Source organism: Bos grunniens, chromosome 18 (genome assembly GCF_055505025.1).
Source record: "Bos grunniens cultivar Pamir isolate PY7600 chromosome 18, Bosgru_T2T1.0, whole genome shotgun sequence".
In the NCBI taxonomy this organism is placed as follows: domain Eukaryota; kingdom Metazoa; phylum Chordata; class Mammalia; order Artiodactyla; family Bovidae; genus Bos; species Bos grunniens.
Window position 1 is genome coordinate 45,786,391 of NC_141182.1, and position 243,890 is coordinate 46,030,280.

The 243,890-nt window shown below is 49.4% G+C and overlaps 9 protein-coding genes, 1 long non-coding RNA gene and 1 pseudogene across 65 annotated transcripts; 8 read left to right on the plus strand and 3 right to left on the minus strand.

Annotated features, from left to right (window-relative positions):
• Window positions 1-3,704: 3,704 nt before the first annotated feature.
• ZNF792 (zinc finger protein 792) lies at window positions 3,705-21,387 on the minus strand. Of its 2 annotated transcripts, none has more exons than XM_086352017.1 (4): window positions 20,971-21,387; window positions 11,699-11,825; window positions 10,851-10,973; window positions 3,705-6,722 (listed from the first exon to the last, which is right to left on the minus strand). In XM_086352017.1, the coding sequence occupies exons 1-4, from the start codon at window positions 21,004-21,006 to the stop codon at window positions 5,266-5,268; spliced, it is 1,743 nt and encodes a 580-aa protein (XP_086208143.1). In that variant the 5' UTR covers window positions 21,007-21,387; the 3' UTR covers window positions 3,705-5,265. The 2 variants fall into 2 exon arrangements, with proteins under 2 accessions (XP_086208143.1, XP_086208144.1); XM_086352018.1 differs by lacking the exon at window positions 20,971-21,387 and adding an exon at window positions 11,951-13,212.
• A 5,688-nt stretch (window positions 21,388-27,075) lies between these two features.
• On the minus strand, window positions 27,076-28,222 carry LOC147353633 (calmodulin pseudogene; annotated as a pseudogene). The gene has a single exon (XR_015145863.1). The product of XR_015145863.1 is annotated as a calmodulin pseudogene (transcript).
• A 25,173-nt stretch (window positions 28,223-53,395) lies between these two features.
• GRAMD1A (GRAM domain containing 1A) lies at window positions 53,396-77,604 on the plus strand. 6 transcript variants are annotated; one of them, XM_086351866.1, is made up of 19 exons: window positions 53,396-53,682; window positions 62,441-62,651; window positions 62,740-62,760; window positions 63,241-63,325; window positions 63,462-63,565; window positions 63,647-63,742; window positions 64,495-64,575; window positions 67,889-68,001; window positions 68,177-68,327; window positions 68,849-69,047; window positions 70,504-70,647; window positions 72,169-72,287; window positions 72,379-72,521; window positions 73,075-73,178; window positions 73,264-73,437; window positions 73,538-73,625; window positions 74,897-75,004; window positions 75,089-75,209; window positions 77,158-77,604. In XM_086351866.1, the coding sequence occupies exons 1-19, from the start codon at window positions 53,411-53,413 to the stop codon at window positions 77,248-77,250; spliced, it is 2,427 nt and encodes an 808-aa protein (XP_086207992.1). In that variant the 5' UTR covers window positions 53,396-53,410; the 3' UTR covers window positions 77,251-77,604. The 6 variants fall into 6 exon arrangements, with proteins under 6 accessions (XP_086207992.1, XP_086207990.1, XP_086207989.1 ...); XM_086351864.1 differs by lacking the exon at window positions 53,396-53,682 and adding an exon at window positions 57,126-57,238; XM_086351863.1 differs by lacking the exon at window positions 53,396-53,682 and adding an exon at window positions 57,782-57,980.
• A 3,612-nt stretch (window positions 77,605-81,216) lies between these two features.
• On the plus strand, window positions 81,217-91,089 carry SCN1B (sodium voltage-gated channel beta subunit 1). The gene is made up of 6 exons (XM_086352206.1): window positions 81,217-81,364; window positions 83,226-83,392; window positions 84,096-84,336; window positions 89,557-89,698; window positions 90,274-90,345; window positions 90,439-91,089. Exons 1-5 carry the CDS (start codon window positions 81,325-81,327, stop codon window positions 90,338-90,340), a joined length of 657 nt encoding a protein of 218 aa, XP_086208332.1. The 5' UTR covers window positions 81,217-81,324; the 3' UTR covers window positions 90,341-90,345; window positions 90,439-91,089.
• A 1,350-nt stretch (window positions 91,090-92,439) lies between these two features.
• Window positions 92,440-112,379, plus strand: HPN (hepsin). 4 transcript variants are annotated; one of them, XM_086352107.1, is made up of 13 exons: window positions 92,440-92,566; window positions 93,131-93,200; window positions 99,670-99,771; window positions 99,860-99,901; window positions 105,876-106,005; window positions 106,074-106,196; window positions 106,338-106,378; window positions 106,758-106,923; window positions 107,025-107,215; window positions 111,069-111,164; window positions 111,360-111,502; window positions 111,685-111,849; window positions 112,046-112,379. In XM_086352107.1, the coding sequence occupies exons 2-13, from the start codon at window positions 93,185-93,187 to the stop codon at window positions 112,082-112,084; spliced, it is 1,254 nt and encodes a 417-aa protein (XP_086208233.1). In that variant the 5' UTR covers window positions 92,440-92,566; window positions 93,131-93,184; the 3' UTR covers window positions 112,085-112,379. The 4 variants fall into 4 exon arrangements, with proteins under 4 accessions (XP_086208233.1, XP_086208235.1, XP_086208232.1 ...); XM_086352109.1 differs by having other exon boundaries at window positions 105,881-106,005; XM_086352106.1 differs by lacking the exon at window positions 112,046-112,379 and having other exon boundaries at window positions 111,685-112,028.
• A 41,157-nt stretch (window positions 112,380-153,536) lies between these two features.
• FXYD3 (FXYD domain containing ion transport regulator 3) lies at window positions 153,537-159,900 on the plus strand. 3 transcript variants are annotated; one of them, XM_086352249.1, is made up of 8 exons: window positions 153,537-153,810; window positions 156,705-156,897; window positions 158,267-158,299; window positions 158,407-158,430; window positions 158,992-159,066; window positions 159,153-159,189; window positions 159,510-159,547; window positions 159,697-159,900. In XM_086352249.1, exons 2-8 carry the CDS (start codon window positions 156,858-156,860, stop codon window positions 159,714-159,716), a joined length of 267 nt encoding a protein of 88 aa, XP_086208375.1. In that variant the 5' UTR covers window positions 153,537-153,810; window positions 156,705-156,857; the 3' UTR covers window positions 159,717-159,900. The 3 variants fall into 3 exon arrangements, with proteins under 3 accessions (XP_086208375.1, XP_086208376.1, XP_086208377.1); XM_086352250.1 differs by having other exon boundaries at window positions 153,661-153,810; window positions 156,835-156,897; XM_086352251.1 differs by lacking the exon at window positions 153,537-153,810 and adding an exon at window positions 156,596-156,623 and having other exon boundaries at window positions 156,835-156,897.
• Window positions 159,901-160,894: 994 nt separating this feature from the next.
• Window positions 160,895-174,200, minus strand: LGI4 (leucine rich repeat LGI family member 4). Of its 13 annotated transcripts, none has more exons than XM_086352046.1 (11): window positions 171,230-171,348; window positions 169,990-170,028; window positions 169,151-169,210; window positions 168,672-168,743; window positions 168,352-168,423; window positions 166,937-167,008; window positions 166,759-166,830; window positions 166,367-166,536; window positions 164,129-164,293; window positions 163,540-164,045; window positions 160,895-161,857 (listed from the first exon to the last, which is right to left on the minus strand). In XM_086352046.1, the coding sequence occupies exons 8-11, from the start codon at window positions 166,413-166,415 to the stop codon at window positions 161,543-161,545; spliced, it is 1,035 nt and encodes a 344-aa protein (XP_086208172.1). In that variant the 5' UTR covers window positions 166,416-166,536; window positions 166,759-166,830; window positions 166,937-167,008; window positions 168,352-168,423; window positions 168,672-168,743; window positions 169,151-169,210; window positions 169,990-170,028; window positions 171,230-171,348; the 3' UTR covers window positions 160,895-161,542. The 13 variants fall into 13 exon arrangements, with proteins under 13 accessions (XP_086208172.1, XP_086208168.1, XP_086208171.1 ...); XM_086352042.1 differs by having other exon boundaries at window positions 166,761-166,830; window positions 168,672-168,814; XM_086352045.1 differs by having other exon boundaries at window positions 169,151-169,214.
• On the plus strand, window positions 171,764-177,937 carry FXYD1 (FXYD domain containing ion transport regulator 1). Of its 9 annotated transcripts, none has more exons than XM_086352200.1 (8): window positions 171,764-171,855; window positions 172,120-172,199; window positions 174,784-174,848; window positions 175,308-175,340; window positions 175,893-175,967; window positions 176,459-176,495; window positions 177,409-177,458; window positions 177,639-177,937. In XM_086352200.1, exons 3-8 carry the CDS (start codon window positions 174,788-174,790, stop codon window positions 177,659-177,661), a joined length of 279 nt encoding a protein of 92 aa, XP_086208326.1. In that variant the 5' UTR covers window positions 171,764-171,855; window positions 172,120-172,199; window positions 174,784-174,787; the 3' UTR covers window positions 177,662-177,937. The 9 variants fall into 9 exon arrangements, with proteins under 9 accessions (XP_086208326.1, XP_086208327.1, XP_086208330.1 ...); XM_086352201.1 differs by having other exon boundaries at window positions 171,794-171,811; XM_086352204.1 differs by lacking the exon at window positions 171,764-171,855 and having other exon boundaries at window positions 172,046-172,199.
• Window positions 177,938-177,941: 4 nt separating this feature from the next.
• FXYD7 (FXYD domain containing ion transport regulator 7) lies at window positions 177,942-187,232 on the plus strand. 6 transcript variants are annotated; one of them, XR_015145868.1, is made up of 7 exons: window positions 177,942-178,259; window positions 182,934-182,963; window positions 184,903-184,977; window positions 185,119-185,161; window positions 185,324-185,364; window positions 185,584-185,696; window positions 186,848-187,232. XR_015145868.1 is itself a non-coding variant. In XM_086352245.1 (7 exons), the coding sequence occupies exons 1-6, from the start codon at window positions 178,235-178,237 to the stop codon at window positions 185,689-185,691; spliced, it is 300 nt and encodes a 99-aa protein (XP_086208371.1). In that variant the 5' UTR covers window positions 178,057-178,234; the 3' UTR covers window positions 185,692-185,696; window positions 186,848-187,232. The 6 variants fall into 6 exon arrangements, 4 of the variants coding, with proteins under 4 accessions (XP_086208374.1, XP_086208371.1, XP_086208372.1 ...); XM_086352245.1 differs by having other exon boundaries at window positions 178,057-178,259; window positions 185,606-185,696; XR_015145869.1 differs by having other exon boundaries at window positions 178,070-178,259; window positions 185,119-185,152; window positions 186,848-186,865.
• Window positions 187,233-187,289: 57 nt separating this feature from the next.
• On the plus strand, window positions 187,290-199,607 carry FXYD5 (FXYD domain containing ion transport regulator 5). Of its 17 annotated transcripts, none has more exons than XR_015145857.1 (10): window positions 187,701-187,779; window positions 188,384-188,434; window positions 188,524-188,584; window positions 190,565-190,657; window positions 191,249-191,347; window positions 194,856-194,969; window positions 196,062-196,091; window positions 196,171-196,245; window positions 198,834-199,015; window positions 199,319-199,607. XR_015145857.1 is itself a non-coding variant. In XM_086352216.1 (9 exons), the coding sequence occupies exons 3-9, from the start codon at window positions 188,524-188,526 to the stop codon at window positions 199,366-199,368; spliced, it is 522 nt and encodes a 173-aa protein (XP_086208342.1). In that variant the 5' UTR covers window positions 187,515-187,779; window positions 188,384-188,434; the 3' UTR covers window positions 199,369-199,607. The 17 variants fall into 17 exon arrangements, 11 of the variants coding, with proteins under 11 accessions (XP_086208338.1, XP_086208342.1, XP_086208337.1 ...); XR_015145856.1 differs by having other exon boundaries at window positions 187,712-187,838; XR_015145855.1 differs by lacking the exon at window positions 188,384-188,434 and having other exon boundaries at window positions 187,324-187,779.
• Window positions 199,608-218,765: 19,158 nt separating this feature from the next.
• LOC147353642 (uncharacterized) lies at window positions 218,766-230,198 on the plus strand. 3 transcript variants are annotated; one of them, XR_015145882.1, is made up of 4 exons: window positions 218,766-218,899; window positions 219,408-219,526; window positions 228,296-228,348; window positions 230,023-230,198. It is a non-coding gene; the product is annotated as an uncharacterized LOC147353642 (long non-coding RNA). The 3 variants fall into 3 exon arrangements; XR_015145883.1 differs by lacking the exons at window positions 228,296-228,348; window positions 230,023-230,198 and adding exons at window positions 220,598-220,792; window positions 222,235-223,563; XR_015145884.1 differs by lacking the exons at window positions 218,766-218,899; window positions 219,408-219,526 and adding an exon at window positions 220,654-220,792.
• The last annotated feature ends 13,692 nt before the right edge of the window (window positions 230,199-243,890 follow it).

The window sequence follows — 243,890 nt, forward strand, 5'->3', positions numbered from 1 at the left end:
AGGAAGTTTACAGCTTTAAAGCATGTATTAAAAAGAAGAAAGATCTCAAATCAATAACCCAACTGTACAACTTAAGGAACTAGAATAAGAAACTAAACTAAAAGCTATAAAGAAAGAAATAGTAATATTTAAAGATAAATAAAATAAAGATAAATCAAATAAATCAAATGGAAACACAAAATCCATCAAGACAGAGTCATGAAAAAAGAGAATATCTGAATAAAACTCTTTAGCACTAAGCAAAATGAATGAGTGATCAAAAATCTCCCAACAACACACAAAGCTGTGAACCTGAAGCTTTATTGGTGAATTTTACTGAGCATTTAAGGAAAAGTTAACACCAATCCTTGTCAAAAATTTCCAAAAGCTTGAAAGAGAACACTAATTCATTTGTCTTGATAGAAAGCCAGAAAAAGATACAGAACAAAAAGTACAGACCAATATTTCTTATGAACACTGATTCAAATATCCTTAACAAAATGCTAGCAGACAGAATTCAGGAACATACTAAAAGGACTAAACACCATGTTCAAGTGGGATTTATCCCTGGAATGCAAGGTTCATTCAATGTATGAAAATTATCTCACATCACATTAATAAGATAAAGGGGGAAAACAACATGATCATCTACTTGCCACAGAAAAAGTATTTGACAAATTCAACAATATTTCACAATAAAAACACTCAACAAGTTAAGAATAGAAGAAAACTGCCTCAACATAATAAAAGATATATATGTGAAACCCACAGCTAACATCATACTTGACAGTGAAGAACTAACAGCTTTTCAAACAGGAATAAGGAAAGAATGCCCACTGTCACCACTTCTATTCAACATAGTATTGGAAGTTCTAGCCAGAGCAATCAGGCCAGAAAAAGAGATAAAAGGCATCCAAACTGGAGAGGAATAAGTAAAATTATCTTTTTTTACAGATGAAATAATCTTAAATCTAGAAAACCCTCAAGACTCCACAAAATTACCGTTAGAGTAAATTAAGTCAACAAAATAGGGTACAAAACCAATGCTGAAAACTCAGTTACATTTCTGTATACTAACAATGAGTAGAAAATGATGAAAACAGGTTTTTACAATAGCATCAATAGGAATAAAACACTTAAGAATTAGCCAAGGAGGTAAAAACTTTACTATATAAACTCTACTATATAAAACATCGTTGAAAAAAAATTAAAGACATAAATAAATAGAAACATCCCACATTCAGGCTTCCTAGGTGGCGCTAGTGGTAAAGAACCTGCCTAGCAATGCAGGAAACATAAGAGATGTGGATTCAATCCCTGGGTCAAGATCCCCTGGAGGAGGGCATGGCAACACACACCAGTATTCTGGTCTGGAGAATCCTGTGGACAGAAGAGTCTGGTGGGCTAGTCCATGGGGTTGAAGAGTCGGACACGACTGAAACAACTTAGCAGCCACACATAACCCATGTTCATGGCTTGGATGACTGATTGTTGTTAAGATGTTGATTCTACCCAACGCAATCTAAAGATTTCATGAATCCCAATCAAAAACCCAGTAACCCTTTTTTTTTTTTGGAAAACAAAAATCTATACAAAAATTCATATGGATTCTCAAGGGACACAGCTAAAACATTCTTGATAAAGGATATCAAAGGACTTCCCTGGTGGTCCAGTGGTTTAAAATCGCCTGCCAATGCAGGGAACACAGATTCCTGTTCCTGGTCCAGGAAGATCACACATGCCTCAGAGCAACTAACCCCCTGCACCACAACTACTGAGCCTGCACTCTAGAACCCACAAGCTGCACTACTGAAGCCCATGCACCCTAGAGCCCAGGCTCCACAAGTGAAACCACTGCAATGAGAATCCCACGCAACAAAACCAGAGCACCCACTCGCCACAACTAGAGAAAACCCAGGTGTATCCAATGAAAACCCAGCACTGCCAATTAGAAAAAGAAAGTTTTTTAAAGAAAAAGAATATCAATATTGGAGGACTCAACATATTCCAATTTCAAAACTTACTGTAATACAAAACCACATTAAAGAAAATACTGAGTTATTGGTGTAAAGATAAAAGTACAGATTAATGGAATAGAATAGAGTCCAGAAATAAGCCCTCCAATATATGGTCAAATAATTTTTGACAAGATCAACCAATGGGAAAACTTGAATATCCACCTGCAAAACAATGAAGCTGGACCCTTACCTAACACCTTACACAAAAATTAACTCAAAGTTGATCAAAGACCCGAATGTAAGTAAGACCCAAAACTATAAAACTCTTAGAAGGAAACATGGGGCCAAAGTTTCATAACATTGAATTTGGCAATGATTTCCTGGATATGACACCAAAGGCATAGGCAACAACAAAAGGACAAACTGAATTTCATGAGAATTAAAAACTTTTGTGCATTAAAGGACACTATCAACTGAGTAATAAGGTAACCCACAGAATGGGAGAAATTATATGCAAATCACATACCTAATAAATTAATAGCCAGCATATATAGAGCCCTCCTAAAATTCAATACAACAAAACACAAACAATCCTATTCAAAAAGTGGAAAGGACTTGAAATGACATTTTTCTAAAGAAGATATACAAATGACCAAGAAACACATGACTCATTAACAGAAATACAAATCAAAATGACAATGAAATACCACCTCATTCTCATCAGGATAGACATTATTTAAAAAGAAAAAACAAGTGTCAGTAGAGATGTGCAAAAATTAGAACCCTTGTTGAAAATGTAAAATGGTATAGACACTGTGGGAAACATTATGGAGATTCCTCAAAAAATTAAAAATGTAATTACTATATGATCCAGTAATTCCACTTTCAGGTATATACCCAAAATAGAAAGCAGGTTTCAAAGCAGGTGTTATGAACACCCATGTTCATAACAGCATTAGTTGCAATAACTAAAAGGTGGAAACAAGTATCTATTAAAGGATGAATGAATAAACAAAATATGACATATACATACAATGGTATATTATTCAGTTTAAAAGGAAAGTAATTCTGACACATGCTATAACATGGATGAACCTTGAGGACATTATGCTAAGTGAAATAATCCAGTCACAAAAAGACAAATAATATATAGCTCCATTTATATGAGGTAACCAGAGTAGTCAAATTCCATTACATAAAGTTAGATATTGGTTTTTAGGGGCTTGGGGAATGGGTGGGGGGATAAGAAGTTATTGTTTAATGAATATAGTTTCAGTTTTACAAAATGAAAAGAATTCTGGAGATGAATAGTAGTGATAGTTGCACAATGTGACTATACTTGATACCATTAAACTGTATACCTAACAATGTTTAAGATTTTATCAGATATTTTTAATTAAAAAACCAAAAGCTAAGGTATTCATTCATCAGAGAAGTGTGTGTGTGTGTGTGTGTGTGTGTGTGAATACTCAGTCATGTACAATTCTTTGCAACCCCATGGATGGCAGGCTGCCAAGCTCCACTATCCATGTAATTTTCCAGGCAAGAATACTGGAGTGGGTTGCTTTTTCCTACTCTAGGGGATCTTCCTGACCCTGGGATCAAACCCACATCTCTTGCATTGCAGGTGAATTCTTTACCAATTCTACCACCTGGGAAGTTCCCAGGAGAGGATTACTCAGCAGTAAAAGGAATGAACTCTTCATATTCACAGAATGGATGATTCTCAAGATGATTATGCTGTATGAAAGAAAACAGACCAAAAACAAGAGTATAAATACTTTATGTTTCCAATTGTACAAAATTCTAGGAAAGGCAACCAAATTCACAGTGAATAAAAGGTAAATCAGTGGTTTCCTTGGGATGTAGCTAACAGTTCTCTGGGGAAGGCAAGGATGGATTGTCAAGGGGCACGAGGTAGCCATGTGGGTGACGGATGGGTTCATTATTATGGCTGTGGTGTTCGTTTCCTGAGTGTACACATATATTAAAACTTATCAAAGTGTACACATTAAATATGTACAGCCAATTATTGCATAGAAATTATATCTCAACAAAGCATTAAAAGAAATTGTTGCAAGTAAAAATCTGCTCTCCCACTCATTTTAGAAAATTTAAGATTTGGCACCCCCATATTCCCTCTCTCCTCATGTGTTGGCACCAAAAATAGTTGGCTGTGTTGCAAATGCCTCCTCCCTGGGTTACAAGATATACCTTCTCTTAGTCCCTATTTCTCTGCCAACACAACACTGGTTTTGACATGAATAATGCAGACAGCCTGCAATAATCCACAAAACCTTTAGCTGATTTCCTCTGCCAGTGGCCTTAGTCATAGGACAGAGGTCTGGAGGTCCTGAGAATTTCTTCAAGTCCTGAATCCTGCATAGTTACATTTAAGGGAACATTTGTGGATGCAATTTTATAAGATACATTCCCTCTAATCTGCCAATTGGACCCAGTAAGTCTTACAGTAGGTGACTTATACTGGATTTTAGACATCAAAGGCATATGACTCCTTGGCAGAGGCCAGATAAACAATGTCTACTAGACAGTGCTAAGGAATAGAAGCCATCCTCAGGAAAAAAAAAGGGGGGCCTAAATCAGGCTGCTTCCAGATACACTGGCAGTTGCACAACCTTCCCTTCCTCAAGGTAATCTCTGATCTACAAAAAGTCATGCCCTTCAGGTCACAACATTAGGCCGATCAAGCCCTATAATCTTCCCTAGGAGACCTCAGGTAGCAACACAAATGAGGCCAACTCTGGACTGAGAACTGTTCTCTGCCATCCCACTCTTCACTGAGGCAATAAATTTGGAGACTTGTTTGGTTTGCAAGACCTTCATCCTGTTCTCAACCCACTCCACACAGTTGTCAGAATACAGGAGATTAAAGGTGATTTTATCAATAAGGCCCTTATCACCCAAACCAGAGCAATGTAGAGTCAAGGATGGATAATGTGGAAGCTGGATGAATCCATCATGAGCATCATACAAGATCAACAATGTCCTTGGAAAAGGGAAACCTCTGCAAGCTGCCAGTAGGACCCAGATCAGGTCTTCATGGCAAAGATGGGTCATGATCACAGCTAAAGCAGTCAGTGGAAGGGAAGACATCTTCCTATGGCCTCAGGCTACTCACAATTCCCTCTCAAAAGAGGAAACAGAGGCCTGTCTTCTCTGAGAACAGGAAGTGGCTGGCACACACTCTGGAGACCTGCCAGTGGGTAGAGCTGAGATGACTTCTTCCACAGATACTAGCAGTGACAAAAACTCTGACAAAATTTGGGATCAGAAAATGTACGCTTTCTCCAGAAAGCTTCCAATTTATTTAGCATCCATTGGGAATCTCTCCAGCATAGATATTTGGATGAACAAGGTTTAACTTCTGGCTGACAGCTCCTTCATAAAGACCACTCTCAGAGTTCATCTCTAGGAGGTGCTGTTGTGCTGAAGAAGGAGGGAGAACATCCTTTGTACTCTTTTCTCTAGCGTGAATTTTCTGATGCTGGATGAGAGTAGACCTTTGGCTGAAGGCTTTTCCACATTCATTGCATTTATATGTCTTATCTGGTTTGTGAACTTTCCGATGCTGCCTCAGATTAGAACTTCGTCTGAAGGTTTTCCCACATTCACTGCACTCATAAGGTCTTTCACCAGTGTGGACTCGCTGATGATTCATGAGGTCAGAGCTCCGGCGGAAGGCTTTCCCACATACGCTGCATCTGTACGGTCGTTCACCTGTATGAACTATCTGATGTTGAACAAGTCCATCAAAGCGGCTAAAGAATTTCCCACATTCATTGCACTTGTAAGGTTTTTCTCCAGTATGAACTCTCCAGTGTTTAATTAGGCTGGAGTTGCAGTTGAAGGATTTTCCACACTCACTGCACTCATGAGCACTTTTACCAGTATGAATCCTCTTATGATGAATAAGGTTCGAGCGTTGCCTGAAGAACTTCCCACACTCACTGCATTCATAAGGCTTTTCTCCAGTGTGAACCCTCTTATGTTGAATAAGATTAGAACTTCGACTAAAGAATTTGCCACACTCGCTGCACACGTGAGGGCTTTCACCAGTGTGAACTCTCTGATGTTTGATGAGACTGGAGTGCTGGCTGAAGAATTTCCCACATTCGCCACACTCATAAGGCTTTCCTCGATTATGATCTCTCTGGTGTTGAAAGAGGCCAGAAGCACAGCTGAAAAATATCCCACATTTGTTGCACTCATAAGACCTTTCTCCAGTGTGGGTTCTCTGCTGAACAAGCGAAAGTTTGTCACTGAGAGCATTCTCAAATTCACTGTGCTTCTTATGGAGTTGCACAGTGGGAAAATCCACCACACTTTCAGAGCTCTGCGCTGGCTCCCCCACACTGGTAGTGACCTGATGCTGGAGTAAACCACATCTGGCCACAGAGGCCTTCCCATCCTCCCTGAATGTGAAAGATTTCTTTGATGTGTCATATCTGAAGCTTTTCACAAGCAAGGCCCTGCCTTCATTCCTTCCAATAGACTTGTCCACATTCTGCTGCATCTGTGGCTGGTGAAAGTGGGCGTTGAACTTCAATTCTTTCCTATGTGCCTCATGCACATGTGGTTTCTGCTTGGAATGTGTTGCCCGATGTTTAGCCAGATATAGAATGTCTTTCAAGTGGAGGCCACACAGGTTACAGGGGTAGCCCTTCTGGGTGGATGAAACTGCCTTGGAGTTCATGTTCTGTGACACTTCTACAGAAACACTGAGCTCAGCAGGTGATTCCTCACTCTCTGTTCCACAGTAAAAATCTGAAAGTAGAGAAATGCTGGTGATATTCATGTTAATTTTCATGGAAGGAAACAATCCAATCACAAATGCAAGTCTGACCCAGGAATGAGTCCATGGGACTGTTGGCAAGATGAGAGGCCTAAGGTCAAAATAAGGAATGGTCTTCCCAGCAGTCCTGGGCCGGTAAGCTCATGAAATAAGGGAGGCCATACCAGAAGCCCGAGGTCAGGGACGGCTGCCGAGAACAGCAATCCCACATCCATGCAGCAGTGGCTGCGCGGGTGCAAGAGTGCCTAGAGGAGCTACTCCACGTTCAAGGTCAGGAGGGGTGGCAGTGAGGAGATACCCCTCATCCAAGGTAAGGAGCAGCGGCTGCGCATTGCTGGAGCAGCCGTGAAGAGATACCCCACGTCCAAGGTAAAAGAAACCCAAGTAAGACTGTAGGTGTTGCAAGAGGGCATCAGAGGGCAGACACACTGAAACCATAATCACAGAAAACTAGTCAATCTAATCACACTAGGACAACAGCTTTGTCTAATGCAATGAAACTAAGCCACGCCCTGTGGGGCCAGCCAAGACGGGTGGGGCATGGTGGAGAGGTCTGACACAATGTGGTCCACTGGAGAAGGGAATGGCAAAGCACTTCAGTATTCTTGCCTTGAGAACCCCATGAACAGTATGAAAAGGCAAAATGATAGGATACTGAAAGAGGAACTCCCCAGGTCGTAGGTGCCCAATATGATACTGGAGATCAGTGGAGAAATAACTCCAGAAAGAATAAAGGGATGGAGCCAAAGCAAAAACAATACCCAGCTGTGGATGGGACTGGTGATAGAAGCAAGGTCTGATGCTGTAAAGAGCAATATTGCATAGGAACCTGGAATGTCAGGTCCATGAATCAAGGCAAATTGGAAAGGGTCAAACAGGAGATGGCAAGAGTGAATGTCGACATTCTAGGCATCAGCAAATTAAAATGGAGTGGAATGGGTGAATTTAACTCAGATGACCATTATATCTACTACTGTGGGCAGGAATCCCTCAGGAGAAATGGAGTTGCCATCATAGTCAACAAAAGAGTCCGAAATGCAGTACTTGGATGCAATTTCAAAAATGACAGAATGATCTCTGTTCGTTTCCAAGGCAAACCTTTCAATATCACAGTAATCCAAGTCTATGTCCCAACCAGGAATGCTGAAGAAGCTGAAGTTGAACGGTTCTATGAAGATCTACAAGACCTTTTAGAACTAACACCCAAAAAAGGTGTCCTTTTCATTATAGGGGACTGGAATGCAAAAGTAGGAAGTCAAGAAACACCTGGAGTAACAGGCAGATTTGGCCTTGGAATACGGAATGAAGCAGGGCAAAGGCTAATAGAGTTTTGCCAAGAGAACGCACTGGTCATAGCAAACACCCTCTTCCAACAACACAAGAAGAGACTCTACACATGGACATCACCAGATGGTCAACACCAAAATCAGATTGATTATATTCTTTGCAGCCAAAGATGGAGAAGTCAACAAAAACAAGACCAGGAGCTGAATGTGGCTCAGATCATGAGCTCCTTATTGCCAAATTCAGACTGAAGTTGAAGAAAGTAGGGAAAACCACTAGACCATTCAGGTATGACCTAAATGAAATCCCTTATGATTATACAGTGGAAGTGAGAAATAGATTTAAGGGACTAGATCTGATAGATAGAGTGCCTGAAGAACTATGGATGGAGGTTCGTGACATTGTACAGGAGACAGGGATCAAGACCATCTCCATGGAAAAGAAATGCAAAAAAGCAAAATGGCTGTCTGGGGAGGCCTAACAAATAGCTGTGAAAAGAAGAGAAGTGAAAAGCAAAGGAAAAAAGGAAAGATATCAGCATCTGAATGCAGAGTTCCAAAGAATAGCAAGAAGAGATAAGAAAGCCTTTCTCAGCTATCAATGCAAAGAGATAGAGGAAAACAACAGAATGGGAAAGACTAGAGATCTCTTCAAGAATATTAGAGATACCAAGGGAACATTTCATGCAAAGATTGGCTCGATAAAGGACAGAAATAGTAGGAACCTAACAGAAGCAGAAGATATTAAGAAGAGGTGGCAAGAATACACAGAAGAACTGTACAAAAAAGATCTTCATGACCCAGATGATCACGATGGTGTGATCACTCACCTAGAGCCAGACATCCTGGAATGTGAAGTCAAGTGGGCCTTAGAAAGCATCACTACGAACAAAGCTAGTGGAGGTGACGGAAGTCCAGTTGAGCTATTTCAAACCCTGAAAGATGATGCTGTGAAAGTGCTACACTCAGTATGCCAACAAATTTGGAAAACTCAGCAGTGCCCACAAGACTGGAAAAGGTCAGTTTTCATTCCAATCCCAAAGAAAGGCAATGCCAAAGAATGCTCAAACTACTGCACAATTGCACTCATCTCACACGCTAGTAAAGTAATGCTCAAAATTCTCCAAGCCAGGCTTCAGCAATACATGAACCGTGAACTTCCAGATATTCAAGCTGGTTTTAGAAAAGGCAGAGGAATCAGAGACCAAATTGCCAACATCTGCTGGATCATCGAAAAAGCAAGAGCGTTCCAGAAGATTATCTATTTCTGCTTTATTGACTATGCCAAAGCCTTTGACTGTGTGTATCACAATAAACTGTGGAAAATTCTGAAAGACATGGGAATACCAGACCACCTGACCTGCCTCTTGAGAAACCTATAAGCAGGTCAAGAAGCAACAGTTAGAACTGGACATGGAACAACAGACTGGTTCCAAATGGGAAAAGGAGTACGTCAAGGCTGTATTTATCACCCTGCTTATTTAACTTATAAGCAGAGTACATCATGAGAAATGCTGGACTGGAAGAAGCACAAGCTGGAATCAAGACTGCCGGGAGAAATATCAATAACCTCAGATATGCAGATGACACCACCCTTATGGCAGAAAGTGAAGAGGAACTAAAAAGCCTCTTGATGAAAGTGAAAGTGGAGAGTGAAAAAGTTGGCTTAAAGCTCAACATTCAGAAAATGAAGATCATGGCATCTAGTCCCATCACTTCATGGGAAATAGGTGGGGAAACAGTGGAAACAGTGTCAGACTTTATTTTGGGGGGCTCCAAAATCACTGCAGATGGTGACTGCAGCCATGAAATTAAAAGACGCTTACTGCTTGGAATGAAAGTTATGACCAACCTAGATAGCATATTCAAAAGCAGAAACATTACTTTGCCAACAAAGGTCCGTCTAGTCAAGGCTATGGTTTTTCCAGTGGTCGTGTACGGATGTGAGAGTTGGACTGTGAAGAAAGCTGAGCGCCAAAGAATTGATGCTTTTGAACTGTGGTGTTGGAGAAGACTCTTGAGAGTCCCTTGGACTGCAAGAAGATCCAACCAGTCCATTCTAAAGGAGATCAGCCCTAGGTGTTCTTTGGAAGGAATGATGCTAAAACTGAAACTCCAGTACTTTGGCCACCTCATGCGAAGAGTTGACTCATTGGAAAAGACTCTGATGCTGGTAGGGATTGGGAGCAGGAGGAAAAGGGGACGACAGAGGATGAGATGGCTGGATGGCATCACCAACTCGATGGACCTGAGTTTGAGTGAACTCCGGGAGTTGGTGATGGACAGGGAGGCCTGGCGTGCTGCAATTCATGGGGTCACAAAGCGTCAGACACAACTGAGCGACTGAACTGAACTGAACTGATACCAGGAGCCAGGACACAAAGATGGGCACAGTGTCAGATGGAAAGGCAGGTCTTCAGCTCTGTTCTCAACAAAGGCTTTTCTTGGGGGCTCCAGCTGCTGATAACCTGTGTGGGCTGTGCAGAAGGGTATGTCCAGATCTGGGAAAACCTGATTACAACTGGTTGACTGGTGTTCAAGGACTATCATAGGAAATGTGCTCATCTCATGACACATGAAGTGCAAGCCCATGCTTAAGAGTGCTGCAGAGGGAGTTGTGGAAACAGTGAGGGGCACAGACAGAGGCCCCAATCAGAGAAGAAATGACCAGTGGTCAACATACCAAAAATAGGAAAGGCAAGGTAGAAAAGATATAAGCCCATTGGCTTGGCACCAAAAGAATGATGAACACAAGAAAAGTGTCAGGTATGATTTGAAGACAGTAGTGATGTCACATGCTCCCCCACCCACACTTACCTGAGCCAAGCCCTCTATACACCCCTCTTGCCATGGCTGAAGTCATGTCCACTTGGTCAGGCACCCAGGGCTCTGCCCCCATCTCCAGCTGGGCAACTATGTGAGACCTGAAAGATGCAAGTCCTAGGGGGAAGATGGGGCAGATAAGGGACCAGCACTTTGCCCAGGTGAATTATCCCACAATAGAACACAGGAAAGGAAACATAATTACAAAAGGAACACACAAGGGAGATTTGGCAGGAACATCCCAGTGGTCATGGCAAACAGTGACCACATAAGTGCCTAGAGTTCCTGGCGGTCAGGCCTTAGGCAATGTTAGCTAAAACAAAGGAGCCAAACAGAACTGTCAGAGATCTGAACAATCATCCAGGAGATCCGTGGCTGAGTCAGACAGGATCTGCTGGGCTGACTGCAAGACTCCTCCTTCTAGGACCCTTCCCCAGCAGGCTTTGAGACAGTAGGTGTTGAGGCTGCTTGGGGAGAGCATGGGACCCTGCACACAGTTCAGCTCTGGATCCACAGCACATATACCTGAAGAGGTGGGAGGACTTCCCTGGTGGTCCAGTGGTTAAGAATCTACTTCCCAATGCAGGGGACTTGGGTTCAATTCTTGGTCGGGGAACTAAGAACCCACATGCTGCACACCACAACTAGAGAAACCCACTCACTGCAAATAGAGAAGCCTGCACATTTCAACGAAGACCCATCATAGCCCAAAAAACAAAGGCAGTGGGGAGGGGAGGAAGCAATGCCCACAGCGCAGCTGTGGGAAGGAAAGAACCACGTCTTGGGAAAAGGGAATGGGCGGAGATGAGCTCAGGACACCTGGGTGGGTGTAAAAGCCTTACCAAGGGAGGCGATCAGTGCAAAGTTCTCCAGCATCACATCACAGTACAGGAGTCTCTGAGCCTCATCAAGGAGTCCCCACTCCTCCGGGGAGAAGTAAATGGTCACGTCCTCAAAGGTCACACAGCCCTGCCATGATGATGGGGACAGTTCATTCCATGATCAGCTTCTTTCCTCAGGACTCCCTCTCTGTTCACTGTTCACCCTCCTCCCCAGCTCCCCAACACAGAGGAGATCTCAGACCCTGGTTCCACACGTTCTATGACTGCTGTGTCAGTCCACAGCAATACCCACAGGCAAGTAGGCAGAGAGATACCAGTTGAGCTCTGGGTCTGAAATGCAGGGCCCCTAATAATTACCCTAAGGCATATGATAATAGACAAAGATACTCCAAAACTCCTAGGAGAAAGCATATTTTCTTTTTCTGTCTCTTCAAGTTATAAACCTTATCATGTTTTTTGAATGTAAACACAGCCCACTGAGCCTGAGCCTAGATTAGCTCAATTAGTAAAACTTGAAATTGAAAAGAGAGAGAGAGAGAGAGACTTTTTAAAACCCCAACTGCTAAAAAGCCTCTCTTGCTGAAACTCTAAGTCACAGCCTCCTTAAAATTGTTTGCCAAAGGCAAATACGTATCTTATTTGTCTTCTCCTCAAAGGACACAATCCGAGCAAATAATCTAATTTATTCCAACTGTTACTTATAAACTAGCAAATTTTATATGCTTCCCCGGTGGTGCAGTGGTAAAGAATTCACCTGCCAATGCAGGAGACTCAAGAGTCTCTTGGGTTTGATCCCTGGATCGAGAAGATCCCCTGGAGTAAGAAATGGTAACCCTTTTCAGTATTCTTGCCTGGAAAATTCCATGGACAGAGGAACCTGGCAGGCCCCAGTCCATGGAGTTGCTAAGAGTCAGACATGACTAATAGACTGAGCACACATGCGTAAGTTTTATGTTGTACTTGATTCATGATTAAAGTTTTAAAATGAGAACTATGAGTTCTTTGGTTGTGTCTGTCTGTAAGTCCATATGTGTATGCTACCTCTGATGGCACTGCCAAAATTAATTTCTAAAAGGCCTTTATTTAATTGGCTTATAAAAATAAGCACTTATATAAAAATTCTCAAATATGTAATAAAAAAAACAAATATCTTTCAAGTTCATATATTTAGGATAATCTTTAGTAAATAAGAGCTACTTTTAAACTTGTTGGTTAAATTAATACAGGAATATCTCAAATTTAACATTAAATATAATGTAAACAACTTGTTCTACCTGGGTTTATTAGTCAAATGGGCTCATTGCCTCTGTTGCAAAGTTTGTCACCAAACAAACAAACTTAGAATAATGATTATTTTAAAGTCTTATGAAATTTTTATGAGTAATCTAAGTATGATTGTTAAAAACAAATAAATTAGGGAATTCCCTGGCGACCCAGTCATTAGGATTTGTTGCCATGGCCCAGGCCAATCCTTGATCAGGGAACTAAGATCCTGTAAACCATGCAACTTGACAGGAAAAATAAATAAAAATAAATATATAAAATAGATGTAAATGTGATCAGTTTTTAGGTAGATTTTTAAACAATAATTGTGTTACAGTATGTCCACTTAAATAACTCCATAAATCCATCTGGTAAGTTATACCCTATGTTTTGCTATGTTAAATTAAATGATGGGAATTTGTTGGATGCCTAGATCATTTCCAAGTAAGATAAAGTACTGAAACATTAATTGCTAAAGTCTAAGTTTATATGTACTTTTGGCCTCTCATTACAGAGAGATTAAGTATGTTTGGCTCTGGTGAATATATCTTGCGCTTTATTGAAAGACTGTACTATGAAATAGCATATGTTTCTAGAAATTATACAATGTACTTATAAATTTGCCAAGCCACAAAATGTTAATAAAGTTTACAGCTGTTTACTTCTTTATTTTCACTAAAATTAAGATTTCAAAGGATTGAGGATTCCAATTAAATATGTGGTTAAAGCTGCCAGATACAATAATAGAAATAGAATGTGTTTGGGGAAGAGAAAAAATAAGGTGTGGAGGTGTTTTTGTTAAGGAAAATGAAAGTAATTTTGTCCTAAAGCTAGTTTCTTCTAAATGGGAAAGAAAACAAGGGATAAACTAAAATGAAATTCTGTAGGATTGTGCATAAAGGAGTCTTTAGAAAGGAATTTTATATGTGGTCATGACTGAATAAGATTGGAATGGATTTAGTTAAACAAATAAGTTTTAATATCAAAGTAAAACAGTAAAAATTGGAATTTGGTTTTCTATTAAAAGAACAAAGTTTTGTTTTCCTGTTGGTCTGCTCTTGATAATCAGAGATTATGAAAGGCTTTTCTTTACCTTTAAATAATATACTTAGGAAAACACCAAAGATCTTCTGTCTTGTCAAAATAATTACTTATGTTCTGTTGTCTTTATCAGTTCTTTGATTCATTGAGTAAATCTATTGCTATTAAAAGAGCTAAATTTTGCTCAGAACTACATAACCATTTATATTTGCTGAAGGTTTTAATTGTTAAGTTTCGTTGAATGGATAACGAAGCATTGCTGTGAAGATCTATTTGACAAAGTCCAATTTTTAAAAATACTTTTGACAAACTTCCCTCAAATCAAATTGTAAATGAAATCTTTTTGATTTAGGACTTTGAGAGATGAGATAGTTTTTAGATATATATCTAAAATACCTCAAAGATTTATTCTTTCTCCTTATAAAAAGATATTAATCAGCTATATTTGATACGTTAAATTATGTGGAAACTGTTATCATCTTCTTTATGTTGTGTCTATATAGGTATGTGTTCTAAGTGTTCCAGAAATTAGGTGAAATTCCTGAAGTCATATATGTCCTGGCATAAAATGTTATCTGTCATCAAGATGGAGGCTCAGACTAAAGGAATTGAACCCAAGTATCAGAGAAATGCCCTAACTGACCTTCAAGCGAAGGCAGTAGCAACAGAATTTATAAAGACTGTGGCACATGTGAACAAAATCCATTCTGCTTCTGCAAAAATCCTGACCCCTTCTTGCCAGACTTTTGCCATCCTGATATCCTTGTACCAAGGCAACAGTATGCTACTGAATAAGAGAAATTAAAATAGGTAAACAATAGTTGCAAACTAAACAAACAGTCAGAGCTATGGGAAAACCAAGATGGCTACTTAGTTCTCCCCAGGTCCCTGGCAAATCTCATTTTTTCCCCCTGCATTCCTTCACTCACCATCATGCATTTAAGGTGCATTTAAATAGACATTGGCAGGGAGAACTCTATAAAACTGAAAAAACACCCTATCAGTGATGTCTGACCTTTCAGGTCCATAACCCTGGGAAAAACTATTTTTGCCCCAGGTGCCTCAGACCTCTTCTCTCTGGACCCTTTGAGCACCTGCAGCTGGACATCATTCAACTGCCACTAAGTATGGTTTATCAGAATGTTCTTATTATTACATGTATGCTTTCCAGATGGGTTGAAGCCTTCCCTTGCTACAAGACTGATGACACCACAGGGGCAAAGAAACAATTTTTTATAATGTATTTTCTATTTGGGGTATAACTTACATAATCTCCAGTGATCAAGGCACCCACCTCACTGGGCAAATCATTCAAGCCTTAACAAAAATCTCACAAACTCCTTGGACTATCACTGTTACCCTCACGCTTCATCATCAGGCAAAGTCAACAGAACTAACGGAAGAACTGGACACGAAGAGGAACAAAAATTAATTACATGGAATTGAATGAACTAATGAATATGATTATGATTATAGTTTTTATGGCTTTTTGTTTAAAATACAATATTACTTTTTTTTAACCTTTTGTTTTCCAAATGCAAGGAATTATTTTAAAAAGATTTACAGCAGTTTGGTGAATCGTACTTCTTGGTAGCTCAGCTGGTAAAGAATCCACCTGCAGTGCAGGAGATCCTGGTTCTATTCCTGGGTCAGAAAGTTCCCCTGGAAAAGGGATAGGCTACCCACTCCAGTATTCTTGGGCTTCCCTAGTGGCTCAGATGGTAAAGAATCCTGCAATGCGGGAGACCTGGGTTCCTCCCTGGGTTGGGAAGATCCCCTGGAGAAGGAAATGGCAACCCACTCCAGTATTTTTGCCAGGAGAATACCCATAGAAAGAGGAGCCTGGCTGGCTACAGTCCACAGGGTCGCAAAGAGTCAGACACGACTAAGTGACTAAACATGGCACAGCATACCTTTGTAAGCAAAAATGAAACATTTTTTTCTCCCCACCTGATTGCTCCAGAATTCAGAAACTCTCATGAGTATTCTTATTTTCTTAACAATATAATTACATTTGGAAAAGTTCAATAAGACTCTGTTCTCCTTAAAATAGAACACAATTAGAAATATTGGTTATCTTATCAAGGCCTTTGACTGGAAAGTCATATTTGAGAAATACACACAGACTCAGATACGATCAAACAATTTGAAAGAACTTGACTTTATTTCATTATTTTTCTTTTTAGCTGCACCATAGCTTGCAGGATCTTAGTTCCCTGACCAGGGATTAAACCCTGGTTCTAAATTGAACCCTTGTATGTATGATTTTAGTACTGTTAGTTTCATTGACGAGAAGGCAATGGCACCCCACTCCAGTATTCTTGCCTGGAAAATCCCATGGATGGAGGAGCCTGGCAGGCTGCAGTCCAGGGGGTCGCTAAGAGTCGGACATGACTGAGCGACTTCACTTTCACTTTTCACTTTCTTGCATTGGAGAAGGAAATGACAACCCACTCCAGTGTTCTTGCCTGGAGAATCCCAGGGACGGGGGAGCCTGGTGGGCTGCCGTCTATGGGGTCGCACAGAGTCGGACACGACTGAAGCGACTTAGCAGCAGCAGCAGCAGTTTCACTGAGGTTTTGCTGTTTACTTGAAATCTGGACTAGATCCTGAAGTGTTCTAATTTCGTCCAATATCTGGCTACAACTCGTTAATGTTTCCAATTTTCTCCCACCCTTTTGACCTGGAATAATTGAGAACTAAAACTGCCCTTTTCCTGATGCCTTGAAAATTGAAGCTAGACAACTTGATAGAAATTTCAGAGAAATTGCCACAACAGCTCATATTTAAACAATCTTCATGCTTGCTGCTGTATGAGCCACTTAGAAAGCATTCTTGAACACCTGGTGACATCAGAGACATTTCAAACTGCAAAAGATGCTTCGACCCTGACATCTAGAAATCTTCTTGACTGCATCCTGATGTCAGAAACTGGTTTATAATTGGCTCCAAACACTAACCCTTTGTTTTCTTTTGTTTTTCTAGAAATGTCTCATTACCTGATCGCTTTTACCATAGGCCTAGCTTCTGGAGCCCATCTGCATTACTGCCTCCTGAAATGAGGTATAATTGTTTTCCTGAACTGACCTCTTCTCAGAACTAACAATCTGCTTCAATGAACTGGTACTCAGACGCTCAGTCGTGTCCAGCTCTTTGTGATCCCATGGGCTGTAGCCTGCCAGTCCCCTCTGTCAATGGAATTCTCAAGGCAAGAATACTGGTGTGGAGTGCCATTTTCTACTCCAGGGGCTCTTCCCCACCCAGCAACTGAACCCACCTCTCTTATGTCTCCTACATTAGCAGGTGGATTCTTTAACATTAGCACCACCTGGGAAGCCCTCAGTAAGCTGGAGAACTCCTCTTACCTGTTCTCTTTCCACAGAGGAAGTTCCAGAGAGGGAACTACTGGGGCCTAGAGTGCTGCTGCTAAGCTGCTAAGTCACTTTAGTCATGTCCGACTCTTTACGACCCCATGGACTGCAGCCCACCAGGCTCCTCCGTCCGTGGGATTTTCCAGGCAAGAGTACTGGAATGGGTTGCCATTGCCTTCTCTAGGGGTCTAGCGTAGGCCTCCCCAAAATGTGCCTCAATGGCCTATTGATTATTTTGAATTAAAATTACTGAAGAAACAGCCAACACAAGAGGAATACTGTGACCCACATTTCTGTCTCCCTGAAAACAGAAAATTAATTTCTACGTAAAAAGTGCACTCCCTGGAGGTCCAACGGTTAAGACTCTGCACTTCCACTGCAGGGGGCACAGGTTTGACCCCTGGTCAGGGAACTAAGATCCCACATGTCACACATGGCCAAAAAGTAAAATAAATAAATAAATACATAAAATAAACTGGGCCAAGATATTTAAAAAAAAAAAAAAAAAACTATTTAAAAGTGCACCCCCTGTATCTGGAGGTAAAGCACATCTTTATTGCCAAAGGGAGGGAATTTGGACCAAGAAACCTATATAAGTAAACCTTGTTACTTCTTTAATTTACTACCTGAAGCCCAAACTTTGTTTAGATTCTTCATAATTGGGCACCCAAAATCTAAGTTCCTTTGTCCAGTTGATTACTCACAAAGGTATTGTTTGTCTAATAAGTAAAAGATGCTGACTTTGGCCACTTTTTAGGTCCCATTTCTGACTTCACTTACATTAAAATGTATTTTTCTCCTGTTAATGTGCCTTATGCTAATTATTTTTATTAGTGCATCCACGAGAACTCAAACAAGAGGTAGAGAGAGAAATTTCCCCCTCCCTGACAGCATCCAGAGAATTCTAGGCAAATACAACTACGATCCCAACCTGCCCCAGACCTTCTATGACTCCCACTGCCAAGGGCAACATCCACCCTTGAGGTGAAGGCCTCCCGACCTGGCCATGATCCTAGCTTCAATCCAAGCTACCCGGGACTACAGCAGACCCCTCGCTTCTCTGTATGGCACATTCTATCCCTTCACCATCACTTATTCAAAGCCAACCTCTCTGGTCCTCCTGCCCCCACCCACCAGGGTCTAATAGCTCTCCCAGCTTGCCCCATCTGCCCCTTGGTTCTCCAGCCTGACTGAAAATCCCATGGTTCCCTCAAGGGTCCACAAAGGCCTGGTGAGAATGCAGATGGCCAAATGAGCACCAGCCGAGGCCTCACTGAGCGCTACTTCCATCATCATCAAGCCTCAGACCTCCTTTCGTACCTAGGCCCCCAGGAAAATTTGGCCAGCTGCCAGACACACTTTTCCCTACACACAGACCCCCTCTCCCCACCCAGCTACTACCACAAACACTAACTCTCCCTCAACTGTCTCTATGATGCCAAACAAGCCAGCCAACATACCGAAGCAAGATGCCCAGTTCTCAGGCTCCACTTTCCTCCCTCCTTCCCCCTAAGGTCACTGCCACCCTCCAAATCAGACACACAGTTACACCCTTGTCCACATACCAGATGCCACATTTTGGATGTTTTTGTTTTTGTTTTGTCACACAGGTTTTGCCAATGGCTCAGCAGTAAAGAATTAGCCTACAATGCTGGAGACACAGGAGATGTGGGTTCAGTCTCTAGGTTGGGAAGAGCCCCTGGAGGAGGAAATGGCAACCCACTCCAGTATTCTTGCCTGGAAAAAAATCCCCTGGACAGAGGAGTCTGGCGGGCTACGGTCCATGGGGGTCGCAAAAGAATCAGACATGACTGAGTGACTAAGCACTCAGTGCAGTTTGTGGGATCTTAGTTCCTGGACCAGGGATCAAACCCATGCCCCCTGCAGTGAAAGCCTGGAATCCTAACCACTGAACTTCCAGGGAAGTCCCTGGTGTTTCTCACTGTGACAATAAAGACCAACCAAACAAGAAAGCTAAAGGCTATTTATTCTGAGTTTGTTATAGAAAGGGAGTTAGCCACTTAAGTTTTGATTTTTTTTTTAATTCATGTGTGTTCCCTTTATTTTTAAATATTTTTGTTAAAAATAATTTTATTGATATATAGTTGCTTTACAATGTTTAGTTTCCACCATACAACAAAGTAAATCAGCTATATGTATACATATATCCCCTCTTATTTGGATTTCCTTTCCATTTAGGTCACTACAGAGCACTGAGTAGAGTTCCCAGTGCTATACAGTAGATTCTCATTAGTTATCAATTTTATATATAGGATCAATAGTGCATATGTGTCAATCCCCATCTCCCAACCACCTATGTTGGCAGAGACTCAAAGGCAGGCAGAGGAATGGGAAAGCTTTATAAGTGGGAAAAAAAAAAAGGAAGGCTTCAGGTAAGCCCTGTTGGCCTGCGAAAGCTGTAGGCAAACTAACTAGAAGCAGAGCATCCTAGGTGACCAGTTAGAGGTGCATATTTGGCTATTTCTGGTTGGTCTTAAGTTGGAACAAAAACGAGAGCAGTTGTCAGTTATTACGTCCTGGTTATTTGAGGCCAACTGTTATAGACATTATTAACTCCCTGGATTGTCACTAAAGATAGCAATCTGGGTTCCTGCAAGTCTAACTTACAGCAGAATGGCTTCCTGGGTTGTTTATTGTAGATAAGGGGGTTTGTTTCCTGGCCAGGTTGCCGCAGGCTGTGGGTCAGAGTTCTATTTTATGTATAGTCTGCCAATGGCCCTTTATATATTCAGTGTCTCTTAACCTAAACTAAGCCTCCCCCAAACACCATAACTGTGTGTCTAGCTGCTCAAGCTTCAACTCCACTCAGGGGTCCCTGGAACATCAGAACATGGCCCAAATGTAACTTCTGCTATTTCCAGTGAAAATTCCTCCTACAAACAAGTTCCCTTCTCAGTTGATGGTTCATCCATCCTTCCAGCTGCTAACACCAAATCCATCGAGTCGCTGCTTTTCTTTCTCAGTTTTCACCTCAGAAAATCTGGTCAGCCTCACTTAGAAGACCTACCTAGAATCCAATCGCTTCTTCTACCTGCAATCACCTGCCCTCCTCACCTGGCCAGCAGTATTGCAGCAGCTACTGGTTGCTCTCCCCACCTTCACCCTCAGCCCACAGTCAGTTTTCCACTTGGCATCCAGGTGACCCTGTTAGGATGTAAATCACATCACCTTCCTCCTCTGCTCTGTGGCTTCTGTGGCTCCCAACACTCTCAGAATAGACGCCAGGCTTCTCAGCCGGCCATTCCAGGCTGACTTCAGCCCACCTGCTCTCTGAACACTCCCAGCTCCATCCTGTACTTGCACACCGCTGGTTCCTATTGCCTAGGAAACCGTTTCCCACCTCATCCACTAGAGTTCAGAAATGGGACCCGCTCTCTATGACCCCTGCCCTGGATTCAGGACCCGAGGCTGCAAGTGACCACTCGCTCCCTCTCAAACCCTCAGGAGCCCATACTCAAAAGCAGAGAGATGAAAAAGACATCAAGTTGTAGAGCAATGCCCATCTTTGATCCCCCGGCTGCGAGTACGTGAGGATGAAGGGCTGAGCGGCTGCGGGCCTGAAGCCCCTCCACTCACCTGCGCTGTGTCCATCAGCGCCGCAGCCGCCGCCATCGCAGCCCCTGGACGCAGGAGCCCTCAGAGGCGGGTGACCGAGGCGGGTGTCGCGGGCTCTGCGTAGCGACACGGCGCCTGGCCCCGGGCGAGGTGGGACTTCAGTCTCCTCCAGGTCAAGTGCGCCCAGAGTCGGGTGCCGCGGAGAGCGCGGCGCGGCGGGACCCTGGCGGACACCGCGTTCCAGGGGGTCACTGATAGTTCAAAAGCGCAGAGAAGGGTCAAGGTCTCCCTGTCCTTCCCCCTCCCGTTCCCGAAAACCGCCTGGGAAGCGGTACCCGCCCAGCGCCACCCCCAGTCCCGCACCCACGGCTCGGGGCGCACCGACCCAGCCCGGGGAAACGACTAGCTGGGCAGAAACGCAGGAAGTTCCGGCCCCCACCTCCCCGACCGGAAGAAACGACACTCTCCCGGGCTGTCATTGGCCCAGCGCCAGCCGGTGACGCACCGGCATAGCCTCCCGGACAGTGTTTTCTGTCCTGCATCCGGCAGGGTGGGTCAGGGGCCGCAGGGAGGAGCGTGGAGGGAGGTGGGCTGGGGAGGAGAGCTGACCTTACGCTAGTGGTTGACATTGGCCGGGAGGCACCGCGAGCTTTTCTTCCTTAAGGGACGGTCTCCAGACCTCTGGGACTGCCTGGGGCCAAGTGCCGCCTGCCCTCAGAAGTCTGTAATTTGAGACCCACACTTGCCTGTGTGGGTGTAGGCTGGTCTCTTGATCCTGCAGGCTCCCCGGGACCTAGATTCACTTTAAATAATAAAGATAATATCTAATATACAGGTTCTTTGTGTACTAATGTTAAGGGAAGCACACTGATTGAAACCGCCCACCCTGGCCAGGCACCATAGTAACAATTTGCATGAGTTGTTTTAGGACAGGAGATCTTGATAAGGAATACGGAACTAATAAGCCACCGCCAACAGGAAGAGTTCGGGAAAGGTCTAAAGGAGACACCTCGTGTCCGTCCACTTCCCAGAATCCCTCTCACTAGCATCCATCTTGGCTGAGTCACCAGGAAAGACTCTGAATTAGAATGATTGGCCAAAGACCACCCGGAGACTAATCCCATCACCATAAAACCTGAGACTGGGAGCCACGTGGCAGAGCAGTTCTCCTGGGTTCCCTTACCCTGCTGCTCGCCACCCGGGTGCCCTTTTCCAATAAAGTCTCTTGCTTTGTCAGCACATGTGTCTCCTCAGACAATTCATTTCCAAGTATTAGACAAGAGCCCAGTTTCGGGCCCTGGAAGGGGTCCCCCTTCCTACAACACTAATATTTAAAGTTGCTTCAATTCAGTGCTTCCCAAAATGGTAACATCAGTATCACCTAGGAATTCATTAAAAATGCAAGTTCTCAGTCAGCAATCTATACCTTGATTTCTAGTCTTTCCCATTCTATTGTTTTCCTGTATTTCTTGGCATTGTTCACTAAAGAAGGCTTTCTTATCTCTCCTTGCCATTCTCTGAAACTCTGCATTCAGTTGGATGTATCTTTCCCTTTCTGCATTGCCTTTCCTTTCTCTTTCTTTTTTTTTTTTTAATTTTATTCTTAAACTTTACAATATTGTATTGGTTTTGCCAAATTTCGAAATGAATCCGCCACAGGTATACCTGTGTTCCCCATCCTGAACCCTCCTCCCTCCTCCCTCCCCATACCCTCCCTCTGGGTCGTCCCAGTGCACCAGCCCCAAGCATCCAGTGTCGTGCGTCGAACCTGGACTGGCAACTCGTTTCATACATGATATTATACATGTTTCAATGCCATTCTCCCAAATCTCCCCACCCTCTCCCTCTCCCACAGAGTCCATGACTGATCTGTACATCAATGTCTCTTTTGCTGTCTCGTACACAGGGTTATTGTTACCATCTTTCTAAATTCCATATATATGCATTAGTATACTGTATTGGTGTTTTTCTTTCTGGCTTACTTCACTCTGTATAGTAGGCTCCAGTTTCATCCACCTCATTAGAACTGATTCAAATCTATTCTTTTTAATGGCTGAGTAATACTCCATTGTGTATATGTACCACTGCTTTCATATCCATTCATCTGCTGATGGACATCTAGGTTGCTTCCATGTCCTGGCTATTATAAACAGTGCTTCGATGAACATTAGGGTACACGTGTCTCTTTCCCTTCTGGTTTCCTCAGTGTGTATGCCCAGCAGTGGGATTGCTGGATCATAAGGCAGTTCTATTTCCAGTTTTTTAAGGAATCTCCACACTGTTCTCCATAGTGGCTGTACTAGTTTGCATTCCCACCAACAGTGCAAGAGGGTTCCCCCTTCTCCACACCCTCTCCAGCATTTATTGCTTGTAGACTTTTGGATCGCAGCCATTCTGACTGGCGTGAAATGGTACCTCATAGTGGTTTTGATTTGCATTTCTCTGATAATGAGTGATGTTGAGCATCTTTTCATGTGTTTGTTAGCCATCTGTATGTCTTCTTTGGAGAAATGTCTATTTAGTTCTTTGGCCCATTTTTTGATTGGGTCATTTATTTTTCTGGATTTGAGCTGTAGGAGTTGCTTGTATATTTTTGAGATTATTTGTCAGTTGCTTCATTTGCTATTATTTTCTCCCATTCTGAAGGCTGTCTTCCTTTCTCTTTCTTTTCTCAGCTATTTGTAAAGTCCCCTCAGACAACCATTTTGCCTTGTTGCATTTCTTTTTCTTGGGGATGGTTTTGGTTGCCTCATCCTGTACAATGTTATGAACCTCTCCATATTTCTTCAGGCACTCTATCTACCAGATCTAATCCCTTGAATTTGCCTGTCACCTCCATTATATAATCATAAGGGACTCGATCTAGGACATACCTGAATGACCTTAAATCCCTCAATTTAAGCCTGAATTTTGCAATAAAGGAGCTGATAATCTGAGCCACAGTCAGCTCCAGGTCTTGTTTTTGCTGACTATATAGAGCTTCTCCATCTTTGGCTGCAAAGAATATAATCAATCTGATTTTGGTATTGACTATCTGGTGATGTCCATATGTAAAGTCGTCTCTTGTGATATTGGAAGAGGGTGTTTGCTATGATCAGTGTGTTCTCTTGTCAAAATTCTGTTAGACTTTGCCTTCCTTCATTTTGTACCCCAAAGTGAAACTTGCTTGTTATTCCAGGTGTTTCTAGACTTCCTAGGTTTGCATTCCAATCCACTATCATGAAAGAACATCTTTTTTTGGTGTTAATTCTAGAAGGTGTTGTAGGTCTTCATAGAACCATTCAACTTCAGCTTCTTTGGCATTAATGATGGGGCACAGACTTGGATTACTATGATGTTGAATGGTTTGCCTTGGAAACGAACCAAGATCATTCTGTCATTTTTGAGATTGCACCCAGGTACTGCATTTTAGACTCTTTTGTTGATTATGAAGGCTACTCCATTTCTTCTAAGGGATTCTTGCCCTGAGTAGTAGACATATGGTCATCTGAATTAAATTCTTCCATTTCCATCCATTTTAGTTCACTGATTCCTAAAATGCCAGTGTTCACTCTTGCAACCTCCTGCTTGACCATGCTCAATTTACCTTGATTCCTGGACTTAACATTCCAGGTTCCTATGCAATATTGTTCTTTACAGCATTGGACTTTACTTTCACCACCAGACACATCCACAACTGAGAAGAGATTAAGAAGAGGTAGCAAGAATACACAGAGGAAATATACAAAAAAAAAAAAGTCTTAATTACCTCGATAACCATGACGGTGTGGTCACTCAACACAGAGCCAGATGTCCTAGAGTGTGAAGTCAAGGGGGCCTTAGAAAGCATTACTGTAGACAAAGCTAATAGAGGTGATAGAATTCCAGCTGAGCTGTTTCAAATCCTAAAAGATGATGCTATCAAAGTGCTGCACTTACTATGTCAGCAAATTTTAAAAACTCAGCAGTGGCCACAATACTGGAAAAGTCAGTTTTCATTTCAATCCCAAAGAAAGGCAATGCCAAAGAATGTCCAAACTACCATATAATTGCACTCATTTCATATGTTAGCAAAGGTATACTAAAAATGTTTCAAACTAGGCTTCAGCAGTACATGAACTGAGAATTTCCAGATGTCCAAGCTGGATTTAGAAAAGGCAGAGGAAAAAAAAAAAAGAAAAGAAATGGCAGAGGAACAAGAAATCAAAATGCCAACACCCACTAGATGATGGGAAAAGCAAGGGAATGCCAGAAAACATCTACTTCTGCTTCATTGATTATGCTAAAGCGTTTGCGTGGATCCCAACAAACTGGAAAATTTTTAAAGAAATGGGAATACTAGACCACCTTACTGGTCTCCTGAGAAACCAGCATGCAAGTCAAGAAGGAACAGTTGGAACTGGACATGGAACATGAGCCAATATTGAGAAAGGAGTTCATCAAGGCTGTATATTATCACCCTACTTATTTAACTTATATTCAGAGTACATCATGCAAAATGCCAGGCTGGATGGATTCCAACCTGGAATCAAGATTGCCAGGAGAAATATCAATAATCTCAGATGTGCAGATGGTACCACCCTAATGGCAGAAAATAAAGAGGAACTAAAGAGCCTCTTGATGAGGGTAAAAGAGGAGACTGAAAAAGCTGGCTTAAAACTCAACATTCAAAAAACTAAGATTATGGCATCTGGTCCTATCACTTTATAGCAAATAGATGGGGGAAAAGTGGAAACAGTGACAGATTTTATATTCTTGGGCTCCAAAATCACTGCAAATGGTGACTGTAGCCTTGAAATTAAAAGACGCTTGCTCCTTGGAAGAAAAGCTATGCCAAACCTAGACAGCGTATTAAAAACAGACATCACTTTGCCAACAAAGGTCCATGGAGTGGAAGCTTTGTTTTTCCAGTAATCATGTACGGATGTGAGAGTTGGACCATAAAGAAGGCTGAGCACTGAAGAACTGATACTTTTGAATTGTGGTGTGGAGAAGATTCCTGAGAGTCCCTTGGACAGCAAGATCAAACCGGTCAATCCAAAGGAAATCAACCTGAATATTTATTGGAAGGACTGATGCTGAAGCTGAAGCTCCAATACTTTGGCCACCTGATGCAAAGAGCCAACTCATTAGAAAAGACCCTGATGCTGGGAAAGATTGAGGCCAGGAGGAAAAGGGGGTGACAGAAGATGAGATGGTTGGATGGCATCACCAACTCAATGGACATGAGTTTGAGCAAACTTGTGGAGATAGTGAAGGACAGGGAATCCTGGAATGCTGCAGTCCGTGGGGTCACAAAGTGTCAAACATGACTTAGCGACTGAGCAACAACACTGTGACAGTTCCAAGACTGACTGTAAAAGATCAAAAAGTGGGAGGTGGCCCAATTCCTGGATATCTTTACCCCTTCTCCCAGAAAGGATTATTTCCAGAGAGGTGGAATAATCCTCTCACTCATTCAATTCAGTCACTCTGTCGTGTCCAACTCTTTGCGACCCCTTGGACTGCAGCACGCCAGGCTTCATTGTTCATCACCAATTTCTGGAGCTTGCTCAAACTCATGTCCATTGGTTGGACTTGTCGACTCATTTCCTCTCATAAGCCTATGAAATTACCCAGCCTTTATGCACTAACTAGTCACCCCACATTTGAGGGCCTCTTGCTTTCTGAGATGGCTCACACTCTGTCTATGGAGTGTGTTCCTCCCAAAGCCATTCTCACCTTTTGAGATGACTGCATTCTGTCTTTGGAATGTGTATCTCTCTAAATAAATCCACTTCTTACCTATCACTTTATCTCTCACTGAATTCTTTCTGTGATGAGATATACAGAACCTGAGCTTCATTAAGTCCTGAGACCAGGTGTGTGATATCAATTAAAAGACAGTGAGTTAATGTCCCAATCTGAGATGTGCAATTTCAAATCTATATATCAAGCTGGGAAGAACTGACATCTTGACAAAATTGAGTCTTCCTATCCATGAACATGGAGTAGCTCTACATTTGTTTATTTCTTCTTTGATTTCTTTCATCAGAGTTTTGTAGTTTTCCTCATGTAGATCTTGTACATATTTTGCTAGATTGATATCTTATCTATTTCATTTTTCTTGCTGCTAATTAAATGGTATTCATTTTATTTTGGGGGGGGTAAATTGTAATTTTTTTATTGGAAAACAAATATACAACTTGGAATGGATTTGAGGCAAATTGTGCCATAAGCAGATTTTCTTTAAGTGGCTAAAACAAAGTTTAAAAAGCAAGTTAACAATAAAAGAAAATGTTTCTGGTATAGGACCAGCAGTACAAAAAAATAGTGTACGAGTACCTGGATAAAACACCCGTTTTGCAATAGTGCAACTTTTAAGTACATATTGTTGACTGTCCGTAGTCCACGCAGAGTTACAACTCCACACTTCAACAACAACATGCTGACAGTTCCTAAAGAAAACTACTCAAAAAAAAAAAAAAAGGCATAACCCAGATGTTCCCTCATTTGACCAACTCCATCTAAGTTTAGATGTGCAGAAGGGCTTAGATATATCCAGAGTAAGCCACATGCAACATGTTACTTGACCAATTTTCTAAAATAAGGTTTCAGGACAATGACAGTAAGATAAGGGAAGAAAACATGGAGAAATGAAGTCCTAATTACTATACATGCATATTTTTTTTTTTGACAGTAGAGGGAAACCTTTTACAGATAAGTTACAAACAAAGAAAAGGCAAATAAACAATTTTGTACAAGGAATTTAACACATTCTGTACAATGTCTTCACTTTGCTGTCATCATTTGTACAAACTCTTCACAGTTTACTTGACCATCACCATCAATATCTGCTTCCCTGATCATTTCATCAACCTTTTCATCTGTTAACTTCTCTCCAAGGTTTGTCATCACACGGCGGAGCTCTGCTGCACTAATATAGCCATTACCATCCTTATCAAACACATGGAATGCTTCTCTAATTTCTTCTTCACTGTCTGTATCTTTCATTTTTCTTGCCATCATTGTCAGAAATTCCAGGAAGTCAATTGTGCCATTACCATCAGCATCTACTTCATTAATCATGTCCTATAACTCTGCTTCTGTGGGATTCTGCCCAAGAGACCTCATTACAGTTCCCAATTCCTTTGTTGTTATAGTTCCATCACCATCCTTGTCAAATAGTGAAAAAGCTTCTTTGAATTCTGCAATCTGCTCTTCAGTCAGTTGGTCAGCCATGCTGCGAGCGCTACCGGTCTCCGGGACGCAATCACACAACCACTCAGCTCGCTCGCTCCACTCGGACTCAATGGTATTCATTTTAACTTAAAATTCCAATTGTTCATTTCTAGTTTCAGTTCATTTCAGTTGCTCAGTCGTGTCCAATTCTTTGCGACCCCATGACGTTTATAGGAAAGCAATTTATTTTTGTATATTTTGTGTATTAACCATGTGCCTTGCTAGGATTGATGTGAGGGGACATCTTTACCTTACTCCTGTCTTAGTGGGAAGGAATCTGTTTTCTCACCATTAAGTAAGTTGTTAGCTATAGGGTTTGGGGGGTTTTTTTTTTTTTTTTTGCTAAGTTAAAAAAAAATTTTTTTTCATTTATTTATTTTTGGCTGTGCTTGGTCTTCATTGCTGCACAAGGGCTTTCTCTAGTTTTGGAGAGTGGAGGCTACTCTGTAATTGTGGTGCATAGGCCCTCATTGTGGTGGCTTTTCTTGTTGCAGAGCACAGACTCTAGGGCACGTGGGTTTCAGGAGTTGTGGCACACAGGTTTAGGTACCCTGTAGCATGTGGGATCTGCCTGGATCAGGGATCGAACCAGTGTCTGCTGACGTCTCCTGGATTGCAAGGCAGATTCTTAATCACTGGACCACCAGGGAAGCCCCAGCTTTAAGTTTTGACTTTAAGGTAAAGCTATGTTTAAGATGTTATTTATCAAATTGAGGAAATTCCTCTCTGTTCCTAGATTGCTGAGATTTTTTAAAAATCATGAATGGGTGTTAGATTTTTATCAAATGCATTTTTTGCATCTATTGATATGTTCATGTGATGTTTCTCCTTTAACCTGTTGATGAGATTGACTATATTAATTTTCCAGTAGTGATCCAGCAGTGTATGACCCTCTTGACTATGCATATAATTCTTTTTATATATTGTTGCATCCCATTTGATAATTTTTATGAGAAGTTTTATATCTGTTTTCATAGTATTGGTCTATAATTGGTTTTGTAATGTCTTTGTCTGGTTTTGACATTAAGGTAAAGCTAACCCTTAGGATGAGTTAGGAGATATTCCCTCTACCTCTATCTAATGGAAGAAATTTTAGAGAACTGGTATAATTTCTTCCTTAAATGTTTGGTAGAATTCAGCAGTGAGTGCATCTAGATTTGCTTTTTATTTTTGTTATTTTCTGTTTTGAAAGATTATTACTTTTAAAAATTTTCTTTAGCGTATTTATTTTTGATTGTGCTGGGTCTTTGTTGGCTCAGGCTTTCTCTAGTTGCAGTGAGGAGGGGCGCTGCTCTCTAATTGCGGTGCAAGGGCTTCTCATGTTGTGGAGCATGGGCTTAGTTGCTCCAAGGCATGTGGAATCTTCCCAGACCAGGGATCAAACCTGAGTCCCTTGCACTGGCAGGCAGGTTCCTAACCACTGGACTACTATGCAAGTCTGAAAGGTTATCAATTATTGATTCAGTTTCTTTAATAGTTGTAGACCTAATTGAGTTATCTAAGTTACACAGCCCATGGTGTGAGTTTTGAAAGTTTTAAAAGATTATATCTCTCAAGGAACTGGTCCATTTCATATAGGTTATCAAATTTTCATGGGCACAGAGTTGTTCATAATATTCCTTTATGATCCTTATAATGACCATGGGATTAGTAGTGAATAGTCTCTCCTTCATTTCTGAATTAGTAATCTGTGTCTGTTTTTTTTTTCAGTTTGTTTATTTTGATGGACAGAATGGTGTCCCCCTGCACCCAAAATTTATATGTTGAAGCTCTAGACCCCAAAGTGACTGTATTGAGAGATAGGGCTGTTAGGGAGATAATTAAGATTAAATGAGGTCATATAAGTGGAGCCCTAACCTGATAGGATCAGTGTTCTTATTAGAAGAGAAAGAGACACCAGAGATAGCTTTCTTTCCACAAGCACATGGAAGAAATACCATGTGAGAAAACAGCAAGGAGGAAGCCATCTACAAGTCAGGAAAGGAAGTCTCACCAGAAACCAACTCTGATGGCACCTTGATCTTGGACTTTTAGCCGCCAAAGCTAAAAGAAAATAACTTTCTCTTAGTTCTGAGAAAATAAACTCTGTTCTGAACTGAGAAAATACATTTCTGTTCTTTAGGTCACTCACTCTGTGTTATTTTGGTACGGCAACATGAGCAGACTAATAAAGTTTGCCTGGCTATCAATTTTGTCAATCTTTTCAAAAGAGTCAGCTTTTAGTTTTGTTGATTTTGTCTATTAATTTTGTTTTCAATTTCACTGATTTCTGCTCTGGTTTTTATTTATTTATTTTTCTGCTTACTTTACTTTTTTTTTAAGCCAGACACAGTCATTTCTTTTTTAAAAAAATATATTTAATTGGAGGATAATTGCTTTACAATGTTGTGTTGCTTTCTGCCATACAACAACATTAATCAGCCATAGGTATACCCATATCCTCTCCCTCTTGAATTTCCCTCCTATTAAAAAAAATTATTTTATTTATTTGGCTTCACTGGGTCTTCACTGTGGTGTGCAGATTTCTCTTGTTGTGGAGCACAGGCTCCAGGCATGCAGACCCATGGGCCCAGTAGTGTGGTACACAAGCTGAGCTGCTATGTGGTGTGTGGGATCTTCCTGAACCAGGGATCAAACCTGTATCCCCTGCATTGGTAGACAGATTCTTAACCACTGGACCACCGGGGAGGTCCCATTCTTCTGCTTACTTTGCTTTTGATTTGTTTTTTCAACCCCTAGGGTGAAAGCTAAACTGACTTTTAAGTGTTTTTTTCTAATGTATAGATTCAATGTTATAAAATTTTAAGCACTGCCTTCAATGCATCCCACAAATTTTGATGTATTTCTGTTTTCATTTAGTTCGAAATGTATTTTAGTTTCTCTTGAGATATGCTTTCTTATCTGCATGTTATTTGAAATTACATTGTTTAATCTCTAATTATTTCAGGATTTTCCAACTATGTTTCTGTTGATGACTTCTAGTTAAATTCTGTTGATGACTTCTAGTTAAATTCTGTTGTGGTCTGAGGGCATACACTGCATGATTTCTTTTTAAATTTGAGTCTTTAACATTTTTAAGCTCTGTTTTATGACCCAGGATGTGATCTATCTTGGTTGTTTGGAAGCTTGAAAAGAATGTGTATTCTACTCATGAATTTGTTTTTTAGGTTTATCATGATTTATTTCATTATCAGTCTTACACGTTGCTGAGGTTGGGCAAAGCCAGGATAGTTGATAGCATGCACTTTGAGTTCTGATGTGTGTTTTCCAACACCACCAAGCCTTTTCCCAGTTCTCAGCAGACTCTGATTGGGTGCTCTACACATTTCACTCAATTCTGACACTGTCTACCTGGAGATAGCATCAAATCCCACAGGTTAAGGCTTCAGATTTACAAGAGTGCCCCCACTTCAGACACCAATTTGTGTGTCCAAATTGTCTCCTGTGCTTCTAACCAGCTGACTATAAATCAGAAGTTACAACTCCCTACTTGAATTTGAGCATATGTTAGAATGGCTCATGGAACTCACACATTTACTGATGTGTCCCAAGTTGCTTCAGTTGTGTCTGACTTTTTGGACACATGGACTGTAGACCGCCAGTCTCCTCTGTCCATGGGATTCTCCAGGCAAGAATACTAGAGTAGGTTGCCATGCCCTCCTCCAGGGGATCTTCCTGAACCAGGGATTGAACCCACATTCCTCATGTGTCCTGCATTAACAGGTGGGTTCTTTACCACTAGTGGCACCTGGGAAACTTACTTATGTGTCCCAGTTTATCGCAAAGGCTATTAGAAAGGCTACAGATGAACAGTCAGATGAAGAGATACACAGAGTGAGGTCTGGAAGTGTCCCAAGTGCAGGAGCTTCTGTTCCTATGAAACTGGAATGTGACACCTTCCTGGCATGGGGATGAGTTCACCAACCTGGAATTTCATCAAATATTGTTGTTCAAGAGTTTTTATAGAGTTTAGTCTGTACCCTCCAAGCCACCACGATTTCCCCTTATTTTTCCTTCCCAAAGGTTGATGGATGGAGCTGAAAGTTCCAGCCTTAAACCACTTATCTTTCTGGTGATCAGTACCATCCTAAGCCTTTGTAGGGAACTTACCTTAAGTCACCTTGTTAGCAGAAGCTCAGGTGTGCTCAAAAGGGTCTCCTTAGCTCCAAAATCACTGCAGATGGTGACTGCAGCCATGAAATTAAAAGATGCTTACTCCTTGGAAGGAAAGTTATGACCAACCTAGACAGCATATTAAAAAGCAGAGACATTACTTTGCCAACAAAGGTCTGTCTAGTCAAGGCTATAGTTTTTCCAGTAGTCATGTATGGATATGAGAGTTGGACTATAAAGAAAGCTGAGCGTCGAAGAATTGATGCTTTTGAACTGTGGTGTTGGAGAAGACTCTTGAGAGTCCCGTGGACAACAAGAAGATCCAACCAGTCCATCCTAAAGGAAATCAGTCCTGAATATTCATTGGAAGGACTGATGCTGAAGCTGAAACTCCAATACTTTGGCCACCTGATGCTAAATGCTGACTCATGTGGAAAGACCCTGATGCTGGGAAAGACTGAAGGTGGAAGGAGAAGGGGACCACAGAGGATGAGATAGTTGGATGGCATCACCGACTAAATGGACATGAGTTTGAGTAAACTCCGGGAGTTGGTGACGGACAGGGAGGCCTGGCTGCAGTCCATAGGATCACAAAGAGTCAAACACGACCGAGCGACTGGAATGAACTGAACTGAACTGATGAATAACAAAGATAATTCCATCACTCAGGAAATTCCAAGGGCTTTGGAAGCTTTTTACAGGAACCAGAGACAAAGACCAAATGTATTTCTTACATAATAGCACAATACCTTTGGTATGATGTGGGGAAAATGACCCTTTATCTCTATGTTCTTCTTCCCCAAATCCCATCAACTCAGTTTAATCATGAGAAAATCACAAGATAAATTCTCACAGAGGCACACCCTACACTACACTTGACCAGTACTACTCAAAACTGTTAAGGTCATCAAAAACAACAGAAGTGAGTTATTGTCATGGCTAAGAAGAGCCTAGGGAGACACGACAACTAAATGTAATATGGTATTCTGGATAGGAGTCTGATACACAAAAAGTGCATTGGATTAAAAACAGGAAATCTGAGTAAACCATGGGCTTCAGTTAGTAATAGTGTATCAATAATGGCTCATTCACTGTAACAAGCATACCATATAATCTAAGATGTTATGTGTGCAGGGAAGAAGTATAGAGAAATCTCCTGTACTACCTGCTCATTTTTTCCTGTAAATCTAAAACTATTCTAAAAAACATAAAGCCTATTATTAATTACAAATAAATCAGAGCTCTCTTGGAGTTTACAAGAGTGATTGTGGACAGAGGATATTCCAAGAAAACTGTAGTAAAGGATCTGATTTACAGCACTGTTGTTTGCAAGTAGGGGAACTGAAACTTACAGATATGAACCCTTTCAATGACATTTAAGAATAACCTTTGGGTTTTTGTTGGTTTTTTAAGTATTTTTTATTTGGCTGTGCTGGGTCTTAGTTGCAGCATGTGGGATCTAGTAATAGGTCCTTGACCAGGGATTGAATCCGGGTCCCCTGCATCTGGAGCACAGAGTCTTAGCCACTGGACCACCAAGGGAAGTTCCTCAAGGTTAATTTTTGATAGTGCCATTTCCAGAGACTCAAATCTTTCTATGTGTGAGCTAGTTTAGATGGGAGGACAGGCGGAAAAGCATCATTAATTTGGTGACAAGTATCAGTAAATGGATAACTTAATGAGTTCATTTTAGTAGTTACGAAAGTCTGAACTGACCAAAATGGTATGTGGACAGAATGCTCATGGATCTTCCAGTAATCATCTCAGAGCAAAGGTTGATGTGGCCCATCCACGTTGCTTCAGATAGCATTATTTCACTCTTTTTAAAAACGTGAACATTTAAATTTTTTATCACATCATACAAAGACTACCCCAAAGCTGAGATTAATTTTTAAAAATGCTTTTCCATACTTATGGTATTTTATGGTTTCTGCGCCTTATGGTTAGGTCTTTGTGTCATCTGGAATGGATCCTGATTTGTGATGAGGGCTCTGTATGTCTTCTCCTCCTCTGTAGCTCCACGGCCTCAGATAGTGTCTAAAACACAGTAATACTCAATAAATATTTGTTGAATGGGTGAAAAAAATGAGCACTCAGGTTCTTCAACATGTCCTCCCCTGAAACCGTTCTTTTCTATTGCCTGTGGTGCTTTATTGCATCTCAAAGACCTATGTACTGCATGCCTCCCGTTTCTCTTATTTCCCTGTAGAGCAACAAGCACTGAAACTTCTCAGAGGATGAGCAAACTGCTGGCATCCTATCTCTTCAGGTAAGAGCCTCTAGCAGGGAAGACACCCCGGCTCTGACTGCAACTGTCTGAATACTGTGTCAGTGCGGTTACCTACCTAGTCTTGCTGAGTCCTTTTTCATAATATGGGATGGTAACTAGTTGGTAACTAAAGTATGCCTAGCTCCAGAATACAGAAAACACCTATGTCTGGTTCTTAAAACCATCACACACGTGAACCCAAAAGTCCTGGGAAAATATTCTTTCCTCTAGTATTTGAGAACCAAAGCAAATCTGTTTTTCTGGGTCTGCAGTGCTTGATTCTGGTTTACTGAATCCAAACTGAAAATGTGATGTGTGATGACAAAACGAAAGATCAGGAGTATGAAGGTAGGGAAAACAACTTGTGTCGTCACACACTATAAGTACATAGATGTGGGACCAGAGAGAGGGCAAAGGGCGATCAGGCAGAAATACTCAAGTGGCCCCAGTTTCATGTTTTGCTGCAAGTTGTTCTTCTCCCAGTAAAACTCAGCCCAGAAATCCACTTCTGCTCCTCCTGCCCTCGGGCCTGCTCCAATCAACTATTCCTCAATCAGGGAATTCCCTGGTGGTCCAGAGATTAAGACTCCATGCTCTTCCACCGCAGAGGGCATGGATTCCATCCCTTACTGGGGAACTAAGAGCCCACATGCTATGGGCGGGGCCAAAAAAATCTTCAGTCAGAGGAGGGATAAATTAGGGTATTGGGATTAACACATACACATGACTATATATAAAATAGATAATCAACAAGAACCTACTGTATAGCTCGGAACTCTACTCAATATTCTATAATAACCTATATGGAAAAGAATCTGAAAAAGAATGGTTATATGCATATCTGAATCACTTTGCTGTACAGCTGAAACTAACACAACTTTGTAAATCATCTATAATATACTCCAATAGTCAAAGTTGTGGTTTTTCCAGTAGTCATGTACAGATGTGAGAGTTGGACCATGAAGAAGGCTGAGCACTGAAGAATTGATACTTTTGAATTATAGCATAGAGAAGACTCTTGAGAGTCCCTTGGACAGCAAGGGACTAGTCAATCCTAAAGGAAATCAACCCTGAATTTTCATCGGAAGGACTGATGCTGAAGCTCCAATACTTTGGCCACCTGATGGGAAGAGACACTGATGCTGGGAAACACTGAGAGCAGAAGAAGGGGGCAAGAGAGGATGAGATGGTTGGATGGTTGGATGGCATCATTGACTCAATGGACACGAGTTTGAGCAAACTCAAGGAGATAATGAAGGACAGTGCTTAAAATTTTATAACATTGAATCTATACATTAGAAAAAAACCGGAGGTGTGGTTTCTCCCCACCATCCCTAGGGATCAGGTCGGGTGCAAGCAAGAAGCAGTGCCAGGTTGGTCAGCCCCCACCCACCACCCACCCCCGACCACACACTGTGGTGATGGTTCTCAGTGGTCCCCAGGACTCAGCCATCCTGGGGCATCTTTCCTGGCTGAATTTTACAAATGATACTGTAATGATCTTTCAAAATGAAAAGTAGCAAATTAAAGTGATTTTATTGTTTCCAAAAAAAAACAGTCAATGCATCCCACAAATTTTGATGTATTTCTGTTTTCTTTAGTTTAAAATATATTTTAGTTTCTCTTGAGATATCCTTTCTTATCTGCATGTTTTTGAAATTGCATTGTTTAATCTCTAATTATTTCAGGATTTTCCAACTATGTTTCTGTTGATGACTTCTAGTTAAATTCTGTTGATGACTTCTAGTTAAATTCTGTTGTGGTCTGAGGGCATACACTGCATGATTTCTTTTTAAATTTGAGTCTTTAAAATTTTTAAGCTCTGTTTTATGACCCAGGATGTGATCTATCTTGGTTGTTTGGAAGCTTGAAAAGAATGTGTATTCTACTCATGAATTTGTTTTTTAGGTTTATCATGATTTATTTCATTATCAGTCTTACACGTTGCTGAGGTTGGGCAAAGCCAGGATAATTGATAGCACGCACTTTGAATTCTGATGTGTCCTTGGGATCCCAAAGAGCCCGACATGACTTAGTGACTGAACAGCAACAACATACTCCAATATAAAATTAAAATTGAATTAAAAAAATAAAAGAGTTGTGATCTTGGCGAGGCAACTAGTGAGCAGTGGCATAAAGCAAGATCTTAATTCCCTGCCCGGGAATAGAACCTGGGTAGCCTGGATGAGAACCAGGAATCTTAGCCACCAGACCTGCAAGGGCTAGAGGCTAGAAGATATTATGCCTAGATCTTTGCCCCTAGTGAAAAATACATTTATCATGGAGGGAGAAACTGTAAATGCTGATGCGTGCATGTGTGCTCAGTCATTTCAGTCGTGTCCAACTCTTTGTGACAATATGGACTATAGCCTGCCAGGCTCCTGTGTCCATGGGATTCTCCAGGCAAGAATACTGGAGTGGGTGGCCATGCTCTCCTCCAGGGCATCTTCACAACCCAGAAATCAGTGTCTCCTGTGACTCCTGTATTGCAGGCATATTCCTGTGACTCCTCTGGCTTCTGGCCTCCAGCTGAGCCACCGGGGCAGCACTAGCAGAATAACAAGTAGGAGAGCACATAGAGAAGCAGTTTGTTTAGCTAACATAGAAGCAAGGCAGAGATACACAACCGGAGAGAAAGAGTGTGGGAGTCCCCCCCTAGTGAGGTGGAGCACAGTAAAGAGGTGGTTAAGTCATTTATATAGGACAGTTCTTCCTCCTTCAGGGAAATTATTTTCCACAACTGACGTGTCCCTGGAGTGGGCACACACCCTTCAGCCAAGATGGATCTCGAAGTGAAGGCTTCTGGGAGGAACAAGACTCATTATGGCCTGGAATTATTCCCTGATGTTTGACCCACAAGGAGCCTTGCTGTGCCTGTGTAGTGTCTCCCTTGTCCCAAAAGAGGGGGGAGCAGAGATCCATTAATCCTTTACTCAAACAGAGTTTTGCTCCTCTTTGTCCTTGCCATGACTGATACCTTGTCTATTGCCATGACTATTACCTTAAGATGTTTACAAGAGACAAACACTGGCTATTTACCCTGTTTCTGCTGTTACTTCCATTTCAGAGGGCAAACCGGAGGCTAATTGTAAATGCCTTAACTGGAGCCCACCTATCTCTTGGCTCAAGAAATGCAAACAGTTGTTAAGTATCCAGCCCAAAGCCCACTTCCTGGTGCCCCATGAAATGTACATTTCAGGAGGCCAGTTGTAAATGTCTAACCTGGAGCTCATCTATCTCCTACATCAATTCCTCCATCAATTGTACTGGGTAAGACCTCTCCTCAGGGAGCAACATTGAGAAGCTAAAGTGACATCTGGCCTGAGGGGCCAGAGAAGAAGAGGCAGGAACTCGAAAGAGAGAAAGTTCATGACTCAGAGGAAGTGGTTCTTCCTGCCACAGGAAGAGTCAATATCCTGAGGAAACCATAGGCTTTGCAGAGCCTGAGTTCCGCCTGGTCCAGAGGGATAAGACTCAATTCGCAGTATTCAGGGTGGAGCCTGTGTCTGAGGCCTTACCTGTTTCAGACAGAATCTGACCCACGCCCCCCGGGAGGAGATTTGGAGGGGTGGTGCACCCAGTCAGTTGCTCCAAGTTGGTCTCAGCAAACCAGAGATCAAACCAGTCAATCCTAAAGGAAATCAGTCCTGAATGTTAATTGGAAGGACTGATGCTGAAGCTGAAACTCCAATACTTTGGCCACCTGATGCGAAAAACTGACTCATTGGGAAAGACCTTGATGCTGGGAAATATTCAAGGCAGGAGAAGAAGGGGACGAAAGATGATGAGATGGTTGGATGGCATCACCGACTCAACAGACTTGAGTTTGAGCAAGCTCCAGCAGTTGGTGATGGACAGGGAAACCTGGCATGCTGCAGTCCATGAGGTCGCAAAGAGTCGGACACCACTGAGTGATTGGACTAAACTGAACTGAGGCTCAGCAAACATAGACATCGGTACCAAGAAAGAAGCCAGAAACCAGTGTGGGACAGAAATACTGCCTTCACTTGAACACAGGCTGGCACACTGGGCTGAGAGCCCTGTTGTGTGTGTCGGGGGCGGGGAGGTGAGGCAGCACAGGCACATGTTCAGCTTGCACGTGACTGGGGATCCCGATAAAGAAATGACACATGAGTGGCTATTTGTTACCAGTGGCTGCATAACAAGTTATCCCTCAACTTAGCAGCTTAGAGCAACATACACCTATTATCTCCCAGTTTCTGTGGGTCAGGCATCCAGTTAAGGGTTTAGCTGGGCCCCCTTCTCAGGGTCTCTCTCGAGGCTGCAATCAAGGTGCCAGCCACCTGGTGCCTCACCTCATGGCTCAACCGGGAAGGAGACACTTGCAAGTTCATGTCTTTCCTCACAGGCGGTTGACCAGAGGCTGCCCTCAGGTCCTCCTCTTCCCCACCCCAGCAGCATGCGTCATCAGTGTATGCAAGCCAAGGGGGCCATTGGAGAGTCTGCTACTAAAAAAGAAGTCACAGTCTTTTGTAACCTAATCATTCCGTCAGCTTTGCCATATTCTCTTGGCAAGCAAGTCATGAAATCAGGCCCACACTCAAAGAAGGAGATTACACAAGTGCACCAGTAACAGGAGGTAGGGGTCATTGGAGGCCCTTGAAGAAAGTCTGCCTCCCACAAGTGGGGAAATACTTGCATAAAAATATCTAAAACTATACTTCCCTCTGGGCCTAGACTATTCTTGAGGAATATTTAAGAGCACAGCTTTTTTTTTGGAAACAATAAAATCACTTTAATTTGCTACTTTTCATTTTGAAAGATCATTGCAGTATCATTTGTAAAATTCAGCCAGGAAAGATGCCCCAGGATGGCTGAGTCCTGGGGACCACTGAGAACCGTCACCACAGCGTGTGGTCGGGGGTTGGGGGTGGGTGGGGGCTGACCAACCTGGCACTGCTTCTTGCTTGCACCCGACCTGATTCCAAGCTAAGACAAGATGAGCTGGGGGGAGGCTAGGGAGGTGTCAGGTTCCTCTGTGATGAAGGCACTGGGTGGCGACCAAGAGGTGAGGTATCAGAGCATCCCCCCTCCTCAACTCCCCTCAGCTCCAGATTTAGGTTGAGGTCTGTGAGTCCCCAGGAGAGGCCACACCTGGGCTAATGCCGGCCCTGGCCATGGTCTGTGGAGGGACCATTAGTCCCTCCACATGCTGAAAAGTGACACGAGGCCACAGCGTTTTAAATGAATTAAATAGCAGAGAGGAAAAGTCATAAAAATGCCAACTTCTCTGAAAAAATTTAGGGCTGATTTCCTAATAGTTTATAAACACTGAACTTAATTTATCGTGAGACTGCCTTTTAAAAATAGTAACTAACAAGGACTTCTCTGACAGCTTCCCTGATAGCTTAGTTGGTAAAGAATCCACCTGCAATGCAGGAGACCCCAGTTCAATTCCTGGGTTGGGAAGATCCCCTGGAGAAGGGATAGGCTACCCACTCCAGTATTCTTGGACTTCCCTTGTGGCTCAGCTGGTAAAGAATCCACCTGCAATGCAGGAGACCTGGGTTCGAACCCTGAGTTGGGAAGATCCCCTGGAGAATGGAAAGGCTACGCCCTCCAGTATTCTGGCCTAGAGAATTCCATGGACTGTATAGTCCATGGGGTTGTAAAGAGTTGGACATGACTCAGCGACTTTCACTTCAGGGACTTATCTGGTGGTCTAGTGGTTAAAAATCCACCTTCCAGTGCAGGGGACACAGGTTCTACCCCTGGTTGGGAAACTAAGATCCCAACATGCTACGGGGCGGCTAAGCCGTTGAGTCACAAGTACTGAAGCCCACGTGCTCTAGAGCCCATGCTCTGCAACAAGAGAAGCCTGAACACTGGAACTAGACAGAAGCCCCCAGACACTGCAACTAGAGAGGCCTGAACACCACAACAAAGACCCAGTGCAGCCAAATAAACAAAAACATTTTAAAAATTAAACATGATTAAAATAGTAACTAATGGAAAATAGGTAACTTACCTATGGTTAATCAAAGCCAAAGGGTCCTCATCCCCAACCTGACATCCAGTCAAATTCAGCATATTGTCCTCGAGTGAGAGTCTGAGGGCGTTTCAGTCACCTATTGCTCAGTAACAATAAGCTAAAGTTCAGTGATTTAAAGCAACATTAATTTTGCTCCCAGGTCTCAGTGGGAGCAGTTCATGTCTGGAGTGACTTGAAGATAGGGAGCTGAAGGGACTCCCCTGGCAGTCCAGTGGATAGGACTCTGTGCTTTCACTGCCACACGTGCATGCCAAGTTGCTTCAGTCATGTCTGACTCTTTGCGACCCCATGGACTGTAGCCCGCCAGGCTCCTCTGTCCATGAGATTCTCCAGGCAAGAATAGTGGAGTGGGTTGCCATGCCCTCCCCCAGGGGATCCTCCTGACCCAGGGATCGAACCCTAGTCTCTTAAGTCTCCTGCATTGGTAGGCAGGTTCCTTACCATTAGCACCACCTGGGAAGCCCACGGGGATGGCCAAAATAAAAAAAAAAGGGAGCTGGAGTCTTCTGAAGGCTCTCTTACTGACATGTCTGCAACTGATGCTGCTGTCAGCTGGGGCAGTGGCCAGGACACCTAGAGGGGGCCCTTCCAGGTGGCTGCTTGGGCTTCCTCACAGCATGGTGCCTGGGCTCCAAAGATGAGCACCCTGAGAGAACAAGCCAGGTGGGTACATCACCTTTTATGACTTAGCCTCGAAAGTCACCTAGTACCACTCCCACCCTAGTCTTAAGTCTGCTAGCTTCAAGGAGAAGGAGCTTAGATCCTATATCGTGATGGAGGAGCCTCAAGATCGTATCATGAGAAGTGCACTTAGGATGGAATTCATCTTTGGAAAAATGCAATCTGCCACAGAGAGCAAGCTAGCCCCCTGGCCCATCCTAGAGTTTCATGAGTGTCAGTGAAAACACACATCACAAGGTGGAAAGAAGTATGCAGTCGTGGAGAAAGAAGGCAGCAGGTATAACCATGATAAATGAGAAGTACAGTCCTTTCTGCCTCTTCTGCCATTGTATTGGAGGTTAAGAACGAGTCCATCTGGGAACTTCCCTGTTTGTCCAGTGGCTAAGACTCTGAGCTCCCAGTGCAGAGGCCTGGGTTCAATCCCTGGTCATGGAACTAGATCCCATATACCACAACTAAAGATCCTGTATGTCCCAAGTAAAACATCCCACACGTTGCAACTATGACCCTGTGCCTCCAGATAAATTGTTGTTCAGTCCCCAAGTCATGTGTGACTTTGTGACTCTTTCACAAATAAACAAAATAAATTTTAAAAAGAAAGGAAAGAGCGGATCCATTGGCCTGGAATAGAAAATAGGCATTGTGCATAACTGTGGGCTTGGGTTTCTCATTTGGCCTGTTATTGCAAAGCCTATAAAATTCTCTGTATTATTTTTGTATTGCGGCTAACATATTACCACAAATTTAGCAGCTTAAACAATACCCATTTATTACTTCACAGTTTTGTAAGCCGGGAGTCCAGGGTGAGTAATCTAAGCAGTTTGTATTCAAGTTATTACAAGGCTGAAATGAAAATGTCAGTGGCTGGGCTCTGGGGAAGAATGTGTAGAACTGCAGAAATTGTATCTGTTACGCAGGTTTCAAACATCATCTGGTCTTCTCTTGCTATGTGCTGCTAGGGGAGTTCTGACCACCAGATGGCGCAAGAATCACAGTTCCTGGGGCATGGAAGCGGGTAGTGGGTAAGGCGGGGGCCTGCGTTCCGGCTCCTTTCTGTCGCCTTGATACAGATTCCAGCAGCATCTGGGAACTTGATAGAAAGTCAGCAGCTCAGGCCCCAAATTCAGACCCACTAAATCAAAATCTGCATTCTGTCAGGCAAATTGTGTTCACATTGAAGTTTGAGAGGCACTCCAGTTCAGTGCTTCTCAATCTCAGCTGCATGTTGAAATCACCCCAGAAGCTTTAAAAACCCTTTAATGGAGAGGTACCATCACCCTCCCCCCACCCCAGGAATTCTGGTTATACCGGTCCTGGGGTCTGGACTGGTGAAAGTTCCCTGAGGATTTCAATGCGCAGCCAAGGTTGAGAATTGCTGCAGCGCATTCCACACTCTTAAGAACCCTGGGCATGCAGTGTAGTCCACCTGGGTGTAGACGTTGGAGAAGGACATAACCAGCTTTGGGGATCTCCCAGGATGAGGCCCTTGTTTTCAAAGTGCTTCAGAGACCCAGGTCAAACCATCGGCTTCTCAGGCAGAAATTCTACCCCCCCCCCCACCGCCCCTGCCATGCTTGGTGAAGATATTCCCTGAAGGGTGCTCCCTGATTGATGATGGTGCCTCCTAATCTCCACCAGGGACTTCTTGAGAGCAGCACGTGTGTCATTTCCCCTCTGCGGAGTGTGTGCTCAGTGAAGCACCCTCCACAATTGCTATGGTAAGCTGGGCAGATCTCTCCACTGGTGGTGAAACAGGTGAGCCCAACTTCAAGAAAGAAGCTGCCTGGAGGTTAAAGGAACTTGGCAGTGTTAGGACGGACTTTTTGAAATATTTTTTCTTCCCTATTTACATAGAACTTTACAGTCCAGTACACTTTACATGCGTTCTTTCATTTTCACAGTACACATCTGTGTTGCTAGAGTCGATTAACAGTAGTGGAAAACTGAGCGACGGTGGGGGGGGCGGTGTGAACAGATACGCTGAAATTTGTAGAATGAGTCACAATTAGAAAACTTCTCTGATTTTCTAAGTGCTATTTCCAGGATGTGGCAATAGCCAGGGACTTCATGGTGGTCCAGTGGTTAAGACTCCATGCTTCCATTGCAGGGGACACAGGTTCAATCCCTGGTGGGGAAACTAAAATCCTGCATGCCTCTCTGTGTGACTGAAAAAAAAATTATTGGTGGCTTCAGGGTGTGGCAAAATCCAACTTCTGACCTCTCTTTTCTCACTGGGAGTGTTTCTGGGGGTTTTGTCTTTGTTTTTCCTTCTCCATTCTCCTCCCCCAAGTGGAGGGTTTGTTTCGTCATTCTGGAATTTTTGATTTATCTCCTACCTGATGTCCACTGATTTATATGACTTCTCATTTTTGATAGTTCACCAGGTATAGAGTAAATTTTTAATGTGTGTTAGCAATACGATAATGATTTCACTATGTTTCTTCAATACAAAGAACTTATTTCTCATTGTATCTCTCATATGTTTAGGTCTTATACGTATGGTATCAGTAATTTTTCACATGTATACCATCACCATGCATATGAGAACATAGAATACGTCCAACACCTCAGAAGTGCCCTTGTGCCCTCCCAGTCATTACCCCAAAGAAGCCAGCACCATTCCAACCTCTAGCACCATGGATTAGCTTTGCCTGTTCTTGAACTTCATATATTTTATATACTTAAAAAATTTTATTTTTTATTTGGAAGTATGGTAACACATTTACAGGAGATTTGACAAATAACAGAACAAAGTTACATATAGTTCCACTATATATTACAATGGGCTTCCCTGATAGCTCAGTTGGTAAAGAATCCACCTACAATTCAGGAGATCCCCGTTTGATTCCTGGGTCGGGAAGATCCCCTGGAGAAGGGATAGGTTATCCACTCCAGTATTCTTGGGCTTCCCTTGTGGCTCCCCTGATGCATCTGCCTGCACTGCAGGAGACCTGGGTTTGATCCCTGGGTTGGGAAGATCCCCTGGAGAAGGGAAAGGCTACCTACTCCAGTATTCTGGCCTGGAGAATTCCATGGACTGAATAGTCCATGGGGTTGCAAAGAGTTGGACATGACTGAGCAATTTTCACATATTACAATTAGTTTTCTAAGTAGATAAATTAAGATTTTTAGTTGGAGTTTCAATATCAAATGCTCAAAAATCAATAGAAAGAATATATAGAAAAGTAGAAAGACACCCAGACCTGAAAGTCACTGTGGACCGATTCAACATAATTAAGATTTATACAATTTTCACACAACAGTAAGATACAAATTTTATTGAACATCATATTCATGGAAATGCCTCCTCGCTGATGCTTGCATTGATAGTTGGCTCATTTTCATTCTCGTATAGTATTCCATGTCATGACTCTATCACACTTTATTTGATCATTCTATTGTTGTTGGACATTTGGGTGGTTTCAGGTTTTGGGCTATTATGAACAATGTCAAATGATGTCATCGTCATTCTTGTGTTGGGTTGGTCAAAAGTTTGTTCAGGTATTCTGTAACATCTTAGGAGGAAATCTGAATGAACTTTTTGGCCAACTCAATACATGCCTTTTAGTGGATATTTGCAGTCTTTTTTCTTGGGTGATATGGTGGGTTGAATGGCAGTCTCCCCAAAAGATATATCCACAGCCTAACCCCCAGACCCTGTGAGTGTGACCTTGTTTGAAGAAAGAGTCTTTGCAGATATAATTAAGGATCTTGAGATGAGATTATCTTGGATCATATGTGCATGCTAAGCCACATAAGTTGTGTCCTACTCTTTTCAACCCTGGCTATAGCCCGCCAGGCTCCTCTGTCCATGGTGTTCTCCAGGCAAGAATACTGGAGTGGGTGGCCATGCCCTTCTCCAGGGGAATCCTCCAACCCAGGGACTGAACCCACATCTCTTAAGTTTCTTGCATTGGCAGGCGGGTTCTTGACCACTAGAGCTACTTAGGAAGCTCCTTGAATCATATCAGTGGGCCCTAAATCCAATAAGTGTCCTCACAATGGACACACATGTGAAGAAGGCATCAAAGACTGTGTTAATGTAGCTCCAAGCCAAGGACTGCGGAGAGCCCCCGAAAGCTGGAGAAGGCAAGGAGGGAATTCTCCCCTGGAGCCTCTGGGGAGAGCTCGGCCTTGCCAACACTTAGGGTTTCCACACCCCAGAAATGAACTCCAAGATAATACATCTCTGTTGTTGTAAGCCACCAAGTTCATGGTACTGCGTTATGGCAGACCCAGGAAGCTTAGACAGATGGCGTTTAAAATGTAACTTTGTGCGTACCCATGTACATTTGCTCGTTACGCGCACAACACTCAAGTGCGACGTTTTAAGCTGTTTTGAAGGCAGGCTTTCTCAAGCCAGACTAAGTTTCTCCCCCTTTCTGAGAACAGGTAGTATTTATTCAATATGCAAGAGTTGAGGTGGGCCCAGAAGGCTTATAGGCATATCCGCGAGCCCACTCGTCTGTGTGTGGTTTCCGTTAGCGACGGCTGGCCGGCCCTTGAGCAGACGCACTTCCCCTGCTTGGGCAGCCAATTCCCCTACCACTGCCCTTCCCTTACTCATCTTTGCAGGGGCAAGGCCAGTTTTTTCCTATTAAAATTAGCCATGCTTAAAATTTAACTGTTTTCTTTTTTAAATTTTTTAAGTGTTTTAAAATAAAAAGCAAAAAAATATGCATCATCCTGATACCTAAACAGAAAAAAAAAAAAGTTAGCCATATTAAACCTGTCCTGTTTGGAGGGCTCCCTTCCTCACAAGCCTGACGGTGGAGCAAAATGAAATCTTTCTAGTTCCTCCTTCTTTGGTCTCTTTGCAAGCAAGCATGCATCATCTTCTCACTTTAAGATCTGTCTAGTATGTGATGTGAAGAAACACCCACAGCACAACAAAACCAACATTTTTTTTTTTGACAGGACAAGCATGCTAGGATTCTTTTTCTTTTTTTTTCTATAAGCACTCAGCAAGTGCTGTATTTATTTATTTATTAGGCTGCACCATAAAATTTATTCATTTATTAGGCTGGATCTTAGTTTCCTGATGAGGGATTGGACCCATGCCCCCTGCATTGAAAGAGTGGAGTCTTAGCCACTGGGTCACCAGGGAAGTCCCCGTTCCAGAATTCTTATACTTCTTCTAGCTCTATTTCCCCAGCATCTGGGTTCTAGCATCTTGGATAGTGTGGTTGTTGAAATCATGAACTATATATGCTCATCCAAACACCACCAGTGAACAGATAGTAACAGCTGAAATCATGACGGGTATACACTGTGGCTTAAGCCCAGGCTAAGCACTATGCTTGTATTATCTCATCAGTTCACTCCAAACCCTTGGAGGTGGGTCATAACCCTTTCCACACTTCATAGATGAGGGCTGTGAGCACATTGACCACAGGGACCATGTCTGGCAGTGGCTTAGTTTTCATTTTCTAGGAGAATAGCCAACAATGTGTGTGTCCATAGGAAGAGAGATAGCCTACAAAATCACTGCAGTTTATCAAAAGCCTCCCCTGACATCACTGCTGAAATAAAGCCTTCAATATCTGTAAGTTTCCTTGAAGATTTCCCAATCCAGGTGAAATACAGAATCGAGCGCCTACTGGGCTTATAAGTCCTCCCTCCAACAGTTATTTGCTTTATTTTTTTATTTATTTTTTAAACTGAAGTATAGTTGATTTACAATGTTTCAGGTGTATAGCAAACTGATTCACTCACATGTATTCTTTTCCATTAGAGGTTATCACAAGATACTGAATCTAGATTCCCATGCTATACAGTATGTCCTTGTTGCTTATCTACTTTGTACATGGTAGTATCTGTTAATCACAAATGCCTAATTTATTCCTCCTCCCCTCCCCTCTTTCTCCCTTGGAAACCATTAGTTGGCTTTTTATGTCCCAAACAACTATTTTCTACAGAAAATGTTATATTTAGTCTTAAGAAGTCCTTGCAGAAATGAAACCAAATGGTCAGAAAAAAATGTAATTAGGTTTTTAGAACAGGCCATAAGGCTTCCCAGGTGGCGCTAGAGGTAAAGAACTCACCTGTCAATGCAGGAGATGTAAGAGACATGGGTTCGATCCCTGGGTTGGAAAGATCCCCTGGAGGAGGGCACAGCAACCCACTCCAGTATTCTTGCCTGGAGAATTCCATGGATAGAGGAGCCTGGCAGGCTATGGTCCATAGGGTTGCAAAGAGTCAGACACAAGTGGCTTAGTATGCATCTTTTCTTATACCAGGTCTTGGGTTCCCTTTCTAGTTTTCAGGGTGGGAATAAAGTATATAAAATTAGAAGGTAGAAGGGGAGAATGGATACATGTATATGTATGGCTGAGTCTATCTGCAGTCCACCTGAAACTATCACAACATTGTTAATTGTCTATACTCCAATACAAAATAAAAAGTTAAAAAAAAAAAAGCAAACAGAAAAGAATTCCAAAAAAATAAAAAGAAACTATTTAGAAAGCAGAACAGAAAAATAGGTGCTAGGCAGGAAGTTGGGAGAAGGAAGAAACCCTTGGGAGGCCCAGTCCTTAAGGCTGTAGTTGACAAAACATAAAAAGTCCATCTTCTTCCTTCCTATCTTGTCCTTGTCAAGGTTCTGATTCCTTGGGAACTCAAGGTCCACCAAGCTTCCTCCCAGATAAACCCCAAGTTTAAGGGCAGGAAATGGTCTTGGCGTGGGCGTCTTTGCTCTGACAGCAGCAGCACCAACACGACCCAAGATGGTGGCAAGACAAAGCAGAAGTGCAAGAGAAAGATATGCTCCAATGACACGGTGTGGGAAGTCAGGCAGAGGGCGGCTGGGAGGGACTGTCCAGCCTGCCCCACAGATGGCCAGCTAGCACCTCTTTTGTTGAAATGGAGCTCAGTCTAGCCCAAAGGGAGAACTCTCGATATGCAAACAAAGAACTGAAGGGGAGAAGACCAGATAATTTGGGACTCTCCAGGGTGGAGGCTGTGGGAAGGAATTTGTTAAAATCTCACACACTTGGGGGAAGACACCCTGCATATACAGAGGGAGTGGGTGAGATTTGGTAAGAAGTCAAAACTTAACTAGACCCACGTGGATACACTCAGAGAAGAAACCGGAAATCACGGTTCATTGGAAAGAGTTGGGAAATCCTGAAGTATTTGGGGAACAAAAATATCACTTAATTGTTTATTATGTGTCAGAAACATGCAAGCCTCAGAACAACTAAGCCTGCTCACTGAAGCCTGCATTCTCCAGAGCTCGTGCTCTGCAAAAAGAGAAGCCCATGAACTGCAACTAGAGAAAGCTTGCACACTGCAACGGAGACCCAGCACAGCCAAAAAAAAAAAATTTTTTTTTTAATCCACTTTTTTTTTAAAAAAGAAACAAGTGATTTTCAACCCACAGTGTTTTTCCAATGGGGAAACACAGGGACCTTCACGTGGGAGCCTCATGTGGGGTGTTCTTAGGTAACCCTGATCTGTTTGAGATTTCACTTCCATACACCAGCCCTTCCTGTTTCCAAGGACATTAGGTGCTAATGAGTTTCCTTCTCCCCACAGTCTGAACGCCAGCCATTAACTTCCCTCAGAGACCTGTCTGCAAAAGCAGAGATCAGAAAAGATAAAGCCCAGGTCCCCCACATTACTCAAACCCAAAGAGGGAATCTGGGTCAAGCTCAGTGTTTTCTGAAGACAGTGATCTTGTGCAGGAAGAGAGGCTGAGTTCCGGGACCAGATGCACCAGGGGAGGGGAGGGACATTTTGATGCCAGGTGTCTTGGGGTGGGTGATCACATCACATGCTGGGGACTCCCCGGGCCAGCCCTGAGCTGTTTGTCAGCTGCCCACTGGACTTCCCCATTAGGAGCTTCCATAGGCATCACCAACAAGTTGTCCTAAATAGAATTCTTGATGTTTTTCTGCAAAGCCTTTTCTTATTTTGGTCATCCTCTGCGCCCTCAGTTGTTAAACCACAGGCTGATCCCCACTTCTAAATATGAAACAAGGATAATGCACATTTGAGGAAAGCCTCTAACATGAAAAGCCAAGAGACTCTTAGAGAAGAGCAAAGTGGGAAGATTTACCATCCCAGATATCAAGACTAGTTGTAAAACTACACGTGTATATATATATATATATATACATATGTGTATATATATTTAGTATTTTTGTATGTGTTTATATATATGATAATTAGGTAGATATAATTAAGATAGTGTGGTTCTTGCACAGGGATTTACAAATGGACCAATGAAGTGCTCATGGATGGATAGATGGACAGATGGGGATGGGTGGATAGATAGACACTTGCTGTGTGACAGAGAGGAACACAAAAACACATGTAAAAGAATATTCACAGCAGTGCTATTTAAAAATACATATTTATTTATTTGGCTGCACCAGGCAGGTCTTAGTTGCAGCATGGGAACTCTTAGTCATGGCATGTGGGATCTAGTTCCCTGACCAAGGATTGAACCCCCGGGCCTCCTGCATGGGGAGCATGGAGTCTGAGCCACTGGACCATGAGGGAAGTCCCAGTAGCACTATTTTTAACAGTCCAAACTGGGAAGCCCAGAGACACAGTTTCAATCCCTAGGTAATAAAGATCCCCTGGAGAAGGGCATGGCAACCCACTACAGTATTCTTGCTTGGAGAATCCTACGGACAGAGGAGACTGGCTAGCTAAGCTCTTTGCCTACAGGGTCGCAAGGAGTTGGATACGACTGAAGTGACTTAGCACGCGCACACACACACACACATGCACACATATACACACACACACACACTGGGAAGCCCTCAAATACCCATCAACATAATCAATAAGTAAATAGTAGTATTTATCTCCAATTTATTTCATCAGTGGAATACTGTTCAATAGTAAAAATGAACAAATTTCAGCCACACACACTAAAGTAGATGATTTGCAAACAAAATGTTAAAAGGAAAAAGCCAAACACAAAAGACTTTGAAGTGTGCGATTCTATTTATATGACATACAGAAACAGGCAAAACTAAATGAGGGTTTTGGAGAATATGTGCTCAGGTAATAAAACAGCAAATAAAAACAAAAGGAAAGAATTAACTTAGAAATAAGGGCGTATTTATCTTTGGAGTGGACAGACATTTGGTTGGGAAGCACTCGGTGGCATCTGACAGGGGTGAGATTGGGTGGAGGGAACAACATGCTTTTTCTTGACCTGGGTGGTGGGTCCATGGGAGTTTCCTTTATAATTATATTAAGTCATTTATATTTTATGCCATTTCTTGTGAGTAATATCTGTCACAGAAAGATTTTTAAAAACATAAAATACCAAAGGAAAAAAATCTAGGAAAAGATTTAAAAGAACTTTACATGAAACATTATTATTATTATTTTGGCCACTCCGCATGGTATGCAAGATCTAAGTTCCCCAACCAGGGATTGAACCCACCCCTCTACAGTGGGAGCATGAAGTCTAAAACACTGGGCCGCAGGTAAGTCCCAAGAAACATTATGTTTCAAAAGTACCTTAACATATAGTAGTTGTGTTTGCAGAACAATGTGAATGAAAATGATACTGTGCACTTAAACTGACAGTAACTTTTATGTGCATTTTGCCACAACTTAAAAAAAAAGAACCTAAACACTCAGAGAGGGACATTAAGACATACCTAAATACATTCAGTGTAACCCTGTGTGAAAATTTTGGAAAACTCAGTGTTGTAAAGATATCAATTGTTGGTTGCTGCTGCTGCTAAGTCATGTCAGTCGTGTCCGACTCTGTGCGACCCCATAGACGGCAGCCCACCAGGCTCCCATCCCCAGGATTCTCCAGGCAAGCATACTGGAGTGGGTTGCCACTTCCTTCTCCAGTGCAGGAAAGCGAAGTTGCTCAGTCGTCCGACTCTGCGACCCCATGGACTGTAGCCTACCAGGCTCCTCCATTAGAGCATAACAATTAAACTCCCATTGTTGATTTTTTCCCCTTGGAATCTGACAAGCCAATGCTGGTAGAAGGACCAGATAGAAAGACTTGCTTCACCACATATCAAGACTTACTTTAAAGATGAAGCAATTGAGGGAATACCTCATAGATTCAGAGTTAGGCAGATCCACAGAACCAGCCTGGGCATTTAGAGGCAGAGCCGCACAGGTGAGGCACAGATGGCCAGGCAATCAGAGGGATGCTGGCTACCCACAAGATACCCAAGAAGCAGATCCAGGAACATTCGGGGCAGCTCAGCTGCTCCTTAGAGCAGAGAGCTGGAAACAACCCAGGGTCTATGGACAGGAAAACTGGATAAATATATTGTGGTGTTAATTCCACAAGGGACCCTTGTGCAGCAGCAAAAATGGGTGAAGTATACCTATCTACTTCCCTGGGAGGAATCTTAGAAATAAAGCTGAGGGAGGAAAGCTAGTCATAGAAGATGACACGCAGATGGTTGGATGGCATCACCAATTAAATGGACCTGAACTTGAGCAAACTCCAGGAGATGGTGAGGTACAGGGAAGCCTGGCGTGCTGCAGTCCATGGGGTCGAGAAGAGTCACGATTTGGCGACTGAACAAAGAATGTTCCATTTTATAAGCTCAAAATCGAGTAAAGCTAAAATTATAATAGTTAGGAATGCATGCCGATCTGATTTAAAAAATAAACTATTAAAAGAGGGACTAATAACTGATAAATGAGGGGTGATGGAGACTTCTGGAAGGGAGGCAGGGTAGGACTCACAGTGACATGCTGGCTCTCAAACTGGGTCTGAGGGGTTCGTTTTACTGTTAAAACTTGCTACCTCACAACTAGCCTCCAGACAGCCTTTAGCGTGTGTCAATTATCATGTAACAAAATTGAAAAAGAGCTAAGCTGTAGGGAATGCCAGCTTTTACCAAGCGTGTGGAGAAGACAGAGCTGTGCACAGAGTGAGAAGGAGCTGTTAGTGGGGTGCCCTGGAGTGCCAAGAGAACCCACCAGAAGGAAGGAATTGGAGTCTCGAAGGTTCCCGGAGCTAAGAGCAGGACGGGAGGATGAGGATGGGGAAGCGTATCAGACCTGGCCGCCCGGGGGTGACGTCTGGGCTTGGAGGAGCAGTGCTGGGGGAGAAATGGGGACAGAAGCTACAGTGACTGGCTGCAGCCAACAGGAAAGATGGAGCCGCAGAGCCCCAGAACAGACTCAAGAGGGAAGGGCCTCCTCTGAGGTCGGAACACCCCCACCCCCACTCAGCCCTTTCTCCCTGGAACAGTTGGCCAGAGGGGAATCTGACTCCAGCCGGATACTCTATTCCGCCTGACAAGGTCATGACTCCCTGGCCCAGCCAGGACTCCCCGGGGGAAAGAATAGGGCCTGGTCACCTGCCCTAACTACACGCTGTGAGGACAGGACAAGAAAGCCATAAGGTAGGGGCACTGGGGTGTCTGGGAAGGACTCTGGGTCCCAGCCTGGCCTGTAAGGCTCAGGTTCTTCCCAAACCAGGGGAAACCCTCTGGGTCCCATGGGTCAACCTTCCCTGTCCCCACCTCCTCAGCAGTGGGGTGCCAAGAAGCCCTCACCGTGTCCTGCGGTAAGGACAGGCAGACACTAATCTCATCTCCCCAGACCCATGCGGCCTCCAGTATCACAATCATAACAGCAGGAACTGGCCTCGTTCCCTCCCTTTGTTTGTCTTGGGAGGGGCAATTGCTGAGCAAAGAGAGAAGGGAAATCCTGGCCTTAATCAGCCGTTACTCAGGCCCCTGGGCCTCTGGGGCCCTCTCAGACCTGGCTCCTTCCTGGCCCTGTGTATGGGGAAGGGAGCTGGGGTGGCGGGTGTATGGAGAACCCAGGGCTTGACCGCAGTGCATTCACGCTAGAAAAAAATAAACCCCAGTCCAGGGGCACGAACAGAGTTCACTGACCACTTGCCGTGTGCCAGACCCTGGGCTAGCCCTCCACTTGTCAGAGCTCCCTGACACTGCCCGGCCACCCTTGGAGGTCGCCATCAGGCCCTCCAGCTTCCAGAAGAGGAACCAGGGTCACAAGGTTGGCCGAGATGGGAATCCCACCCAGATCTCTCTGACCCCCATGCTATGCTCTGAAGCTCAGCTGACCCCTCCTCCCACTGGGCAACGGGAGGTGGTGAGGGGCAGGGTCTGCATGGGAAGTCTCCCCTTCACCCCTTCACCTCTTCTTTCTCCCCCAGAGGCCACACCACGGTCCAAGACCCCCGGCTGGGTGGCAGAGCCATCCCCATGGCTGAGTTTCCGCCCCTGCTGCCTTGTACACCCTTGCTGACAGAGGATGTCTGTGCCCAGGACTCACGGGTGCCCCCAGCCAAGGAGCCGAGCCAGGAGGCACAGGGTGGCAGGGTCCATGGCCCGGCCCCTAAGCACTGGAAGTTCCTGGAGGTGCCCACCATTCAGATAACACCAGCCAGCAATGGGGAGTCACCCCCTTGCACTCCACCCGCCCAGCGCCTGCAGCTGCCGAGGACCCCAGACAGGGAGAGTTCGCCCCAGGACAGGTCAGACCTAGGAGGTGGGATGGGAAAGGGGTTCTCTCTCTCAGGACTCAAGCTCAAGGGTGGGTTCCCTGTGGCTGGCACTGTCCTGGTTGGGGGTTGAAGGTCAGTTAGAATGTGGCTTTAGCCCCACAGGGGCCTGACTGGAAGTTGTAAAATATATGCAGATAAAAACTGGAGTATGTGTTGGGATAATCAGCCATGCTCAGCTGAGCACTGCTTACTAAGACCAGAGGCAAATACTCACCAACTGGTGTTTTTCAAACTTTGGGTCATGACCCATTTAAGGCCATGAAACCGATGTAGTACACCGCAGTGAACACTTTTTTCCCCCAAATAGAATCAGAAGAGAACTGAACATAACACAGTGTTAAAAAAACAAACAAACAAAAAAAGAATAAGAAAATAACACAGTGTAGCAGGCAGTGAACAAGTGTGGTTTCCTAGTAATTTTGTGACATTACATATATAGCAGACCCTCCATACCCATGGGAGTATTCTAAGACCCCTGTGGATAAACTCTGCAGATGCTCAAATCTCTTACATAAAATGGTGTAGTATTTGCATATTAAACTACTCACACTCTCCTGTTTAGAATACCTCTAGGTTACTTACAGGTTTCTGTGCTGTGCTGTGCTGTGCTGTGCTCAGTCGCTTCAGTAGTATCCAACTCTTTGCAACCGTGTGGCCCCGACCATGTGGCCTGTAGCCCGCCAGGCTCCTCTGCCCACAGAATTTTCCAGGCAAGAATTCTGGAGTAGGCTGCCGTTTCCTACTCCAGGGGAATCTTCCCAAAAAAGGGATTGAACCCCTGTCTCTTGTGTCTCCTGCTTTGTTGGCAGATTCTTTACTGTCTGAGCCACCAGGGAAGTTCCCAATACAATGTAAACAGTTGCCAGGAAGCAAACTTAAGTTTGTTTTCTGAAAAAAGTTTTTTTAATTGAAGCACAGTTGATTTATAATGTTGTGTTAGTTTCAGGTGTACAACAAAGTGATTCAATTATACATACATATATATATCTATTCTTTTTCAGATTATTTTCTACTACAGGTTATTTATCTTAAGATGTTGAATATAGCTTCTTGTGCTATATAGTACATCCTTGCCATTTATCTTTTTTCTTTTTGGCTAAGCCACAGGGCTTTCGACATCTCGGTTCCTCAACCAAGGACTGAACCCAGTACCAGCAGTGAAAGCGCTGGGTCCTAACTGGACTGCCAGGGAAATCTTAGACTCCTAATTTATTGCTTTCCTGTTCTGGAAATTTTTATACAAAAATTATTATGCTGTACACCTGAAATTAATATAATATTATCTATCCAGATTTTAAAAACTGAAGTATAGTTAATTTACAATGTTGTCTTAGTTTCAAGTGTATTCCTCCCAGAATTAAAAAAAAAATTCTGTTCTGATCTTTGATTGGTTGAATCCATGGACGTGGAACCTACAGATATGAGGGCCTATTCTATTTCTAATTGTGTACTTAGAGACCAATATAAAAGGTATTTCCTGTTGCAGCTCATGGGCAAAAAAAAAGTTTAAACAAAACTTCTACAAAGAAACACTACCTCTGGCACAAGGAGACAGGAACAAGGAGGTTGAAGGCTGTAGGAGGAAAGAACTACATTGGCCTTTAACAGAAATGTCCATTGTGGCTTTTTCCAACAAAGAACATTTGGATAAGAGTTAAAGTTTATGAAGTAGGGCTCTGTGTGTTAATGTGGAGAAATCTCAGAAATAAAGATGATGAAGAAAAACAGGTTGCAAAATGATAGTAGGAGCCTAATTGTGTATCTTTTTAAAAGATTTTGAACAGGATATATTGTTAGTGGATGCATCTTGATGCAGAAAAAGGATAGAAAAATGTACAAAAATGGTAAAATATCCACATCTATTATATATGCTTGGTGGGGACCAAGATAACTTGTATTTTTCTTGTTTGAAATAAACATTCCCTAATTAAAATTTTTTAAGTATTTCAAAAGAAGAAACAGGCCAAGAGAAATACAAAGAAAGAGAACAGTGAGACAGAGGGAGATGGTGGGAGGAGGGCCTCACTGGGATCTGACCCTGAGATGTGACCTTGAGAGGCAGTTGTCCAAGAACTGAGCTTTCCTACAGAGGGAAAGGGAGTGCAAAGGCCTGGGGGCAGGAACAGGAACTGGGGAGTCAGAGCAACAGCAGGGAGGCTGGGTAAGCTAGAGGCAGTGAACAAAAGGGAGCCAGAGAAGTTAAGAGTGGAGTCTTTGGCAACTTTGCTTTTAGCTGGACTGAGGTACAGCCAGAAGACTCTGTACTGGAGGGCTTCCACCTGACAGGCTCCTTCAGGCTGTGTGTGTGCGGGGAGCAGGCTGTAGGGGTTGGGAGGGAGCAGGGAGACCAGGGAGGAGGCTGTGTGATGGTCCAGGAGGGAGAGGATGTCCAGGAGGGAGAGGATGGAGGCTGGGCCAGGGTTGGGGCAGTGAGGGAAAAGAGCTTAAACTGGATAGATTTTGTAGGAGGAGCCTACTGGGTTTGCTGAGAGACTAGAGGGAAAGAGAGGGGTCAAGAAAGGCTGAAATTTGGGGCATTCCACCCACCAAAATGGGCATCCCAGACGGAGATATTGATAAAGTCTCTACCTGCCAATGCAGGAGATGCAAGAGTCGTGGGTTCGATCCCTGGGTCAGGAAGATCCCCTGGAGAAGGGAATGGCTACCAATTCCAGTGTTCTTGCCTGGAGAATCCAATGGACAGAGGAGCCTGTCCAGCTACAGTCCACAGGGTTGCAAAGAATTGGACAGGACTGAATGAGCACACACCCACCAAAATGGAGAAGTCAGTGGATGTTTTAGGAGGGAAAGGGTGTAAGTGTGGAAGAGCCGTGGGAATGGAGTTTTTTTCAAGAGGTAGGAACAGCCCATCCTGGAGAGGGGTGGGGAGCAAGTTTGAGCTGGGGGGCCTGTGGCCAGGAGCTGTGAGGTTCTGTGCACATATCTGTGTTCTCGGGGGAGGAGTCCAGGACACCGAGAGACCCGGGCAGCTGCTCCAGAGATAAAGGTGGGTTAGGGCATCAGTGGAGGATTGCGTCCACCAACAGTGACCTTGGCGACTCACTTCCCATCTTTGAAGCCGGGGCTTCCCCTTCTATAAAAGGGGAGCACTCCCACCTCCCTCGCTCCCAATCCCATCCTGTGGGAAAACCCTGATCACAGAGTTAGTGGGGTTCCCAGGACTGGGTTGACTTGCTCGACGTCATGGCTGACTGGGGCTGGCACTGGAAGGGGTCCCCAGAGACGCCGCTCAGAGATGCTGAGAGGGAGGTGGCCTAGGGCCCCACCTCCTTCCCGCCAGCTGCTGTTCCCCGCGTCCCCACTGCCCCAACACCTCCGTTTCCCCGAATTTCCCTCCCATCCCCAGCCCCGCCTCCTCTCTCAGTTTCCGCCCCGGGTAGGGAGTAGGGGTACGTAGAGCGCCCGGCCCGAGGCCTCATTGGAGCGGAGGACCCCTCTCTGGGTACCAGGCGAGCGCATCCGGCCTGTGCCCAGGCTACCACGGCGGAGTTGTGTTTCTGATCGAGTCCGTCTCTGTGTTTTTCCGTTTCGGTCTTTCCCCCTCCCCGGTCCATTTCTCTGTCTCTCTCCTTAGATCCTCCGTCTCTCTGTTTCTCTTCGCCCCTCTTCTTGCTCTCTCGGGGCCCTGACGACCCCGCCGGCCCCTCTCGACCTCTGTCTCGCTCCTCCTGCTCCTGCGCCGCGTCGCTTCATCTCTAATTCTCCCTCCAGCATCGGATTCCTCCCTGGGGTCTCGCTCGGTCCCCGCCGTCCCTCCCTCGCCTCTGACCAGCACCCCCCCCCCGCCCCGGGTCTCCCTCTAGTTCTCACCTCCTGCTTTCCCGCCTCCCCTGCGGTACCTTTCTCCCTCCGGGGATCTGAGTCTCTGCCTCGAGGCCCAGCCGCCCCTCCCCGCCAGGGCCGATCCCTCCAGGCCACTAGTCCCCGGCAGGGCCGATCCCTCCCTTCTCGCCCCCTCCCGCGGGCGGGGGGCGGTGCCGTGACGCGCGGGGCGGAGGCAGGAAAGCGGAGCTGACGCCGCGGCGGCGTCCCGCGGCCCCGGCCTTTTGTGCGGGCAGAGGGCGGCGGGGTTGGGGCGGGGGTCGGGGGTACGGCAGCCAAAGAAGGAGAGGCGGCTGACCGGCGTGGACGCCCAACGCCGCACAGCCCAGCCCAGCCCGGCCCGGCCCTGCCCTGCGGCTGGGCGCGCCCGCCGCGCCGCATCCATGTTCGAGTGAGGACCGCGGCGGGGGCGGGGGCGCGGGGAGGTACTGAGGGGTCGCTGGGGCGGGGGCTCCACGGGCTCGGCCCGGCGTGGCGCGATCGCAGCCGAAGTCCAGGAGCTTGGGCACAGGGGTCGGCCGGAGGGGAGGGGAGGGAAGCCTCGGGGGCCCAGGGGTGCACTCGGGGGGTGGGGCGCTGACGGCAGGGTAGCCCCCCGGGTCTGCTCGGCACTGCCCGGACGCGATGCGCCAGCCTGGCGGAGCTTTGGCTCGGGGTCCGGGGCTCATCGCGCTAGGAGCGCGGCCTGCCGGGAGCGCCCCCGGCCTCCTTTGCAGCTGCTTGGGAGATGAGGAGTGGGCGCGAGGCTGACCCGGGTCTTCAGGCCTGCTATCAAGGCTGGGCGGAGACGAGTCCCCGCCGACCAGGCTCCCAGGCCCGTGAGTCCGGGGCAGGCCCAGGAGCAGCCTCTCCAGGTCTGAGCCCCCTCTGTTCTGGTCTGTCTTAAGTCTCGAGGTTGCCCGGATAGGGTCTTCTACGTGGCCGGCCGACCGCGTGTCTCAGATCCTCTGGGGTCCTGAGCACGGAATTGACCTAGTAGTCCCTGTCCGGGCCCAGAGTATTCTAGATTATGCATTATAGGTGTCTTGGACGTGTATGCGTATCTGTGTTCCTGGTGTGCAAGCAGCTGTGATCCTCTTTGGCTCTGTGTGTATGTGTGGCTTCATGTGGTATTGTAAGCTCCGTGTGTGTGTCTGATTGGGATCGTAGTGTGTGTCTGGGGCTTTGTGTGTGTGGCTGTGACTTTCCGTGGTTGTGTGTGTGTACTGTACCTCATTCCATCAGACATCCGCGTGTCTAGTTGTGACTCTGGAGTATGTGTACATGTGTCTAAGCCTCCTAGTGTGCAGCAACAGCTGTGGTCCTCCTTGGCCGTGTGCCTGTGTGTGTGAATTTATTATCTTGGATTACATCTGTGGCTCCAAGTGTCACTGTAAATTGCCTGTGTGTTCAGTTGTGACTTTGTAGTGTGTGTGTGCCTGTGTCAGGGGCTCTTTGTTTGCTGCTGTGACCTTTCACCTCTGTGTGTGCTTGTAATTTACCTCTGTACCTGTTAGCATAGTGTGCAAATATAAGTCACCAGTGTGTCCATGTGTGACATTATTGTCTGGCCTCGGCCTTGGTGAGTATGAGTGAAACCCTCTGGGGTTGTACCTTAAATCTACGTCTGATTCCATCTTTGTGGGAAAGTTCCTGTGTGTGTCCCTTTATGACATTGTTGTATGCCCCTGGCTTGCATGTGAGCAGCTGGGACCCTCTGGGGCTTTGTGTGTGTGAAGGGTGTGTGAAGAATACGAGAGAGAGACCCCTTGTGGCTCTTAGTGAGCCTGGGACCCTCCCTCTCGAGACCTTGGGTGTACCCTTGACAATCTGGAGCAATAATAATAGCTGACATTATTATGAAAGTTCTCCTGTGTATAAGACGTGTCCCACGCATGATTTCAAATTCAGTCCCTGGCCACTGTGTGGTCGAGGTGTGTCCACAGCCTTCCGGGGCTGCGCTGTTCCTGAGTCCTTCACGGCTGTGTGTGTGTAGGACTCTCAGTCACTCGGCAACAGCATTTGCAACAGCATTTGCCACGTCCATCTCGTGCCACGTAAGAGCAGGTCTTCGCTCTGTCTTCCGCTTCTGATGGGGAGTGCCATGAAAACTGAACTGAGTCTGGACTTAATTTACCTGGGTGGTGCCTGTGTTAGCTGGGGGCCTCTGGGACTGTTCTTTCACTGTGTGGCCCTCTCTGTCACTGTGGAAATGTTACTTTCAAGTCTCCTCCAAAAACTTCCCTGGAGCTGTATGTATGAACGTACCTGGGACTTTTCTGTTTCTGTCACCCTCTGCAGCTTCGTGTCTTTGTCTTGCATGCAGGTGTGTGTGTGACTTCTGGGGCATTGTGTGTGACTGTAATATACCTGTGATGTTACTGCTGGGTGTGTAGGGGTGAGGGGTGGGGGAGACGTCTTACGACTGTGGGGAACTGTGGTTTGCCTGGGACCCTGGCTATGTGTGACCCACGCGGAGGGTCCGTTTTGTGCACACCTGTGCACAAGATGCCTCTGCCCCACTCTGCCCAGAGGGAGCTGTTGGCTCATTTAGGCCCAGGAGGCAGGAGGTGAGGTGTCTGCAGTGACAGAACCCCATTCTCGTCCAAGTCCCTCCAGCCTTGTCACCATGGCAAGGCCCCTCCACTCCACTGCTGCAGCCTGCCTGGTGGGGCAGCCGCATGGTTGTCAGCACTTCCTCTTTGTACTGCCGAGAGCAAGATCTGGGGGTGCAGGCCGTGCCCTGGCTGCATGTGCTGGACCTGTCTGCAGGAACCCTCCCCAGACCTGTGGCTGCAGGAGTATAGGAGGGGTGGAGGTCTTGAGCTCAGTCACTTCAGTCATGTCTGACTCCTTGCAACCCCGTGGACTCTAGCCCACCAGGCTCCTCTGTCCATGGGATTCTCCAGGCAAGAATACTGGAGTGGATAGCCATTTTCTTCTCCAGGGGATCATTTCAGGCTGGAGAGGCAGGAAGATGAGGCAAGAGGTGAATGTGATCACCCCTCCTTCAAACCCTTCCCCCAGCCCATAAGGGCTCTCAGGGTGAAGCCCAGACTCCTGCCCAGGGCCCACAGGGCCTGTGGGTAGGCCTGGGGCCTCCCATCCTCCTTCCCCAGCACCTCCTGGCCACCTCACTCCTCCTTAGCCTTGCCAAGCTCAGTCCTGTTCCAGAACTCACTGTTCCTGCCCCTAAAACAGCCTTCCCCAGCCTTTTGCCAGATCCTTGTCCTTGGGGCTCAGCTCAAGTGTGCCCTGAACACCGCCCTGCCCCCACCAACTTAGTCCTCCTTTATCTCTGGGGTCCTCCAACTTGAACTTGCATTAGAGTCTCCTGGGCCCCGCCCCCACTTCCTGATTCAGGAGGTCTGCAGTGGGTCCCGGACTCTGCATTTCTAACCACTTCTGGGCACTTCCTCTGAGCAGCGCTGCTTGGTAGCACTGACCAGTGTCTGAGGTCATCATCCTCACTTACCTGTTCTCTTATTGATCATCCCTGTTCCCTAGTCAGAATGCCAGGTCCCTGCGGGCAGGTGGTACATCTGTCTTGCCCCCTTCTGTGTCCCCAGTGCCTGGTGCAGGGCAGGGGCTCGGTGTGCACTCAGAGAGTGAATGGCTGGGGTTGGGGTCAGTTGGGTTAGGCTGAGGTGTTTGTGCAGTACCTGTTGGAGTCAACATAGCACTTTGGCAGCAAATGGGCTGGCTTCGTGACAGCAGGGCTGTGTGCTCCATTTCAGTCTGACAGTTCTTAATAAAGGTGCCTTCCAAGTGGTGGGCTTTAGGTATATATGTCCTCCTCCAGACAACCCTGTGAGGTGGATGTTGCTACTAGTCCCATTATACTCGAGAAGAAACCGAGGCCCAGAAAGACACTTGCCCAAGGTCACACAATGCAGGGCCCCAACTGAGATCTGCAGGGGTCTCAGGCTGCCAAGGGTTGGGCAAATCATACACTTGGTGGAATCCAAGTTTGGGGGTGGGGTAGGTGGGGGTAGGTGGACTGAATCACTCATTCAATGAGTGATTCAGTCCACCAGGACAGAAGCTTGCGGAGCACCCGCTGTATGCCAGGCCTCCTAGGCAGGGGGGTGCACCTGGGGACGAAACCCCCTTCCCCTGTGAAGTGCACTTGCCGGTGTGGGAGGATTTGAAACAAGAAAATACAGAAGTGCAGGAGAAGTGATGAGAATGGTGGAGAGGGAAGGGGCTTGGGAGGAGGAATGTGCTTTACATGGAGAGGCGAGGGGAGGTGTCTTAGAGAAGTGAGCCCTGAGCAGGGGATGGGCTGAGGACCTTGCCTTCCCCTGGAGTAAAGTGCAGCGGTGGGGAGAGCTTAGACAGGAGGGCCCTGACCTGACTGGGGAGGAGGCTGCTGAGATGTCCAGGACGGAGAGCCTGGAGGCTGGGCCAGGGTCCTGGTGCAGGAGAAAGTAGGCAACATAAAAACAATGGAAATAGATCTTAGAGCTGGAGCAGGGGAACCTGCTAACAGATTAAAAATGAAGAGTAAGTAGGAAAGAAGAAGCAGCTTAGGTTTTTAGCTCAGGCAACTGAGTGGAAAGTATTTGTTCAATAAATATTTATTATATGAATGAATGAATATGTTAGTGAAAAACGACACAGGCGTGACTAAGAGCTCACTTTGTGCCAGGCTGTGTTAGAAGCCCTTTACACGTATGGACTTGTTTAACCCTCCAAACAAGATGACATGTGTTTCTTACCCCTGGGTTATAGATGAACTCACCAAGGACAGGGAGCTGGGGGGCCTGCTCTGGATCATTCTGCGAAGAGGTGGAACAGGGTGGGTGGGTGAGAATCAGTGGGCTGAAGCGGGACCCCCCATACAGGCCCATCGCCATCCCCCAGCCTACCTCCCCTCATAAGAACCCTCTTCCTCTCCCCCCAGCACAACCCCCCACTCTGGCCGGAGCACGCCAAGCAGCTCTCCATCCCTCCGTAAGCGCCTGCAGCTCTTGCCCACAAGCCGACCCCCGCCTGAGCCAGAACCGGGCACCATGGTGGAGAAGGGGTCGGATAGCTCCTCAGAGAAGGGTGGGGTGCCTGGGACACCCAGCACCCAGAGCCTGGGCAGCCGGAACTTCATCCGCAACAGCAAGGTTGGTGCCGGCTCAGGTGGGGTGAGGGCAGGGTGGGAGGGCAGGGGGATTCAGGGGCTCTTTCTGACTCCTTTCCTTTCTCTTGCAGAAGATGCAGAGCTGGTACAGTGTAAGTAACTGGGCAGGGGGCCTTGCCAGAGGGATGAGGGAGGGGGACAGGTACTGGGCCCAGGGGCTGCTGGCTGCCACTGTCAGAGAGTGGGCGCTGGGGTCAGGAGACCTGGGGGGTGGTCTCATCCCAGGCTGCTACTTACATGCTCTGTGACCTTGAGTGAGTTGCTTAACCTCTCTGGGCTGCTCTGTCCTTGAGAAACAGTACCCACCTTACTAGACTGAAGGGAACGCTCCCTGAGAGTCAGTGATGCCGGTGGGTACCGGACACAGCGCTTGGCTTCTGTAGCAATCAGTAAATGGCTGTCATCATGGTTACTTTTGTGCTATGGGCAGTGGGAGCCAGAAGTGAGCTAGACACTGAAGCCTCAGAGAGGCTGTCCCGGGCTGAGACTGAGGGGTGCTGGGAGCTTTGGGGGGGCAGAATTTTAGGGGTGTGAAAATCCATCCCGGTTCTTACCTCCCAAACGTCCCCCAGATGCTGAGCCCCACATACAAACAGCGGAATGAGGACTTCCGGAAACTGTTCAGCAAACTCCCTGAAGCAGAACGCCTCATTGTGGGTGAGTCGTCCCCCACCGCCCCCAGCCAGACCCTGAGCCCCCAGCTCTGCCCTCCTGACCCTCCCCGCGTGCGCCGGCCCAGCCAGGCCAGCTTGTGACTCGGGTGTCTGCCCGTCTCTCCTCTCGGCCGCCTCAGATTACTCCTGTGCCTTGCAGCGCGAGATCCTCCTCCAGGGCCGCCTCTATCTCTCCGAGAACTGGATCTGCTTCTACAGCAACATCTTCCGCTGGGAGACAACCGTGAGCCGACCCAGCCGGGACGAGGAGGGGCCCCAGGGCGGGCAGTGGCCTGGCCCCTTCTGACCCACCTTTCGTTCTCAGATCTCCATCCAGTTGAAGGAAGTGACGTGTCTGAAGAAGGAAAAGACGGCCAAGCTGATCCCCAATGCCATCCAGATCTGCACGGAGAACGAGAAGGTGAGCAAGAGGAGAGGCAAACAGGGGTCCCGGGTCCCCGATCTTCACTGACTCCTCTCTCCTCCCCACCACCCAGAGCCCTGTTCACTTTGCACCCAACTTCTCACAGGGAATACTTGTTCTCTTTACTCTCCAGCCCCAGCCTGGGCTCCCATCATCTCTAGCCTGGACCCCTGCACATGCCCCTGACTCAGGCCCTGCAGTCTCCCCTCACACAGCTGCTCAGGGATAGTCTTAATAGACAAATTCTATCAGCTCAGAGGCCTTTTCTGCCAGGAAGCCTTCCCTGATGCTGTATCGTGATTGTTGCCTCATGGTCCAAGATGGCTGTCTCACACCAGTGGCCCAGACAGGAGAAAGAAATAGGGAGGGAAAGCTTCACAGCAGACTTGGAGTCTTTGTGTTTTCTTGGCTAAAAGGGGATCTGTTAGCCACTCCTAAGTGGGCGTCAGAGACTGGGTATGTGCCATGGGCTTCCCCCGAGCAGCCCAGCCACTCTAGGCTGACCCTGTCTCCTGCCCTGGACTGTAAGTCCCGGGGCAGGGTTAAGGTCATCTCCTCATCACTGGGACTCCAGAGTTGACCATTGCTGGACTGGCCACAGAACTGACATTCTGTTGGGTGAGCGAGGGGATGACTGAATAGCTACCTCGGGCTGGGGAGCCAGGAACACAGTGTGTGCACAGGTAGAGCTTCCCCCTCCCTCTGGCCTGGTGTCTCCCCCACCGTTCATACTCCTCTCCCTCCTGCAGCATTTCTTCACCTCCTTTGGGGCCCGAGATCGCTGCTTCCTCCTCATCTTCCGCCTCTGGCAGAACGCGCTGCTTGAAAAGGTAGGCCTGGGCGAGTCCTGGACAAGGGGGTTAGAGGTCGGGCTGGGGAGAGGGGACCATGGAGCCAGAGATGCTAGGACTCGGGGAACCCCTCCAGCTCTTCCTCATGGGCAGCAGGTCCAACGTACCTGTAGCTTCTCCATAGGCCACCCCCCACTGCCCAGAGGGCCTCCGCGGGCTCCAGTGTCATAGCCCACCCACAAGAAACGCATACCCACGGCCCCTTAGTAACCACCAGTGAATCAGAAGTGCTCTGAAGGGACTTTTTTGGCAGTCCAGTGGTTAAGACTCTGAGCTTCTAATGCAGGGAACGTGGGTTCAATCCCTGGTCAGGGAACTAAGATCCCATATGCTGCATGGCCAAAAAGAAAAAAAGCTCTGAAAATGGGGAGACTTGGGGTATGTTTGGCAACAAAACCTGACTTGAGCTAACATGGAGATTTACAATCCCTGTCAGCACCATCTAACAGAACTTGGTGCTATGCTGTCTGATATGGCAGCCATTGACAACACGTGCCCGTTGAACTCTTGGCTAGTGTGACTGAGGAACTGTATTTTTAATTTAATTTCAGTTTGAATTAATTTAAACTTAAAAAATCCTGTGTGCTTCTTATATAACACAGGTCTGTATTTATCTCAATTAATGGGCCACAAAATATTTATGTGTATGACTGGGGTCAATCTTAAATATAACTGTGATTCAACATAAAATTATAGTAACCAGTATAGAATATACTAGTGATTCTCAAACCAGAGTTTCAGGAATCTTTTACGTTCTTTAATTATAGACTCCAAGGAGGTTTTGTTTAAGTGCAGTATATCTGACAATATAAACTGGTTTAGAAATTGAAACTGGGAGCTTTTTAAACATAAGATACACAAATACACTTGGATTAGCTACCAGAACAATGATAATATCACAGTCTCTGGGAAAACCCAACTGTATAGTCATAAAAGAGTAAAAGTGAAAAAGGCAAGTAATATCTAATATCTTATGCTACTAACACTTACCATACTTAATGGAAATAATTTTTCCCTCATGCGTTCCCTAAAAGGGTCTAGGGGACACCCAGAAATTGGACCACACTTTGAGAACCTCTGGATACTAATATAATACAGATATTTGGGGTATTACAGTATAGGCACTGTAAAATGTTTCTTATATCCCCAAATTTCTTAATTTTGAATCAAGTTTTACCCCCAAAGATTTTGAATAAGGAATTTCAGACCTTTACTTATCACATTCTGGTAGTCTATTATGGGCCAGCTTTGAGTGGGCTGTCCTGGAATGACCATTATGGTTGAATGGGTTTATGTAGCATGAATTTGGCAGCAATCAGCTAAAAACCCAAGCAGACAATGGTTTAAACAAACAGATGCTGAAGTACTTCAGGTAGTAATAAGGATAGCTAACACTTAACAGAGCTACTGTGTGCAGGAACTGTTCTGAGCTTTCCATGAATTAACTTACTTAATCATCACAGCCACCCTTTGAGGCAATATGGTTATCTTTATTCCACCAAGGAGGCACAGAGGGAAAGCCTTGCCCATGGTCACATATACTTTTCTGTGGCTGAGTGGGGTTCTGACCCATTGTAGTCAGGTTCTGGAGTCCACTTAATCACACTGATGCCCATGTAACAAGAGGTATGGAGGTAGGCAATCCTGGGAGAGGGGAGTGGTTGGGGGCTCCCTGCATCATTCAGGATCCAAACTCTTATCCATTATTTCACACCATCATCCTGCTGTTGATGTTTTTTGTCCACATGCTTATTGCCTCATGGTTGCAGTATGGCTGCTACAGCTCCAGATGTCGTGCCCTCACTTAACTATCCCAAACGTGAAGGAAGAAAGGGATGGATGGAAAGTGGGCATGCCTTTATCAGGAAGGGAAAGCCTCTTTCAGCAAACTTTTCCTTACATTTCTTTGGCTAAAACTTGGTCACATGATCACCTGTGGTTGCAGAGTTATATGGCTTATATGGCAAATGAAAAAATGAATTGGTATGAGCCAGTTTTAATTCGCTGGGGCTGGGGAAGATTTTCACCTCAGACATATCAGGGTCCTGCTGGCAGGAAGGAAGGGTGGATAGATGTTGGGGTCTGCTACTGCTGGCATGCAGCACCTCAGAAGGCCCAAACACACTCCTCTAGCAGGGCTTACTCACATCCTGTCCTCCAAGGGGGCTGCAGCTGTGGCCATCCTCAGGGGCAAGAGTCCTGGAACAGGAGCCTGAGGGAGGGACAAGGCAGCATCAAAGTCTTCAGGGAGCCTGAGGGCAGCCAGACTGCTGGGGATGGAGTTCAGCCCTATCACTGAGTGCAAGTCACTGAACCCCATCCATCAGATGGGGACCATTCCTTCCTTGTAGCACCTGAGCTGGCCCCAGAATAAGTGCTCCATCACATCAGCTCTTGGGAGGTAGTGCAGTCCAATGGTTAGCTCCAGGGCTGAACCAACACTCTAGGATCACCTCAGTACCTCCACTTCCTAATTAAATGATGTTATGCCACCTCTGTGGGGCTTCCCAGGTGGCGCCAGTGCTAAAGGACCCGCCCACCAGTGGAGATGAAAGAGATGTGGGTTCAATCCGTGGGTCAGGAAGATCCCCTGGAGTTGGAAATGGCAGCCCACTCCAGTTTTCTTGCCTGGAGAATCCCATGGACAGAGGAGCCTGGTGGGCTACAATCCATGGGGTGGCAAAGAGTTACACGACTGAGCACACACACACACGCACCTTTGTGCCTTATTGTCATTATCTTAAAATGATGATAATATTAGCACCTACTTGACAGAATTGTTTTGAAGACTTATTAAGTTGGCACACATGAAGAGTTAGAAGAATGCCTGGCATATGGTAACAACTCAGTGAATGTCAGTTGCTGCTGCTGCTACTATTATTAATATTACTATCTCATCAGTCTCATCTAGCCACTCTAGCCGTGGGTACCTCCTGAGGACGCCTGGGAGAAGTATTGATAGTTGGGAGCATGACTGCATGGTGGGTGGGAGCATTGGCTCTGGAGTCTGGCTGGGTTTGAACTTCAGAGTTGACCTCAAGCATAACTTCTCCGCTCTGGGCCTCTTATTCTCCTCTATAAAACTGGGAAGTTTAACCTGTAGCTGTGAAAGTATTGTGAGGACCTAAGGGAAAATTCCCCAGTACACTGGCTCCCTACCCAGTGGGTTGAGAGATGTCTGCTATGGGAAGTCATGCTCCCCCTTGTGGACACCGGGGGAACTGCTGAAGCTGAGGCCGGTGAAGGGCTCTGACTCTAAGGTAGAGGCCAACCCAATGTCGTGCCCATCCAGACGCTGAGTCCCCGCGAGCTCTGGCACCTGGTGCATCAGTGCTACGGCTCAGAGCTGGGCCTCACCAGCGAGGACGAGGACTATGTCTGCCCCTTACAGCTGAATGGCCTAGGGTGAGTCGATGGTTGGTGGCTGGTTCCGGGGGGTTGGGAGAAGACACAAGGGACTGTGTCCATAGCTCCTGGAATCCTGGGTGGACCAAGATGGGTGTACAAAAGTTTGGGAGACCAGGAGGGTGTGTGGAATCTCAAAGATCACAGTGGTCTCACTCCCTCTCTTTCTTTGCAGGAGCCCCAAGGATGTGGGCGATGTAATTGCCCTGAGCGACATCACCCCCTCGGGGGCAGCTGACCACAGCCAGGAGCCAAGCCCCGCAGGTTCACGCCGTGGCCGCATCACCCCCAACCTGTCCCAGGCCAGTAGTGATGCAGACCATGGGGTGAGCAGGAGGGTAGAGGAGAGAGGAGGGTGCTGGCTGGGGCTGGGGAGATGAATGGACTCACAGATTGAGGGCACCAGCAGGGAATGGACAGAGAAGAGGTGGCTGGAGGGATGAGTGAGCGAATGGATGGAGGAACGGGATGGAGCTGGGAAGATGGGTGTGGAAAACAAGTACAGGTAGGGAAAGAGAGAGACAGGGGTGGGACAGGTAGATAGATGGAAAGGGGGAGAGACAGAAGAGCCAAGAGAGAAATGGATGGATGGATGGATGGACGAGGTGGGTGCAGTCAGATGAGGCGTGGACAGGACAGGCATAAGAAAGCTTATGACCCAGGCATCCAAGACACGCCTGACTGAGAAGCTGAGAGGAGGCCTCCTCCGGGTGGCCCCAGCGCCTCTCGCCACTCAGCTATGAGCGGAACACACAACCTCCCCAGCATTGGTTTTCCTACAGTCTTGAAGCCTTCTGGTGGATGTGGGCACCCAAGGGACAAGCTTGGATTAAGCTTTTCTCTACAGGCAGAGGAGGACAAGGAGGAGCAGACAGACAGCCAGCCAGATGCCTCCTCCAGCCAGACGGTGACCCCGGTGGCTGAACCCCCGAGCGCAGAGCCCACCCCACCTGACGGGCCCACCTCCCTGGGTCCCTTGGATCTGCTGCCCAGTGAGGAGCTGTTGACAGACACAAGTAACTCCTCCTCGTCCACGGGGGAGGAAGGTGAGGCAGGTGGCCCAACTCGTTTGCTTTGGCTACACGAGACAGACTTTACTCAGATGGGCTGACCAAGGGAGTTGCTGGCTCACAGGACTGAAAAATCCACAGCACAGGCAGATAAGGCATTCACGTGTCTTGTTAGAAATCTGTCCGTATCTCGCTCTGCTTTGAAGGCAGCTTGGCAAGGTGGATAGGAGCATAGATAGAGCCCCATAGATGGCTGGGGCTCAAATCCTGGCCATGCCACTTCCCAGCTGTGTGACGTGGGCAAATTATTCAACCTCTGAGCCTCATTTTCCTTATCTGAAAAGTGGGTTGACAGTAATAATGCTACTTCATAGGGTTGTCATGAAGAGACAACTGTTATACATAAGCTGCTGCTGCTGCTGCTAAGTCGCTTCAGTCGTGTCCGACTCTGTGTGACCCCAGAGACAGCAGCCCACCAGGCTCCCCCGTCCCTGGGATTCTCCAGGCAAGAACACTGGAGTGGGTTGCCATTTCCTTCTCCAATGCATGAAAGTGAAAAGTGAAAGTGAAGTCACTCAGTCGTGGCTGACTCTTCGCAACCCCATGGACTGCAGCCTACCAGGCTCCTCCATCCATGGGATTTTCCAGGCAAGAGTACTGAAGTGGGGTGCCATTGCCTTCTCCTATACATAAGCTATTATGTATTAAATGGCTTAATACATGTAGAATGCTTGGGCCAGTCCATAAGTGTTGGCTTATTTCCATTGGCGGCAGCAGCATTTCCATTTTCTCCATGCCAGCTTCCTTCTCAGGTAGCTTCTACTCTTATGGGGGCAGAAAGAGCTCCAGCCCTGCCCCGGATAAGCCTAGTGGAAAGAAAGCCAGCTTTTCCCAGTGATTGCACCAAGCTCTAGGGTTGTTTCTGATTGGAGAGCTGGCCTACCCCTGAGCCCACCACTGTGGCTAGTGGCCTGGCCTAGGTCACATACATATATGCACACATACACACACCCTGAACCAATCACTGTGGCTGGTCTGGGACACACATGTATGCGTGCACACACACCCCCACCCGAGTCCCGTAACTGTGGCTGATGGCTTGGCCTGGATTACACACACTTGTGCATGCCCACATGCACACACCCTGAACCAATCACCATGGCCAAAGACTCAAGGTTATGAGCTGGAGGGTGGGCTTATGACAGGTCCACCCCTGTCGTCACTGGGACTGCAAGCATGTAGGTCTAGGTGTGTGCTCCACCTTCAGCGCACAGTGATGGCTCTGATTGTCTGGCTGGGGGCGCACGCCCACCCTAAAGCCATCCCGTGGTGGAGGGAGCGGAGTCGCTCCATGTCAGTGTCCACTCTGGTCCAGGAGGACAGGGCTGCCCAACCACCCCACAAAGCCTGGGAGTGGGGAGGTGTGCCCCCCCTGCCGAGGGAGCACGAGGAACACAAGCAGCCCCATGCACTGTCCTTCTCTGTCGCCCAGCCGACCTGGCGGCCCTGCTGCCTGACCTCTCCGGCCGTCTCCTCATCAACTCCGTCTTCCACATGGGTGCTGAGCGGCTCCAGCAGATGCTCTTCTCAGACTCGCCCTTCCTTCAGGACTTCCTGCAGCAGTGCAAGTTCACAGGTCAGGGGCTGAGGTGGCTGGGGTACAAGGGGAGGGCGCGGGGAGGAGCAGGCCAGGAGACCGGCAGGAACAGCCATGCAAATTGGGTGCGGTGGGTCAGGGAGTGAAAAGCAGCGATTGTGAGACAGAGGGGCTCCACCTCCTACAAGCTGAGTGGCCTTGGGCCAGGGGCAGACCTCCTCTGTGCCTCAGTTTCTTCCGTGTGGGGCGGGTGTGATGCTACCTGCCTTGTCAGGTTCTCATGAGAACTAAATGAGTCAGTACTGGGGAAGTGCCTAGAACAGGAGCAGATAGGAAGCCATTTAATAAATATGAATTAAAGACTGCTCTGTCAGGCCAGTGCAGAGCCCAGGACAGATGAACTTGAGTCCCGTGGGAACAGCAGTGAAGAGATACTGACACAGATAAGCATGTGTATCAGAGGGGTGGCTGTGATCTAGGGGGTATCAGGAAAGGGTGCTGGAAGGATGTGAATTGAAACTAAGGCCTGAAGGAGGAACTTTCCTAGGGAAATGGGAGGGGGTAGGAGAGAGGAAGTCCAGGGAGGCCAGCAGGGTGCCTGCAAAGGTCCTGAAGCTGGAGGCAGGCACTGGGAGAAGGCCCTTGGGGTTGAGCCCCCAAGGCCAGGTGTGGAGGGGGGAAGCCACAGCACCAGGGGAGGCAGAAGGGCTGACCAGGAGACCAGCAGGGAGCTCGGGAGGCTACGAAAGAGGTTCAAGTAGGGGAGAGGCCTGTGTCTTTTCTTGATTGATGAAAACGAACCATGCAGCATCCTCTGCAGAATGGGTAAGACTGTGCCTTAGGTTGGGAGCTCTCGAATCCCCCACAAACTATGCTTATATTCTGGAGAGAGTGGCACATCAGACTGAAGCTCAGACTCTGTCCAGCAGTACTGGGGAGTCATAAAGTGTTGTAGGGAGGGACAGAGTCAGCCTTGGCTGTTAGAAGCTCCCCCTGGACCAGAGCTGGAGATGGAGGCCAGAACCTCAGGGGGAGGCTGGAGAGGTGCCCTGGAATGGCAAGAATGGGATGAACGAGGACAGTGCTCAGACAGTCAGTGAATAGATAGTGTCCAGGATGAGGCCCAAGGCTCTGCAGGGAGCCTGAAGGACGGTGGGGCCCAGCGAAGAGGGGCATGTTTCAGGGGTTGGGGAGGCCAGTGGCTGTGTGGGGTCCTGAGGACTTCCAGGGGATGTTTTCAAGAGGTCGCAGGACCCTAGGTCTCAGGCTCAGGGGAGAAACCAGGACTGGTAGCATGGAGACAGGGCTGCAGAGTGGATGCAGAGGCCCAGGAGGGCTGAGAAGTATGGGCAGGAGAGAGGTCCTGGCTCCAAGGGTCATCAGCATCTAAAGTTTCAGGCATCTAGAAGGAAGATGGGGCAGACACCGGGGTGGGGGCAGGGAGGAGGTGTGGGTTTAGGAGCCAGTCTCCAGAGAACTGGAACCTTCCCCAAAAGGCTGGGTCTCCTACTGCCCGAGGGCAGAGGACTGGTGTCTTCACTCTGCTCCTCCATCCCCCAGACGTGACCTTGAGCCCCTGGAGTGGGGACAGCAAATGCCACCAGCGCCGAGTGCTGACCTACACCATTCCCATCAGCAACCCGCTGGGGCCCAAGAGCGCCTCTGTGGTGGAGACACAGGTGAGCCGGGCAGGGTTTCCGGTGGGTGGGGGGCCGAGGGTCAGGGTAGGGAGGATGGCACTGACTCCTGGCTCCCCCTTTGACTCCGTAGACGCTGTTCCGGCGTGGCCCCCAGGCGGGAGGGTGTGTGGTAGACTCCGAGGTGCTGACGCAGGGCATCCCTTACCAAGACTACTTCTACACTGCCCACCGCTACTGCATCCTGGGCCTCGCCCGGAACAAGGCCCGCCTCCGGTAAGCCGCACCCTGGCCCTGCCACCTGACAGCCGGGTGGTCTCAGGGCCCCTGCCACATTCTCCCTGTCTCGAGTCATCCGCAGAATGCTGGTTGCCACCCTGACAGATGAGCAGAAGTCAGGAACACCCTGAGGTGGTTGACCTGAGCCACCAGAAGGGCGGAGTCACCACTGACCAGGAGGGGAAGGCGGGGAGGGCTTGGGAGAAGACCAGGTACTCAGCTTGGGACATGTCCACCCCACGTGGGGGTGGACGCAGCCGCAGGGTGGAAGGGGTTCAAGGGTGAGGTGCGGGCTAGGATGGCAGTCTGGGTGGGCAATGCTGGGGTAGCACTGAAGATCTGCCACAGTCACGGGTGTGGACAGAGAAGGGGCTGCGGGCTAAGTAGGGTGTTGTGTGGGGATCACAGGGAACCCTTGTGGGGGATGTCTGTTTTGTGTGTGGGTGACACAGGGCCCTCTCTGAATCAGAAGAGGGCACGCACCCCCTGGGAAATGGGACAGCAAGGCTGTAGTCAGCTCCTGACCCCCTCCCCCGGCTCTGTTCCCCAGGGTGTCCTCCGAGATCCGCTACCGGAAGCAGCCCTGGAGCCTCGTGAAGTCCCTCATTGAGAAGAACTCATGGAGTGGCATCGAAGATTACTTCCACCACCTGGGTAGGGGGCAGGGACCCGGGCGGGCCGCAGCCGGGGTCAGGGCCAGGCTGGGGCAGCCGTGCAGAGCCCTCTCCTGTGTCCACAGAGCGAGAACTCGCCAAGGCCGAGAAGCTGTCCCTGGAGGAAGGCGGGAAGGACACGCGGGGCTTGCTGTCTGGCCTGCGCCGGCGGAAGCGGCCTCTGAGCTGGAGGGCTCACGGTGATGGGACCCCACACCCGGACCCTGACCCCTGTGCCCGGACTGGCATGCACACCTCGGGTGGGTTCTGTCAGGCCTGGTGGGGGGCTGGGGAGGAGCTGGGGGCCTGGCTGGGGTGAGTAGAGATGAGTCCTTCTGACTTGGAGTTGCTCCCCCACAGGCTCCCTCAGCTCCCGCTTCTCGGAACCGTCTATGGACCAGGGCCCCGGGGCAGGCACCCCCAGCGCCCTGGTTCTCATCAGCATTGTGTGAGTAAGGGGGCCGGGCTTGGGGGGATCAGACAGGCCTGGATCTGCACCCTGGCTGTGCAACCCTGGGCCAGTGCTTGGCCTGTCTGGGCCTCTGCTTACATGGGAGCATGGGCTCACCCCACAGCAAGGGTTAAGGAGGCGATGTTTGGGATGCGCCCAGGAGGGCTCCTTAGCTTGTATGGCTCAGTCTGTCATGGAGGGGTAGTCCCCGCAGGGAGATGGAAACCCTGGGGCTCTGGGGGAGTGGTCAGAGGGGGTGTGGCCTTGCCCAGGGAGCTGGAGGAGCAGGCTCCCAGGAGAGGTGGAGTTAGGTAAGCCAGGAGAGGTTTATGCATGGAGGTTTCAGGTTTTCTGTGCTCAGCCCTGAGCTGTGTGACACGAGGGACACAGTAGAGACCAGCAGTCCTGGGGCGAGACAGGTCTGGCACCAGATCAGAGGGATGAGGTTGTGATGGAGGGAATGGGCGAGGCTGACAGGGAAGCCTTGGGAGGCGGGGGAAGGCTTCCTCCAGGCCAGCCAGTGGGTCATTGGGGAAGGCATCCTGGGAAAGCAGAGGACTCTGAGCTGAGACCACCCCCCACCCACAGTGGGTTTAGGCTGAAGGACCCACCTTCACAGAGGCCTGGGCTGGGGGACCCACCTGCACACAGGCCTCGCCTGGGAGTATCCTGGCCTGGTAGGGGGGTCCCACATGTACAGAGGCCTGGGCTGGGAGCAGGGCACTCTGAGGAAATGGAAATGAGATCCACGCTCCTGCCAGATCATGCCCAGTGAGAGATCGGCCTCGTGCTCAGCCTCTGGGCCTCGGTTGGCCAGTAACAGCGGTCCATGAGGGGCTGTGTGGCATGCTCAGCTTGGGGCTGCTGGGGTTGGGGGTCAAGGTGTGGCCAGGACAGGCTGGGCAGCTCTCATCTCTTTGTCTCCCCCTCTCTCTGCCTTCTCAGGATCTGTGTGAGGTAGGGTCCTGCGTCCTGCCCTCCCTTCCCCTGTGTCTCGGCCCCTAGCTGCAACCCCTTCTTACTCCATGGCCCCGGCTCCCCCAGCAAGGTGACCGGAGCAGCAGTTAAGGGCTCAGGCATCAGGCTAGCCTGGGTTTGAACCCTGGCTTTGGCTTGTGTGATCCCAGGCACGTCGCTCACCCTATCTGAGTCTTGGTTTCCTCCTCTGGAAAGAGGGCTAGTCATGGTGCCCCTTCAAGGCATGGTCAAGTGGGTGCCCACCACTTGTGGAAGCGTTGGTATCCTGACCTCTGACCTCGTCTCCCCAGCCTCATCGTCCTCATTGCCCTCAACGTCCTCCTCTTTTACCGCCTCTGGTCCCTGGAGAGGACAGCTCACACTTTTGAGTCCTGGCACAGTCTGGCCCTGGCCAAGGGGTGAGTGGGTAGCCCCAGGGGGTTGGGAGCTTGGGGAGGTGTGGGGGAAGCCAAGACCCAACTTGGGCCCTGTCTTCCCCACAGTAAGTTCCCCCAGACGGCCACGGAGTGGGCGGAGATCCTGGCCCTGCAGAAGCAGTTCCACAGCGTCGAGGTGCACAAGTGGAGGCAGATCCTGCGGGCTTCCGTGGAGCTCCTGGACGAGGTGCGGCGTGGGCTGTGGGGCCCTGCAGCCATGTCCCGAGATGCAGCATAATGCATCCAGGCCTCACTTTCCTCCTGTGTTAAATGAGGAAGCCATTCATAGTCCTTACCTCCCAGGGTTGCTAGAGAAATCAGCGAGATGGAAGATAGAATTTATTGCTTCTCATCCTGGGGAAGAAGTCCAGGATGTCTTGACTTCAGGCATGGCTGGATCCAGCCGCCCAACAGTAATAAGAATCAGTCTCTCTTACCTTCTGTTGACTCTGCCCACCCCCAGGCCTGGCTTTGTTTCGGGGGCATCCCAGGTGGACCGAGATGGTACCTGCAGCTCCAAGGTAGCAGCCAAAGGAAGGAGCTCATTCTCACTGGCTACTGGGTCACGTGCCCATCCCCCAACCAGGCACAGAAGCCAGGTGTAGACACAGCTTGGTCCCTGAACCCCTTCCTGCCTGTAAGGTGACTAAGGGATCATGTGAGGGTGGGAAAGAGGTTCTCCAAAAGTCAGGGATCTCATTTCCAGGAGGGGTTGCCCCAGACACCCGCTGTAGTTTGCTCTCAGTGTCTATTCAGACAGCCAGATTCAAATTCTGACCTGTGACCTTGTGCCAATGACTTCACTGCTGGGGCCTTGGCTTCCTCCTCTGTGAATGGGATGATAATCAGTGTTACTCCAAAGGCTGCCAGGAGGATTGAAGGAGTTAGCATCCAGGACTTCCCTGGCGGTCCAATGGTTAAGACTCCAAGCTTCCACTGCAGGGGCTGTGGGTCCGATCCCTGGTCAGGGAACTAAGGCCCCACATGCTGTGGAGTGTGGCCAGAAAATAATTTTAACTAGAAAGGAGTTAGCCTGTGAGTAGCGTCCAGCTCACGTAAACACCTCGCCTGTGTTTGCTGTTATAAGTGGGATCCTGCAAAGCAGGTGTTCAGTAAAGGTGGTGGTGCGTCAGCACAGGTGCCAGGCGCTGGGGAGCATCTGGCCTTGACTGGGTGCGCAAGGGCATCATAGCCCACGTTGCTGGGTGATGCTAAAAGTCCTTTCTGGTCACTCTGAACCGTAATGCTGAGGTCCACCTTTAGGGGCCTCATTGCACCCTGAAATCATGCTAGGAGGAAGGGGAAGGGCTGTGCAGGACAGGGAGGAGGGATCATCGAGGCTGGTGTGCCATCACTCAGAGAGAGGAGGTCAGGGCCTTCCCATCCTGAATTCAGTTCTGATTATATTCTTCTGCCAAGGGCATGGAATTGACTACACAAAGTAACTAACAGCAGATGCTGATTGAGCCAGACAGTTCTAAGAGCTAAAATGACCAACTGATTTGTTTCTCATGGCCAACCTTCGAGGGGGATGCTTTTGTTACCACTCCACGCCTCCCACCCCCTGCCATGTAACAGACAGGAACAGAGACATTCCCAAGGTCGCATGGCAGGGAGTAAGACTCGCTAACAGGCACCCAGCACTCTGTGTGCCGGGTCCTAGGCATACAGCCGGGAGATCCCTGAAGTAATCCTATGATGTAGGAATATTACTGACTAGTGTCTCAGCTGAGGGACCCGGGATGGTTAAGGGGCTTGCCCAAGGTTACCCCATAAAATGGCTTGAACCCAGGCCGTCTGGGCCCCTTCCACGTGCTGCCTTGGTTGTTGTTTGTTGTTCAGTCGCTCAGTCATGTCCAACTCTTTGCTACCCCATGGACTGCAGCAGGCCAGGCTTCCCTGTCCTTCATTATCTCCCAGAGTTTGCTCAAACTCATGTCCATTGAGTCGGTGATATCATCCAACCATCTCGCTCTCTGCCTGTGAGAAGTCAGACTGGATGCGGAAAGGCTCCTCTCTCAGCACAGGCTGACCTTGGCCTCTCTGGACCTTGCCCAGTTCCTCAGCTGCAGGATGGTGGGGGTGTATCACCCCTACCAGCACTCACCCCCCACTCTGCCCACCTCTCCCCGCAGATGAAGTTCTCACTGGAGAAGCTACATCAAGGCATCACCGTCTCAGACCCTCCCTTCGACTCCCAGCCACAGCCTGACGACAGCTTCTCCTGAGGACACACGGCCATCCTCCTAAATGGACAGATAGACACAGAGGCTCGGTGGCCACTGCTGGCACAGTGTGAGCACCGGGAGCCTCCCGCCCAACCCTCCCGGTGGCCTGGCCAGGGGCCACACAGACACGGGGACCACAGAACCGAGATGCACTTTAGACCAGCGTGTGCGAGTCCAGCTGCCGTTGCCTGCCCTGCCAGGGAGCTGGCCCAGCCTTTGGCAGGCCCCCCACTAACTTATTGTGCCCGTCTGGGGTTGTGGGGTGCCTCCTGGGGTACACGATTCCTTCAGCTCTGGGTTTAATGTATTATATTTATTTGGGGCTGACAGCCCCAATAAAAGGTTGGAAATGGCTGTGATTGTCCTTGCAGGGCCCTGGGAGTGGTGAGAGCCTCCTGTTACACTTGATCCCGCCGCGGTAGGAGGGGCATACAATCCATTTTCTGGGGCCACAGACACCGACGTGACCTGGGATTCCTAAGCAGCTTTGCACCATCAGGACCCAGTGTGGGGGCTCCAAGGACAAACTGGTGGCCTGGCTCTATCCTACCTCTGATACTTAGCAGGCATGTCGCCCGGAGCAGTTCAGCCTCTCTGAGCTTCAGTTTCTTCTGTGCAATGAGCATAAGAATAGCACCAGTCAGGGACTTAGCTGGTGGTCCAGTGGCTAAGACTCCATGCTTCCACTGCAGAGGGTGCAGGTTGGAGCCCAGGTCAGGGAACAAAGATTCTGCATGCCTCACAGAGTGGCCAAGAAAAACAATAGCACCGGTCTTTTAGGATTGTTAGAAGTGAGTTTTCTGGAACTTTAGCTCCATCAGAATCTCCTGGAGGACTCTTAAAAAGCAGAAAGCTGGACTCCACCCTCAGTTTGAGACTCAGCCCACCTGCCATGAGTCTGCTGAGGTCGTGCACTGCCAGCAGATTCCCAGGTGATGCTCTGCTGAATGTCCAGGGACCTCACTGTGAGAACCACTCTATAAGGATTCAAGGAATTAATAAAGGTGGCTACTTGAAACAGGGCCTGCACAGAGTAAATATTCAATAAAGGTTACTATTATGGCAGAAAAAAAATCAGGGGAGAAAAAAAGTAAGTCATATAGTGAGGACCAAGTACGTACCAGACTCTGTGCCAAGGTCTGAAGTATTAGTCGCTCAGTTGTGTCTGATTCTGCAACCCCAGGGACTGTAGCCCACCAGGCTCCTCTGCCCATTGGATTTCCCAGGCAAGAATACTGGAGTAGCTTGCCATTTCCTTTTCCAGGGGATCTTCCCGACCCAGGGATCAAACCCCCCTCTCGTGCATTGCCGTCTGAGTCACCAGCAAGCCCAAACGTTCATTTAATCCTCAGTTACACCATGAGATGGAGACAAAATAGTTAACATGCCTGGCACCACTTAGCAGAGAGGCAAGGCCTAGCCCCTGGTGTCTCCACCTGCAGATACAAAGGCCCCCCACACCAGAAGTTGAGGCAGCTGGACCCTATCTTACCGATTCAGAAATGAGCCTAGAGGCAAAACCTCTGGTCCAGGTAGAACCCAGATCTGTCTCACTCAAATCCTGTTCTGGTTCCAGAGTGAATGAGGAAGGGTAAAAAGAGACCTCTGACAGGTCACAGGCTGTAAGAATCTTAATTGATGGTGTGGGGCAGAGGACTGAAGGAGGGGCTGGATGGGGCAGGATGGACCACAAGTGAAAAACTACAGAGCCAGCCGCTCCTATCCTCTAGCTAGCGATTGAGGCAAATTAGCCATCCTGTGCCTCAGTTTATCCCCCCTGTAAAATGGGAATAATGTTAACACCCATCTTGTAGGAAGAATTAAATGAGTTAATAGTAAAGTGCTTAGAATGGCACAAGCCCATAGTAGGTGCTCAGCGAACATCAGTTTGCAGGTGCCCCTGTGTGGTGCCTAAGGCCTGTCCTTACTGTGCCTCTGCCTGCCACCCCTGACAGGAGGGACCGGAACAGCAAGAGAGTTATTTTTTGCAGGGGAATTTCACAGCCCAGGAAGTGCTGGCACAAAGGCCCAGACCACAAAGGTGTCTGGTGTCCCTGGCTTCCTCTCCTTCTGCCTGGGGCCAGCCCCACCCTTGATTCCTCTTGCCTGGCAAAGTTGGGCTGGGGAGATTCTGGAAATTCACCCTATCTAGAACTGAAGGTCAGGACCTGAAGAGCAGCCCTCAGCCAAAAATCCCCCACTGTGGTCCCAAAAGAGCCCCTATCCTCATCCTTTTCATTTAGCAGACAAGTTACCTGCCATTCGGGCAGAATTCCAGACCCACCTGAGGCTGGCTGCGTGACCCTAGGCAAGGGAATGGCCCTCTCCCAGCCTCAGTCTCCCAGTTTGTAAAATGCAGGTTAATAACAGAACTTGGTATATACATGCTTGTGGAGGTAGAAGTGGACCCCGCATACAGCAGGGCTCTAGCACTGGTACTTATTTATTCACCTGACAAATATTTATTGAGCACCTGCAAGGTGACAAAGGGCTTCCCTGAGTGGCTCAGATGGTAAAGGATCTTCCTGCAGTGCAAGAGACCCGGGTTCGACCCCTGGGTTGGGAAGATCCCCTGGAGAAGGGAATGGCAAACCACTCCGGTAGTCTTGCCTGGGAAATCCCATGAGACAGAGGAGCCTGGCGGGCTACAGGCCATGGAGTCACAAAGAGTCGGACACGACTGAGCAACTACAACAACGCTGAGGTGCCAGGCACAGATGAAGGTGCTGGAGACGCAGTGGTGCACGCGACAGTGTTCTCACCTTGAGGGAGCTTGTTTTCCAGGGTTGGAAGGACAAGAGGTGAATGGAGGAACCATATAAAGAAGAGTATAATGTCAGGTAGTGACAACTGCTGTGAGGAAAAAAAAAACTGGTAAAGGAGGTCAAGTAAGGGATGGTGGAGGCAGTTTGTCCTGAGTGGACAGAGGGCCTGATGAAGTTGATGTTAGAGCCAAGAGCTGCAGGAGGAGAGGAAGTCAGCTCTGGGGTCACCTAGGGGAAGAGTGTTCCAAGCAGAGGTGAGGAAGGACCAAGGCTCTGAGGTGGGAAGGAGCTTGGTGTGCTGGAAACAGCACGGGCCTCGACAGCAGCAAGGCGGGGTGGGGGCGGGGGGTCGCAAGGGGCGGAGTAGAAGATGACGTCAGAGACAGAGGGTAGCGGGGTCACGAAGGGTCCTCTCTAGAAACGTGGCATCTCTAGTAACCAGAGCAGAGCAGCCTCTATGGTTTGGATCCAGGGTGTCCCTCCTGCTTGGGAGGGGTCTGGAGTATTATGGGTAGCCCTAGCCTGACACCCCCCAAGCCCACTTGGGTTCCAACACAGTGACCTCCAGGCCCGAGTGCCCGGGGTCCGAGGGGGAGGTCACCAAGAGATTCCTGCCAGGTTCCCCTGGAGATTCCAGGGGGATGACCTCCATAATTTAAAGTCCGGAGCCCTGCCCTCAAACCGCCCTCCAAGCCCTCTTGTGACTCTAGGGGGGGTCACCTTTCCCAGACTCCGCATCTGGGGGTCCCCGGAGTCTGGAGGGGTCCGACGCCCAGACCACGCGCCCCACGCCCGAAGCCGCGGTCCCTGCGCCACCACCGGGAGAGGCCGGTGCGGCGGGCGCCTCCCGGGCCGCTGCGGCAAAGGCTGGGCAGCCGCGCCCTCCCCCGGCGGTGATTCATCCCGCCCCCTCCCTCTCCCTCCTCCCTGCCGTGGCCGCCGCCGCCGCCGCCGCCGCTGCAGTGCGCAGGAGATCGCGGCCCGCGCCCTAGCGCGCCCGAGCCGGAGCGGGGCCGGGGTCCGCGCACCTGGCGGATGTGTCCGGCTGCGCGCGCCAACGCAGCAGCCCGAGCAGCGGCCGCCGCCCGCGCGGCGGGGATGCCCGGACGCCGGGCCCCGGGGCTGGGCCCCCGGCGGTAACCGGAGCGGGGGGGCCGCGCCCCCCCTCCCCCCTCGTCGGTCCCAGAGCCGCAGCTGCTGCGCCCGCGCGCTCCCGGGGACATTCTAACCGCCGCCGGGTCCCGCCGCCTCTCGCCCCGCTATTAATACCGGCGGCCCGGGAGGGGGGCGCAGCGTGCTCAGCGCAACCATGGGGACGCTGCTGGCCTTTGTGGTCGGCGCCGCACTGGGTGAGTGCGCGGGGGGCGCGCGCGGCGGGGGCACAGCCGGCACACTGGCCGGGCCGCGGGATTCGCTCTCGGGACTTTGGGCCGCGGGCGAGGGCCGTCCCCACCTCATCCCCCGGCCCGGCTAAGTCCGCTTCAGAAGTTGTGCGCGCGGGGAACGGGGCTCGGGAGGGCGCAGAGGTGCGGGTGGGCGCGAGCGGGCGAGGGCCGGGCTGGCACGGCTCGGCGGCTGCGGGCGCCCAGCCGGGGGCGAGGAAACGCGGAGTCAGCTGCTCCCGGAGAGCCCCGCAGGCTGCAATGTGACACCTACAGTCGCGGGAGGTGGGAGGGGGGGAGGCGGCGCCCGGAGATTGGGACGGAGAGACCGAGAGAGAGAGAGAGAGAGAGAGAGAGAGAGAGAGACACGGAAGGGAAGCAGCGGCGAGAGACATAGAAGTACTCCTGAGTGCTCCGCTGGGAGACTGGGGAGCTGGAAAGTGAGGGGGGAGATAGAGAGAGGGGTGTAGAGTATGCCAGAGTTAGGGATCTGAGCGGTGGAGAGAGAAAAACTTGAGCGAGGCAGGAAGAGATAGAGACACAGGTAGACACAGGTAGAGGTGGAGTTTTAAAAGGACAGGGAAAGGTGCAGGGCGAGATGGAGAGCAGGAGAGGGTGTCTGAGCCGGAGTAAAGATACAAAGTGGGGCCTTCGGAGAGATTCCTGAGAGAAAAAAAGAGGGGGCGGCAAAGACTGAGGCGCTCAGGGGGATAGAAAGAGACAGCAGAGGAGGAGGGCAGAAAACCCCGATTAATAGAGGAAAGGATGGGGGGGCAAAGGAAAAGCCTCGGAGCTGGAAAGACAGCACGAGTTAGTGAGCAGGAAGGAAGAGGCAGGTAAGAATGAGGATGAGGGACTCAAAGGGACTGGAATCTGTTGGGGATGTGAAGGCCCTGTGGCGGGAAAGAGCTCAGAGAGTTTTGAGAAGATGATGGGGGTGGGATTGGCTTCAGGAAGTGAGGAGCCTGGGAGCAGAGGGGACTGAGGCAGGAGAAGATAGGAAGGGGTGGATGTTGGGAACTTACCGGACTGGGGGTCAGGGCTGAGGTGTTTTTCTGCCCTGGATCCAGTGCCCACCTCCCTCTCTGAGGCCTTCGCTTCTCCCAACCCATTTATCTGGGGCTGGTTGGTCTTAGAGAGCAATCAATGCTGGTAGAACTGACGCTGCCACCTTGAATTTCTAACGCCACTAGAATTCTGGTCCCACCACCTAGACACTGCAATACCTTGGACAAGTGGCCTCCTGAGAAAGGGGTACTTGGGTAGCACAGACTCTAAGTTACTGACCACAGTAAACAGCCCTGTTGACTGGGGGCATCCAGTGTACCGTGGCTTCCCTAGTGGCTCAGACAGTAAAGAATCCGCCTGCAATACAGGAGACCCGAGTTCGATCCCTAGGTCAGGAATAGCCCCTGGAGAAGGGCATGGCTACCCACTCCAGTATTTTTGCCTGGAGAATCCCGTGGACAGAGGAGCCTGGTGGACTACAGTCCGTGGGGTTGCAAAGAGTCGGACACGACTGAGTGCACACACAAGGTATCAAGTCCCCTGCAGCCTTACCTGCCTTAAAGAACCTGCCCAGCCACCTCCAGAAGAAAGACAATCGGTTCCCTCACTATTCACAGGGGCAATCAGAGAGGACGAGGGACTCACCAAGGGCATGTAGCTGGTGGCAGGGCCAAGCTCCGAGCCTGGTTCTGGCTATTCCTGATCGTAATCGAGGGGAACCAGATGGCTTCCAAGGGGCCTGAGAGCTGTCAACCAGTGAGCCTGGCATTGCCAAGGGTGATGGGTGCCCCGGCTCGACCTGAGCCCACTGTCCCTGCAGTGTCCTCAGCCTGGGGGGGCTGCGTGGAGGTGGACTCGGAGACCGAGGCCGTGTATGGGATGACCTTCAAAATCCTGTGCATCTCCTGCAAGCGCCGCAGTGAGACCAACGCTGAGACCTTCACCGAGTGGACTTTCCGCCAGAAGGGCACAGAGGAGTTTGTCAAGGTGGGTGGGCTCCTGGCACAGGAGGGTGGGCACCTGTGTGGGAGCTAGTGACGGGGAGCAGGGTTCCAGTTGGGGTTTCGAGTTTGTTTGCACCCAGGTGCCATTTCTGATGACCTGGATCCACATGCCAGCTCCACCAGGACCGGCTGGTGACCTTGGGCAAGCCGTTGAACCTCTCTGAACCTTCATTGCCTCCTCTGTAAAGAAAGGGGAGTGGGTAGTCTCCAGCTCTGAGGCTGGTGTGAGAATTGAGTTCCTGCACCTGGCACACGGTTGTCACAAAATATACGTCATCGGAATTATTTTATACCAGCAAAAAATGCCTCAGATTGTTATCGTGGAAGGAAACAGAACTTTTTGACCTCCTTTTCACTCTCTGTGTTTTGAATTGCATAGGAGGGGGTTCCATAAACTTTTTGAGGGCCTTCCAGAGAATTGAAGTCTACAGCAGCCAGAATTGGGCTGTCTCTCGCCCTGCCTGGGGAGTGTGTCTGGGGGCCGGGCAAGATGGTAGAGAATGAAGACCAGAAAGGCTGAACGGGGGCTCCAGAGGATGGCCACGGAACACGTGCAGCGGCGTGTGTGTGTCAGGGCTCGGGCACAGTCTGGGTCCTTCTGTGTCTGTGCATCAGGGCGAGGGGCAGAATAGAGGTCTCGGTGGGGCGGGGGTAGCCGGCAGTGACCCCCCGCCCACTGCCCCCAGATCCTGCGCTATGAGAACGAGGTGCTGCAACTGGAAGAGGATGAACGCTTTGAGGGCCGCGTGGTGTGGAACGGCAGCCGGGGCACCAAAGACCTGCAGGACCTGTCCATCTTCATCACCAACGTCACCTACAACCACTCGGGCGACTATGAATGCCACGTGTACCGCCTGCTCTTCTTCGACAACTACGAGCACAACACCAGCGTTGTCAAAAAGATCCACCTTGAGGTGGTGGACAAAGGTGAGTCGGGCCCCCGGGCAGCCAGATGGAGGGACAGATGGCGGAAGCGAGTGGGGGAGGGGGGGATGGACGGGCTGGCTCAGCGCCTGGGCAGCAGGGGGTGGAGACAACACCTCCTGCCTGGAGTCCAGCTCCAGCCCCCACTTTCCTTCAGCCATGGAGAGGTCATGGCGGGCCTGTCCCAGGGAAGTGCTGAGTGCAGAGCTGAGCTCTGCCTCCTGCGCTGTGAACCCCAGTGGGTGCCTCCCTGTCTCTGAGCCTGAGTATCGTCCTGTAGGAAACAGGTGATAATGGTGTCTCTCTCTCGGTGTGTCGTTGGAGCCATTCTGATGTCGTGGGGGAGGTGGTGAGGATGGAGTGAGATGCTGGGCGTCCGAGGCTGGTGCGTCTGTCACAGCAGGGCCTCGGCACACGGGGGCCATGGTCGTGGTGCTTCTGATTGTCAACAGCCTTAGTCCTGCCCCCCTGTGTCACCTGGGGCAGGAAATCAGTGGTGTCACCTGTGGCGGGGCTCTTCAAATTCTACCATATGCGGTCGTCCTGTTGTTTGGATCTTGACTCAACAGATCCATGTTGGGCCCAGGATTCTGTCTCAGATGAGGCCAAGGCTGCAGGTCTGGGGCCATGCTGAGCAGCAAAGATCTAAGGTGTGTTTTGAATCATTTTTCATCATTTCGGCTTCAACTGCTTTGGACTCCTTCCCTGAACCATCTTCTGATTGGGTGTAAATTGGAATTTTCCAGGGCCCCAGGGGCCATTGGCTTAGAGAGTCAGGGAGATATCCCAGACCTTGGGCTTCCAAAGAGCATGGCAGGTGAGTCCCGAGGGGCCATCAGTACATGCCACCATCACGGGCCATGTGCATTGGTGCCCTCCTTCCCCAAGACTGGGGCTGGCCTCGTTGTCCTGTGTGAAGTCCCTCACTGAATCCTCCCACCCACCATCTGGTGGCTCAGACAGTAAAGAATCTACCTGCAATGCAGGAGATGCAGGTTCGATCCCTGGGTCAGGAAGATCCCCTGTAGAAGGAAATGGCAGCCCACTCCAGTATTCTTGCCTGGGAAATCCCACGGACAGAGGAGCCTGGCAGGCCACAGTCTACAGGGTCGCAAAGAGTCGGACATGACTTAACAACGAAAAAACAACCCACCTTCTGCCGTAGAGGCTCTTCTTATCCCCATTTAGCAGATGGGGAAACCGAGGCTCAGGGAGGTAAGATTACAAGGCGAAGGTCACAGAGTTGCGACCTGGATTTGAACCCAGCCAAACCTGTGTGATTGTTGTTTTTATTCTTGGCATGATTCACTATACTCTGCCGTCAGCCAGAGCCTGTGGGTTCCTGTTGGTAATTAGCATTTTTACGGGTATTAGCAAAGTGATCTAGCAGAATTCAATTCAGGAGACACGTCTGAGCGACTCTTTGGTGTAGGTCACGATGCTGGGTGGGTGGCCACCCACAGACGTCGATGATGGAGCCCTGCCCTGGTGAGTTGGGTGACGGTGGAGGAGTTGTAAAAAAGACACCCCCGAATACTGTGGCTTAACAAAGTCTGGGTCAGTCCCGTCTCCCAAATCTGTGCTCAGGTGAAGGGTTAGGAGGTAGGAAGTTTCCTGGATGCCCTTTGGGCACCCAGGTTCTTTCCATCTTGTGGCTCAGCCCTTGCTCATGATGCTGTCTTCCCTAGCATGGTGGAGCCTGGGCTCAGGCATGCCCAGGTCCCAGAAGAGCCTCTATTTTTTGTTTTTTTTTTAACATTATCTACCACGTTATACTGCTTCCCAGTATATGTGGGAGGCTTATATTTATGTGATGCAGGACTTATATTTAATTGGGCTTGCCAGGTGGCGCTAATAGTAAAGAACCCGCTTGCCAATGCAGGAGACATAAGAGACTCAGGTTCCATCCCCGGGTTGGGAAGATCCCCTGGAGAAGAGAACAACAACGCTCTCCAGTATTCTTGTCTGGGATATCCCATGGACAGAGAGCCTGGTGGACTACAGCCCATAGGGTCACAAAGAGTTGGACACGACTGAAGTGACTTAGCACGCATGGACTTATATTTATGTAATATAGGACTATTTCTGTTATCTTCCCAGAGCCTGTATTTTTTGCACCATCCACCATACCCCAGTGGTTTTTAATCCACCATGTTATAATCCTGCTTTTTTAACCTTACCCACTGTGATATAGTATGTTATGTTATACTGTATGCTATAGTGTTTTCACATTACCAAACACCAAACATAACAACAATATTTTTTTAAATTATAATCCATCATCCCAGAGTATTTTTAATATTATCCACCATATTATCATTTTTTTAATTCTTAGCCACCATGCTATATGTTCTAAAATATTATCAGTCATGTCATAGTATTTAAAAAATTTTTATTTGGTATGTATTCGGCATCCTTGCTCATTTTGTAGTATTTTTAACATTATGTGTCACTCTATGGCATTTCATTCCCCGTGGTATTATTGTATTGTTAGCATCAGTAGCCATTGCTGTCTTTATCATAAGCCACTGTCTTACTGCCATTTCAACATTACCTATCAGTCGGTATTGCCTCCTGGTCATGACCCCTCAGTAATGAACTGAGTCGTTTCCAAAGCGGGGAGCAGTGGGTGCTGGAGATGAGGCCTTCACTGAGCTGGGAGGGGTGCAGAAGATGGTAGGAAGCATCTGGGTGTCTCTCACCAGGGGTGGGGCTGGCATCTGGGGACAGGAAGGCTTATTCTGTCTGGACACACCCAGTAAGAGGGGAGCAGGTGGGGACGTGCAGTGGCGACTGAAGCTGGCGAGACATGCGGCCCGTAGACGTGCAGGCTGGGGCTTCAGATTTGCCCTTGGAGGCAGGCAGGTGAAGCTCTCGGAAGATTCAGGGATTTTGAAGAAATCAAACGCCCCTGAGAGAAACTGCCTCTGCTCCCGGGTGTGACCGCTCTCTCTCAGTTTCTCATCTGTGAAGTGTGGTGGAGGGGATGACAGCCCCGCCTCCTGAGATGTCTGTGGGTTGATGGAGACTGCCCTGGACATACCACGGCCATTTCCAAGTCTCTCTTGGGCTGCAGGAGCTTTTAAGAGTAGATAAGAGCTCGGACCCTGCAGTCAGTTCCACTTGGAGTTGATTCCTGGCTTTGAGTGCAATCCTGGCTGTGCATCCTTGCCTGGCACTTTCTCCTCTCTGAAGTGAAGTGAAGTGAAAGTTGCTCAGTCGTGTTTGACTGCGACACCGTGGACTGTAGCCCGCCAGGCTCCTTTGTTTGTGAAATTCTCCAGACAAGAATACTGGAGTGGGTAGCCATTCACAGGGGATCTTCCGTCCCAGGGATTGAGCCCAAATCTCCTGCATTGCAGGCAGATTCTTTACCATCTGAGCCACCAGCGAAGTCCTCAGTAAACTTGTCCTGCAGATGGCCTAGAGAGCCGTACCTGCCACTGTCCTAATTTGATTGGGAGAGCAGGATACCAGTTTACTTAATCCATTTGGTTGGTGAGTTCCAGGAGCAGGGGCGAGAATTCTGATGACTGAGTTTTATCCATGCTTGCTTGTGTGTGTGTTCAGTCATGCCTGACTCTTTGTGACCCCATGGACTGTAGCCCAACCACCAGGCTCTTCTGTCCATGAAATTTCCCAGATAAGAATACTGCAGCGGGTTGCCATTTCCTACTCCAGGGAATCTTCCCAACCCAGGGATCGAACTGCATCCCTTGCGTCTCCTGCACCGGGAGGCAGATTCTTTACCACTGAGCTTTATCCAACATGTATTCAACTCTGTGCTTCTGGAGGTCAGCTGACATGAGAAGCCTGGACGCTCTGTATCCTTGGGGTTGTTTCAGAGTCAGGGAGATGTTCAAGTAAAGAACTCAGGACAGAGCCTGGGTGAGAGCATGCTTTCACCGCAGGAGACACATTCAGGGTATCTCTGGAGTGAAGGAACAAGCGAACAAACAAATGGGTGAGGTGTGGAGTCCTGTCCCCAGCTCCTCCTGCTGGGAAGCAGGGGAGAAGCTTCGGACCCTGCACCCCCCTTCCTGTGGCCCAGAAAGCCTTGGTACCATCTGCCTCGGGTGGAGCAGCAGAAAGCGCCCACTCCCAGGGGAGGAGGAAATGGCAACCCGCTCCAGTGTTCTTGCCTGGAAAATCCCGTGGACGGAGGAGCCTGGCGAGCTACAGTTCATAGGGTTGCAAAGAGTCGGACATGACTAAGCAACTGAGCACACACCTAGGGGAGGAAGACCACGTGGGAACAGCGGGGAAAATGACGTCCCGGCCATCCGGGAAGAGGGGCTGGGGATGCGGGGTGGACACCTGCGAAATCCGGCCGAGGACGCCACCATGGGCTTGCGTTCTGGTCCCCCGGCTGAACATGCTCCTTTTACAGTTTAAATTTAGGCTCCATGAAAGGAAGCTGACATTGGCAAGAGCCAGGGCTGTGGAAAGGAGAGAGGGTTTCCTGAAAACATCAGCGAATAGCCAGCGCTTAGGCAGTGCTGACTGTAACATCCACGCATGTTACAGATGTTAACTCATTTCCTCTTCCCAGCAACCCTGTGAGAAGGCATGAGTATTATCATTCTTATTTTATGGCAGGGGAATAGAGGCTCAGAGAGGTGGAGTCTTTTGCCTGTAGTCACACAGCAGAGGCAGAGATAAGACTTGGACCCTAACAGTCTGGCTCCAGAGCCCTGCTATTAACTACTATGCTGTTTCGCCCCAATAATAACAGTGATGATATTGATAATAGTAAATATGTATAAAATGCTCTCTGTCAAGCACAATTATAAGGGTGTTAAAAGCTTATTTAATTCTCACAATACTCTCATGAAGGAGACACTGTGATTATCAACTTTTTACAGGTGGGGAAATTGAGACACAGAGAGGCTGAGTCACTTGCCCAAGGTCACACAGCTGGCAAGTGGCAGAGCCAGGATTTGAACCTGAGCCTTCTCATTGCAGAGCTTCAGCTCTGGGGCACTTACAATCACCTGTATGACATGGAGGCACCCTCGAGTTACACAGGGAGACAGGTTCAGTGCGATCCGAAAGCTCTTCCAAGGCTGATTATTAAGAACCACAGTAACAATGATGCCTCTAGGGGAAGAGCATGGCTTCATTTGCAGACATGGCCCAGGGAGGTCAAGCCACTTGCCCAGGCTTGCACAGCAAACTCAGGACACACTCAGGCTGCCACCTGACCCTGCCTGGCCCCTGCAGCCAACAGAGACATGGCGTCCATTGTGTCCGAGATCATGATGTACGTGCTCATCGTGGTGTTGACCATCTGGCTCGTGGCAGAGATGGTTTACTGCTATAAGAAGATTGCCGCTGCCACGGAGGCTGCCGCACAAGAGAATGCGTGAGTGGGGTCCTGAGGAGGGGAGAAACGGCCCAGGATGCCTAGTGCTTCCCAGAGGGGATCATGGGCTGAGTGGGGAGGCGGGTGGGGAAGTGACCCAGGCACCATCTGCCAGTCCTCCCCAGAGGGGACCGTTTGGTGCCCGAGATGGGGTGAGGCTGCGATTGGGTCCCTGCCTCTCGGTGCTCAGACTCTTTTAGCCCCCACTTCTGTTAGGATCCAGAGCTCAGGCCTGGCATCCTCTGCCCCAGCGATACATGACTCCAGGCTCTAGCCCTTTTTATCTGCCAGGACCCAGGAGTTTGAGCCCCCCACTCGCTGCTTCCTCAGACTCAGACCCCAGCCCCTTGGCGACCTAGGAGTCTAGGCCCCCAGAACCCCTCTTCCCCCACATTCAGGACTCCAGACCTCCAGCCTGGGCTCCTCTTGGATCCCTAGGATCCAGCCTGCCACTTCCTCTTCTCTCTGACCCCTGTGCCCCTGGGGAACAGAGACCTCAACCCTCATCCGTCTCCATGGGGGGATGGGCCAAACTGACAATGGGGTCGCTGGACACCTGGCTTTTGCCCCCACAGCTCGGAATACTTGGCCATCACCTCAGAAAGCAAAGAGAACTGTACGGGTGTCCAGGTGGCCGAATAGCCCCGGTAAGGTGGGCGGGCAGGCGGGCAGGGGGCTGGAGAGCCTGGGAGGTGCCAGCTAGCTGTGAGGTTCATCATGCCCTGTCTCTCCCCTTTCAGGCCCTGGGCTCCGCCTCAAGGAAGAGCCAGCCCTAATGGGGGAACATCCAGGCAAGGTCTGCCCCCGATGGGGGTTGGCCGTTCCTGGGCCTCCACAAGCCTCAGAGTCCTGCCAACGGAGCCTCCAGGGTGGGAGGGGGCAGGGGGCTCGGCTCACACCCCTAATCCAGCCTTCTTCCTCCTGCCCCATCACCCACCTGCGCCATGCATGATGGCTAAAGCAATACTGCCGCTGCCCCCTACCCCTGCTTCTGCTGCCTGTTTGGTGGGGGGGCGGTGAGGTGGGGGCAGCGGCTCCGCACCCCTCCTTCTTGCTGATTTGCACACACTGGCTTCGGACACGCACTAACAGGGGCCCAGTGCCTCCCTGCCCCCTCCCCGCCCAGTAGGGCTTGTGATGGCTGGAACGGTTCGGGGCAGGGGGTTCCTGGACCCCGCCCCCCCACTCCCCTCCGAGCCCTGGTGCCATTTCCCCTCCTGCTTCCTCTGGCTGGACCTGGGGTCTCCTCTCCCTGCGACGCACTCTCACCCCAGCCCAACCCACCCTCTCTCACCAGCCTTGGATTGTGGCCACTTAGAAAGGGGCCCATTCAGCCTCGTCTCTCTTTACACAAGTAGTTTTGTTCATGAAATAAAGATTCTTGGACTTGATTCACAGTCTCTCTCGTGAGCCCAGTCACCTTCTACACCCCCTCCAAATCCGAGAGAGCCTCCTGGTGTTTCCGGGGACCCGCCCTCCTGGCCTGGTGACAGGGCCTCTGTGCGCACGTTTGGTGGGGGAAGGATGGGGGAGGACAGATGAGAGCTGCATCTCAGGCTCGACACCTGCCTGAAGTCTCAGCGGGTGCAGCTACTTGATACTTGATTAGTGTTGGGGTTCAGGGAGTCATTAGCTCAGCGGGGACCTGGAGTTTCAAGGGAGCCAGACTGGAGTGGAGGAAGCAGACTGGTAGTGGAGGTGGGAGGTGATTAGGGAAGGAGAAAGAGGGCAATGAATGGAGGGGGAGGAGAAGGGACTGGGAACCCTGCACCGGCCTGTCCCCCAGGTGAGCCGTGGCTCTGAGTGCAGGGGTGCGTCGGGCCAGGGGCTGGGTCTGATGGAATAGGGGCGGCCTGTCTGGGGTGAGCAGCTGTGGCCTGACTAAGTCTGGATGGCGGCTGTCCACAGTAGTGACCCTATGTGTTTGGGTGTTTATCCGGCCCTGGGGTCTGACGTCGATGACTCCTGGGCTGCTGGCGGGACAGTGCGTATTTGCCTGTGGACACTTCCGGCCACTTGGCCTGGGCCTCAGCACTCCGTGCTGCCTTTTCCGGGCCAAGTCCCCATCCCCCTTGTCTAGGACTTCCCAGCTCCAGAGGTCATTGCTGCAGGCGGCAGAGAGGCTGCCAAAGCAAACCAGCCCCCGTGACTTGTAGAAAAGTGGCTGGGGGGAGGGGGCTGGGGGGAGGGTGAATAAAGGTGGGGGCTGGAGTCAGGACCAGGGACACTGGAAGGGGCAGAGGCTGGGGCAGGAGTTGGGGTGCAGGAGGGGTCTGGGGCCAGGGCTGGGCTGAGACCCAGTCTGGAGCTGGGAATGCCTTGTTCAGGAGATGGACAACGGGTGCAGGAAATGGCAGGGGCAGCGGTAGGCAGGGGGCTGGGCAGGGGGCAGAGGAGATGCAGGGGCAGGGCGGCCTTGGGACAGCTGGGGCAACCCTCCATCTGTGCCTCTCCACTTTATACCTCCTTCCTGGGGGCCCTGTCAGCACTCCCCAGTCCTCTCCCCAGACTCCAGGCCCTCAGGCCAGATCTGTCCCAACTCCACATACCCTCATACCGGCACACCTGGGGCCCGTCCAGGCTGGAGGCAGGTTGCTGGGCGCCCCGGTCCAGCCCCTTGCAAACCCTGTCCATCCAGCCAGGTGGCCTCCAGCTCTGCCAATCCCTTGGCCCGGCCCCTCCCCGCCCCTTCCCCCGCCCCCTCCTCCTCAGGTGAGGCAGCCAGGCCTAGCAGGCCCCTCGCGCTGCCGCTGCCTCTGCCTCCGGCCTGCCTGCCGCTGCGGGGCCACCATGCTCCTGCCCAGGCCTGGAGACTGACCCTAAACCCGCACCATCTCTCAGCTCCGCCCCCACCTGCCGGACCCCAGGGTAAGGACCAGGGTCCTCAGGTTCCCGTCCCCAGGACATGGGTCCCCTCACCCCTACCCACCCTAATGCCCACTTCCCATTAGAGGTGCTCCGAGAGGGGCCAGTCGGACTTCTCTCCAAGGACCTCAGAGTTCTAGCCCCCACTTCTTCAGACTCCCAAGATCGGGTCCCAGTCTCCTCCTCCCTCCAACCCAGGAGTCCAGCCCCTGTGCTGCCCCTCCCTCATAAGAAGCAGTCCTGGTCCCCAAACCTCTCTTTCCCCAGGATCCAGGAGTTGAGGCCTCCAGCTCGCCTTCCTCAGACCCGGGAATTCAGACCCCCAGTCCCCTCTCCACCCCGGCCCAGGCCCAGGGTCCCCCGGCGCTATAAATCCCATCATCCCCTAGCTGCTGGTCACACACTGACCCCATCCTTGAACCCAGCCCAGTCTGTGTCCGTGATCACGGCGTGCTCTGGCCGGGACCCAGTCCCTCAGCCTCCCTGGATGGGCGCCTGGGACTGGGGGCACAGGGGCCGGGCTGGGCTCCCCCAGGCCCTGCCTCCCCCTTGTTCATCTCCCCACAGGTCCCGCCCGGGCCCCGGAGGTCAGCCGGGGAATCATTAACTAGAGGCTGTGACATGGCGGAGAAGGAGGGTGAGTCCCCCTGTCCCGGAGACCTGAGCTCTGCCTGGTGCCCCTCCCCTCCCTCTGTGCTGTCTTCCCAACCCTCCACTCCCTTGGAGCCCCCTCTCTCTGGCACCCCTCATGGGCCCACCCCCACCCCCTTCCGAAGCCTCCTCCACCTAATTAACTATTAACCAAATTCTCTGTGGGGCTGGAATACCACCTGCCTCCCGGCCACCCCGTATGACCCTCCTGGCTCCCTGCCTCAGTTTCCCCTCACCCCCCAGTGATTTCTCAGCTACGTCTGGACCTGTCCTTTACTTGGGGTCAAGGCGGGGAAACTAGCTATCACCGTTCAGGACATAGACTCTGGAATGGAATGCACAGGCCTGCCTTTAAAATATATATATAATTTTATTTATTCATTTATTCATTTTTGACTGTGCTGGGTCTTCGTTGCTGCATGCAGGCTTTTCTCTAGTTGTGGTGAGAGGGCTTCTCGTTGCGGTGGCTTCTCTCATTGCAGAGCACGGGCTCTAGGGCGCTCAGGCTTCAGTAGTTGGGACACATGGGCTCATTAGTTGCGCTTCCCGGGCTCTAGGGTACAGGCTCCATAGTTCTGGTACACGGGTTTGGTTGCTCTACGGTATGTGGGATCCTCACATGGAACCCAAGTCTCCTGAGTTGACAGGCAGACTCTTAACCACTGAGCCAACAGGGAAGCCCCACCGGGCTGCCTTCAAACCTTCCTCTGCCACTGATTATTACTGTGCGATCTGGCGAAGTGTCGTCATTCCTCTGGGCTTCATTTCACCCTGGGTCAAGCGTGGGTTCTAATGCCACCTCCCTACCTACATGAGGTTGTTGGGAGCATAGAACACGCACAAGGCACCAGCTTGGGGCTTCATGCATAAAACACGCGGGGTGTCCCATATGCGGGGTGCCCCAGAGCTGTCATGGCAGAGGTCAGCCGACTTGGAGACCTGGGGCCCAAGACCTCCACTGATCCCAGACGTTCCTCCCACCTCCTCACTCTGTGGGCAGAGCAGAGGGAGGACTTTGGACCCGGTCTGAATGGATGAAGAGAGGAGAAACAACAGAGAAACCACCCTAGGGATGGTGGGGAGAAACCACACCTCCGATTTGACAGACACTCAAGGGTTTATGGAAGCCCCTGGCAGGGGCTCCAGACACCCTGACTCTCTCTTAACCTCCTCCACACTTGAGAGCCAGCTGGAGGAGACCAGTTTGGGGTGGCTCTTTCTTCCTGCCCTCCCCAGCTGGGGCTGACTCTCTCTCTTCTTCCTGGAACCAGGCTAGTTGGTCTCGGTCCCAGGCAGTATCACTCTCTAGCTGTGAGGCTCTGGACAAGTGGCTCACCCTCTCTGGGCCTCATTTCTTCCTCTGTAAAAAAAAAAAAAAGCAGTACTAATGTCCACCCTATAGGATGGTGTGAGGATTTAAATGCAGGGATAGGCAGGGAGCACTGAGTGTGTTGGCTGAAATGATGGGTATGGATCGCTGGCCTCCTTGCATCTCAGCACAGCTAGAAAATCAGAGCCCAAACCATCCAGCTGTGAAGTGCTAGTTGTGTCCGACTCTTTGCGATCCCAGGGACTGTAGCCCACCAGGCTCCTCTGTCCATGGAATTTTCCAGGAAAGAATACTGGAGTGGATAGCCATTCCCTTCTTCAGAGGATCTTCCCAATGCAGGGACTGAACCTGGGTTTCCCGCATTGCAGGTAGATTCTTTACCATCTGAGCCACTAGGCTCCCAGTGGCCTGGGAGACAGCACTGCACCCTTGTTGAGGAGGGGGGTGGCAGAGCCTTGCACCTTTGGAAACCTTCCTTCCTGGAGCCCACTGAAGGGACTCACCAGGCCTGGGGCCTATGGGGGAATGAACCAGAGAAGCACGGTGGAGTGTGTCCAGAAGGACGGCCAGGACTGCTCTGAGGACAGACAGCCAAGGCACAGTGAGCTTCAGTACATCTCCAGGCAGCTCAGTCCTAGTCTTGGGAGGGGAGTCCTACCGTCATGGCAAACCTGGGCTTACTTGCTGGGTTGCCTGGTGTGGGTGGCTGAACCGCTCTGGGCTTCCTTTCCTCATCTGTACATCGGGGGTGGTGATAATGATACGTTCCTCATTGATAGTTTGCAAGAATTTCAGGAAACTGCAAGATGGGGTTGGGCTCCCTAGGTGGCGCTAGTGGTAACGCCTGCCAATGCAGGAGACATGGAGACGCGGATTTGATCCCTGGGTGGGAAAGATCCCCTGGAGGAGGGTATGGCAACCCTCTCCAGTATTCTTGCCTGGAGAATCCCGTACGCAGAGGAGCCTGGCAGACTGAAGTCCATAGGGTCAGAGAGAGTTGGCCACAACTGAAGCAACTTGTCACTGACACACATCCTCGCAGGATGGGGTTAGGACAGGCCTAGGGTTGGTGTGTCTTCTGAGAGCTGCAGTTATGCTAACATTTGTGTTACCATTCTGCTGGTGAAGTGCGCCCAAGGTGAGGTTCTTGGTGCTACCTGAGGACTCCAAATCAGAGGCGGTGATATCTGAGTTGATGCTCAGAATGAGGCAGGAGTAAGTAGGTGTGCCAGGCAGAGAGACGAGCAAGGCTAACAGCTGGGGGTGACAGTCTGCCAGGTGTATGGTGGCATGTAGCTAATTCGGGATTTCTGGAGGTGAAGTTGGAAATGGAGCTGGGCGGGTGATGAGACACGCAGGCTGGACCAAGTTTTGTTAGGACTCCAGTAAGAAGCCGGCCCATGCCCGGGCAAGGCCGGCTCTCTCCACAAGATGGAGCTGGTGGTTATTCTTCGTTTCTTTTTTTTTTTTTTTGCCTTGTATAAGTCCTGTCATTTTGGTTGCTTTTTGGAAGCTCTATCAATTGTCTGGTAAGGACCCTTATGGCTGTCTGGGGATTGAGGAAAACATGTGCAACCTCCAAATCTCTGATAGCTGTGCTTACATCCTAGAGGGCCTGGCACCTTGGGCTGAGGGCCTTAGACTGTCCTGAGAGGCACTCAGGAGCCATGGAGGATTCTAGGGACAGGTTGGATTTGCTGTTTGGGAAGACCCCCCAGGTTTCCATGTGGAGGCTGGACCAGAAGGAGAGACTGAGCCCAGAGGTTGGAGGGGGTTGGGGCAGGGAAGGAGAGAGTGGGCAGGAGACCCTCAGGAGGCCTGAGCCATGGGGAGAGGGAGGTGTTCTGCACACAGGGACAGACCTGCGGGTGAGGACCTCTGAGATGGGACCTGGGCACTTAGGGAGACGTGGAGGCCAATATGGAACCTGGGAGATGTGACGGAGTGTGGTGATTCCGGGGGGAGGCATCTAAGAGGCTGCAGGACCCCCAGCCTAGGACTAAGCAGAGTCCAGAGCTGGGGACAGAAGAGCAACACAGTCTGTGGGGGTGGAGCGGGGAGGCATGAGGGGAAGGAGGCCGGGGCCACCCTGTGAACCCCAGATTTCAGAGAGCATGTGGAGGGTCAGGAGATTGAGAAGTAGTAAGCAAATCGGACAAGGGTGGTGTCCCCGAAATCAGATGGGGAGAGAATTTTGTTCAGGAAGTTGGAGTTGGGTACACGAGGACAGACACAGAGCTGTTTGAGTGGAGTTTCAGAGATAAGGAACCAAGGACATCACTTGGGAGGGTTTTGCAGCCAAATGGTGGAGGCAGAGGAACTGCCTTGTGAGGAGACAAGGACAGCCTAGCGCCCCTGAAGGAACAGGGAGCGGAGCCTCAGGAGGATGCTCAGAGGTCCCAGCTTATCAGGCTCTATTTCTCCGAGGAATCACACCAGGATGCTGCCTCTCATGCACTGAGGACACTTCCTGCCTTGGCAAAGATATGCAGTCAGGATGCCTCTCTGAAGAACCTGGGTGAGGACGCTTCCTGTCCCACCAGAGGCACTGTTTGGGGGTTGTCTGAAGTCTCCTGAATCACAGGGCATGGAGCAAGTTTCTCCTCTCACCCTAAGTGACACAAGGTGGCCGTGCTTCCTGCCCCAGCTGTCATGCCAGGTCCTCTAGCTGGGCTCTGAGTGGCCCAAAGCTCCGCAGGCATGTCTGAAAACAAAGGACCCTGGACCAGCCTAATGGCTTCAGGAGCCAAGACCTCCCAATGAAACCAGGAATATGGTTGGAGACCAAGGTGGGGACAGGGTCCTCCCTGGTGGCTTAGTGGTTAAGAATCCGCCTGCAGTGCAGGAGACCTGGGTTCAATCCCTGGGTTGGAAAGATCCCCTGTAGAAAGGAATGACAACCCACTCCAGTATTCTTGCCCGGAGAATCCCATGGACAGCAGAGCCTGGAGGGCTACAGTTCACAGGGTCGCACAGAGTCGGACACAACTGCAGTGACAAAGCAACGGCAGCAGCAAGGTTGGGACGGGGCCTGAGAGGCCCCCTCAGGGAGACATGGAGGGGTCAGCCAGCCGGAGCAGGGCTGAGCTGGTCCGCCGGGGCCTCTTTGGAGGGAGGCACACCTGGACAAGAATGGCTGGGTTCTCAAATTCTTAAGACACTCAGACAATAGCCATTACAGGAAGGTCCTGGACCACTCCCCGCTCCTTTCTGGGTGCTGGTCTGGCCCTGTGCCCATCAGCCATACTGCCGTAACCCAGATGGCAGAACTGGAAGGTCCTGCAGATGCCAGGGGCAGTCGGGTGCACGCCAGGCCCAGCGAAGGCTTTCAGCTGCCTTTTCTCTTTGGTTCCCCCCATCCCTAGCCAAAGGATTGGCTTTTCAGCCCCAGGGTCCCTGTTGCACTGGGAATAAAATTCCTCTTCTCCTCAGGCTGCCAGGCCTCTCCATCTGGCCCCAGCCTTGGCCCCAATGCCTTCCCTAAGCTCATGCCATTCTGGCCACATCAGTGGCCTCTCTTGCCCTCTTACCCACCATGCTTGTTCTGGCCTCAAGGCCCTGGCCTGTGTTCTTCTCTGCCCACTGTGCTCTTCCATGAGAGCTCTTTGCTTGGCTGGCCTCAGCCCTCAGGTCTCAGCTCAAAAGCCCCTTCTTGGGGAGGCTCTTCTTGAATACCCCACAGAAGAACCTGCTGCCTCCTCTGCTATCATTTTCTTTATAGACTTGGCCATGTTCTGAACATGATCGAGTTCATTTACTTGTTTGCTTGTTTTGGTTTCCCCCTCACTTTCCACACATGAGAATGTGAGCTCTGTGAGAGCATTTCTGCTGTCTTGTTTAGGGATGTGTCCCCAGAGCCTAGAATGGTGCCAGGTACACAGTGGATGCTCCATAGGACCACAAGTGAATAAACCCATTTTACTGATAAGAAAACTGAGGCCCAGAGAGATGAAGGGAGTTGTCCAAGTCCACACAGCTATAATGATTTAAAAACATTTATTGACCAATAAAAATGAAAAAGAAAAAAAGCATTTATTGAGAACCTGCTCTGCGCCAGCCACTATAGCACAGAGAGGGTGGCAAGGCTTAGTGGTTATACGCCTGGATCCCAGTGCCAAATCAGTACCACCTCTTCCTGGCTGAGTCACCTTGGGCAGGTGGCTCCACTTCTGTGAGCCTCCATTTCCCCTGTCTGAAAAATAGGAATCATAACTGAGACAAGGACTGAATAATTTAATACAGTCAGAGCAGTGCTTGGCACATAAGGCTATGATAAGAGTACAGCTCTTAATTATTTGAAAGAAACTTCAAGTATTATTTTTAGAGGTGAGTGCTAGGTGGATGCCCATTAAATAGATGAGGAAGTTGAGGCTTAAAAAGGTGATAGTACCTGCCCAAGGTCCCATATATAGCAGTGGGTAAGGCCAATGTATGTATTTTTTAATTTGGCTGGGCCACGCAGTTTGCGGGATCTTAGTTCCCCAACCAAGGATCAACCCTGAGCCCTCAGCGGTGAAAGCATGGAGTCCTAACCACAGGACCACCAGGGAATTCCCAAGGCCAATATTTTTAAGTGAGGCTGACAAAATTCCAAATGTAGGTTCTCAACCTCTGGGGTCAATTTGACGTTGGAGCTGGGTCCTTGGGGAGAGGTCTGGTTTTGGGGGGTTCCCAGGGACAGAGGATCTGGAACAGCAGAGAGAAATGAGGCAGTGAGGAAATGACAAACAGCAGGGAAGAGAGCTGCCAAGAGGGCAAAGGTCAGGGGTCACAGCCCCCAAGAGGCTCCAAGAACCTCTGGGAAAGTTAGCAGAAGTGAGAGGTCCAAGAAGGAGATACAGAGCGCAGCGTCATTGGGAAGAAGAAGTCCCTTCAGTGCCAGGAGTGTGGGCAGGGAGGGTGGCAATTGTCCCAGCCACACCCCTTCCCAGCTGGAAGCCCTGGGGGGCTGGGCACCCTTCCCGCAGGGGAGGGACAGGCCTGCCAACTGCTCGTCCCAAGAAACTGGACCCAGGGCAGGGCAGGCTCGGGCGTGCTAAGTTAACCCTGGGGTGCAGGGCAGAGCTGGCCCCTTGCCACAGTGAGGACAGACCTGGCAGTGGCCCCAGCATGGTGTCTATTGCAGGTGGCCGGACTGTGCCATGCTGCTCCGGACCCAAGGTGGCCGCTCTCACTGTGGGGACCGTCCTGCTCCTGACAGGCATCGGGGCAGCGTCCTGGGCCATTGGTGAGAGTGGACAGACCCCTGCACCTCTACCCTCCCATGCCCCTGGCAGCCCCCAGCCTGCCTGCCCTCACTTCTGCCTTCTCTGCAGTGACTGTTCTACTCAGGAGTGATCAGGAGCCACTGTATCCAGGTGAGTAGAGCGGGCTGAGACCCTCTGGGGAGCCCTGGAGGAAACTCGCACCTGGGGGGAACTCAGTGAAAGGATTTTTTAAATGAATGCCCGAATGCCTGCAGGAATACTGGTGGTGCTTATGTACACATGTGGCTGGTCTAATCCAGTGTTCTTCAGACTCTAAACATGTTATCCATTAAGTGCATCATGAAATCAGTGAGTTGAAAACCACATTTAAAAAAGTATGAAACAGATTTGATTAAAAAAATCAGAATGCATCTCTTTCCATAAGAAAAAGTTCTGTTAATCTTTCCTTTGGGTTTTATGAAGGTGGGACTGTTATTCCCTCCATTTTACAGATGGGAAAACTGAAGCTTGGAGCAATGCCATAGTTCACCCCAGGAAACGGAAGTTCGGGGCTACATCATAATGTAAACATGAGTTTCTTATTGTGAAACATGGTCAATACATGTTTGAGAGGTAGAGGTGCTGTATGAATTCAGCCAACCTTTTTCTGTCGCTTCTTGGTGGTACCTACTGTTGTTATTCCCATTTTACAGATGTAGAAAGTGAGGACTGGAGAGGATACACCGTGGGCACGTGCTCGCTCCAGGAATAGCACTTAGGCTTGACTGGAAGAGATGTGGAGGCAGGAATGGTCACGCAAATAAATACCAGGGTGGCCAAAAAGTTCCTTTGAGTTTTTCCATAGGTGGAAAAACGAATAGATATAGACACTAATTGTGGAATGAATGAATGAATGAATGGATCTTTCTGAATGCCAACCCCAGGCTGCCATTCAATGGCCCAGGGCAGCAGGAAGAAAGGGGAAGTTGGATGATGGGACACATCTTTCACGTGTCCCACATTTTTCATTTTCCCACAAGGCCCATCTAGTCCCATAAAGGACTCAGCTCACATTAAGAGCAGAAATGAACATCTAGGCAGGAAGGCCATCAAGGTCAACCACCACAGTTGACACTTGCAGAGCATTTACCTGTGCCAGGCACAGGCCTCAGGGCTTTGCAAGTATTAATTCATTAAATCCTTCCCACGGCCCATTTTAATATGGGGAAATGAGGTGTGGAGAGACCAAGTGACTTGCCCCAGGCCACAGGGATCGGAACTCAGATAGCCTGGATCCAGAGCTTGTGTAGAACTACTATACTCTATTGTTTCTCAAGAAACAGCCCAGTGAGTTGCCATGTCGATGGCTAATGTATGCCAGGCTCTGGCTGCAGCCTTTGCACAAGACCCCTGTAAGTTGGGGCCGTTTATCATCACTCCCATTTTGCACATGGGTGAAACTGAGGCCCAGTGACTTGTACTAACTTGCACATTGAATAAATGGCAGGGCAGAGGAGTCATGCACCTACCAGATGGGCCTCTATGACTCGCTACTGCTGCTGGGCTAAAATCCCAACACTTGGCGGACTCCAAGGCTCCTCGGGTGCCGCCCCTCTTCACCCTCACCTCATGCTTGCTCCCAGCACTCTTCAGGCCCCAGCCCACAGGCTGCTCTCACTCTCAAAGGACTCTCCTAGCACCACAGTCTTTGCTCACCTCCTCTTTATGCTCACACCCAGAGGCAGGTTTCTGGGTCCTGTACCATCATGGCTGAGCTGAGGCTTCCACCTGGCCTGCCCTCTCTGATTCTCAGCATCCTTATCTGGTAATTGGTGAGAATTAGTGGAGGTGATGATCCGTGCAATGCTTGACTTTCAGCCAACTTGGTTAACATGGACTTCTGTGTCTCAGCCTTTAGGCTTTAACTTTCCCGAGCTGGACCTTTCTGTTCCCAGGCTCCATACCCTCCGCCCCCCACAACCACTCTGCATACCACCACTACCCCCTCTATGACCCTCCCCACATGGCTCATGATTTACTCCTGGTGAATTTCAGAAGGGCAGGGGCATTTTGTTTACCGCCCTAGACAGTGTCTGGTGCATAGAAGGTGCTTAGGAAACCTTTGTTTAATGAATAAGCATGAGGACAAATCTCAGAGGTGAACTAACTTGTCCTGAGCTTCAGCTGGAAAGTAATAAGGCCACAATTCAGACCTGACTCTGGCCATCGCCAGCACTGTGCCCTCCCATTACACTTGGGTTTTTCAAAAACGTTGGGAAATTACAAAATGAACAAACAGAAACAACCCAGAAATGATATCCCCACCTCACTTTTCTGGGATTTTTCACACCTCTAAATATATCAGACAATTTGGTAAGCAAACCAGGTGACCCAGAACGTACTTTCTGCATGGCTTAAAATAACACAAACAAGAATAAAGAGTTTAAAAGTGAGAAACAGTGGCACAGAATATAGCTTTAAAAATACTTGGAGGGGGCATTTGATATTCCTTCCTCCCTCCCTTCTCCTCCTTCCGCTCCTCCCTCCAAATACATCCATAAAATGATAATTTTTTTCCTAAAACCTCACACTTTCTGGAAATCACAATCTCTGGAGCACTGAGAAGTCATTTAAAAATAAGAATTCACTCCCATCCCCAGCTGGTGTTTAGAACCCCAAGTCTTGGTCTGGAAACTCAAGGGGTGGTACCCAGTGGAGGTACCAGATATTCCAGGCCCCATCCCAGAACAGGAAGCCATGATTAAGGCCAGTTAACCAGGAAGCTCCTAGTACAGGCCTACATGAGTATATTTGGGGAAAAGGGGCTGATAAGGGTCCGTATGACAGCCACAGAAGGAGCAGGGAGTATGCAGGTAGGCAGGTCTGGATTCAAATCCTGACTTTGCCAGTTCTTAGCTATATTCTCAGGGGCAAGTATGTCCTCTCTAAGGCTCAGTTTTCTCGTCTGTAAGATGGGCATAGAGATGGTCTCTCCCTCCCAGGATGATTGTGGGATAGAACCCCCCAGATATGACACATAGCATGGGGTCAGCCCATCCCCAGGAAATGTAGTCAGTGTTACTATTTTTAAAATTCATTTTTTAACTGGAGGATAATTTCTTTACAATGTTATATTGGTTTCTGCTGTATAAGAACATGAATCAGCTATATATCCCCTCCCTCTTGAACCTCTCTCCCACTCCCTACCCCATCCCACACCTCTAGGTCGTCACAGAGCACCAGGTTGAGCTCCTTGTTACACAGTCACTTCCCACTAGCTATTGATTTTATATATAGTAATGTATATGTTTCAGTGCTACTCTCTCAGTTTGTCCCACCCACTCCTTCACCAGTGCTATTACTGTGCCTTTTTTGTTTAACCCTTAGGAGGAAAGTTGCTTGACTGGCTGTTCAGTTGCTCAGTTGTGTCTGACTCTTTGTGATCCCGTGGACTGCAGCACACCAGGCTTCCCTGTCCTTCACCAACTCCTGAAGTTTGCTCAAACTCGTGTCCATTGAGTCAGTGATGCCATCCAACCAACTCATCCTCTGTTGTCTCCTTCTACTCTGGCCCTCAATCTTTCCTAGCATCAGGGTCTTTTCCAATGAGTCAGCTCTTCGCATCAGGCAGCCAAAGTATTGGAGCTTTAGCATCAGTCCTTCCAATGAATATTCAGGGTTGATTTTTCAGGGTTGATTTCCTTTAGGATTGATTGGTTTGATCTCCTTAACATTCAAGGGACACTCAAGAGTCTTTTCCAGCCCCACAGTTTGAAAGCATCAGTTCTTTGGTACTCGGCCTTCTTTATGGTCCAACTCTCACATCCATACATGACTACTGGAAAAACCATAGCTTTGACTATACGGACCTTTGTCGGCAAAGCGATGTCTCTGCTTTTTAATATGCTGTCTAGGTTTGTTATAGCTTTTCTTCCAAGGAGCAAGTGTATTTTAGTTTCATGACTGCAGTCACAGGCAACATTAAAAGCTTGGGGTTTGGAGTCACTCAGGCCTGAATGCAAATCTTCTCTTTGCCTTTCTCTGTCCTCAGCAGGACAGGGCTCTCCCCGGAAGTTCTGCCTCCTCTTGTCCAGATCTGTGGGGCTGTGGGAAGACTGCTCAGCTTGGGTGTGGCCTGATCAAGTTCTTCCTCCAAGGATGCAAAGTTGAGTTTGGACCAGATTCACTGTCCCAGAATGTGCTCTCAGAACAGGAGCCATTCAGGAGGCTCCAGAGAAAAGGGGTTCACAGCTGATCTTTCCCCAAACCTACTCCTTCCCACCTTGCTCATCTCAGTCAATGGCAGCTCATCCTTCTAGTGGCTCAGCTTAACACCTTGGAATTGCCCTTGGCCCCTCTTCCTTCCACCCGCATCCAATCGTAGCCGACCCTGTGGGCTCCACCCACAAATTCTATGCAGAATCCTCCACCGCCCCCACCCTGGCCCCGCCTCCATTCTCTCCCCCTGGACCATCACACAGCCTCCTCCTTGGTCTCCCTGGTCCCCTCCTGCCCTCTACAGTCTGCTCCCTATACACAGCCAGAGGGTGCCTGTGAACCCCTGAGTCAGATCAAGGCCCTCCTGGCTCAGCCCTCACTCCTGGTAAAAGTCAAAGTCAGTCTAGTCTTGTCTCCGGCTCCCTCTCCCCTCGCTCACTCTGCCCAGACCCCCTGTTGTTCCTACAACAACCCCGCCCCCACCTTGGGATCTTTGCATTTGCAATTCTCTTGGCCTAGTTCTCTGTTCCCTCACCTGTCTTCTCACCTCCTTCAGATCTCTGCTTGCATACCACCTTCTCAGTGCAGCCTTCCCTGCCCACCTATAGGAAAGGACAACCTCCTGTCTCTCCCCATGTCAGCGCTCTCCTGCCTCTCTGTCAAGCTCGGCTTGTCTCCCAGGCCCCTTCTTTTGTGACACAGCATCTATTTTACTTCTGTCTCCTGTTTGTTATCCATCTCACCCATTGGCCTTTGAGCTCCCAATGGCTGGGGGTTTTGTCTGATTTGTTCATCATTCAAAATAGAGCTTGGCACAGACTGAGTGTTTGCTAAAGCACACCTAAGGGCTGTGACCTGGCTTAGGTGTGGCAAGGGTCCTCTAGCCATGTGTGAGGAGCAGGCTGGAAGGGGCTGAGGGGAGCATCACTTTTCAGTGCATTAAGCAGGCAGGAAGAATCCCCCATAAGCACTCTGCAGTGAAGCTGTGTTTGATTGGGTCATTTTTTTTTTTTTACTGTTGTCTGTCTCCCCTATGGATGGACTTTGTGCTTGGTGAGGGTACAGCCCAGAGATGTCTTGGTCATTTTTATGTCCCCCAGCATCACCCCACATAGGAACGGGCATGGAGTATGTGTCTAGTTAACACTTGTTGAATGAATGAATGAATACTGCATCCTCTGCTTGAATAATTATCCTGCAACTTAGTACGTATTCAAGGCTCTGGCGAGTCCTGCAGAAAAAAGATAACTCTTCTTTTTTAAGATTATAGGAAATCTATTTAGATATTTTGGCAATGTGATGTATTGGTCAATGATCTTCAGGCTGTAAAAGAGAAAAGGAAAAACCAAGAAACTGGCTAAATAAAAAGGGAAATTATTAACTCACTTAAGTAACGATTCTGGAGGTTCTTTCCCTTCAGTCGTGTCCGACTCTGTGCGACCCCATAGACGGCAGCCCAACAGGCTCCCCGGTTCCTGAGATTCTCCAGGCAAGAATACTGGAGTGGGTTGCCATTTCCTTCTCCAACCATTAAGGAGCTATAAAAATGTTATCAGAATCTCCTGGCTTTCCTTTACATTGGTTTATCACTGCTGCCCCCCATTCCCCCTCCTGCAGGCAAAGATGGACCTTGACAAATCTAGCTTCCAGCTCTTGGGCAACCAGTTTAGGAATCCCGGTGGCAAAAGGAACGCCCCTCCCCCACCTTGCCCAGTTTCCCCATGGCGATGCAGCCAGAGTCTTAGGATCCCCAATCTTTGGTCCAGCTTGAGTCCTGAGCCCTTCCAGAGGCAGTCACAAATGTGCGGAGCCCGGGGTGCTCCGATCGGGCCTGCCAGGACTCAGGACTAGACTGGCACGAGCAGAGAAGCGGCCGGGAGGGCTCGGGCGGGAAGGCGACCCAGGCGCTCCTCTTGTTGCCCTGCAGTGCAGGTCGGCCCGGCGGATGCTCGGCTCACGGTGTTCGACCAGACAGAGGGCACGTGGCGCCTGCTTTGCTCCTCGCGCTCCAATGCCAGGGTGGCGGGGCTCAGCTGCGAGGAGATGGGCTTCCTCAGGTACCCGGGGTGCCCCTGGTGGGGGGCTGGGAGGGCGGGGGGACAGGTCTGACCGCTGCCCTGCCCAGGGCGTTGGACTTCTCGGAGCTGGACGTGCGGACGGCGGGCGCCAATGGCACGTCGGGCTTCTTCTGCGTGGACGAGGGGAGGCTGCCGCATGCCCGGAGGTTGCTCGAGGTCCTCTCCGTGTGGTGAGGAGGGCGGCGGGCAGGTGGGGCGCACGCCGCGGGCCCCACCACCCCTGGGTACCCACTCTCCCCTGGGTGCCTTTCCTCTGTCTTAATTGGCCTCTTTTTTTTGTCTCTGTGTCTTCATCCTTGTCCCTCCCACAGCGACTGTCCCAGAGGCCGTTTCCTGGCTACCAGCTGCCAAGGTGAGACCCCAAAACTCAGAGCCCTCTTCTGAGACTCCCTGCCCCTACCGTGGTAGGGCCATGGCCCATCAGATACCCCCAGACAGGCCTTATCCTCTTAGATCCTCCAAGGATGGAGCTGTGTTCTCTCAGACTCCCTCAGGGTGGGGGTTCCACGTCCCCTCAGACCCCCAAAATAGGGCCATGTCCCCCTAGATCCCCACAGATGGGGCTGTGTCTCCTCAGACAGACCCCTTCCCCCTCCATCAGAGCGATGTTCCTCAGACCCCTCAGTTAAGATCGTGATCACTCATTCTCCCCAGAGTGGGGCATGACCTCTCAGACCCCCAGGGCAGGGAGTCCAGGCCTCCCGCTGCCCTGACTGCCCCTCTCCCCACAGACTGTGGCCACCGAAAACTGCCGGTCGATCGCATTGTGGGCGGCCAGGACACCAGCCTGGGCAGGTGGCCGTGGCAAGTCAGTCTTCGCTATGATGGAGCACATCTCTGTGGGGGGTCCGTGCTCTCTAGGGACTGGGTGCTGACAGCCGCCCACTGCTTCCCTGAGTGAGTGTCCCCCAGGGCACTGAGGGGAGAGGCTGGGGAGCGGTGAGCTGGGGGAGGCTGTGCCCAGACAGGTGGCCACCCTCCCCTCCTTTCCCCGGTAGGCGGAACCGGGTCCTATCACGATGGCGAGTGTTTGCTGGTGCTGTGGCCCAGACTTCACCCCATGGCGTGCAACTGGGGGTGCAGGCTGTCATCTACCATGGGGGCTATCTCCCCTTTCGAGACCCCAACAGCGAGGAGAATAGCAATGACATCGCCCTGGTCCACCTCTCCGGCACCCTGCCCCTCACAGGTACGTCTGGGCCTGGGGACTCCAGGGGCCAGGAGGGCAGAGGAGGGGCTGGGGCAGAATTCATGGTGATGAGAGAAATGATCTCCAGGGGCACTCATTGTGCATTCATTAGGTAGGGGCAATTAGTGCAGCCACTTTAGAAAACCGTGTGTGAGTATTACCATTTGGCCCCGAAATTCCACTCCTAGGTATGTACCCAAAAGAAAAGAAGATACATAGCTCTACAAAAACTAGTGCGTGGGTGTTCATAGCAGCATTATTTACAGTAGCCAAAAGATGGAAGCCACCAGATGTCTACCATCTGACATGTAGATAAACAAAAAGCATGCTAGATCCATACAATGGAATCATATTAGGTTAGAAAGGAATGAAGTGATCCATGGTACACAGTGGATGACCCTGGACAGTATTGTGCTCAGAAAGGAGTTAGACCCAAACAGCCACATTCTATATGATTCCATTTCCACGAAATGTCCAGAACAGGTAAACCTGCAGAGATAGAAAGTACATTCGTGGTTCCCCAGGCATGGGGGGGTGGCACAGAAACGTTGGGAGGTCAGAGGTAAAGGCAGTGATGAAAATGTTCTGAAATCGATCTTGGTGGTGGTGGTACCTTCCTACTGCCAGGCAGGCTAGTCCCTGAATCTAAAACCTGTCTAAAACCCTTTGACTTGTTTACTTTAAGTGGGTGAATTGTGTGATACAGGAATTATATCTCCAAAAAAGCTATTACCAAAATAAAAGAAAGAAATGAAAAAAAAAAAATAAGTGTATGAATGAATCAGAAAGTCAGGAGTTATTTATTCCCTTTGTAGTTCTCCAGAGCATTTCCTTGCTGTCAATGAGAAAGACTTACCTGGGTGTCAGTGTGTCTTTCATACCTCATCTACACATGCCTTTTGAATTAAGAGCAGGCTGTGGGCTTCAGCCTCCAGTACTCTTGCCTGGAAAATCCCATGGATGGAGGAGGCTGGTAGGCTGCAGTCCATGGGGTTGCGAAGAGTTGGACACGACTGAGAAACTTCACTTTCACTTTTCACTTCCATGCATTGGAGAAGGAAATGGCAACCCACTCTAGTGTTCTTGCCTGGAGAATCCCAGGGACGGGGGAGCTTGGTGGGCTGCCGTCTATGGGGTCCCACAGAGTCGGATACGACTGATGCGACTTAGCAGCAGCAGCAGCATTGGGCTTCAGCTATCAGAAGGCCACCAAGTGGTAGTAATAGTAATAATAATAATGTCAATGATAAGGAAGTTATCATAGCAATGATGATGAGCCTTCAGCAGGCATCAGTATGATGATGATAATGATAAAGAGGGCCTTCCCTGGCAGTCCAGTGGTTAGAACTGTACCTTCCAATGCAGCGGGTGTGGGTTTGATCCCTGGTTGGGACCTAAGACCCACATGCTCTCTCTGCCAAAATACACCCAAACATAAAACAGAAGCAATTTTGTAGCAAATTCAATAAAGAGTTTAAAAATGGTCCATATTTAAAAAATTAAAAAATCTTGGGCTTCCCTGGTGGTTCGTTGGTTAAAAATCTGCCTGCCAATGAAGGAGACGTAGGTTCAGTCCCTGATTCAGAGCAACTAAGCCCAGGTACCACAACTCCTGAAGCCTGATCGCTGTAGGCCTCTGTTCCACAACGAGAGAAGTCACTGCAATGAGAAGCCCGTGCGCCAGAACCAGAGTAGCCCCACTACAGTTCGCACAAATAGTGAGAAGCCCTCACAGCAACAAAGACTCAGCGCAGCCTTAAATAGATAAATAAGATTTTAAAACATCTTAAAAAATAGTAATGAAAGAATACGATAATAGTGATGATAGGATGAACTCCAACACTTGCGAGTTCCTCCTGTGGGCAGCCACAGGCCTCAGCTTGTCCCAAGCACGCACTCATTTCATTGTCACAGCAGCCTGGGGAAGGTGGGTTCTCTTATGATCCTGTGTTGTTGTTGTTTTACAAGAGGAAAATTCCCGACATAGAGAAGATGCATAATACCCCACATTCTCACAACTGGAAAATGGCAACGATTTGAGCCCAAGTTGCATGGCTCTGGAATCTGTGCCTATAAGCCCCTGGCTGAGCTGCCAGGAAAGTCATTATTGTCTTTGTTTTTTATAATTTAAAAAAATTGTTTATTTATTTGGCTGCACTGGGTCTTAGTGGTGGCATGGGGAATCTTTGGTTGCAGCTTGTGAGATCTAGTTCCTTGACCAGGGATTGAACCCTGGGTCCCCTGTGCTGGGAGCTCAGAGTCTTAGCCACTGGTCACCAGGGAAGTCTGCCTTATTCTTATTTTTAATGGTTATTTTCTTTTGAATGGTCCATGATACTAGTTCTCCATTTAAGGGAACAATACATGTGAGTGGCCTGTATTTGGAAATGGGGCTGAGAGGAGTGGTATGGGCTTTGGGGTCAGATACTCAGCAGCTCTGTGGTCTTGGGTATGTAGCTTCACCTCTCCAAACCTGTTTCCCTCATCTGTTAAATGACTCCCGAAGGTTATTGAAATGCTGAAAAGGGTTAATCTGAGTCAAAGAGCTTAGAGCAATGCCTGCATTCAGTTAATACTAATAATCATTGCTGTTGTTGTTTATTACTATTCCTAGTTACATGAGCATTTCCTGTTAGCCAGGCATGCTATTTAACACTTCACCAATTTCTCACGATACACCTCTGGGGGGGAAATGATTATTCTTTCCATTTTGCACCTGAGAGCTCTGAGCTCAGGCAGGTGAAGTCACCAGCAAGGCTTGCTAGCAGGGCTGCCAGGACCACTTGCATGGGTTGTACACTGCACAAGGATGTCGTGTCTCAGGGATGCCATTCTTACTGTGGACAGGATAGACTGGTGTGTTTATGATGATGATTTTTTGACAGGTGGAAGTCCAATATCTCAAGATAGTGCTTTGTAAAATTTCTTACAGAAGGGACTTCCCTGGTGATCCAGCTAAATGGGAGGCACTTTCAATGCGGGGGGACACAGATTCGATCTATTCTGGGAACTAAGATCCCACATGCCACGGTGGCCAAAAAATTGAAAAAATAAATTAAAATTTCTCAAAGTGACTCTCTAGGTAGGGGGCAGCCACATGGGCCATGGTTAAGAACACAGGCTTAGAAATTGGGCCAACCTGGGTTCAAATTTGGGCTCTGTCATTGACTCAATCTAAGGCTTTGGACAAGTGACATGGTTTTATTTCCCCCTCTTTAAGTGGGGGTAATAATAGCCCCTACCTCTCTGAGCTGATGGGATATTAAGGGAATTCACCCAGAAAGATGCAAGTACATAGTGAGTTCTCAATAGAAGTCAGCTTCCTTTATTTTTAAAAATGTATTGAAGGATGCTATGCTATGCTAAGTCACTTCAGTCGTGTTCAGCTCTTTGCAACCCCATGGACTGTAGCTGCCAGGCTCCTCTGTCCATGGGGTTTGCCAGACAAGAATACTGGAATGGGTTGCCATGCCCTCCTCCAGGGACTCTCCCCAACTTAGGGATCAAACCCATGTCTCCTGCATTACAGGTGGATTCTTTACCGCTGAGCCACTGGGGAAGCCCTGTGTTGAAGTGTAGTGATTTACAATGCTGTGTTAATTTCCTCTATACAGTAAAGTGACTCAGTCACACACACACACATCTTTTTCATATTCTTGTCTATTATGTTTCATCACAGGGTATTGAATATGGTTCCCAGCACTATGCGGTGGGACCTTGTTTATAGGAGGCAACTTCTGTTGTGGTGTTTGTGAAAGAACAGAGGGAACGGTGGGCCGGGGCAGCTGGAGCGAGGTTTGTCCTGGGTGGAGCAGGCTGGCAGGGACCCAGACCGGTGTGGTCTCTTGCACAGAGTACATCCAGCCCGTGTGTCTCCCGGCTGCCGGGCAGGCCCTGGTGGATGGCAAGATCTGCACGGTGACTGGCTGGGGCAACACGCAGTACTACGGTGAGTCTTGTCCTCTGCTGGGAAGCTGCCTTAGGGAGACTCTGAGCTGGGCTGGGGAAGGGCAATTGGGCTACGCCAGTGCCTCTTGGACCCGGGGGTGTAGGGACACTGAGCAGCCCAGGTGGGCACTGGGAGGGGAGGGGAGGGGGTGTGCATGCTCCCCAGCTTCGGCCAGCCTTGCCCGCACACCCCCAGGCCAACAGGCTGGGGTGCTCCAGGAGGCCCGAGTCCCCATAATCAGCAATGATGTCTGCAACGGCCCCGACTTCTACGGGAACCAGATCAAGCCCAAGATGTTCTGTGCTGGCTACCCTGAGGGTGGCATTGATGCCTGCCAGGTGAGGGATGCTGAGGGGCAGCCGGGGCCCTGGCCTCCCCAGGGATGGAGACACAGGGCCTTGGGCGATTGGGCTCCCTATCTCAGGGCCAGAGGGTTCTATGACCACAGCCCCTGGCCTTCCGAGGAGGGCCTCCCGGCCAGCCGTCTCAGCCTCCAGCCAGGCCTTCCATCCCCAACCAGGGCGACAGTGGTGGCCCCTTCGTGTGTGAGGATAGCATCTCTCGGACGCCACGTTGGCGGCTGTGTGGCATTGTGAGCTGGGGCACCGGCTGTGCCCTGGCCCAGAAGCCAGGCGTCTACACCAAAGTCAGTGACTTCCGGGAGTGGATCTTCCAGGCCATAAAGGTGAAATTTGAGCCCAGATGGGAGCCAGAGGGCGGGAGGGTTTGGGACTCTGAGCGGGAAAGGGAGGCAGGGTTTTCTGGAAACCTATAGGGCTTAGAAGCGGTCACCCTAGGGAACAGATGGCTTTCACGGGGCTCCTGGGGAGGGGTGGGCACTTGTGGGACGTTGGGGGGAGCCCCTAGTTGTCTTTCCCCAGACTCACTCCGAAGCCAGCGGCATGGTAACCCAGCTTTGACCTGTGGCTTCTCCTCGCTGTGCACGCCTCCAGGGCCCGAGCTGATCTAAGGGGCCCCAGCCCCACGTGATGGGGTTCACCCTGGGCCAGGGATGGAACATTTTTCTTCTTGGGCCCAGCCCACAGGTCCAAGGATACTCTTCCCTCCAAGGTCCTCCACAGTGGCGGGCCCACTCAGCCCTGGGACCACCCTCCTGCCCCCCATGTAAATATTGTTCTGCCATCTGGGACCCCCCCCCATCTTGTGCTCCTGATGACAGGATGCTCTTTAAATAATAAAGATGGTTTTGATTAATGTGGTCTCTGAGTTTGCAGCTGTAAGCAGCAAATGAGGACATTTTGGGCGCATCGAAGAGAGCGATTAGGGCCTGGCATAGATCAAGACAGGGAGCATAATCCTCCAGTTCCCACTGGCTTAACAGAAAAGATCTTAATTGGTTCACTTAACTGAAAATGCACTGAGCCTCTGGCTTCTCTTCTCGATCCAGCTGCTCAAACATTTTTCAGGACTGTGCCTTACTTCCTCTCTCACATCTGCTTTTCTCTGTGTCAGCTTCATTTTCAAGCAGTCTCTTCTACAGCTAGAGATAGAAATGTTCCCCCCCAACCCACAGAAACTCTAAGCTTATATGCTGTGGACCACTTAGCAGCCTCAGTAGAGAAAGAATGCTTTTTTCCCATCAGCTGTAGCAAAGAAGCCCCAGGCCTGGCTCTCCCTGGACAGATTTGGGCCATATGCTCATCCCTATTCAGATCACTGTGCACCTGTGCATGGGGTGGGTAGGAGGTTTGACCCTCAAGAACTACATGACCTGAGAATGAGGGCTTCTCCAGAGGAGAATGAGGTGCTATTTCAAAAAAAAAAAAAAATGGTTGTAGATACCCAGTGAGAAAAAAAGACATCTACTGTGGATTGCCACAGGGAGCTGGACCCTGTGGACAGAAGGCAGGTGTGCCAGGCCCCGTGAGCACAGCCTGAGACATCCCCCTCATCTCTTCATCTGGGCTGGAGGTTGGTTTCAGCTTCCCCTTGGACCCACTTTGCTCCCTAGAGCAGGGGTCCCAACACCCCAGGCCACAGACCATTACCAGTCCGTGGCCTGTTAGGAACCAGGCCTTGTAGCAGGAGGTGGACATTGGGCGGGGTGAAGCTTCATCTGTGTTTACAGCTGCTCCCCATTGCTTGCATCACCGCCTGAGTTCAGAAAAACAAGCCCTGGGCTCCCGCTGATTCTGCATTATGATTACATCACAATGTAATAATAATAGTAATAAGTGAAGTGAAGTCGCTCAGTTGTGTCCAACTCTTTGAGACCCTGTGGACTGTAGCCTACCAGGCTTCTCTGTCCATGGGATTTTCCAAGCAAGAGTACTGGAGTGGGTTGCCATTTCCTTAAAGTGAAACGAAGTCACTCAGTCGTGTCCAACTCTTTGTGACCCCATGGACTGTAGCCTACCAGGCTCCTCAGTCCACGGAATTTTCCAGGCAAGAGTACTGGAGTGGGTTGCCATTTCCTTCTCCAGGGGATCTTCCCAACCCAGGGATCGAACCCGGGTCTCCTGCACTGCAGGCAGACGCTTTACCGTCTGAGCCACTAGGGAAGCCCACCATTTCCTTAAAGTACACAATGTGCTGAAATTATCCTGAAACCAGCTTCCCCGTCCCGGGTGTGAAAAAATTATTTTCCACAAAACCGGTCTCTGGTGCCAGAAAGATTGGGTACCACTGCACATCGCACAGAGTTGGACACGACTGAAGTGACTTAGCAGCAGCAGCAGCACATAAGTATTGGCAGATCTTGGGCAGGGGGAACCCAGATGGTCACCAGGGGGCACCACTGCTCCTAAACTATGGGGCTTCCTGGTTAGGCTTGACCAGGTGCTGCTGGACACCAGATGCTCTGCAGGAAAACACCCACCAGATGCCTATTTCCCATGATAAAAATTCAGTGTGTTGCCCATCAACTACAAGTCCCCAAGCAATTTCCTAAAACACAAATAGACACAGAAAAGTCCCTGCAAATAACATCGTTGTTCAGTCGCTCGGTCATATCCGACTCTGCGACCCCAGGGACTGTTCTTTACCATCTCCCAGAATTTGCTCAAACTCCTGTCCATTGAGTCAGTGATGCTGCCCAACCATCTCATCATGTCACCCCCTTCTCCTTCTGCCCTCAATCTTTCCCAGCATCAGGGTCTTTTCCAATGAGTACAGACTATTTACTTGGAAAATGCCCTGAGCATTTCTCCCTGGATCAGACCCTTAGGATCTGGTGATCCTCACCATGGCTTTGTCCATCAGGAATGCCCTGACTCCACATCTCCACACAGTTTTCCAAACATCTGTGTGCGGCTGCACTCGCTGTTCTACCCACCATATTGGAGATATAATTCAAGACTTGACTCACACATTGCTTGTTAAAAATGTTTTGAACTACAGGAATGGGACTATAAATTTTCCTTTATCATTGTCAGTTGAAAAATGTACTGTACATGTGTTTTGTTAAGTTTGGGAGCTCTGAGAGAACATGGTCTACCTTGGGGATTCTGAGCAGATATGGCGGTGTCCTGGAGGGTTCAAGGGGACACAGCTCACTCTGGCTGGGAGGGGGCCAGTCTGAGAAGACACAATCTTGTTCTGGGTGGGACTGAAGTCCCAGGGTAGGACTCCCACCCTGGGAAGCTTGAGGGGATGCAATCTGATTCTAGGGGGTCTGGTTGGAAGTCTGGACATTAAAAACCTATAGATCTCCTCTGGGAAGTTGTTAACCAGGAGGTCATTCTGGGTTTTGCCTGCATCATTGCTCTTGGAGGGGAGAAGAGGTTGGGGAGATTGATTTACTCAACAGCCAATCAGCAGTCTCCTATGTTGGCCAGCGGTAGGTAAGCCTCAGTTTCTCCTTCCGCTCTCACTAAACCTTGCCACCCACTCAAGGAGTCATGCAGATATTAGAAAAATATTAATAACAATCACAGGGTTGCTTTGAAGCTCTGCCAGGATCTTGGTCTTCAGAAAGATCAAATATCAAAACTCTTTCTTCCATGTCTTTGCTGTGTATCTCCGAGCCAGAAATATTTGGCCCATCTTATCTTTGGCCCAATTTATGTAACCACCTCAGGGATACATGCAAGGCTTTGCACTCATGGTGAGTGTTTATATCTGAGTATTCACTTTCAAATATAGAAAGCCTTCTGGATGTAACTTGGAATGGAAAGCTCCATATGTGGTTTATAAGTTGGCATTCTCCCAGTCAAATCGAAGGGGAAGTATACAGTTATTTTTTTTCTACCATGGTTTTTCTGCAAGTAAATTGGCACCATAATTAACAATGATTATGATGGCCATGAATTCTGTATTCAGAAATAATTATTGTTGAATGTTCAAATAGGGCTGTAAGGAGAGGATGGATTTTAGTTTCTGCAGAAAAAGTAATACTATTTAAATCCTACAGTTACTTAGTGAGCAGCTGTCCCAGTTCTAGGCTGCATAACAAACCATCCCAAACTTTGTGGTATAAAATAGCAACCATTTTATTATGCAGATTCTGTGGTTCAGAAAGTCAGAGGGGTAACAGCAGGGACAACTCTACTTCATGATGTCCAGGTCTTCAGCTAGAAGTCCTAAAGCAGGGGTCCCCAACCCCTCAGCCATGTGCCCATACCAGTGCATGGCCTGTTAGGAACTGGGCTGCACAGCAGGAGGTGAGCAGTGGGTAAGAGAGTGAAGCGTCATCTGTGTTTACAACAGCTCCCTATAGCTTGCATTACCACTTGAGATGGCAAATGACAGTGGCCTTAAAAGTATGCTGAAGACTTCAAATCTCCATACAGTCTGGATTAAAGTCAAAGCAGAGTATCTCAGGATTGCCACCAAACACTGAAAAGCCTGCTTCTGTTTCCAACATCCTATATTTGTGAAGCAGGGTTTTCTGCAGTGACAGCAACCAAACAAGATCACAGAGTAGTAGACTGGACATAAGCAACATACTTTGGGTGTCACTGTCTCCCATCGCCCTCAGATGGGACCATCTAATTTCAGGAAAACAAGCTCAGGGCTCCCACTGATTCTATGTTATGGTAAGCTGTGTAATTATTTCATTAAATATCACAATGTAGTAATAATAGAAATAAAGTGCACAATAATTATAATGAGCTTGAATTATCCCCAAACTCCTTCCCTCTGACCCTAGTCCCTGGGCCAAAAAGTTTGGGGACCACTGTCCTAAAGGGTGGACTGACTTGGTGAAAAGGGGCTGCTTTACTCACAAGTCTGGTGCCTGGGCTGGAACGGCTCAGCGGCAGGGCTCAGCTGGAACCATCAATGCATTGGTCTGTCCAAGCGGCTTGGGCTTCCTCCCAGCATGGCTGCCTCAGGACATGTGGACTGCTCATGTAGCTCAGGGCTCCATAGCAAACATGCTAGCAAATGCTGCCTTTCATAGCTCAGCTTCACTATTTTTCTACTCTGTTGGTTGAAGTAATCACAAACTTGCTCAGATTCAAGGAGGGGAGACAGAGACAGATCCCCACCTCATGATGGTAGGCTAGTCAGAAAATTTAGGGCTATGTTTTAGAACTGCCATAGACATTTATTGACTGCAATTGAACACTGGCTGCTGACAAAGTGGAGAAATTATCTGAAGTGTCAACTCAGAAGAGTTGCCCTTGGCCTTTGTGGATAATAAAATTATAACAGTAATACATTTTAAATACATTTTCAGGTTTTTTTTTATATCTCAGAAGTTCATTCTAAGATGATGATATTCAGCTTTGGGCACATAAGCATTTGGCCAGAATGCCTATGTGTTGCATCTTTAAATAATAATCATTTTTATAATAATAAGAATATTCATGAAGATTTTTTGAGCACTTCCTATGTGTTGGGCACTGCTGAGAGTTTTATGTATGTTAATTAATCATTTTCCCAAATTCAGATGTCTGAGTGTGATTTTCTTAACTTTTACTATTTATTCATTCAACTAATATTTATTGAGCAGCTATTATGTGTCAAGCACCGTTCTAAGCACCAGGGGCCTAGAAATGGAGACAAAAAAATAAACAGACAAAATTCCTTGCCCTATGGAGCTGCCTTGAGGAAAGACAGACCAGGAACAAATACTCTGGTACCATTTTTATTTTTATTTTATTTAATAAAATAAAATATAATTATTTAATAAAATAAAATATAATTATTTAATAAAATAAAATATAATAATTATCTTTCTTTTTGTCTTTCCCCCTTTTTCGACTTAACCTTGACATTAATAGTAATATTTTTGAAACCATGGGCTTCATATGGCAGTGGCATACTTTTATTTCAATATAAATCAAACCTATTATGGGACTTCCCTGGCAATCCAGTCCCTTCTCCTCCAGGTACAAGCCAGAGTGACCACCCAGCCCACGGGGCTACTTTGGGGGCTTCTCTGGCCATTGCTGGTGGATGAGTGCGATAGAAGACTCTGGAAAAGGGTCAGATGTGATGCGGGCACCCCAGCCCTTAGCTGACACCTTCTCCTTTTCCCTCAGTCCTGCAGAACCAAGTGACCTGGAGCAAGGAGTGAGGAGGTAAAGCTAGACATGCTCCCCAACTTGGTCAGGGAACAGGACTGGGGGGCAGGCAGAGAGGGGCCTAGGGATCTGAGGGGACATGGCCCCACCCTGGGAGGATGTCTGAAGGGACATTGCCCCACCCTGGGGGGTGTCTTAGGGGACATAATCGCCCCAGAGGGTATCTGAGGGGACATGGCCCCACCTGGGGGGGATGTCTGAAGGGACATGGCCCCACCCTAGTGGGTGTCTGAGGGGACAGGGCCCCACCCTGGTGGGTGTCTGAGGGGACATAATCCCCCCGGGGGTATCTGAGGGGACATGGCCCCACTCTAGTTGGTATCTGAGGGGACATAATCCCCCCAGGGGGGTATCTGAGGGGACATGGCCCCACCCTGGGGGGATGTCTGAAGGGACATGGCCCCACTCTAGTTGGTGTCTGAGGGGACATAACCCCCCCAGGGGGGTATCTGACGGGACATGGCCCCACCCTGGGAGGATGTCTGAAGGGACATGGCCCCACCCTGGGGGGATGTCTGAGGGGACAGGGCCCCTCCCTGGGGGGTGTCTGAGGGGACAGGCCCCCCCACCGGGGCATGTTTGAGGAGACATGGCCCTACCCAGGTGGGTGTCTGAGAGGACATGGCCCCACCCTGGGGGGGCTGGTGGAGCCTCAGTGGTCTGGGTGTACCCAGCCTCACTCCCTTGGGGCTGGAACGTGGGGATGAGGCCCCCCTCAGAGGGCAATGGCTTCTTGAGGAGCTACAGCTGCGGAAGCCCTTTACACTCTTTGAGGTCACGCACAGGATGGCCTGTGTGAGTGCCCCAAACCCCTAACTGTACAGGGGCCCCACTTCCCCCGACCCCACTCCTGCCTCATCCAGTCTACATCTGCTCCCTCCTCCTTCTGGGTCTTGGGCCCGGCACCCTCTCCAATCGCTGACCTGAGCCCCTTCTGCCCACCCCTTCCTTCTCTGCCTCCCCCAGGTCGGCACCAACAGGCTGGAGTCCTTTGGGAAGCCTGTGGCCCTGTTCACGCCTGAGGTTATTTCCCCTGGAGATGGGCCAGGCCTTTGAGGCCCCGTTCTGGGCAGATGGGTCCACACTGAGTGGGATCCCCTTTGAGCAGGTGGAGAGCTGCCAGCCTGAGCTGCTGCAGTGGAAGGCCCAAGATCTGGCCCATACCTCCTCCCAGTGTGCCCTGCTTGTGGCCACCTGGGACCGAGTTCCCACTCTTGGGGCCCTTGGTCTCCAGGTGAGGAAAGGGGTGAAGGGAGGAGGGCCAAGGCTGGGGCTCTCTGGCCCAGGCCCAGGGAAGAAGGATCTGGTTCCTTGACAAGTGGGAGACACCAGGAGGTAGAGTCAGAGACAGAGGGAAAGAGCAAAAGATTAAAAACAGGAGGGTGATGGCAGATATGGAGAGACAAAGAGGAAAGTGCAGTGAGAGAGAGAGAAAATGGGTGATGGAGAGAGGGAGAGAGAGATGGACTGGGAGAGAGAGAGAGAGATGGAAAGAGAGATGGCAGAGGGAGTGAGACCATGGACGGAGAGACGAGCGAGAGAGAGAAAGGGATAGGTAGACTGAGGGCTGGGGAGTGGGGACTGGGAGAGTGGAGGCAGAAAAAGAGAAATAAAAAATAGAGACTAAAGGGACTTCCTTGGTGGTCTAGAGGCCAAGACTGCGCTCCCAATGCAGGGGGTCCGGGTTCCATCCCTGGTCAGGGAACTAGACCCCACATGCCCCAACTAAGAGTTTGCATGCCACAACTAAAGATCCCAAGTGTCACAACTAAAACCCAGCACAGTCAAATAAATAAATAACAAATATTTTTAACAAATACCAAATATTTTTAAAGAATAAAATAAGAGACTGAGGGAAAGCGAGAGGAAGGCTGATACCCCTCTGTCCCCACCCCCTCCCCTTTCTTTGTTACACAACCCAGTCTCTGGCTCCCACTCCCTGGTTCCCTGACTCTAGCCGCTGGTTGACCTCCCTGGCCATGCTGCTTCTTCCTCATCCCTTTCCTTCTAGGATTTCAAGCTCCCTCCTGGCCTGCACCCTCACCACTTGTGCCCACCTGTGCCCTCCTTCCCTCGCACCTAGGCAGCCCCTCATCAGAAGACGCCCCTCTCCTCTTACTCTCACCCCTAGGCGGCCCGGCCAACCTCATACCTGGGATCATGAACTTGAAGGGCCGTCGCACCAGCCTCTCTCACTGTCCCCCTCTCCCCTCAGACCAAGTCACCTCATTCTTGGCTGTGATGGTCTCGCTTCCTATTTCACTGGGAAATGGGGGCAGAAACCCTTTGTGAGCCCCCACCCTCCCTGCCCCTCTGCCCAGGCCCCTGTACCTTCCAGACCATGGGGATGGAATATGGTCTGTGCTCCCGGCTAAGCACTGCTCCGTGATTGCTCCTTAATCTCACCTGGAGATTCTTCTGTGCTCTCTCTTGTACATCAGTGCTTCTCAAAGGGGGCCCAAACCAGCAGCAGCAGCAGCATCTGGAAACTTGTTTGAATATTCTTGGGTGGATATCCTTGGGTGACACCCCAGACTACCACTCTGGGTGGGGCCAGTGGTCTGTTTTAACCAGCCCCTCCGGGACTCTGATGCAAGCTCAAGCTTGGGCAACACTGATTTAATGCTGCAGTATCAATTTGCCTCTTCTTATAGGATCCTTCTCACTACATTCCAACAGGCTCTGATCTGTCCATCTTAAGAAGCCTCTTTCCCAGTAGTCATGAACAGGTGTGTGAGTTGGACCACAAAGAAGGCTGAATGCCAAAGAATTGATGCTTTCAAACTGTGGTGCTAGAGAAGACTCTTGAGAGTTCCTTGGACTGCAAGGAGATCAAATCAGTCAATCATAAAGGAAATCAACCCTGAATATTTATTAGAAGGACTGATGCTGAGACTGAAGCTCCAATACTTTGGACATCTGATGCAAAAAACCAACTCACTGGAAAAGACCCTGATGCTGGGAAAGACTGAAGGTAGGAGGAGAAGGGGGCGACAGAGGATAGATGGTTGGATGGCATCACAGCTTCAATGGACATGAGTTTGAGCAAACTCCAGGAGATGGTTAAGGACAGGGAAGCCTGGTGTGCTGCAGTCCATGGGGTTGCAAAGAGTCAAAAAGAGCTTAGCGACTGAACAACAAGAAACATCCCTCGGTCCCTCTGCACCCCTCCCCCACACCCAGCTCCTGCCCCCTTTCTTAGACACCCTTTACAGCAAATACCCCCAAAGCCTGCTGCCTCCAACCCTCTCTTTCCAGTCTCTTGAACCCTCTCTGATCAGGCTTTTGTCATCCTTCAACCTCAGGCCTCCAAAATCACTCTTTTTTTTTTTTTTTTTTTGGCCGAGTTTGCGGGATTGCAGGATCCTAGTTCCCCAGTTGGGGATTAAACCTGGGTCCCTGTTGTGAAAGCACCGAGTCTTAACCACTGGACCATCAAGGAAGAACTCCTTCTCCCAAACCATTCTTGATGAGGTCCTCTGGAGAAGGGAACGGCTACCCACTCCAGTATTCTGGCCTGGAGAATTGTCCATGGAGTCTCTAAGAGTCAGATATGACTGAGTGACTTTCACTTTCGCTTTCCCCAACCCCTGTCTAGCGCTTAATCCCCCAGCCATGTCCTGCTTGACCATCAGCAGCTTTAGATAATGCCCAACACCTGTCTTCTCCCTGGAGCTCATTTTTCCCCACTTGTAGGACCCCAAGCATCTAGTTTTCCTCTTATCTCTCCAGCTAGGCCACCTTCTCAGCCGTCACTCTAAAGACGTGCCTGTGGACTCAGCCCACCCTTTTCTCAACCCCATCTTTGCCCACTCCTTTAGGTGTCCCTTCCATGTTTTCTATTGTAAACACCCCCATCTGTGTCCCCTTTCCCCCTCAAGAGTGTCATTGTCATGAGCCTCACTGGACACATGCATTTCTGTCTCAGATTCCTCCCACCAATAGCCTCCCCCAGAGTGGAATCTGTGCTGGGGCTCCCCAATCCCAGTGCTGTGTCCTATCCCCACAGTGAATGGGCACCCACTTCCCCTGTCCTTCTCCATCGCCGAAGCTGGGCTCGCTGTCCACACATGGGACTTAGTCACTTGCCTGGCCATGGAGGCAGGCCTCAAACTGTGGATCCAGGACGGGTATTTGGAACTTGTGGCACCACACACTGAGGTAACCATCACCAAGGGCCTGTGTAGGCCCAAGACCCTGACCTCTCTGGGAATGGCCTAGCTGAAACCTGGGCCATTCCAGCCCAGTTGGCAGGAGATGGAGCCCTGCAGCCTACTTGAGGGCCAGGTATGCAGTTCCCAAGACCTGTGGGCAGCTTTCAGAACTGATGAGGGCCTTTCTGGCTTGTGCCTGGACCCGCCCAGTGTGTGGACAAGCTGTGTGGAGGAACGGTGTATAGCAGTGTGCTGTCATCTGTCAGGCACTGGCTGCCTTCACCCGGGTCTGTCAAGCTACTGACATCCCTGTGGGCACCTGGCATGGTCCTGACTTTTGTGGTAAGCTGGAGGGAGATAGTAAAGAGAAGTGTGAAAGCTGGAACTGGGAACGCTGTGTGCAGTTGCATAGGCTGTGGACTGCACAAAAACATCTGGCCCTGCTCTGGGGTCTGAGAGGATACAGACCTACTCTATGTGTGTGTCAGGGCAGGGATTGTCTTGAACACCAAACTTAATACTGATGTCTCTCCCTGTCTCTCTCCTCGCTCCAGAACTATCCTGCCCTGAAAACGGCCACTGGGAGACATGTGCCGGTAACTGCCAGACCATGTGCCCACACAAGAAGGTGCCTCTGACCTGCCACAGCCTGTGTCGGGAGGGATGTGTATGCCGTGCTGGTTATGTGTTCAGTGGTGGGGCTTGCATGCACCCAGCCCTCTGTGGCTGCCCCGGCAGAGACATGTCCTGCTCCTAGGGGCTCGAGAGCTGAGCTCCCACTGCGTGAGCTGTGCAAGGATAAGGAGGCTGGGCGACCACCTCGCTGCATCCTCCAGGCTTGTGGAGATGGGACCATGAGTCTGCTGTGTGCGGGGGTCTGGCTACGGAGTCCTGAGTGGCAGTAACCAAATGTCAGGTGACCCCCATCACCACACCTTCTGTGGGGTCATCTTCACAAGCCAGGGGGCCCGCCACTATGTGCCAAGCTGTGCCTGTCAAGTTGGCCAAGGGGCACCGGCATTCACCGTGTGGGTGGATTATGACTACCTAAGCCCCACAGCCAGCCTGACTGGGGCATGGCAGATCGAAATGGGTGCCCAGGGGGTAAAGGTTATGATGGAGGCTCAGACTCCTGGGAAGATCCAGGTAAGCTCAGCCAGGGCTAGGACCAGAGTCCAAGCCCCCCCACCGCCCTGGGTTGGGGGCATGCCAAGGGTCCTGAGGGAATGAGAGCCCACCGGGGCTTGTCTGATGTGGACACGGCCCCGTTTATGTTTCCAGCCCACCTGTCCCTGCCTCTGGCTAGCAGCCCCAGACACGTGTGCATCAGTGGTTCTGGCCTAGGCTGGCCTATGACTGGTGCCCACCACCTATCTGCCATGTGCCTGAGATCTACATTGCTGCCCTCTGAAGCCTAGGTGGGGGACTTCAGTGGGGATCCCCAGGATGACTTCCATGGCCCTGACGGCTCCCTGCTGCCTGACACAGAGACTTTGCACTCAGTTGGAAGGACCTGGCCTCCCCAAGTCAGCCGCTCCATCACAGGCCCCGTCCCTCTGTACCCTCACAACAGGGTTTCCTGGCACCAGTCCCTGGCCTTCTGTGGGCTGACAGCCCACAACTGGCCCTTCCAGGCCTGCGACGAGCCAGCCGAGGCCCAAATCCACCGTGTCCACAACCTCCATGCCCCTGGGGGCTCAGGGAGATCCTGTGTGCCCGGCTGGGGAGCTACACCCAGCAATGGCAGCCACATGGCCTCCGCCTGCAGCTGTGAAGACATCGGGTAGACTGTGGTGAGGGGCCACTCCACCAGTTCTCAGGCACTGGGCTCTGCCTTCCTATCCATGCCGGCCAGGAGTCTTCTTCTTGCTTAGCTGCAGAAAACAGGAAAGTGAAAGTGAAACTTGTTCAGTCATGTCCCACTCTTTGTGACCCCATGGACTGTCAGTCAGTTCAGTTCAGTCGCTCTGTCATGTCTGACTCTTTGCAACTCCACGGACTGCAGCACTCCAGGCCTCCCTGTCCATCACTAACTCCCAGAGTTTACCCAAACTCATGTCCATTGAGTCGGTGATGTCATCCAACCATCTCATCCTCTGTCGTCCTCTTCTCCTGCCTGCAATCTTTCCCAGCATCAGGGTCTTTTCCAATAAGTTAGTTCTTCACATCAGGTGGCCAAAGTATTGGAGTTTCAGCTTCAGCATCAGTCCTTTCAATGAATATTCAGGAATGATTTCCTTAAGGATGGACGGGTTGGATCTCCTTGCAGTCAAGGGACTCTAAAAAGTCTTCTCCAACACCACAGTTCAAAAGCATCAATTCTTCGGTGCTCAGCTTTTTTTATGGTCCAACTCTCAAATCCATACCTGACTACTGGAAAAACAATAGTCTTGACTAGACGGACCTTTGTTGGCAAAGTAATGTCTCTGCTTTTTAATATGCTGTCTAGGTTGGTCATAACTTTTCTTCCAAGGACCACTGTAGTCCATGGAATTCCCCAGGCCAGAATACTGGAGAGGGTAGCCTTTCCCTTCTCCAGGGGATCTTCCCAGCCCAGGGATCAAAGCCAAGTCTCCCACATTGCAGGTGGATTCTTTACCAGCTGAGCCACAAGGGAAGCCCAAGAATACTGGAGTGGGTAGCCTATCCCTTCTCCAGTGGATCTTCCTGACCCAGGAATAGAACCTGTGTCTCCTGCATTGTAGGCAGATTTTTCACCAACTGAGAGCAGCTCATTTTGTTGGCTTAAGTGATTAAGGATCTAAGAGTAGCTACTCCAGGCATGGATCAACCTGGAGTTCAGGATCATCAGCCCTGGTTTGCTGCCTCCTGCCACTCTGGCCCTTGTCCAGCCAGGCTCACCCTGAGCAGAGTAGCTCAGGACCTTCAGACACTCAGGTGCCCAGCAGGAAAGAGAAATCCTTGGTGGGGAAGTCCCAGCAGAGTTACACTGTGTCTCCATGGCTGTGATTCGCTCTTTCCTGAACCAATCACTGTGTCTGATTTTTTTTTTTCTTTTCAAAAGTAACACTTACTTTTTCACACTCAAGCAAATCTGGGCAGTTGAACTTTTCTGTCCTCAAGCCCCCTGCTTTTCACAGGAAGGGAAAATTTTTACTTTCACCCCACTGCTACTGGAGTGCCTAAGCTTTGCCAGTGGCCTTGCAGTGGGTCAGAGTGCGGCGGGAAGGGTCAGTGGCGCTGGTCCACGTGAGTTTTGGGGCAGCCTGTTGGCGTGTCTCTGGTGTTGGAGTTCAAAGAGCTGATGGTAGTTACAGCCTTCTTTCATTTTGGGAGTATTGATGGGAGATTTTGGACTGCGTTTGCCGTCACTTTATCATCAACCAGATGTTCAATGTAGTCCTGGAAAATCCTAAACCATGAATTCTTTTAAAAATATAATTTCGCTATTTATTATTTTTGGCTGAGCTGGGTGTTTGTTGCTATGTGGGCTTTCTCTAGTTGCGGCAAGGGGAGGCGGCTCTTCATTGTGGTGAAGGGCTTCTCGTGGTGGTGGCTCCTCCTGCGGACCACAGGCTTCAGGTGCCCAGGCTTCAGTAGCTGGGGCACACGGCTTAATTGCTCTGCAGCATGTGGGATCCTCCCAGACCAGAGACTGAACCCGTGTTCCCCGCATTGGCATTCTTGTCCAATGTGCCAGCAGGGAAGTCCCTAAACCATCGATTCTTAACTGAGGCTATTCCATCACTGAAGACTCCTTTTGCTTGTTGGAGAATCTCTTTAGGTATCAGATTGGAGACCTTAAATGTCTCTCTCAGGAGATGTTTTTCTATCTCATTCTTGGGGATGCAGGGTGGGATAATTCTCCAGTTGGCTTCTCCCCGACTCCAGGCTTTGGCTCTGGGTGTTTGCATGGGCAGAAGCTGGGGTGAGGTTAGCAGTGGGCAATGGATGCTGGCCAGTGCCCCAAGGACAAACATACACTCTTCTCCCCATCCTTGCCCTGCTGCCATGCCACCTTCATCAGGAGTATTAAGGAGTCTTTCAGATACTTTTTAATGAAGGACCCACAGAACAAAATACTATTAGTTTGAGGACCCAATTATATTCATTTTCTGTTGCTGCTATAACAAAGTGCCATAAACTCCATAGCTTAAAACAACACAAATTTATGACACTCAAGTCTTTAGGTCAGAAATTGAACACAGTTCTCATCAGGCTAAAAATCAACATGGCTGCAGGGCTGCAGGCATTCCTGGAGGCTCTAGGGGAGACCCATCTTCTTGTTCATTCGGATTGTTGCTGAATTTAACTCCTCGTGGTTGTAAGACTGAGGCTTCCATTTCTTTGCTGGCTATAAACTGAGGTCTGTTCTTAGCTTCCAGAGGCCTCCCACATTCCTTGGCTTATGGCCCCTTCCTCTATCATCAAAACCACTAACAGCAGGCTCAGTCCCTCTCATACTTCAAATCTCTCTTGTCTCTTTCTAACCCTTCTGCTTTCAACTCCCACTGTCAAGAGCTCATGTGATTACATTTGGGCCCATGTGAATAATCCAGGATAACATCCCTTACTTCAAGGTCCATAACTTAATCATATCTGCATAGGCATTTTGCCATGTGATGTAACAGGTTCTCAGGAGCCAGGGATTCAGCCATTATTTGGCCACACCAATATATGCATATACATAATACAAAGTATCACCAAATAGGTGACTCAAATACTTCCCATTCCCTTTTTTCTGCCTTTTTTTTTTTTTTTTTTTAACAGGGATTTCTGAGACTTCCCAAGTGGTCCAGTGGTTAAGAATTCACCTTGCAATGCAGGGGATGTGGGCTTGATCCCTGGTTGGGGAATTAAGATCCCACATGCAGCACCCAGAGAAAGTAAGCTCACACCTCACACACTCCTGAGTCTGTGCACTGCAGTGGAGGATCCCGATTGACACAATGAAGATCCCATGTGTCTCAACTAAGACCCAAGGCAGCCAAATAAATAAACAAATATATATATGTATATATATATAAAAGTAGAGATTGTCCAATTTATCTGTACAGCCTTTAGGTTGAGAACGCAGATCCCAAAGTCAGCCTCCTCTGGTTAGAATTCAGGCAGCACCACTTCCTAACCAGATGCTCTTGGGAAAATCACTTAACCTTTCTCTGTGCTTCAGTTTCCCTTTTCATGAAAACAAATGACGCTAATAGTACCTAACTTGTGGCGTTGCTGTGAGAATCAAGTGTTTTAACAGTTCCACGTAATACAGTGACTGCTGTTAAGGATTAGCTGTCATAATTTTATTTACCCTCTTCACTTTAGGGAAGGACACTGCATTGATGTCATTCTGCCCCCAGAGCAGCCCCACAGGGCTTGCATTCCAGGGCCCTTTTGGTGATAGATGCTGTTCCAGAGCCCTGAGTCACCTCGTCCTGGGGAAAACTTGGGTCAGCCTTACCCAAACCTCCTTAGTTCAGCAGGCAGCTGAGGGGTGGCCTGATCCATGTTCTTACCCATTTTGCAGATGAGAAACTGAGGCACTGAAGTGAGGGGTCTGGCTTGAGGACACACAGCTACAGAGTGGGTTGAGGTACTCCAGACCAGACCTTGTCCTAGGTGATGCTGGGGACACAGTAGTAACTGATAAGGTCCCTGCCTCTGTCCCATGGAATCCACACTCTGCTGGGATAGACAGCTGTGCTCAGACAGCAAGAACCTGGGGGGTGGGGGCAGGGGGTGCCTGTGATGGGGAAAGGGCAGGCAGAGTGATCGGGGCTCAGTGAGGGACACTTAGGGGTCTCTGGGAGCCCTTAGGAGGGATCTGGGCCAGCCGGGGAAGTCTGGGAAAATTTCCAGAGGAAGGGACAACTGAATTGAGGCCTGAATGACAAGATAAAGTCAGACAGGTAAACAAGAAGACAAATGTTCCAGGAAGAAGCAACAGTGTTTTCAACCTAGAGGCAAAAATTTTAAGTGCAGAGGACTGCATGCAGTGGAGCCAGAGAGAGCCTGCAGAAGGATGAGGCTGCAAGGGGCAGGCCTGTGGGCCTGAAATGACAGGCATGGAGCGAGGGCTTTATCCTGACGGCCTGGGACCACCCCCCCGCCCCCCAACTCATGGTGCCCAGTGACTCCCCTCCCCTAGCCCAGTCCCATGCACTTCTCAGGACGGAGTGAGCTTGTTATTCAGTCACTCAGTTGTGTCTGACTCTTTGCGACCCCATGGACTGCAGCACGCCAGGCCTCCCTGTCTTTCACCGTCCCCCGGAGCTTGTTCAAAATATCCATTGAGTCGGTGATGCTATCCAACCATCTCGTCCTCTGTCGTCCCTTTCTCTTCCTGCCCTCAATCTTTCCCAGCATCAGGGTCTTTTCCAATGAGTCAGCTCTTCGCATCAGGTGGCCAAAATACTGGTGTTTCAGCCTCAGCATCAGTCCTTCCAATGAATATTCAGGGTTCACTTCCTTTAGGATGGGCTGGTTGGATCTCCTTGCAGTCCAAGGGACTCTCAAGAGTCTTCTCCAACACCACAGTTCGAAAGCATCAAGAGTCTTCTCCAGTACCACAGTTCAAAAGCATCAATTCTTCCACACTCAGCCTTCTTTATGGTCCAAATCCCACATCCATACATGACTACTGAAAAAAACATAGCTTTGACCTTACAGACCTTTGTTGGCAAAGTGACATCTCTGCTTTTAAATATGCTGTCTAGGTTTGTCATAGGTTTGCCGTCTCTGTCTTTTTTTCCAAGAAGCAAAACTCTTTTAATTTCATGGCTCCAGTCACCACCTGCAGTGCTTCTGGAGCCCAAGAAAATAAAATATGCCATTGTTTCCATTTTTCCCCCATCTATTGGCTATGAAGTGATGGGACTGGATGCCGTAATTTTAGTTTCTTGAATGTTGAGTTTTAAGCTAGCTTTTGTACTTGCTTTCATTTTCAACAAAAGGCTCTTTAGTTTCTCTTCACTTTCTGCCATTAGGGCGGTATCATCTACATATCTGAGGTTGTTGATATTTCTCCCAGTGATCTTTTTTTTAATTAATTTTTTAATTGAAGGATAATTGCTTTAAAAATTTTGTTGTTTTCTGTCTAACCTCAACATGAATCAGCCATAGGTATATATATATATCCCCTCCCTTTTGAACCTCCCTCCCATCTGCCTCCCCATCCCACCCCTCTAGATTGATACCAAGCCCCTGTGTGGGTTTCCTGAGCCATACAGCAAATTCCCACTGGCTATCTATTTTGCATATGGTAATGTAAGTTTCCATGTTACTCTTTCTCCCAACAATCTTGATTCCAGGTTGGGATTCATTCAGCCCAGCATTTAGCATGATGTACTCTGCATATAAGTTAAATAAACAGGGTGACAATATACAGCTTTGATGTACTCCTTTCCCAATTTTGAACTAGTCCATTGGTCCATATCAGGTTCTAACTATTGCTTCTTGACCTGCATACAGATTTCTCAGGAGGCAGGTAAGGTGGTCTGGTATTCCCATCTCTTTAAGAATTTTCCACAGTATGTTGTGATCCACACAGTCAAAGGCTTTAGCATAGTCAATGAAGCAGATGTTTTTCTAGAATTCTCTTGATTTTTCTGTGATCCAACAGATGTTGGCAATTTGATCTCTGGTTCCTTTGCCTTTTCTAAATCCAGCTTGTACGTTTGGAAGTTCTCAGTTCACGAACTGTTGAAGCCTCACTTGAAAGATTTTGACCATTACCTTGCTAGCATGTGAAATGAGCACACTTATGCAGTTGTTTGAATATTCTTCGGCATTGCCTTTCTTCAGGATTAGAATGAAAACTGACCTTTTCCAGTCCTGTGGCCACTGCTGTTTTCTAAATTTGCTGGCACATGGAGTGCAGCACTTTAACAGCATCATCTTTTAGGATATGAAATAATTCAACTGGAGTTCCATCACCTCCACTAGTTTGTTTGTAGTAATGCTTCCTAAGGCGCACGTGACTTCACGTTCCAGGATGTCTGACTCTAGGTGAGTGACCACACCATCGTGGTTACCTGGGTCATTAAGACCTTTTTTGTACAGTTCTGCATATTCTTGCCACTTCTTAATTTCTTTTGCTTCTGTTAGGTCCTTGCTGTCTCTGTCCTTTATTGTGTTCATCTTTGCATGAAATGTTCCCTTGGTATCTCCAATTTTCTTGGAAAGATCTCTAGTCTTTCCCATTTTGTTTGAGTTTAGTGTCCCTCAAACACTAAAGGAAGTGTTTTAGTGTTTTTTCTAAAGGAAGCAGCCCACTGGATGTTCCAAAGGCCAGCAGAAGGGACGGATGCGATGGGGGTGGGGTGGGCGGGGTGTTGGGGAGGATGGCTGGGTATTCTACCCTCCTTGGCCTGCCCCTCCTCTTAAAGCCAGAGACAAGCCCTGAGATCATTACTCACTTTACTTTAACAATAACTAATGTTAATTGAACAGCTACTAAGTGCCAAGCAGTATTTTTGGCTAGAGACCACCAAATGGCACTAGTGGTAAAGAATCTGCCTGCCAATGCAGGAGGCGCTAGAGGTGCAAGCTTGATCCTTGGGTCTGGAAGATTCCTTGGAGAAGGAAATGACAAACCACTTCAGTATTCTTGCCTGGGAAATCCCATAGACAGAGGAGCTTGGCAGGTTACAGTCCATGGGGTTGCAAAGAGTCAGACACAACTGAGCGACTAACATTATAGTGAGCAAAACAGGCAAAATCCTGCTCTAAAGGGTGTGACATTCCAGTGGAGAAGACAGAAAGAGTACAGGTAAATACACAGATTCAGGTATGTGTTGGGAGCTTCACCTGTGGTCCAGTGGCTCACTCAGTGCTCCCAATGCACAGGTCCAGGTTCACCCTGCTTGTTTAACTTCTATGCAGAGTACATCATGAGAAATGCTGGACTGGATGAAGCACAAGCTGGAATCAAGATTGCTGGGAGAAATATCAATAACCTCAGTTATGCGGATGACCCCACACTTATGGCAGAAAGCAAAGAAGAATTAAAGAGCCTCTTGATGAAAGTGAAAGAGGAGAGTGAAAAAGTTGTCTTAAAGCTCAACATTCAGAAAACTAAGATCATGGTATCTGGTCCCACCACTTCATGGCAAATAGATGGGGAAACAATGGAAACGGTGGCGTATTTTTTTTTTTTTTGGACTCCAAAATCACTGCAGATGATGACTGCAGCCATGAAATTAAAAGACAAAACTTGCCCCTTGGAAGAAAAGTTATGACCAACCTAGATAGCATATTAAAAAGCAGAGACATTACTTTGTCAACAAAGGTCCGTCTAGTCAAAGCTTTGGTTTTTCCAGTAGTCATGTATGGATGTGAGAGTTGGACTATAAAGAAAGCTGAGCGCTGAAGAATTGATACTTTTGAACTGTGGTGTTGGAGAAGACTCTTGAGAGTCCCTTGGACAGCAAGGAGATCCAAACAGTCCATCCTAAAGGAAATCAGTCCTGAATATTCATTGGAAGGACTGATGCTAAAGCTGAAACTCCAATACTTTGGCCACCTGATGTGAAGAACTGACTCATTTGAAAAGACCCTGATGGTGGGAAAGATTGAAGGCAGGAGGAGAAGGGGATGACAGAGGATGAGATGGTTGGATGGCATCACTGACTCAATGGATATGAGTTTGGGTAAACTCCAGGAGTTGATGATGGACAGAGAGGGCTGGCGTGCTGCAGTCCATGGGGTTGCAAAGAATCAGACACGACTGAGTGACTGAACTGAAGTTGTGGCCAACTTTGTTTTATACATCCCACTCCTGAACTCATTATTCACTTTTTGTAAAGCAAGTCCCAGATATCATGGAAGCCTGTAAATATTTCAGCATGATGCTCTAATAAGAGATACGGCTTTTTAAAAAAGGCACTATTTGCTCACACTTAACAAAATGAGTAAGAATTCCCTGATATGAAGAACTGAGTGCATATTCAGATCTTTCTGACTGTCCCCCAAATATCCTGCCCTCCTCCCCTACACCACAATTTTTCCTCACTCCCTAATGCTTGGATATCAGAGGCTCGAACATTAGGGATACAATGGGGACAAGGCATATTCTCTAGGGAGCATTACTCCCTGCATGGCTTGCAGGATCTTAGTTCCCCAAGCAGGGATTGAACCTGGGCCAGTGAACATGCCTAGTCTTAAGCTATTTAGCATTGATGATGATAAGTCACTTCAGTTGTGTCCGACTCTTTTCAACCCTATGGATTGTAGCCTGCCAGGGTCCTCTGTCCATGGGGGTTCTCCAGGCTAGAATACTGGAGTGGGTTGCCATGTCCCTCCAGGGGATCTTCCCAACCCAGGAACTGAACCCAGGTCTCCTTCATTATAGGCAGATTCTTTACTGTCTGAGCTATCAGGGAAGCCCTGCTGGTGCTATTATTTTTTTGGCTGACATTTGAGTCCTGACCATATGTCAAGTCCCTTACTATTAAGGCTCATGGTAATGAAAGTATATTGGGTATTTACTTTGTGTTCATGCCTAGGCTAAGCATTTTAACAACAACAAGAACAGCTAATATATTTGGGGTATTTCCCATGTGCCTATCTGTATGTAAGCATATTAAAATGATGGTGATCATAGCAATAATATTGGCCAATAGGTACTGGGCATTTGCTGTGTCCCTGTGCTAAGTGTTTAATGATATATAACAACAATGGTTGTTGTCATTTACACGACATGTAATACATTGACTACATGTAAATGGTCATTTACTACATGTTGGTCATTTACCAGCATGTCTCGTCATTTACTACATGTGTAATCCTGTCCTCATAATAGCAGGTAATATTTTCTAAGACCTCATTCTAAACCAAGCACTGAGTCAGCACGTTATTAATAGTAATATTAGTCAGTGTGTGTGGACAGCTTACTGTAGGCCAGTTGGGTGCCACGTGCCTCCTACACACAATCGCACTGACCCCTAAACAGCTCGAGTTTATCATCTGTATTGTTCAGAGGAGGAAGCCAAGACTTGCAGGTGCACTGAGCCATCAAGGGGCAGAGCCAGGCCTGCACTCCAGGTCTCTCTGACCCTCAACTGTGCTCTTCACTGCTGGGCTGTGCTCTCTGCCAGAGGACACTGGTTTCACAGTTTTTTGCTCTCTGGCCCATCATGAGCATCAGACATGCCCATCGCTGACTCCAAGCATCTCCTTCATACCCATCCTCGCTGAGCCAGCCCCTCAGCCTCTGCTCCTCCCGATCCAGCAGCCAGACCTAAATTTCTGCCTGCCCCAGGCCTCTGCTGTGCCCTGTTCTGATCGGCCAGGCTGGGGCGGGGATGCTCACCTGGCCTCCCTCCCCAGGTAGGAGACGTGGTCTGGCTGATCTGATGCCCCCACCACTGCAACTGCGACAGATCAGTACATCTTTGCTGCAGCCCGGCTCCATGCCCTGCTGGGGAGGTCTGTGGTCTTCGGGGTGGCCGGTTGGGCTGTCAGAGCCCCCTAGGCACCTGTATGGACACAGAGACCCTCACTACTTCCCCTTCAATGGGGCCGTGGCTCACTTGCAAGATACCTACACCCACCACCTGGCCCATTCCTGTGGGGGTTCTCCTTCAGTGTGACTTCCAACAGAAACCTCCGCAGCCCTCACATGTCCTTCCTGTGCAGCAAGGAGGAGCTCAGCAGCTGGAGACTGAAGACCTGTGTGACCCTGAAACAGGGGCAGCAAGTTCAGGTGAGAGGGTTGACTGGGGAGCCCCACTCTCTGTCCTGTCTAGGCCGATCTCTCATCCCACCTTCATGCCTTTAACTCCATGCAGTCATCCATCCATCAATCCATATAACCATTCTTCCATACAATCCTCCTCAATCCATTCATCCATCCACCTTTTCATCCATTCATTGATCCACCCACCCCCTACCCCTCCATCCTTCCACTCCTCAATTACCTACCCCTCTATCAAACTTTATTGAAACTCCCCTGCATCAAATCATCTCTAGTGTATAGCACACCATTGATTCATCCGTCCCTCCATCCTTCAGTTCATTCCTCCCTCTATACACCCATCCTTCCATCCCTCCATCCATCCACCCATCTTTAAATCCATCCATCAATCATCACTCATCTATTCAACAAAACTTTACAGTGAATTTGTGTCAGACCCTGTTCTAGACTCTGGGGACACAGCGGAGATCAAAACAGACAGGTCCCTGCCCCGTTGGAGCTCACATTATAACAGTGGGAGACAGACAGTAAAAATAAATACACATCAGATGGTAATAAGTCCTAGAAAAATAAAACATGAAGGGAAGATTGGGAGTCCATGTGTGTGAGGAGGGGATTACAATTTTAAATGGGGTGAAGTTCCCTCTGGCTTCCTATGGGGAAGAGACTATTATTGGGAGTGGGAGGCTGATGTGAAAGGCCTGGCGGGATGTGTCAGGGGTTGGAATCAGGGCAAGGATAGGAGGGGGTGTGGAGAAGTGGTGGGATTTTGAAATATTTTGAAAGGATCAGATGTGGGGTGAGAGAGAGGGCGAGGTCCAAGATGACTTGGTTTGGGGCCTCCGTATTCTGAAAGATGGAGCGGTCTCTGCCTGAGATGCAGAAGGTGGGGGGACGGGGCGGGACAGGGCTCAGATTTGGATACGTGGAGTTGGAGATGTCCATTTCTTACTGCTTCCTCCCTTCCCCAACACCTACAACACTGAGCAGGGGCGGGAGGTGGCAGGAGGAGTCAGACCCTGAGCGTCCCCCATGCCCAGGTGGACAGCGAGGGAGTGAGCCTCCCAGTGTAGCTGGGCCCCGGAGCTCACATGTGGTGGGACCAGGGCATCATGGTGCTGCAGGTGGGCACCTAGCTCCCACTGAATTTCAACAGCCTCAACAGGCTATTCCTGATGGTGCGGCCTGAGTACCGAGGACAGGCACTGGGGCCGTCTCTGTAGCCTCCATGGCTTCAGAGGTGATCCTGGTGATGCCAAAGCACTCCCTAGCGAGGTGCCCACCCCTGGCGATGCTGACTTTGACAGCACCTGGCAGACCCAGGATAGCCGGCCTGGATGAGTGCCCACACAGGGCCAGGGAGGCCTGGGTTGGGGGAAATGCTGGGCTGGGGGCAAACAGCAGGCAAGCAGGGGGTGCCTCAAGGACAGACGGCTGAAACAGAGGCCACAGATAGCAAACACGTGGTGCTCCTTAGTACCAGGAACAACTGTTGTACCCATTTACAGATGAGGAGGCTGAGGCACAGAAGGTATTTGCCCAAGTCCTCACAGTAGTAAACGATGGAACACGGAGCCTGGCTCCAGAGGCCTTGATCTTAAACACTCCACGCAACCACCTCACCAAAAGGAGAAAGAAAATCCTCCCCCTCACCAAACCTTTAGTCCTGAGATGCCCCATGCTGCAGCCGCTAACCTCATGTACCATTTAAATTTAAATGTGAATTCACTTAGGGACTTTCCCGGCAAACCAGTGGTTAAGATTCTGTGACTTAACCCGTGCCCTGGTCAGGGAACTGAGATCACACAAGCTGCAACGTGTGGCCAGGAAAAAAAAATAATAAATAAGTGAATTAATTTAGATTACATTAAACTTCTCGTTCCAGTCACACCAGCTGCATCTCAAGTGCTCAGTAGCCACAGGCTTGAAACCAACAAGACTACAGAAGTACAGCCACTCTGAGATGAATAGGTTGGGACTCTTTTTTGGCCGCACTGAGCTGCATGTGGGACTTCCCTGACCAGGGATCGATCCCATGCCTCCTGTAGTGGAAGCACAGAGTCTTAACAACTGGACCACAGGGGGAGTCTGGGTTGGGTTTGTTTTTTTTAAGTTTATAAAACTGTGCCAGGAGCAGACAGGGACTGGAGGAGGAGGGCTGGCAGAGCCAGTCAGCCAGGGGGCAGGATGTGAGATTTGGAGGTGGTCGTGCTGAGTCCCGGTGACCCCTACCCTCCCACCAGCTGTCAGCAAGACACAGGGGGCCTGGAAATCTGCCAAGGCTGCCAGGCAGCTCTGCAGAATTCTGGCAAACTGCTCCGGGCCCTTCACCAAGTGCCATGGCATGAGGACCCCCTGTCCTGCCTGCAGGCCTGCGCCTTTGCCCTCTGCCGGTACGGCCCTGGCACTGCACGCTGTGGGCCTCACTGGAGACCCACGCTGAGCTCTGCACCCAGTGCGGCGTCCGCCTGCCTGAGTGGCGAGCCGCCCTGAGATGCAGTAGGTGCCTCTTCACTGCTGATGAAGTCCTCACCCCTTGGGCAGCTTTGATGTCCCCTTCCTTGGTCTCCCCCAGGGAGACCCCAAGCCCTGCTCCCTGGGATGGCCACCCAAACCTCCAACCAGACTCATGGACCTCCCTGGTGGTCCAGTGGTTAAGAATCCACCTGCCAATGCAGGGGAGATGGGTTTAGTCCCTAGTTTGGGAAGATCTCACATTCCATGGGGCAATTGAGCTCGTGCTCTGCAGCTACCGAGCCTGCACTCTAGAGCCTGCGCTCCACAACAAGAGAAGCCCCCGCAGTGAGACTCCCGAGCACCTGAAACTCAAGAGGAGCCCTCACTTGTCTCAACTAGAGAAAGCCCATCCACGGCAACGAAGGCCCAGTGCAGCCAAAAATAGAAAATAATATATTTAAAAAGGTAAGATATTAAAATACCAGAGTCAGGGCTCCTCTTAGCCCTTGTTCTAATCCCTCCTCCTTCCTCTCCGCACTTCATCCCGAGTCATTCTCATTGCTCATCACCTGCCATGATTTTTAAGCAGCCCATGGATGTGATGGTAATAAACCACATGAAGGAAAAACGCTGACCCCAAACAGTGGTGACTTGGGAAGTGTCCTGAGGTCCAGCCCTGCCCTTGCCCTGTCCTGCAACCATCCTAGGTTTTCCCCTCTGATTCAGGGGTTTCAGGGTGACACCCCTCCCCTGGCTGGATGTGTCTAGCCCACAGCCACTATGACTTCTGTGGGCCCCCGTGCCCAGCCCCCTGTGCCAGCCTTAACTCCTCCTTGCCCTGAGCCTGCCAGTGAACAGTGGACTGTTTCTGCCACGAGGGCTTTGGCCTGGAAGTGGGCATCTGTGTGCTGGACCCTCACTGTGGCTGCCCCCTGTAGGCCAGCTGCAACCCTCTGGGCACTGAGGTCTACCCAGAGCCACCTGTGACCAGAGGTATGTGTGCTACAGGTGTAGACACCCCTTTGAGAGCCACTCCTGTTCCTGCGGGTCCCCAAACTGTGCCACCAGTCTGAGGAGTTGGGGGTTGCCACCCTATGTACTATGGGGTGCTGTGGCTCTAGGGAGACCCTCACCCATGCACCTTCAGTGGAACCCACCACCAGGGTCGAGGGCCTGGCCAGGAGGCACTGACCACAGCTTGCTGCCACACCACACCCCTGCAGCATCTGGGTGTAGGCCAGGCATCCGGAGCCCTGGGGTCCCACGTGGACTCAGCAGGTGGGTGTGGACCTGGAGGGCTGGTGCTCTCACTGTTGGAGGGACAGTTGGGGGCAGTCCAGGTAGGCACCAGCCAACTTGTAACAAACGTGGGTGACAGAAGGCTGACAAAAGGGTAGCCCAAGGGTGTCCCCTTTGGAGATGGAAATACTGAGGTTCTGATGCCCTTAGACCTGGGCAGAGAGTCCCCGCCCCAGCCCTGAACTTCAGAGATCCCACTCTGGCCTCCTCTGACTGCACCCTCTCCCCACGGGTGGTGGAGTCCCAGGCCCTTTGGGACATGCCCCCTGGAGCCTGCTACCCAACCCCTTCCCTGACAGCCTTCTAGACCTTGCTCCCGAAAATGGACCATGCAGCAAGAAGGAGCACAGCCAAAGGCCCCTGCAGGAAGGGTAAGACCAGATTGGACTGAGAGAGGGGTGGGCTGGATCGTATGAATATGCAGGACCCCTTGCAGCTGGGTGAAACCAGGGCTGGAAAACAGGAGGTGGGCCGGGGCAGCCTGTGCTCGGGCATCATTTCCTATCCAGGAATCCTTAGGAGTCACCTGGCCTTTGGCCATTAGGAAGGTCCTGGTGTCAAGGCAAGAGGCTAGAACATATTCCATTTGGCAGTTTGGCAGCCTGAACACATAGGAATTGTGAGCCTCCATTTATATGGCTGTTCTGGGTCAACAGGCTTCCCTGGTGGCTCAGAAGGTAAAGGATCTGCCTGTAATGCAGGAGACCCTGGTTCAGCCCCTGGGTTGGGAAGCCCCTTCTCTGGAGAAGGGAATGGCAACCCACTCCAGTGTTCCTGCCTGGAGAATCTCATGGACGGAGGAGCCTGGTGGGCTACAGTCCATGAGGTCACAAAGTGTTGGACATGACTGAATGACTAACACTCTGGGTCCACCTTTTGGGCCCACCAGGAGCTCACTGATGCTCTAGCAGGCAATGAAGTGAAGTGGTGAAGCGTGTGCTGCCGGACCTGGAGGCCTGAGTTCAAATCCCACTGTGCCATTCGCTAGCTATTGAGCTTGGCGTGGTGACTTCACAGTCTGTCGTTTGGTCTCCTCATCTGTACAAGGAGTGATAATGCTGCTGTGCACACTCTGGTGGCCAGATGTGGGGTTTTCCACACCAGACAGTTCTCTGTGGACACCAGCTGGGTGTCTTCGATTCAATTCAATTCTGACATTGTCTACCTGGGTCAGCAAACTCCACAGGGTAAAGGCTCAACCCCGGAAGACTATCCCCACTTTAGATGCCAAATTAATGTGGTCCCCATGTTACCCACACTTCTGTCTGATTTGGCTACAAATCAGGGATTCCCACCACCCTCTCCTCAGTTTCAATAATTTGTTATATTGGTTCACAGAACTCAGGGAAACACTTACATTTACTGGTTTATTATAAAGACTCTTACAAAAATACAGCTGAACAGCCAGATGGAGAGGCAGAGTGGTACACAGGGTGAGGTCTGTGGAAGGATCCCAAATGTGGGTGCCTCTGCCCTTGTGGAATTAGGCTGTGTTGTCCTTCCAGTGTGTGGATGTGTTCAGCAACCCAGAAGGGCCCCCCTCCCAAAGCCCGTAGTTGAGGAATTTTTATGGCTGCTTCACCACGTAGGCGTGATCAATCATTAACTCCATCCCTAGCCCCTCTCCTCTCCCCAGAGGAAGGTGGTAGGGATGGAACTGAAAGTTCCAAGCTTCTAACTGTAACAACAGAAGCTCCTGATCTTGGTTTGATTTTTCAAGTGACCGGAACTCATCCAGGAGCCCACCAAGCATTGCCTCGTTAGAACAAAAGACACCCCTAGTGCCCTGGGAATTCCAGAGGATTTAGGAGCTCTGCGTACCAGGAACAAGGGTCAAGGACAAAATAGCAGGACAAAGACTCTCCTGGCAGCCCAATCACTCCGGAAATACAAGTGTTTTAGGAGCCGTGTGCCAGAAACTGGGAGCAGAGACAACATACAGCAAGTCCTCTACATATGAACTTTCAAGTTGCGAACTTTGAAAGATGTGAACGTGTGTTCGTATGTCCAGTCACGTAAGTTAGTTCTAATTGAGAAGACACTGTTAGCTTTTGAGGCATAGGACCTGAATGTAGAATGGGACTCAAAGTTTGCCGCTGCCATTCAATGCAATCAAGTGCCACCATGTCATCTATGACTCGAACAAAAGAGCTACTACCCACACATCACCAGGTCATTTTTTTCAAGAGGGTAGATAGAATTGAATCCAGCAAGGAACCAGAACCTGGGCCATCAACATCAGGAGTGAGTGAAGTTGCAGCTTCCCCCAGTCTCCTTTTCTGACGATCCTTCAGCTCTACCATCTCCCACTTCATCTCCCTCCTCCCGTCAGGAACTCTTCTTGCCTGTTCACTCAGTGCCAGCCCCTGTGTGCCAGCTGTTGTACTGTACGACTGTACTATTCAAGGTACTGCACTGTAAGAGTAAATACATTTTCTTGATTGTCTTTTCTGTATTATTTGGGCGAGAAGTATTATAAACCTATTACAGCATGGCACTGTATAGCCCACTATGCTTTGGGTACCGAGGCTAACTTTGTTGGAACTACGAACAAACTGGTCTTAAGAACGTGCTCTTGGAATGGAACACGTTTGTGTGTAAGGGACTTACTGTATGTATTTCTGAATATGTCACGAGTGCCTACTTGTATGTGAGCATTAAAAGGTGTAAATTGCCTAGGACAAGGTATTTAGTAAGGGGATAAAATGTTTGATAAATAAATAAAACATAACTACAAGGGCAAACCAGCTTCCTAGTGGTGCCCTGCCCCCCCACCGCAGGCAGAGAAAAATGCAAATCTTTAAAACTCCCAAGTCAGGTCACAGAGGTCCTATTGCGAAGCCCTCCCAGGTAACTGTGATCCATGTGACCCCATAAAACTGGCCTCTGTGACCTCTCTGACTTTATCTTCGCACACTTGCCCCCTTACTCACTCTGCTCCAGCCACACCAACCTCTCTATTGCCCCTCCAACACCTAGGTAGCCTCCTGCCTCAGAGCCTTTGCGCTGGCTGTTCCATCTGCCTGAAACACTCTTCCTTGAGAGCCTCACATAGCTGATGCTTTCTTATTCTTCAGGTTTCAGCTCAAATATCACCTCTTCTGAGAAGCCCTTCCTCACTACCCCATGAAAGGAACCACCTCTCCCAAGTCTCTCTCTATTATAATCCCCCATTTTTCTTTCCTTCAAAGTAATTTGTCAGCATCTTAAGCCATCCTTTCTATTAATCACTTCTTTGTTTCCTGTCTGTGTTCCTCTTGACTGGATAAGACATCTCCAAGGGCAGGGACTTCGTTCATTTTGTTGAATAAATAGACAAAAATTCAAGCACAAAAGTAAACTTCTAGTACGTCAGAATGTGATACAGTTTGTCCTGTAGACAAATTAAGCAGGAAAGGAGACAAGAACATGCAGTGGGATATTACACTTTAAGACAGAGGGCAGGGAGGCACTGGGGCAGAGACCTGCAGGAGATGAGGAAGGGAGTCAGGTAGACACAGCAGGGAAGGGAACCAGGCAGAGGGAACAGCCAGAGTAAAGGTTCAGAGGTTGGAATGCTGCCTGGTGTGCAGCTGGGGCAGGGTGTGCAAGGGGGTGAGTGAGCGATGATGAAAGAGGGGTTTCAGAGGCTGGTTTCATAGGGCTGCACAAGCCATGGGGAGGAGTTTAGATTTTATCTGAGTGTACTAGGGCACCATGGAAGGGTTTGGAATAAGGGAAGGACAGGATCTGATTTTTTTTTTTTTGCCTGAAGCAACAATTTATTTGGTGAATGAACAAAGAAATATTCTCAATTTACTGCAATTATGTATTTCCAGTTTGCTTTTATCCTTATTAAGATTCAATTCCCTTAATTTGATTATATATGAAAAGATTTTCTGAACACGTGGCAGGGTAGGGAGGTGAAATTGGCTTTTGTACCTTTTAGTATTTTTAGTGAAGAGTCTAAATTAGACTTGTGACAAAGTACAAACTGAAAACTTTGGGCATAGCAATTAATGCTTTTGAAAGCAAGTTCCTGAAAAATAGGTTTTGAGTAATTTTTTGAATAACATTTTTCAGGATCTGATTTGTGATTTTAAAGGATTCAGTGGATGCTACGTGGAGAGCGGATCGTGGGGACAGAAGCAGGGGGCCCCACGGGCTGGTGTCTGGGCAGGACTACCTGACACAACCAGCCTACCCCTGACCCTGGCTGGGGGCACACTTTGAGCCTTCTCCCCATCCTCAGCCATCACAGTCCAGGCAGCCCCTGGCCTCTCTGTGGCCTTCCATGAATCCCACGTCCTCTCGGTGACAGTACCTGAGATCTCCGCCGGCACCTTCTATGGCCTGGCCGGGGACTTTCACACGGGTACTCCGTGCAGCTCCCGTGGCTCCAATAGCACGTGGCTACGTGGCTCTCTGATACCCACAGCTCAGCCATGGGCCTATACCCCTCTGTATCCACAAGCCACAGACCTGACAAGGCAGCCCTGTCCCAGGCCTTCCACAAATTGCTGGGCACCCACAACGGACCCGATAGTGAGGACACAGAGCCTTGGGTCCCCATGGAGAGCTGTGTACACGAGCTCTGTGCCACAGGTGGTCAGGGCAGGCTTGTGTGCTGTGCTGAGGAGCCATACCCAGGAATGCCAGAGACCAGGCCTCCCGGTGCAGCCCTGGGCACACCTGGTGGCCTGCAGTGAGCCGGGGTTGCCAGGGGAGGGTCCTTCTCAGCCTGCTCTCACCAGCTGGCCCAATACCACCTCCAGGAAGTCCTCCTAGGTCAATGACGCTCAAATAAAGTCACTGTGCACCCTGCTGGTAACTGTCCCCTTGAGAAGACTGCTTCATTAAAAATAATGGCAGACACCGAGTGACATCGAATCAGCCAGGATAGTCTAGGTCACGCTGCAGTAACCAAGCCACCTGACATCTCCATTCCTGAACATGACCAGGGGTTAGTCTCTCTCCTACAAATTCCACAGAATAATCCAGGGCACCATTCAAATCCATTTCCATCCTGTGATACCACCCTGGTCACACGTGTGCCCCCACTCCCCACCCCAACTCTTCAACCCTCACTTGGAAGTCACAGTACTTTGGCTAGATCTCATCACGATTCCCTCCCCCCGCCCCACTCCCCTACAAGAGTGGGGCTGGGATGGGGCAGCACGTGGGCGTTCAGTGACCATCAGTGACTCTACAATATGCATTAGCTCGTTCAGTCTCCATAACAACCTGCCGAGGGGAGGGCTAGAATTACCTCTGTTTTATGGCTAAGGAAACCAAGGCACAAGGAAGGGTTTCCTTAACTTGGGCGAGGTCACTCAGAGTCAGCAAGATGAGTGCTGCTTTGATTCCTGCCTTCCTTAGGATGAAGTGTCAGCCCTTGACTGAGCACCTGAGCCCTCACGTGGACTGACGCTTCTGACCCCTGACAGCTGCCCATCACCGCTCTTTACACTTCAGGATCCTGACGTGTGTCTACATCTGCCAGGCAGTTTCTTGCTGCTTCTTCGGGGCTCAGAAATCCAAATGCCCGTGGAGCCAGGCAGGCAAATGGCTGAAGCAGATGTAATGATGAGGGGAGAGCAGGCAAATGTGGGAGGGTGTCCTTCCTACGGGGTCGGTGCTGCACTCGCCAGATGATTGTTGCTAAGTGGGAGTCCAGGCTCAGGGGAACCCAATTGCCCTCAAATTCCAGCTCTGACACTCAGTAGTCATATGACATTGGGCAAGTCACTTAGCCTCTCTTGGTTTCAGTTTCCTTATCTGTGAAAGGGGGTGATGAAAGTCCTGTCTCCTGGGATTGTTGTGAGGTGTGGGCAGCATGCCATATGAAAAGCAAGCTCCTGCTATCTGCTCAATTTTAGGTAGTTCTTTTGACCAGTGAGATGATAATGACCTTGCATAATTTCTGGCTAACTCAGTTTTCTTCAGTGAATTCAGGAAAAAATATTAATTTTTCATGAGGAAACGCAGAGCAGAGCCTGGTGTACACTAAGGGTTCAGGAAATGCTATTTCAGACCATCTTCAGGAGGTAATGACCCTATCATTATATACACGATTATCTCCAACATCACCTCCATTATTATCGTTACCACCACTGTCCTCCTCTCCACCACCATGAGGTACACCATCACTGTTACCATCATTGGTGCCCTCATCACTATCAACACCACTACCATCATCACCATCATTGGTACCATCATCATCATGGGTATCATCACCGTCATTATCACCACCACCACCATCACCACCACCATCATCACCATCATTTGTACCATTATCAACACTATGGTACCCTCATCACTATCACCACCACTACCATCATCACCATCAGAGGTACCATCATCATCACTATCACCACCACTACTGTCAGCAGCATCAACGTCACCATCATTGGTACCGTCACCATCATCCTCACCATCACACTACCATCATCACCATCATCAGCAACATCATCATCACCATTACATTACCTCCTGATTATGCCTCCACCTTCTTCCCTGCCCTGTGGCCTGCCCTTGTCCCTCTCAACTCTCTCTCTGCTCCCTTGGTCCTCTTCTGGTTGGATGTATTCCAGAATAATAATGCTGGGCTAGTTATTGACCCCCATCTGTCTTCCTCCAGAACTGGCCTGTCCTCCCCGCAGCCACTTGAGCTCTGTGGCTCCTCATGGCCCAGTTCCTGTGCTGAGTCCGCCCTGCCTGACAGCTGTGACACAGGCTTTGTGCTCAGCAGCACTGATGGCATGCCCCCGCGCCCTCATGCAGTGCAGTGCAGCTGCTCCATGGCGGGGAGGGGGCAGGTACCACCCGGCTGGGGAGCACTGTGAGCAGTCTGCCGCTGTAAGCTTTCCACTTGCACTGCTCCCCCTCCTCTTGAGCGTCTGGGCATCTTGGGGTGCCACCTGCTCTCCCCATGCACATGCCAGGCCTTCAAGCACTTGAACATCACCACCTTCAATGGGAGGACTGCCGAGTTCCCAGGAATTTGTGTTTCTGTCTTTGCCAAGTCCTGTGACTCCTTCAGCTCATTGCCCTTTTTCAAAGTGGAAGTTGGGAAGGAGAACAGGTCCATTTCAAAGATGTCTATCTAAGTGAATGGGATGCAGATTTGTTCACAGAGAGAGGGCATTGGCCTGGTTGAGGTAAGCACTCGTTGGCCCCCAGAGACACTCGAACTGATTAAGCTAAAAGAAATACTTTGGTTCAAACTAAGTAAAAATCGTGTGACATATGCTAGTGAAAGTGCAGTGATTCTGGGTCCACAAAATTTTTCTGTATAACAGTTTTGTTGGTTTTATTTACAATTAACAGGAAATATTATTAAAACTAACCCAAACAGGTCAAGATTTTAGATTGTATAAAATTCCAGAGGGAGAGCAGGCATGGCTTGATCAGGGTGCAGACTCTGTTTATCAGCATTTCTCTTGGCTTATGGTCCTCCATAGTGTTAGCTTTGTCTTCAGGCTGGCTTTTGTGGTGGTGGCAAAATGACTGCAACTTCCAGGTCTCAAATGTGCTTCCTCCACTGTCCATAGCAAAACCTAAGTCTTTCCTACCCTCAACTATGAAACAAAATTCCAGTGCTTCAGTCTAATTGGATCCCACTGAGCCAATCATTGTGGCCCAAGGATTGTCTTAAGCCTATCTGGTCCTAGCCTCAGGAGCTGTAGGTAGGAGAAGTCCCTCCAACCCTCACAGCTGCTCATTGCAGAGAGGAAGGTGCTATGGAAGCCCACTCCAGTGGGCTCATATTTCCAAACCAGTATTTCTTGATACAACAATCTTCAAAAAATGTAAATGCCCTGGAAAGCCTCCCATTTGAGACCTGAGACTTTTGTCTGAAACCCACAGGGGTGGATGTGTTTTCCATGCCTGAGGGCCCCTGCCTACAAGAGTTCCATTGTTGCCTGTTGGAAAACACACAGCTGTGCCCCTCCCACTAGCCAACCCCCCCCCCCACTTCCAGGAAAGGAACCCGCTTTCAGAATTAGTCATGCTGTCAGCATCCCACACAACAACCCCATTGAATCCAAAGGGCAGCCTACAGGGTGAGTTCTATTTTTAACCCCATTGTATAGATGGGGAAACTGAGGCCCAGGGAGGAAGAATTTCTTACCCAAGGTCACACAAGGAGAAAGAGGTGGAGCTATGATTTGAACCTAGGCTTTGAACCTCTGCTCTGAGTTCTTTCCCTCTCCACTTGTGGGCTTGTGTGCCCCCTAAATGTGACCTGCTTCAGGAAAAGGAGGTACCTGATTCATCTGTTATGGGGCCTAGGATGTAGTAGCTCTCAAGAATGATTTTCAGGTGGTCCAGTGGTTAGGACTCAGTGATTTCATGGCTGAGGGCCTGGGTTTGATCCCTGGTTGGGCAACTAAGATCCCACAAAGCCACGTGGCCAAAACAACAACAACAAAAGAAAAGGGGAAAAAAAATCAGCCTCAATTAATCTTCAGGACTTCCCTGGTGGTGCAGTGGTTAAGGATTCGCCTTGCAATGCAGGGGACATGGGTTCAGTCCTTGGTTGGGGAACTAAGATCCCACAAGCCTCGGGGCAACTAAACCCATATGGGGTAACTACTGAGCCCACAACTACAGAGTTCTTATGCCACAGTGAAGATTCTGCTTGCTGCAACTAAAACCCCATACAGCCAAATAGATACATAAATAAAGTATCAAGCCTAAAAAAAATAATTTTCTTTCATTCACTCAGCACATATTTATTGAGCACCTATTATGTACCAGACTTTGTGTTCCATGCTGGGGACTTGCAGGGAATGGAACAGCCTAAGAAGGTCCCTTCTTCCCAGAGCTAACATTACAGAAGTGGGAGGGAGAATAAATATAACCAATAAGTGTGTAATTATTCAGTATGGCAGGAGGTGACATATGCTAGTGCTACAGTAAAAAAAAAAGAGAGAGAGAGAGAATAGGGTGGGGTGCAGTGGTTTCCAGATGGGAAAAGTAAGTGGTTTTAAATCATGTAGCCACAGAAAGCTTCATGAAGGTGGTGACATTTGAGCAAAGCTCTGAAGGAAGGAGGTGAGGGGAGCGACCCATGTGATATCCGTGAGAAGAGTGAATTTGGTAGTGAGAACGGCAAGTGCAAAGGTCCTGGGGCTGGAAAGGCGCCTAGTGGGTTGCAGGAGCAGCAGAGCTGTTAGCAGGAGTTAGACTGAAACCGCCCACCCTGGCTGGGCACCATAGTAACTACTCAGCATGAGTTATTTTAAAACAGGAGGTCCTGGTAAGGAACTTGGAACTAATAAGCCATGACCAGCTGGAAGAGTTTAGGAAAGGTCAAAAGAAGACCCCATGTGTCCTTCCACCTCCCAGAATCCTTCTCGTTGGCATTCTCTTGGCTGAGCAATGTGTGCACCACCAGGAAGGATCCTGAGTCAGAGTGATTGGCCAGAGGCAACCGGGAAACTCATCCTATCACCTTAAAACCTTAAAACCAGGTGGCAGAGCAGTTCTCCTGGGTTCCCTTACCCTCCTGCTCTCCCCGCCGGGCGTCCCTTCCCAATAAAGTCACTTGCTTTATGAACACGTATGTCTCCTCAGACAATTCATTTCCAAGCATTAGACAAAAGTCCACTCTCGGGCCCTGGAAGCAGCCCCCCTTCCTGCAATAGGCAGCCAGTGGGACTGGAGCTGAGGAGTGAGTGAGTGAGTAAGTAAGGGGTTGAGGGGGAGGAGAGGTGATGGGCAGCCAGGTAGGGGAGTGACTTATAAGTTGTGGGTCCTGGCAAGGATCTGGCTTTTGCCAGGACAGATATGCAGCCAGAGGAGGGCTCTGAGCCAGGGGTCCCTGATCTGACTCAGGGGTTCACAGGTGCCCTTCTCTGAGTGTGGGGAGCAGGCTGTAGGGGTTGGGAGGGAGCAGGGAGACCAGGGAGGAGGCTGTGTGATGGTCCAGGAGGGAGAGGATGGAGGCGGGGCCAGGGTGGGGAGTGGGGTTTGGTTCTGGCAATATTGTCTGGTGTCTAATTCCCTCTTCTAACCTGCTGTCTGTTCTTGGGACCCTCAAAGTTACGTGGGGCCCGTGGCCCTTTTGTCACCATTCCCCTGCCCCACACGCACAGGGTGTGGAGCCAACCTGCCTTGGAATCCCAACTTTGACCCTTAAATGACTCGGGAGGTGACTGAACCCCTCTGCACCAGTTTTCTCCACCAGTAGAACAAGGCTTGCCCAGCAGGTGGTGAGTCCTGCAACCACACACACCGCAGCGTTGTTAGCTGACAATAGAGAGACGGTTAGCAATAGTAGGTGATGACTCAGGGATGTACAGGGCGTGCCCTTGGCTCTCCGCACTGCCTTCTTGAATGCCAAGGTGCAGGGGGAAGGGGGATGGGAAGGCTGAGATGTCAGGGCCCCTGGTTGCCAGCGGGCTGCCTGGTCAATGCCTCCCCAGGGCCGTGGGCACCGGCCAAGCTCTTAGAAGTGCAGACTCATTTCTCTGCATCTGCAGCCAAGCAGGAGCCTACCAGCCCTAGAATCTGCCTCAGAGCCTCAGGGGTCCCACCAGGCTGGGCTGGGCAGCCACTGCAGGGTGAGGCACCCACAGCTAGGGAGAGGCAGAGCAGGGTACCCACAAGTCAGGGAAATGATCCGAAAGAAGGAAAAGGCAGCTATTAGGGGAGGGCAAAAAATGAACACAGGCTTTTATCTAAAAGGGGAAAAATGTGTGTGTGTGTATATATATATAATGTACGTATTTTTATTATATATATATAAATGGACTTCCCTGGTGGCTCAGTGATGAAGAACCCACCTACGAATGCAGGAGAAGCAGTCCCTGGGTTGGGAAGATCCCCTGGAGAAGGAAATGGCAACCCAATTCAGCATTTTTGCCTGAGAAATCCCATGGACAGAGGAGCCTGGCAGGCTACAGTCCATGGGGTCGCAAAAGAGTCGGACACGACTTAGCAACCAAACAAACAACGAACAAATATACATAAATACATGGCATCCAAAGTTCAATTAAATTCTGTTTGACACTTAGGTGACCCAATTCTGAATTTATTTTTTCCTCCATTCTTTTGCTGTTGTTTTTGAGCTTGTGTTTTATTATTTTGTGTAAATGTTTATTTTAAAAAGTTTTTTTGCTGACTTCCCCCAACTTTTCTTTTGAATTATTTTTAACATAAACCAGTACAATGAACCCAAAAACCCTTCAGAGAGATTCACTAATTGTTAGTAGTTTGCCTCATTTCCCTTAGCTCTCCCTGTCTCTGCCTATGTTTATAATTTCTGCATCTCAGAAGTCCTCTCTGGCCCCTTCCACGTGCAGGCATTTCACAAAGCTCGATTTCTTCTGATATTAGTTGCCTGTCAAAGGCTTTTCAGGAGGAAGTTACAAAATAAGACCAGGCTTTTTCTTAATCATGCCTTTTCCCCTGACAGCAGGCAAACAGCCCTGGGGATCTTTCCGGCATGACCGCTCCCATTACATTCCCCAGGGATCCACCACCTGGATGTGTGTGTCCAGGGTCAGTGCTATAATAGTGGTCACGTAGGCAGAGGGCGGGTCTCAGATGGAAGGTGATAGGAGCAGGCCTGGGGCTGGAGCAACTGTGGGTCACCCACTGCCTCTCTTCCTCCCATGGAACCTCCTATCAGGGGAAGATGGGGCCAGGGTCACCCCGAGAAGACAGACCTGTCCCTCCAACAACAGAGTGCAAAGGAGGGATGTGGTTCAGTTAAGCCAGATCTTCCATGAGAAGCCTAACACATAGCTTTACGTTGAAATATCCTGTTTAAATGTTGGCAGCTATAAATAGTTGCAATACTTTTGGAACTAAAGCAAACACTGCAATAGTTGGGTTGGCCCAGGGGTCACCAATTTGAGATCCTTGTTTCAGCGACTGAGACAGGCTGGGAGGAGGCTGTGGCGTGCCCCCCTTGAACACCTAGTCCTCCTCTCACACGATAACTCCTACTCACACTCAGGACCTCTAGCCATCAGCCCACACCCTCACCCCCAGAGATGAGGAAACTGATCCAGGCCCATCAGCAAATGTGGTCCATCTGCTTACCTGCCTCCATTAAGCAGTTCTGCCCTCACCACCCCCGCCTCACACCAGAAATACCTCTGTGATGGTGAGGGGAGTCATAAGAGTTCCTTTCTCTTATTATTTAAGAAATACTTCATGAGCACCACTATATGCTCTATGTATAATTCAGATGAAAATTTGGGGGCAGGAGCTGATGTGCCAGCAGGGGAGGCAGATAATCAAAAAAGCAAAGAGAAGTTTTCTAGAATATGCTTTGAAGATAGATAAGTCAAGAGGGAATAGAAAGACTTCCCTGGTAGCACAGTGGATAGAGTCTGCTTGCCAGTACAGGGGACATGGGTTTGATCCCTGGTCCCAGGAAGATTCCGCATGCCATGCAACAACTAAGCCTGTGAGTCCCAACTACTGAGCCTGTGCTCTAGAGCCCATGAGCTGAACTACTGAAGCCCAAGGGCCTGGAGATTGTGCTCTACAACTAGAGAAGCCACTACAATGAAAAGCTCACACACCACAACGAAGAGTAGTCCTCGTTTGCCACGACTATACAAAGCCTGCACAAAGCAATGAAGACCCAACACAGCCAAAAATAAATAAATGAATAAATAAATAATGAAGGGAATAGAAAGGGCAAAGGTGGAGACTTTCCTGGTGTTCCAGTGGTTGGAACTTCATCTTCCAATGCAGGGGGTGCAAGTTCAATCCCTAGTCAGGAAGCTAAGATCCCACATGCCTGGAGGCCAGAAAACTGAAAAGGTAAAACAGAAGCAATATTGTAACAAATTCAACAAAGACTTTAAAAATAGTCCACATTAAAAAAAAATCTTAAAGAAAGGTGGCGAGAGGGTCAGGGAAGTCCACGTCTTCAGCCAGGATTTGAAGAAGGTATCAGAAGGAGCTCTTACCTGGTGACAGGCAGGAGAAGAATCCCAGGCAGAGGGAGCAGTTGTTGCAAAGGCCCTGAGGCAGAAACATGCTTGGGGAGGGAGACGGGGTGGCAGGTGGTGGTCCCTGACCCTTCCCCAGCTTGCCTAGTCCCTAAGATGGGGACTCACTCTAGTGACCGTAGGGCCTGATCCAACCTTGGACACATTTTACTTACTCCACAAAGTGTTAGGGAAATTAAAAGTCAGTTACCAACATTTAAAAATCAAGAGGTTTCATCCTAAAAATCAGTGTTTCCGGCTTCTTTTGGTGTGAGATGACATCCGAGAAACTCAGAGAAACTCTCTCTCTCTCACACACACACACACACACACAAGAGCACAAACCTCCAGGTAACAATATGTGTGTGTGTGCTCAGTTGTTCAGTCATATCTGATTCTTTGCAACCCCGTGGAATGTAGCCCGCCAGGCTCCTCTGTCCATGGGGATTCTCCAGGTAAGAATACTGGAGTGGGTTGCCATGCTCTTCTCCAGGAGATCTTCCCGACCCAGGGATCGAATCCATCTCTCTTATGTCTCCTGCATCTCAGGCAGATTCTTTACCACTGAGCCACCAGGAAGCCCATGAGTCACCCTGTCTGGCACCTCACGTGACTCCTGGAGGCCAGGTAGACAGCAACATGCCCACAGCCACACCCCCAAAGTGGCAGGACAGGACCTGACAGTTCCCACTTTTCTCCCACAGGTGCTGAATTCTCATGTCACAGGGAGCAGCTCCACATAAGCCCCAGGAGGTGACATTCATCTGTTCATGGGTATCTCTGATCCCAGGCTTCCCCCGTGACTCCGCGGTGAAAAAGTCCGCCTGCCAATGCAGTAGACTCAGGCTCAATCCCTGAGTTGGGAAGATGCACTGGAGAAGGGAATGGCAACCCACTCAAGTATTCTTGTCTGGGAAATCCCATAGACAGGGAAGCCTGCTGGGCTACAGCCCATAGGGTCGCAAACAGCACACACACACACACATAAACGTATTTGTATATAATCGTACATGCTTAATGCATACACATATATAAATAAGCAGACACACTGTAAATATGACTGAAGTCAAATCAACCTGGAAGACTAATCCCCAAAAAATTCAAACCCCAAAGGATGCAAGCACTTACATGCACTCCACTCCCTGCAGACTTTCCCCAGGTTCTCAGTGTTCACATTTGTTCCAACCACACAGGGGTCTCAAGTCCTGCCTCTCCCCACCCTAAGCCCCAGCCCCAGCCCAACACCCACTTGGATGGGGCACATTCTAGTCCAGCCTACTTTGGGTATAGCCTTATAAACATCTGTCTATCCAAATGCAAGATCACGTGATTAAAGCTTCAGGGAACAAAGCTGGCAGAAGACTCTAACTGGTGGTCTCCTCAGGCTGCAACCAGCCCTTAAATATATTTTGTCTAACCTGCATATTTTTTTTAATGGGAGCTAACTTTTAATATAGAGCGTGCTGCATAAAGATCCAGGTTGCTGACATCTTTTGAAAGCATAGAAGCAATTGGCTAGAATTATATACAGGTTATCCTGAAATTCTTTTAACTAAACTTTTTTTTCCTCAAAGTAGTACATTTGCAGGATATAAAATTCAGAAGGTACAAGAGGGTGTATGAGGATAAGTGAGTCTCCCTTCCCAGGCATCCCCCAGCTTCTGGGTCCTCCTTTTTAGAAGCAATCATGGGTGCCAATCTCCAAAGATACTTCATTCATTCATAAGTACATGGATATACATTCTTTCTCCCCCTTACAAATGGTAGCATACTCCTCAACACCTTGCTGTTTTTCCCCCATAACAAGATGTCTAGGAGATACTTCAGTTCTGTTCGCCAAGTTGCCATCGTGACTTGTAGTCTCACACTTGTCTTGCTTTACTTGTTCATGATTCTTGTCTGGCCCTTTTGGCAACTGAGCATGCAGACTCTGGCACAGGTGAAGGATGGCGCATCCTTCCTAGCCACCCTGCACGGGTCCCCATTCAAGTTTGGATGCATGCAGTTCCCTGACTTACCAGCAGAGGGAGACACCACTTCATTCCCAAGACCACCAAAGGGGTCTTAAAAGGGACATGGCTATCTTGAAATGTCTGGGAAAGAGATGCTGTCTGCCCAGACACAAAGACCGCCTTAGCTGGGCTGGGATCCTCCCCAAATCAGGCCTCCCTTTCTCTGTTTCTAACTCCCTCTGAACCTCCTGCTTTGACTGAGCCACATCCTGACTGAGCCCCACTCTGTTGAGACTGGCCTCTCCTTGATGGGAATTGGGGGGAGACCCTGTCTTAGTCTAGGGCCTGGGATTGAGAATTTGCCCGAGGGACCCACATAAGAACATATATATCTAGGCAGGTATTCCTTGCCCCAATCTCGTCCTTCCCTGCTGAGAAGTGGTCCTTTCTCCCTGCCCCCAGCAGACAGCCTCCAGCAGAGCCTTGACCTCGAAACCTCCTGTCCCTGTCCTGCCCTCCAATACTCGCCATGGCATCCTTTCTCTGGCCTGGCTCCGGCGGCCTTCTTCCCACCCCCGCAATGGTGTTGGGGGTCGCCTGGAGTCCAGCTGGTGGCCAGTGCAGAGCCACCCCTTTCCTGGCCCTGCCCCTCCCCGTGACCCCAATCCTCCGCCAGCCACTCAAAGGCGCCTTGTTCTCCATCCAGCCCCCAGACAAAAGTCCCTCTGTCTAAAAAGGAGGAATTGGGGGGAGGGGGCACCCCAACGGGAACCAAGTGGGGGCCTGCACAGACCCCAGCCGGAAGGAATGCCATGAGGAGGGTGGGGTGGGGGGGGGAGGGCGGGGAAGGGAGGCCAGCACAGTGCAATGGTCTTATCCAGGGTAACAGGCAGCCCCCACCCCAACGCCCACTGCAGAGACATGTGGCTCCCAGCACCCTAGGGAAGAGCCGCGGCTGGGAAGGTCCGCCTTGAGCTGGGAACCTAGTGTCCAGCTCCCTAGGCTGTGATGGGCAGGATGGGGAGAGGTCATGGTCTAAGGCCCAACAAGCCCCACCCCACCCCCACCCTTACCCCTTGGGCACCCCACCCCCACCTCATGACCTTACCCCCACCCCACCCCCACCCTTACCCCTTGGGCACCCCACCCCCACCTCATGACCTTGGGCCTATTGGCCCATTTTGCTGACCCTCCAACTGTGTCAACAGCAGCAAGTAGCCTGGAGGAGGACCTCAGATCTCCCACAACGCCCAGTCTAAGTAAGAAAGATTACATTATTACAACCAAAGCATGGCCTTCTCCCATCACCCCGCCAGGCAGCAGCTCTGCTATTAAAGACTGGAATATCTCCCCCTTCCCTGTCCTTTCCTGAGGGGCAGGAGATTGGAGAACGCACCCTCCCTGCATGTGAGAGGCCGAGTTCCAGCCCTCATCCTGTTCTCCTTCTGCCCTGCCTAAGGTTGCTATAATCTTGGAGACCCCAGGGGAGCTCCCTGCCACTGGAAGTGGTGGTGGGGGATGAGTGGGAACTGTCTCTTTAAGAGCAGCATGAGGTGAGAGAACCCCTGAGCTTTAGGGAGTCAAACTAGTTCTCTACCTGCCCAGGTTTGCTTAGGGCGTGGTAGCTGTGGATAAAGGCAGGACTCAGGCTAAGCGGCCCACTCTCCCGGAACCCGATCCTCCTCGCAGCCTGGGAAGCACGCAGGTGAGGGGCTGGGGCCCTCTCCCTCCAACTCCTTCTTGGCTCTGCCCCTCTCTCTACTGCTTTCTGTTAAAGATGCCTAGGACCTTCCCACATCAAGGTCCTTCTCTGGGGGAACAGGTTAGAGAACACCTTTCCTCCCCATCAATCTCTGTACAGGGGGCTGAGTGAGCCAGCTGGGGTGAGGGTAAGGCCCATAGATGGGACAGGGTGTCCGGAAGACTGGTGGGTCTGGGTAGATCGGGGTGTCTGCATAGACCCCAGACTGGATTGGGGGATCAGAGGAGATGGGTGGATGACGATGGACTCAGGGTGTCCTCATGTTGGGAATATGCGGGTCCTGAAGTCCTCTAGGCAAAGGGGCTAGAGGCTTCCTGGGGAAGCTCTAAAACAGAGCGGGGAAGGAGATTTCAGGGACATGAGGGAGTCATTTTGCTCATGCCTGAAGGGCCTGGCCACCATCATGGTGAAATAGAGAGACAGACAGTAGGGGGTGGATGGCGGAAACGGTCCTCCCACCACCATTGGGATCTCGGGTTGGGAGAGAGCAGAGAGGGGTGAGTTCAGCCTCCACTGCAGGCTGCCTTCCTCTCCAAGTCTTCACCCCGACCGCAGTCAGTTCTGGAACAGCCGGAGAGACCTCTTTCCACAACAGCCTAAACAGGGCAAGGGAGGGCACATGCCCAAATGCCAGCTCCCAGCGGCCAGCAGTGTGGGACAGTCAGGTGGCAACATGCAGGGGCTAGGGTGTGGCTGAGACCACCCATCGTTGCTCCCTGTGCTGGGCATGCTGGGAGATCCCTGGAGATGGGGTCTATGGAGACCCCCACCAGCTAGGAGGGTTTGGAGGCTCCCATGGAAAGAAGCTTAAGCCCCGAGACTGTGAGTCCTGCAAGACAGTATAGAGCATTAAATTCAATTCACAGGGGTTCTAGGTTGTGACAGCAACGTGGGCTAATCATAGTGCCAATTTCATCAAGCTGCGAAGATTATATGCATGAATAAGTGCAAAGAGCTGAAAAGTGTGCCCAGCGTGGGGTAAACACTCAATCAGACCAGCTCTTATCACCAGCATTAGTGTTACCATGGGGGGACAAAGCCTAGTGTGTTCACTTTAGACAAGTGTCCTTCCACAGACCTGAGCTGGGACCCCCTAAGCCATCCTGCCCACACACCCACTCCAGCTCTGCCCCTGCCCCCTATTTGGCAGGGGGGGGTGGGTGAGGGGTGGGTCCTAAACCCCTTAATAATGTTTCCCAAAGCAACAGGCCCTTTCCTTGCAAGAAATGGGTTTACAGACTGACATTGTGGGTCTGGTATACAGGATGAACGAGGAAGCTAAGAGGGCTTCCCAGGTGGCTCAGTGGTAAAGAACCCGCCTGCCAAAGCAGGTCACATGGATTCAATCCCTGGGCAGGGGAGATCCCCTGGAGGAGGAAATGGCAGCTCTCTCCGGTGTTCTTGCCTGGGAAATCCCATGGACAGAGGAGCCTGGTGGGCTACGGTCATGAGGTTGCAGAGTCAGAGACGACTGAGAGACTGGGCACAGACACAAGGGCGCTAAGCAGGTTCCCAGGATCTGGGGTGGGCACAGAGAGATAAAGGCATCTGTAGAACATTCTGGAAACAGAAAAAGAAACTCAGGGTAGGGGTTCTATGGAGGCTAGAGGAAGTAGTGGGTGAGGGGGCTTCCCAGGTGGCTTATCGGTAAAGAATCTGCCTGCCAAGCAAGAGATACAGTTTCAATCCTTGGGTTGCGAAGATAACCTGGAGAAGGAAATGGCAACTCACTCCAGTATGGTTGCCTGGAAAATTCCATGGACTTAGGAGCCTGGCGAGCTACAGTCCATGGAGTAGCAGAGAGTCAGACACGACCAAACACGCAGAGAGAGAGATAAACAGGGCGCTGTCTCCAGGTGTGCACAGGAGCAGAGCCGGGGATGCAATGGGCTTCCTGCCAGGCTCAGGAGAGGTGGGGGGTATGCTTTGCCATCTGTGAAATAGGGTCTCCAGGGTTCTTGGGAGGTTCCATGAGTAAAAAGCCAGCAAGGTCATTTGGCGGAGCCCAGCAGCGGGTGGATCTAAGTGTTAGCTCTTGCTATCAAGATTGGGACAATCTATGCTGTGCTTTGGCAGTGGGGCAGGGGTAGGGGAGGGGACAGGGGGACGCACGGGGGACTGAAGGTGACGAGGAAGGGAACAGTGGAGTGTTCTTCGTGCTGGGCAGACCTACCTGGGGAAAGAGGAAGTGTTTGCTGCCCCAAGAGCTTGGTGGGAGCAGAGGCAGGGACAGGGGTTGGGGCTGGGACTGGGGTAGAGACAGGACCCGAGGACCAGGGTGGGATGGGCGGGGGTGGGGCAGAAGCAGGATGGTGGGGTGCTGGCAGTGTGGGACAGAAGATAAGGCTGGGGCTGCAGCCAGGCAATTCTTTTCCAGGCCTGCGCCCCGCCCCTCCCTGAGTTCTCTCCACCCCACATCCTGCCCTGAGCAGCCCAGGCCCCAGCCCAGGCTCCAGCCCTGGCCCGGCAAAGTCTGGGCAGGGCGGGCAGGCTCCGAACTGTCTATGGGAGACACTCCTGGGGACCAGGCCTCCTGCCACCTGGCTCCCAACGCTCTATTTCCCACAACACCCCAAGGCCCTGAGAGAGTCAGCCAGGTCTGGTTTAAATCCTGCCTTCTGGCAAGGTGACCTCGAATACCCACTTTCACCTCTGGAACCTCAATGTCCCCATCTGTAAGATGGGGATAACAGTGGGCAGCACCTTCCTCATTTGGTTTCCAGGGTGATTCGCTTAAAGCCTCCAGTCCACATCCAGTGAGTTATTATTGCTCCACCCTCTTCCGGTCTGAGTTCTCACCCAGCCCCTACTGCACTTTCCCACTCCTTATCTCTCAGCCCAGTGAGTTTCAAGGCCAGGCTTTCTGCCCTGGGGTGAGCTGTGTACCCTGGGTGGGGAGCAGAGTAGCAGGAGATTGGGAACCGGAGGCCTCCGGGGGGCCCTGCTGAAGCTGGTCACTCCCCCCAGACCCCACCAGGCCAGCGACCGACATGCAAGAGGTGGCCCTGAGCCTGCTCGTCCTCCTGGCAGGTGAGTGTCCACTCCTGGACTGCCTCTCCCCACATCCCCTCAGCTGGGTGGTGACCATGTGTGCATGTTACTCTCATGCTATCTGCCTCCCCCATGGGGTGGGGAGCTTCAGGACAGTATCTCCTAGAGGGTAGGGAGTGTCACACTGGTGATTTCAAGGGACACATAAAGGAGGACCTCTTACAGCCAAGGCTCACACAGCTCATCATCGTCTTGATGTCTCCTTGATGACATCTTGGAGAAGGCTCGGCCCTGGGCTACCGTATCTTTAACACTCTTAAACACTTTATTACGAGTGGGAAGAGCTTTGTGGTTATGTGGCAATTACCAAAACCCCCCTGGGCCTCAGTTTCCCCATCTGGACAATAGCAGCACCTACTCAGAGAGTCACTATGAGGATTAAACGAGTTACAATTTGCAGAGCACTAAGGGTAGTGTCTGGGACAGAATAAGCACCATGTGTCTATGCTTTAAATATAATTTAAAAAATGTGAATATCCCTTTAACAAAGGGTGAATAGAGCTTAGGCCCAAAGCTAAACAGTCGACTGCTTCTAGCCAGAATTCAGTCCTAGTCTTTTGCTTTCATTGTCTTTGTTTTTATCCATTATATCAAGCAAGACTGGTATTCCATTCAGGATAGTGATGTAAGTTCTTTTTTAAATAAAGTGTATTAATTTTATTAAGTTTAAGGTGTACTGAGTTTATTAAGCTCCAGTACTCTCGGCCACCTGATGCAAAGAAAAATCCTGAGGCTGGAAAAGATTGAGGGCAAGAGGAGAAGAGGGTGACAGAGGATGAGATGGTGGGATGGCATCACTGACTCGATGGACATGAGTTTGAGCAAATTCAGGGAGATGGTGAAGGACAGGGAAGTCTGGCGTGCTGCAGTCCATGGGACTGCAAAGAGTTGGACATGAGGTAGCAACTGAACAATAGATTAAGTTCATAATTAGTAAATCACTTTCAGGGAAATGGGGGTTGGGATGTGGATGTGGCAGACCCAGGAGATGACGGCTGAGAACACCTGGGAGTGGAAGCCATCTGCCATCCCCATAAGACTCTCGCTCGTTTCTACAGGGGGTGTGGGTCAGTCAGATGTCTGCAACATCAGGCCAAAGGCTGACTAGGTGATCAAAAGCCACCCAAATGGAAACCTACTTCGGGGTGGGGCTGAGTGGAGGAAACCCTCACTTTCAAGGTGGAATGTGCAGAAATAACTAGTTTGGGGTTGAAACCCTGTGCCCTCAAGAGGAGGGGAACTGTCCATCAGGGGACCCTTTGCTGAGGCCAAGGGTTCCATGGCCTTGCTCCCAGCTTTGCCGAGGCCAGCACTTCCATCTCTCTCCTTCCCTGCTTCTCCCCACCAGGCCTGCCTGCCTTGGATGCCAATGACCCAGAAGGTGAGCCAGACTGACTCCTCCACCAGTCCACCTCTAAAGTCTCCCTGATGAGCCCTGCATCCCAGCTCTTGTCCTGGATTCATGTTCTTTATTTTTTTTCCTTGCAGATAAAAACAGTCCTTTCTACTATGGTGAGAGCCTCTGCCCCTCCCTTTGCATCCCCCACCCACCCCTCATACCTATTTTGTGCCAAGGGTCCCACACAGGTTGGGTGAGGGTCTGATGGGGGTGACCTCGGGGGTGAGACTAATGGTATACTGTTCGTGCCCCAGTTGAACAGTAAAAACAATGGATTAAGGGAATAAGATGTGCCAGTCTGGTCCTTGGGACTGCCCACATTTTCTTCCACACAGCCCTCCCTCTGCTTCTCAGGTCTCTATTCAAATGTGCCCTTTCGGAGGAGTCTTCCCTGGCCACTCTCCCTCAAAGAGCTCTCCTCTGACTTTCTGTCTCCTGGACCTGCTTATTTGTCTTCAGACCTTCTCTCTACCTAATACCACATTAAATCTCTGTTGCTTGCTGTGTGCAAACTGGAAAGTTAGCACAGGGGGATGGGGGAGCCGTCTGTTCTCTCCACTGCTATAACCCACATCAGAGGTGCCCAAGAGACATTGTCAAGTAGCTGGGGGCTCGGATGGGGAGGGCATGAGCTGGCATGCCATGCCCATGCAGACCCTCTGGGTTTCTCCTAGACTGGTACAGCCTCCGGGTCGGCGGGCTCATCTTCGCAGGGATTCTGTGTGCCATGGGCATCATTGTCCTCATGAGTGAGTGCAGGGGCTGGGGGGGTGGCTGGCAGGGCAGGGCAGGGCTAGGGGTGTCCTTCCCTGACATCCTCCTCTCCCCCTAACAGGTGGGAAATGCAAATGCAAGTTCCGACAGAAGCCCAGGTAAGACGGGTTCCCAGGAGCGTGCCTGCCTCATGCTGGAGATGCTTTTCCAGAGCAAAGAGCTAAATCTCATAGGAAAAAGCCAGGCCTCTGGGCCCTGCCCTGGAAAATTCCTGCTCCTAAGATTTTTCCAGGTTCATTCTTCAGAGCTATGAATCTTCAGAGGGCCTCAAATCCTGAAATGCTTTTGGTCCCCGGGATGGTATAACCCTGTGAAAAAATAGCTAAGGAGCTATGTCAGGGCAAGCTGAGACTCCTCTAGCCATGAAGGAGAGGAGAAACAGGAGGGATCAGAGATCTCACCACTTTTCTTTCCCTAGCCACCGTTTAGGAGATGCCCCACCTCTCATCACCCCAGGTAAGACAGGGACAGAGTAGGGCTGAGAGAACATGGTAGGGTGGGGGGAGATGGGGTGTGTGTGTGTGTGTGTGTGTGTGTGTATGGAGGCACCCTGGGGGGAAATAACTTGATCCACTCTCACAAGCTGACCCTGTCACCTCTCCCAGGCTCCGCCCAAAACTGTTGAGAATGGATCAGCAGAAAGAGCTCCAAGGACTACTCTTTCCCCAAGTCCTGGCTCTGCAAGGGAGCCTGAACTCCAGGATGGAATTCTCCACTCCCTCCTCAGACCGCCTGGCCAGGGCTCCATCTCACCTCTCCCTGGAGGGGTCTCTGTTCAATTTTTACTCTAAAATGATTTTTGTCTCATACCCAAGCAGCCTTGAGCCTCCCTATATTTGCATTGGGGTTTGTGGTGGGAAGGGCAGGAGAAGGTTGATGTGCATGGGGGCTGGCACGGAAGCTGGCAGCTGAATCTCTTCACTGGGATGAGACCACAGGCCTGCTTCTGCATGACCTGGTGGATGGCATGGGGCCCGACCTCTGCCTCTGTGGCCATGGGAACCACACGTGCAATTTAAAATGCTCTACTTGGGGTATATTTTTGAGAGTGAAAGGAGCTCCAGCCAGATGAAATACTGAACCAAGTGGACCCTGGGACCATCCCAAAAAAGCTAGGATGTGGAATGATCCTAGTACCCAGGAGTACCCAGATAGCTTGATTATAATAGTGAGGCCCTATGACCCTCCTAGAGAAGGAAATGGCACCCCATTCCAGTACTCTCGCCTAGAGAATCCCATGGACAGAGGAGCCTGGTGGGCTGCTGTCCATAGGGTTACACAGAGTGGGACACAACTGAAGCAACTTAGCCTGCATGCATGCATGGCCCTCTCACTCACCTCAGATCCCACTTCATTATAAAAGATGCTTCCTAACACCCAAATGTTCCTATGAGACCTTTAAATTATTCCCCACAATATAATGGCTACACCTCTAACCAGGCCTGAACTCCCTTACACAGTCTCCAGTACCCAATAAGACTTTCAAAAAGTCCCCAAGAGCCACAAAAATGCCTAAAACCCTTCAAGACACCTCCAAATATCTCCTGGAATACACAGACCAACAATAACCCCATGACCTAACCCTCTAACAATGCCTTTATATCTCCTGCACACCCCACAAGGCCCCCCATAGGAGCCCACACTCCTTAGAGACCTCGTGAAAGCTCACCAAGGGCAGCCAGCATGCACCCTGGGACACCTCCCCTCTCCTTAATACAGCTCCTGTGACACTACTCCTCCTCCCTACCCCAAACCCACGCCACAGGAGACACCTTCTCCCAATAACCCCACAACAACCGGTGGGCGGGTGCACAGCGCGTTTATTGAGCCCATGCACTTTCCGTCCGCGATCGTGTCACCGACCCGGGACAGGCAACCCTGGCTCCCGGCTAAAACTCACTTTTTCCCACCTATTCCTCGCGCACGCGCAAGAGGAACAACACGCTGGGCTTCCGCCTCGGCAGCAGGCGTGCGCACAAGCAGTAGAGGAAGTTAGCAGGCCCGGCAGGGAAAACTGCCCAGCGACTGATGACGTCATGAAGGCGGGCACTAAAAGCGATTGGCCGGATTGAGTTTAGAAGGAAAAGGCAAGCTATCGCCTTCTCAGTACTTTTACAGAGAACAGAAGGGGTGGGAGTGGGTTGAGGAGGACTTCTCCAGAACTCATGGAGCTCTTCACATTACCCTCCCACCATGATTTGTCTACCGGCTCCATGCAACCGTCCCCCAGCCTGAGCCCCCAAGTCATCTTTGATGGGTGTCATCTCCCAGCCAAGAAGTCGCTTAAGACTGAAAGGGCAGCTCTTGCCTTGAACTTGGCTTGTGGTCAGCATCTCACAGGACCAGCTGTCACTTCTGAATAGGGCCAGGAGGCCAGTAAAGGGGACATCCTGAGGCCCAGGAATCCCCATGCCAGCCCCCTGCCGGCCATGTCCAGCGTCCCTTCCAGCCTCAGGCACTGAGGTCTAACTCATGATGCTGGTAGATCTGTGTGGGGCCCTTGAAGCAAGCAGCGAAGAGGAAGCGTCTTCCGGCCATGGTGATGTGAGCAAAGGCCCGAGGGGCCACTATCGCCGGGGGCCCCAGCTCCTGCAGTGGTTCCAGGAGCCCCTTGTCAGGCTCAAGGCGGAAAACCTGGCTGAAGGCGAAGTCACTGCCCAGGATGGCCAGCTGGTCCTTGGCAATGAGCAGTGGCTGGAAGACATGGGCCCCTCGAGAGGGAAGTTTCTGCAGCAGGCGAAACATGGAGCCATCCCAGCGCATGACCTGTGGGAGAGGGGCCGCTCATTAGGGCTGGGGTCCCCAGGGCCAGGCCTTCCGGTCAGTGGTCCCCTAGGCTCCAGAGGACTTGAAATAGCTCAGGAACAGAGGCCTTTAGGTCCACAAACTCCCACAGCTTTCTCATCTTCCTAAATGTCACCAACCAGCTGCTCAGCCCACAGACTTGGAGTCACTCTGGACCCTTCTCTCTCCTTCAGCCCCACATAGAATCAGTCAGCCCTGGAGTCAGTTAGTTTCACCTATGATGGTATGCACTTCTCCCATCTCCTCTGGCCGCACTCTGGCCCAACCACAGTCACCTGCCTCCTGGACCATCACATAACCTCCTCCCTGGTCTTCTTGGTCTCCTTGCTCTTGTCCCTGTGCCTACAGTCTGCTCCCCACGCAGACACCCTGTGAACCCCTGAGTCATATCAGTGCCTCTCAGGCTAAAAGCCCTGCCCATGGCTATATCTCACTCCAGAGAGTGCTGGAGGGAGTGGGCCATCAGCCCTGGGGATTCAGGGTGTGGTGGCTGTGGTTAAATGTAAGTACTGGGGACTTCCCTGGTGGCAGAGTGGATAAGAATCCACCTGCCAAGGCAAGGGACATGGGTTTGACCCCTGGTCCGAGAAGATTCCACACACCGTGGAGCAATTAAGCCTGCAAGCCACAACTACTGAGCCCACAAGCCACAAATATTAAGCGTGTGTGCCCCACTACTGAAGCCCACGCGCCCAGAGCCTGTGCTCTGCAACAGGAGGAGCCACTGCAGTAAGAAGCCTGTGCACTGCAACGAAGACCAGCCCCTGTTCGCCACAACTAGAGAAAGCCTGAGCAAAAAGCAACGAAGACCCAGAACAGCCATAAATAAAAAATTTTTTTAAAAATGTAGGTACTGGAGTGTGTCATTTTGGGAGTAGAATCAGAATCTTGGGGCCAGTGTCAGTGTTGGGAGATGGAGAGTGGTTTAGGGTCAAAGGTCCATCTAGTCAAAGCTATGGTTTTTCCAGTAGTCACGTATGGATTTGAGAGTTGGACCATAAAGAAGGCTGCTGCTGCTGCTGCTGCTAAGTCACTTCAGTTGTGTGCGGCACCAAATAATTGATGCTTTCGAACTGTGGCGCTGGAGAAGGCTCTTGAGAGTCCCCTGCGCAGCAAGATCAAACCGGTCCATCCTAAAGGAAATCAACCCTAAATACTCATTGGAAGGACTGATGCTGAAGCTGAAGCTCCAAAACTCTGGCCACCTGATTTGAAGAGCTGACTCATTGGAAAAGACCCTGATGCTGGGAAAGACTGGGGGCAGGAGGAGAAGGTGATGACAGAGGATGAGATGGTTGGATGGCATCACCAAATCAATGGACGTGAGTTTGAGCGAACTCCAGGAGATAGTGAAGGACAGGGAAGCCTGGTGTGCTGCAGCCCGTGGGGTCACAAAGAGTCAGATAAGACTGAATAACCGAACAACAACAGTCTTAAGGGGTCACAGTCTTGGAGTTTGCGTTAGGATAGGGTCAGAGCTCAAAGATCATTATATTAGGAAGGTCGGCTGTCAGGCAGGTCAGCCTTCAGAGGCCAGCGTGTGAGGTTGGGTCAGTGCTTAAGAGGCCAGCCTGGAGTGGGAGTGAGCTGCTGCCAGTCAGGTGGAGCTTGTGCCCACCCCGCAGGACTGCGCCCAGCCTCACCATGGAGTCCCCGATGTAGCGTGTCAGGCACAGGAATACGTCCCCGCCGGCCTGGAAGTGGCGCGTGGCATAGACGTCCTCAGCCTCGGGGATATCCGTCCGCCGCTCGAAGCGGCCCCCGAACCAGTGGAAGAGCACGGGCCGCTGCGAGGCCGAGGCCAGCAGCAGATGGGGCCGGCCGTCCAGTTCGAGGGCCTCGACGTCCGTGTCCCGGTGCCAGGCATGCAGGCTCTGGCGCGGGTAGAAGCCGGGCCCGTCCCGGCACAGCAGTGTTGTGCTGCCCGCCTTGGAGGCGTCAGCCACCACGAAGCAGGGCTGCCCGTCCAGCCACAGGAGCTCGGCGTCATTGGGCCGCAGCAGCCGCCGTGGGGCCAGGGCCTGCAGTGGGGCTAGGCGCAGGTCGGGGCCGGGCCGGGCCCACAGCTGTGAGCCTCCCCACAGGCGGGCGGCCAGCATGAAGAGGCGGGGGCCCAGCACCAGCGGCTTGCAGGACACCACCGAGGGCGCTGTGGGGAGCAGGGGAGCAGGGGGCCCTGTTAGACCAGCTGGGCAGGCCACCCGGCAGGTGGGAGGATGGGAGGGGGCTTACCAGACAGCTCCTCCTCCTGACGGAAGCGCTGCAGGCTGTAGTCCCAGGCCAGGATCAGGCAGCGGCCGGCAAAGGGCTGTGCCAGGACAATGTAGGGCTCCTCCTGGTAGGAGAAAGCCTCTACGCCCAGCGCTGACTCTCCCACCGTCTGGAACCAGGACAGCTCTGGAGGTAGGGGGAGGGGAGAGAGTCAGACAGGGGACCAGACAGGTCCCCTTAGGGGGACCCCCAAGGGTCCTCATCACCTAGCCTCAGCTTGCGCGTCTTTGCAGTGAGGACCGCCATGGTGCTGACCTCATGGGGATACACAGTGAAATCTTTTTATCTATGGACGTATTAACTCACAACCACACGGTGATAGTCTGTTTTCTAAACTGTGCGGCATCATCAAATAATTAGAAACAGCACTTTCATCATTCATTTAACTTCACAAGATCCCTGTGGGGTATATTCTGTTATTATATCCACTTTGCAGAGGAGGAAACTGAGGCACAGGGAGCCAGCTGTCCAGCCAAATCCATCCTTCCTGTTTTCCATCACACAGGGTTGCATCTGGCCACAAAGCCACCCAATCAGAGGCCGTGAGCCCAGCACGGCCCCGACGCCACCTCCTGACAGGTGGCCGTGAACCAGAGCAGAGTGATGGTGCTAGTGCTCGCCTTGCTTCTAGGAGGACGGCTTGTCCTGGACTAGGTCCCTTTCCCCTTCTCCTGTGAACTGGCAGGTGGGTGGGGTCACGACTTGGTTTCAACCATGGAAAGCAGGAGAACACCCAGGGGCTGCCCCACCGGCTTGAACTACTCTCACCTCAGACCCTTCTGTTTTCTTTGTTTCATGGTATTTAGACCCTCTGTTACAGCAGCTTAGCATTGATGATAACAATGCACCCAGATTATCCAGTGTGGTGGCGGTGGACTCCAGGTGACAATACGTCATTCTACATGCCAGGACCTACTTCTAGGGGCCCGGGTCCAATCAACGAACCAAACAGCTAAGGATGCCCATCCAAAGGGGATCTTTTAAAAAATGGCCATCAAATCATGTCACTCTGTGCTCAAAACCCTCCCTCTGTGGCTTCCCACAGTCCTCTGGATAAAGTCCACCTTCTCTGTGACTTTCGAAGTTCTGCACAGTGAGGCCCTTGCAGGTGAGACACCTCATCTGTGTCCTTCTTTTCCTCACTCCTCCAGGCCAGACCTTCCTCCTTCCATCCTCAGTCAGGACAAGCTCTGTGCTGCCTTGGGGGGTCACTGCACATGCTGACCCCGTCCTCTGTCCTCCACTTCGCTACAGCCACAGCTGGCACTACCTCTTTGGAGAAGCCTTCTCCAATGCCCCAGGAAAGGTAGGACCAACCCCTAAACTCTCTCATCATCCTCTGTGTTTATCACAATGGGCACCATTCATTTACTGTGCAAAGTTTTATTTAATGCCTGACTCCCCACCTCCAGGACTGTGACCCCGTGAGGCAAAGGCCCCGGGTTATCTTGGTCACCACAGTGTGCCCACTGCCTCTTACAGAGCTGGTCACCAAGTGGACCTCAGTAGGTGTTTGTTGAATAACTGAACCAAGAGTGACTAAGTTAAATTGCCTTGTTCTATGAATTCTGAAGACCAAAAACTTATCTTACATTTTGAGGATGATGATGTTAGTAATGATCTTCAGGTCTGAACTCAAAGTTTCACTCCTTCCAGACCCTCCAGCTATGCCTGGGCCCTCGCTCTGACTCGGGGCTCCCACATCTCCATGGGTTCTCTCCCCCAATCCTGGCCCTGACCCTTCTGTGCTACCCCCATCTCAGCCCTGGTCATTCTAGGCCAGCCCTCTCTGCTTGCCTCTGGCTGTGGGCCCTGTGAGGACAGACCCAGGGCTGGCTTCATCACTCCTGTGTTCTCTGCTTTGCCCAGTACCCATAAAGGTACCAGACTATATTTGCAGAAAAGCAAAGTGATCGGAGGAAATATTTTTTACGTGGTCAATTTCATATTAATAACAACAACAAGAATGAACATTTATGAGGGCCTCCCCTCCCAGGCCTTGTGCCAAGTACATCACTGAACTCTCTTGCAGGAGTCCTGTGTCATGGTGTATTACCCCTATTCACAGGTAAGAAAACTGAGGCTCGGGGAGATGCTTGCTCAGCAGACTCTCAGCCAGGAACTGGCAGGGCAGGGAGGTGAGCCCCTCAGCCCTGGCCGCCCCTGCTGTCCCTCCCACCCCTCCAGGAAAGCCCCCACCTATGGCTCTGCACTTGAACGTCTTGGGGTCCACGTGGCGGAGCTGCATGTGGGCCAGAGCGGCGGGGCCGGCGCAGGCCCCGGTCCCCACGCTGGCGTTCACGGTGGGGATCCACTGCAGCAGCCAGAGCACGCGGCAGTCACACTGGAACGGGTTCCCGCGGAGGTCCCTGGGGCAAGAGGCCGGGGAGGGGCTGCGACCCGGCTTCCAACCCGCTGGGGGCCACACTCCCCACCCCTTCCCAGGCTAGGGCCCCACCATGGTGTGGAAACTATGTAAAAACCATCCAGTCATACTCACTTGTGCCAACCAGGAATGGGCACAGATGTCCCCTTCCCCCACCCACACGTTCCCCAATCACCCCAACCCTCCCATTCCCCTTGGGCCTCACACATGAGTCAGTGTCTCCAGGCCCCGGAACAGGAACCTGGGGAGGGTCTCGAGATGGTTATTGGCCAGGCTCCTGGTGGAGGGAGAGAAGGAGAAGCCATCAGCAGCTCCTAGGATGATGCCAGGGTGATGGGTGTGGGGTGCCTCCCAGGGTGGGCTGGGGCAGTGGAAACACGCACAGATGTGTGAGTGAGCGAAGTCCTCTGAGGGCGTTCTTAGAGATGGAACCAATCTCATTGTCCTCAATAAAGCTGTGGAGGGAAGATGCGGTCAGGGGGAGGTCCCCTGGTTCCCTGCTGTAGCCCCACAGTGGTTGGGGAACTTGCGCCATGGTAGCCACAGGCCATGGCAACATGTGGAATTCTCTCCCAACACCTTGCATCATCCCAGGGAAACACCTCCCAGGAGCCTCGCTCTTCACTAAGGTCTCAGCCTGCAATCCCAGGAGCCAAGAACCTGACCCTATGGTCCTTGCCAGCTTCACCAGGAACCATCACCACCACAGCCACCATGACCAACACCAGTACTAACACCAATATGACCACTCATACCTGCACCATCATCTGTTATGTCCAATGCCTCTACCACTATCATCAACCCCAGTACCCAAAACTGCCATCGTCACCAACCCCATACCACGCCACCACCATCACCAACACCAACATCACCCGCTATTCCCGTCATCAATACCAACATCAATAGCATAATCATCCAACCTCTCAGCAGCAACACTGATAAGCATCACCAAGAACATGTCTTTCATAATCAACACCAAAACCACTGCCTCCATCATCACCAACACTGCCACCATTATCACGAGCACCAGCACCACCAGTCCCAACAGCATTACCCTCAGCGCTCACATCATCACCTGCCATCAGCACCACAATTTCTGCACATATCTACTTTACCATCACCACCAAACCCAATACCAACAACATTGCATTACACCAACATCCTACCCCAAACCACTGCCACCACCACCACCAGTATCATAATCACCAATGTCCACAGCACTGATAATTATTACTAACACCAACCCTTCAGGCTTCATCGTCAGTGTCCATCTGATGGTCCAAGAGCACCATCACCCTTGGGTCCACCATTTTTATCTAAATCATCCCCACTGCATCATCCACATAACGCCACCACTTCCCTGTGAGCACCATAGCCATTACCATCACCACCAACGCTACTGCTGGCGTTGTCATGCCGTCAACACCACCGCCACCAACAGTACCACCATCACCAACTAACTCAGAGTCGCTGCCCCTTAATTTGAAACATTTCCTCATCTCTGGCCTCTTTGTACCCTCCCTGGTCTCCTGAAAGTCAGGTAGGACCAGAAACAATCATGGGTTACCCAGGACTTGGTGCATCTTGAAACAGAGAGGGTCGTGGAGGCAGGCTGAGATTACACAACTGAGCAGGAGCCCTCAACCCTGTCTTGCCCCTCCGAGGCGATCCCTTGTCCAGACACTTCCTCCCCAGGGCAACAAGCTCCTCCCTTACCCCTACTCTAGGAGCCATGGAGGGGTGCCTCCTTCCTCTCCCAGGCCCCCATTCCTGCCCCCCATCTCCTGGCCTCACTTACAGGTACTGTAGGTGGGATAGGCCCGCAAACGCATCATCCTCAATCACAGAGAAGGAGTTGGATGTGAAGAGGCTGGCAAGGGGGTAAGAGAGAAATTTTTCCAGAGTCACTGCTCTCCACCTGACATGTTAACCTTGGCTCCCCCCAACCCCAGCCCACGTGGGCATGATCACACACACAGGTATGAGGATGTGGATCATAAAGATACTTTCACAGACACGCACAAACACGTAAGTGTGCACACTCGCCCCGCCCCCCACGTGCATGTGCATGGACAGCCCCTCCCTCCGGTGGTCTTCACTCAGCCGGACCCCACTCACAGCAGGTGCAGTGACGGTACCCTCAGGAAACTGCCGGCCTTCAGCTGGGTGATTCGGGTCCTAACGAATGAGCTGGGGACGTGGGCAATGGTGGGTGAGGAGAAAACCGCTCCAGTGCTCCACTCCCATCCCAGAGCCGGCTCCTGTCCGAGGGGGGCAGGAGGGAACCTGATCCTGGGTGTGTGTATTTCCCCTGCATTCCAGGGGAGGCGGGCAATTGCCCTCCTCGCTTGGCAAGGATCCTGGCAGCACTCTGCACACCCCATGGTTCTCCCTCCCCTCAGGTTCTCCCCGCAAGATGCCCCTGCCCTCTGGAATTCCCATCCCCACCCCTGCTCCCTTTCAGATCCCAGTAGCCCCCTCCCAGGACTCCCAACATCCTTTGCTGCCCCCTCCCAAGATCCTGACGGGCCCTCCAGCCCCCCAGGGTCCCAGGACTCCCATCCCCAGCCTCAGGCCCCCAGAGGGCTGACACTCACAGCGACAGCAGGGTCGGGGACAGGATCTCGGGCAGGTCCACGGAGCCCTCACACAGAGCACTGTCTTTGGAGCAGGAGCAACTCAGAGGACACTTTCCCTTTGGGGGTCTCCAGGCCTCCCCCACCCCCAGCCCAGCCAGCAGCAGCAGTAGCAGAATTCCCGCCCCTCCCATGCCCCCTGACCCCCGCCGAGGCAGCGGCTTCTCTCTGCCCTCCCAGCTCGGCCCAGGTCTTGGCCACTACATCTCCCACGCCAGGAGACCCTCCATGCCGCCAGCTGGCACGCTCTGCCCCGGCTTCTCTCTCCTCTTTCTCAGTCTCTCTTCAGTCTGTCTTTCTTCCTCTATGTCTTCGGTGTCTAAATTTCCATTTATGTCTTTTCCCCTGTTTTTGTGTCTCTCTCCTTTTCTGTATTTCTGACTCTGTTAGTCTGTTTCCCACTCCCTATCTCTGTGTCTTTATCTGAGTTGTCTTTCTCTTTCTCTTTTTCTCTGTCTCTGTCTGTCTGTTGGCCTCTCCTTCTGTGTGTGTGTGTGTGTGTGTCTGTCTGGTGTCTTTATTTCTGTCCCTCTCCCCCCCCCCCACCCTTCCAGCTCCCTGGAAGTTTCTTCCCCTCCTCCCACGTCCCTTCTCTGGGAGGTTTGGGAAAGGGACTCTCTGGGCACCGGGCGCTCAAGGCAAAGCAGGGAAAGGAGGCGGGGGTCAGAGGCCATAGGAAGAGCAGCCCCTGGGGAAGGGGCCAGAGGGCCCCATGGGAGGGGAGGGGCCACTGGGGGCTGAGCTGCCCTGGCTCCTCCCACCCAGCCCCCTCCCCAGACACCCCACTCCACTCCACTCACAGAGTGTGAGGATGTCACCAGGGTGGGGACCGGACGGCTCTGTCGGCAGGAGGGGGAGTGGAAGGAGAGACCATTAGGGGCTGGAGCCGTCCAGGCCACTCCCAGCCAGCCCCCTCCCCTGGCTCCAGGAGGGTGTGGTGGGCACTGGCCCCGAGGCTTCAAGGGACCAGCTCAGGTCCAGCTGCTCCCTCTGGTGGCAATGCTCGGCAGGACAGCCACCCTGCTCCAAACCCGCAACCTCTCTTGCCCCTCCCAAAGTTAACCCCTTGAGTGCCCACCACCCACTAGGGGTAGGGAGTCAAACCGGGGAAAAAAAGGATGAGGATGCCACCCCTTTCTTTAATATTGACTCTGTACCACTCCCTGTCCTACCAGTTCATCTGTTAGCTCATGCTGCCTCACTACAACCCTCTGAGGCTGGGACGATCATACGGCTATTCTACAGATGGAAATACTGAGGAGAGGGGTCCAGTCATTTGCGATCTAGGTTATCTAACTGGGGCAAAGCCAGGGAGCAAGCCCAGGCAGCTGGCTCCGTGGCTTCTCTTCCTTTGGAGGTCAGAACCTATGGATATTGGCTGTTTTCATTTTGCACCAAGCTTTTTAGCAGTCTGGATAGATTCTATCCATTAAATAACAAAAGGAAATAAATGACCCTTGTTACTCAACCATCAATGTGAAATAGCAGTAATAATGCTCATTGAGAGCTTGCTGTGCATCAGTCTTGACACGAATTTACTCGGCTCTCCCCCGCCCCGCCAACAGCCTGTGAGGTGGGTGGTATTACTAACTCCCACTTTACAGATGGGAAAACTAAGGCATGAGGAGAACATAGCCTCTGCTGGCACTGCTGCACACACCTAGAACCCTTGGAGGACAAGGGGCTTAGCAGCACCTGCTCTGGCGGGGCCACTCAGGTCTGGGTCCCTAATCCTTAGTTTGCCCATCTATCAAATGGGGCAATCGTGGCACCCACTTCTCAGATGTGTAGATAATTCAGGGAGAGGATAGAGAGGGTTTAGAGCAAAGTGGGTACCCAACAGGTTGGGGTGAATTTTGGACCAAGTGCTTATCCAGCACCCGAGGAGCTCTGTGATTTGAGCAAGGCCCTTCAAGTCTCTGGAACTTCAGATGTAAGGCAAGGATGAGAAACTTCTTTACAGGGTCTATGAAAAGCTAAATAAAGAACTTAGGGCCAGGGACACAGAGTAAAGACAGACAGGCTTAAATCCATACTCACTGAGTTCTCAGCACAGCTGGGTTCTTACTCCTATTTACGATAAGAAGAATCACAAGGATGATGATGATGGTGAGAGCTTTTTTTTTCTTTTTTGGATCACTTACTGTCTACCAGACTTGACTGTGTTCTAAATGTTTTCCATGGGTCATTTCAGATAATCATCCGGACCTCCCTCTAAGTCGAATACACTTATTATTTTCATTTTACAGAAGAAGAAACTGAGCCACAGAGAAGTTAAGTCATTGGTACATCACCAGCTAGAAGGTGGCAGGGCCTCTCCTCTCTGGAGCAGCTGGTTCTGAAGGGGAGGAAACCAGGTGCTGGCTAAAGCTGGCCAGGTGTCCCCTCCCTCCTGCCCCCTGACTCCTTACCACCCCTCCCCAAGGCTACGTAAACATTAGGGTTATCATTAACCGGGACCGCTGGTGACCCTAGGGTACAGGGCCATCGAGGGCAGAGGCTCAGGCAGATGGGGATGAGGGAGCTTTCTGAAGCTGCCAGGGTCCTGTGAGGCCACGTGCACATGCACTCATGCATGCATGTGTGTATTTGTGTGTGTGTGAGGGCCACTTCTGCCTGAGTGTGAGTACATCTACCTGCTGCTGATCTGTGTCCTACAGAGCCAGGTACCTGAGCCCAGGTCTCTTTCAGACAGGGGCAATTTCTACCCTTAACCACCAGAGGGACCTTGGGAGAAGGATTTCCACTTTGCTAACCCTTGGTTTGCAGATCTCTAAAATGGGGTTAATAATAAGACAAGGTTGAGTTCAGAGACCTCTGAGCCCGACCCAGAGTGATACGTGTGGCCTTAGTGACGTCTCCTTTTTGTAGGATGGGAAATCGAGGCACGGAGTAGTCTCTTGGGCTGCTCAAGCTCTTTCACTCCACAGGGAATGGCAGAGTCCAGAGCTGATCCCCGATTTCTTGGTCACCGGAGCCTGTGAGCCCAGCCCGCCCGTGAGGATGCCAGGTGCGTTGTCCTCCACAGGGGTCTGGGGGGGCCACAGGATCCCAGGGACAGGATGGTTTGGGGCTAAACAGATCAAGGCAGGTTTGGTGGTGTCTCCGAGCGTGTGAACACAGTGTGCCAGCCTGTGCATGTGTCACCGTGTGGCCAGCGGTGTGCCTGTTTGCCCATGTGTGAGGATGTGAACACAAGCATCTGTGTGTGTGTCTGTTCTTATGGTTATGAAACCACAACGTGGCTGCTTGTATGGCTGTGTCCTTGACAGTGTTTCTACTTCTCTGTGAACCCACATAAATATGTTTGTGTGTGTGTGTGTGTACAAATGGATGCAGTTTGTGTGCCTTCACATGCCTGAGATTGTGTAGGAGTGCTGACCTTAAGCCCGGTGACCTTAAGCCCAGGCTGGACCCAGTTCCTAGGAAGCAGCGCAGAAAATCATTGACACCCACCCTCTCACCCTAGTTCAGAAGCTGTAATATGGCTTTGAATGTATTCAAGTGTAGTGTGTGCGCATTGGTTTATTTCTGTACAGAGAGTGTGTATCTTTGTGACCATTTGTAAGTGTGCTTAAAGCTGTGTGGCCAGCTGGGTCTTTGATTGTGTCTCCGTATGGGCACCACCTTAGTGAATATGTATGTGTTGTGTGTGTATACAGATGTGACTGTCCTGATATTTTGTGACTGGTGTAAGAAGTGCTGGTGTGTGTGTGTGTCTTTGGGCTTCTCCCTGGGTGTGTAATTCTGAGTTTGTATTTATGTACATGCATGTATTTGTCTTGTTTTGTGCCTGTTTATCTGGGTCTTTGGGTTTCTGTGTGTGTGTGTACCCATGCAAGACCTCATAGTCAGCAGCAGACAACTTACTCACACACTGAAATGCCCCCCAGACAGCCCTGTGGTGCTGATGAGGGCCCTGCAGGGCACCAGGGTCAAGGGTCAGTGGATTCCTAAACTCTTAGGCCAGGTGACCTTAAGCCCAGGCTGGGCCCAGTTCCTAGGGAGCAGCACAGAAAATCATTGACACCCACCCTCTCATCCTAGCTCAGAAGCTCTCTGAGCAGTTTGTGAGGCTGGTGTGTGTGTGTGTGCATGCCTGCCTGTAATCCAGCCTGCCTGCCAGCACCTCCTCTCCCCAGCTTTCTCCACCGCTGACTGCCTACTGTTCCTCCCTCCGAGCTGAGAGAGTTAACCTAGCGGGCCAGGGCGGTCTGGGCTGGGGGCCGCCCCCTGGCCCCCCTCCAGCCCGGCTCCAGTTACAGCCTCGGGTTGGGGAGGGTAGGGGTGGGGTGGGGCTGGGAGGGGAGACCGCTGAGGGCAGCGCAGCCAGCTCTGGGCCAGGGGGTGCAAAGTGCTCGGCCCCGGGGCACAGCCGGACGTTTGGGGGCCTTCTTTCGGCAGGGGACAGTCTGACTGGGGTGAGCGTCCCCCGCCCCTCCCCTCCAGGGCCTCACCCCTGGCCTGGCTGGGCCGCCTATTTTGGGAGCAGGAGCCGCTTCCCAGGCAAGCCAGACCCAAGAGGAAGGGAGTGTGGTTGGGACGTTGGGGTTCCCTCAGGGGTGGAAGTGTGGGTGCAGCTCTGCCCTGCCCCTGCTGTGGCGCGTGCACACTGGCTGGGTGTGGGTTTCGCACACTCATGTGTGTAGGTCGGTTGCCTCACTGATTGAGGGCACCGGAGGCCCAGATGGGGACTAATGTGTGCCTGTGTCTCCACCCCATGCCTTGCTCCAATCAGAAGTTTGGGGAGCGGGCGTCATCCCCATTGCAGCCCCACTGTGCGTCTGTATGCATGTGCGCATGCGTGCATCGTCCCCACCCCTGGCATCTGTCTTCTATCTCAGCCCCACCGGCCCAAGCCTCATGTCACTCGCCTGGTGCTGTCCGCTGGTGAAAGATGTCACCCAGAGGCAGGCCAGGGGATGTTTTCCCTGTTCTCATTGCTTCCAGAAGAGGAGAAGGGGTGGCCTTTCCCACGGGGGCAGCTGGTGGCAGTGTGGCAGCCCGGCCTCACCCCGGGCAGGGTTGTGCATGACCCCCAAGTTGGGGGAGGAAGGCTGTTGCCATGGTGGCCTGTGCGAGGCAAATTCCTCCAGGGTGAAGTGGGAGATATTTATACCCAGGGTCAGGCAGAGAGCGGGCCAGCGGCCGAGGGCAGGAGAGCCGGGCTATTACGGACACAGCAAGGCCGTGGTGTGTGGGCAGGTGGCCCTTGGGCGTTTCCTGGCTGTCTCGTCCCTGGCAGTGTCTGTCTCTCCACCTGGGTGGGGTGAGGCATCTGCTCTCCCCTGCCAGGGTAGGTGCGGGGAACCTGGGGCCTACAGTGAGGGAGGCCCCGGCCTGCGGGAGATCCTTGTGGGCTGTGTGTGCCTCACCCCGTCCTTGCTGCTGGGTGACCCTCTTTGTGTGGGTTGTTTTGGTGACGCTGTTTCCTGATGAAGCAGGGGGCGCCTCTGTTTCTCAGGGTGACCAAGCCGGATGATAGATGCTTTTGGAATTAAGTCCCTGGACTGTCTCTGACTTAACCGCTTGGGTTCAGGCCCCAGTGGTGGGAGAATGAGGGCACGCATTTCCTGACCTTTGGTATTCCCCAGGACAATGGCATCTCTCAGCCACATCTTGGTTCTTTGTGTGGGTCTCCTTGCCATGGTCAACGCAGGTGAGTCTGGGGGAGGCAGCCCACTACCACCTCAGCCCCAGGGGTGGTAAGGGTAGAGGAAAATTCTGCAAGAGAAACAAGCTGGAGCCTCCAGTCTGAACTGAGTCTCAGTGGGGTCTCATGTGGGGTCCAGTCACAGGCTGGTATCTGGGGGAGGGGAGAGGATGCCCCAGGTCGGGCAAAGGGGGAGGGTGGGATGGAGGCCGGCTTCCCGTGAATGATGGAATCACAGACAACCTGGAATGAGATGGAGAGCTGAGGCTGTCAGGTGCCTCCTGCCCCATTCCGGACAGTGCAGAGAGGCAGCCAAGACCCAGAGAGGGTGGGCAGCCTACTCAGAGTCCAACAGTCCCCAGACTCCTGCCCCGAGACTGTAAAACTCCCACAGGGTCTCGTGATGCCACTCTCTGTCCAGGGTCCCAGGAAGCATCCAACCCTGATTTCTTCTTCTCTTTCCAGAAGCACCACAGGAACACGACCCATTCACCTACGGTGAGGGAGGGGCATCTTTCTCTGGGTGCTGGGCTTGGTTAGCCTGCCCTACCTCTCTCTGTTTCTGTCTCCATCATTCTCTAGCCTCTCGGTGTTTACATCTTTGGCATTCTCATTCTTTATCTCTTGATTTGGCTCTCTGACTCTTTCGGTCTCGATCTCCCTTTGTCCCTGTCTCTCTGAGTCTCTGTCTCTCTATTTGTGTCCCTCTCTGTCTCTCTGATTCATTCTCCTTTTACCTCTTAGTATCCCACGGCCTCTCCTCTGTTGCCACCTGCCTTTCTCCTCTCCCTGCCCCCCTTTCCCTCTCCATCATCCTTCCTTACTCGATTGCTTCCTCCCTCCTCTTGCCCTGTCCACCTCCTACCTTTTCTCCCTGATCCCCCTTCTCCCACATCGCTCCCTCCTCCTCGCACTGATGTCCTTTCTCTCCTCTTCCCCATCCTTCCTCTTTGCCCCTTCCTCCCCATTCTGCCCCTTTCCTATCCTTCCTCCTCCTCTCCCTGCATTCACCCTCCTCCGTGCATTCACCCGCCTCCCTGCTGCCCACAGACTACCAATCCCTGCGGATCGGAGGCCTTATAATCGCCGGGATTCTCTTCATCCTGGGCATACTCATCGTCTTAAGTGAGTCCCCCTACCCTGCCTTCAGTCGCTTCCGGTGTCTGCCCCAGCCCCGCCCAACCTCCCGCTCCGCCTTCAACCCCGCCCCATCTGTGCCCTTGGCCCCGCCTTTGTGTCTGTCCACCCCACTTTCCTCCCTGGGCCTTGCACCTGTTCTGCCCCTGCCCTCAGCCACGTCCCAGTTTCTGCCCTTCCCCCATTCCCGCCTCCGGCCCCGCCCGGTCCTTATCCTGCCTGCCCTCGGGCTCGCCCCGCCTCTATCCCCGCCCCGGCCCCGCCCCCACCTATATCCCCGCTTCTGGCCCCGCCCCGTTTCCTATCCCCGCCCCGGACACGCCCCCCACTTCTATCCCCGCCCTCGGCCCCGCCCCTGCCCCTGCCCCACCCTTATCCTCAGCCACGCCAGCCCGGGCAAGCGAGATCTGTGGCTCGCTGTGCGCTGTGTGGCTTAGAGGGGAATCTCAGCACACTCCTCTCCACGCCCCCACCCACAGGCAGAAGATGCCGGTGCAAATTCAACCAGCAGCAGAGGTAAGAAGCCTCTCTGGACCCTCATCTCCTCCCGCTCTAAAGGAGCGTTGGGGGTGAGACCAGAAGTCCACTCAATCCACAGCCAGATCCTTCGGCAAATATGTATTAAACACCTACTACGTGCCCAGCCCCAAGCCAGGCCTTGGCACCAAGCCACGAGTTAACTGCCCTCTCTGTCTGAGCTTCCAACCAAGTGGGGGCCGTGGCCATGGGTTCCAACAGACCCACAAATATAAAACCACAAAGCGTGATAAGTGCTGTGAAAGAGTCGCGGCGAAATGAGATCACCTTACTTGGCGGCCCAGTTTAGCTCAGAGTCCTGTTTCTAGCTCTTTGATTTATCGTTAAATAAATTTTTAAAGCCCAAGCAACGTATGAATATCTTCTTCCTATTAAGATACTTATAGATATTATTATAAATAAAGGTAGTATTTTATTGTGTCCCATGTACAAGATGCTATTTCATTATGTGTTATTTACCCCTCACACCATCTCTATAAAGTAGGCGCTGTTATTAACCTCATTTTACAGATGAGGAAACCGAGACATGGGAAAGTGTTCACATGCCCCAGATCATTCAACTGGAGGATGAGGGCTCTGGGTTTCTCACCTAGGCTGTCTCCAGGCAATCTGCCCTCAAGTCGCTTTGGCTATATACCTCCTCTTCCATATTCTAGTTCCTTCCTCAACACTCTGGGAGGTACTCGCTGTTATCGGCTTGGAGCACCTCCTGCCAAACACTTAAACTGCTCCTGGGTTGCACTGGATTTTCTGGCGGCTCCAATCTGCTCCTTGCCCATCTGTGGGTCTCAGTGGATTGGTCTGTGAAATGGGGCGGGCATTGGGGTCTTCCGAGTGTAGCTGTCTCTCTCCTTTTTCCACCCCCCAATTCTTGATGCATCTCCTTTCCCAGGACTGGGGAACCTGATGAAGAGGAGGGAACTTTCCGCAGTTCAATCCGCCGTGAGTTTGGGGAGACTTAGGGTGTTTGGGAATGCGAGTTGGTTCCAAGAAGCCCTTTGCTGGCCCTCCCTGGGCGCGGGGGGTCGGGGATCGGGGCTTGATCTGCCCTGCCGTGCTCCCATCTTTCAGAGGAGCTGGGGTGCCCCTCTTGACTTCCGGATTCTCTGTCTTCCCCCTCAGGTCTGTCCACCCGCCGGCGGTAGAGACACCTGGCGCGATGGGCCCCAGCCAGGTCCCGCAGCTCTAACTAGGCTGGGGGAGGGAGGAGAGAGGAGGAGGAGGGGGCAAAGGGCTGGGTAGCGGGCCTGGAGGGCTCTCCTGCCCTTCACCCTTTTCACCCCCACAGGATTCCCCTGGCACTTGACGCTTCCCACCCACCTTCTGCACGCCCACCACCACCTGGACTGCCCTCTTCCCTAGCCCTGCCCCCACAGACTCTGACGCTCAGATTTCCAATAAAACGTGCTTTTCTCTCTTGACAGCGCTGTGCGAATTTGTCAGTCCCTTCGCGGTGGAAAGCCTGGGCGCCCCCTTGGCCCCGGCAGAGGGCGCCCCCACCCTTGGGGAAGGGGCGGGGACGTCGGCAGTGGGCGGGGGCGGGGGTGGGGGTGGCCGGGACGGGGGCGGGCTCTCCGGGCCCCCATTGGCTACGGCCCCCCGAACACCAGGGCTCCCCCCCTCATCTACCCCTGACAACAGTCGGTCCGGCTTCCAGCTGCTGCAGCCAGCGCTCCTTCACCGCCTCTACATCCAGCCGCCCCTTGCTCCAGCCCGGCATGGCGACCCAGGTCCCCACAAAGGGTGAGCGTCGCCTGGGGAAAGGGCGAAGCGGGGCTCCGGGATCTTAGAGCTTGACAGAGGATCTGGGGGAGAGCCCAGTACTGAAAGGGGAGGGGAATGGGGAAGGGGATGTCCCCTCCTCACATGGGCGGAGGCCCCTGCATTGCACCCCTCGGTACTCCATTGGGCACCCTCTCCCGGTGGTCTCGGTTCCTGTGCGGGACCGGTGGTTGGAGAGCGGCAGTCCCGGGAGAAAGGATGCTCGGACCGGTAGCTATAGCAACCATGCAGCTGGTCCAGCGCCGCGGTGGTAGTGGACTCGGAGAAATGGGCTTCGAGGGTGGGAGCCGCTGGGTTTGTAGCCACAGAGGTTCGCGCAGATTTCATGGTCCCTGCGGAACGTAAGGGGACGGGGTCCATGTCCCTCTTTTTTTTTTTTTTCCCCTCCCTCTCTCTCTCTAGTGCTGGCACCTGTGGTGGGTGTTTCCTGAAATCTCTGACAGGCAGGTTCAGAGGGAAGCGAGGAGAAAGAGGGAAAGACAGGAGCTGTAGGAAATAAGAGATGGAGAGAGCAAGAGAGAGGGAGACAGTAAGGAATATAGAAAGAGACTGACTGAGACAGCCTGGAAGAGATAAGGACCGAGAGACAGAGGGAGGCGTAAAGACACAGAGGGGGAGAGATAGAGAAGAACCGACAGCGTGAGACAGAAATGGGAAAAAGGAGGGGTGGCACAGGGTGGGGCCTGCACCACTGCAGTGAACCCCCATTTGCGGGGATGGGTGGCAGGACCCTCCTTCCCAGCCCTCATTCAAGGGTGTTGTCCAAAAGGTGCATTTGGGTGTGCAAACAGATGCCTTCCCACCTCCCTCCAGTCACACAGAGATAGACATTTCACACCATTAGCCCGACTAGGCACCCCTGAAATACTCGGTCCCCACAACAGTCCCCCTTTCTTGAGCTTACTTCTGCAGAGGAACAAGGGGGGAGAATGCTTTCATGGTGGGGGAGAGGTGGGCAGGGAGGGAGTTTCCAGCCCTGAGAGCAGGGTCAGGCAAGAGGCCATCATTGCTGAGGAGCCTCTGGCACTGAAGGGAACCCCAATTCCACTCTGATCTCTCCTTCCCTGCCCCCTTTCCCGGCAGGCGGGGGCTGCTGCACTGAACCATATCTGCAGAATTTGAAGCAGGGCGGGGAGGGGGGGCAGTGGGGGGGGGCGGCTGCAGAGGCTGGAAGCCACCCTAGGGAGAGGGGGCAGGGTTGAGCCAGCAGCCCTGGCGGGAGCCCAGCACTTCTTTTCGCAGAGATGGTGGTTAGCAGGATCGATGGCAGCAGACGGGCAGAAGTGGGAGGAAGATGCCCTGCCTCCCTCCCCCCCACACACCCTTTCCCCAGTCACAGCAGGAGAGGGGACCACAGGTCTTGGGAAACCCGGGGGCAGGAAACGCATGTTGCCTGTCATAAACCGCTTAATGAAATTAATTAACAGATCGTTAGGGAGGGGGACGGCTCCCTTGCACCCCTAGCCTCCACCCCCACCCTGTCAGAGAGCAGGAGGGTGTGTTGGGGGCAAATAGAAAGGAGATGGAAAGGCACAACTGGGCCTTGGTCTCTATCCTTAAAAAGGACCCTTGGCTTGGCCACAAGCCAGTTGTTCAGGGGCAACAATAGGAGGTACAAAGGGAGCAGAGGGAATCAGGGCTGGCCCCGGAGTTAGAAACTCAACCCTCAAGTCCCACACAGGACCCCATCCAGCCTGGGGTACCCAGATCCATCACCTCTCCTCACCTCTCAAGATGCTCCAGTTGCCATAGTAACCACCTCCTTCCTGATTCTCCTTGGCAACTGGCCAGGAGTGGTGCACATTCCTTCTCCTGCCTCCTGGCTCCACCCTTAGCTCAGCCTCGCCATGAGGACCCAGATTGCTGGGACAGCAGGAACTAGAGAGGAACTTCTGCATGGAGCAAGGAGCACCCCGGGAGGGTGGAACCAGAGAGGAACCAGAGAGGATTCTGGGGCAGGCGCTCACCTTCTGGGGCAGGGCTTCTCAGATGGTTTGGGGAGGCAGGATGTGTGGAAACGCAGGATAATGCAACTGTTCCATCTCTGATGCTGCCTAGCAGGGGTTCATTCATTCATTCATCCATTCATTCTAGAAAAGTTTTTGAACAACTTTACACATGCCAGGATTAACAGCAGAGATGAGTCAAATAAATTTGCTCTGCATCTGGTAGGGGAGCTAAGACAGAGCAGAGATGACTCTAAAATACTATTTTCCCGTCTCGATGCTTATGAGTACCACCTTCATGGTTTTTGCCCTGTCCAAATGTTCCCCACACTGATATTTAACATTTTTTCCTTCAAAGGATTAACTTTTAAAAAACTTTGTTAGCTTTATTTTATATCAGCTCCACAAATGGAAAATCAGGGTTTTGTTTTTTTTTTTTGTCTTACATTGAAAGCAAGTATTAAAATTATCATAAACAACCAATTTCACTTTTCTGGGCCTCAGTGTTCCTCTTTAGTGGAAAGAGAATGAAGATAGTGCCTATATCAGAGAACGGCTGTGAAAATTAAATGTGGTAATATCTGTAAAGTGCTCAGAAGAGAGCCTGGCATGGAATCAGTGCTATCAAATGCAGCTTAGATAAATAAACAAAGGAGAAAATCAAATAATGTCATAACAGTCTACTGAGATATTATTACCTGCTGAAGACACTGAGCCCAAGGCCTGTTTTCTCTTGAGAGATTAACAAGGGTTGGAAGGTGTAGAGATATATATATCAGCTTCTTTTTAAGAATGTCTCTTTGAAGACTGGACAGGGAGCTGAAGAGGGTGAACTTACAGTGAATCAGTGCTATTTAGGGTCTTGCATCAGTCAGTTTAAGCTACAGTATGCAGTACCAAGGGCTTCCCTGCTGGTTTAGCAGTAAAGAATCTGCCTGCAGATGCAGGAGACACAGGTTTGATCCCTGGGTCAGGAAAATCCTCTGGAGAAGGAAATGGCAACCCATTGTAGTATTCTTGCCTGAAGAAATCCCATGGACAGAGGAGCCTGGCGGGCACGGAGTCACAAAAGTGTCAGACCCGACTGAGCTACTAAACAACAAATGAAGTACCAAAAATCTCAGTGATTTCTGACAACCAAAGTAGATCTCTTACTTAGATTATGTGTCCACAATGGGTTGACTAGGGTCTCTACTTCTCAAAGAAAACTGGAGCAGCCACAATCTTGAACATTCATGTCACCAAGCCAAAGGCAAAAGAGAGCTCTTGCATGGGCAGTTAATGCTGCAGACCAGACTCATGGTTCATTGGCCAGAATTAGTCACACGTTCTCCTTCCCAACCTCAAGGTAGCCGTCCTTGCTGAGCTTGGATGGGGGAAGGACACTAATGACAACATCTGGCATCACCCTAGCACTCCCAGTACACCCTCCTCCCCTAGTGGGGCATGTTTTGCAGAATTCCACTCTAAACAAGGCAGGGTGTACTACAAGCTGTCAGTGTATTAGGGAAGCATCAGGATGGGTTTTGTGAATGGGAAGGATGTTCTGAGTTCTTCTGGAGGAGACTACCATTTAAGACAGGGAGGTGGGAGATAGGGAAAAGTAAACACACACACACACAAAACGCACACATATATACACACATTAGTGAAAGTGTGAGTTGCTCAGTCTTGTCCAACTCTTTGCGACCCCATGGACTGCAGCCTGCCAGGCTCTTCTGTCCATGGAATTCTCCAGACAAGAATACTGGAGTGGGTTGCCATTCCCTTCTCCAGGGGATCTTCCTGACCCAGGGATTGAACCCAGGTCTCCTGCATTGAAGGTGGACTCCTTACCACCTGAGCCACCAAGGAAGCATTATCCACATGTTAACATTTAGAAATCAGGGTGAGTCTTCTAGCGGATGAGTATGTTTTTATGTGGTACTGCTGCCGCTGCTACTGCTAAGTCACTTCAGTCGTGTCCGACTCTGTGCGACCCCATGGACGGCAGCCCACCAGGCTCCCCCGTCCCTGGGATTCTCCAGGCAAAAACACTGGAGTGGGTTGCCATTTCCTTCTCCAATGTGTGAAAGTGAAAAGTGAAAATAGTTACATACATATACACGCATACATGTACACACTGGGAAAGTTACTACAAAATCAACTTTGAATCTTTAATTTGATGGTGTCTGAGAAATAAGTAATATAGGAATAATATAAATTTTTGGACAGTTCCTCTCTGCTGGATTTGGTGGTAGGAACAAGTGGATGAGAGCTCTCAGAAGACTGAGAAGTTGTAGGGAGTGTTCAGGGGAAGCTGATACACTGAGCAGTTAGTTCTCCAGTGGGATTCATACTCCCAGCATCATATGCAAAAGAGAGTGTATATGTGTTTCTCAAGAAATGAGTCCATGCTTGCATTAGATTTCCTAGGTCTAGGATCAGGACTGCCACGTACAATTAGGTAGGTTGGGCATTATATAACGGAAGGTATTGACCAATGGAGTGAGTTGGGGCTGGAATCCAGCTTATGCTCCAGTCTAAGTTTTGTGTCCTGCCGTGAGGCTACATTGTCCAGAGCAAGGGGTCTCAATGATCTGATTTCTACACAGAAACCACTTGGCCAGTGGCCCCATTAGGATCCTCAAATAATTAAGAAGCCAAGTGTTGAAATGTTTTTCCCTCTCTCTCTGCCTTCTTCCCACAGTTCCTCAGGATCCTGACCCATTTTACTATGGTGAGTGGCAGATTCTGCGACGAAGGTACCCAGGGGCTGGATGGAGGGGTGGCTGTAGATCCCCACAGGCCACTGCTGAAGTGGCTTCAGCTATGGCTTACATGTTATGTGCTGGGTCACTGGCCACATGACCATGTGGATATAATTGATATCAGCTTGGCCTATGGAGGGTTGAATCAGACTTGGGGAGGGGGTACCCTCTTTGGATCCTCCTCAGGCTTCACCAGCACTCTGGGCCAGTTTTCTGGGGTCATCAGAGAAGCCAACCACTCTGACACCAGGCTGGCTGAATGTGAATCCTGGCTGGTCCACTCACTAGCTGTGTGGCCTTGAGCAAGCAACTCTGTCTCTCTGGGCCCTTCTGCAAATAAGAACACTAAGTTTTCACCCATAAGGACTGTGGGGAAGATTTACTCAGATATCATTAAGTCTTTGCATAGCACTGAAGCTCAAAAAGTGACTCCAGGTCTAGCAGACCTGACCCCAGTTCCCTCTCTATAGACCCTCCTTCTCTCTCCCTTTGTTCACTCATACTCTTCTCCATGTTCTAAGTTGTCTTCTGCCTCAGGACCTTTGCACTTACTGTTCCCTCTGCTGGAATACGCTTCCTCTAGCCCTCCACACAGCTAGCTAAGGCTCCCTTTTCTTCTTCAGGCCTCAGATCAAATAATGACTGTCAGGAGAGGCCTTCTTGAGTCCCCAACAAGAGAAGCCACACATAGATCTGGGCATGGTCCCATGACTGAGTTTTGTGGTTTTATTTTGTTTATCACAAATGAAAGACAACTCCCTGAGGGCAGAGGCCTGGACCACTGCTGGTCCAGAGTGAATATTTCTATAGATATGTACTGTGGCATATTAGATAAGAATAATTCTTATGAAGGAAAATAAAAGAAAGACTGAGGTTAAGAAATGTTGAGGAGAGGATGGGAAATTCTAAATAGGACAGCCAGAGAAGGGGTCACCAACATTTGAACAAACTCCAGGAGTTGGTAAGGGAGGGATATTTGAGAGAGGAGCTTTCAGGAAGAGGGCCCAGCAAGTAAGTGCAAAGACCCTGAGGTAGGACCATGCCTGATAGCCTCCAGGAACTGCAGGAAGACCCGTGTGCTTGGACAAGGGAATTGAGGAGGAGAGTGAAGTAGAATGAGGTCTGAGAAGGGATCAGGACAAGACGATACAGGGCCTCCTGGGGTGTAGGGAGGACTTTGGCTTTTCTTTGCTATGAGGTGGAGGTTAGAGGGAGTGGAGTGGTGTGCTCTGAGCTCAGGAGGACCCTGACTGGACTCAAGTGTTAACAAGATCTCTGTGGCTGAGGCGCTGAGTCGGGGGATGGATGACGGAGAGACCACAGAGAAGGCTGTTTGCTGAAAAAAGTAAATGCAGTAGAACAAGGATCCCCAGTGGTTGGGCCAAGGACTGGTACCAGTCAGTGACCTGTTAGGAACCAGGTCGCACAGCAGGAGGTGAGTGGCCAGTGAGCAAGCGAGTGAAGCTTCATTTCTATTTACAGCTGCTCCCCATCACTGGCATTACTGCCTGAGTTCCGCCTCCTTAGATTCTAATTGATTCAGGAACCCTATTGTGAACTGTGCACACGGGGGATCTAAGTTGCCCTCCCCTTATGAGAATAATCCTGAAACCATCCCTTAACCCCTGTCCGTGGAGAAATAGTCTTCCACAAAATCAATCCCTGGTGCCCGAAATGCTGGGGACCATTGCAGTAGAAGAAGGTCCTATCTATGTCTATGGCCGAAGAATCCAGAGAAGGGTAGTGGGCAGAGGTCTAAGGGGAGCACTTGGTGTCCAAGGGCCATGTCTTTGATCCTCATATGAACCCATGGGAGGAGCCTGCAGCCTTGAACTGAGGCCAAGGCTCCAGGGTGGGGGGGCGGCTGAGGAGCCACCCCACTTTGATGACCTCCAATGTCTTCCCCAGACTATGACACTGTGCAGACGGTGGGCATGACTCTGGCTACCATATTGTTCCTACTGGGCATCCTCATTATCCTCAGTAAGTGTGACCCTTTCCTGAGCTCCAAAGCCCCTCCAAGAAGGCCCCTCGGGGTCCCCAGGCACCTACAATTTCCCTACTGGCTTTTGTCCATACCCTTATGTCCTGTGTCCTTGTTCTGTTCTCTGTCTCTCCTAACAGGCAAGAAGGTGAAGTGCAGAAAGGCGGACTCCAGGTCTGAGAGGTCTGGCAGCAGAGGGGAGAGAAGGGGAGGGGTGGGAACAGCCTGGGAGCCCCCAGGGGTGCTGCCATAACCAAAGGGATCCCAGAGCCAGCCAGGTGTTTCCCAGAAAGCCTGCTCAGTTGAGTCTCTTGATGCCTTTCTCTCTCATCTTTGCTTCCACAGCCCAACATGCAAATCCTGTAAGTCGGAGCTTCCCTCCTCAGGTGAGGGTGTGAGAGAGTGTGGTTCTGCGAGGGTGAGTGGGAGTGGGGAGGGGAGTCCAAGGGGACATTGTGCTGGATCTCCCTAAGAATGGGGCCGCCAACAGTGCAGCCGAGATTCCACACATCAAACCTGTTAAAGCATAAAGTTAGTGGGATGTGACATGGACTCCTAAAGAGTCCTTGAAGCTGCCCAGAAACAAGTACCTAATCTTATAAAAGCAAGGATGAACTCATTCTCCAGAGGAGAGAGCCACAGCCTGTGAAGAGAGGGGTCCCACGTGGGAAAAGAACGTTGGCAATCAGAATGAAGGCAGAGTTGAGCACTAGAGAAGGTAGGAAGATAGAATGATTTCTTGACTTTCCTGTTCAGTTAGGACAATCAAGGATGAAATGACTGAGAAAAAGGGAGGGAAGAGAAAGGAAGCAAGGGGAAAAAGGGATGGAGGGAGGGAAGAAGGCAGGCTGGCAGAAAGGAAGGAAGGAAGGGCTTAAGAATAATTGTATCAAAAAAACAGGAGAGACATATAGAATGCAGATTTTAAAAATTGATATTGGGGAAGAAAAGAGAGAATATAGGAGGGAGTGGGATGGAGGGTGGAGGAGGATGGGGTGGGGTGGAGGGTGGAAGAGGGATGGAGGATGGGGAGTGGAGAGTGGAGGGGGTGGTGGGTGGAGGAGGGGAAAGTCAGGGCAGGTGGCTATACAGGAAGGTGGAGAGAGATGTAGGATGTAGGAGCAGGGATAAGCATGTAGAAGAAAGATTGTGACTCCTTGGGGGTGTTCATTTTAATTATGTAAAAATATCTCGACCTGTTTTTGGTGGAACTGTGTCCTTTCCAGGGACTTTTAAAAACCAGAGATGGGAATCTCTTTGGCTCTTTTGTTTTTAGAACTAAAAAAAAAAAGGGGGGGGGGGGGCCTTGGGGTAATCAACATTTGGAGGATTTGATGTTGAATTTCATGTGTTTTGTTTCATGTTTATTTCATGAGATTTAAGAACATTAAGGGGTCACTTTGTGAATGATGAAGGGGTTGGCCCAGACACCTGACCACAGTCTAAGAGTATATATGAGATTTTGACCCATGACAGTTGAATGATGGTCCCAAGTGGGTGGGACACAGGAGAATTCCTGTTGTATACACAAGTTCCAGAGATGGAGTGTTGGAGTGTAGGAAGAGGTTGGGGGCTTGGCAGAGGGATGGAGACTCTTCTTCTGGCAGGGGGACACCCCAGAAGAGTCCAGGGTGGGCCAGGGGTCCCCAGCTTCATCACAGGTGTCCTGTGGGATAGGACAAAAGCTACCAAGGTGTCTCTATATGGACCAGACATTGGAGCGCAGGGAGGCAAGACAACATCCGAAGGGAGCTCAGGGGTGACAATCTGCAGGCCTGACCTCAATGCTGGGGATGAAGGGCCCACTGCCACCCTTTTTGTCACCGACTGAAGCTCCCTGGCTCTGTCTCTCTCTCTGTCTCTCCCCAGCACCCGGAGGTGGCGGCGTGTAGAACCAGTAGTGGTCACCTCCACTGCAGTCCCTGCCTGAGAGCAGGAGCCTGAGGATCGGGTGGAGGCGGCGGGGACCCCAGCTTGGCCCCCCTGGCAGCATTCCCCTGAATGAGCCGCCCCACCCACTCCAAGGCTGGAGCCGCTGCACCTCCCTAGGCCTTGGCAATGACGACCCCCTGCATCCCAGATCCGGAGACTCAGGCCTCCATCTCCTGGGGTCCTCGAGTCCACGCTCAGCCCCTCACCGTCCCGGGGTGCTGCTCCCCGGGACTACCCTGTCTCCTCTTAGGAGATCCGGTCCCCTGCACCCTCGGTGTCTATGTCTTGAGCTTAATAAATCTGCGTTTGGTTTCTCCCCCTCTTCTGTCTGTGTGTTCTCGTCTGTGGGGAGGAAACGGGGGAGGGGGCAAAATCTAACCTGGGGAGCTATTTCCCCATCCCCAGACTTACCTCCTTCCTCTCCTTCCCCTCCGCCAGCTCCCTAGTGGCCTCCTCCTCTCCCGGAACCCCTCAAACTTCCCCTCCCTTCCCTCCATGCCACCACCCCCCAACCCAGCTGCCCATCCCCGAGACCCCAGAGTAGACCCCTTCCCCTGCTTCCCTGACTTCCTCAAACCCCACCCCGCCTAGACCTGCCCACCCCGCAGTTCCCACCCCCAGCCTCCCCTAGGCGGGGTGGGTGGAGGCCTCCGCCCTACCTCTCACCCCAGGCCCCCGCATCGCCCTCAACGTCTCCCCCTCCTGCTCCCACCCCGGGCTCTGAAGCCAGGAAACCCGGGAGGAAATGACTGAGCCCGTCTCGGTCCCCGCCCGCCAGCGCGCTCCCCTGGCCACACCCTCCGCCTGGACGCAGCCGCCGCCGCTGCCCTCTCCCTACGAGGCTGCCGGCTCGGACCCCCGGCGCTGACGTGAGTGTCTCCTCTGACTCTCCTCCATCCGCTCCCCTCTGCCCAGGCGCCGGGCTCAGGTGGGTACAGACCATCCTCTCGGCGCCTCTCCGCCCCCCATTCATGCTCACTCTCCGTCCCGCTGTCTTCGGCACCGCCATGTGGGCACCGCTCAGCTTCTCCTGCCTCAGTCTCCCCAGTTCGCCTACCTCCCTCTCACTCGCCCAGATCTGCCCAGCATCCCGCTCTATTGTCCCTGCTGGGAGGCCCTCACACCAACTCACTTTTTCCTCTGAGATCAGAAGTACATTACTCACTCTTCCTCTTTCCCCCTCCTTGCTGGCTCCTCGCTCTGAGGACAGCCCCAGAGGGAGGGCCGAGGCCCTCCTATCTCCTTTTCTGTGCCCCAGCGCCTTCCCCTTGCCCAGCAGGGTCAGTCCCAGCCGGCCCATGAGTGCTTCTCCACTTCTTGGGGCAGGGGGACTGCCCTGGGCAGTGGCTGCCTCTTGGAGCCTGGTGTAGACTGATGCTTTTTGTTATCTTTGGGGACCTGAAGAGGGAATGAAGGATTGACTGCTGGAAACCTCCACTTCTGAGACCCTCCCCTTGGCCCCCTTCCCCACAGCCAACCATCAGCCCTAGCAGGGGTCTCTGAAGCCAGAGGGGCCTGCTCAGGGTAAGGAAGGGAGCTGCAGGATCCCGGGGGTTGCCCTGTCCCTGCCTCACTGACATCTTGGCTGACCCCAGCTCTGACTTGCTCTATAGATGTCGCCCTCTGGTCGCCTGTGTCTCTTCATCACCGTTGGCCTGATTCTCCCCACCAGAGGTAAGGCCCAGCCCTTTCTTTCCACCCTGCTGCAGAGCCCCCAGCCCCACTTCAAGTGCCTGTGTTGCTGGGTGGCTGCCTGGTGAATCTGGGTTCTCTCTCCTGTGTTCTCAGTCTTCTACTGAGCTGGCACCAGGAAGCGGGTGCCCCAGTAAGGGGGCCAAGGTTACACCCTGTTAGATACCTCAGACCTGGGTGGCTGCTTCCAGTGAGTCTGGCCAGGGCCTGTCCTGCTGAGCATCCTCCATTTGACGTCCAAGAAGAACTCACAGAGTTTGATTTGGCGGGGAGATGGGTGTAGGTTTTCTACTTGACAGCCAGGAACCCTCGACTCACAACACAGGAGCTTCCTGGTTCCTCTGGTGATATGTGATTAGGGAAAGGAGGTGAGCTGAGGCCAGTCCAGGGAATGGCAACCCACTCCAGTGTTCTTGCCTGGAGAATCCCAGGGAAGGGGACGCCTGGTGGGCTGCCGTCTCTGGGGTCGCACAGAGTCGGACACGACTGAAGCGACTTAGCAGCAGCAGTAGCAGCAGCACCCTTGCCTGTGAAGTGTCTTCTGAAAACAGTATCTACAGGGGATCCTTGCAGGTGCTTTCTGCATTGCAGGTGCTTGTTTCAGCTTCTGCTCTAATCTATGATGCTATTATGCCCATTTTACAGATGAGGAAACTGAGGCTCAGTGAAGGAAAGTGCCCTGGGCCAGAGGCTAGTGTGTGGAGGGGCTGGGCTCTAACCCCGGAACCCAGAGCAAACTCTGCACTGAAGTTGCCCCATTTCTCTGGGATAAAATGGTTTTCATGTGTTCATTCAGTCGTTCAACAAGCATTCACTGAGCAGATCTTATTCTAGGCACTGGGGAAACAGCAAGGCATAAAACAGGAGCTTACGTTATAATTGGGAAGGCAGACACCAAATGCATTCAGTAACTTATATTGGGTTGGCCCATAACATCTTATGGAAAAAAACAAATGAACTTTTGGGCCAACCCAATATTATATGCTAGAAGGTGAAAAATGCTATGGAAAGAAAATAGAGGAGAGAAATGAGGCTTGCTTAAATAGAGTGATCAGGGAAGACCTCACCAGAAAGTGACATTCACCAGAAAGTGACATTTGGGCAGATACAAGGAGAGGAGGGGATGAGCCAAGCAGGTATGTGAGGAATATGAGTTCTGTCTGGAGAGTGTGAGTGACAGCAGACAGGCCGGGCCTGGGTTGGGATGAACAAAGGGTGGGGTGGAAAGAGGAGAGGTCAGAGAGGTGACAGGAGATTGGGTTGGTGGGGGGGACACTTATGGGCCACGTGAGGGCTTTGGCTCTCACCCAGAGCAAGGTGGAGCCAGAGGAGGCACTCAGCCAGCAGCCTGATCTGAATCAGGTTCACAGGCTCCCTCTGGCTGTGTGTGGGGAGCAGGGAGACCAGGGAGGAGGCTGTGCGATGGTCCCTGAGGGAGAGGATGGAGGCGGGGCCAGGCTGGGGGCAGTGGCGATTGATAGATAGATACGATATCCGATATCTGATATCCAGCACAGACTGCATGTTAAGCAGTAGGCGAGATTCTTCCCACCTCCATCTCATTTCACCCTTTCTACAGTCTTGAGAAGTAGATTCAAGAATTATCTCCATTTTGCGGAGGGGGCAACCAGGGCTTAGAGGGACGGGTTTCACTTGCTCCAGGTCACACAGCAAGGAAGTTATTGGGAACAGAATTTGAGATCAGGCCCCTGGCTGACTCTAGCACCTGGGCGTACTTGCCTTAACTGCCTCTCTCATCCCACGAGGATGGACAGGGAGAGGCAGCTGGAGGTAGGGTGCTGCGGTGTTAGCATTTCTAAAATATTTCCACCAAAGCTGATCGGTCAACTGCTGCTCCACCAGCAGACCACCAAGGTTTCAGAAGGGAGGGGAGGGTAGGAGTGTTGGTGAGAGAAGGGGGACCAAAGGCTCCCCCCTGACTTCTCATCCTTGATTTTCCAGGACAGATATCAAAGGAGGTCACAATTCCAACAGATCCAGCGACTGAAATCATTCCTGTCCCTACTCCAGCCCCAGATGACGAACAAGGAATGGGTCTGTCAACATCCTTTCACAGCAACAAAAATCTCAAGCTTGAACCAAATGAGAGTTTTTGGGTTTGTGTAACTGAAAAGTCCAGGGATAAACCTTCAGGCATGGCTCCGTCCAGGCTCAGTTCATCCTGCTGCTCACAGCACCACAATGAGAAACCTTGTCCCTTCCTCCTTGAGCACTTACAGCACAAATGAAGGGACAGTCATGGCTCTAAATACTTACCCTGCATTCACTCACTCAGTCCTCACACAGGCCCTCTGAGAAAGAAATGAGGACTATCCTCATTTTACAGGAGGCTCAGAGTCACTCGCCCAAGGAGTCACCAAAAGTCAGTGACACACCAGGGATGAGGGTCCAGGAACCTGGCTGTGAAGTTTACTCATGACCCTGTGGGGCACAAGAACACCGACTTGCCCTGCCACCAGTGGCACGTGAGAGGGTCCCCCTTTCTCACCCCCACAGCGACATTTATCTGTGGACATCTTTGATTTTAGCCAGCCTGGTTCAGGGAGAAGGACCCTTGTTGTTTTCTGCAGGTCCATGATTCACTCCTTTCTCACCCTCCCCGCCTTTCTCTTCTGCCCTGAGTAGAAGCAACACCAAACCAGATGGACACCCAGACCCAGCAACCGATGGAAACGGAGGTGCTGCTAACAACAGGTCAGGGGACGGACAAGAGCACAACGCAAGGTAGACCTGGGACTAAAACAGCAACATACTTGAGTTGTGTTTAATTCTCCATCTAGGGCAGCATTTCCCTGAGTACGTTTCTCAGAGCGTCCGTTTGGGGAATTAATACATTTTTCCAATTTTTTTTTTTTTGGTTTGCGGTTAAAGATATTTGGGAAACTCTTGAGTTAAACACGTTTCTATCTGCTGGGACTTCTCAGAGTCGTAATAAAGCTTATTTGCAGCAGGCATCCCAAGAGGGACCATCTATCTGGTTTGCAGCATTTCCAAATTTGATAGACTCAGAGACCCTCTTTTTTTTTTTTTTAATGTAACTTGATTAAATTAATTAATTAATTTTATTTTGGTTGCACTGGGTCTTGGTTGCACTGAGTCTTCGTTGCAGTATTCAGGCTTCTCTTTTTGTTATGGGCTCTAGAGTGGTTGCACTGGGTCTTGGTTGCACTGAGTTTTCGTTGCAGTACTCGGGCTTCTCTTTTTGTTATGGGCTCTAGAGTGCTTGGGCCCCATAATCGTGGCCCTTGGGCTTAGTTGCTCTGAGGCATGTGGGATCTTCCTGGACCAGGGGTCAAACCTGTGTCCCCTACATTAGAAGGCGGATTCTTAACCACTGAACAATCAGGGAAGTCCCTCCAAGACCCTGAATAGATTCAGGTCCCTTCATAGGGCTGGTGCGGGAAATGTGCCTGTGGGTTTATCCTTGGTGTGCTAAGTCGCTTCAGTCGTGTCCGACTCTGTGCGACCCCATAGACGGCAGCCCACCAGGCTCCCCCGTCCCTGGGATTCTCCAGGCAAGAACACTGGAGTGGGTTGCCATTTCCTTCTCCAATGCATGAAAGGGAAAAGTGAAAGTGAAGTCGCTCAGTCCTGTCCGACTCTTCGCGACCCCATGGACTGCAGCGCACCAGGCTCCTCCGTCCATGGGATTTTCCAGGCAAGAGTACTGGAGTGGGGTGCCATTGCCTTCTCCTATCCTTGGTGTAGATCTTCTTAATGTTAGACCAGGAGCTTTTCAGTTATAAAATTCAGAAAACCCAACTGAAAAAAAATATTATTAGCAATATATGCTTTGTTAAGTACAGAGGCACTAATGTCAGGCACAGCTGGGTCAAAGAGCTCAAGCACTGTCATCACGACTTTCTTCCTCTCTCAGCTCTTCTGTCTTCATTCTGAAGAGGGCTTTCCCCTCTTTAGTGGCAAAAGTGGTCCACTAGTTCTAAGTTGCAATTACAAACTAGGCAACTAGAGTGCCTCTCTAGCTACACGGCCTAGAGCTGACTCTCATTGGCCCAGGTGGGGTCACGTGCCCATGACTGACCAATGGGAGCCTGGGAAATGAACAGCTCCGATTGGTCAGGGCTGAGTCTTGTGCCCCATCATGGGGCTGGAAAACCCAGTCAACTCTGTGTGAACCAATTAGACCAAGAGTAAGGGAAGAGGTGACTCACCACAGGACAAGTGAGTCAATGTTACCGGAGGTAACATTTGGGAAAGGGAGATGAGCGGAAATAAAGGTAATAGGTGGTTTCTAATGCCTGTGTGATGGCCCATATTTGAGAAGCAGCCCCCACTGGAAGTCCTATAGCTTAGGCCACTCACAACCTGGAATGCATGCATGGTTGCTCAGGTTGGGCACTGCACAAGGACACTAATGGGGAAAGTCCTCCCCCTGTAGATTTTTGTTGTTGTTGTTATCATTGTTATAACTTCCCAGTGATGACAGTAACGCATCTCTTGCTGACAGAGTCTGTCTATTAAAACAATTTTACAACAGATGGAAATACGATGTCTTGGGGGAAGGGAGTTTTTTTTTAATTTTGTACAACCATGGGGGTGGGGGTATAGCAGCTGTTTCCACATTTTCCAGTTGAGAAAACATCTTCATATTTCTGGATTCTCTTACTCTGAGTCCTTGCTGACCTGGGTTACTCTATGTGTTCTTCTATATCCCTGGTTATACATGATGAAAATTCAGCTGGGCCGAGGGGGTCAAGGAGCCAAGAGGTAAAGGCACTGCTGAATCTCAAGCTTGCCCAGCCCCCACAGAGCTTCTCTTTCTCCTGCGTCTTTGTTCTCTCGTGCTGGAGCTTGTCTTTCACCTGGCAAGGAAGTGGCTCCATCACCTGCAGGCTCAGAACTTCTGAGTTTCACCCAGCATCTGCTGAAAATTTTAACTTGGAATTTGAAAGGTCCTAGCGAAGGATGGGGCTTCCCAGGTGGCTCAGTGGTAAAGAACCCGCCTGCCAATGCAGGACATATAAGAGATGCGAGTTTGATCCCTGGGTCGGAAGATTCCCTGGAGAAGGGCACGGCAACCCACTCCAGTATTCTTGCCTGGAGAATCCCCTGGACAGGGGAGCCTGGCAAGTTACAGTCCATAGGGTAGCACAGAGTTGGACACAACTGAAGCCTCTGAGCGCTACAGGAACGGATGAGACTGGGTCACATGCTCCCCCTTGTGGCTGGGTTACCATAGGAGACTGAGATGGTCTGGGGAAGCAGCAACATTTCCCGAGAGAAAGGTGGACGGACTGATCACAGAAGGGGGGAGTCGGAGCCAAGTAGACAATACAACAATGTGCTGAGGGTTTGCTCCATGCACTGTGCTAAGCTTTTACGTGATCAGTCATTTAGTACTGATCACTATCCTACATGGTAGGAGCTGTTGGTACCCCATTTTACACAGAAGAAAACTGAAGCCCAGAGAGGTTACTCGGCAGGCCTTAGGCCACACAGTGCAAAATGGCAGAACCAAAATTTGAGCCCAGGCTTCCTCACACTGGGGGAGGGGGCAATAAGCCCTACATACCGCTGAGGCTGTCCTTTTACATTTCCTGTGATCCTTCCATCTTTGCCCATGACTTTGCTGCTCCCTTTTCTTGGAAAAAGCTTTCCTGAACATCTTGTAACCTTTGGCTGTCGGTTCATGTTTAGGAAGTGAGGCGCTGAGGCTGGCCTGGGGAGCCAGTCATGAGGCAGTTTCTCTGCTTGCTGACTTCATATCTGGGCATCCGTCAGGGGTGACCACCTTACTGGGGATGCTTCTCAGTGCCAGAGGGGCAGGACTTTCCTGGGGGATAGTCATGTTTTTACAAAGAGGAACCCTCTGATGTTTTTGGTCTGGGAGCAGAGGTGATATTCAACATGTTTTCGAACCAGTATCTTCAAGTTCTGTGACTCGGTCAAGATCCTGGAGGCCCTTGTCTGGGTCTGACAGATGTTACCGTTTATTCCTGATCATGGGGCCATCCAGAAGGTCAGAGAGGGGCCAGGAGCTCCTCGGGGGTTAGCAAGCTAGCCTGGGCTGGTGGTCTTAATCAGGGTGAGCACCTGCCACTCCTGGCTGCCTCCGTGGGTTGGCGGGGGGGAACCTGTGCCAGCTCACTGAATGTAGGTGTGGGAGAGGGGCTACTCCCAAAGATCATCAGTGGTGTCTCTTGTTCCTCTCCCTGGGTCACTCCTGCCCTCCACCATCCTCTGGCTGCTCTCTCTGCCGATCCCATTCAAGGCTCCACGCCCTCCAAGACGAAATCCCCTGCCAATCCCACTCAAGGCTCCACGCCCTCCAAGACACGATCCCCAAGCAGGCACGAGAGGAAGAACTCCATCCTCAGACAGCCTGGTCAGTAACTCCCTTCTCAGACTGGACACAGGCTATTTCTTGTTCACTGTGTGTTCTTAGTACCTCAATACTGCATAGCACAGAAGAATGCTCAGTAGCCAGGTGTTGGGTGAACACCTGACTTCAGGGCAGGTATTCTTGTGAGTGACTAAAGGGTGGGCACACAGTAAATGTCCGAATAGATGAATGAATGTGTGAGTGTTGCATAGAGATGACTCCAAAACCCAGTGGCTTAAAATGACAATCATTTATTTAGCACTCAGATCTGCAATTTGGAAGTCTAGTCTGGGCTTGGCTGGGTGCTTCTCTGGTCTCAGATGGATTTACTTGTGCATTGGAGATCAGTTTGGAGTCAGCAGAGAGCTCTGTGTATAGGGGCACCTTGATTCTTCCCCTCCTGGCCTTATCTTCCACTTCCTGTGCAGCCAGCCTCAGTGAACAGATGGAAACGATACAGCCATGGATCACATAGACAGCTCATTCACTCATTCATTCAAACAATATTCACTGAGCACTTATTGTGGGCCAGGCCCTCCTCTAGGTGCCAGGAGTACAGAAGTGAATGAGACAGATGAAAATTTCTCCCTTCATGGAGCAGATGTTCTCGTGAGAGAGAGACAGTAAATAAGGATGATAACTGTATATAACAAGTTAATAATAGCCATATATTAAGTTGCTGTCAAGAAAAATGAAGGGGGAAAAAAAAAAACGACGCAACAGAGTTAGGGTGAGAGAGTGGTCAGAGAGCATTTTCTGTAAAAGGCCAGGGAGACCTCAATGAGAAGAAGCTAAGGGGAACCATGTGGATGCCCGAGGAAAGGAGCCTCTGGCAGTAGAAACGGCCAGTGCAAAGGCCCTGGGGTGAGCAGGGTTTCGCACAGTTCACCCATGGGGAATGGGGGTGGGAGTAAAGCACAGTGAGTAAGGGGATAATCGAGAAGAGTTTAGAGGTGATGGGAACCTGATTGGGTCCTTGTGAGGACTTCAGGTTTTGCCCTAAGTGCACCAAGGCTGAGATACAGGTTTCTCCTCTCTGACTCTCTCACTCTCCAATTCGCTCCATAAACCTTTGCTCCCTTCTTTCCCCTCCAGGTTCAAAGGAGGATGACCCCTTCTTCTATGGTAAGTTACTCTTGGGAGGCGGTGGGGGAAGGAGGCTGAAGGCCCCTCTCATCACACTCCTCCATTTCTCTCTCTGCAGACGAGGACACTCTCCGGAAACGGGGGCTGATGGTAGCAGCAGTGCTGTTCATCACAGGCATCGTCATCCTCACCAGTGAGAATGGGGGCTGGGTGGGAGAGGCATCAGGAGTGGGAGGGAGGAGACCTTGGCTTACACTCTGACCAGACAGGATTTGAAGGGCCCCTAACAAGGTCATTTTAAAGGAGACATATCCATATAAACTGGGCTTCACAGGTGGTTCAGTGGTAAAGAATCCACCTACCAATGCAGGAGCTGCAGGTTCAGTCCCTTGATCGGAAAGAGCCCCTGGAGAAGGAAATGGCAACCCACTCCAGTATTCTTGCCTGGGAAATCCAATCCAGACAGAATAGCCTGGTGGGCTACAGTCTGTGGGATTGCAAAGAGTCAGACACGACTGAGTGACTGAGAATGCACATCCATGTAAACCATGGAATTCAGTGGTTTAAGATGATAACCATTTACTGACCTCTCGTTTCTGCACTTTGGAAACATAGTCTGGGCTCAGCTGGGTGGTTCTTCTGGTTGCTGCTGGATTTATTCATGCCTCTGAGGGCATTTGCGGGTCAGCAGGGATCTGTTTGAATGGGAACATCAGGTCTTCACCTGGTGGTCTTCTCTAGCAGACCAGCCTGGGCTTGTTCACATGGCAGGGGAATGCAGTGGTGCAACTCCCCAGGAGTAGCAACACCTGGGAGCTGTGATGCGCAGCCTGAGGCAGTGAGGGGAAGGAGCAGCTGCACCAGGGCCTGGTGAGAGATGGAGCTGGAGGACAGGGCCCCAAACAGTAGCTGTGGCTCCGGAGAGAGGTTTCCAGCCACTGGTTGCTGGTAAGCTCCCCAGGAAGGAGCAGGGCAGGGGTTGAGAGGATCAGACACCTCAGCCTCATTCTCCTTTTGCCCTCGTCTGTCCCACCAGGCTGTGCTCAGCCTCCCAGGGCCTAGTGTCAGGCGGGAAAGTGGGACAAAGGGAGGATTTCAAGCAGAGAAACTAGTTTTTTTAATAATGCTACAGATTAAATAAAATACAAGGGCCACCAGTTTGCAAGCTCTCAGTTAAACTGTATAACCCACGCCAAGTTTTATGACCTCTCTTGTCCAGCTTCCTCATCAGGAAAAGGGGCACAGCCATATCTTTTTGCCTTAAGGTGGGAGGCAGAACCTGGATAGAATTAAAAAGAGATCACTGATACGTGCCTGATTGGTGTTGAATAAGGGAGTCAAGCACTGTTGACTCAGTTTTTCAACTCATATTTATAGATCCTGACTTTGTGCCAGGCACTGTGCTCTCCCCTGTGGGAAAAGTGAGGCTCAGAGAGTTGCAAAGTTTGCCCAAGGTCACAGAGCACATAAAAATCAGGGAAGGGCTGGACCTATGTCTGTGTGAGGGCAGAGCCTGAATGTTACCTCTAGGACTCTAAATTGTTCCAGTGACATTTGTGAGCACCTACTCTGTGCCCGGGCTTCCCAGGTGGCACTAGTTGTAAAGAATTCACCTGCCAATGCAGGAGACACAAGAGACGCAGATTCAATCCCTGGGTCTGGAAGATCCCCCTGAGTAGGAAATGGCAACCCACTCCAGTATTTTTGCCTGGAAAAATCCCATGGACAGAGGAGCTTGGCAGGTTACAGCTCATGGGGTGGCAAAGAGTCAGACACGACTGAGCACACACACACACACACACTCCCTGTGCCCTCCTGTGCTGTGATGCTGGGGACCCTGGTCCCCACCATTAGGGAACTCACAGCTGGTAGGAGATCACAATAAATAGGTCAATGCTTTCATGAGCAGTGTGAATACAGAAAAAGAGACTTGCCAAGAGGAAAATAAAGATGAGATTGAGAAGGATGAGAAGAGGCACTTCCTCTTAAGAGGTCAAAGCAGAATGGATTCTGATGATGAGAAAGATGATTTTAAAAAGCAGGCAGAGGGAGAAGCAAGTGGAAAGCCCTGGAGGCAGGAATGAGCTGAGCTTGTTAAAATAACCAAGGGAAGAGGCGGAGTGGCTGGGAAGGTGTGAGAGAAGAGGAGTAGGAGATGAGTCCAGAGGGAGGGAAGGGTAGGTAAGGGTGGCAGCTGGGAGATAGAAAAGGGCTGTTTTCTGAAGTTCCCTTTGTTTTCTTTCTTTAAAAAAAATTATTTAGTTGGCTGCTTTGATGGCTCAGATGGTAAAGAATCTGTCTGCAATGCAGATCCCTGGGTCAGGAAGATCCCCTGGAGAAGGGAATGGCAACCCACTCCAGTATTCTTGCCGGGAGAATCCCATGAACAGAGGAGCCTGGTGGGCTATAGTCCATGGGGTCATAAAGAGTCGGACACGGCTGAGCGACTAACACACGCTTTCACACATTTTGTGTCTTAGTTGGCTACAACATGCAGGTTCTTAGTTGAGGCACGTAGGATCTAGTTCCCTGACCAGGGATTGAACCTGGGCCCCCTTCTCTGGGAGCAGAGTCTTAACTGCTGCACCTCCATGGAAGTCCCCCTCCTTTGTTTTCTAAGATCCCCCTCATTTGCTTTGGCCCAACCCCCTGGCCTTCCGGCTCTCCTTTAATCCCTCCTGTCTACTCCTCCCTCACTCAGGGCCTTAGAACTGACTGTTCCCTATGTCTGGAACACCCTTCCTCCAGATGTCCACGTGGCTTCCCTCTCATCCCTTTCAGGTCTCTGCTCAAATATCACCTTCCCTGTGAGGCACGTCTAGTCATCGCCATGAGGATTCCCCCAACTCCTGGGCCTCCCTGCCTCCTTCCTTGTTTTATTTTTCGTTATAGCGCTCATCACTGACTCATCACCGTCGGTACACTTGACTTAGGTCTTTTCTCATTGTCCATCTCCCCCACTGGTAAGTCAGTGCTCCCAAAGCAGGGATTGCCTCCGTTCGTGCTCCTGGCCGTGTTGCCGTGTCCCCAGTGTCTAGGTCACTGCCTGGCCCAGAGTAGGTGCACAGTAAATATTTGCTGAACACGTGAATGACCCCTGGGGACCCTTGAGCCGGCTCTTCCCCATCAGCTTCTTGTCACTTGCTCAGAGTTGCCTTGGAGCCTTCTGAGGGACAGGGCGGATGGGCCTCATCCTCCAGCATCCAGATCACACGTAATAATCAGCATTGTTCTGACTCACGACTGAACTGTTTCTTTCACCCCAGGTGGCAAGTGCAGACAGTTGCCCCGATTGTGCTGGAATCGTGACAGATGAGTCCGTAGGAAGCAGGGGCTGACGATCTAATGGGCACCCCGAGACTGAGCCCCCACTGGCTCGCTGTGACCTTGCAGGACCTACAACAAAGCCCAGCCTGAGAGAGAAGAGGTGGATGGAGCCAGATCCAGGACTGATGGCCTGAGCCCCCTGCTCTCCCAGTCCTGCCTGCCTGAGGACTGCCTGCCCCCGTTTATCCATTTTGTTCAGACAGGAAGTAAAGCCCTGTGTTCTCTGTCCCTTGGTCTCTGATCATTCTTGACCAGGGAGTGGAACAAAGTGGCGGGGGCTGGGGCAGGGCCCCCAGGAGAAAGATGGGAAGGTCACAGACTCCGGAACCTAGGTGAGGGATACAGTAAACCAAGCCAGCAGGGGTGAGGTGGGAGGGATGAGGGGTGGGCCTCGGGAAGATTTGACCAATAGAGAGTCAGCGCTGGATTCTGCCCAGGGCAGATGGAGACCCTCTGCAGGTGTGTGTGCAGAGCCAAAGCCAGCTTGGCCCCTGATGTTGGGAGGTGGTGCTGGTAACTGGGCAATTACAAATGGAGGCCCCAGGCCCACGGCAACTGGCTTTTTCCCCACTCTGGGTACCTCCAGCACGTGAGTGTGGACACCCCACCCTGCACATCCAAGCTCCAGCCATACTCCTGGTTCCCTCTTGGTTTAGGGTGTGTCCACAAGAAGGCCACTAGAGTGGGCTCAGAGTAGTTTGGGTGGGGAATTCCAGGGTCCTGGGGTCCCATAGCATGGTCGAGAAGGGGTATAGGCCCCAGTGGGCACTTCCTGAAGACCCTTGGGTTCTGTTGCCTGTGGGGAGGAACTCAACCAGGTTAGTCAAAAATAGACCCTTGGAATCACAGGGCTGGGGGTGGAGACCTCTGCCCAGGGTCAAGGGTCATCGTGCCAAAGCAAAGAGACAGGGTCCGGTTCAAAGTGGTTGCATAACAATGTTTCACAAACTTCTGGTCACAGCCTGTTCACAGGTTACAAAATCAGTTTAGTGGGCTGTGAGTAGCATTTAAAAAAAAAAAAAAAAAGAAGGAAAATGAGTAATAAAATAGAAACGGAAGTATCAGAAAAGAAAATAATATGATTTGGGGCTTCCCTGGTGGTTCAGTGGCAAAGAATCTGCCTACCAATGTAGGAGACAAGAGTTTGATCCCTGATCCAGGAAGATCCCACATGCTGTGGAGCGACCAAGTGCTGCAACTATTGAGCCCCACTGGGCAGCTACTGAAGCCTGTGTACCCTAGAGCCTGTGCTTTGCAACAAGAGAAGCCACTGCAATGAGGAGCCTTTGTACTGCAACAAATAGTAGCCGCCGCTTGCCACGGCTAGAGAAAACCCCCCGCACAGCAACAAAGACCCAGCACAGCCAAAAATAAATAAATTAAATTTAAAAAAAGAAAACAATATGACTATGTATATATATTCTCTTCTCAATTTTTGCCACATTTTCGTCACACCTGTATTATTATTCATTTATTTATAGAGAAACTCTCATTTTAACTTAAAAAATATTTTTAAAAGCACACTAATATTTGGAAAATCTGTATTGTTTCATATAAATAACAGGTAGCCCTAAAGATACATTCAATTAAAACGCATATATTGCATATGCTATATTTTGTATATATGTCTATATGTGACATATGTGTATACATATGTGTAACATATGCATATTATATGTGTGCTATGTACATTATATGTACATGATATATGGTAGTAGTACTGTCGGTCACTTAGTTGTGTCCAACTCTTTGCAGCTCCAAGGACTGCAGCACACCAGGCTTCCCTGTCCTTGACTACCTCCCGGAGTTTGCTTAAACTTATGTCCATTGAGTTGATGATGCCATCCGACTATCTCATCTTCTGTCACCCACTTCTTTTCCTCCCCTCAATCTTTCCCAGTATCAGGATCTTTTCCAATGAGTCAGTTCTTCGCATCATGTGGCCAAAGTATTGGAGTGGAGACCTAGTACTGCTTGATATGAATAGAAAATAGCCATAAAGATAAATCCAATGAAGACAAACAAGAAAAAAGATATATTGTGTTTGAGCTGGATACTGAGTTGCTGACTGAGGGCTCTGAGTTGGAGGCCAGAGTCTGATCCATTGGAGGACACCATAAGGTGTCAGGGATGTGGTTGTTACCTTACTGCCCAAAGATACTGCAGAACTTGAGAGGCCCAAGACCACCCTCACTTCTGATGCCAACTACATGGCTGGGTGTGCCCAAGACCACCTTCAGGTTCAATAATTCACTAGAAGGACTCACAGAACTCAGTGAAAGCCATTATACTCACAGTTATGCTTCCTGGTAGCACAGGCAGTAAAGAATCTGCCTGCAGTAAAGTAGACCTGGTTTCGATCCCAGGGTTGGGAGGATCCCCTAGAGAAGGGAATGGCTACCCACTCCAGTAGTCTTGCCTGGAGAATTCCATAGACAGAGGAGCCTGGTGGGCTACAGTCTCTGCGGTCGCAGAGTTGGACATAGCAAAGTGACTAACACACACACACACACATACCAGAAGAGCTCCAGCCGTGAAACTCCCGGGTGTTCTCTCCCAGTGGAGCAGTGGACGGTGCTAAGTTCTGGCAGCCGTGTGTGATAATACTGCCAGTCGGGGAAGCTCCCACAAGATTTGGTGTCAAAGTTTTTATTGGAGCTCAGTCACAAAGACATGACTGACCACCTGTGTGGTCACCTTACTTTCCGGTCCCTCTGGCTGATACCTGTGACCCAAAGCTGCTGCCATCAATCCCATTGTTAGAAACTAAGCTGGCCCAAGGCCCCCAGGTAAAGAAAGACACTCTTTTCAGGCAGGACATTCCAGGGGTTTAGAGATTACCTTCCAGGAGCTGAGCACAAAAGCTAGCTGTCTCTACTAAACAGAGTTTTCTCTTATATCATTAAAAGATATTCAAGGGCTTCCCTGGTGGCTCAGTGATTAAGAATCCACCTGCTAATGCAGGAGATGCGGGTTCAATCACTGATTTGGGAAAATCCCTGATCCATGGGCCACAGCTATTGAGCCTGTGTTCTAGAGTCCAGGAGCAGTAACTACTGAGTCCATGTGCTCTGAGGGCCCTGCAGCCTGTGCTCTGAAACCAAGAGAAGCTGCAGCAATGAGAAGCCACCGCAGTGAGAAGCCCGCATACAACTGGAGAGTAGCCCCCGCTCACCACAACTAGAGAAATGCCTGGGCAGCAACAAAGACCCAGCACAGCCAAAAATAAATAGTAAATCAAACTATTTTTAAAAGACATTCAAAAAGCCATTTATTCTTGTGATGCAATTCAATGTGAGTTAATATTGTTTGGGGCCTAAAACCATTTCCTGTGCCTCCACTGGTGCATAGCCTGGACTCGAGGAATCACCAGCTCAGGGGCACACCTGACTGCCTCTCAGGAAGAAGTATGGCAGAGCTGACCTACTTCATTCATAACTAGGGGAATTATGTTAGGTGTTAGGTGTCCATTCCCCGCCTCATGCCATTTTCCCATGGGGTAGAGATGAAAACACTGATATTGTGTTTTGAAGATGCCCATGATATGGAGTTTTGGATCCAGATTCAGCTCTGCCAATTAGAGGCTCTTATATGAAATTTGGAGGTTTCCCAGGTGGCTCAGTGGTAAAGAATCAGCCTGCCAATGCAGAAGACACATGTTGGATCCCTGGGTCAGGAAGATCCCCTGCAGGAGGACATGGTAACCCATTCCAGTATTCTTGCCTGGAAAATCCAATGGACAGAATAGCCTTGTGGGCTCCATGGGGTCATCAAGAGTCAGACATGACAGAAACGACTTAGCACTCATGCATGCGTATGAAATTTGGAAGGCCAAAGAGATCATCTTTTTGCTCAATTGGCTACTTTCTGCTGGTAAGGAGGGTTGCCAAGGTGATGAGTTTGGGACCACATCATTCCAGTATCTAGTCACTAGCTTTGTGGGCATGAAGAGGCAGTTATACATGCATGTGCACACACACGCACACACACAGGGGATTTCTAAATGGCCAATAAACACATGAAAAGATGTTCAATATCACTAGTCATGAGCAAAAAAGTAACTGAAGATAAGAATGAGACAGTACCACATGCAGAATGGCTAAAATTAGAAAGACTAACAATATCAAGTGCTGCAGAAGATGTGGAGCAAGCAGAATTTTCAGACATTGCTGTAAATTGGAGTGTAAATCAGTACAGTCACTTCAGAAAACTATCAGTTCTTTAATACTTATTTATTTGGGCTGTGCCAGTTCTTAGTTGCAGCATGTGGGGTCTAGTTCCCTGACCAGGGATGGAATCTGGAGCCTCTGCCTTGTTAGTCTGGATCCCTGAAGTACCAGGGAAGTCCCTATCAGTTCTTTAAAAAGGTAAATGTATGTTGAACATATGATCTAACAATTCAATTCTTAAACATCTGTCCAAGAGAAAAGAAACCAGGTGTCCAGAAATGAGTTGTACTACACAAGTGTTTATAGCAGCAGTATTTATAATGACAAAGAACTGGAAGTGGTCTAAATGTCCATCAGCATAGGTGAGTGGATACAAACTGTGGCAGACTTAGTGATGGAACACTATTCAGCAATGAAAAGAATTCCTGGTACGCATGACGATGCGAACGAATCTCAAAAGCATTGTCATGAGTGAAAGGCGCCAGATAGAGAGGAACCCACACTGTATAATTCCATTTATGTGAAGTTCTAGTGTAAGCAAACTGAACTGATGGTAACAGAAGTCAGAATAATAGTGGCTTCCTCTACTGCCACATTGCCTTTACTATGAAAGCAGGAGGCTGATGGAGAAGGGATATGGGGGGACTTTCTTGAAGGATTAAAGTGTTCTATACCCTGACAGCGATACAGATAAACTGAATGTACCTATTGATCAGAATTGGCTGAACTGTATACTTCAGATTAGTGTATGGTGGCTCAGACAAAAGGAATCTGCCTGCAGTATAGGAGATATGGTTTTAATCCCTGGGTTGAGAAGATCTCCTGGAGAAGGGAATGGCAACCCACTCTAGTATTCTTGCCTGGAGAATTCCATGAATAGAGGATCCTGGTAGGCTACCATCCATAGGGTCTTGAAGAGTTGTACACAACTGAGTTACTATCACACTTTACTGGATACAAAACACAACAAAGTTGAAAACAAAAGGGCTATATCCTGGGCTGTGATGACTTCTGGGTCCTAGATCAGAGATCAGAGATGGAGCTGTAAGATTCTGAAGATGGCATGTACAATGGATCCTCTCTACTGGGGTGGAGGGAGAAGCTCTCCAGGTGGATCAATTCAAAGACTATATATTGACTCGATGGACGTGAGTCTGAGTGAACTCCGGGAGTTGGTGATGGACAGGGAGGCCTGGCGTGCTGCGATTCATGGGGTCGAAAAGAGTCGGACACAACTGAGCGACTGATCTGATCTGATATATATATAAAATTTGAAGACTTTTAGGAGCTGTGTGTGTGTATATATATATATATACACACACACATTTGATTTTTCTCCCAGTTCCTGGCACAGCTCCTAAAAGCCTTCTAATTTCCTAAGTGATAGGAAATTACATTAAGAGTATCCTTTATTCTAACATTTGGTCTTTGATCTCAGTTCCTGACATGGAGCTCCTCAAGCCTTTGGAATTTCCTAAGTGATAGTGGTGTCTTTTGTTCTAATGAAGCTGTGCCTGGTGTGCTCTTGGGTGGGGGGCTGGTCACCAGAAAGATCAAGCCATGGTTAGAAGCTTAGAACTTTCAGTCCCACTCCCTATCTCGTGGGCAGGACAGAGAGGCTTAGAAATTGAGTTAATGGTTGATTATACCTACATGATGAAGAAGCCTCTATAAATATCCCCAAAGTATAGGGTTCAGAGAACTTTCAATTCATTAAAACATAGCAGGAGGGTGATGCACCCAAATTCCAAGGGGACAGAGGCTTCTGTGTGCTCAGGACCCTTCCAGATCTTCCCTTATGAACTTCTTCATCTGTATCCTTTATCGCATCCTTTATTATATAATAAACTGGTCAATGTAAATGTTTCCCTGAGTTCTATAAACTATTCTGAAAACAATTGAATCCAAGATTTGGGGGAGTCATGGGAACCTCCAGTTAGTAACCAAGTTGGACACAAGTTGTGGGTAACCTGGGGACCTGCTAGGGACTGGCATCTGAAGTGGGGCTCAGTCTCATAGGACTGAGCCCTTAACCTGTGGTGTCAGCATTAATTCTGGTTAATGTCAGAGTTGAATTGAATTGTAGGACATCTAGCTGGTGACACAGAATTGCTTGGTGAGGGGGGAAAAAACCCCACATTTGGTATCAGAAGTGTGGCAGTAGTGTGAGGATAAAGGAAAATGCAAGAAGGAGGAATGAGTTTCTCATTACAGTTATGTTCTGAGAATCATTTGCAAAGTCTTAGCCTAATGGCACCCCACTCCAGTACTCTTGCCTGGAAAATCCATGGACAGAGGCTGGTAGGCTGCAGTCCATGGGGTCACTAAGAGTCGGGCATGACTGAGCGACTTCACTTTCACTTTTCACTTTCACGCATTGGAGAAGGAAATGGCAACCCACTCCAGTGTTCTTGCCTGGAGAATCCCAGGGGCAGGGAAGTCTGGTGGGCTGCCGTCTATGGGGTCCCACAGAGTTGGACACGACTGAAGCGACTTAGCAGCAGTAGCAGCAGCAGCCTAGAACCCACTCCACTAGCATTTTCTTTTCTTTTCCCACCAGCATTTTCAAAGAACTTGTCAGCTCCTAATCCCTTGTATCAAGCCAGCTCATTTTTTCCTTAAATTTGACAGTAATAAACAATCTCAAAATCTCAGTGACTTTCAACAATGAAGATTTTTTTTTCTCACTTACATTGCGTGTCCATCATGGGTCAGCCAATAGCTATAATGTGACCTAAACTGATGGAAAAGCTATTATAGAAATATTTCTACTTATCATTGCAGAAAGAAAAGAGGACAAGATGAAATACATACTGGCTCTTGTAGCTTCTGCCAGGAAGAGATACTCATCATTTTTGCTCAGATTTCATTGGCCAAAACAAATCATAAGACTATAGATGTGGTCGAGAGAGCAGGAAACTACAACCTTCTTATAGGGAAGGAACTGGGTATTGTTGAACAGTAATATAGCTTGCTGCACAGGAAGTTTATTATCTCACACGGCAAGAATTCTGAAAACAGAAACTGTTCAGTTGCAAGAGACATAAGCCAGAAACATCAGTGATGTAAACAAGGTAATTTATTTCTGTCTCACATAACAGAACTCTGAAGCATGTAGTCCAAGGCTGGGGAAGGGGTTCCTTGATGTCTTGAGGAACCAGGCTACTATTGACTTACTGCTCTGTCATCCTTAGAATGTGGGTCTGATCCTCAAGATCACAAAATGACTGCAGGAGCCTCAGCCATCACACCACATTCCAGGGAAAAAAAGCAAGAGGAAAAGAAATAATTGGGGTTAACCACTTGGACAGGTTAACCCATATTTCCCAGAATCCTCCCCTTCCCCATGTGCTTCTGCTTAGGGTGGGCCATGAGAGATGTTCTAGTGGGAGAATTGCGGGGTGGAGATTAGAGCAAAAGCTATTCTGTGGCTCACACTGGTTGTCACTGATCTGCCCACTCACCACTAGATGAATCAGCTCCTTTAAAAGAGTCTTTTCAGGATCCCCACCCAGAGACTTCCATTAATACTTACTTCTGATTGGCCACTTCTATCTGCAGAAAGAAACTGGGAAATGTTGTCTTTCAGCTGAGCCTACAACACCCTGAATACCATCAAGGAAAATGATAGCCCGGAGGAATTTGTGGAGATGGTGAGAATGAGGTTGAGCTTCTCATTCTCAACAAGTTGAGGGAAGGGAGCTCAAGCAATTTTAATTCAAATACAAAAAGAGAGGGGGACTTTGCTGGCCAACCAGTGATTAAGACTTCACCTTCCAGTTTGGGAGGTGCAAGTTTGATTCCCTGTCAGGGAGCTAGGATCCTGCATGCCTCACAGCCCCACAAAACCAACCCACAAACAAAAACCAGAACATAAACAACAGAAGCAACATTGTAACAAGTTCAATAAAGACTTTAAAGATGGTCCACATCAAACAAAACAAAGCAAAAAGAGAGGGTAATTCTTAAGACTGGAGTCTGCTGAAACCTCTGGGAGACAGCAGCACTGGGTCTCAGACTCGGAAAAGACACCCAGAAACCTCTCCACTAGTGCCCCAGGGCTCCTCCAAAGGCTGTTATCTGCTGCCTGCACCCCTTCTGGCCTGACGCCTCTTTCTGCTGTGTAGTATCTGAGCTGAAGCCTCACCCTCTACTCTGACATCAGGGGCGAGGTTTCTTGCCAAGAGCTAATGCAGTCGTTCTTGTCACACAGCCAGGCTCCTGAGTACAATACTGATGAGCTTCGGGTTCTGGGAGAATTAAGGCCAAGTCACAGTAACTGGAAGAGATCTACTTTGCTCATGTGAGACTAGACTGTGCTTTTCTTGGGCACCGGGAGCGTCCTCCAAATGCTTGCTTTAGGCATGGGTGCTGCCTCTGAAGAGGCTGGTGAGTGAGTGAACTCTGGCTCCTGCTGGTGAGAGATTAAGCGGGATTTCAAAAACTCTCTGAGTGGCTTTGTGACGTGTCCACTTGGCAAGGTTAACCTACACATTCCAGAGTCCTCCCCTTCCCCGTGTGCTTCTGGTGAGGGTAGGCCACGAGAGACATCCTGGGAGGGCTGCTGGGTGGAGATGAGGGCAACAGCTGTTTTGTAGCTCAAACTGGTTGTCAAACCTGCCCATTCATCTCTTAGATGTCAGGCAGCAAAAGGGCTTGTAAGTGCTCCTGTTCCTCCCAGATCCATCTCCTGGGCCTGGTGTGTGTTTAGCCCTGTGATCAGGAGCCCTGGCTCTGCTGCGCATGCGCACCACCCAGGTCAGAGGTGACAAGAATGATGGGATTAACCTCCTACCCTGTTGGTGGGAATGTAAATTGGTGCAACCACTATGGAGAACAGTATCGAGGTTCCTCAAAAAACTAAAAATAGAGCTGCCATATGATCTAGCAATCCCACTCCTGGGTGTGTATCTGGATAAAACTGTTATTCAAAAAGATACATGCACTCCTATGTTCATAGCAGTACTATTTCCTATAGCCAGGACATGGAAGCAACCTACATGCCCATCGGCAAAAGAATGGATAAAGAGGATGTGTGTGTGTGTGTGTGTGTGTGTGTTTGTACATATATATAAATGGAATGCTACTCAGCCATAAACAATGAAATAGTGTCATTTGCAGCAGCGTGGATGGGCTAGAGATTATCACACTGACTGAAGTGAGTCAGAAAGACAAAGACACCATAAGATATCACTTCTATGTGAAATCTAAAATAGGACACAAGTGAATTTATCTACAAAACAGAAATAGACTCACAGACGTGGAGAACAGACTCATGGTTGCCAAAGGGGAGGGAGGTGGGATAAGGAGACTGAGAGTTGGGATTCACAGGTGCAAGCTATTATATATAGACTGGATAAACAATAAAGTCCTACTGTGTAGCACAGGAAACTATATTCAGTAACCTGTGATAAACTATAATGGAAAAGAATATGAAAAAGAATATATATGTGTGTGTAAATACATATATTTTTTACTGAGTCACTTTGTTGTATAGCAGAAATTAACACAACTTTGTAAATCAACTATACTTTGATAAAATAAATTTAAAAAATCAAGAATGATGGGGTTCAGTCCACCCTTGTGGATTTCAGATTGTTCTCGCGCTCCCTGACTTTATATCTATCTGCCCATCCTATACCAAGAATTTCAAGTTCTAGCACCAAACACAGCAGCCTTGCAGAGACAGCTTACTCAGTTCCCATAAGGGGGAAAGGTGAAATCCCTATAACAAATCGTGTGTGTGTGTGTGTGTGTGTGTGCGTGCGCACGCACATGTGTATGTATCAGTGGTTTTGCTTTGCTGATACAGAATTGGATCTACAAGTGGTTCCAGAAGAACAGACCCTTAAGGATGAGTTTTGGGTTTTTCCAAAATTGGATCTCTGGTCTAATCAGATTTGAAGTTGTTAATGACCCTGATTCCAGCAGTAAATGGGCCACTGAAGTCCGTGGCATGAAGTGACAGAGCAATTACTCAGATCAATACTTGTAGTTTCCTGTATCAGTTTCTATAGGAGATAAGGTTCTGGGTGACTCCACATTTGCTTCCATAGAACATTTCAGTAAAATGAGGGAGCGTGCTAGATTGGTTAATTGCTTCTAACTGTGCTGGAAAACATGGGGGAAAAGAAATGATGAGCTCAGAGCTTTAAATTCCTAGTCAAGACCTGTATAAGGGACTTGGAAGCTTCCACAGTTTGCACCAAAAGAAACTTATTTCTCGTTGTCACAGGACCAAGAGTTCTGAAGACCAAGTTTCAAGTCTGATACTGTGGGTGACCGAATTATAACACAAATTGAACTTCCAACCTCATGGGGTCTTTTTTGCTAAAGTTAGGACATTGCTTGGGAAAGACTGAAAAGTGAAAGTGCTAGTCACTCAGTTGTGTCTGATTCTTCGCGACCCTTTGGGCTGTAGCCTGCAGGCTCCTCTGTCCATGGAATTCTCCAGGCAAGAATACTGGAGTGAGTTACCATTCCCTTCTCCAGGGGATCTTTCCGACCCAGGGATCAAACCTGGGTCTCCCACACTGCAGGCAGATTCTTTATCACTGAGTCACCTGGGAAGCGCTAGGATCCTGAAAATGGGGATTAGGATGTATGAGAAGACTCTAATAAGGCTGGGTACCTCCAACCCCTTAATGTGCCATCTTCTTTGCCCAAAGCAGCAGCTTACACCCTACTGTACTGGTCTCCCCAAGGCAATTTCACAGTAAGACCCTGATAATCCTACTCAGAACCTACTCCCTTTTCTTGCTCCCAACATCTATAACTAGATGAGTCTCAACAGAACCCAAAAGATGAGATCAAAATATGACCCACGAAGAGGTGTGATAAAATACCAAAACAATCTCCAATTTCTGTTTGCCAATCTATATCAAGAGAAAACTGGAACATACGTATGGAAATGGGTCTTAAGAGAGGTGTGTCAGGTGGAAGGATTACAAAGTGGCTCAGGCCAAATGTATTGACATTGGTCCACTAAGCAGAGACTCTGCATTCAGAGGTTGAGGTTGAGGGGCTGGGAAGTGCTTGGACAGTTGGCTTGGTTGTTTGACTGGTGTATGTTCCCAAAGACGGCCTATCCTGGGTGGAAATGTCAGAAGTTCCTTGGTACCCCTGCAGAGCATGAGTTGGCAAACTTCTTCTGTCAAAGGCCAGATAGTACATGTTTTAGGTTTCCCAGGCCAGTGTCAGTTGTAACTATTCAAATTCTCCTGTCATAGCCAGAAAGCAGCCAAAGATGACCTGTAAATGGATAAGCATGCCTGTGTTCCAAAATGATTTAGGAACACTGCAATTTGCGGTTCATATCATGTTTTGAAATGGCACAAAATATTATTTGATTTTAATTTCAATTAAAAATGAAATAACCCCTTTAGCCTGCGGGCCATACAAAGACTGTGGGCTAGAGTTGGCCCCTGGACAGCAGTTTGCTGACCCCTGCTGTGGGGGATGATATCCCAAGGCTTAGGACCTGGAGGACACTATGCTAATAAAAGAAGCCAGACACAGAGAGACAAATACTGCATGATATGACTTCTAAGTGGACTCTAAAAAAGTCAAGCAGAGAGTGGGGTGGTGGTTGCCAGGAATTGAAGAGTGAGAGAAACGGGGAGATGTTGGTCAAAGGGCATAAAATTTTAGTTATAAAAGAGGGAAAAATTCTGGAAATCTAGTATACAGTGTGGTGATTATAGTTAATGATACTGTGCTTATTAGAATAATACTGAAATTTGCAAACAGAATATATCTTTAGTGTTCTCATCCACAGAGAAAAGAAAGGGTGACTATGGGAGGTGATACTGGGCAAGATTGAAGGCAGGAGGAGAAGGAGACAACAGAGGATGAGATGGTTGGATGGCATCACTGACTCGAAGGACATGAATCTGAGCAAGCTCTGGGAAGCCTGGTGTGCTGCAGTCCATGGGGTCACAAAGACTCGGGCATGACTGAATGACTGAACTGAATTGACTGTTGTAAGATGATGGAAATGCTAATTAGCTTGATTTTGTTAATTATTTAACATTTTGTATACGTATCTATCAAAACATCATATTGAACACTTTAATTGTAGACTGTTTTTATTTGTTAGATATACCTCAATAAGGGCTTCCCTGGTGGCTCAGATGGTAAAGCATCTGCCTGCAATGCAGGAGACCTGGGTTTGGTCCCTGGGTAGGGAAGATTCCCTGGAGAAGGAAATGGCAACCCATTTCAGTACTCTTGCCTGGAAAACCCCATGGACAGAGGAGCCTGGTAGGCTACAGTCCCTGGGGTCACAAAGAGTCGGACACAACTAAGTGGCTTCACTTTCACTTTCGTACCTCAATAAAAGGGCTTTGCAGGTGGCGGTAGTGGTAAAGAATTTGCCTGCCAATGCCAGAGATGCAAGAGACGTAAGGTGTGATCGCTGGATCACAAATATCCCTTGAAGTAAGAAGTAGCAACCACTCCAGTATTCTTACCTGGAAAATTCCATGGACAGAGGAGCCTAGTGGTCTACATAGGTCCATAGAATCAGAAATAGTCTGACACGATTGAAGTAACTTAGCACACAGGCACTCACCTCAATAAAACTGGGAGGAAAACCACACAGGCTTAGGCAGATTGAAATGTTAAGTGGCTTTGTCATTTAAGACTTGTGTACCCACACACACCTGGAGGATCAGGGGGATACAACTTTCACCATAGCTGTCAGAAATAAGTTCATGATGGAGAGTCTGAGCATCCTTGAGGAGCTCTGGGGTGGTGCTTCTTTGTAGGTCAGAAAGAAATTCTAGTGGAAATGGCTATGATTAAGTGGGATCTCTCAAAGCAATAGACATGCTAGAACCCAGAGGTAGCATGGATCCTGGTGGCAATTATATGCCAAAGATAAGATGGGCATGGTTACCATAGTGAATAGTAAAGCCCAAACAGTAAAGAGCACAGTGTGACTGGAAGAGATCTTCAGCATTCACTAGTTTATCACAGCAGTACCTGTAGAAATGAAATAAGTGGGGAACCTACTAAATAAAGTCTTGCTTGATCTGACTAAGTGGAGGAGTTCTGGGTTTGGTAAAGAGAAGCCTAATCTGAATGGTCAAAACAGAGAGTCACAAACCCTCAATCACCCCCCTCACTTGAGCCCTTGATCAAAGGAGAGGCCACGCCTTGAAGAAGAGCCCTGCTACACTGCCAAAAATGTATGCTGTTAACCTTCCTTCCAGACTTCTCCAAAGAGACCTGTGTCTATTCACCAGGAGCTTGTGCAATAATGTTAATCATTTAGTCATGTCCAACTCCTCATGACCCCATGGACTGTAGCCCGCCAGGTTCCTCTGTCCATGGGATTCTCCAGGCAAGAATACTGGAGTAGGTAGCCTTTCCCTTCTCCAGGGGTCTTCCCAACCCAAGGATTGAACCCAGGTCTCCTGCATTGCAGGCAGATTCTTTACCATCTGAGCTACCAGTGGAGCCGTGTACAAAAGGAAATAACCAAACTTTCTAAGGATTACTGGACACAGTAATTACTGACTCTAATTCCCAGGATCCCAAAGCATTGCTGTGGTCAGATGATTAGTGGAGTCTAGGGGCACAGACTTCTCACAGAAGGCCTAATTGGTCCCTGAATCCACCTTCTAGGTATTTCTTCAATGCTGAAATGCATCATTGAAATAGACATCTGGAGCAGCTAGAAGAATCCCAACATTGATTCCCTGACCCATGGATGAGGGATTTTATCATAGGAAAAGCCAGGTAGGAGCCACTGGAACTCTCTGTACCTATAAAAACACTAAACCAAAGGCAATACCACATTGTTGGAGGGATTGCAGAGAATGGCACCACTATTAAAGACCTTAAGGATGCAAGGGTAGTGATTCCTATCACATCCCCATTCAACTTGCCTATTTGGCCAGTGAAGAAGGCAAATGGGTCATTAAAGAATGGCAGTGAATTATCAGAGACTTAACCAATTGCAGCTTCTGTTGCAGAGGGAGTTTTGTTGCTAGAGCCATCCGGGAACTAAAGAGCCTCTTTAGTTCCTGAGTGAAAGGAGAGTGAAAGAGCTGGATTAAGACTAAATGTTAAGAAAACTAAGATCATGGCATCCAGCCCCATTACTACATGGCAAATAAAAGGGGAAAAGGTGGAAGTAGTGACAGATTTCCTCTTCTTGGACTCAAAAATCACTGTGGACCATGACTGCAGCCATGAAATCAGAAGATGATTGCTTCTTGGCAGCAAAGTGATGACAAACCTAGGCAGTGTGGTGAAAAGCAGAGACATTACTCTGCTGACAAAGGTCCGTATACTCAAGGCTATGGTCTTCCCAGTGGTCATGTATGGTTGTGACCATAAAGAAGGCAGAATGCCAAAGATTTAATGCCTTTGAACTATGGTGCTGAAGAAGACTCCTGAAAGCCCGTTGGGCAGCAAGGAGATCAAACCAGTCAATCTTAAGGGAGATCAACCCTGAATATTCTCTGGGAGGGCTGATGCTGAAGCTGAAGCTCCAGTATTTTGGTCATCTGATGCGAATAGACAACTCATTGGAAAAGTCTCTGATGCTGGGAAAGATCGAGGGCAGAAGAAGAGGGGATCAGAAGATGAGACGGCTGGACGGTATCACCGATGCAATGGACGTGAACTTGGGCAAACTCCGGGAGATGGTGAGGGAGAGGGAGGCCTGGCGTGCCACAGTCCATGGGGTCTCAAAGAGTCGGACATGACTGGGTGACTGAACAACAACAACCAGTTGCAGCTGCTGTTCTAAAGGGGGTTTTGTTGCTGGAACCGTCAGCACATCTCCTGGGATCTAGTATGCAGTTATCAATCTGGAAAATGCTTTTTAATTTACACCTGTTAGTAAAGGAGGTAAAGGAAGAAGAAGCTTGTTTTCAGTTGGCAAAGGCAGCAATCCACCTTCACTGTCCCCCTTCAAGGATGCTCCAGTTCCGTGTCATAATATGCTCTGGACTGACTTTCTCTTCCTTTTCCGTAAGACTTCATGCTGATCGATTACATCGATGATATTATGATGATTGGATCTGACGAACAAGAAGTAGCAACCCCTTTAGACACTTCTGAAAGACATTCACATGCTAGAGGTGGGAAACCAATCCCACCCACAAAAATTCAGGGGTCTGTCACTTGAGTGAAAGTTCTTAGGATCCAGTGATTTGAGGCATGTTGGAGAAGAAGGGAAGAGTTGCTGCTCCTGGCCCTTCCTCACACTCAGAAAGAGGCAAAGACCCCGGGAGCCCCTTCGGATTTTGGAGTCAACAGATATCTCCCTTGTGTGATTTACTGAGTGACCTGAAAAGCTGTCAGTTTTAGTGGGATCCTGAACAAGAGAGGGCATCCCTGGTGGCTCAGTGGTAAATAATCTGCTCCAGTGCAGGAACCACAGAAGATGCAGGTTTGATCCCTGAGTCAGGAAGGTCCCCTATAGAAGGAAATGGCAACCGACTCCAGCATTCTCACCTGGAAAATCCCACAGACAGAGGAGGCTTGCAGGCTACAGTCCATAGGGTCGCAAAGAGTTGGACGTGACTGAGCAACTGAGCATGCATGCATGCAGAACAGGAGAAAGCTCAGCCACAGATTCAGGCTGATATGATGGTGTTTGATGTGTTGGTGGAAAATAGGGATGCTGATGGAGACTTTGGCAGCCTCCACCTGCAGAATCACAGTGTAGACTGCTGGGAGCCAGTGAGGAACTCCGCCCATGACAAAGGTCATGAGGAAGGAGGCTCAGCACACGCAAAGGCGGGATCGAGCCTCAGGAGTCCCCCTGGAAATTCTCGAGCATTTACACCCAAAACCAGAGTCTGCCTACTTTCTGCTTTGTGCTTTCACCTACACCTCTGACTTTACGGGGGGCTGTCCCCCACTACCTCTCTGAAAAAAGTTAGCTTACAGCTCCAGTTAATAATTCCTGGGTGTGACAGTGTTTAACCTACAAACTCCTTTGGAAATCCTCTAGCCTGCCTGAATAGGTTTTTCCGGCCACATGTGATTGTTCAGAGCCTCCCAACTGTGAGAGGCAGGAGATGTTCTAAACTGTGTAAACACAGATTCTTTTGAGTAGTTAAAAGATTGATTAGAAATTGTATTGGTGAAGGGATTTTCACTTGTTGGGCCAATGTTTGCTGCTAAGTTTCCATATCCCTTACCTGCTGTGTCCCTGGCAGTGTATTGATTAATATAGTTGGTGTAAATAGTAGCTTTAATGTTTGTAACCTGGGACCCTTGAGTTAATTCTTTTTCTTGTTATAGCCCACCACACCTTTGCTCTGTAGGAATGCAACTTTATCTAATGCTTTTGGAGGGTAGCTCCTGACCAATCACCTTTAGAGAAAAATAAGTTTTCTGAAGAAAAGGTCTTAAAATGTTAACAGGCCTCCGGGCCAGAAGATGATGCAAATCACCTAAGCTTTTGCATATGATAAGTTTGCAGGAAGAAAGCCTGGCTTGCTGCCTGACTCTACCCCTTCCCCCATTATCCTCTATGCATAACTTAAGGTATAAAAACTACTTTAGAAAATAAAGTGTGGGCCTTGTTCACCGATACTTGGTCTCACCGTGTTGTTCTTTCTCTTACCTTCTGGCTGAATTATTCAGCCTCTTTTCTCCACTGAATTTCCTCACTGAGCTATCCTTATTTTGGCCTCTTTTCTTCACTGAATTTTACTGAGCTATCCTCATTCTATTACTCTTTATATCCTTAATTAACATTTAATTAAGCAATTGTTTCCTGATCTTCGCCTACGCCGTCTCTCCTTCGAATACCCTGAATCAGCCGGGGCTGGTCCCCGGCAGTAGACCTTGAAGATTTGGAAGGAAGTCATGTCATTCACTGAAAATAATCACTCTACTTAAAAAAAATTATTTATTTTTGGTTGCACTGGGTCTTCATTGCTGCACACAGGCTTTGTCTAGTTGCGTCAAGCAGGGGTACTCTTCCTTGTGGTACACAGGCTTTTCAAGTGTGGTTTCTCTTGTTGTGGGAGCAGGGGCTCTAGGCACACGGGCTTCAGTGGTTGCACCAAGAGAGCTTAGCCGCTCCAAGGCATGTGGGATCTTCCTGGACAAGGAATGGAACCCACGTCCCCTGGAGAAGGAAATGGCTACCTGCTCCATGATTCTTGCCTGGAGAAATCCATGGACAGAGGAACCATGTGGGCTACAGCCCAGGGGATCACATAGAGTCTGACACAACTAACACTGTCACTTTTCCTGCATTGGCAGGTGGATTGCCAGCCACTGTATCACCAGGGAAGTCCTAATCACTCTACTTTTGAGAGTTTTACGCTTTCTACTGGGCTTTAGTAGAGACTGCATGCTTGATCACAGGTGCCAAGATACCCTGTAATCTGAGCTATTCGTCATTATCTGTGCGTTGTCTGATCCAACAAGCCATAACGCTGGGTGTGCAGAGCAACACTCCGAGGAAGTGGTTTATACAAGGCTGGGCTCTAGCAGGTCCTGAAGGCACAAGTAATTTGCATGAGGAAGTTGCTCAGAAGTCTGATTCATTGTCTTCTGTTTCTCAAAAGACATTGATGGCTCATGGGGCGTTCCCTGTGATCAGCTGACTGAGGAAGAAAACACTCAGACTTGATTTACATGCAGTGCTGCTGGGCATGCAGGGACCACCCCAAAATGGGCAGCTATATAGCCCCATTCTGGACACTCCTGAAGAACAGGGTTAAAGGGAAATTTTCCCAGAGGACAGAAATTTGAGCATTGCATCTGGTGGTCCATTTGACTGGAAGGAGAGATGTCTAGAAGTTTGTATCTACATCAGTTCATGGGACGCCAATATGGCACCAATGGAGGTTGTACACAGGCTCAGCAACAAGAACTTCCACTTACCAAGGCTGGTCTGCCTGCTGCCACTGACAAGTGCTCCATCTGCCAGCAGCAGAGACCAACAATGAACCCTTATATGGTACCATTCATTCCCTGGTGGCTCAGAGGGTAAAGAATCTATCTGCCTGCAGTACAGGAGACCTAGGTTCAATACCTGAGTTGGGAAGATCCCCTGGAGAAGGGCACAGCAACCCACTCCAGTATTCTTGCCTGGAGAATTCCATGGACAGAGGAGCCTGGCAGGCTACAGTCCATAGGGTTGCAAAAAGTCAGACACCACTGAGCAATTAACACTTTCACTTTACTTTTATTCCTCGAGAGGATAAACCAGGTGGAGGTGGTTGATTTCATTGAACTGCTTCCTTCAAGGAAAGAGCAACATTTTTTCTTTTTTTGTAACAGCTTTATTGTGATCTAATTCACATGTCAGACAATTCACATCTTTAAAGTGTACAAATCAATAATTTTTAGTATCACACTGCTGCTGCTGCTGCTGCTAAGTTGCTTCAGTCGTGTCCGACTCTGTGCGACCCCATGGACAGCAGCCCACCAGGCTCCCCCGTCCCTGGGATTCTCCAGGCAAGAACACTGGAGTGGGTTGACATTTCCTTCTCCAATGCATGAAAGTCAAAAGTGAAAGTCAAGTCACTCAGTCGTGCCTGACTCTTAGCAACCCCATGGACTGCAGCCTACAAGGCTCCTCTGTCCATGGGATTTTCCAGGCAAGAGATAATCAACAAGGACCTATTGGATAACACAGGGAAATATACTCAGTATTTTGCAATAACCTATCAGAGAGAATAATCTGAAAATATGTATCTATATACATATACACATATAGATATATCTGAATCATTGTGCTATACACCTGAAACTAACACATGGTAAATCAAATATACTTCAATAAAATAAAAACAACAAAAATAGTAATTCTTAGTATATTCACAGATATGTACAACCACCACCACCATCAATTTTAGACGTTTTCTTCACCCCAAAAAAGAAACCTCGGGAGGATTCTTGGAAGACAGTGGAGTACAAAACAGCGTCAATCTGTCTGTCTCCCATCTGGAAAACATTGTACAGGCAGGCTCTGTCTGACACAGCTATTTTGGAACTCTGGAATCTATTGAAGGCTCATCCAGGGGAAAGCTTGGATGGTAAACTGTAGTTAATTTTAGCTAAAAGCGTGACTTTCTTATTACTCTATTTGGAGATTAAATATGGTTTAAAGAGATGCCTAAGTGTAAAGTGACATAGACTGTGGCAGCTTTGTAATGATTTGACTCACTTAGATTAGAACTACACTTCCCAGAATTCCTTTTTCAGCCACAGAAGAGATTCTTATGGGAGATTTAAGGACAGGGTGGGGAGAGGGGAAGTAGCCGCCATTTAGCAGCTCCTAATGCTATCTCTTTTCTGCTGGCTCACTTCGTTAGTCCTGCCACTGCTCCACCTTCCTTTGAATCCTCCCTCCTCCTGGGCCAGGTGTGTTTTTTTTGTTTTTCTTTGTTTGTTTTAAAAATACTTATTTACTTATTTGGCTGCGTCGGGTCTTAGCTGTGGTGCGTGGCTTCTCTCTAGTTGTGGCGAGGACTCTAGAGTGAGAGGGCTTCCATAGTTGCAGCTTAGTCAGCGCATGGCATGTGGGATCTTAGTTCCCTGAACAGGGTCTCTTGCATTGGAAGGTGAATTCTTAATCACAGAACCACCAGGGAAATCCCTCCAGATGTGTGTTTAGCCCCATGGTGAAGGCCCTGGGGCTACAGTCCATGGGGGTCACAAAGAGGTGGACAGGACAGAGCACACGGGCACAAAAGGCCCTGGCTCCATCAGGACACCCACAACACCAAGGTCATCAGAGGTGACAAGAACGGGCAAGGGGTTCAGCCCATCCTCATGGAGTCCAGCCTGGGCTCTGTGTTCCAGCTTATTCTCACTCTCATCAACTTGACATCTATCTTTCCTTCCTGACTACCTGCCCTGTGGACCTCAGGTTTGAGCGTCATTCAAAGACAACACCGTGATGGAGACTGTTTCATCTCCCCAGAGTACATAAGATCAAATCCAGATACAAGTTCCTTCATAGATATTCACCTATCGCCTGCTTCTCTGGTGAGTCCAAATTCTTATTATTTCACAATCAGAACCTGAAACGTGGGCTTCACCTACTGGAAGTAGGAGAACTGTCAGAGGAGAGCTTCTAGTAGTATCTGACTGAAGCCTCAATCCAAAAAATAAATAGGAGGATAGAATTTCACAGGGAAGAGAGGAGGAATACCAGATTCAAAGTCTAAAAAGAGGGGATTATAGGAGGAAGATTGAGAAAAGAATGAACAAGAAAGAGAATCTTTCACTCCTGACACCTTCCTTCCCAAGAGCAAAGCTTGGGTGGCTCACTTCCCTTATGTGGTTCAAGGAGGAAAGAAGGGTGGTTAAATTCATGCCCTTGAGTCCTCCATGCATGCTAAGTTGCTTCAGTCGTGTCCGACTCTTTGTGACTCCATGGACTGTAGCCTGCCAGGCCTCTCTGTCCATGGGATTCTCCAGACAAGAATACTGCAGTGGGTTGCCATTTCCTACTCCAGGGGATCTTCCTGACCCAGGGATTGAATCCGCACATCTTAAGCATCCTGCATTGGTGATTTAGTCGCTAAGTTGTACCTGAGTCTTATGACCCCAGGCTACAATCCATGGGATTCTCCAGACAAGGATACTGGACTGGGTTGCCATTTCCTTCTCCAGGGGATCTTCCCAACCTAGGAATCGAACCCCAGTCTCCTTCATTGCAAGCAGATTCTTTACCAACTGAGCTATGAGGGAAGCCCCTGCATCCGTAATAGGGTTCTTTAACACTAGCGCTGCCTGGGAAGCCCTGAGTCCTCCAAGCAGATATCTATTCAACTGTAGGGGATACCCTTGCATTCCCCCTACCTGCCCAACAACCATTCTCTCCTCTTTGGGTAACAGCACCCATATTTTCCTTCAGGGAATCCTCACCCACATGTTCAGCTCCTACGGTTTTGTGTATGACCCTCTTTCCCACCTCCAGGAATGGGCATATGCATTGTGCCCAGCCAGTTGTACCTCTGGCCATTGTCATTGTTTCTGAGATGGGTGTGTGTTTATGCTGGACAAATGAGGCAATTCTGGGGCCATTGCTATTGTTTTGTCTGGGTTCCTCAGCTGATAGGAGCTGATCCTGAAATTGCCAAGGGCCACTGCTTCTCCCAGCTGGGAGGAATCAGCCTGAGAAGGAGGTCAACACAGAGTCACATTGAGCAGGGAAAAGGAATAGAGACCCACTTCTAGTGTGGTCCTCCGAGCACCTGGATCCAACTACATCTGAAGTCAAACACATCTGGACTTTTTAGTGTACCAGTAAGTTCCATCTCCTTTGTGGTTATTTTGTTTAAGTCTATTTGAAAGTAGGATTCTGATGCTGGCAACAGGGTCAAAACTAATAAATTGATCTCTCGGTAAAAGAACTTGTTTAAGCCTGCCTCATATCTAAGATGTTTGGTTTGAGGGGAAAGTAGGGAAGTTGGAGATTCCAGTAACGGTGGTAGCTAACTTTATTGAGCACGTATTATGTGCCAGATACTATACTACATGTATTATCTCTTATAATCCTCAGAACAACCCTATGAGGTGGGTACCAAGATGGCCCCCATGTTTTATTAATAGATGTGGTATGGAGAGCTTAGGCAATCACCTCAAGCTTACACGCTAAGTAAGAAGCATCAGTTGGAAAGGAATGCCCGTAACATCTTGACAACAGTGGCTGAGAGGACTCCTCACGTGTGGCAAGAGTCACATCCCCTGATTCCCCTGGTACGGGTTAACCAAGAGCAATGTCTTATGAGGCAGAATGGAAGGAGTCCTGCCTCTGGCTAGTCAAGGAAGACCGTCTTAATTTTGGTCGAAAGCAGCTTCCTTGTATTGCCATCTGACAGTCCTCATCTGCCCGCTGTGGTCGCGGGCAAGCTGGTTCCACGTCTACCACGCCAGGTGCTCTACCACACCACCGGCTCCCTGAAATGCTTTTCCGTGCATTCTTTGTCTAGTTAAATCCTACCATCCTTCAAGTCTGATCAAATTTCATGTCTCCAGGGAAGACTTTTTGGAGCCCCCTTGTATATGCTCTCATGAATTCCTAAACTTTTCCTTTCATAGCATTTATCAGGTTTATTTTTGCTGATATTTCTGTAAACCACGCTCCTCATGCTACCTTCTTTATAACATAAGCTCTGCCTGTGTGGGGACCAGGTGTTGGTCACTTCTGACCCCCAGTGTGCTCGTGAATGTTTAACAATGGGATCTGGGGCAAAATTGAGGGGTGTGAGTACTGACTGATAGCATTTGCTGATTTCCACAGTGTAAAATCTCCCACCATGGGCAATTTCAAGTCACTAATGTGATTTCAACCAAAATTCCCGAAAAATTCCCCAATCAGTTCTTGCCAGCTGCTAGGAGGGAGCGCCAGCACAACACTGTAGCTGACTCCCGGCTACAGCACCCCGGCTCCCAGCACAGATTTGTTGAATGAGTGAAAGATTTAATGAAATTAGTCCCACAGAATTAGCTTTCCCTATCTGTGCCTATCCATGGCACACTCTCCATCTGTCAGATTTTTTTTTTAAAAAAAAGCAAACTAGGATGTTTTCATTAAGCACAATGTATTCAGCATAAAATAAACTTGTATACAGAATAGAAACAGATCCACAAACATAGAAAACAAACTTACAGCTACCAAAGGGGGAAAGTGGGGAGGAATAAATTAGGAATTTGGGATTAATATATATACACTGCTGTATATAAAGGAACCAGAGACCAAACTGTCAACATCCATTGGATCATCGAAAAAGCAAGAGAGTTCCAGAAAAACATCTACTTCTGCTTTATTGACTACGTCAAAGCCTTTGACTGTGTAGATCACAACAAACTGGAAAATTCTTAAAGAGATGGTAATACCAGACCACCTGACCAGCCTCCTAAGAAATCTGTATGCAGGTCAGGAGGCAACAGTTAGAACTGGTCATGGAACAACAGACTGGTTCCAAATAGGGAAAGGAGTACATCAAGGCTGCATATTGTCACCCTGCTTGTTTAACTTATGTGCAGAGTACATCATGTGAAATGGTGGGCTGGATGAAGCACAAGCTGGGATCAAGATTGCCAGGAGAAATATCAATAACCTCAGATATGCAGATGACACCACCCTTGTGGTAGAAAGCAAAGAAGAACTAAAAAACCTCTTGATGAAAGTGAAAGAGGAGAGTGAGGAAGTTGGCTTAAAACTCAACATTAAGAAAATGAAGATCATGACATCCGGTCCAATCACCTCATGGCAAATAGATGGGGAAACAATGGAAACAGTGAGAGACTATTTTTTTGGGCTCCAAACTCACTGCAGACGGTGACTTCAGCCATGAAATTAAAAGATGCTTGCTCCTTGGAAGAAAAGTTATGACCAACCTAGACAGCATATTAAAAAGCAGAGACATTACTTTGCCAACAAAGATCCTTCTAGTTAAAGTTACAGTTTTTTCAGTAGTCATGTATGGATATGAGAGTTGGACTATAAAGATCACTGAGTGCTGAAGAATTGATGCTTTTGAACTTTGGTGTTGGAGAAAACTCTTGAGAGTCCCTTGGACTTCGAGGAAATCAGTCCTGAATATTTATTGGAAGGACTCATGCTGAAGCTGAAACTCCAATACTTTGGCCACCTGATGCGAAGAACTGACTCGCTAGAAAAGACCCTGATGCTGGGAAAGATTGAAGGCAGGAGGAGAAGGAGACGACAGAGGATGAGATGGTTGGATGGCATCACCGACTCAATGGACATGAGTTTGAGTAAACTCTGGGAGTTGGTGATGGACAGGGAAGCCAAGCATGCTGCAGTCCATGGGGTTGCAAAGAGATGGACATGACCTAGCGACTGAAATGAACTGATATATAAAATAGATAACCAACAAGGACCTACTCTAGCACAGGGAACTATGCTCAATGTTTCCTTATAAGGGAACAGAATCTGAAAAAATTAGATATTTATGTATGTATAACTGAGTCACTTTGCTGTATACCTGAAACTAACACAATATTGTAAATCAAGTATGTTTCAATTAAAAAATTAAACTACAAAAAGATGTATTTGGTATAAAAGAATATTGTTTGTGTCCAACCCCTCCACTTTTGCCTGGTGTTAAGCCATCCTTTCTTGCATGTAATGAGACCTTTGCAAACTGCGGATAGTGACTCATTGGTGGCTCACAAGATCCGTTTAGAAGGTCATAAGAAACATTTAAAAAAAAAAAAAGAAACCAAGTAGAAGGGAAGAGGAATTTCAAAGTATCAGTGTTTGTCAGGAAGTGTTATTTTGGGAGACTTTTGCTGTGAGCCTGTGTTCATTCTGAGTTATGATGTAAAGTGACTTTCTTAGAGTCAAGGAAGTTTGGAAATCACTGTGGTTGATAGCAATTTTTATTAATAACCTTTTTAGAGCAATTTTAGGTTCACAGCAAAACTGAACAGAAAGTAGAGCAAGTTCTCATTTACTCCCACACAGGCACAACTTCCTCATTATCAGCGTCTCCCACCACAGAGGTCCATTTGTTACAATTGATGAACCTACACTGATATATCATAATCACCCAAGTCCATGGTTTACATTACAGTTCACTCTTTGTGTTGCACGTTCTGGGGGTTTGAGCAAATGTATAATGACATGTGAGCTTCCCAGGTGGCGCTAGTGGTAAAGAACCCATCTGCCAATGCAGGAGACGTAAGAGATGCGGGTTTGATTCCTGGGTTGGGAAGATCCCCTGGAGGGAGGCATGCCACCCACTCCTGTATTCTTGCCTGGAGAATCCCATGGACAGAGGAGCCTGAGGGGCTACCGTTCATAGGGTCGCAAAGAGTCAGACGTAACAGAAGTGACTTAGCACGCACACATAATGACACATATCCATTGTTGTACTGTCATACAGAATATTGGGTTGGCCAAAAAATTCATTTGGGTTTTCTTGGCCAATCTAATACCCTAATCTTGGCCAGTCTTATTACCCAAAAAATCCTCTATATTCATCCCTCCCTTACCCCTCATCACTGGTAATCACTGCTCTTTTTACTGTCTCCATAGTGTGCCTTTTCCAAATGTCATAGTCAGAATCATACAGTATGTAGCCTTTCAGATTGGCATCTTTCACTTAGAAATATGCATTTAAGTTCCTTCCTTGCCTTTTCATGGTTTGATATCTTTTTACTGCTACATAATATTCATTGTTGGCATGTACCACAGCTTGCTAATCCATTCATCTACCGAAGGACATCTTGGTTGCTTCCAAGTTTTGGCAATTATGAATAAAGCTGCAATAAACATCCACGTGGCTTCCCAGGTGACTCAGTAGATAAAGAATCTGCCTGCAATGCAGAAGATGCAGGTAGATGTAAGTTCAATCCCCCATGTCGGGAAGATCTCCTGGAGGAGGGCATGGCAACCCACTCCAGTATTCTTGCCTGGAGAATCCCATGGACAGAGTAGCTTGGTGGGCTACAGTCCATAGAGTCGAAAAGAGTTGGACACGAATGAAGTGACTTAGCACGCACAGCATGCAAACATCCATGTATAGTATTTTGTGTGGACATAAATTTTCAATTTTTGGGGTAAATACTAAGGGGTACAGTTACTGGATTATATGGTAATGGTATGTTTAATTTTATAAGATATTGACAAGCTGTCTTCCAAAATGCATTCCCACCAGCAACGAATGAGTGCTCCTGTGTGCTGAGTCATGTCCGACTCTTTGAGACCCTGTGGATTGTATCCCGCCAGGATCCTCTATGAGATTTTCCAGGCAAGAATACTGGAGCGGTTTGCCATTTTCTCCTCTAAGGGATCTTCCTGACCCAGGGATCGAACCCAAGTCTCCTGTGTCTCTTGCATTGCAGGAAAATTATTTACTGCTGAGTCATCAGGGAAGTCCATTAGGAGCGCCTCACTTACGTTTAAACTTGCATTTCCCTAATGACATGTGATGCGGAGCGTCTTTTCACATGTTTATTTGCCATCTGTATAGTTTTCTTTGTCGAAGTGTCTTTTCAGGTCTTTTGCCCATTTCAAAATCAGAAAGCAATGTTTTTTCATTTAGTAGTTTTGTTTTCCATGTCCTTACTTGCAAATTTTTTTTTCAAGGGTAAGAACACTATGTCTGACTTGTCAGACCTCACATTTTTGTTACATGTTTTTAAAAGTTTGTGGTGGGGGGGAGGAACCCATCAATGTCTTTAAAACACAAAAAAACACCTGGTCTTCCCAAGTTCTTGTCTCCAATCCCCCAGGGACCTAAGGGTTAAGCCCACTTAGCTCTGAGTGATAGAGAGAGAGAGAGGTCTTGGAGGCTGGGGAACTTCCAGTTCCCCTCCCCACCCCTACTCCCAATCCTCTTGAGAGTACATTTTCAATCCAGCTGCCTTCACCCGGTGACAACCTGGGCAAACAAGAGAGCTGGGATAGATACTTGATGCCCCTATCTTCCCTACATTCAGGGGACAGCCCCTAGTTGATTCTTGAAAGCTGAAGTAAGGGGAGGAGAAAGATTGGAGGTGGAGGTCATTGCTAAAGTCACATCAAGAAACTCTTCTCCAGATTATAGCTGTGTGCGTGTATGCTGAAACGCTTCAGTCGTGTCTGGCGCTTTGCAACCCCACGGACTGTAGCCTGCCAGGCTCCTCTGTCCATGGGATTCTCCAGGCAAGAATATGGCAGTGGATTGCCTTGTCCTCCTCCAGGGGATCTTCCCGACCCAGGATCGAACCCGTGTCTCCTGCATCTCCTGCAGTGCAGGCGGGTTCTTTACTACTGAGCCACCAGGGAAGATTATAGTTGGTAGAACAAATTACATCCTCCATCACTTTCCTTTTGCTGCCTAGAGCGCTGCACTGACTTGTCTGCATGAACTCATTAACCTGAAGAGCTGTGTGCGTGTGTGTGTGTGTGTGTGTTGTGTGTGTGTGTGTGTGTGTGTGTGTGTATGTGTGTAAGGGAGGGTGGGGAGTGAAGTAGCGTGGTGATGCTTCAGTGAGCCCCACGTTTACAATGAGAAAACGATCCTAGTGTGAGGTGGTTACTTCAAGAGGGTCACAAAGTCAGGAAGCCCCAGTTGTGGCTAGAATCTGCCCGACTCCCTCCCAAAGACATCATAACAAACCTGAACTGCTAATAATAACAATAAAGAGGCTCACTTATGAGGGGCCTACTGTGAGCCAGGCTGCACATGCTCTGTGCGCTTTACATACGTTGTCAGAGGTCATGTCTATTGCTGTGCCCATTTCACAGAGGAAGAAGCTGAGGTGCAGAGAGGGCACTAGCACACTAAGGAAAACAGACAGGGAGCACAGAGGTGTTAGTCCCCGGCAAGGGGGCTGCTCTGAGCTGCTGGATCCTGAGTGCTTGGAGCACCTACTGTGGTCCAGGGCACTGGGGTGACAGCTGGGACTTTGACAGGCTCACAAACAGGACAGTTTCCAAGAAAGAAAATAAAGTAGGTCAGTGGGATTGGGAAGGGGCTGTGATTCATTTGGGGTGGTCCAGGTGGGCGGCTCTGAGATGGGCACACGTGGCTGAGACCTGAGAGCTAAGAAGGAGCTAGCCTCGCAAAGTGCTTGTGGAAGAGTGTTCCAGGCAGTGGTAACAACAGGCACAAAGGACCAGAGGTGAGAACAAGCTTGGTCTGTTTGAGGAACAGAAAAGAGGAAGTGAGGACGCTGTGGGAGAGGGAGAGAGGGAGGCGAGGGGAAGCTTTGCACAGGGAGACGGGTTCGGGGCAGCTGCAGGAGCCTCAGGAGTAGAGGGAGGAGAGTGAGACATGGTCTCCAAGGTGGGGTCCACTCTCTGCCCCTCCTCTTGGCTCTTGGGGAGTCCAAACACCCCTTCGCCTCCTCATTGCAGGCAACAGCTGCATGCCCCACCTCCCCTCAAGGTCTACAGTCCAACTCAAGCTCCCTCATCACTACTAATTTTGTTTGCGTGGGGCAGTAAGCTGCAGCTGGAAGCAAGGTCTTTGTTTGCCAGACCGGGAGTCCTAACCACTGGATTATAGGAGCCAGCAGTTAGGGCTAGAGTCTCTAGTCTTGCCTGCCTAGTCAAGAACAAGTTTAGACAAGGAGGCAGAAGGCAAAGAGTAAAGCAAGAAGTTTATTGAAAAGAAAAATATATGCGAAAAGGCGCAGAGTCATGCCTTTGGGAACTTTGAATCCTTTATAAAGGATCAATTTTCCGGGTCTTCATCTTCCCTCAGGCCAATCACCTCCCTTTGTCCCTTCCTGGTTAATTTGTCTCAGGACCCTCCCCTGGGGTGCACATGCATACTTTAGCCAAAATGGAACTCGAAGTGAAGGCTTCTGGGAGAAGTAAGACTCATGATAGCCTGGAATTATCCTCTGATTTTTGACTCCTAGGAGCCTTTCTGTGCATGTGTAGTGTCTCCATTATCAGACAGGGTTTTTTCCTTTCTTTGTCCTTGCCGTGATTATTCCCTTGAGGTAAGTAAGAGACAAAGACTGGCTATTTACCCTGTTTTTGTTCCCTGTAAATTCCTCAACTGGAGCCTACCTATCTCTTATCTCAAGAAATGCAAGCAGAAGGGTGGCTGATTATAAATTTCCAACCTGAAGCCCATGTATCTCCTACCTCACTATGAGGGCTCATGGGTTCCTTCTGAGCAGAGAGATGGGCTCTCATATACAGTCCCCACCTATAGGCTTCCATCCGTACATCCATTCATTCATGTATTTATGCACTCATCCATCAAATGTTGATTTCCCTCTGGTCATCTGCCCTTGTAGGTCCCTTCCTCTGAAATACTTTCTTTTATCCCTCAGGGTTCTGCTTCCAACATCGGCTTTTCCGCAATGCCTTCCCTGACCACCTCCAGGTAATTTAGCCCCTTATCACCCTGTTAGCAACTAAACTGCTCTTCATGATAAAACAGGATTGTTTGGTGCCTCCAATGGCTGACTCTCTCTATATAAGAGATAAGTTAGCCTCATGGGCATTAATTCCCACATCTCGTCTCCTTTTGGGAACCATCCTTCTGTTCTCTTTGTGTGATCTGGATGGGGCCAACCTCACCCCCCAGCTTCAGAAATGAGCACATCATCCAAATAAAGCCACTGAGAGCTGTAGGACTTTCGTCAGAGCTGCTCAGAAAGCTGAGTTTTTGTTCTGACTTGGTGACTTATCTGGTAAGCTGTAAGGTTACAACTGCTGGGGGAGGAAAGGACCTGCCTGAAAATGAAATCAATATTGGGGGAAACAGAGGTGAGAGAAGGAGAGAGGCACAGTCCTGAATCTACAGGCACCTGGATTCAGCCATGCCTGAAATCCAATTCCCCTTGGACTTCTCCATTCTAAGAATCAGTAAGTTCTCTTTGTGCTTAAATCTAGTTACTTGCAACAGAAAGTCTGATTGATAATAAAGCCTCAAAGATATGCAGACAGTCAAGTTTAGGTACTTTCCCCTTGAGAGATGTGGGCAGGTACTTCCTTTACTCCTAAGCCACTCCTTCTTGAGAGGCTCCTATTTTTTGAGGCCTGAGTGTTTGAAGTTCACTCAACCAGAGGGAGAAAAGAAGAATCAAAGTGTCAGGCCAGAAGTGGGACAACCCTAGGAGCAACCAGCAGCAGGAACTGGGAATCTGCATTATTAATATGCAAATCCATTTTCCTTTCTTCTTCTTTGTAGGCAGAGCCCTGATTTTATTAGCTTGTCTGTTAGCCCTGTACATGTATTTAGAAAAATCAGTCTAAGCTTGTCATGGTGCTTGTCTTTTTGTTAGAGATTGGTTCTAAAAGGGGCTATGACACACAGCTGCTGCTGCTGCTAAGTCACTTCAGTCGTGTCCGACTCTGTGTGACCCCTACTGCCCAAGATACTATGAGGGGAAGTCGGTTGGGGAGTGGTTAGTGGAAGATTTCTGGGATAAACTGTGCTTCTCTTAAAAAAATAACACAGGGGAAACTTCCTTTTTCAGCCTCCCACAGAAAATAGGGCAATGTGAGGAGGCATTAATTGCCATGGGATTTGATTCTTCTAAACACTTAGTCTAAAGCAAAATCGTAAGAGAGTCTGTGTTTCTTTTCCCCTCCAACCATGTGAGATAAGAGGGGGGTGGTAATAACATTCTTCTGATTTAACAAAGAAAAAACTCACAAATATTTATCCTTTTCAGAATCTACATGCCAAGTTAAGTATTATTCTCAGGGAAATAAATTATTAAGTAAGACAACAAATCAGAATTACAGATTTTGGAAGGTTCAAGTTTTCTTTCATGAGATCTATTAATTGTCTCTGAAGTTCATAGGGCCTACAAAGAATATTTTCATGAGGAGTTTAATGATGCTGAGGAGGGTCTGATTTTCTCACTTCAAAGAAAGTACCTTTTCCACTTAGAAGAGCTAAGATCCTCAAAACCAAAGTCAAGAATTCCACGGAGCAAAGCAAAGAGCCAAACCAGAGAGGCTAGACACTTCAAGTATGCGAAGAAAGCAGGCAGAGTAGAATTTTAGCAAAATGAAGTGTGAAATTATAATGTTTTGCATCTATCAGAAATAATGGCTGGAATCATGGCAGCCATATTGCCACCTCGAGGGATGATGTTGCCAACATGCCAGGAAATCCTAGTCCATGAGGATACCAGTCAACTCATGCATTGACCTCTGTAGAGCCTCCCTACCTTATGGAACTGGTGTTTTGTCAAATAATAAAGGCTTTTAATTTTAAGATGTTTGGAACTTGTTCTTCCCTTATTTTGGCCAGTAGCATCTTATGTGGTACATCCAGGAGGAGTTATGCACGCAAGACGGCACAGGAACTTAAATACTATGGCTCATTCAGGGCTCAGACCACAGCCCTCACCAGAATGGGCCTGGCTGTCAGCACTGCATCTCCAGTCCCAGGCACTGCTGGTATCATGGTGTTGACTGCTGCTGCTGCTGCTGCTAAGTCGCTTCAGTCGTGTCCGACTCTGTGTGACCCCATAGATGGCAGCCCACCAGGCTCCCCCATCCCTGGGATTCTCTAGGCAAGAATACTGGAGTGGGTTGCCATTTCCTTCTCCAATGCATGAAAGTGAAAAGTGAAAGTGAAGTTGTTCAGTTGTGTCCGACTCTTGGCGACCCCATGGACTGCAGCCGACCAGGCTCCTCTGTCCATGGAATTTTCCAGGCAAGAGTACTGGAGTGGGATGCCATTGCCTTCTCCCATGGTGTTGACTATGGTCTCCATATTCTGTAAACGGGAACAGTGAATTTCTAGCCACCAACCAACAAAATTTTTGATTAAGGTCACTCCCAGAGCATACATGTATCAACTTTAATAATTTAACAGTTAATGTATAAAAATATCAGAACCATGATTGCTTTAGGGGCTGGAGTGGGGGGATAAAAAGAAACTTTATGGGATGATGGAAATGTTCATTATCTGAATAGGGGTTTGTTGGGCTTCCCTGGTAGCTCAGTTGGTAAAGCATGCACCTGCAACGCACATGGATCCAACCCCTAGGTTGGGAAGATCCTCTGGAGCAGGAAATGGAAACCCACCCCAGTATTTTTGCCTGGACAATCCCATGGACAGATGAGCCTGGCAGGCTACAGTCCATGGGGTCACAAGAGCTGGACACGACTTAGCGACTAAAGCACTACGGCTAGTCCACTACTACTATATATCACTACAGTATATGCACTAGTCAAAACTCTGCACGTGTAAAGTGTGTGCTTTTCACTTATGCAAAATTTAGCTCATTTTGAACTGTGAACATTGAACTCTAGTGACTCGAAAGCTAAAATTTAAGGGTTTAAGAGTACTGCTTTTAAATACTTTAACTTATTATCCATCAGAGAGGACTTCCCTGGTGGTCCGGTGGCTAAGACTCTGTGCTCCCAACTCCAGGGGCTCCAGTTCCATCTCTGGTCAGGGAACTAGATCCCACATGCTGAAACTAAGAGTTCACGTGCTGCAACTAGAGATCCCGCACGCCGCAGCCAAGATGGAAGATCCCGTGTGCCACAACCAAGACCTGGCACAGCCAAATAAACACATGTTTTCAAAATTCGTCAGATAAACCATACGGATCAATGAACGAAAGAAGGGAAAGACAGGTATGTGGTGTGCCCAGTCACTCGTCTGACTCTTTGCAACCCCATGGACTGTAGCCTGCCAGGCTCCTTTGTCCCTGGAATTCTCCAGGCAAGAATTACTGGAATGGGTAGCCATTCCCTTCTCCAGCAGATCTTCCCAACCCAGGGATTGAATCCCAGTCCCCTGCATTGCAGGCAGATTCTTTACTGTCTGTGCCACCAGAGAAGCCCAAAGACAGGTATATGATGAGGCAAACATGGGAAAATGTCAACAATTGCAAAATCTAGATGACAGATATATGCATATTATGGTAAACCGTGCTTAACTTTTCTGTCGGTTTGAAAGTTTTCATAACTAAATATTGAGGGAAAAGTAAAAGCCTAGGCAACTGGTTCCACTACTGTGGCAGATACCTAAACTAATCATGGCTCAGACCAGGCAGAATTCTGGATCTTTCTCAGCAGCAGTCCAGCTGGCCCTTTTCTCCTGCTGCAGTGTCACCCAAGGATACTGTTTTCAGCAGCTGATGACTGTCCATGCCCCTTGACTGCCAGGCCCTCAGTCTTCCGAGGCCCTCAGACCGAGGAAGAGAAAAAGTAAGAACTGAAAATCTTTCTTGTTGACAGTTATGAAAATAACTAACAGAGAAACCAAAAATAATGATGGTGATTATAACAACAGCAGCCAAGGTCCTGTTCTAAGGACATCACGTGAGTGAGTTCATTTACTCCTCAAACAACCTTATGACATTTGTTGTTGTTGTTGTTTAGTCAATAAGTCCCGACCGACTCTTTTGTGACCCCATGGACTGTAACCCAGCAGGCTCCTCTGCCCATGGGATTTCCCAATTAAAAATACTAGAGTGGGTTGCCACACCCTTCTCCAGGGGATCTTCCCAACCCAAGGATTGAACCTGTGTCTCCTGCATTAGCAGGCAGATTCTTTATCATCTGAGCCACCAGGAAAGCCCCTCATGAGGTAAGTTCTGTTATTATTCTCAGCTATGGATTCGGAAACTGAGGCCCCGGGAGGCTGAGTGGTATCTTCACATCAGAAGAGGATGGTGGAAATAGAATCTGCATCTTCCAGGGCGGGAAGTCGACAGACAATGGCTTTGTGGGTAACAAACCATTTTGTGAGTCAAAAACCAAAGGCAGAAACATCTTGTTAAGAGATGTGGAAACTGTGACAGAGGAGGAACCGCAGACTCTGGAGGGAGGAAGAGGTGTGAGGAGGAGACAGGGGTGGGGGTGGGGACCGTGGCAGCATCATTACGGGCCGGCAGGAAATGAGACGGGAAGTCGTGAATCTCTGAACCTGGCAGCCTCCACTTCTGTGATCCCAAGTGATTGTACCTCTCATTCGTGTTAGTGTCCACACCCCACCGATGGTATCTGGGAAAAGGGGGCAACAACATGAGAGCTGATGATGGAGCTTTGGAGGCCCCCACTGGAAGGTGGACAGTCTGCAAGTAGGGAAGACTCAGCCTGGAAGCGTGAGGCTAGGAGCAGTCCATGTGAGCAAGCCCATAGGGCTTTGACTGGTGTCTTGCCTAAAGCTCTCCAAAGCCAGAATTGAATGACACCAGCATCAGCAATGGCACCCCACTCCAGTACTCTTGCCTGGAAAATCCCATGGACAGAGGAGCCTGGTAGGCTGCAGTCCATGGGATCTCCAAGAGTCGGACACGACTGAGCGACTTCACTTTCACTTTTCACTTTCATGCATTGGAAAAGCAAATGGCAACCCACTCCAGTGTTCTTGCCTGGAGAATCCCAGGGATGGGGGAGCCTGATGGGCTGCCGTCTATGGGGTTGCACAGAGTCGGACACGACTGAAGCAACTTAGCAGCAGCAGCAGCAGCAGCAGCTACCACAACAAACACTGACGAAAGGTGTGTTGGGCCAGACACTGTTCTAGGCGCTACACATGTATCATTTCATTTGATCCTTCCAACAACAAGGGGGAAACTGAGGCACAGAGCAGCAACACCTGTCCCTCAAAAAGTCATCACACTGGGGACGCCTCTGTGAACCTCTTGCCACAAAAGATCACTACAGAGTAAGAATAAACCAAACATCAGATTTCTCCAAAGGTGGATGCTTTCTTGATTCATTTCTGGTGCGCTTGCTTGAATTTCAACCACAGTGACCAGATCCTCGTCTGGGCAGGATGCTGAGAGCACCAGTGGCAGGAAGGTGTCTGTGTGTTGTGTTAGTTGCTCAGTCTTGTCTGACTCTTTGTGACCCCATGGACTGTAGCCCGCCAGGCTCCTGTATCCATGGGATTTCCCAGGAGAGAATGCTGGAGTTGGTTGTCATTTCCTTCTCCAGGGGATCTTCCTGACCTAGAGATTGAACTCGCAGCTCTCGTGTCTCCTGCATTTGCAGGCTGATTCTTTACTACTAGCACCACTTGGGAAGCCCGAGGAGGATGGCAAATTCTAAATGCATCAGGAGATATAGCCTGGGGGAGCCACAGCCTGGGGGAGCCACCTTGACATTATAATCAATGTGGGTGGAGTACTCTGATTTGAGCCTTGGGTCTACCAATAGCATTTATTAGAGAGTTGGCTGAGGCTGGGTGAGTCTCCATCTGTGGAGGGCTGAGGGCACCCCATCCCTCTCTATGTTCCCTATTGTGTTATGATGATTGCCTTAATAAAAAGACATAAACAAGAAAGAGGAAAATATTTTAATATCAAAGAGAAAGGAAGAGTGTGGGGAGGAAGGGGTGGGTGAGGAAAGATGACAGTTCAGTTCAGTTCAGTTCAGTTCAGTTCAGTTCAGTCGCTCAGTCGTGTCCGACTCTTTGCCACCCCATGAATCGCAGCACGCCAGGCCTCCCTGTCCATCACCAACTCCCAGAGTTCACTCAGACTCATGTCCATTGAGTCGGTGATGCCATCCAGCCATCTCATCCTCTGTCGTCCCCTTCTCCTGCCCCCAATCCCTCCCAGCATCAGAGTCTTTTCCAATGAGTCAACTCTTCACATGAGGTGGCCAAAGTACTGGAGTTTCAGCTTTAGCATCATTCCTTCCAAAGAACACCCAGGACTGATCTCCTTTAGGATGCACTGGTTGGATCTCCTTGCAGTCCAAGGGACTCTCAAGAGTCTTCTCCAGCACCACAGTTCAAAAGCATCAGTAGGAGGTGGTAAAATGTTTCAAAGATTCCCACAAAAAACTGAGAAGACTTTTGTCCTCGAAGGAACTGTTGGCAGGGTCCTGACCGGGCAGCCCAGGTGATTTGTTGGGTGGGCTGAGTCCTCCTGGGTTCTATTCCCAGCCTTGTCCCAGCTATGGGGAATAAGAGTACCTCGGTTTCCCCGGTTATGAGAACAAATGAGCCCATGTGGCAAGGCACGCTAGCTGTCTGTGTTAACAGGGGGGTGGGCTCATCTGCAATCTGCTTGTGGGATGTTACTACGCTCACTCAGTTCTCAGTTGGCAGGCAAATGGAAAGGTTATAAATAGCCACCTCTCGGTTTCTCATCAATGCATTAAATGTGACTTGGCATCCTGCCCAGCCTCCCTCTTGGGGCAGTTGGTGGGCAAGGGCTGTTTTGCAGAGGTCTAACTGGTGTCCAACCCCCAGCTGCCCTGTGACACACCAGGTGTTATCCCTCCCACCCCATGCCCGCCTTGGCACCAGCTCACACAGCCTCTCCGGGCCACTGCCTGTTTGTCTGGTCTCAGCCGTCCAGCCCCAGCCTGCATTAGGTCAGTCTGTTCATAAGTGGGTTCTGGGAAGGCTGTGCCAGGCGGCGGGTGGAGGGGAGGGGAGGGAGGGGCGGACGCTGCTGGTGAGAGCTGGGCTGTCCCAGGGCCTCCCTCCATTTCACTGCATCGACTTCTCAAAGGCTGAGCTCTCCCCTGGCTCTGGATTGGGACCCTAAAGGCAGCAGATACAGATTCTGAACCCCAGTCTCTGGGTCCAAGTCTCATTTTGCCCCACATGTGACCTAACACTCATTGCCTATCTTCTCATTGCCTCAATTTCCCCATCTGTAAAATGGAGATAATAACAGTGCCTACTCCATATGGTTGCTGGAAGGATTGAATGGATATTATTATTATTACTATCATATTCTGATGTTTCAGACAGCGTCAGAGTGCATGTGTACTAAGTCACTTCAGACATGTCCAACTCTATGCAACCCTATAGACAGTAGCCCGTCAGGCTCCTCTGTCCAAGGCATTCTCCAGGCAAGAATACTGGAGTGGGTTGCTCTGCCCTCCTCCAGGGCAGGGCAGGGATCGAACCCACGTCTCTTATGTCTACCTCCATTGGCAGGCAGGTTCGTTACCGCTAGCACCACCTGGGAAGCCCTAGTGTCAGAGTATCTGCTGTGAACAGGATTGGCTATTATTACTACTTTCCCACCAGACTAACTCAATTGGTAAAGAATCTGCCTGCAATGCAGGAGACTTGGGTTCAATTCCTGGGTTGGGAAGATTCTCCTGGAGAAGGAAATGGCAACCCACTCCCCTGTTCTTGCCTGGAAAATCCCATGGAAGAGGAGCCTGGTGGGTTATAGTCCATGGGGTCCCAAGAGTCAGACGTGACTGAGTGACTAACACTTTCTCCTTTTTTTTTCACCAGACTAGGTAAGTAATTAAGAGCAAAACCTCTGGCGCCAACCTGGTTGGGTTCAACTCCCAGCCCCAGCATTTATTACCTGTGTATTACCTATTACCTTTAACATTATTTATTTATTCCAGGCAGTGCTGGGTCTTTGTTGCTGCTTGGCTTTTCTCTATTTGTAGCAAATGGGCCTACTCTAGTTGCAGTATGTGGGCTTCTCATTGCAGTGGCTTCTTTTATTGCAGAGCCCAGGCCCGAGGACCCACAGGCTCAGTAGTTGTGGCTCCAGGGTTCTAGAGCACAGGCTCAATAGTTGTGATGCACAGGTTTAGCTGCTCCACCACATGTGGAATCTTCCCAGATCAGGGATCGAACCCATGTCTCCTGCATTGGTGGGAGGATTCTTTACCGCTGAGCCACCACGGAAGCTCCCCTATGTACCCTTAGAAATGGATCTTAACCTCTCTGCACCTCAGTTCCCTCATCTGTAAAATGGGGATGATGATTATGCCTTGTAGAGTATGGTGAGGAGTGATAAATTAAACTTGCCAAGTTCTTAGAACGATGTCTGGCACACAGTAAGTGCTCCACTGTTGCTGTTGTTACTGGAGGTCTGTTCTCTTTCAGTCAAGGTTGCTAAGCTGCTGTGATATGATCCTGGAGCAGCCCTCATTTCTTCTAAGGAAGCATTGCTTGAGGATTAAGGCAACACAGAAAAAGGGTGGGGTAGAGAGATGAAGGAAGATGATACTGGAGAACATTTTGGAGCACCTGGATCTAACTGTGCCTGAAGCAAGACCTGCCCCTGGACTTCTTGATTCCAGTTCAGTTCAGTTCAGTTTAGTCACTCACTCATGTCTGACTCTTTGTGACCCCATGAACCACAGCATGCCAGGCCTCCCTGTCCATCACCAACTCCCAGAGTTTACCCAAACTCATGTCCATTGAGTTGGTGATGCCATCCAACCATCTCATCCTCTGTCATCCCCTTCTTCTCTTGCCTTCAATCTTTCCCAGCATCAGGGGCTTTTCAATTGAGTCAGCTATTCACATCAGGTGGCCAAAATATTGGAGTTTCAGCTTCAACATCAGTCCTTCCAAATGAACACTCAGGACTGATCTCTTTTAGGAGGGACTGGTTGGATCTCCTTGCAGTCCAAGGGACTCTCAAGAGTCTTCTCCAACACCACAGTTCAAAAGAATCAATTCTTCGGTGCTCAGCTTTCTTTATAGTCCAACTCTCACATCCATACATGACTACTGGAAAAACCATAGCCCTGACTAGACAGACCTTTGTTGACAAAGTAATGTCCCTGCTTTTTAATATGCTGTCTAGGTTGGTCATAACTTTCCTTCCAAGAAGTAAGCGTCTTTTAATTTCATGGCTGCAATCACCATCTGCAGTGATTTTGGAGCCCCCAAAAATAAAGTCAGCCACTGTTTCCACTGTTTCCCCATCTATTTCCCATGAAGTGATGGGACCAGATGCCAGGATCTTAGTTTTCTGAATGTTGACCTTTAAACCAACTTTTTCCCTCTCCTCCTTCACTTTCATCAAGAGGCTCTTTAGTTCTTCTTCACTTTCTGCCGTAAGGGTGGTGTCATCTGCATATCTGAGGTTATTGATATTTCTCCCGGCAATCTCGATTCCAGCTTGTGCTTCCTCCAGCCTAGCGTTTCTCATGACGTACTCTGCCTACAAGTTAAATAAGCAGGGTGACAATATACAACCCTGACATACTCCTTTTTCTATTTGGAACCAGTTTGTTGTTCCATGTTCAGTTCTAACTGTTGCTTCCTGACATGCATACAGGTTTCTCAAGAGGTGACTCAGTTGGTCTAGTATTCCCATCTCTTTCAGAATTTTCCACAGTTTATTGTGATCCACACAGTCAAAGGCTTTGGCATAGTCAATAAAGCAGAAATAGATGTTTTTCTGGAACTCTCTTGCTTTTTCCATGATCCAGCAGATGTTGGCAATTTGATCTCTGGTTCCTCTGCCTTTTGTAAAACCAGCTTGCACATCTGGAAGTTCACAGTTCATGTACTGCTGAAGCCCGGCTTGGAGAATTTTGAGCATTACTTTACTAGCGTGTGAGATGAGTGCAATTGTGCGGTAGTTTGAGCATTCTTTGGCATTGCCTTTTTTTGGGATTGGAATGAAAACTGACCTTTTTCAGTCCTGTGGCCACTGCTGAGTTTTCCAAATTTGCTGACATATTGAGTGCAGCACTTTCAAAGCATCATCTTTTAGGATTAAAATAGCTCAACTGGAATTCCATCACCTCCACTAGCTTTGTTTGTAGTGATACTTCCCAAGGCCTACTTGACTTCACATAGAACCAATAAATTCCTTCTTAGCTTAAATAACTTTGCTTGGATTTTTGTTACAGCTAAATCTGTTCTAAGACAGAAAGTTATTGGCGGGCTCAAATAACAGATTGGGAAGATATTAGAGGAAGTATGGAAGCTGAAGAGAGGACAGAAGTGATACATCTTGAGAAGAGAAGGCTATGTGGAAGCAGTGTGCATTCCAGATTAGAATCCCAGCTGTGTTACTTACTGCCCTTGGTAGAGTGATTACATAATGATTGTAATAGTCACTCCTTTATGTACACATTCTGTATGTGACTTTGCTAGTCTTCTCATCAAGAAATGTAGTCTACTTCCCTACCCCTTGAATCTGGGCTGACCTTGTAACTTGTTTTGACCAACAGAACATGGTGAGAGTCATACTGAACTAGTTCTAAGGGTAGGCTTCCAGCTCCTGTTTGCTCTCTGGACTCTTGCTATGACCTTGTGAACAATCCAGGCTCACCTATGAGTGGATAAGAGATTAGAGGTTCCCCAGCCGATTATCTTTTGTCCCCCAGAAGCAGAGCCATCTAGCCTCCAAGAGCTGACCACAGATCACAGATGCATGAATGAGTCCAGCTAAGACCTGAAGAAGCACCCATGTGAGCCCAGCCTACACTGGCAACCTACAGATTGGAGAGAGAAGGAAGCAACTGTTGTATTAAGCTACTGTGTTTTGGGTGGTTTCTCTTCTTTAAAAAAATGTTTTTTCATTTATTTATTTTTGACTGCATTGGATCCTAGTTGCAGCACGTGGGATTTTCATTGCAGTGTTTGAGCTTATTTGCCCCCAGCATGTGGGATAGCAGTTCCCTGACTAGGGATTAAACCTGTGTTCCCTGCATTGGAAGGAGGATTCTTAACCACTGGACCACCAGAGAAGTCTCTGGGTGGTATTATGTGGCAGTAGATAACTGATACCTTGTCCAGGGGTCTTCCACAAACCTGACCTTCAGGTTGCATGGCAAACCAAGGCCACCCTGTCCCAGTCCTGATCACGTGCTAGTTCTGAGCCTGGACCTCAAGAGGCCTTGCAGCTCCTAGTCAGTTTCTTGGACCCCTACCTCCACCTTGTGGACAAACCTGGGTTGGTCTTCTAGAGAATGAGAGATCACATGGAGGAGAGCCCAGCTGCTCCAGCTGATGGCACCTGGTCCAGCCTACAGGCAGCCGACTCCTAAACATGAGAGAGCTCAGCCAAAATCAGTAGAGCCAACCCTAGGTACTGCTGATCAGCGAGTCATGAACAACCGATCCCAGCAGAGACCAGAACTACACAATTGGTTTGCAGACTTGTAAGCAATAATGAATGCTTACTATTTTAAATCTCTGATTTGGGAGTATCTTGTTTTGCCACTGTAACTGATCCACTAACTTTCCATGGGCAAGTGAATTCACCTCTCTGGCCCTCAGTTTCCTCCTGTGAAAAATAGAAACCACTACATGCCTATCAAAATGGCCAAAGTAGAGAACACTGAATCATCGTTATATAAACTATGCACTTGGGATGATTATGATGTGTCAGTGCACGTTTATCAGTTGTAACAGATGAACCACACCGGTGGGAGATGCTGAAACTGGGGGAGGCCATGCATGTGTGGGGCAGGGGTATCCATGGGACATCTCTGTACTTTCGGCTGCTTTGCTGTGAACCTAAAACTGCTCTAAACCTTGTCTTTAAAAAATTGCAATAGGAAAAGGTAGAAAGAGGATAGCTAAAAGTGGAATATGGGGCATGTTGAGTCTTGCACTGCACTTGGAGGTGTGGGAAGGAGTGGTATTTTTCCTGCTAGGTGATGAAGGTTTCTCATCATCCAGTGGGCTACGTGGAGAGTGGCCGCTACTCTGTGCTCCACCCTATGGGTTGCCCCTCCCCTACCTGTAAGGAGCTCCTGCCAGTATTATCTTCTTCAGTGGACATCAGATCATGTCCCTACAACTACTCAACAGCCTCCCATGGCTCCCATCTCACTGCAGTGAGTGAAAGTTGCTCAGTCGTGTCCGACTCTTTGTGACCCTATGGACACCTCACTACAAATAAAGTCTAAATCCTGGCCCACAAGCCCTACGTGGTCTGGCCCCTGGCTACCTCCTTGGTGTCCATCCTGCTCTCATCAGCTCCATCCACCACGGACATCCACCCAGTGCCCTTATGAACGCGTCCTCTGCTTGGAACTGCTTATGGTAGTAGGCTAAATAGTGTTGCCCCAAGGAGGGTCGCTGCCAACCCCCAGAACCTAGGAATATGTTGTTGACACACTGAAAGAGACTTTGCAAGTGTGACCAAGTTAAGGATCTTGAAATGGGGAGATAATTTTGGATTATTGGGTGGGCCCAATGTAATCATGGAGTTCTTCTAAGAGGGAAGAAGGAGGACTTCCTTGGAGGTCCAGTGGTTAAGAATCCACCTTCCAATGCAGGGGACAAAGTTTTGATCCCTGCTCTGGGAAGACTCCACATGCCTCGGGGCAACTCAGTCTGCACCCTGCAGCCACTGAACCTGCGCACCCTAGAGCCTGTGCTTTGCAACAAAAGAAGCCACTGCAATGAGAAGCCTGTGTACTGCGACTAGAGAGTAGAGAGTAGACTGTGCTCACTGCAACTAGAGAAAGCCTGCTAGCAGCAACAAAGACCAGCCAAAAAAAAAAAAGAAGAGGGAAGGAGGAGAGTCAGAGAGAAAGAGAGAGTCAGTCAGAGAGTCAGTGAAAATATAATGTGGTGGGTCTTCCCTCGTGGTCCAATGGCTAAGACTCTGCCCTTCCAATGTGGGGAGCCCAGGCTCAATCTCTGCTTGGGAAACTAGATCCTATATGCTTCAGCTAAGACCTGGTGGTGCAGTCAAATAAATAAATAAAAACAAATATTAAAAAAATACAATGTTGCTGGCTTTGAAGTTGGAGGCATAGGCAAGATGGAGGATGCAAGGAAATGAATTCTCCCTCTCAAGACTCCAGAAGAACTCAGTTGCTGACACCTTGATTTTAGCCAAGTAAGACCCATTTTGGACTTCTGACCTTCAGAACTACAGGATTAAAAATGTGTATTGCTTTAAGGCATTCAGTTCAATTCAGTCACTCAGTTGTGTCCGACTCTTTGCCACCCCATGAATCGCAGCACACCAGGCCTCCCTGTCCATCACCAACTCCCGGAGTTCACTCAGACTCACATCCATTGAGTCAGTGATGCCATCCAGCCATCTCATCCTCTGTCATCCCCTTCTCCTCTTGCCCCCAATCCCTCCCAGCATCAGAGTCTTTTCCAATGAGTCAACTCTTCACATGAGGAGGCCAAAGTACTGGAGTTTCAGCTTCAGCATCATTCCTTCCAAAGAAATCCCAGGGCTGATCTCCTTCAGAATGGACTGGTTGGATCTCCTTGCAGTCCAAGGGACTCTCAAGAGTCTTCTCCAACACCACAGTTCAAAAGCATCAATTCTTCAGCACTCAGCCTTCTTCACAGTCCAACTCTCACATCCATACATGACCACCGGAAAAACCATAGCCTTGACTAGACGGACCTTTGTTGGCAAAGTAATGTCTCTGCTTTTTAATATGCTGTCTAGGTTGGTCATAACTTTCCTTCCAAGAAGTAAGCGTCTTTTAATTTCATGGCTGCAATCACCATCTGCAGTGATTTAAGGCATTAAGCTTGTGGTAATTTGTCACGGCAGCTATAGGAAACTAATATGTCCTTCCTCCAAATCCCTACTTGCTCAGTTTTTTGTTATTCAGGCTCAATCTGAAATGTCATCTCTTCAGAGAAACTGTCCCTGGCTACTTCAACTTAGTAAATATTTTTTGAATGAATCATTGAAAATGATTCACTTGACCCTAATCAAGGTTGAAACAAGAGCTCTCAAATTAGCCGCCATGGGCTAAATTCAGCCTGCACATGTGTCTTATTTGACTGACACTGTGTTTGAAAACTTGTTTGAGACAAACATTCATCAGTTGGACAGTTTCACTCAAACATCTCAATTTCCAGAATCACATGGGACTTTCAGAAGAACCAGGCCCATCACTCCATGTTAGAACTCCCACATCACAGCAGCCTCCCAAAGCCTTTCCCCTGCTTGGCTCAGGGAGTCACTGACTTGGCAATGTTGGTCTCTCTGTTAAGGATTCCCTAAAAGCAAATATGAAAATACTGGGTTGGCCAAAAAGTTTGTTCAAGATTTGTTTTTTTGTTGATGTTGTTTTTCTATACATTCTTAAAGAAAAACCCAAGCAAACTTTTTGCCTAATCCAATAGAGTACATCAACAAGGAGACAGAAGATACTATAAGAACAACCAGATGGAAATGTTAGGACTGAAAAATACAAAAACCAAAGTGAAAGGCTCACTTGATGGACTAAAGAGCAGAATGGAGATGACAGAGGAAGAAAGTGAACTTGAAGACAGATCAGTAGACATTCTTCAACCTAAACAGTAGAGAATACTGGAGGAAAAATAATCAAGTCTCAGGGACCTGTGAGACAACAATAGGTCTAAATTCATGTCTTTGGAGTCCCAGGAGAGAAAATGGGGAGCTGAAATACTGAAGGATATTTTCCTGGGAAGCAGAGTGGAGGGACAAATGAGGTGGGGTACGGGGTAAGCTGATAAAAGGTGCCCTAAGGAGCTGATGCCTTCGAACTGTGGAGCTGATGCCTTCGAACTCTGGAACTGATGCCTTTGAACTGTGGTGCTGGAAAAGACTCCTGAGAGTTCCTTGGACAACAAGGAGATCAAACCAGTCAATCTTAAGGGAAATCAACCCTGAATACTCATTGGAAGGACTGATGCTGAAGCTTAAACTCCAGATTTTGATTGTCTGATGCAAACAGCCAACTCAATAGAAAAGTCCTTGATACTGGGAAAGATTTAAGGCAGAAGGAGAAGAGGGCATCAGAGTATGAGGTGGCTGGATGGCATCTCCCATGCAGTGGACATGAACTTGGGCAAACTTTGGGAGATAATGAGGGACAAGGAGGCCTGGCGTACTGCAGGCCCTGGGGTCACAAAGAGTCAGACATGACTCGGTAACTGAACAGCAACCAAAGAACTGGCTGCAGCTGTGCCCCCTGGGGTCACTGGGGACCCTCTGAGAGAAGGAGTGGAATGTGCCTCTGAGTTGTACCATATAGGACTGGGGAAGCTGGATGTCTACCCTCCCATTCCCACCCTTCATGAGTAAGGATTGCTCCTGGGAGCACTGACAGCCAGGCTGCCAGCCTGCCCCATGCCTGGCCCAGCAGGCCTCTGAGCAAAGTTAGGAAGCCACTGCTGCATCCAGGAACCATCCATGAGACAGCCGATGCTAGGACTTTGTGGTGGGCTGGGGGATACGGCTGGGTGTGCTGTGCTAAGTTGCTTCAATCATGCCCAGCGTTTTTGTGGGCATGTAGACTGTAGCC

Coding starts and splice junctions, on each gene's coding strand:
- SCN1B (XM_086352206.1), top strand. CDS start 81,325: ATGGGGACGCTGCTGGCCTTTGTGGTCGGCGCCGCACTGG. Junction 84,337..89,556: donor CCTTGAGGTGGTGGACAAAG/GTGAGTCGGGCC, acceptor TGGCCCCTGCAG/CCAACAGAGACATGGCGTCC. Junction 89,699..90,273: donor GCTGCCGCACAAGAGAATGC/GTGAGTGGGGTC, acceptor TTGCCCCCACAG/CTCGGAATACTTGGCCATCA.
- HPN (XM_086352106.1), top strand. Junction 99,902..105,875: donor TCAGGAGCCACTGTATCCAG/GTGAGTAGAGCG, acceptor GTTGCCCTGCAG/TGCAGGTCGGCCCGGCGGAT. Junction 106,379..106,757: donor CCTGGCTACCAGCTGCCAAG/GTGAGACCCCAA, acceptor CTCTCCCCACAG/ACTGTGGCCACCGAAAACTG.
- ZNF792 (XM_086352018.1), bottom strand. CDS start 12,109: ATGCTTTCTCCTAGGAGTTTTGGAGTATCTTTGTCTATTATCATATGC. Junction 10,974..11,698: donor TGCACTGATCGCCTCCCTTG/GTAAGGCTTTTA, acceptor TCTTCCCCCTAG/GACTTGCATCTTTCAGGTCT. Junction 6,723..10,850: donor GTATAGAGGGCTTGGCTCAG/GTAAGTGTGGGT, acceptor CTCTACTTTCAG/ATTTTTACTGTGGAACAGAG.
- FXYD7 (XM_086352245.1), top strand. CDS start 178,235: ATGGCGACCCAGGTCCCCACAAAGG. Junction 178,260..182,933: donor GACCCAGGTCCCCACAAAGG/GTGAGCGTCGCC, acceptor TTCTTCCCACAG/TTCCTCAGGATCCTGACCCA. Junction 184,978..185,118: donor GGGCATCCTCATTATCCTCA/GTAAGTGTGACC, acceptor CTCTCCTAACAG/GCAAGAAGGTGAAGTGCAGA.
- FXYD1 (XM_086352197.1), top strand. CDS start 173,978: ATGCATGTGCGCATGCGTGCATCGTCCCCACCCCTGGCATCTGTCTTC. Junction 174,486..175,307: donor ATCTGCTCTCCCCTGCCAGG/GTAGGTGCGGGG, acceptor TTCTCTTTCCAG/AAGCACCACAGGAACACGAC. Junction 175,968..176,458: donor GGGCATACTCATCGTCTTAA/GTGAGTCCCCCT, acceptor CCCCACCCACAG/GCAGAAGATGCCGGTGCAAA.
- FXYD5 (XM_086352212.1), top strand. CDS start 188,524: ATGTCGCCCTCTGGTCGCCTGTGTCTCTTCATCACCGTTGGCCTGATT. Junction 190,658..191,248: donor AGATGACGAACAAGGAATGG/GTCTGTCAACAT, acceptor TGCCCTGAGTAG/AAGCAACACCAAACCAGATG. Junction 196,246..199,318: donor AGGCATCGTCATCCTCACCA/GTGAGAATGGGG, acceptor CTTTCACCCCAG/GTGGCAAGTGCAGACAGTTG.
- LGI4 (XM_086352038.1), bottom strand. CDS start 169,323: ATGGGAGGGGCGGGAATTCTGCTACTGCTGCTGCTGGCTGGGCTGGGG. Junction 168,744..169,150: donor TCCCCGACCCTGCTGTCGCT/GTGAGTGTCAGC, acceptor CCACGTCCCCAG/CTCATTCGTTAGGACCCGAA. Junction 166,537..166,758: donor CTGGAGACACTGACTCATGT/GTGAGGCCCAAG, acceptor CTCTTGCCCCAG/GGACCTCCGCGGGAACCCGT.
- GRAMD1A (XM_086351866.1), top strand. CDS start 53,411: ATGGCTGAGTTTCCGCCCCTGCTGCCTTGTACACCCTTGCTGACAGAG. Junction 63,743..64,494: donor TCTGCACGGAGAACGAGAAG/GTGAGCAAGAGG, acceptor TCCCTCCTGCAG/CATTTCTTCACCTCCTTTGG. Junction 75,210..77,157: donor CCGTGGAGCTCCTGGACGAG/GTGCGGCGTGGG, acceptor CTCTCCCCGCAG/ATGAAGTTCTCACTGGAGAA.
- FXYD3 (XM_086352249.1), top strand. CDS start 156,858: ATGCAAGAGGTGGCCCTGAGCCTGCTCGTCCTCCTGGCAG. Junction 158,300..158,406: donor GGATGCCAATGACCCAGAAG/GTGAGCCAGACT, acceptor TTTTCCTTGCAG/ATAAAAACAGTCCTTTCTAC. Junction 159,190..159,509: donor AAGTTCCGACAGAAGCCCAG/GTAAGACGGGTT, acceptor TTCTTTCCCTAG/CCACCGTTTAGGAGATGCCC.